Genomic DNA, 288,358 nt, shown 5'->3' with positions numbered 1-288,358 from the left:
TTTTGCTAATATCAATAATAATGCCTTAATATGTCTACTGGCTCTCCAGTGTCTCTAGAATCAGACTCAAACTCCTCAGCCTGGCCTACTGCTATCTGGCCTCTGTCTAAGCGTCCATACATCCCATACAAATTCCACCCATTCCAGAATTGGGGATGGCTTTACCATTAACTAACTGTAGCAGAATGGTTAACAGCTCACATTTTAGAGTCAGACAGACCTGGCTTAGGGTCCTGATTCTATACTTACTGGCTGTATGACTCTGGGCAAATGTCTTAACCTCTCTGATCCTCAGTATACTCATCTGTAAAGAGCGAATACCAACAGTGCCTGTCTCATAAGGCCAGCGTAAGAACTAAATGAGATAATAGAAACAAATCTCTAAGCACAGTGCCTGGCCTAAAGCTCTCAATCAATACTAGCTACTAATGTTGTTTGTTGTAATTATTACAGACAGAGCTGAGTGGTTCTAAAAGTCACCATGCCTTTGTTCCAGTCTACTCAGCCATATTGCTGACTGGGTTTCAGGTATCTCACAGTGACCTGCCGTGTTCTTCTTCCTCCCGCTATGTACACTTCAATTACCCTCCTCTGGTTGTAGATCATCATAATCTGCATGCTGTCAGTCACTAAACTCTGACGCTGCATTTTCTCATCTGTAATATATGAATCTCATAACACTTCGCAGGGTTATCACAATGAAATAAAATAATGTATGTAAATCATAAACCTGGCATGTATTAAGTGCTCAATAAATAGTTGCTATTACAAATGCATTCAAACTTTACTATTAATATCTGGTGAGATCTTGCCCAATTATCCCCTCTACCACCCACCCCAGGCAGCCTTTGCATTCTAACAACAACCTTGTCAGAGGGGGTCTCTGGGAAAACCCTCCATTTTTTGCCCTTCAGCCAGAATAATCTGTTTTTAAAGGGACTGACTTTCTCCTTTTAAATCCCAAGTGTATATCTGAATCAAATCTTCATGTCCTACCTTCAGTATTATGACAGTGATCCTCTGGGCTTCCTTTGCTTTTTTTAAAAAAAAAATAGACTTTATTTTTTAAAGCAGTTTTAGGTTCACGTCAAAATTGAGTGGAAGGTACGAAGATTTCCCATACGCCCCTGACTCACGTACAGCCTCCCCTATAACCAACATCCCCCAATTGATGACCCTACGTTGACACATTATAACCACCCAAGTCCATAGTTTACATTAGGGTTCACTCTCAGTGCCGTACATTCTGTAGATTTAGACAAATGTATAATAACGTGTACCTATCATTATATTATCATACGAAAAATCTTGTGTTCTGATGAAACACTCCCCACTAACCTCTGGCAATCACTGATCTTTTTACTATCTCCAGAGTTCTGTCTTTTCGAGAATGCCATATAGCTGGAATTATACCGGAGGTAGCCTTTTCAGATTGGCTACTTTCACTTAGTAATATGCATTTACAGAATGATCTTTTCAGAATATAAATGGAATCACTTTCGTTTCTTCCTCTGCTTAAACTGTTTCCCATTGTTTTCCCCTTGCTTGTAGGACAAAACCCTAAATCCTTAAATGATCGAGAAGGCCCTTCATTCAGCAGTTCTTAACTAGGAGGTGTTTGGAAGTTTAGGGAATTTGGGGTTGTCATAAATACCAAGGGGACAGTTTGGCATTTAGTAGGCAGGGACCAGGGAGGCTAAACTTCCTGCAACCTTGCATATGCAAACTAGCACCTCCCACCCCCATGTAGAATTGTCCTGCCCCAAAGCCAATGGCATCTCCATTGAGAAACAGCCCCATCAAACTCTCCAGCTTCATCTCCCACCTCTCCCTTGCAGTCTGGACTGCAGCCACCCTGACCTCGTTTCTAGTCCGTCACAGCACCTTGAGCCTGGTATTCTTTCTACTGGAATACAATTTTTTTCTGTCTCATTCGTGCCGACGGACCCTTCAAATCTCAGTTTAAGCGCTATTTCTTCAAGGAGGCCTTCATTAACTCCCTGCTAGAGTGTATATTTCCTTAGAACTGTGTTTCTAGCCTTCAGAATATTTATCTCAGTTTATAATTATATACTCATTTATGTAATTATGTAATTAATGTCTATCTCACCCGTGAGATCAGAAGCTCCAAGAAAGCAGGCCTCACATCTGTTTTTGCTCACCACTATATGCCAGCACCTTGCCCAGTGCTTGCTTGACTAATAGTAGGCACCCATACACTCTCTCTGAAATGAACGTGCACATAATTAGTCCCTAGTCTCACTCATGTCCTAAGGGAGACGGAGCAGCTATCAACATCCTCTGTTTGTAGGGGTCTTAGAACAACTGGTTCCCACTGAGCTCTTTGCAGTAGAGGAATTATTATGCTTGCATTCAAGCTGATTAGAATGGAGTCACAATGGTTCTATTTCCAATTTCTTCCTGCTTCCAAAATGCTACACATAGACACTCTGATTGACTGCTGCCTCCCAAACCTAATTATATTAAAACAAATGAAGGAGTATTTAAAGCATGTTGTCTACTCACTTTTTGACGTTTTCAAGACATGCCGTGTACCTGTCTAATTGGGGGAAGATTTGAAAAACACGCTGACAAGAGTCTAAGAGTCTTGAAACATGGTACTACAAGTAGTGGAACCACGTACACCTCAACTCTCTAGTGAGCTCTGTGTTGAAAATCAAAGCAACAGGCGGCTTCAAAGCTAAGTGGTTTGGGTTGGTTTGTTTGTCTTTTTAATTCCATGGTCTAGGCAATCAGAAAGAAAGAGCAGGAGGTATATTTGGGTGTACAATGGGAAAGGAGCTGCTGAGAAGAGCAGAAACACACTTTATAGGCACTGGGCCTAAAGAACAGTGGTGCCAATCAGTGGAGAAAATGGTGACACAAGGCACACTGACAGTCTTGCCGGATGCAGGGGAAGCTGTATCTGCGTTATGGGATGTCTACTACTCAAGGACATTTCCTGGACATCTAGGAAGTAGCATTCAGGTGAGGTCAGGTTTAGAAAACAGTTGGCCCTATTTGCTTTCCCCATCCTCACCCCCAAGCCTGAGTTCTGGGCAGCCGCAACTTGCCTCTCCTCCTCAGTAGTTACAATTTGGGTCAAAAGCAAAGAAGCTGAAGGCTCTGCCCTGAATTGCTCAGTCTGGCAGCTTAGCGCTGCTCCCTGACTGTTAGCCACTGTGTGCAAAACCCCAAGAAGAGGCTCAGAGAGTTCTGGTGGACTTGTGCTTTCTAAAAGCAGAGAGCTTCCCCCTTCTCCCCACAGCTCATTGTGACTCATCTGATTCTATGGATTTAACATAGATGGGAAGACCAGAGACTTCCTAATTTTTAAGTCCCCTCCTCTCCAGAGCATAAATTCACAGCCCCAAGCAAAGATCTATGAATCAAACATTTTATTTGAAGCTGCAACAAACTTAAATAATCTGAAGCTTCAGTAACCTCGCCAATAGCTTTTAGGTTTAAAATTTTCCTGCCGCTTGCCCACCATAAAGATTTTTTTTAAGTTAGAATGCCATCAATTTTTTAAAATACAATAGAAAGAGTTGTCATCAATTGTTATTTTCCAAGGTTTCACCCCCAAGGGGAAAAAAGTCAGAATAGAAAAGCATTCTTGTTTAAAAAGCTAATTGTTGCTCTATGTAATTAGTAATACAGAGTTATATACACGCCTGCTTGTCCCTTCCTTTGCACCCATACTCCTCTGTCAAAAAAAAAAAAAATTTCCCAGAAAGCACCATTAACAGTTTGAGTCTTTTGAAAGATGTGATTTTATAAAAATAATGGAACAGACTCTTCAGAATGATTTTTAAATACAGCCAAAGGGAGCTGACCCTCAGTACTTCTGGCCTCATGCTGGCAAGGTTTTAACTAGGCTCATAGTTAGGAAGAGTGGTGCCACAGTAGGATCATTGCCCCTCCAAATTTTCATCCCCAAGGCCTTTTGTTAATATTTCCTCCCCCCATGAACCCCATGTTTTCCTATATTTTGCCTACCAAACTGATCTTATCAAGAAAAGATTTATTTTTCCCACTCTCCAGTAACCAAAGGCAAATATAGCTGGCCCTGGAATGCGGTTATATAGAATATAAACTGTTCCTTAGAGTAAGAAGACTCCAGCGAGGGGCATTACTTTTTAAAGACCAATTATCCATTCATTCAACAAATAATTATTGAAGAATCAAAATATTCCAAGCACTGTCCAGGCACTGGTGATGTAGCAGTGAACAAAACTGTCCAAGTACCTTCCATGTTAGAGATGACATTTTGATGAGGCGAGACAGACAATGACTAATCAACACATACTAAATATGTCAGGTGATGATAAATGCTATGGAGAAAACTAAATCAGAGTAAGGTGGTTAGGGCAGGCTAGGGATTGGGATGCTGTTTTATATAGAATGATCAGAAATGGTCTCTCTAGTGGCAATATTTAAGCAGAGAGCTGAAGGAAGTGAGGAACTAAACTAAGGGCATATCTTGGAGAAGAGCATTCCTGGCAGGAGGAACAGCAAGTACGAGGATACTGAGGCAGGAGCATGTGCCTGGTGTGTTACAGAAATTCTATTCTATTGCAATGTGCCTGGAATACAACAAGCAAGAGGGAAAGTAGTAGAAGATGAGATCAGAGAGGTAGGTAAGAGCAGATCAGGTAAAAATTTTGCCCTTTGCTGTGAATGAACTGGGAGTCATGGGAGGGTTTTGAGGAGAGGAGCAGCATGTTTAAAAGGGATCACATTGAGTGCTGTTTGAAGACAAGATTCTGGGCAGGGAGCAAGGAGGCAGGTTTTGGAGGGTAAAGAAAAAAAAAGTGAATTAGAATGCTGTTAGAATTCAAGTTAGAATGCTGTTGTGATCATTCAAGTGAAAGGAGGTGGAAGATATTAACCAGATGGTAGCAGAGAAGGCAGTGAAAACTGGTTAAACTGTAGCTATATTATGAAAGTAGAACTAATAGATTGAATATGAGGTGTGAAAGAAAGGAAGTAAAAATTTATTCATTTATTCAACAAATATTTACTGAGCACCTTCTATGTACCAGGTGCTATTCGGTGTGCTTGAGACAGAGCAGTGAACAAAGCAAAAAAAAAATCCCTACCTTCATGGAGGTTGCCTTCTTATTATTATTTTTTGAATTTTATTTATTTTTTTATACAGCAGGTTCTTATTAGTCATCCATTTTATACACATCAGTGTATACATGTCAATCCCAATCGCCCAATTCATCACACCACCACCACCACCCCACCGCGACTCTCCCTTGTTAGTGTCCATACATTTGTTCACTACATCTGTGTCTCAATTTCTGCTCTGCAAACTGGTTCATCTGTACCATTTCGAGGTTCCACATATATGCGTTAATATACGATATTTGTTTTTCTCTTTCTGACTTACTTCACTCTATATGACAGTCTCTAGATCCATCCATGTCTCAACAAATGACCCAATTTCATTCCTTTTTACGGCTGAGTAATACTCCATTGTATATATGTACCACATCTTCTTTATCCATTCATCTGTCAGTGTGCATTTAGGTTGCTTCTATGACCTGGCTTTTGTAAATAGTGCTGCATTGAACATTGGGGTGCATGTATCTTTTCGAATTATGGTTTTCTCTGGGCATATGCCCAGAAGTGGGATTGCTGGGTCATATGGTAATTCTATTTTAAGTTTTTTAAGGTACCTCCGTACTGTTCTCCATAGTGGCTGTATCAATTTACATTCCCACCAACAGTGCAAGAGGGTTCCCTTTTCTCCACACCTGCTCCAGCATTTGTTGTTTGTAGATTTTTTGATGAGGGCCATTCTGACTGGTGTGAGGTGATACCTCATTGTAGTTTTGATTTGCATATCTCTAATGATTAGTGATGTTGAGCAGCTTTCCATGTGCTTCTTGGCCATCAGTATGTCTTCTTTGGAGAAATGTCTATTTAGGACTTCTGCCCATTTTTGGATTGGGTTATTTGTTTTTTTAAATATTGACCTGCATGAGCTCTTTATATATTTAGGAGACGAATCCTTTGTCCATTGATTCGTTGGCAAATATTTTCTCCCATTCTGAGGATTGTCTTTTCATCTTGTTTATGGTTTCCTTTGCTGTGCAAAAGCTTTGAAGTTTCATTAGGTCCCATTTGTTCATTTTTGTTTTTATTTCCATTTCTCTAGCAGGTGGGCCAAAAAGGATCTTGCTGTGATTTATGTCATAGAGTGTCCTGCCTCTGTTTTCCTCAAAGAGTTTGATAGTTTCTGGCCTTACATTTAGGTCTTTAATCAATTTTGAGTTTATTTTTGTGTATGGTATTAGGGAGTGTTCTAATTTCATTCTTTTACATGTAGCTGTCCAGTTTCCCCAGCACCACTTATTAAAGAGACTGTCTTTTCTCCATTGTATATCCTTGCCTCCTTTTCATAGATTAGTTGACAATAGATGCGTGGGTTTATCTCTGGGCTTTCTATCCTTTTCCATTGATCTATATTTCTGTTTTTGTGCCAGTGCATTATTGTCTTGATTACTGTAGCTCTGTAGTATAGTCTGAAGTCAGGGAGTCTCATTCCTCCAGCTCTGCTTTTCTCCCTCAAGACTGCTTTGGCTATTGGGGGTCTTTTGTGTCTCCATATAAATTTTAAGATTTTTTGTTCTAGTTCTGTAAAAAATGCAATTGGTAATTTGATAGGGATTGCATTGAATCGGTAGATTCTTTGGGTAGTATAGTCATTTTCACAATATTGATTCTTCCAATCCAAGAACATGGTATATCTCTCCATCTGTTGGTATCATCTTTAATGTCTTTCATCAGTGTCTTACAGTTTTCTGCATGCAGGTCTTTTGTCTCCCTAGGTAGGTTTATTCCTAGGTATTTTATTATTTTTCTGGCAATGGTAAATGGAAGTGTTTCCTTAATTTCCCTTTCAGATTTTTCATCATTAGTGTATAGGAATGCAAGAGATTTCTGTGCATTAATTTTGTATCCTGCAACGCTACCAAATTCATTGATTACCTCTAGGCATCTTTAGGATTCTCTGTGTATAGTATCATGTCATCTGCAAACAGTGACAGTTTTACTTCTTCTTTTCCGATTTGTATTCCTTTTATTTCTTTTTCTACTCTGATTGCCATGGCTAGGACTTCCAAAACTATGTTGAATAATAGTGGTGAGAGTGGACCTCCTTGTCTTGTTCCTGATCTCAGAGGAAATACTTTCAGTTTTTCACCATTGAGAATGATGTTTGCTGTGGGTTTGTCATATATGGCCTTTATTATGTTGAGGTAGGTTGCCTCTATGCCCACTATCTGGAGAGTTTTTATCATAAATGGGTGTTGAATTTTGTCAAAAGCTTTTTCTGCATGTATTGAGATGATCATGTGGTTTTGATTCTTCAATTTGTTAATATGGTGTATCACACTGATTGATTTGCATATATTGAAGAATCTTTGCATCCCTGGGATAAATCCCACTTGATCATGGTGTATGATCCTTTAAATGTGTTGTTGGATTCTATTTGCTAGTATTTTGTTGAGGATTTTTGCATCTATATTCATCAGTGATATTGGTCTGTAATTTTCTTTTTTTGTAGTATCTTTGTCTGGTTTTGGTATCAGATCAGGGTGATGGTGGCCTCATAAAATGAGTTTGGGAGTTTTCCTCCCTCTGCTATATTTTGGAAGAGTTTGAGAAGGATGGGTGTTAGCTCTTCTCTAAATGTTTGATAGAATTCACCTGTGAAGCCATCTGGTGCTGGACTTTTGGTTGTTGGAAGACTTTTAATCACAGTTTCAATTTCATTACTTGTGATTTCTCTGTTCATATTTTCTATTTCTTCCTGGTTCAGTCTTGGAAGGTTACACCTTTCTAAGAGTTTGTCCATTTCTTCCAGGTTGTCCATTTTATTGACATAGAGTTGCTTGTAGTAGTCTCTTAGGATGCTTTGTATTTCTGCAGTGTCTGTTGTAACTTTTCCTTTTTCATTTCTAATTTTATTGATTTGAGTCCTCTCCCTCTTTGTCTGATCAGTCTGGCTAATGGTTTATCAATTTTGTTTATCTTCTCAAAGAACCAGCTTTTAGTTTTATTGATCTTTGCTATTGTTCTCTTTGTTTCTATTTCATTTATTTCTGCTCTGATCTTGATGATTTCTTTCCTTCTGCTAACTTTGGGTTTTGTTTGTTCTTCTTTCTCTACTTCCTTTAGGTGTAAGGTTAGATTGTTTATTTGAGATTTTTCTTGTTTCTTGAGGTAGGCTTGTATGGCTATAAACTTCTCTCTTAGAACTGCTTTTGCTGCATCCCATAGGTTTTGGATCGTCGTGTTTTCATTGTCATTTGTCTCTAGGTATTTTTTGACTTCCTCTTCGATTTTCTCAGTGATCTCTTGGTTATTTAGTAACGTATTGTTTAGCCTCCATGTGTTTGTGTTATTTATGTTTTTTTCCATGTAATTCACTTCTAATCTCATAGTGCTGTGGTCAGAAAAGATGCTTGGTATGATTTCAATTTTCTTAAATTTACTGAGGCTTGATTTGTGATCCAAGATGTGATCTATCCTGGAGAATGTTCCGTGTGCACTTGAGAAGAAAGTGTAATCTGATGTTTTTGGATGGAATGCCCTATAAACATCAATTAAATCTATCTGGTCTATTGTGTCATTTAAAGCTTGTGTTTCCTTATTAATTTTCTGTTTGGATGATCTGTCCATTGGTGTAAATGAGGTGTCATAGTCTCCCACTATTATTTTGTTACTGTCGATTTCCTCTTTTAGACTGTTAGCAGTTGCCTTATGTATTGAGGTGCTCCTATGTTGTGTGCATATATATTTATAATTGTTATATCTTCTTCTTGGATTGATCCCTTGATCATTATGTAGTGTCCTTCCTTGCCTCTTTTAACATTCTTTATTTTAAAGTCTATTTTATCTGATATGAATATTGCTACTCCAGCTTTCTTTTGATTTCCATTTGCATGGAATATCTTTATCCATCACTTCACTTTCAGTTGTATGTGTCCCTAGGTCTGAAATGGGTCTCTTGTAGACAGCATATATATGGGTCTTGTTTTCGTATCCATTCAGGAAACCTGTGTCTTTTGGTTGGAGCATTTAATCCATTCACATTTAAGGTAATTATCGATATGTATGTTCCTATGACCATTTTCTTAATTGTTTTGGGGTTTTTTGGTAGGTCCTTTTCTTCTCTTGTGTTTCCCACTTAGAGAAGTTCCTTTAGCATTTGTTGTAGAGCTGGTTTGGTAGTGCTGAATTCTCTTAGCTTTTGCTTATCTGTAAAGCTTTTGATTTCTCCATCGAATCTGAATGAGATCCTTGCCAGGTAGAGTAATCTTGGTTGTAGGTTCTTCCCTTTCATCACTTTAAGTATATCATGCCACTCCCTTCTGGCTTGTAGAGTTTCTGCTGAGAAATCAGCTGTTAACCTTATGGGAGTTCCCTTTTATGTTATTTGTTTTTCCCTTGCTGCTTTCAATAATTTTTCTTCATCTTTAATTTTTACCAATTTGATTACTATGTGTTTCAGCATGTTTCTCCTTGGGTTTACCCTGCCTGGGACTCTCTGTGCTTCCTGGACTTGGGTGGCTATTTCCTTTCCCATGTTAGGGTAGTTTTCGTCTATCTTCTCTTCAAATATTTTCTCGGGTCCTTTCTCTCTCTTCTTCTTCTTCTGGGACCCCTATAATGCGAATGTTGTTGCATTTAATGTTGTCCCAGAGGTCTCTTAGGCTGTCTTCATTTCTTTTCATTCTTTTTTCTTTATTCTGTTCCGCAGCAGTGAATTCCACCATCTGTCTTCCCAGTGACTTATCCGTTCTTCTGCCTCAGTTATTCTGCTATTGAGTCCTTCTAGTGTAGTTTTCATTTCAGTTATTGTATTGTTCATCTTTGATTGTTTGTTCTTTAATTCTTCTAGGCCTTTGTTAAACATTTCTTGCATATTCTCCATCTTCGACTCCATTCTTTTTCCGAGATCCTGGATCATCTTCACTATCATTATTCTGAATTCTTTTTCTGGAAGATTGCCTATCTTCACTTAATTTCATTGTTTATCTGGGTTTTATCTTGTTCCTTCATCTGGTAATAGCCCTCTGCCTTCATCTTGTCTTATCTATCTCTCTGTGTATGTGGGGTTTTTTTCCACAGGCTGTGGGATTTTAGTGCTTCTTGCTTCTGCTGTCTGCCCTCTCGTGGATGAGGCTATCTAAGAGGCTTGTGCAAGTTTCCTGATGGGGATGACTGGTGGTGGGTAGAGCTGGCTGTTGCTCTCAAGGTTGCCTTCTAATGGATAAGAATAGCTAACATTTATGAAGTACTTCCTATGTTCTAAGCACTTCACTTTCTGAACTCATTGAATCCTCACCACAATCCAATAAGATATGTTTGTATGGTATTATCTCCATCCCACAGATGAGTAAACAGAGGGGATAATTAAGTTCTTTGAAGTCTCACAGCTGATAAGTAGCAAAGCTATATTTCAAACTCAGGAAGTTCTGCTCAAGAGTCTAAGTTCAAACCGCTCCACTCCACAGCCTCTCTACCAGGCCAGTATTCCAACACCAAGAGTCAAAGCTGGACCACATGCATGCAAAGCAGGAATCCTAACTGCTAGATGACTCAAAGATTTGGCCCAGAAAACCTGCAAGATTGCTCTTTCCATTTACTTGATACTGAACATAAATTGGTAGCCTGGTGCTATGGACAGAACTGTGCCCCCCAAATTCATATACTGAAGCCCTAACCCCCACTGTGATATTTGGAGATGAGGCATTTAGGAGGTGATTAAGGTTAGATGAGATCATGAAGGGGTAACCCTCATGACAGGACTACTGTCCTTATGAGAGGAGATATTGGAGAGCTTGCTTCCTTTCTCCATTATGTGAGGACCCAGTGAGAAGGTGGCTGCCTAGAAAATCAGGGAGAGGGTCCTCACCAGGAACTGAATCAGCCAGCATCTTGATCTTGGACTTCCAGTCTCCAGAAATTTGAGAGAATAAATGTCTATTGTTTAAGCCACCCAATCTGTGGTATTATGTTATAGCAGCCCAAGCTAATACACCCAGGCACAGCAAGATTTGGGGCAGGGAGTACTCTCTAAAATGTCCTGTATTGTTTGACACAAAGTATTGTGTTATAAGCACCATGTAAGTGTTAGGTCTAATTACCCACTAGAATGGTTAAGTGGAATTCAAAAGGGCAGAAATCATCAGGACTGCTGAGAACCTGACACACTGCCAGGCAAATCAGGAGCATTTTGGTTAGTGAAATTGCCCGAGGATTCTTCTATGGAAATCTCCCATCGATATAGTGGAAAGAAATGTGTGGGAACAAAAGCAAAAAAGAACCCTGAGATTAGAGATCTAACGATAGAACTTGCTTACATTTTTGTTCAATGCTTACTATATTGTAAAAATGCATTATCTCATCTAATCTTTGGTACAATCTCATTCAAGCACGTATCCCATCTCTCCCATTCATTGTATCAGCTCACTGAGGTCAGGGGGCCTGATTTGATTACCTTTTCACTTCCCAGCAGTTTCATTTATGAGGATCTGCCCACAAGTGAGGATCTAATAAAAGTAGCTGATCGACTGCCATCAATAAACTGCTTTAGGAATCTGTTGGTGATTTTGTATGCTTTCACCCAAGACCAGATTAATATCACATTTACAGGTAAACTAACCATTGTCATTTCTTTAAGGCTTAATTAATGCTCAATACTGTACTAAATGTTTTCCGTGCATTATCTCATTTAATCCTTAAAGTATGAATTAAATGCTCTCATTACAATCTGTATTTTTCAGATGGGAAACTGAGACTCAGAGAGGTTTAGAAAAACTCCTCAAAGTCACTCAGCTAATAAATGACAAAGCCACAGGCCTCTCCAACTCCAAAGCCAACTTTATTAACCATAGGGGTTAAAGTGGAAATTATGCCCTATAAGAATTTATCTCAATGAGTGTACAATTTTTAAAAATTTATTATCATCAAATTATCTTTAACAGCTTTATTGAAGTATAATTTAAATACAGTAAATACCACGTATTTAAAGTGTACAACTAGATTAGTTTTGACATATGCATGCACATGTGAAACCATCACCACAATGAAGATAATGAACATATCCATCACCCCCTAAAGTTTCCATGCCCTTTGTAAGCCTTCATCCCAACTCCTATCAGCCCTCTACCCCATCCCCAAGCACAAATTATTTTTTGAATGTTCAAGGCAGTAACTTAGGAAAGGCTCTCCTTGCCCAATGATCATACTATCTCTGTCCCTAATATACTAGGTTAATTTGATTAGTGTCGCAATTTGCTGACCTGTGACTTGGTATTCTCAATGCTCAACTTCAACTTCAGGCTGACATCCGGGCTAACTAAACTAAGAAGAGTTATGGTAAATTCTCTGAGTTAGACAGCTAATCTAAGAAATCAGCTGTATTGATTGATTTCTTCTTTTTTAGACCCAAAAGATGCAGATTATTCATCAGATAGACAGAAACCCTAGGCATCCTTTTGGGCTTCTGTGTATTAGGAAAAATAAGTTTGGCATTTATAAGCTTTTGAAAAATCTCTAATTTACCCAGTAGAGACATTCCTAGGCTATGACAAAGGTAGCAGAGCCAGTCAGCAGCTAAATTCACTTTTTAAATAAAACATACCCTACCTATTTATTTGATGAATGAATCTAGAAGTGATAGATTGCCACCAAGTTCTTAGAAAATGATGCATAGTAGCCCTAAAGGGCTTTTCTTTATCAACTCGACTTATCTATCAGCTTTGCTCATTTGCTCATGTGTGTCCTCCACCCATATGTTAACCTAACATTTCCACTCTAAATGGGAAGAAAATACTGGGAGTGATGGAGGATTATGTGAACGTCTGGGCCCTAATAGACCACTGCCCTTGTTCACTATCACCCATCCATCCAATTCCCAGCCCTACTGATGAAATGGGATGATGAGCAAAGAAGATTAATAAATATTGTTTAAGTGGTGAGATAATTCGAAACAGTGTAACATAAGGATTAATTTAAATAGTACAGCTGTTATGCCACAGGAGTACAGGAAAGAGAGGTCACTGTGCACTGAAGTGGTCAGAAAAGGCTTTTTGAAGGAGCAACTGGGCATGGGCCCAGAGAAGGAAGAAGTATTCCAAAGGCATCTAGTCGCTGGGATGACTACTGGGTTAGAGGCAGGAATGAGTGTAGCAAATTCAGTAGGTATACAGGAAAAGAGAGTATCCCCAGTGTTCAGGGTTGAAGGTATCTAACGGCCCTGCATTTCCGACCTAGAAGAGATAGAGACACAAGAAAGAGGAAAGAGACAGACAACTGATGGGAGTGAGAGAGTAGTTGCCAATTAGTTCTTCTGTCTTTTTACCACAATAAGTGGCAATCAGATGTCTGGGTCTTTTAATTTCAGACAAGCCCTCGTCTACTCATCAAAGATAAAGAAATTCAGCTTAGAGCAGTTTCTATTAGCAGCAACAATTAGTGTAAAAGAAAAAGTAAGCAAAAGAAGGAAATTGTGCAGGGAAAACATTTTCCCTTGATTTTCCTTTCAAAAGATAGAAGTATTCCATGGTGGGGAAATATCCAAGACAATTTGACCTCTCTGTAACAGGACATCTGGTAGTCAAGCACTTCTGATCCTCAACTCCTACATTAAAGGCAGGACATAGTTTATGCAGGAGTCCAGAAAGCAATGAATCATTTAAGAGAGCTGAGTCCATCTTCACTTGTTTTCATAGATACTCAGTGTTGGAATAAATCTTAAAGGTGGTCTGCTCTGATCTCCCAGGGGAAATTTTAGCTAAAGTGAGGTCCGAGAGGTCATCTTGTTTATCTCCCTGTCTCAGGGCCATTTAAATATAAACCATTTATCCCAGAGAAAAGTGTGAAGCCCCATCCCATGAGAATTTTGAGTGTTGCAACCTTCCACTACTGAATTCCTCCTTTTATCTTACAGCCACAGAATTTAGAGCTTAAATGGACCTTAGGGACTACCTAGTCTAACCCTCTCCACTTAAAACATATATATATACATATATATATATATTTTTTTTTTATTTCAGAAAATTATTTAGCAAATATAAAAAATTAATAATTAATTTTTTTTAAAATTTAGAGAACATTACAGATAAAACTGATGACCTCCTCCCAATCTGGGACACCTCCTTGTGCCCTCCCTTTCCCCTCAAAGGAATGAACTATTACTAGTTTATGGATTTTCCTTTCAGACCATTTTTGATACTTCTACATACATAAAAACATGTAGTATTATTTTTGTGTGTTTTAACTTGTTTAAAAAGTATCATACAGTATGCATCTGACTTTCTTCATTCAGCATTGTTTTGAGATCTACATCATTCCTCTTAACTACAGTTCAATATTCCATTGTGTGAAAGTACCTCATGTTCTTTATCTACTTCCCTCTTGATGGACATTTACAAGTCTTCTTTATACAGAGAGAACTGAGGGTCAGAGAAGTTAGAAGATTGGCCCAATATATGTTTCTGCACAATTGGAACGAGAAGCCACGTCTTAGGTGAGGGGCAGATGAATTTCTCAACAGTTGTCTGTCCAGGCTCATTGATGACAGTCTTAGTTTGGATAGTTTTATTGCTGTGTATTCAATTTAACTAATGTTTTCTTCTTCATAATCTTATCCCTTCTTCTTCACCATTTATCTCATACAGTGTAGTACTCACCTGAGACACTGTACTTCTCATTGCTAGAAGTTCAATTTGTTTCTTTTTTATATCTGCAATATCTATACTTAACTTATATCTTAAAATAGCTTTACTGAGATATAATTAATATATGGTATGCATACAAATCGCTCATTTAAAGTATTCAATTAACTGTTTTTTAATATATTCACAAATATGTACAACCATCACCACAGTAAATTTTAGAATATTTTCTTCACTTCAAAAAGCAACCACATACACTTTAGCTACCATCTGCCAAGTCCCCCATCTCTCTCAGCCCTAAGCAACCATTAATCTACTTTCTGGCTCTGTAGATTTGCCTCTTCGGAACATTTCATAAAAATGGGATCATATATTATGTGGTATTTTTTGACTGGGTTCTTTTGCTTGGCATAATGTTTCAAGGTTCATCCATGTTGTTGCATGTATCAGTACTTCATTCATTTTATGGCCGAATAATATTTTATAGTACAGCTATAACCATATTTTGTTTATCCACTCATTAGTTGATGGACATGTAGGTGGTTTCCACATTTCAGCTATGATGAGTAATGCGGCTATGAATGTTCGTGTACAAGTTTTTGTGTGAACATATGTTTTCATTTTTCTTGAGTATATACCTGGGAGTAAAATTGCTAGATCATATGGTAACTCTATTTTTAACCCTTTGAGGAACTGTCAGATTGTTTTCCAAAGTGGCTGCTCCATTTTATATTCCCAACAGCAGTGTATGAAGATTCTGAATTTTCCACATCCTGATCAACACTTCTTATTATATTACTTTTTGATTATAGCCATCATAGTGGATGGGAAGTGGTATCTCATTGTTCTTTTGATTTGCATTTCCTGATGACTAGTGATGTTGAGCATCTATTCATGTGCTTATTGGCCATTTGCATGTCCTCTTTGGAGAAATATCTATTTAAGTCTTTTGCCCATTTTTTAAATGGGTTATTTGTCTTTTTATTAGTGAGTTTTGTGGTCTATATATTTTAGATACAAATCACTTACCAGATATATGATTTGCAAATATTTTCTCCCATTCTGTGGGTTATCTTTTCACTTTCTTGGTAGCAGACTTTGAAGCATAGAAATTTTCAACTTTGACAAAGTCTAACTTATCTATTTTTCCTGCTGTTGCTTGTTCTGCAATCCTTTGCCAAATTCGCGGCTATATAGATTTACCCCTATTTTATGTTCTGTGAATTTTATGCTTTTAGCCTTTACATTTAGGTCTTTGGTTCATTTTGAGCTTGTTTTTTTTTAATTTCCAGTTGTCCCAAAGTCATTTTAAAAAAGACTATTCTATCCATATAGAATGGTCTTGACATCTCTGTCAAAAATTAATTTACCAGAGACACATGGTTTATTTCTGGAGTTACAACTCTTTTCCATTGATTTATATGTCCATCCTTTTGCTGGTACCACAATTATGGTAACAATAATTCTAATTATCGTTGCCTGGTAGTAAGGCTTGAAATAAAGAAGAGTGAGTCCTCAAACTTTGTTCTTCTTTTTCAAGATGTTTTTGGGTATTCTAGGTCCCTTGCAATTCCACATAAACTTCAGAATGAGTTCATCATTTTCTACAAAGAGCCAACTGGGATTGGATAGGCATTGCATTGAATCTGTTGATCATTTTGGGAAGCATTGGCATCTTAATATAAAGTTTTCTTGTCTATGAACATGGTATATATTTCCTTTCATGTAGGTCTTTATTTCAGAGGTGTTTTTTAGTGTACACTTCTTGAGGTTTTGTTAAATTTATTCCTAAGTATTTTATTATTTTGATGTTATTATAAATGAAATTGTGTTCTTAATTTCATTTTTCAGAATGTTCATTGCTAATGTATAGAAATACAATTGATTTTGTGTATTGATCTTACATCCGGCAGACTTGCAGGTTTTGTTTATTAGTTCTAATAATTTTGTGTGTGAGGCTTCCTTATGAGTTTTTTAATATAAGATCATGTCATCTATGAATATAGATAGTTTTACATTTTCCTTTACAATCTATTTTTTCTTTTTCTTGCTTAATTAATTGCCCTGGCTGGAACCTCCAGTATGATGTGAAATAGAAGTGAAAAAAAATCTTGTCTTTTTTCTGACCTTAGGGAGAAAGCCATCAGCGTTTCATTTAAATGTGGTGTTAGCCATGGTTGGTTGGTTTTTGTAGACACCCAATCCAAGCTGAGCACATTCTATTCTATTCCTAGTTTGTTGAGTGTTGTTATCATAAGAGTGTGTTGGATTTTGTCAAATGCTTTTTCTGCAACTAATGAGATGTTCGTGTGCCTTTTGATCTTCATTTTATTAATATGGTATACTACATTTATTGATTTTTATATGTTAGACTAACCTTACATTCCTGGGATAAATCCCATTTGGTTATGGTGTATAATCCTTTTTCTATGTTGCTGAATTCACTTTCTTAGTATTTCATATTCCTAAGGGATATTATTATGTAGTGTCCTTTCTTGTGATGTCTTTGTCTGGTGTTGGTATCAGGTTAATAGTGACCTCATAAAATGAGTTGTAAAGTGTTCCCTCTTCTATTTTTGTGAAGAATTGGTGTTAATTATTCTCAAAATGTTTGGTTTGTCAATTTTGTTAAAGTTTTCACAGAATCAACTTTTGGTTTTGTTTGTTTTCTCAATGGATTTTCCATTGTCTATTTATATCCACTCTAATATTTATTATTCTCTTCCTTCTGCTTCCTTTGTGTTTATTTCCTCTTATTTTTCTAGTTCCTTATGGTAGAAGTTTAGGTTATTGATTTGAGATCTTTCTTCTTTTATAATATTGTTGCTTATAGCTATAAATTTCCTTTGAGTATTACATTTATCTCAGCATGTTATATTTTCATTTTCATTCATTTCAAGATATTTTATTTCCCTTATGATTTATTCTTTGACCCATAGGTTACTTAGGAATGTTTTGTTAAGTATCAACATATTTGTGAATTTCCCAAATTTCCTTTTCTATTGATGTCTAATTGAATTCCATTGTGCTTGGAGAACATAGTTTTTATGATTTCAATCCTTTTAAATCTATTGAGTCTTGTTTTATGGCCAAGTATATGGTCTGTCCTGGATAATGCTCCATACGCATTTGTGAAAATGTGCATTCTGCTGTTGTTGTTATTTTAGGTCTAGTTTGTCTTTAGGCTTATTCAAATGTTCTATTTCTCTGTTGATATTCTTCCTCCTTGACCTATTCATTATTGAATGTGGCGTATAGTATTAATAACTCTATGATTGTTGAATTTTATATTTCTCTCTTCATTTCTGACAATTGTTATTTCACGTATTTTGGTGCTCTGTTATTAGGCATATATATGTTTATAACTGCTCTATCTTTATGACCCTTTCATTATAAAATGTCCCACTTTCTCTCTAGTAACATGTTTTGTTTTAAAGCCTATTTTATCTAATATAAGTAAAACCATTCCAGCTGGTTTTCATAATTATTTGCAATGGTATATCTTTTTTAACCCTTTATTTTTCATCTATTTGTGTCTTTGAATCTAAAATGCATATGGTTAGATTTTTTCCATTCTTCCAATCACTGCCTTTTATTTGAAATATTTAATGCATTTACATTTAATGTATTTACTGATAAAGTAGAGTTTATGTCCATCATTTTTCTATTTGTTTTCCACATGTCATACCTTTTTTATTCCTCTATTCCTCCAGTATTGCCTTTTCTGTGTTAAATAGATATTTTCTAGTCTACCACTTAAATTCTCTTTTGTGTCTTTTACTATATTTTTGAGTTATTTTATTGGTGGCTGCTATAAGGGATTTAAATCTTAACTTTAAAAAATTAACGTGTATTAGTAGCAACTTAATTTCAACAGTAATACAAACTTTCTTCCAACATACTTCTGTTCCCTCCACTCTCCTTTTCATTATTATTGTCAAACAAAATACATATGTATATGTTATTAAGCCATGAACACATTTGTGTGTGTGTGTGTGTATGTTAGTTTCTGCTTTATAACAAAGTGAATCAGTTATACATATACATATGTTCCCATATCTCTTCCTTCTTGCATCTCCCTCCCTCCCACCCTCCCTATCCCACCCCTCTAGGTGGTCACAAAGCACCGAGCTGATCTCCCTGTGCTATGCGGCTGCTTCCCACTAGCATTCTACCTTACGTTTGGTAGTGTATATATGTCCATGCCACTCTCTCATTTTGTCACAACTTACCCTTCCCCCTCCCCATATCCTCAAGTCCATTCTCTAGTAGGTCTGTGTCTTTATTCCCGTCTTACCCCAGGTTCTTCATGACCTCTATTTTTTTTTCTTAAATTCTATATATATATGTGTTAGCATACAGTATTTGTTTTTCTCTATCTGACTTACTTCACTCTATATGACACACTCTAGGTCCATACACCTCACTACAAATAACTCAATTTCGTTTCTTTTTATGGCTGAGTAATATTCCATTGTATATATGTGTCACACCTTCTTTATCCATTCATCCAATAATGGGCACTTAGGTTGTTTCCATCTCCGGGCTATTGTAAATAGAGCTGCAGTGAACATTTTGGTACATGACTCTCTTTGAATTATGGTTTTCTCAGGGTATATGCCCAGTAGTGGGATTGCTGGGTCATATCGTAGTTCTACTTGTAGAACTACAAGTAGAACTTCACACTGTTCTCCATAGTGGCTGTATCAATCTACATTCCCACCAACAGTGCAAGAGGGTTCCCTTTTCTCCATACCCTCTCCAGCATTTATTGTCTCTAGATTTTTTTTATGATGGCCATTCTGACCGGTGTGAGATGATATCTCATTGTACTTTTGATTTGCATTTCTCTAATGATTAATGATGTTGAGCATTCTTTCATGTGTTTGTTGGCAATCTGTATATCTTCTTTGGAGAAATGTTTATTAAGGTTTTCTGCCCATTTTTGGATTGGGTTGTTTGATTTTTTGTTATTGAGCTGCATGAGCTGCTTGTATATTTTAGAGATAATCCTTTGTCAGTTGCTTCATTTGCAAATATTTTCTCCCATTCTGAGGGTTGTCTTTTGGTCTTGTTTATGGTTTCCTTTGCTGTGCAAAAGCTTTGAAGTTTCATTAGGTCCCATTTGTTTATTTTTGGTTTTATTTCCATTCCTCTAGGAGGTGGGTCAAAAAGGATCTTGCTGTGACTTACATCATAGAGGGTTCTGCTTATGTTTTCCTCTAAGAGTTTGATAGTGTCTGGCCTTACATTTAGGTCTTTAATCCATTTTGAGCTTATTTTTGTGTATGGTGTTAGGAAGTGTTCTAATTTCATACTTTTACATGTACCTGTCCAGTTTTCCCAGCACCACTTATCAAAGAGGCTGTCTTTTCTCCACTGTATATTCTTGCCTCCTTTATCAAAGATAAGGTGACCATACGTGCATGGGTTTATCTCTGGGCTTTCTATCCTGTTCCATTGATCTATATTTCTGGTTTTCTGCCAGTACCATACTGTGTTGATTACTGTAACTTTGTAGTATAGTCTGAAGTCAGGGAGCCTGATACCTCCAGCTCCATTTTTCATTTTCAAGATTGCTTTGGCTATTCAGGGTCTTTTGTGTTTGCATACAAATTGTGAAATTTTTTGTTCTAGTTCTGTGAAAAATGACAGTGGTAGTTTGATAGGGATTGCATTGAATCTATAGATTGCTTTGAGTAGTAGAGTCATTTTCACAATGTTGATTCTTCCAATCCAAGAACATGGTATATCTCTCCATCTATTTGTATCATCTTTAATTTCTTTCATCAGTGTCTTATAATTTTCTGCATACAGGTCTTTTGTCTCCCTAGGTAGGTTTATTCCTAGATATTTTATTCTTTTTGTTGCAATGGTAAATGGGAGTGTTTTCTTGACTTCACTTTCAGATTTTTCATCATTAGTGTATAGGAATGCCAGAGATTTCTGTGCATTAATTTTGTATCCTGCTACTTTACCAAATTCATTGATTAGCTCTAGTAGTTTTCTGGTAGCATCTTTAGGATTCTCTATGTATCGTATCATGTCATCTGCAAACAGCGACAGCTTTACTTCTTCTTTCCGATTTGGATTCCTTTTATTTCTTTTTCTTCTCTGATTGCTGTGGCTAAAACTTCCAAAACTATCTTGAGTAAGATTGGTGAGAGTGGGCAACCTTGTCTTGTTCCTGATCTTAGTAGAAATGCTTTCAGTTTTTCACCATTGAGGACGATGTTGGCTGTGGGTTTGTCATATATGGCCTTTATTATGTTGAGGAAAATTTCCTCTATGACTACTTTCTGCAGGGTTTTTATCATAAATGAGTGTTGAATTTCGTTGAAAGCTTTCTCTACATCTATTGAGATGATCATATGGTTTTTCTCCTTCAATTTGTTAATATGGTGTATCACGTTGATTGATTTGCATATATTGAATAATCCTTGCATTCCTGGAATAAGCCTCACTTGATCGCGGTGTATGATCCTTTTAATGTGCTGTTGGATTCTGTTTCCTAGTATTTTGTTGAGGATTTTTGCATCTATGTTCATCAGTGACATTGGCCTGTAGTTTTATTTCTTTGTGACGTCTTCGTCTGGTTTTGGTATTAGGGTGATGGTGGCCTTGTAGAATGAGTTTGGGAGTGTTCCTCGCTCTGCTATATTTTGGAAGAGTTTGAGAAGGATAGGTGTTAGCTCTTCTCTAAATGTTTGATAGAATTCGCCTGTGAAGCCATCTGGTCCTGGGCTTTTGTTTGTTGGAAGATTTTTAATCACAGTTTCAATTTCAGTGCTTGTGATTGGTCTGTTCATATTTTCTATTTCTTCCTGGTTCAGTCTTGGCAGGTTGTGCCTTTCTAAGAATTTGTCCATTTTATTGGCATAGAGTTGCTTGTAGTAATCTCTAATGATCTTTTGTATTTCTGCAGTGTCAGTTGTTACTTCTCCTTTTTCATTTCTAATTCTATTGATTTGAGTCTTCTCTCTTTTTTTCTTGATGAGTCTGGCTAATGGTTTATAAATTTTGTTTATCTTCTCAAGGAACCAGCTTTTAGTTTTATTGATCTTTGCTATCATTTCCTTTATTTCTTTTTCGTTTATTTCTGATCTGATCTTTATGATTTCTTTCCTTCTGCTAACTTTGGGGGTTTTTGTTCTTCTTTCTCTAATTGCTTTAGGTGCAAGGCTAGGTTGTTTATTTGAGATGTTTCCTGTTTCTTAAGGTAGGATTGTGTTGCTATAAACTTCCGTCTTAGAACTGCTTTTTCTGCATCCCATAGGTTTTGGGTCGTCGTGTCTCCATTGTCATTTGTTTTTCGGTATTTTTTTATTTCCTCTTTGATTTCTTCAGTGATCATTTCGTTATTAAGTAGTGTATTGTTTAGCCTTCATGTGTTTGTATTTTTTACAGATGTTTTCCTGTAATTGTTATCTAGTCTCATAGCGTTGTGGTTGGAAAAGATACTTGATACAATTTCAATTTTCTTAAATTTACCAAGGCTTGATCTGTGACCCAAGATAGATGTATCCTGGAGAATGTTCATGGACACATTTTTAAATCATTGATTTATGAACTTATGTTATAAATCAAAAAGGAGAAGAAAAGAGTTACAACCAACCTACATTTGTAGTATCTTTTTAAGTTACCTATATAGTTCCTTTACTGGCGTTCTTTATTTTTTTCATAAGCATTCTAGTTATTGTGTAGTATCCTTTTATTTCAGCCTGAAGGAATCCCTTTATTACTTCTTCTAGAGCAAGTCTAGTCAGTCTTTGTTCATCTGGGAATGTCTTCATATCTCCTTCATTTTTGAAGGATAGTTTTGCCGTATATAGCATTCTTTGTTGACAGTCTTTTTCTTTCAGCACCTTGAGTATATCTCCCACTACCTTCTGACCTCAACTCTTTTTTTTTTTTTTTTGGCTGTGTTGAGTCTTCATTGCTGTGTGCACGCTTTCTCTAGTTGCAGTGAGCGGGGGCTACTCTTCGTTGCGGTGCATGGGCTTCTCATTGCGGTGGCTTCTTTTGTTGCAGCACGTGGGCTCTAGGGCACATGGGCTTCAGTAGTTGTGGCATGCAGGCTCAGTAGTCGTGGCTTGCAGTCTCTAGAGTGCAGGCTCAGTAGTTGCGGCACACAGGCTTAGTTGCTCCGTGGCACATGGGATCTTCCTGGACCAGAGATTGAACCCATGTCCCCTGCATTGGCAGGTGGATTCTTAACCACTGTGCCACCAGGGAAGTCCCTCAGTTCTTTCTGATGATACTTTAGTTGTTAATCCTATTGAGGGAACTTTATATAATGGATTGCTTCTCTCTTGTAGCTTTCAAGATTCTCTTTGGTTTTTGATCTCTGACTGTGGTGTGTCTAGGTTCTTTCAGTTTATTCTATGTGAATTTTGTTGAGGTTCTTGGATATGTGGGTGATGTTTTCCCATAAAATTTCTGAAATTTTTGGTCATTATTTTAAAGTATTTCTTCTGCCCCCTTCTCTCTCTTCTCTTTCTGAGACTATCATTATGTGTAAGTTGGTGCACTGGATGGTGTCCCACAGGTCTCTGAGGCTCTGTTCACTTTTCCACATGTTTTATTTTCTTTCTGTTCTCCATACTGGATAATTTCAATTGACCTATCCTTCAAGTTCACTGATTCTTCTTTGGTCAGCTCAAAATCTGCTGTTAAGCCCCTTTAGTGGACTTTTCATTTCAGTTACTATACTTTTCAACTTCAAATTTTCTGTTTTTTTTTTTAATTTCTATCTCATTATTGATATTGTTTGGTAAGACAGTGTTATCATACTTTAATTTTTAGACATGGTTTCCTTTAGTGTATTTAACATGTTTATAATAGCCAACTTAAGTCTGTGTCTAGGAGTCCAATTATGGGGCTTCCTTTGGGATATTTTCTATTGACTAGTTTTTTTCCTATATATGGGCCATACTATCCTGTTCCTGTGCGTGTCTAAAAATTTTTTTTGAAAACAGGACATTTCAAATAATATTTTTCGGCAGCTGTGAAAATTATATTACTCCCCTATCCAGTGTCTGATGCTGTTGTTTTTTGTTGTTTTTTTGTTGCTGTTGTTTGTTTATTTCGTGAATTTCCTGGACTAATTCTGTAAAGTTTGTATTCTATGTTGTATGTGTCCACTGAAGTCTATGCTCAGTTAGCTTAGTGGTCAGTTAATAATTAGAGGTTTCCTTAAATGCTTTGAACTACTAATTCTCCCAGCTTTTGCCATAGGGCTCTGTGTGTGCTGGGGCAAGCCTTCAATGCCATGGGAGGCAGTTAACAATTATGCCTTAACCTTTACTTCCTAGTTGTGCAGGGCCTCAAGGTCAGTCTTATGTGAGTGGGTAGGCTTTTCTCAGGTCTTTTCTGGGCATACACACATCACTGAATGTGTATCACCTTTTAGAGTCTGAGAAAATTTTCAGAGATCTTCAAAGACCCCGATGGACATCTCATTCCCCGTATTTTACATTTGAGTTTTTGATCAGTCTTTTGTTTGCCCAAACTAACTCAGGGAAATATAGTGTTAAACAATCGCAGCTGATTTCTTTTTGACAGCCTGGGGATAGGGCTTTCCTCACTGAGAAAGCCCTGAAGTAAGGTCAAATAAAGGCAAATCCTGAGAATGGAGTTTTTCCAGAGATTTGCCAGGCAGATCAAATAGTGACAATTCTCTGGGGATGGTCATTTGGTGAGCTCCAAACTCCTTCTGTCATCTGTAATGACTACTATGCTGCTGACTTTTTCAGTTACTGCAGTTCTGAGGTTGCAGGTTTTCAAGGCTACTGTAAATGTGGAGAATGGGCAATGGGACTAGAACAAGTAAAATGCTCTCTGTTCCTATTGAGATTTAGCTGTTTTTCTGGAATAAATGCTCCTCAAATTGTTGCAAGCCTTTGATTAATTTCCAGAGCATGTCACTTTTAACATTTTTTTTTGCCAGTGTTCTCATTGATTTTATGGATGATCATATTTTCAGAGGTTCTTACACCATCATGCCAGAAGTGCTTCTCCCATGCTAGCTATTATCATACTCCTATAAATATTCTTCAGCTTTGTTAGGGACACAGGTAGTATACACCGAAACAGAATGATCCTTTCCAGTCCTGCTTTTAAAATTTGTTATATGGTATCGGAGACTTGTTTAGTCTAGGGCTAATTATTTCTCATTACCAAGGTAAGACCTTTCTCCTCAGTGCCCCATAATATATGAAGGTTTCCAGTCTGGATAGTAGCAATAGGATCTATTCCCCTCTCTGTGTGAACACCAGGTAATGTTCCATCAACCTTTCAGGTGGTTCTTTCTCCAGCCTTGAATTGTCTTCTTATATACATGTACTGATCAGTGTTCTCCTCAATACCTATGGAGAACCCTATGCATATATTTGGAGTTCTCTTTCTCTGGAACTCTCTCTCTTGACCAGTACTCTATCCTGTGATCTCTAGCTGCCTTGCTTTCCCTGTACTCTTATCTCTATCTCATCACAGGGAGTCTACCAGGCTCTGCCTCAGTTTCCTCTCCCTATACTATGGACTGGAAACTCTCTGAAGGCAGTAATCTTGGACAATCATAGAATTCTCCTCACTTGTTTCTTATCTTCAGAGATAACTGTCCTTCACTGCTGATGTCCAGAGACCTGAAAACCATTGTGTCATATGTTTCATCTCATCTTTTGGTTGCTTCAACTGCAAGGTCAAATTCAGCCCCTGTTATTACATTTTGGCCAGAAGTAGATGTCCCTGCATGACGTATTTTTAAGTTTAATCTGCATTATTAACATTTTCTCCATCATTTCTTTTTCTTTCCAGTTATTTGAAGTATAATTAGTTATCATTTAAGTTTAGACCATCAACAAAACAATAAATCTAGCCCTGATTTATAGCATTTTGCCAATTTGCATGGTGGTGTAAATACTCTCACTATGGCCAATTTTAAGCTACTAACGTGCAATAGTTCCACCATTGAGATAAAATAGATATAAATATCCTCAAGAGTATAGATTACACTAAAATATAGTAAAGTAACTAAGAAGTGATGAGTTTTAAGTAATAATTTGTTTTTAAAATAACTTATTTAATTGTAAGTTGATATAATTTAACTTTTAATAATAGCTATATTTAAAAACCAGCTTTCAAAATTCCTGATAATTTAACAATCAGTTCTAGTGAGATAGTATGAGCCATCTGCAGTACACTACTGCCTCTATCACTATGAAAGAGACAGATTAGAATCACTGTGAAAGCATCACTATAAAGCGGTGTGCAAGGAGCAGAATTCGTCTACCTAGGAACAGGTATGCAACCTCCCTGCTCACCAAGGGTGTTAGGCCACCCTAACAAATATTGTACATAAAGCAAACCTTTTCCTCTCAAGAACAAAAATAGCTATCCTCAAAATTACATCATTAAAAGTTCATTAGTATGGGTCTTAAAGTCTTTTCAATTTCTAAGAATCCCCTTTTAAAATGGCAAGGTATTTCCTGTTAGTGGTAATGCATTAAGCCTTTTAATCAGCTAACACCTTTATGGATGTCAGGCAGCTAAGTGAGAAAAAGGCTCTGTGACATTGGCCCATAGGCTCTGTGCTTAGCACAGGTAGTGGGGTTAGATTTGAGAGAGAAATAAAAAAGGGAAAGTACAAATACCCTCCCAAACTGCCTTTTTCAGTCTTTCAGACGGTCAGCTCCAGTGTGTCTGCATGTGGGACTGCATAAAAGACTAGCCAGTAGCTTCTCTTATCTTGGACTGACTACCTACAATACTAGCAGAGAACACTATATGAGCTGCTGACCAGTCTGTATTGCCCATCCCCTAAAGAACATTCTTATATTAGGGAAAACAAATGAAAGAAGAAAATGACAACAAAACCATCCATAAACTTCAAAGGTTTAAAATACCTTTACAAAATAAAATAAAATACCTTTACAATAGTAACCATATATCAAAGCTAGGAATGTCCAGTGGTTCATGTAAGTGAAGAAAAGAAATACTGTAATGAGAAGCCAGAGAAAAATGAGGAAGAATTTGCTATCAGAAACCAGGTTTGTCATGAAATTATCATTTTTTATTTCAGTTCAAAATAATATTTTTTCTCAGGATTAAAAAATAAAATTATAAATTATTGATGTACAATAGCTCACTAATAAACATGTAGAATATATGCAACCTTTTTAACACCTTTGAGGAGGAAGAGTACTAAGAGCAGAGGTTCAATCAAGTTGGCAGAGTAAGAGGATATGGAGCTCACCTCCCACCCTTGAACATATCAAAACTATATCCACATGTGGAACAATTCTCAATGAAAGCTAACTGGAAACTGGCAAAAACACTCCTGTACAACCAAATGTGTATAAGGATGATCCCACATAGGACCACAATAGGTAACTGTTTTACCTAAATTCATAGAGGCAGAGAAACTTAAGCAAAATGAAAAGACAGAAGAACTGCTCTTAAATGAAGGAGCAAGAGAAAAACTCCCTGAAAATATAAATAATGAAACAGAAACAAACAATTTACCTGATAAAGAATTCAAAGCATTGGTAATATGAATGTTAACTGAATTAGGAAAAAGAATAGATGAACACAGTGAGAATTTTAACAAGAAACTATAAAAAAGAGCCAATCAGAAATGAAGAATTCAATAACCAAAAAAAAAAACACATTAGAAGGAATGAATAGCACACTAAGTGATACAGCAGAATGCATAAGTGATCTGGAAGACAGAATGATGGAAATCACCTGATCAGAACAGCAAAAAGAAAAAAACAAATCTTAAAAATGAAAACAGTTTAAGAAATCTCTGGGAAAGATTGAGCCTACCAACATTCACCTTATAGGGGTCCCAAAGGAGAAGAGAGAGAGAAGGGGATTAAAATGTATTTGAGGAAATTATGTGTGAAAACTCCCCAAACCTGAAGAAGGAAACAGATATCCAGGTACAGGAATCACAGAGAGTCCCAAACAAGATGAACCCAAACAGACCCACACCAAGACATATCATAATTAAAATGGCAACATTAAAGATATAGAAAGGATTCTAAAGGCAGCAAGAGAAACACAGTCATATACAAGGGAATTCCCATAAGGTTATCAGCTGATTTTTTTCTGCAGAAGCTTTTCAGGATGGAAGGGAGTGGCATGATATATGTAAAGTGTTGAAAGGGAAAAACCTACAACTTGGGAATCTCTACCCAGCATGATTAAAATTTAGAATTGAAAGAGAGATAAAGAACTTCTCAGAGAAACAAAAACTAAGAGTTAATATTAACCTACTCTAAAAGAAATGTTAGAGTCTTCACTACATGGAAAAGAAAAGGCTATAATAAGAAGAGACTATAGGGCCTTCCCTGGTGGTGCAGTGGTTAAGAATCCGCCTGCCAATGCAGGGGACACGGGTTCGAGCCCTGGTCTGGGAAGATCCCACATGCCGCAGAGCAATGAAGCCCATGAGCCACAACTACTGAAGCCTACATGCCACAACTACTGAGCCCATATGCCTAGAGCCCATGCTCCTCAACAAGAGAAGCCACTGCAATGAGAAGCCCGCAAACCACAATGAAGAGTAGCCCCTGCTCGCTGCAACTAGAGAAAGCCACTGGGCAGCAATGAAGACCCAATGCAGCCAAAAGTAAATAAATTAAATAAATTAATTTAAAAAAAAGTAAGAGACTATAGGAAAGGAAAAATCCCACTCATAAAGACAAATATAAAGGCTGAGGATCAACTGCTTAAATATGGTAGTAGGAAGACTAAAGGAAAAATTGTAAAGCATCTATAACTACAAAAAAGAGTGAAGGAACAGACATGAAGATGTAAAATATGATACCAAAACCAGACCTGAAACCCTGAAACTCCTAGAGGAGAACATAGGCAGAACACTCTTTGACATAAATCGTAGCAATATTTTTTGAATCTGTTTCCTAAGGCAAAAGAAATAAAAGCAAAAATAAACAAATGGGGCTGAATTAAACTTAAAAGCTTTTGCACAGGAAAGAAGACCATCGACAAAATGAAAAGATGACCTAGGGAATGGAAGAAAATATTTTCAAATGATATGACCAAAAAGGGGTTAATATCCAAAACACATAAACAAGGGAGATGCAAGAGGGAGGAAATATGGGGATATATGTATAGCTGATTCATTTTGTTATAAAGCAGAAACTAACACACCAATGTAAAGCAATTATACTCCAATAAAGATGTTAAAAAAATACATAAACAGCTCATACAATTCAACATCAAGGAAACAAAACAACCCAATTTAAAAATGGGCAGAAAACCTGAACAGACATTTTTCCAAAGAACACATACATATGGCCAACATGTACATGAAAAGATGTTGCTATTAATCAGAGAAATGCAAATTAAAATCATAATGAGATACCACCCCACACCTGTCAGAATGGCTATCATCAAAAAGACCACAAATAACAAATGTCAGTGAGGATGTAGAAAAAGCAAAACCCTTGTACACTGTTGGTAGGAATGTAAAGTGCTGCAGCCAATGTGGAAAACAGTATGGAGTTCCTAAAAAAACTAAAGATAGAACTACCATATGATCCAGAAATTCCACTCCTGGGTATATATCCAAAGAAAACAAAAACATTAATTCGAAAAGATGTATGTACCCCAATGTTCATAGCAGCACTATTTACAATAGCCAAGACATGGAAGCAACCCAAGTGCCCATCAACAGATGAATGGATAAAGAAGATGTGATATATATATATATATATATATATATGTATATATATATATATATATGATGGAATATTACTCAGCCATAAAAAATAATGACATTCTACCATTTGCAGCAACATGGATGGACTTAGAGAATATTATGCTCAGTTAAATAAGTCAGACAGAGAAAGACAAATACTGTATGATATCACTTATATGTGGAATCTAAAAAATAAAACAAACAAATGTATATAGGAAACAGAAACAGACTCACAGGTATAGAAAACAAACTAGAGGTTACCATCAGGGAGAGGGAAAGGGAAAGGGGCAAGATAGGGGTATGGGATTAAGAGATACACTATTATGTATAAGATAGATAAGCAATAAGGATATATTGTACAGCACAGGAAATTATAGCCATTATTTTGTTATAATAACTTTTAATGGAATATAATCTATAAAAATACTGAATCACTAAGTTATATACCTGAAACTAATATAATATTGTACCTCAACTATACTTTAATTTTTGAAAAAGTGCTGAAAGCAAGATCAAGCCCCTCTCACTATAAATCAACAATTCCTGTACAAAGCTATTAGGCCCACCCACCAAGCATGCCTTGCAAATTCCCAGTCAACTACATGGAGTTTCAAGGGACAGACAGTACTGACTCCCTCCCACAATAAAAAAAATAAAGTATCACTCCCCCAAGTCACCCAATAAAGCCTCCTTATTTCCTCCTAACCCTATACCCAGGGCAACTTGTCAATGCCTACCATGAGTGGAGTCTAGTATTAGATGTATGACTCCAGAAAGAAATACGTAGAATCTACCTATCCCCATCTGCACAGCTATTGGAATGTGAATGTCTTTTTGAGATTTTTAAATTTTTTCCGAGTTAAGAAGAAACCAAAGTGGATGTCTTAGTCAGCTCGGGCAGCCATAACAAAATACCACAGACTGGGTGACTTAAACAACAGAAATTTATTTCTCACAGCTTTGGAGGCTGAAAAGTCCAAGATCAAGGGGTTGGCCAGTTGGGTGTCTGGCAAAAGCTTTCTTTTTGGCTTGCAGGTGGTGCCTTCTCACTGTATCCTGACAGTGGAGACAGCAAGAGAACTCCCTGATGTCTCTTGTTATAAGGGCACCAATCCTATCAGGGTCCCACCCTCATGACCTCATTTAACCTGAACTACTTCCTTACTCCAAATACAGTCACCTTGGGGGTTAGGGCTTCAATATATGAATTTGGGGGAACATAATTCAGTCCACAGCAAAGAGGAAGGTTTCTGTCACTAAAAAGGTTTATAAACATGGTCCAACTTGATAAAGAGCCCAAGGGCAGAATCCTCTCTGAAGCTCAACTGAAACATGGTGGCTCTGTTCTCAAAAACAATGTGAAGTACAGCCCTGGGATGGAATGCAGAGGTAAAATTCACATGAAGGGTCTTGCTTTAATCAATGTATTTCATAGAGTATTCCTTCATTTCTCCATTTTACACTGAATGGACCAAGAAGTGGGAAAAGCACAGAACATGGAATCAGAGGACTTGGGTTATAATCCTGTCTCTGCCATTTACTAATCCATGGGTTTTAGAGCAAATTATTAATTTCTGTGGTGTTAGAAAATATTCATCTAGTTAAAAAGGTAACAGCTCTGTGAAATAGGCAAGGGTAAGTGAAAGAATTGAATGAGATAATGTATGTAAAAGAACTTTGTAATCATAAAACCTTAGATAGATGTCAGGGACCATTAAACTAAAGGGAGAGCTTAATAGCCTCCTGACTCAGAGACACATTTCATCTCAGAGAGATAATGCCAAGAGGGACCTTTTTAATCAGGATACTAGTATTAGAGGAAATTTGAGGATAAATAAAAGTTCCACACTGCACAGTAAGTTGAAAATATAACTTACAGAACTGCTTAGTATAAGTAGTATAGGATGACTAGTTACACAAATAACACTAAAAAAGTGTTCTGATCAACTGATGTTCATCACACTATGGTTCCACAAATCACTGATGTTCTTTAGGTGGCACCAAGGTGTTATGCTACAAAAATCAATCTGTGGCAGTCATTTATTGATTTGCAGAAACAATTTAATCCATGGGGAGAATTTTCTCCATTTCAAGTTTTTCAGTCACAAATTCCTCTTAATCCTTTAGTGACTGCTGGCAGATAGCATAACAAATTAACCTGTAGCAAAAGAACACCTAGGAGAGCCTATCAGGTGTCATCAATGGCTTGCTTTTATCCATTTGTGCTCATATAATTAGGTCTGCACTTTAAACTGCTAGCAAAAATTCCCTGTAGTCATATGATGGTATGAAGCACACTGTCTCAATCCCACCTGTAAAAGCCACTTTCCCACTAGGGAAATAGGTGGGGGAAAGGGCAGGAGATGCAAGACAGGGTAATTGCAACCTGAGGCAGTCTTGGAGGCAGAAAATTCTGAAAAGAAGTTGGCAGCCAAAAAGAACACAGTTCACATTAGCATTTAATCCAGAGAGCAAGGTGTGGATAGAATGGGTAGCTGGAAGAACAGACAGCACGAGAGAACAGGGCTTGAGCTGAGTAAGGAGATGAAGGATTTGCTGAGCAGAGCTTTTGTATGTGTTAGCATGTTCCTCTATTTACATAGTGCTCAGAGCATCTTGAGGTAATGGATGCAAATTCTTAAAGAAGTTAGATTAAATTTATGGAAATATTTTATAGGGTTCACAGAGAGCATCCTGATTTCCAGGTGATCTGCTATCCAGATCTGAGGAGCACTAAGGTTAAATTGTAAATGACAAAGCCATAGGGGATCATTAACAGGCAATAGAGATACTCTGGCAATAGTCAGTTCTTGGAAGGGGCACAATGGAGGAAAACCCTCTTCTAACAACACAGTCTTTGGAATCTCTATTAGAAGAACGGTCTTGGGCTGGTTCCCTTATGATGGAAACCATGAGGACTCATTAAGATGGCTCTCAGCAGTATAACTGTTATTTCTGGGAATCAGCCCTCAAGACGCTGTGGGCACAGACCTCAGAAAATCAGAGGAACCCCATCTTTGGGTCCTATTCTATTCTACCTTAGGCATACAGACATATAGTATTGGGCTGACCCGAATGTCAAAGGAAGAGGTGATTCAATCTGGATTATCTAGTTTATTTCATCTATAAAAACAGACCAAACTAGTAATTTTCTCAAACTTCCTTTCTTTTAGCCTGAATCATCCTCTTGTCCTATCTTTATGGAGTAAACACATGGTTAACTGATAAATGTGCCCCTCACTTGACGCTGTATCTAACCCAGTGGTCTCTAAGTATCATAAATGTGGCTAATACTATGTAAACATTTATTGTTTTAATACATAGTTGATTTTAGGGCTGGCATTGATCTTAGAAATCACTTTTTTTGTCTTTGTCTTCCTTATTTCACAGAAAAGGAAACAGACACAAAGAAGAGGAAATGTGACTTGTTCAAGTTCATACTTCAAATTAGTGGAAGAGCTGAGATTAGAATCCAGGTCTCCTAATTCCCAGGACACTACTCTTTAAACGGCACCATTTTACACATATAGGTATGTACCATTATTTCCAGGTAAGTTCCCTGACAATTTTCATCTTTTGTTTTGAAATTGTACTCTTGTAACATTTTAAGTCCTAATCTTGTATGCTGGGACAAGCAGGGAGGTGGAGAACTAATCAACTTTTCAGGAAATAGATCCTTGTACAAAAGTAAAACCCTCTCAGTAACAACAAGGGTGACTTGGTCTTATAGATCCCAATATGCAAAAGGAGAAAGTTACAAAACAGTCACACTGAAGGAGATTGCATTATAAGGGGATACTCAGCAGAACTTCTTGAGTACATTTATGCACGTAAGATTACTTGGCAAAACCTTCTGGGACAGAGAAAGTTAAAATAAGAGCCAGTGCCAGATGAAGACCAAGAAGAAGGCAAAATAAGCATCTTTGAAGTAAAATGGAAATCATGAAGAAATAGGATATGTTTGACAGAAACTCAGTTTACCATGAAAATATCATGGCCCTAGTAACCAGCCTAGTGAAAAGCCTTCCTCAATCACATGGATAGCAGCACTGCCACTTTTCTAGTCACTAAGGCTTAAACTTGGATATCATCTTGAGGTTTTTCTATACCTCACCTCCTGAAGTCTAACCATTACCAAGTCCTGTTTTTCCTTCCTTTGAAATAACTCTAAAATTCTTCTCTTCTTCTCCATTTGACTGCCAGCAATCTATTGATACACGGGACTCCATTATCTTATGGAAATAGTCCCATTCTCTCCTACTCTAATTTACCATTTGTACAGCCATAGGAGTCACCTTATAACATACAGCTTTCTTGATCACATTCTGTTTAAGAACCTAGACTGACTCCCCAATGCCCATAAGATCAAGTCCTAGCTTCTCAACCATATATTCATATCCGCCAACAAACGAGTCCAGTTTACCTACTCCTACATACTTCTTTCTCCTCCCAAATACGGCCATGCCCAAGACAGTGCCAATTCCCACCCTTGGCTTCTATCCCCACCCGATATATAACAGAGGTATTCTCCCGCCTCCCACATCTGCCTGTCTAAATCCCACCCAGCCTTTAAGATTCAGCTCAGGTTCTACCTCTTCTGCATATCTTTCCTAACCACCTCACAATAATTCCAGTTAAACTTGATCTTTACAATTTTAATTAGTACCAGCTATACTCAAGGCACTGATCTCCTCGCTTCTTAAGAAATGAAAAAAAAAACTAACAGGTAAAATTTGGACCCATTTAATAAAGTCCTGCTCTGAAACAGAGAGATGGACAAATGTTCATATAGCCTTTGATGTCTGTTACTATGGAGAATGCCAAACCATCAGTTGAAGGGTTCCCCAAACTTTCTTCCTTCCAAAATGAAAGTAACATCTATTGGAACATCCAAACTGCACTTCATTCATGACACATTACCCATTTGTTACACTATGTGAGAATTTTAGAATATGTGAGAGGTAACTTTGGATCATCAATTATACATTATACATGAGAAATCTGAGGTCCATTTCTATTTCTTGTGCTTTCTGATGTTTTCTTTCCCTTTAGAAAACCACTGATGATAAATTACTAAAACAATTTTAGAAAGAAGTTCAGCAGTATGTATCTTTAAAAATGCTCCTGGCTTTTGACCCAGTAATTTGACTTCTGAGAAGTTGAGCAAATAACCTTGAATATATATATATAAATCTTTATGTACAAAAGTATCTATCACCACTTTATTTATAACAGTAGAGATAAATGGGAGAAACCTAAGTATCCCCAACTGGAGACTATGGTATACCTGATCTGACCCAATGAAATATTATGTAGCCATTTAACATGATATTTTAACATATGATGGCATGAAACATACTGTGTCAGTGTCACCTAGCAGAGCCACTTCCCCATGAGGGAAATTGGTGGTGGGAAGGGCAGGAGTTTTAAAAAGTGTTATTACAGATAATGATGTGTGGGGAATTCTTACAAAATATTAACTGAAGAAAACTGGATAGAAAATGTACATAAAAGATGAACTCATTTAAAATGCATGAGGGGGAAGACTGGAAATTTTTCCTTATCTTAAGCCACATTGTTTGATTTTTTATGAGAATTCATGATTTGCTGGTTTAAGTAAATTTTTTGCAATTTTTATTTTAAAATAATTTCAGACACATAGAAAAGTTGTAAGAACAGTCCAATGAACTCCTGTGTACTCTTCACCTATATTCCCTAATTGTTAGGGAAAAAACTTGTAAAGAAGTCCCTCTGCCCCATTTTAAGAGGATTTGGTCAATAAGCTCCTATGTGAACATTGCCACTTTAGATTCCAAAGTGCAGGGGTAACAGAAAGGGGACACTCATTTCTCATAGCCTATGGGATCTGGGATGAAAGCCAACCCCAAGACTAATAATCAGATGCAAGACTTTTAACCAATTACACTGCATATTATTTGCTGTAATCAGTGTCATCCCATTCTTCCTTTCCCTTGACTACTTCAAGGAACATCATGCAGACAATGTGATAGAGTGTTGAACAACAGATTTAAACTCTCCCATGTAGCTCAGTGACTTGAGGGAGACAAATATATATTTTTCGCTTGTGTCTTCACTCTAGAGAAAATGAAAAGCATTGATTTAATCCAGCTGCCAGCGGATCTACATAACTTCCCTGGACTTTGAAGAGAAGTGAAAAAGAGTTGAAGACCTTACAAAAATAAAAACACCATGTGCCCATAGCCATCAAAATGCATTATGCAAATGAAAGTACCCATATTTTAACATAGATATTGTATATTTCTACCCAGAATTTGGAAGAATTCTCTGTATTACAGATATTTTAGAGGTGGAAGAGATATTTGGGTCATCCAGCACTGTGCAATAGAACTTCCTGTAATGATGAAGATGTTCTATATCTGTGCTGTCCAATATGGTAGCCATGAGTCACCTCTGGTTATTAAGTGCTCGAAATGTACCTGATGCAACTATAGAACTGAATTTTAATTTTATTTCATTTTAATTCATCTAAATTTAAAGAGCCACATGTAGCTAGTGACTACTGTACCGGACAGTGGAGATCTAGACCCTTTATCACTCTAAGTAGTTCCCCTCATCTTAGTGCACTTTCCCTGATAATCACATCCACTCCTAACAGCTCCAGTTACCACTTATAATGATGGTACTCAATCTTGGCTGCATGTTGCATTCACCTGGGGATCTGTTTTAAATGTCAGTGTGTATGTGGGGAGAGGTGGGGGATATTGTGACCAAAGCATGAGTGGTTTTTAAAAGCTCCTCAAGTGATTCTAATGTGCAGCCAGTGTGGAGAACCTTTGATCAATATGCTGATGACTCCCAATTCTATATCACCAGATCCCAATGCTGTGCTCCACATGCTGACTGGATCTCTCCTTCCTGATGTCCAGAAAAATAATAAACACCTCAAACACCAACATATCAAAATAGGACACCATTACGTCCATTGCCCTCCCCCAAATCCTTCAAACTATAATTACTGGACTTACTTCTGACATTTTGCTATTTGTTTTCCATTATGTCTTATATATAGTTTTTGTTCCTCAATTCATTATGGCCTTTTTTTGTGTCTGATTTTTTGTAGTGTATCATTTTGATTCACTTCTCATTTCTTATTCTATATATGTTTTTAGTTATTTTCTTAGTGGTTACTTTGGGGATTACAATAAACATCTTCAGTTTATAGCAAGCTAGTTTGAATTAATAATAACTTAGCTTCAATAATATAAAAAATTCTTTTCCTATGCAGCTCCATCCCTCCTCCTCTATGTTGTTATTGTCACAACTTACATCTCTATATATTGTGTGCCCATTAACATGGAATTATAATTTTTGTTCTATGTATTTGTATTCTAAATCATAAAGAAAAAAAAGAAAACTTCCAAACCAAAAGTACAATAATAGTGGCTTTTATACTTAGCTATGTAGTTACCTCTACCCGTGTTCTTTATTTCTTCATATGACTTTGAATTACTATCTAGCCTGAAGGATTCCATTTAGGATTTCTTATAAGACAGGTTTACTGGCAATGAACTTCCTCAGCTTTTGTTTATCTGGGAATGTCTTAAGTTCACCTTAATTTTTAAAGGGTAGTTTTGCAGGATATCAAATTTTGGTTGAGAGGTTTTTCTTTTTTTCTTTCAACACTTTAAATATATCAACCCACTGCCTCCTGGCCTCCATGGTTTCTGAAGAGAAATTGGCTGTTAATTTTTATTAGGATCCCTTGTCTGTGACCAGTTGCTTCTCTCTCTGCTTTCCTGATTCTCTCTTTATCTTTGTCATTTGACAGTTTGATTATGTGTCTTGGTGTGGAATTTCTTTGAGTTTAACCTTCTTGGAATTTGTTCACCTTCTTTGAGATGTAGATTCATGTATTTCCTCAAATTTTGGAAGTATTTGGCCATTATTTCCTCAAATATACTTTCTGCCACTTTCTCTTTCTCCTCTCCTTCTAGGACTCCCATTATGCATCTGTTGGTATACTTGATAGTGTCTCACATACTTATGATGTCCTATTCATTTCTCTTCATTCTTTTTTATTTTCTGATCCTCAGACTAGAAAATTTCAATGTATATATCTTCAGTTTCATTAATTCTTTCTTCTACTTTCTCAAATCTGCTGTTCTGCATTTGGCTAACACTGCTGGGGAGGCTACTCCAACTCTGAGAAAATTCCAAGAGGTGTAAAAAAAAAAAAAAAGGCAATCCTCTGAGCTGATTCCTCTTTTTCCACAAAGAAATTCAATACCTATGTACTGACCAGTCAAAACATACAATCACAATTCTTTGAGAACAAAATCCATATTTTCCCCCTCCCAGCACCAGCAAGCCACACTAGGAATATATCGAGCCACTGTCCCCATGGCTATCCCCACGCTAAGGAGTGGGGGATGGTAGGCAGTTCAGTAAAAATGCCACAAAACTCTCTTACCAAAATGTAGTAGCTTCTTTCTTCATTAAGCACTACTTATTATAAGTTTTTATTAGATTCCAGAGTTCAGAAAAGGTTGAACTGATGGGTTTTGCTAGGTTAATCGTTGCATTAGTGGAGAGATGGGTTTTTGAAGTTCCCTACTCTGCCAATTTTTATAATGTCCCTTTTTTCTTAATCAAAATTTTTGTAGAATTTTTTATACATTTATCCTTTCATTTAACTTTAATGTTTTCCCAAGTGCATATAAAACCCAAATGGGATAGTTTTTGTAATTTATCTCTTAATTTGGGAAGAAGTTATACTTTTATTAGGTTGAGCCTTTCTATTCAGCAACATAGTGTACTTCCCTATTCTATCCTTCATTAACTTCTTTTACGTGAATCCTGTTCCTTTCTAGGTAAATTTATTCCTGGATGTCTTAAGATGTTGTCACTATTCTGCACTGAATTTTTCCTTTTTACTTTCTGAGTGATGATGATTATTACTGCTATAAAATTTTAAAGCTATTGATATTTGTATTTTTTTCTTGCATATGTGACCTTACCAAAGTCTCTTCTTAGTTTTAACAGGTTTTTGTAAACTTTCTTGGGTGTTCTATTATACATTATATTATCTGCATATAAAGGTAATTTTGTCTCCTGTATTAAATGTTTATAATATTTTCACATCCTTCTCTTATTACATTAGTCATAACCTTAAAACTGAATAATAGAGCTGATAATGGCATTCTTGATTTTAATGGTAGTGGGTCCAGTATTTCACAATTTATTATGATATTTATTATTGATTTGAGGTAAATAGTCTTCTGTGTATAGGTAGTTTACTTCTGTTCCAATTTTACTTAGTTTTTTAAATAAATAGGTGCTGAATTATATCAATTTTTTTCATCTTCTGATATAATCATGTTTTCATTCCTTTAAGTGGTTGACTTATTTACTAAATGTATTGGAAATTTTCTCATATTGAACCCTGCTTGCACGCTTAGGATAAGTTCCACTTGGTCATAATGTATTATTCTTCAATTCACTTCTGCTTTTCATTTGCCAATATTTTATTTAGAATTTTTAGAATTATTTTCAGGGTTGAAATTGGTCTATAGTTTTCATTTTGGAGTATCATTATCAGGTTTTGGCATTAAGATTATCCTACAAGTAAAGTAAGTCAGAAAGAGAAAGACAAATACCGTATGCTAACACATATATATGAAATCTAAGAAAAAAAAATGTCATGAAGAACCTAGGGGTAAGACGGGAATAAAGACACAGACCCTACTGGAGAATGGACATGAGGATATGGGGAGGGGGAAGGGTAAGCTGGGACAAAGTGAGAGAGTGGCATGGACATATATACACTACCACATGTAAAATAGATAGCTAGTGGGAAGCAGCTGCATAGCACAGGGAGATCAGCTTGGTGCTTTGTGACCACCTGGAGGGGTGGGATAGGGAGGGTGGGAGGGAGGGAGACGCAAGAGGGAAGAGATATGGGAACATATGTATATATATAATTGATTCACTTTGTTATAAAGCAGAAACTAACACACCATTGTAAAGCAATTATACTCCAATAAAGATGTAAAAAATAAAAGATTATGCTAGCTCTGTAGAATTAATTGAGGAGTGTTCTTCCTTTTTCTATAATCTGAAAATAGTTTTAATATCAAGATAACCATTTACATTTTTTAAATTCTATATACAAATATGAAACCACTTGAGGTGAATGACTTTTACGTAATTTTTTTTAACTTATTTTTTTTTACAGCAGGTTCTTATTAGTCATCCATTTTATACACATCAGTGTATACATGTCAATCCCAATCTCCCAATTCATCACACCACCACCACCCATGACTGCCGCTTTCCCCCCTTGGTGTCCATAAGTTTTTCTCTACTTCTGTGTCTCAATTTCTGCTCTGCAAACCAGTTCATCTGTACCATTTTCTAGGTTCCACATATATGCATTAATATACGATATTTGTTTTTCTCCTCCTGACTTAATTCACTCTGTATGACAGTCTCTACATGCATCCACGTCTCTACAAATGACCCAATTTCGTTCCTTTTTATGGCTGAGTAATATTCCATTGTATATATGTACCACATCTTCTTTACCATTCATCTGTCGATGCGCATTTAGGTTGCTTCCAAGAACTGGTTATTGTAAATAGTGCTGCAATGAATATTGGGGTGCCTGTATCTTTCTGAATTATGGTTTTCTCTGGGTATATGCCCAATAGTGGGATTGCTGGGTCATATGGTAATTCTATTTTAAGTTTCTTAAGGAACCTCGATACTGTTCTCCATAGTGGCTGTATCAATTTACATTCCCACCAACAGTGCAAGAGGATTCCCTTTTCTCCAAACCCTCTCCAGGATTTGTTGTTTGTAGATTTTCTGATGACACCCATTCTAACCAGTATACGGTGATACCTCATTGTAGTTTTGATTTGCATATCTCTAATGATTAGTGATGTTGAGCAGCTTTTCATGTGCTTCTTGGCTATCTGTATGTCTTCTTGGAGAAATGTCTATTTAGGTCTTCTGCCCATTTTTGGATTGGGTTGTTTGTTTCTTTAATATTGACCTGCATGAGCTGTGTATATATTTTGCAGATTAATCCTTTGTCCATTGATTCGTTTGCAAATATTTTCTCCCATTCTGAGGGTTGTCTTTTCATCTTGTTTATGGTTTCCTTTGCTGTGCAAAAGCTTTGAAGTTTCATTAGGTCCCATTTGTTTATTTTTGTTTTTATTTCCATTACTCTAGGAGATGGATGAAAAAAGAACTTGCTGTGATTTATGTCAAAGAGTGTTCTTCCTATGTTTTCCTCTAAGAGTTTTACAGTGCCCGGTCTTATATTTAGGTCTCTAATCCATTTTGTCTTTATTTTTGTGTATGGTGTTAGGGAGTGTCCTAATTTCATTCTTCTACAGGTAGCTGTCCAGTTTTCCCAGCACCACTTATTGAAGAGACTGTCTTTTCTCCATTTTATATCCTTGCCTCCTTTGTCATAGATTAGTTGACCATAGGTGCATGGGTTTATCTCTGGGCTTTCTATCCTTTTCCATTGATCTGTATTTCTGTTTTTGTGCCAGTACCATATTGTCTTGATTACTGTAGCTTTGTAGTATAGTCTGAAGTCAGGGAGTCTCATTCCTCCAGTTCTGTTTTTTTCCCTCAATACTGCTTTGGCTATTCAGGGTCTTTTGTATCTCCATACAAATTTTAAGATTTTTTGTTCTAGTTCCGTAAAAAATACCATTGCTAATTTGATAGGGATTGCATTGAATTGGTAGATTGCTTTGGGTAGTATAGTCATTTTCACAATATTGATTCTTCCAATCCAAGAACATGGTATATCTCTCCATCTGTTGGTATCATCTTTAATTTCTTTCATCAGTGTCTTATAGTTTTCTGCATACAGGTCTTTTGCTCCCTAGGTAGGTTTATTCCTAGGTATTTTATTATTTTTCTGGCAATGGTAAATGGAAGTGTTTCCTTAATTTCCCTTTCAGATTTTTCATCATTAGTGTACAGGAATGCAAGAGATTTCTGTGCATTAATTTTGTATCCTGCAACGCTACCAAATTCATTGATTAGCTCTAGTAGTTTTCTGGTGGCATCTTTAGGATTCTCTATGTATAGTATCATGTCATCTGCAAACAGTGACAGTTTTACTTCTTCTTTTCCGATTTGTATTCCTTTTATTTCTTTTTCTTCCCTGATTGCCATGGCTAGGACTTCCAAAACTATGTTGAATCATAGTGGTGAGAGTGGACCTCCTTGTCTTGTTCCTGATCTCAGAGGAAATACTTTCAGTTTTTCACCATTGAGAAAGATGTTTGCTGTGGGTTTGTCGTATATGGCCTTTATTATGTTGAGGTAGGTTGCCTCTATGCCCACTATCTGGAGAGTTTTTATCATAAATGGTGTTGAATTTTGTCAAAAGCTTTTTCTGCATGTATTGAGGTGATCATGTGGTTTTGATTCCTCAATTTGTTAATATGGTGTATCACATTGATTGACTTGCATATATTGAAGAATCCTTGCATCTCTGAGATAAATCCCACTTGATGGTGGTGTATCATCCTTTTAATGTGTTGTTGGATTCTGTTTGCTAGTATTTTGTTGAGGATTTTTGCATCTATATTCATCAGTGATATTAGTCTGTAATTTTCTTTTTTTGTAGTATCTTTGCTTTTGGTATTCAGGGTGATGGTGGCCTCATAGAATGAGTTTGGGAGTTTTCCTTCCTCTGCAATTTTTTGGAAGAGTTTGAGAAGGATGGGTGTTAGCTCTTCTCTAAATGTTTGATAGAATTCACCTGTAAAGCCATCTGGTCCTGGACTTTTGTTTGTTGGAAGATTTTTAATCACAGTTTCAATTTCATTACCTGTGATTTGTCTGTTCATATTTTCTATTTCTTCCTGGTTCAGTCTTGGAAGGTTATACCTTTCTAAGAATTTGTTCATTTCTTCCAGGTTGTCCATTTTATTGGCATAGAGTTGCTTGTAGCAGTCTCTTAGGATGCTTTGTATTTCTGCGGTGTCTGTTGTAACTTTTCCTTTTTCATTTCTAATTTTATTGATTTGAGTCCTCTCCCTCTTTTTCTTGATCCATCTGGCTAATGGTTTATCAGTTTTGTTTATCTTCTCAAAGAACCAGCTTTTAGTTTTATTGTTCTTTGCTATTGTTTTCTTTGTTTCTATTTCATTTACTTCTGCTCTGATCTTGATGATTTCTTTCCTTCTGCTAACTTTGGGTTTTGTTTGTTCTTCTTTTCTAGTTCCTTTAGGAGTAAGGTTAGATTGTTTACTTGAGATTTTTCTTGTTTCTTGAAGTAGGCTTGTATGGCTATAAACTTCCCTCTTAGAACTGCTTTCCTGCAACCCATCGGTTTTGGGTCATGGTGCTTTCATTGTCATTTGTCTCTAGGTATTTTTTGATTTCCTCTTTGATTTCCTCAGTGATCTCTTGGTTAATCAGTAATGTACTGTTTAAACTCCATGTGTTTGTGTTTTTTTTATGTTTTTCCCCTGTAATTCATTTCTAATCTCATAGTGTTGTGGTCAGAAAAGATGCTTGGTATAATTTCAATTTTCTTAAATTTACTGAGGCTTGATTTGTGACCCAAGATGTGATCTATCCTGGAGAATGTTCCATGCACACTTGAGAAGAAAGTGTAATCTGATGTTTTTGGATGGAATGCCCTATAAATATCAATTAAGTCTATCTGGTCTCTTGTGTCATTTAAAGCTTCTGTTTCCTTACTAGTTTTCTGTTTGGATGATCTGTCCATTGGTGTTAATGAGGTGTTAAAGTCCCCCACCATTATTGTGTTACTGTTGATTTCCTCTTTTAGAGCTGTTAGCAGTTGCCTTATGTATTGAGGTGCTCCTATGTTGGTTGCATATATATTTATAATTGTTATATCTTCTTCTTGGATTGATCCCTTGATCATTACATAATGTCCTTCCTTGTCTCTTGTAACATTCTTTATTTTAAAGTCTATTTTATCTGATATGAGTATTGCTACTCCAGCTTTCTTTTGATTTCCATTTGCATGGAATATCTTTTTCCATCCCCTCACTTTCAGTCTGTATGTGTCCCTAGGTCTGAAGTGGGTCTCTTGTAGTCAGCATATATATGGGCCTTGTTTTTGTATCCATTCAGCAAGCCTGTATCTTTTGGTTGGAGCATTTAATCCATTCACGTTTAAGGTAATTATCAATATGTATCTTCCTATGACCATTTTCTTAATTGTTTTGTTTTTGTTATTGTAGGGCCTTTTCTTCTCTTGTGTTTCCCACTTAGAGAAGTTCCTTTAGCATTTGTTGTAGAGCTGGTTTGGTGGTGCTGAATTCTCTTAGCTTTGGCTTGTCTGTAAAGCTTTTGGTTTCTCCATTGAATCTGAATGAGAACCTTGCCTGGTAGAGTAATCTTGGTTGTAGGTTCTTCCCTTTCATCACTTTAAGTATATCATGCCACTCCCTTCTGGCTTGTAGAGTTTCTGCTGAGAAATCACCTGTTAACTTTATGGGAGTTCCCTTGTATGTTATTTGTTGTTTTTCCCTTGCTGCTTTCAATAATTTTCCTTTGCCTTTAATTTTTGCCAATTTGATTACTGTGTGTCTCAGTGTGTTTCTCCTTGGGTTTATCCTGTATGGGACTCTCTGTGCTTTCTGTACTTGGGTGCCTATTTCCTTTCCCATGTTAGGGAAGTTTTCGTCTATTATCTCTTCAAATATTTTCTCGGGTCCTTTCTCTCTCTCTTCTCCTTCTGGGACCCCTATAATGTGAACGTTGTTGAGTTTAATATTGTCCCAGAGGTCTCTTAGGCTGTCTTCATTTCTTATGATTCTTTTTTCTTTATTCTGTTGCGCAGCAGTGAATTCCACCATTCTGTCTTCCAGGTCACTTATCCGTTCTTCTGCCTCAGTTATTCTGCTATTGATTCCTTCTAGTGTAGTTTTCATTTCACTTATTGTATTGTTCATCTGTGTTTGTTTGTTCTTTAAGTCTTCTAGGTCTTTGTTAAACATTTCTTGCATCTTCTCGATCTTTGGTTCCATTGTTTTTCCGAGGTCCTGGATCATATTCACTCTCATAATTCTCAATTCTCTTTCTGGAAGATTGCCTATCTCCATTTCATTTAGTTGTTTTTCTGGGGTTTTATCTTGTACCTTCATCTGGTACATAGCCCTCTGCCTTTATGCCTTGTCTATCTTTCTGTGAATGTGGTTTTTGTTCCACAGGCTGCAGGATTGTAGTTCTTCTTGCTTCTGCTGTCTGCCCTCTCGTGGATGAGGCTAAGAGGCTTGTGGAAGTTTCCTGATGGGAGGAACTGGTGGTGGGCAGAGCTCAGTAAAACTTTAATCTGCTTGTCTGCTGATGGGTGGGGCTGGGTTCCCTCCCTGTTGGTTGTTTGGCCTGAGGCAACCCAACACTGGAGCCTAGCTGGGCTCTTTGGTGGAGCTAATGGTGGACTCTGGGAGGGCTCATGCCAAGGAGTACTTCCCAGAACTTCTGCTGCCAGTGTCCTTGTCCTCACGGCGAGGCACAGCCACCCCCCACCTCTGCAGGAGACCCTCCAACACTAGTAGGTAGATCTGGTTCAGTCTCCTATGGGGTCACTGCTCCTTCCCCTGGGTCCCAATGTACACACTACTTTGTGTGTGCCCTCCAAGAGTGGAGTCTCTGTTTCCCCCAGTCCTGTCAAAGTCCTGCAGTCAAATCCCACTAGCCTTCAAAGTCTGAATCTCTAGGAATTCCTCCTCCCATTGCCAGACCCCCAGGCTCAGAAGCCTGACATGGGGCTCAGAACCTTCACTCCAGTGGGTGGACTTCTGTGATATAAGTGTTCTCCAGTTTCTGAGTCACCCACCCAGCAGTTATGGGATTTGATATTATTGTGATCGTGCCCCTCCTACTGTCTCACTGAAGCCTCTCCTTTGTCTTTGCATGTGGGGTATCTTTTTTGGTGAGTTCCAGTGTCTTCCTGTTGATGATTGTTCAGCAGTTAGTTGTGATTCCGGTGTTCTCGAAAGAGGGAGTTCTACTTTGCCATCTTGAACCAATCTCCAGTCATTAGTCCACAGGTCCTACATTTGCTCACTCTTCTCAAGGCTTAAAGTCTCATCTCTTCAGTATCTTTTATTGCAATATTCGTTTTACTGTGGAATCCTGGAACCAAACCCACAATATCTCCAAAGTATGCATGAATGAGAAGTCCACAGGCTGACTGGCTTCAGGTGAAGCTTGATCCTACAACACAATATGTCATCAAGGACCCGTTTATTTCCTTCCCTCTGCTGTGCTTTCCTTCGTGTCTCTTGAGGTGAATGACTTTTAATTGGTAGATATTTCAAACTATTTTAATATCCTCTATGATTATTAATATGCTCAGGTTTTCTATTTGTTTGTGGTTTAATTTTGGTAATTTTCCAGAAAATGCTATCACTTAGGTTGTGTTCAGCTTCTTGGAGGAGAAAAGCATGCCTAAAAGTGGGTTAACAAAAGGGGTTTTCATCTCACACAACTAGAAGTCTAGAGGTTGAGCAGCTCCCAGATTGGTTAATTCAATAGCTCAAAGACATCACAAAGGACCCAATTTATGCCATTCTCAATGTGGAGGCTGCATCTTTTAGGTTGGCTCTCTTCATAGTCCCCAGATGGCTACCAAAGTCTTTGGTGTTACATGCAAATGACAACATTCAGAGGCAAAAAGGGGAAATATTTCTTTTTTTTACATCTCTTTTTAAGAACAAAGTAACTTTTCCCAGAAACCCTCTAGTACATCTCATTGGGTAGAATTGTACCAACTGCTCAAATCTAGGTAAATCACTGCCCAAAGAAATGGAATTACCAATATTGACTTAGTCTTAGACTAATTAAGACTCTTTCCTTGAGGTGAAAGGGTGGCTTCTTGCCTAAGCACTTGGCTGCATGGAGGGGAGGAGGTTAAACATACAAGAAAAAGTAGAGCTTGGGACTTCTCTGGCGGTCCAGTGGTTAAGACTTCATGCTTCCAACGCAGCGGGTATGGGTTCAGTCCTTGGTTAGGGAACTAAGATCCCGCATGCCGTGTGTTGTGGCAAAAAGAAAAACAGAAAAGAAAAAGCAGAGCTCTACTGACAGAGCATTCCCCCATCTCTATCCTTACCACTGTTTCATGTAGTAATTTAATACGTATCTATTGAGAGCCTACTACGTGCCAGGTTTTGTATATAGAGTAGTAAACATGACAGATAAGGTTCTTGCTACTATGGAGTTTACATTTTGTTTGGGGGAACTAGATGTTAAAACAATAAACAAAAATGTGAGTATTTCAAATAGTAATAAGTTCTTCAAGAAAATCAAGTCTGTATGATAAGAAGAGGGTGACATGAAGGGACTTGCTCCATTAGAAATGTGTTCTTGGGAGGCTTACTGAAAAGATGACATTTGATCTGAAACTACATGATAAGAAGGAAACTGAAGGTCTAGTAGAAGAGTATTATAGGCAGTGAACCAACCACATGCGCTAAGGTCCCAAGGTGATCACGTGCTTGAGAGTTTTGAAGAATAGAAAGACAGCCAATGTTCTATTAAAATGAGGTAAATGGACCTAGAGACCGTCATACAGAGTGAAGTAAGTCAGAAAGAGAAAAACAAATACCGTATGCCAACACATATATATGGAATCTAAAAAAAAAAAATGGTTGTGAAGAACCTAGGGGCAGGACAGGAATAAAGACGCAGACGTAGAGAATGGACTTGAGGACACAGGGAGGGGGAAGGGTAAGCTGGGACGATGTGAGTGGCATGGACTTATATACACCACCAAATGTAAAACAGATAGCTAGTGGGAAGCAGCCACATAGCACAGGGAGATCAGCTCGGTGCTTTGTGTCCACCTAGAGGGGTGGGATAGGGAGGGTGGGAGGGAGACGCAAGAGGGAGGAGATATGGGGATATATGTTTATCTGATTCACTTTGTTATACAGCAGAAACTAACACACCATTGTAAAGCAATTATACTCCAATAAAAATAAAATACCATTGTGTTTTATATACCCACACCTGAGCACCTGCTGTGTCCGTCATCTAGAATGACCATCCTTACGTTGCTGTCTAGCAAACTCTTACCAACCCTTTAAGACATAGCTCAAATATTTCTCTTCAATTTTCTCCCCAGGTAGAGTTAAACACTTCCTCCTACTATATAGTGTGCCTACTATATATTAGACTCCGTATCAGACCATAGTACCTTTAACTTATTTTCATTTTTATCCCTCCCTCTGGACTTGGAAATGTTTGAAGACAAGGGCTATGTCATTTATATATGTATATTTGTATTCCCTACTGCCAAGTGTTCTGGCCATGACAAATACTAGTTGCATAACAAGTATTAAACTGAAACATCGAATATCTACTATTCTTGGCACTATTATAAGCATCATGGAGCATACAAAATAATCTACCTTCATTGAAGCAGTTCAGAATGTGGACTCTAGCGTCAGAAGCTTGGCTCTTAACCCCTTCCCAACACTTCCTAGCTATGTGAACTTAAGCAAATTACTTAACCTCTCTGTGCCTCAGGTTCCTTATCTGTGAGGTGGGAGATAATAATGGTAACTGCCTGAAAGTGAGGAATAATTTAAATAATGTATGTGAAGCACACACAATATCTGGCACATGATAAGTGCTTCATGTTAATTTATTATTTCTAAATTAATGAAATTATTGGATTGATAAGATTTATACAAATGAAAAGCATAATACTACAAACACACCACTACGCAGGATGGTCTAAAGTGCCTTTTGAAACAAGATATTATGGTGTCTTGATCTTGCTGAATGAGAAATGAAGAAAAAATCAGCGACAGTGTAATCTGTCTTGGCCTGACCATTCTAGAGAACCGTGTTCGTTTCTGAGCAGCAAACTTTAAGAAGAACGAAGTACAGTATAACTAGAATCAGACCACTAGGATGCTTATAATTCTAGAGAAGGGGTGACTCCTGGGGGCAGAGAGAAACCTGAGAGCTGAAATCAAACACGTGAAGGACTGTTATATAGAAGAAAGGAGAGCTTTGCTCAATACTGCTCTAGAGAGCAGATCTAGGGCCATGGAATAGAAGCTGTAGATGGGTGATTTCAGCGGGACATAAACCAGCGTTTGCTGAATGTCAGCACTCACCATGAAGGTGAGAAAGTGGTGAGTTTCTCATCAGTGGAGGTGCTCATGAAGTGAACAATCACTTAACAAGGATATTGTCAAGGGGGCTTTTTCACTGGACAGGGGATTATTCTAGATGACCTTTGAGGTCCCTTGCAGGAGGCTCAAGATCTGGACCTTTCTGGGAAAGATTAGTGTTACTACATTAAAATTAGGAAGTTCTAAAAGTGGTATTCTTAAAGGAGTCAAAATGCTCTCGAAATCAACACACACACACACACACACACACACACACACACACACACGTACCTACACATAATCTTCCTCTGACCAGCCCACCCCTGTGGCTACGTGCATGAAGTTTCCACTTTAGTCACTCATTGGATTGGGCATTCAAGGTTCTTGTTCAAATGTAATTTTTTACTAGATGAGGTATGGCTTTAAGCAACCTAGCTGTTATCATCGTCTTCTATCACAGTGCCTGGTACACATTCATTGAATGTTTATTATCCACTTGAGATTGTACAAGTTTATCAAATTAAACTGACTTTCCTTAAAGGACTCTGAAGAGATGGACAAGGAGACAGATAAGCTTGGATAAGGGCAAGACGTCACAAGGGTTTCACCATTCAAACTCAATCCTCATGGCACAGAGGGCAAGCCACACACAGATCCCATGTCCATTTTTTTAGTTACATGGGAAGCCAGGCTTTCCTTCTCACAGACAAAGTCCTGAGCTGGGCAACGATCTGGGCTGGGATTTGGTGAGAATACTTTGCATCCTGGCCTTCTGCCCGGCCCATTGATGTAGCTCTTTAAATCGCATCATTTAAAACCACAAATGTCACAGATCCCATTAGACAAACTCCTCTGGCTAGCAGCACAGAAAGGAAGGAACACGATAAGCCCCCTGAGGCAGCCTGATTGACCATTCCTAATCTTTCATGCTTGGGGGACTACACTGGGAGTAGGGTTCACTCGTAGAATGGCACGAAGTGCTGGCTGGTTTCATTTCATTCAGTTAAGCATACACCTCAAGGCCAGTGCATAATGATGGGAAAGCCAGCCTCACCTCCTGGCTTAGGTTAATGGCAGATGAGTGCAGTCTGCCAAGTAGAAAGGTAAAGGGTGATGGAAGGGAAACTCCCCTATAATCCATCTTCAAGAGATGCCAGAAATTCCATCATTAGTTACTCATTCCCAAAATAATGACAGAGTAGGACTAATAGCAAGCATATGGAGAAAGAATTAGCCTCAGAGCTTGCAGCAAGGCTAAAGCTGTAAGTGAGGGTCAAATGGCGCCAGCTTTGGGGATTGGCAGAGGGCAGGAAACTAGGCAAAGTCATTAGACATTTAAAGAAGCCTGCATGTAGACAAACTATATAGGGAACCCATTTTTACATCACTCTCAGCGTGTAGTGTAGAGGTGGGCATGAAACCATAAAAGGCCTCTCCTTTCCCCTCCATCACATCTTTCATGTCCTACTAAACATACATCTCTTTACTCCCAAGGCCACAGCAACTTTCCTAATCAAGGAATCCACATTAAGGTGCTATTAGCTATTGGCCACATGATTTATTTTTCCCTCCAGGGGTAGTTTTAGAGATGTAGTGCCTTAAAGCAAAGGAGTGAGTCTCTAATAGTACATCTCAGGCAAACTTCTGGAGGAAAGATTTTTCTTCTCTACAGAGGAATACCATGAGGCTTCTCATAACACAGCCCGCTGGACACGCAATGGACCAGATTAATTTCAAATGCAAGAGGTGAAAAGTGACACTAGACTCTGAATTGACTATATATCATCCAATCATATTCACTTCAAGTCACAAATTTCCAGTGATTTTACTGTCCTCTCTCTTTGCTACTGTCACCCACACATCTGGCATAGAGTGAGAGTTCAAAGAATGGTACTTTTTGTTGCTTTCATTATTATTACTATTAGAAGCAGTACTAGTATTAGTGCTGCCCCAGTACCTGGCACAGTGCCCAGGACATATTAATTATTCAGAACTGTAATAATTATTTTATTGCACTGGCTCCTGGCATAGTGCCTGGCACACAATAGGGCACCGATTGAGTTAGTTCCCTTTGTTCTCACCTTTCCCTGGGATACATTTGCCTTTGGTTTCCCCCCAAGCCGCACCTTGCTAAAGTGGGCACAGACCTTCCTGTAGCAATAATGCTTAGCCCAGCACCACAAGTGACACCATATGAGAAGACATCTAGCCTTCTCCTCCATGTTAGCCCCTTAAGTGGCAAATGGGCAACAGGTGCCTATGGTCATTTTTTTTTATATGGGGAAAGTGAGGTTTTGAGCTATTGCCTTATAATTTTAGTTTACCTCTAGTCCCTGTATCCTATTATAGCCTTAAAAATATGCCCCCACCACTATCTCCCAACTAGGCTATGATCAATCTCACCACCTTTGTTCGTGTGGTACCTGAACTACCCTCATATTTTTACACTAAATTCGTCCTCCAAGGACTGGGTAACAGCTACCTTCTCCATGAAACGTTCTCTGAGACTTCCAGCCTCACAGAGCCCTTTCTGAAACCCCAAAGCATCAAATCAGTAGCACACAATTTAGCCCTTCATTCTGTAGCTGCACCAACCTCCTCAGCTAGATTGTATTTGCTCGTCAAACATCCATCTGTTGAGCACCCGTCATGTTCCAGAGCCTGTGTAAGTGCTAGGAAGGCAGGAATCAAGGTACTCCTACCCGAATGGCAGGAAGACAAACACGCAGTTGAGTGACATTGGAGAAATGTGATCTGAGTGCCAGTGGGGAACTCAGAGGGAGATTGGCTAACTTTCTGAGGGTCTTGGGGGAAGGCTTCACGGAGAAGGGGACCTATGAGCAAGGTGCTGAAGTAGAGAGAAGTTAGTTTAGTGGAGAAGGTGGGATGAAGCCACATGCAAACGCATGGTCATGAAAGGGCAACTCAGAGAACATGACTCAGTACGGCTAGAACTTGGGGAGAGATGGAGAGAGATGAGAGAATATCATGGAAGGTTTACTCATTCATTCATCAAATATGTATCCAGGGTGTGAAAAACAGGACAGATGCAACTGCACTTGAGCTTTAAAGCAAATTGGACTGAACAGACGATTACCCAGGAAGACAAAGAAATATGTCTATGTAACTAGAAATTCTGATTAGCATCAAGAAGGAAGAGAAAAGGCTCCAATGGAGAGAAGAATATGAAGGAACTACTTTATAATACAGGGTAGTTAATTAGGGCTTCTCTGAAGGGGTGGCATTTTGTTGAGGCTTGAAAGATGAAAAGAGCTGGAGAAGAGTATTCCAGGAGGTGATCCAAGGTCTTGAGGTGGGAGAAAGCTTGGCATGTTGGAAGAATCAAAAGAAGCTCCACAGGGCTAAATAATAGTGGATAAGAGTGTAAGAGTGGCTTAAGATGACATTGGAGAGGTAAAGCACAAGCCAAAACCTAGTAGAGCTCAGAAAGGAGTGTTGATTTCATCACAAGAGCAGCGGGATACTAACCAAGGAGAGTGAAATGGGATCAGATTTGTGGTTCACAGGATAACTTGGGGGTGGTGTGGAAGACGATCTGGATGGGGAGAGAATGGAGTCAGGATAACTAATTATAAGGAGGTGGAATGGTCCAGGTGAGAGAGAATGAAGGCAGGGACCTTTTCTTTCTTCTGTTCCAAAAGTGACTAGCTCAGTGCTAGGCACATGGAAGGCTTCCACTGTGTTCATATTGATTAATTAAATAAATATAAACTGAATTGGGTTGTTGAGTCTCTTTTCAGGAGGTCACACTGTCCCTTCTTTCTCCTCCCTTTTTTCTTTATAACGGAGACAAGGAGGCATTCTACAATTAGTATTATTAAAGTAATTTGCTGTTTAGTGACAAATGCTTCCTCTAAACGCCACTTTCCTTTAGTCATTGCTGAGTTACTTCAAAGTAGCACAAGAAAATATCAGTGCTTCTCAAGACAGCCAAGCAGCACTCTGCTCTCCTGAGAGTTGGATGTAGAGAGAAATTTGTCATTTGGGCCTGTTCAGGGCAAGAGGCAACACTAACCTTCAAATACCAACTTCCCAGAAGATCACAAGCACATGAATTGCAAATGCCACTTGGTATAATATATGCCTCTCACTCTGCCAAAGCAGAGATATAATTACCTGGAAGAGTAAGGCAAATGTTTGTGGAAGCTGCATGTCTTCATCTTCTCTTATATCCAGGAGATGAGACAAGAGGCCCTTTATCACATTTCCATTTCTTTTTGCTGGCAAAACAGTTCGGTAATGAAAGACACTTAAATGGGTTCATCCAAACTCAGCCTCCAGAGGGTTCTGGAGGTCCCAAGGATGGTAGGGAAAGGAGAGTCAATCACCTAATGGGTCTGAGCCGCATCTTCTCCCATGGGGAGGGTAACCATTCCCATCTTATAGGGCTAGTACAAGGAGTCAATGAGGAATGTGCATGAATTTACTCTGCAACCTACAAGGCAAGAGCTCTATACTGTGATTCATCCTATGCAATTAATGGCAAAGTCTGTCTTTTATTCTTGGTCTCCCAGAGAAAGTTAAACATATTGTAGGAACTCAATAATAGGTTTTGCTTTGAAATCACTTCTGTTAAAATCTGGCTTTAGATGTGGTACATGTAAAACAGGCCGTTCACTTCTCATAATTGAATCAGACAGATTCTCATATCTGTCAGCTGCTTGGTTTAGAATCATGGAGGAGAAAAATCATGTGGGCAGAGGGGGTAGTGGCTTAATCTGTTGGAGTCGATACCCCTTCCCCAGTGAGCAGCAATAAGAATGTTTCAGTTAGCACTACAGCAGTGTTTCAGTCCAGGATCTGCATCTGGGGCAGCTGCAAATGTAATCCTACAAACTAGCACAGGCCCACAGGCCCGGGGTCCAAAGGAAACTGGCCAAAGATGAGGTCCAACTTTGCATCACCAGTCAGAAGTAATATCACGAGTATTTCCAGACAGCAGAAGGGAAGGAAGAAACTAACTTGTGCCATGTCTCAGGAGGCTTCCTCTGGGCCAGTTGCTTTAATCAGTCATTGTCTCATTTAACTCCCACAGTAGCCTTGAGGTGGGAATTAGTGTTTAGTGTGGAGCCTGGCACAATTAGTATTATTAATATCGATAAGCTTAATAATAATAAACTGAAACACCGTGAGCTTGAGTAACTTACCTAAGGTCGCAGACCTGGTAAAGCCAGGATTTGAACCCATGTCTTTCTGACCCAGAAGCCAGGGCTTTTTCTGCTATACTCCTTTGTAAGAGGAGAAAGATTGTGGCTTTAAAACAGGTGAGGATTTTCCAAGTCATTAGCAAGGCTGCCTCCATAACTGGCCACTTGAGACCTGCAGGTATCTAAGAATATCTTTGGTCTCCCTCTCTCTCCTCATTCAGGTTTCTAAATTGCTATGAACCATGGCCCAGCTGTACTACAAAAGGGTCAACTACTCACCCTACAGAGACCGAATCCCCCTGCAAATTGTGAGGGCTGAGACGGAGCTCTCTGCAGAGGAGAAGGCCTTCCTCAGTGCCGTGGAGAAGGGGGACTACGCCACTGTGAAGCAGGCCCTCCAGGAGGCCGAGATCTACTACAATGTCAACATCAACTGCATGGACCCACTGGGCCGGAGCGCCCTGCTCATTGCCATTGAGAATGAGAACCTGGAGATCATGGAGCTACTGCTGAACCACAGCGTGTACGTCGGTGACGCATTGCTCTACGCCATCCGCAAGGAAGTGGTGGGCGCTGTGGAGCTTCTGCTCAGCTACAGGCGGCCCAGTGGAGAGAAGCAGGTAAGAAGCCCCCACAGCCGGGGAGGTAGCCAGGGACAACAGAGCACCGCAGGGTCAGAAGCCTTGAAACTAAGGAAGGTTATAGGCGGGCTGCAGTTGAGAAGCCCTATCATAGCAGCCCTCTGCTCTCAAGAATAGCATCAGTGATCTCAGGTGGGATCTTAGAGCTACCCCACATGGCCCACACTGAGTTTTACTCATTTGCTTTTTCCTTATTAGTACTTGCCCATATACCTTCAACACTCGACCTAAAAGCATCTTCTCTGTTTCCAGAACAGTCAAGCTCCTTCTACCCTCCCTACCCCCTGCTCCACATCTTCATTTCCTTCCTCACTGAAAGGGGGGACAAGGAGAAACCAAACACAGACCTGAGCTTTCCCCTGCTCACCCACTCTCTCCTGAAGAAGGACGGGAGGCCCTTCAACTTGAGTGCCACGGCACAGATGCAAATGGATACGGGGGCCTACACACCTCTCCAGTTCCACTCACGTGAATGCATTCCACCCTCAGACGTTCAGGGGTTTGCCTCTGTGATTCTCCTGTCCTCTGAGGCACCTAGGTTTAACACGCTGGAGTCACCTCCGAGTCCTTCCTCTGCCCTGTCTCCATGCTCCATCCTCAAGCCCTGCGAGTTCTTCCTTCCCAATATCTTGTATTGATACATACTGAACAATGATACTGGCTTATTCTTTCCCAGATTGCATAACAATCCTGTCATTCCTGTCCATCCTTTCAGTGACTCCAATGTCTCTTCATTAGAAGAGAAACCAGCCCATGAAGCCTAGCACTCAATACCCTTCATTAATGGTCTTTTCTAGTCCTGTCTCGCCCTTAGTCCCTTCTAAACCCCTCAAGTTAGACAGGTCTCCACTGTCTCTCTTCCTTTGGAGCACAGTAGGCGCATGTAGTAGGAACAAAGAAAATACAGTCATCAAACATGGAATACCACAATACATTAAAAAGTAGAAATAGTACAAACCCAAACCAAAATTGCAAAGTGCTTAAAAAATACCGATAATGAAAACACTCAACATCAAATCTTATGGGACATGACCAAAGCTGGGTTTAAAGGGAATTAATAGCTTTAATACTTGCCTAGTTAAACAAGGAGGAATGAAAATAAGCTAGCTGATAACTCGCAGACTAGGAATTGGAATTGATAGAGCAGAAAGCAAGGTACTAGATTAAAAGTTCCTTGGGTAAAGGGCCTGAATCAACATTTAACACAGTGCCAAGAGAGAAGAGACCTTATCTCTCTTCTTCACTGCTGTATCCCAGCACTGGGAAAGTGCCTGCAATATCAAAGGCACTCAGTAAATATTTATTTTATGAGTGAATAGCATGCATCCGCACTGTGCTAAGCATTTGACACGATTTAATCCTCTCAGCTACTCTGTTAGGCAGGCACTGTTATTACTGTCCCCATGATACTGATGAGACACATTGAGCCACTGGATGGTTAAGTCAGTTGTTCAAGGTCACAATAAATGTCAGAGCCAGAATTCAAACCCAGGCAGCCTAGCTCCTAACCCCACCCACTTAACCACTAGGCTATCCTGCTCTCCTGGAAGTCTGAGTTAAGTCTGAGAACTCCCAGCACAGGAGTTCCGAGACAGGATAGATGAGTGGAGGATGGATGACCTCTCTGGAAAGGACATGCCTATAGGATTTGGATATATAGCTAAGCAGAGAGGTGTAAGCATGTTCCCTACCCAGTCCACGTCTCCATCCCCATCACAACTGATTTGTTCTGGGCCCCTTTTCCCTAGAGCCCTGCTAAGTGTCTGAGTGATTTCATGTGCTAATCTGAACTAAGACTTACCCAGCTACTCTGCTCCATGATCTTGTCCACCTCTGAGATTATGTAGCCACTGGCTCTACCCTTCACTTGACACCAGTCACACACTAATACATACTACTGGTCAGCCTTACTTGTATAAATGTTTAGTCTCTGTAACTAGATTGTTTCTTAAATGTGACGCATACTCTAATGGCCAACTGTTTGCATGCATCCCCCAGCAGCACCTGACCCAGCGCCTAGTATATAATGGGTGATAAATTCTTGCTGATGAACAAGAAGGAGTCAAGTGTATCTCCCAGAAAAGCACATAGCTAGCTGCTTGAACAAGACATCCTGGACTTTCACATTCAATCCCATTTAGCTTCATACCTGTTTTGAAAGAGGGGAGAGCACAGAGGAAATTTGCAAAGATGGGACTAGCAATGGCGGCCCTATCTGAGTTTTGAAAGGAGGCCAAGTCCTTATTTGATGGCCAACCCTTTCTCCCATCTTTCCCCATTGCTCTGGCAAACGCTGAGGAAGAAAGGCGCCAGGTAAAGTCACTCGAAAGTACAATCTAAGGCATGACCTCCCCTGGATAGAAGCAGTGCTTACCTCACATGAAGCACCACTGGTAGAATGTCAGGCAGATGAAACCTGGGTGAAGCTACTGGGGACAGGCTGTTTTTCACCAAGGGCCTTTCAGACTCACTGCCTCCTTTGTCCGCCGTACATCATACTGAAGTCTCTTCAGCAGCCTTCTCCTCCCTTTCTCCTCTCTCCTAAACTCCACCACCGGCCGCTACTAAATTGCATTTTCTTCCATTGCTCTGACAATTTGCTGTGGTAAGTCATATATCAGTAACTATAACAACAGGCTGCCACAGTGCTGGAGCCCTGCCTCTCTGGGAGATAGAAACAAGATTTGCTTACCTGGGAGCAGTCAGGGATGTGAGCAAACACAGGACTCCTGAAGGACCTTGGGTCCAGCTGGGCAGGCTACTCCCAGGAAGGCACTCTTCACACACACAGAATCCAAACACCTGTCCCTTTTCATGGAGGCCCTCCCCCAGCTCGCCAAAGGATCGGGCACAGCTGACCTCCATCAATCTTGGGTGGATAAACTAGTCCCCTCTTTGGCTTTGCTGAGCAAGGAGTTTGGCTTCAGGTTGGCAGTAAGACCCCCTCTGCCGTACCCTTACCCCAGCCCATCATGCTTTTCTTCCTCTTCTAGCCTATCAAAACTGCTCTCAGGGGCTTCCCTGGTGGCGCAGTGGTTAAGAGTCCGCCTGCCGATGCAGGGGACACAGGTTCGTGCCCCGGTCTGGGAAGATCCCACATGCCGCTGAGCGGCTGGTCCCGAGAGCCATGGCCGCTGAGCCTGCGCGTCCGGAGCCTGTGCTCTGCAATGGGAGAGGCCACAACAGTGAGAGGCCTGTGTACCGCAAAAAAAAAAAAAAAAAAAAAAAAAAAACTGCTCTCAGATAAAGACTGGAGGCTGGGTGTACATGGCTGACCCTGGCTTCAAGTATCATCACTCACATGGACACCTGCATTTTTAATAGGTACCAAATCTTAAAGTAAAAAGGGTGATGCTCTATCAGATAGAATTTCCTGCACCAGACAACAAGTAGAAGACTCCGTGCGTGTGTGCACGTGTGTGTTATTCTGTGGTCTTCTTGCTACTCCAGGAAACCGACCCTCTTGGAAGCACCCACTCCCTAACCACTACAGCCTATTTCCTTAGGGTTAGATGTTGGCCACCTGTGGGATTTGTGATTCCTTGGGGAAAACACTCAGATAGTTCTCATTATTCTCTGTAGTCTCTCAAAAAATTTTGGACTACAGAAGGTTTAATACCAGCCTATTGCTTGTCCATGAAACCTACCGCCTTTGGCCCACTGACTCTTGGAACCACTAGAGGAGCATCGTCAGCAGGGGGCGCAAATCCAGCTCCAATCCAGGGAGGAGTCTTGTGTCTGTCTATGGTCAAAACCAGCTCAAAGATGAAGCTTTGTGCATATGGAGAACTTGTCTAAATACAGATTCCTGAGCCCCAATCCATACCTACAGAATTAGAATCTTGGGGTTTGGGCCTGGAATCAGCATGTTAATAAGCCCACCCCCAACCCGTTTCTAGGTAAGAGGTGTATGTGACTCTCTGTATTCATCTCCTAGGGCTGCCATAACAAAGTACGGCGAACGGGGTGGCTTAAAAGAAATGTATTCTCACAGTTCAAGAGGCCAGAAGCCCGAAATGCAGGTGTTGACGGGCCTGGTTCCTTCTGGAGGCTCTAAGAACCTGTTCCATGCCGTGGCTTGTAGCTGCGTCACTTCATTCTCTGCCTCCGTCATTATATGGGGTTCTCCTCTGTGCCTTTCATCTGTGTGGTTGTGTCCAAATCTCCCTCTCCTATCTCTTATAAAGACACCAGCTGTTTGATTTAGGGCCCACCCTAATTCAGGACTAACTCATTTCAACTTGATTACATCTGCAAAGACCCTTTTTCCATATAAGGTCACATTCACAGGTACCAGGTGTCAAGACTTGAACATATCTTTTGTGGGGATACAGTTCAACCCACTACACTCTCGATGAGAAATACTAGCCTAGACAAGTAGTTTTCAAACATTTTCAGTAGCGGAGTCTTTCATTAAATGAAATCCTACGGAGACGTAAAACAAACAGACCCAAGCAGAGCTGCCCTAGTTTAAGTGCAGGTCAGGGCCAAAAGCCCCACTTCTTCACACACACACACACACACACACACCCATAACTCCTTGGCCCTGAGAAGAAAGCATAACTGGAAAACCACTGGTCTAGAAGACAGAATGACAGACTCTAATTTGGAGTTTGAGGTGCTAGCCAGCTTGTAGCTAACAGGGTGACCTTGGGCAAGTCATAAGGTCTTTTACAAGTGTCCAGTTATAGAATCACCCTACAACTCAATTTCCTCATCTATAAAATGAAGCTCACAATGCCCACCCCTACCTAATATAGAGGGCTGTTGTGAGGAAGAAGATAAAGATATAGTAAAGTCTTCTGCAACAAACGTTAATGCTAGACAGAGTTCAATGACTATTATCTTCAGCTTCACTCCATCAGTTTGACTTAGCCTGTCATATTGTGTGGAGAGATCAGCTGGTAAGTGGTGCTCACCACAAGGCACCGCCAGTACGGTGACGGGGAGAGCCTCTTCTCCTGCCATGACCCCACATTCATCCCTCCTTGTTCACTGGAGTCTAAGGATTTGAGCAACAGGGAGGTAGCGCTGCTGGCCTCTGCATCAACAGCCCACCCAAGGAATTTTCTTTCTTGGTCACTTGCGTCAATGCAGGGAGGTGGCAAGAGGCTAGGCCAACCTTCTCCCCATGGCCCGCCCCTCTGGGCTCTGCCGTAATTACTCATTTGTCTGTGGCAGATGGCTCCAAATTAAAATTGGTCTCACAGATGAGCTAGCGAGATTAAGTCTCAACAACACCGATAAGTGTTTGTGTTGAGATGGCAGAAAGTCAGCAACAAAGCACTCCACTTACCCCTTCCCCTATCTGATCCTTGGTCCCAGGGAGAGATGGCACAGTGTAGAGGGGACACTGAGGGCCTAGGAAAAGGTGACTGGTGCAAAAAAAGGGGCCTACAGTGTCTAGCCTATAAATCTCAAGTACTCAGCAGGAGAGCAGAAAGTAAAGAACAGAACTGCACAAGTCACTCTATTTACAGGCAGCCTGGAGTAGTAGAAAGAACAGAGACTTTGGAGTCTTAGCAGTTTTAGTAGATGTGCTTCCTTGCACAAGTCACTTAATCTCTCCAAACCTCAGTTTCTTCATCTGTAAATGTCAACAATAATGGAGCCTACCTCATAGAGTTCTAGTGAAAATGAAATGAAATAATCCATGTATATTACTTAGAACGGGTGCCTGACATAGTGAATACTCAATACATGGGAGGCAGTACTGTTCCTGTTCCTACTAGTTGAAGCCATGCTGAGAACTCCTGCTGGCTAATCTCATTTATTCATTTTTAAATATGTATTAAGCACCCACTAGCACATAGTGGCTAAGAGTTCAGACTGCATGACCTTAGGAAAGTTGTTTGCCCTGATTGAGCATCAGTTTCCTTATCTGTATAATGGGGTTAATATTACCTACATCATAAGTGGTTGCGAGGTTTCAATGAGAATTATTTTTTAACATTTGGCATAATTTGTGGCACACAGCATTCAATAATGATACTCATATCATTAGAATTAATACAAAATATTATTAAGTCTTTGTTACCTGAATTGCCCAATATAACAATAGGTATTTATCGCTATAGTAATCTGAGTCACAGCTTTGATTCTATGAGTTTCGTTCCAAAGTCAAAGTTCTAGGCCAAAAACATGGGTTGTGTCAATCAAGTCAAGAAAATAAATCAGCCACTTCATTGGAAGAAAATGTCAGAATGACCGCACGGCATCGTATTGGCCAAACTGATAAAGTGAATTCTCTCCTCTCCTGTACCTGGGCTGACTTTTTGTAGACATGGGCTGCTTCACTCACAGAGCAGAATCATAGGGTCTAGAGATCATTTGGTCTGAAATGACATGTCCAGGGTCGCTCAGCTGAGCTCGAACTGGCACAAATGCTTCCTGTCTCCCGAGCCACTATTTCTACCACCCCACACTGCCTCTGAGGAATCATCAGAAGCAGTAACACTGACAACAAAGCTGAAAATCAACAAAGCAACTACAAGTAGTGTCTACCTAAAACAACTCATTCATAACAAAGTTCCAGCAAATGATTCGTTCTGTTCAGTTTTCCAAGTATGTGTGAGTACTAATCATATGCCTCATGATAAAAATGAAAGATACAGTGAGTGCGCTCAAGACACTGATAGTCTCATGGGGAGAAAAGACATGCACAGGCTGTCCAACCAGTCCGCCCCCTCAGTGGGCCTGGCCTCCTGTGCTCCCAAGGGACACAAAAAACCTAAGCTAGTGATGCTTACCTTTCAGAAAGAAAAATATAATTATTTAAACTTGGTCCCAAGTAGACCAAGGGAGCTACCTGCATAATACTTCACAAGGAGGAGACTATGAAATAATCTCAAAAGCAGGTCACTAAATAAAAACACATGAGGTTTTTTAGCCATGACTGACCCCCCGCCTCCCCCTTCAGGGTTCCCACCAGCACAGGGCTTCCTTTCTGTAGCCTCATGCTTAGGGTTGTATACGGCCCTGACCCACATACACATGTCCAGTTAGGGAGTTTCCTGTTCTCCTCTCCTCTGGGTAGGTGGATCGCAGCTGTGTATAACAGACCCCCTCCTCCTTCACCTCACATGCGCAGTTATGTAGAGGACAGCCATCTTCTGTCTCCTTTTCACCCCAGGCTGCTCATCATATTGGTTTTTTTCAACTTATGGTTCTTGTTGCAAACTCCGTTCAAGTGTGAAATATCAGTGCAAAACTCAGCACTCTCCTCCCATCTCTCCTTCCAGCTGTCCTACCCCAGAGCACCAAATGTTGCCTTGTACTCATTCCTTTCCATATGCCAACAACAAACATGGGACAGAAATAGAACGGTGCAAGGAAATATGTGTTACATTATCCAAAACGTGTGATGTGGACAATATAGAAGGCCACTCTGATTACAAGTAGACAAAGAGCTTTCAGGGGAGGAATATTTGAGAAAAGAAATAAACTTTGAGCTGGAAAGGAAGAAAGAAGGGGACGGGACATTTGTCAGATGGAAGTGAATGAGCAATGACATGGGTAGTGGGAATGGTGGTGGCCTGTTCACAGTAGGTGCTGGAGTGAAGGGCTGGTGACGAAAGCAATGCCTGGGACTCTTGTTACCCTCATGAGGTTAACCTCATGGAGGAAGGCCCCAGATACCTGACTCAGAGTCAGGACACTGGGTGAGGTGGGCCCTGAGTCTTATCAGAAACAGTAGTTCTTGGGCTCCTGTGCTCATCTGCCCTCCCTCTTTATCCTCTGATCCCAGTTGTAGTAAAGGAGAATGAGTGTATGGCCACTGGCTGAGCAGCTCCTTAGGGGGGACCTTGGTGAACACTCTCCACTATCCCAGCTGGTTGCTACTGGTCCTCTGATTGGCAGTTGGGACAGAGAGGAGTGATGTGGGATGAAAGAAAGAAGCTGGACCCACTGATCACCCAGGGGCCTTTTGGACAGGTCTGCCCCTCAAAAAATATTTGTGAGGAGCTGACCATATTGATCTTTGACTCTCTCTCCTTTTATCTATCTTCTTCCCCAAATGGTACTCTCTCTCTCCTCTCTTCCAACACCTCCCCATACTCACGGGTACAATGTCTGTGTCCCATTTTAATCTCATTGGTTGACAACTCTCTTGGATTCCAGGATATCAAGGCTACCTGATTCCTCCTCCCTCTCTGACCACTGCCTCTTAGTCTCTTTTGTAAAATCCTTATCTTTTCTCTTGCTTCAATATCCATGCTGTCCAGAGTTCTGTGACTTTTCCTTTTCTAGCCCAATATCTATCAGAAGATCCATAATTTATTTTCAAAATTTCAGAATACATTTTAAATGTACCTCAAACATTGAAATTCCCTGTATCAAACACTAACAAACACTAATTTAGCACTTACTAGGTGCCAGGCACCAGTACATAAACCTACATTAATTTATTCAATATTCACAACCATCCTGTGATGCAGGACATTACATTGGCCAAACAGTTCGTTCGGGTTTTTCTGTACCATCTTATGGACAAACTTGAATGAAAATTTTGGCCAACCCAATACTATTATCCATTCTTACAAATGGGGACATCAAGGCACAAAGAGGTTAAATGATTCCCCCAAGCTCATACAGCTAGTAAGTGGACAAACTGGGATTCAAACCTAGGCAGTCTGGCAGCAGAGTCTGTGTTGTTAATCCTCGTGCCAGCCTCGTTTTGCCCTCCAAATCCTCTTCCTCATCTGGTGTATCCTTTCTCAGGTGATAGCACCTTTACCCTTCCATTTATCCTTTCAATTATGTAGATTTGAAACCTTGCAGATGTCTTCATCTTCACTCTCTCCTTCAGCCACCCACACCCAGTTGGATACCAACTCCCTTTGAATAACTTAATTGAAGTGAAGAGGCAAACATACAATGAGTCCAAGTGTAATGCTGTGAGCGATAAGAAAGTGCTGTATATGTGGGAGCATAGGTATCTGATCACGTCACTCAAACGACCACAGTTGCTCCTTATTTCCTGTAGAATAGAGTTCAAAATACAGGCACAGGGTTGATAGTTTGAGGAAAGAGGGTTGGTTAATGACCCCTCAAACCATGCTGAATTGTCACTGATAAATCGAGCCTAGGATTGGAAGGATAGTGAAGCCACCAGACAAGACAGGATGAAAGAAGTGGCTTTTTGTATCTGCAGAAAGTCTATGGAGTCCGAAGGAAAGCCACCTTAGTGAGGGCCATCCCAGATTCAGGGACCTACCGATAAATGCACACTTTGTTACCTCTGGCAGGATTAAGTGACCCCACTCCAGCAGCCAGTCTATTCTAAGAAGTATGTCAGCCCTCTGAAGTCCTCGGTAGAGGGAAGGTAATCAGCACGTGATTACCAGGGGCTTGAATGAGGCAAATTTTCCTGGTTCACCTTGCTATCAAGTGGATTGCTATTGTCTGTCCATTAGTAAAGGAGGGCTGCGAGCCAGATATTAAAAAGGCATTGAAAGAACCTTCCAAAGAAATCCAAATCAGAGAAGGAAATGAAGCCGGTCCCATGACGAATCTCTCGTGAGTCTGCCACCTTTGCCTCCTCCCCAAGAGAAGGGGAGTGATGACCCATAAAAAATACCTCTAAAGCTGGAGAGTGTCATTTCCAAATACCCCTCTGCTCTTCAAGGGCAACCTGAAGTGATTTGATGTTTGGGACATCATCAGCTCCGTTATCTGTATCAGAATAGTGGATAGAACTTTGGGGCTAAAAATGACCTCTAGAAATCCTCCAATCCATACTGTCGTCATCAAATAGGCAGATAGTTGTCTCCCCACGTTCTAGTGGGCCTGCAGCGGGAAGGCTTCTATCCCCACTGAGACACCTGGTGTCTAAGACAGTTTGGGCTTTGTCTACCCAACCAAAACGAATATTTGTCATATTTACTTTCTCCCCTCTCTTATTTCTTAACTCTTAAACTGAGGTATGAAATTATTCAAGTATCAGGGTCCAAGGTCACCACCACCCTGCTCCACATCCGTTTGTTTATTTTGGAGTTTTTTCTATAAAAGTAATACTATAAGAATTAAAAGAGTATAAAAGCATGTGAAGAAAAACATCCCATTTCCACTCTCACAAGTCATCACTATTAATGATATAGGTACGCCCTCCTAGGTATTTTCTATGCATATTCAAGCAGAAACAAAAATACACAAACACACACACACAGACATCTCTTCACAGATGTTCTGCAACTTGTTTTATTTTCCTTAGCAATACATTGTGGACATCGTTCCCTGTGAGGATATCCATATGTATTTTATTCTTTTTAATGACAATACTGTATTATATCATATAAATGTGCCTTATTTATTTAACCCGTCCTCTATTAATGAACATTTAAATTGTTTCAAGGATATTTAGGTTTTGGTTTTTGTTTTTCTAAACAATGCTGTGATGAATATCCTTGTATATATGTCTTTGAACACTTGTGTGATTATTATCTGTAAATTCGTAGTAATAAGATTATGGAATCACAGAGTATGTGCATTATTTAATTTTGATATATATTGCCAAACTGTTCTCCTACCAACAGTATGTGAAAGTGCCTGTTTCTCACATCCTTGCAATCACAGACTGCAAAAAAAATCAATTTTAAAACATCTCTGTCAATCTGACAGGTAAAAAATACTATCTCATTATTGTTTTACATTTGAATTTCTTTTATTATAAGTGGTATTTCACATCTTTTCATATGATAAGTAATTTGTTTTATTTTTCTGTGAATCAACTGTTAATTTTTAATTAATTTTTATTGGAGTATAGTTGCTTTACAGTGTTCTGTTAGTTTCTGGTGTATAGCAAAGTGAATCAGCTATAGGTATACATGTATCCCCTCTTTTTTGGATATCCTTCCTATTTAGGTCACCACAGAGCACTGAGTAGAGTTCCCTGTGCTATACAGTAGGTCCTCATTAGTTATCTATTGTATACATAGTGGTGTATATATGTCAATCCCAATCTCCCAATTCATCCCACCACTCACTTCCCCCCTTGGTATCCATACATTTGTTCTCTACATCTGTGTCTCTACTTCTGCTTTGCAAATAAGTTCATCTGTATCATTTTTCTAGATTCCACATATAAGCAATATTATATGATATTTGTTTTCCCCTTTCTGGCTTTCTTCACTCTGTATGACAGCCACTAGGTCCATCCACGCCTCTGCAAATGGCACAATTTTGTTCCTGTCTATGGCTGAGTAATATTCCATTGAACATATGTACCACATCTTCTTTATCCATTCCTCTGTTGATGGACATTTAGGTTGCTTCCATATCCTGGCTATTGTAAATAGAGCTGCAATGAACATTGGGGTGCGTGTATCTTTTTGAATTATGGTTTTCTCAGGGTATATGCCCAGTAGTGGGATTGCTGGGTCGTATGGTAGTTCTATTTTTAGTTTTTTAAGGAAACCTCCATATTGTTCTCCATAGTGGCTGTATCAACTTACATTCCCACCAACAGGGCAAGAGGGTTCCCTTTTCTCCACACGCTCTCCAGCATTTACTGTTTGTAGAGTTTTTGATGATGGCCATTCTGACTGCTATGAGGTGATACCTCACTACAGTTTGGATTTGCATTTCTCTAATGATTAGTGATGTTGAGCATCCTTTCATGTGTTTGTTGGCAGTCTGTATATCTTCTTTGGAGAAATGTCTATTTAGGTCTTCTGCCCACTTTTGGATTGGGTTGTTTTTTTAATATGGAGCTGCATGAGCTGCTTGTAAATTTTGGAGATTAATCCTTTGTCAGTTGCCTCATTTGCAAATATTTTCTCCCATTCTGAGGGTTGTCTTTTGGTCTTATTTATGGTTTCCTTTGCTGTGCAAAAGCTTTGAAGTTTCATTAGGTCCCATTTCTTTATTTTTGGTTTTATTTCCATTGCTCTAGGAGGTGAGTCGAAAAGGATCTTGCTGTGATTTATGTCATAGAGTGTTCTGCCTATGTTTTCCTCTAAGAGTTTGATAGTGTCTGGACTCACATTTAGGTCTTTAATCCATTTTGAGTTTATTTTTGTGTATGGTGTTGGGGAGTGTTCTGATTTCATTCTTTTACGTGTAGCTGTCCAGTTTTCCCAGCACCACTTATTGAAGAGGCTGTCTTTTCTCCATTGTATCTACTGTTAATTTTTTAACCCGTTCTTCTACTAGAATCTCCATCTTTTTCTTACAGTTTGTCTAAACTCTTTGTATATTAAGGTCATTAGCACTTTGTTCATTCTTTAAAAAGGTTCACCCTGATGTATTAAAAAAAACAATGATTTACCCTGAGTTTTACAGCAAGTCTGCAGCAAAGAACAAAGTTCATTTGTATTCTAAATCTGCATAAAAGTACAGGGTTGTTTTAAGTGATGCTTTAAATGTCTTAGTGTCTCTCTCTGATGTAAGAGAGCTTGGGTGAAAGAGTATTCATGCTTAAAAGTATAAAAGTACAGGGTTGTTTTAAGTGATGCTTTAAACGTCTTAGTGTCTCTCTCTGATGTAAGAGAGCTTGGGTGAAAGAGTATTCATGCTTCGTCATTCTTTTATCTTTAAGTTTCCAGTTTAGTGCTTAAGTATCTTCGTTAGAAGGAAAGAAAGTCTATATGGCTGTTTTAGCTAGAGTTTGCCAATGTGTAGACACATTTGTGTCTAAAAACCAAACCTATTTAGTTTGTAACCAACAGCCCCTGGCTGTTATTATGTGGTCATAATTCACAGCTTTTGCTAGCCAAATAGCCTTCCCTTGGCCTACGGAGGGGGTACACAGTGGTAAGCCCTGACTTGACCTTGCTGTCATTAGTTTTCTACCTTCCCTGTTGGGAACATGATTTCTTTCTTCCAGTGTTAAAGTCTCCATCATTTTAATAAGAGACTGCTGATTTCTAAATTAGCTGGTTCCCACTTGTAAACCAGGAAGCCCAACAAAGCGGGCTTGCATATTCTGCTGTCATTGCTAAGCTTTTCTGGGTAATAGCTTGTCTGATTAGAATGGAAAGTGTTCTCTGGATCCCGGAACTTACTTGGGAGAAAATGCCATAGGTCTTATTTGGGGGCAGCTACTCGAATGAGCTAAGCTATCTTTAACTGGAGATCGTTCTTTGGTCATTCCCACTACTTTTACATTTAAACTACCTAGGAGGAAGCCTGAATTAATAGATTCAACTAAACAGTTCAGGTGGTAGTATCATTTCCATGCCCCCTGGTCTTCAGGATTGGAGAATTCAATCTAGCAACCAGACCGAAGACTATGGTCTAACGAGAACACTGAGCTAGCACTCTCAATCCTGAGCTGCTTCTTTAGAACCAGATTTAAATATTTCCTGAAAGACCCTTGAGCATCCGTAAGCTGGTCAGAGGAGCAAGGACACATCTTGTACCTAGAGGGAATGAACTGTAAGATAGGAAAGTATTCTTTTAACTGCACCAAGTGGCTTTGTTAGAAAAAAACGGTGTCACAAAGGATTTAAGAGTTAGCATTGGCACACCCTTCTTCTTGCCAAAAGTGGGTACAACATTGATGAAGCGACAGTTGTACTACATCTGCCACTTGACCCAGCCCATCAGCATCTCCTTCTCCTCTCACCTCCCCTCCTTTTCATACTTTTTGGCCACTTTGAGAGTCTTGCTTCTCACTTTCCCAGCACAGGCCAGGGTACCATGGACTTTACCTCCAAGCACATGGCTAGCTACTTCCAGGGTGGTCAAGGTCTCCACCCCATGCTGGCCAAGGGTAGCTTCCATAGGCACGCCTGCCTGGAGCACCATTTGATTTTCCAGGGTGATGCCCTTCAGTGAGCCTCCAAGAGCCTTGATCTGAGTAACTGTCTCCTGGCTAGTCGGCTATAGGGCGTGTAGTTCCTGGACACGAACAAAGAACTGTATGTTGGCTACTGAATCCACTGCAGCCTCCACTGCCGTTGCCGCAAAGACGGAGTCAAGAAATAGGAGGGAGTACATCCTCTTAGCCTGCTGTGTGCCACATCGCTACCTAGGAAAGCGTTCTCGATAAAGAATTTCATACTAGAGAGAGCAGCCCAAAGGTGCTGAGGAGCGTTTGATGGGGAAGAAGGAAATGTGGCCACCCAATTTCAAAACCATGATTTCAGCAGTGGAGAGAAATGAAAACTGTTTTGAAATTGTTTTAAAACTACTTTATAAACCCACATTAAATAGGTGCTGTGCCTGACACATAACTGGTTTAGTAGAGAGGCAAGAATACAGAGCCCCAGTATATACAGAAACCACAGGGGAGTTCACTAATAACTCCACAGGGAGTGATGCCATTGATGCATTTCTAGAATAAAACCTCTGGAGTTCTGGTGGATATCTGTTTGGCTGTGGTCCACATAATCATAGAATCATCAGGATTAATTGAATACAATAGTGGCAATCTAGTCATTCTTCTGTCACTGCAACCAATCCATGGTATAGTCATCTCTAGCCTCTGAAAGAGTTCAACACCCCCATGTTAATTTGATGGAACGGAAGCTTGGCGAGGTATGAAAGAAGTCCCAACACAATTCTGTGCAAGGGTCAGTTGCCCCAACTTCTCAAATTTGTGTCTGGGGCCTCCAGAGAGTCTCGAGTTTATGAACGAACAGTGTCATGAGACCACAGATGAAGGAGAGTTTGCTGGAACTAAGCCTCCTCCTTGCATACCTGATCTACTTTGCTGCTCTTTTCTGACAATAGACAAACAATCCCCTGTGTCTGCGAAGCCCTCTAAGAGCTGAGTGCTGTTTCCTCCCCAAGTAGAAATCTGGGGTAGAATAACCAAGCATCTGGGAGCCTTGATCACTACCACTCTTGCAACTTTTCGTCGCTCTTTGAGATTCTTAACCCCTATTGACTGAATATGAAGGAGAAAATTAAGCAGTAGTGAATTTAGTTTGGACCTCTGTCCCTTCCAAGGCCTCCTTTCCATTAGCTCTGGCCTGCATTCCTGAAAAGGTGCTACAGAGGAAAAGACTTTCTTGCAGCACTAAGGTATCTGGTTACATGTGTCTTTCAAAGAGAGGGAAATGTTTTGCAAGTGGTTGAAAGGTTTTTTTTGTTTTTTTGTTTTTTTTTTTTTTGTGGTACGCGGGTCTCTCACTGTTGCGGCCTCTCCCGTTGCGGAGCACAGGCTCCGGACGCGCAGGCTCAGCGGCCATGGCTCACGGGCCCAGCCCCTCCGCAGCACGTGGGATCTTCCCGGACCGGGGCACGAACCCGTGTCCCCTGCATCGGCAGGCGGACTGTCAACCACTGCGCCACCAGGGAAGCCCTGAAAGGTCATATTTACGTTCAAAATATCTTTGCCTTTCCAAGTTTCAGATTTGGGGCATGTTTGACTTCAGGGAAATAAGGACAAGATAGCTGATGTTTTCTTAATTCAGCAGAGAGCAGCACATAGCTTACTGTTCTCAAGGGAAGATAGCAGCCCACACTTAGCATGCAAGCATACTGGGAGAAAAAGAGGCAAGAGGCAGTAGCAGTAGGGTTAGAAACCCAGAGTCGCTCTCCCTTCTCCCATCTCCAGCCAGAGGCAACCAAGCTGCTTCTCCTTTCCTTTAACACTTGGTCTGTTCTGACAAGAACAAAAGGCAATCCGCTCCAGAAGGCACGATTGACAACACACCTGCCAGTTCAAAGGAATACAATTAAAAGTAATGTGTGAAAGAGGGAGAAATTATGGGGGGGGCATTTTTCTTAAGTTTTTCCTCTCAAAATGTAATAGAGGGAAAATATATGAGTAAATGCATTACATGGATATTAGTAAACTTTGTCAAAGACTGTGTTTGGAAAAAAATCTTGCTTGCACTTGATGATGTCCACGTGATAGTCACGGTTTCAATCACAAAATGATTTAAGCTACTTTTCCTGTCAATCAAAAGTTACGTATTCTTTTTTAAATATGCCCCCATTTATTACTATGACCCAGGAATTTAATCCTGGCCGTTGAATACCAAAAAATCAACTTCTCATTATGATGTGTGCTGTCATGGTGCCTGCTTTTCCGCTAAAGAAGAAAGAGTCCTGCTGAGATGTCTGTGCTAGTTCAGCTTAAGCTTCTTGGCATTATCCAGGCTCAAGCTTCTTTTCTCAAAGGCTTCCCAGCTCTAGCCAAGCCCTGCTGCAGAGCAAGGGGCTCCTTGTTGCATGGGTGTTTCTGAGAGAAGCCACTCAGAAATTCCGGGTAGAGAGTTCAAGAAGAAAGAACCTAAATACAAAACTCCCCCAAGGCGCCTCCAGCAGTACCAACCAATAAAACAAGTTTCCTGCCATGAGTGTTCATTGTCGGTTTGTCTCACGTTTTCCCAAAACATCCATAACTCATGGAGTTTCCATTCTGATGATAACCAAGGGAGCTATGTTACTTCCATGAGATGCATGTGCCTTGACCCCTTTTCAGTGGTGCTGAAGATAATAGAATCATAGCACCATGCCATGGAAAGGTCATCTCCATAATGACCTGCCCAGTTTCCTGCCACTGTAGCCCTTCAGTACCACCCCCCCCCCCAGATGAAGACCCTTCATTCCCATGGGTGACTCTTCTAGTACAGGCTCTGGGACTAATCCTGTTCCTAGTCACAGAGACTCTCAGAACTGGAGGCCAGCAGCTCAGCACTTCAGTACCCAGTCAGCTAAGCTGCTGGTCCCCTCTGAATCTTGTATTTTTGGTAGCTATGCCTGAGCCCTTGCCTTGCTGCCGTGTAAGCAAGCCTCTGCTTTACATTCTACTTTAATGGTTCTAAACTGTGGGCAATTTTGCACCCCAGGAGGACCGTTTGGCAATGTCTAGAGATGTTTCTGGCAACCAGCAAGGCCAGATATGCAAAATTCAACCCTGCAGATAGATGCTTTACCTCTATTTGGAGACTTGGAAAATGGAAGATAGTTGATGACCTTATAATGTTTCCTTTGCTGAAAAGATCAAGGATAGTCATGTAAAGAAAAATTAACTTCCTCCCTCCTCAGGGACTATGCCCACATTTTAAATAGCTGTTGACAATCCCACTGCTGGGCATATACCCAGAGAAGATCATAATTCAAAAAGACACATGCACCCCATTGTTCACTGCAGCACTATTTACAATAGCCAGGTCATGGAAGCAACCTAAATGCCCATCGACAGATGAATGGATAAAGAAGGTGTGGTACAATATATACAATGGAATATTACTCAGCCATAAAAAGGAACGAAATTGGGTCATTTGTAGAGACGTGGATGGACCTAGAGACTGTCATACAGAGTGAAGTAAGTCAGAAAGAAAAAAAAATATTGTATACTAACACATATATGGGAAATCTAGAAAAATGGTACAGATGAACCTGTTTGCAAGGCAGAGATAGAGACACAGATGTAGAGAACAAACATATGGACACCAAGGGGGGAAAGAGGGGGTGGGATGAATTGGGAGATTGGGATTGACATATATACACTAACTAATATGTATAAAATAGATAACTAGTGAGAAAAAAAGTCTAACAATTTTTAATTGTGTTTAAAGAATAAAATAAATAAATAAATAGCTGTTGAGCGGTAGGTAGTATTCTACTTCTGGAGGTTGGCGCCAGTTGCCTGGCTTGCCTCGGGTGTGGATAACTGAGAGAAGCAGGAAGGTGGGGCTCAATAATTACTTCATGAATGTGACACAGTCTCCTCTCTCAAGCTCGTCCTCCAATCATATAACGCTTCAGTCCGATGCCTGCATATAAACTGAGCAACTTTAAAACAAAACATCATTTCGCATGTGTGTGGAGCATGAAATGAAAATCATGATTGGCAAAGGGAATACTCTTGACATTATTTAACATGAATTCTGCTTCTAGATTTCTGGTCTGGTTTTCTTTATACCTTTCTAAAATGTCTCTTACCTACCACTAGCTGACTTTAGGTCATTTTCTTTATTCACGTTTATCCCACACAGCTTTTGAGAATAATGGTGAAAATTACCCTTTTATAATCCTTTACACTCTGAGAACCAACTGAGCTTAATTTGTATCACTCGAGCTCTTCTAGGCCTAAACCGGGTCTCCTGGTGATACCTACCAATTTTCAATTTACGGCAATGAACATACTTTTCAATTCTATGGCTATGAACTACTTAAAACAAAAGAGAGGTTCCCGACTCCTCTTTTTGCATGAAAGACCCTCTTTGTTCATTCTGATTTTGTGTTGCTGGCAAATGTGCTCCTATCAAGATTGTTACCCACTGGAAAAAGTATACAATAATAGACCTTTATTTGTATTGAATCCTGCGATATATCTGATGTCAATCTGGTTACCCTAGCCCTCACATGGTCCTGTGCCCTGGTTGGATCACCAAGGTTTCTGCACCTGGGTTCTCAGCGCTTTCCAGAAATCTTTATCAAACTCCCACTAGTCAGGTGATAAGCAATGACATGGAAAACTCTAAATCAGCTTGGCAGCATCCTCTTTCCAGTAAAGCAATCTACAAGAGAAATTTAATTTAAAAATTACATGATGACCTATAAAAAAATGAATCAAGAACAATGGCTTTCCTAAACAGCTATATGTTTCAAGCTCCACCAGAGGGCTACCTGCAAAGCTAACTACACTCACATTGGCACACTGGGGCTCCATTCCTCTGTGCAGCCCTAGAGACACAACGACCAGACCTTTACTTCTGACATTTTTCCCATCTCCGTAATAACCTATATCCTCTGGTTTATTGTTTTTCAACTCATTGCATCATTTTCACAATTTCCTGGGAAATGGCATATCTTAACAGTACAAAGGGATCCTTCAGAGAGGGTTGGCTCCCTAAAAGCTACCCATAACGTATCCCCTTCCTACCTTGGTTTCTTTTACCTCTTCCGTTATTTCTAATAACCATCCAAACACTCACCTTACTTTTGGAGTTGATGCCCTCACCATTCATTATAACCCGTATTTTGCAAAAGAAAATGTATGGAATGGTTCATTTAATTCTTTGTGACAATCTAGATTTGAGAAAGATGGCTTTCCAGGTTTCCTACAACTAGAACTCTGAAATTATAAACCCTCACAACCTATGGAGTTAGCTATGTATTATTTTTTCATAGATTTAGCTACTGTCTTTCGAAAAATTAAGAGCCCCCATCTGATGAGAAATCAAGAATAGTTTTGTGGGCTCCCAAACCTTGAGCTATACTATATAATATTTATCTGGGTTTAAGGTAGAACATTACCTGATGAGGTTAATTAATATCCAATATAACCTGTGATTTAATATGTCTGAATATTCAATGTTGGGACTGTAGATTTGTTTGCTGATGTAATAAATCAAATGGTTGGTCTTTTGTTGGTTGGAGGTGAAGTAGTATAGTGGTTAACAGGACAGGCTTTGGAGCCAAACTGCCTGGGTTCAAGTTCTGGTCACCCTACTTCCTAGCCATGTGACCTTGGACAAGGCACTAAGCTTCTCTATGGCTGAGTTTCCTCAGGTGTAAAGTGAGGATAATTATTATGCCTATAGCACGGAGCCATGGCGAGGACTAAATGAGATACTCCAGCATGATGCCTAGCATATGGAAAGTGCTCAATAACCAGTAGCCATTTGTATTATATTCACCCCTGCTAATCAGGCTAATGCTGGCCATTGTTACATACATTATTTATTTTTACATGTAAATATTGACTTTTTTAAAACATCAGGTGCGTTCTGTGACATTGCCCGCAAATAAGTTCTGTCCATGTTAGTCTTCCAATCTAAATTATATACACTTTGACCTTGAAATCAGCTGAGATGATCCAGGGAATCCTGATTATAATGGTTCTCTTTTTACCACAGTCTGGGAAACAAATTATTTCCCATCTGACACCAATGGCTGCTCCAAAGTATCTCATGCACCACTACTAGCTAACTGACCTTGTGGGTACAGCAGAGTGGGCAGCTGGTCATGTGACGTGATTAGATGCTAGTGTTCTTCATTTCTGAGTAATACAGAGAAATGAAATTCATTTCCAACAGTCCCTTGGACTGATGAAAAAGACTGAACATTGATTTTTATCTGGCATGTTAGGGTGGGGAAGAGGAGACCCAGTAGGTGGAAAAGAGGTATTGAAATTTCACTAAATCTTGGCACAAGATGGGAGATTCATTTCCAACATGATGCTATCAGGCCAGCTGTGTGAGGAAGTACCACTCGGAGAGGTTCAGCCTATGACCAGACAGCATTGTGGGTATGAATGAGGTGGCTCCTGATAAGGGTCTGCCCATTAATTACAAATGGGGGGCTTAATTTCAGAAGCCTGTGATAAACTCCAGCAAGTGCGTCTGCCTAAAGCTGGTAACAATAGGGTTCAGGAGAATTCCAATTAGCAGATTGTGTCCAGTGATGAGGTTAACGGAAATGAATGTATCATTCGGGCCCCTTGAGAACAGTAACCTTGCAAAAGCCCTAGCCAGTCCTGGGAGTGGAAGTAGAGCATCATCTGTTCCTCTGTTGTGTCCTCTGGCAATGGAATTTAGCTGAAAATATGAAGAAGCGGGCTTTCGCTCAGTGTTCACTGTACTGCAGGTGTTTTATGCAATGACCTCTGAGCCGAGTGACTGTCTCATTTTCATTAATCCAAAAGGATCCTAGCATATAAGGCCAGCTTTTCAACAGGGAGACCTAGGGCAGATCCAGGAGCAAACTCATTAAGGCCTGAATGCAAAGCCCCAGGAAGAGGCAGGCAATGTAACTTCTTTAGTGGCCATGCACTAAGCCCACATCATTTCAAATTAAAAAATTCAATCAAGTCGGTTCATGTACCAGGTTTGTTTAGAAGTACAGTTGTAGATAATATGAACCAAATCTAATTTATTGGTGTGTTGATTTCATTCCCTTTTCTCCCCCTACCCTCACCCTTTTTTTTTTTTTTTTTTTTTTTTTTTTTTTTTGCGGTACGCGGGCCTCTCACTGTTGTGGACTCTTCCGCTGCGGAGCACAGGCTCAGCGGCCATGGCTCACGGGCCCAGCCGCTCCACGGCATGCGGGATCCTCCTGGACTGGGACACGAACCCGCGTCCCCTGCATCGGCAGGCGAACTCTCAACCACTGCGCCAAAAGGGAAGCCCACCCCCACCCTTTTTTACCTTTTAAAAAAACATGATTTTTAATGGGAAGCTCAGATCGTTCAGTATAATTTTGGAGTTCAAAGCGAAGGCAAAACTTGATAAGAAAAGAATAAAATTCAGTTTGCCACCTGTCCTCGATCTGAACACAAAATTGCTGTTGAAGGATAATTTAAAAGTAAAAAAGTGGGCTTCCCTGGTGGCGCAGTGGTTGAGAGTCCGCCTGCCGATGCAGGGGACGCGGGTTCGTGCTCCGGTCCGGGAGGATCCCGCATGCCGCGGAGCGGCTGGGCCCGTGAGCCATGGCCGCTGGGCCTGCGCGTCCAGAGCCTGTGCTCCGCAACGGGAGAGGCCACAGTGGTGAGAGGCCCGTGCACCGCAAAAAATAAAAAAAAATACAAAAAATAAAAAAGTTAAATCCTGATCCTCATACAAATTTAAAGTTAACACAAGTGGACACATGTCTAATATTTTATTTCACTCATTAATTAGTGAGGAAACCAGGAGGCCAGAAGTCTGCAAACTATGACCTGCAAACCAAATCCAGCCTGTCACCTGTTTTTGTGAATAAATTTTATGGAGTACAGCCACACCCATTCCTTTTCATATTGCCTTTGACTGCTTTCTTGCTACAGTGGCAGCATTGTAAGGTCCACAAAGCGTAACATATTTACCATCTAGCCTTTTACTGAAAAAGCTTGCTAACCCTTGATATAGGCCATCAGGAATGCTGAAAGAAATTTACAAATAGATGCAAAGAAATTTGCATATAGATGCACAAATCAATCGCATTTTGCCAGGCAAGAAATATTTTCATTACAATTTGCAGAGTTGTAAAACAACTCAAAGATAATCAAAGGCATGGACAATCCAGAAAATATACTAGACCTGGGCTGTTAGGCCAGTTGTGTGAACAGAAACTCAAGACTAGGGATCCAGGGAGAAATCTTGTTTTATGAACCAGGGCACAGGTAGGGAAGAAGCTGGAATTCAGAAACTATTCAAAAGGGGAAAGTACCCTAATGCAGAGCCTTAAAGATCGGAATTTGGAATGGAGGAGGCTGAGGCTGGTCATTTGGGTACTTCCTACCTCAAGCCTTGATTGCTCTGGAAACTGGGGCAGGGCTGAGTCCTTGAGGCAGAGCGTGTGGGAGCCAAGGTGGGCAGAGGCTGACCCCGTACACTCTCTTGGTTTCAACCTACTGTTATAGGCTGAAGACTGTCACATCTGTTGATACATTTTCAGTCCTGACCTTTTTCCTTCAACATTCATGCTGGAGTTATACAATTTCCTGCTACTCTCCCAATAGGTACTTCAAACTCAACATGTCTAAAATTGAACTTCTTTGAAACCCTAAACCTGCTCTTCCTCCTGTATTCACTATCTCCAACGGCGACACCACCATTCAATCAGGCATGCAATGCAGAAACCTGACATCCTTGGTTTCTTCTCCCTGCAGTACTACCTGACACATCCAATGAATGTCTTAAATCTGTTCCTTTCTATCTCTAGAATCACTGTCTAGTTTAAGACCTTGCCATCTTTTCACCTGGACTATTGATATCTTTTAAGTAGTTTTATCTTTCTGAAACTCATCCAATGGTGTGCTGGAACTGGCTTACGCCAGCTGGTGAGAACCGGTTGTGTGCACCTCTTCCCAACTCTGTGTTCCAGGATGTCATATTGGTAGCTTGAAACTGGCCACAGTGGGAGTATTTACACCACAGAAATTGGCAAACACTACAAATCAAGGTTGTTGTTTTTGTTTTGTTTTGTTTAATGGAAAGCTGCTTGTTAAACATTTATCGGCACATATACCACTGCCAATTCTCCACACTTCGGCCAAACTGATCTTTGTAAAACACTTGTTCAGCCACACTACTCTCCTGATTAAAATTCTTCAGCGGCTCCCTATGGCCAACAGATCACATGAAGTTCCTTCTCATGGCATATGAGGCCTTTTATTATCTGGCCCCTGCCTAAATGTCCAGCTTCCTCTCCCATTCCTCCTAGCAACTTCTGTGCGAGTTCAAAGGTCACACAGTGGCCCACTCAAGCCTCAGTTGCCTCATATATATACTTTGTTTGGCATGCACACTATCTTTAACTCTTTTGAGCCAACATTGAAGACTTTAGGAAATTCTACCTCCAAATCCATATTTCTGACTTTTCTTGAAAGATGACAACACTGGGTCCTCATTCACGCACATAACAGCAATTTGATCACAACAAGGGGCTGAGCAGCAGATGCCCCCTTTGAGACGGTATGTGCTCCACAGCTCACCAACGCCTACCATTTACTCATCCAAATTATGCATATGTCCCCACATGTAGCTTTTATTTCTGTGACCTGTTATCTGTTTGGACCCTGTTGTAGACCATATTACAAAGTGCTGATTATTATCAGAAACCTCTGACCCTAATGATAGACTCTTTCTTTGCCGTGGCTGTCCTGATGAGAGTCCATGGTCCCTGCACAGTCTAGGAAGGGAAGAGCAGCTGGATGAGGAGAAGCAGCAGAGGGGGAAGAGGAGTAGAAATATGTCGTCTTTGGGTCAGAGTCTCCACCTTGGAGCAATAGCACTGTGGACATGACAAGCAGGGACTGTCCTGGGTCTTTGTGACCTCAAGGTATTCCCTATAGAGACCATTTGCTAACCTTCCTGAGAGTCTTAGAATGTCTACCTTCTCAGCTAGACATGGAAAGGAAAGACCCAAGGACACTAGCTCACACGGACTCCAGCTGTGTGGATCCAGGCTTCTAAACAAGAGCCAGCGTCTTAATTTGAGAATAAAAACCAATTCCTTTTAGCTGAGTGCCTGCTGTGTGTCTAGCACTGTGCTCGAGGCTATGGGGAAAACAAGAGCGGACTAAGACAACTCTGCCTTCAGAGAGCTCACAGCCTGACTGAAGAAGCAAGAAATACCTGTATCAAATAATTAGAAACTAATATAAGCCTGCATCAGAAGAGTGACATCTTGGATATAACCTAGTGCCCACAACATCTGGGTGGTCAGTAAGGGGTGGGATCAAGTTAAGGGGAGATCTACGGAAGAAGTCAGGGCTTACTGTGGCCCTTCAGTGGCAGTGAAGTGGGGATCCACACAGGATATGCCACAAGGATATATATACAGAGAGCAGTGAATGAGGTGGGTGTGGCAATCTGTGAATGATAAGGCTGACTGGAAGAGAAAAGGTGGTCTCGGTAGGAGGACATGGTTGGGCACTGCCGACCAGTTTCTTTTGAAAAGATTTACTCTCTGGTGTCATGTATCCAGAAAGACAAATGGAGAATCAGAGGCTCCTTGTTGAGCACCAAGTCAAAGACAACAGAATCAGATGGCTCTGGAAAGCATGTCATACTCTAGGCATAGACAGCAACCTTTCAGCTCCATGACACAAATGGGGCTGAGCATTATTCACAAGTCCCATTGTGTGTCTTGGACAGGTCTGTCAGCATTGACATAGAGGAGAAGAAAGAAAGAGTAGGAAAAGAAAGAGCAAGGAAGTGGGTAGAGAGAGTGGACAGGAAGAGCATCGTGGTAGGGAGCAGACATGTACCTCCAGTCTAACCCAGGGAATCCTGTGCCATAAGCCATCTTCCCTCCACCCACCACCTCTGCCTCTAGATCATGACAGAGATTAAGAAATGCTCCTGGGCTTCCCTGGTGGCGCAGTGGTTGAGAGTCCGCCTGCCGATGCAGGGGATACGGGTTCGTACCCTGGTCTGGGAGGATCCCACATGCCGCGGAGCGGCTGGGCCCGTGAGCCATGGCCGCTGAGCCTGCGCGTCCGGAGCCTGTGCTCCGCAACGGGAGAGGCCACAACAGTGAGAGGCCCGCGTACCGCAAAAAAAAAAAAAAAAGAAAGAAAGAAATGCTCCTGCCCACCGAGGAGGGGCAGATTCCGGATCTGAGCTCCTTTCTTCCCAGGCAGACTATGATACATTGTTCACTTGCCATCTCTCCCACCTCTAGGCTTTATGCCGGTTGTTGTGTTTATGTTCATTACCAGGCCCACTCAGACCTACTTCTTCCTTAGCCTGCAGGTTTATGTTAATTTCTGAGATTATTCTTTCCTGTGTCCTATTTACTTTATGAGTCACTTGCTCACTTCCTGCTGCTTGTTTGTAGCTGCTCCCTCTAAATGTTTAACAATGTTTACTCGCTGCTCCATCCAAGCAATTGATGACCAGTGTGTAGTGAACTCTCAACTATTCAGAGGATGATGTAACCACCCCGAGAAGGAAACAGATTTCTTGCAAACTTCTCCACTTTCTTCTCCTCTGCCTTTTTCCCACTCCCTGTTTTCTGACCACTTCCCTGCTTGGGAATCCCTCATCCAAGATGGGAAGGAGGCAAAGATGATGAAAACTGTAGCTCATCCCTCCGTCAATTCGCCAGCAACTGTGGGTTTCCAAAATAATTTTTTTAAGAGTAAAAAGAAACTAGCGATTAAAACAGTATTTGTCTATTCCATGAGAATCTCCATCATCCACGTTCTGCTCTCCCCAGTTAAACTGAGTATTTGGAGCTTTATTAAAAAATGTATTAAGATCAATATTTCACAGTTTCCTGGAATTTTATCCATGCTTTGAATCCTCAGCTCCACCCCTCCATGAAGACTCTTCAGACTATTCCAGTTCTCCTTGTTGTCTAGCTCCAGATTCTATCACACTGAGATTCTTCTGTTGGGTGTAGCGTGTCCCAAAGGACACGTTTTTAAGTCAAAAGATTTGTTTTTAATTCATTGATCAGAGTCTGCTCACTCACCCAGAACTGTATGCTCCTGCACACCCAAAGAACCCCATACCTTTCACCTATAGCTGCTGTTTACACCAAGCCTTACATCATGGACATACCAATTTTTTTTTGAGTGTCAAGAGTCAATTGTTTATTTGTGTATTTGTTACAGAGTTCAAACTCCACAGCTGAAAGTGAGCCAGTCTTTATTTGCATAATATTTATCTTGGAACAAAGTTTAGAAATAGAAACTTGAACATACCAATTTTATCAGAGGTCTTTTTGCTACTGGTAACCTCAAGCCTGGAGGTCCTCATTTACAGAGCAATTCTTCCTGACAATAACAGATTCTCTCTACCTTGCTGGGATCTACAGGAAGTTGGAGGAACACTGTCTGGCTTTGGTCTTTGGTCCCCTGAAGTTACAGTGTCACAATTTGGGAATGTGTTCTCTTCAGCCCCCAGGGCTTGATTTAGTGGCATGGGCTTTAAGATGACTGGTTGTCTTTAGCCTTTCAAACAAATATTTCTGCAGTCTCTACTGCTCATTTGGAACTGAACACAAACTCCTACTTACCAATTTATAGAAGTCTGATATACCCAACCAGATTCCAGGAAAAATGCCCTTTACTTCTCTGTACAACCCCTCATTGTGCCTCAGACAGAACTGGCATAATTTAAGGGCCAAGCTCCAGAGTCATATGGTCTGAGTTTGAATCTTGGCTCTGCACCTAAAGCTGAGTAACCTTAGGTACGTTCTTTAAACTCTGTGTGCCTCAGCTTCTTCATTTGGGGAGAATATTTACCTCATGAGGTTGTTGTGGGGATTAAGTGAGTAAATATATGTAAAGTGCTGTATGCCTGGTGTACAGTAAGCATTTCACAACTAGCTATTCTGATAAGGAGAAGAATTGACCAAAAAACTGGTGACCCCAGTTCCTGAATCATTAACATTTGATGGGCTCTATGCTCCAAGCCTTAATCCTGCCCTTTTATGTGTTTTTCATTTTCTTGTACCTAGGTTCCCACTCTGATGATGGACACCCAGTTCTCTGAGTTCACACCGGACATTACTCCCATCATGCTTGCTGCCCACACCAACAACTACGAAATCATCAAATTGCTCGTCCAAAAACGGGTCACTATCCCCCGGCCCCACCAGATCCGCTGCAACTGTGTGGAGTGTGTGTCCAGTTCAGAGGTAGACAGCCTGCGCCACTCCCGCTCCCGGTTGAACATCTATAAAGCGCTGGCAAGCCCCTCACTCATCGCCTTATCAAGCGAGGACCCCATCCTAACTGCCTTCCGCCTGGGCTGGGAGCTCAAGGAGCTCAGCAAGATGGAGAATGAGTTCAAGGCTGAGTATGAGGAGCTCTCCCAGCAGTGCAAGCTCTTTGCCAAAGACCTGCTGGACCAGGCTCGGAGCTCCCGGGAACTGGAGATCATCCTCAACCATCGAGATGACCACAGTGAAGAGCTTGACCCTCAAAAGTACCATGACCTAGCCAAGCTGAAGGTGGCCATCAAATACCATCAGAAAGAGGTAAGCTGAGCTCTTCTCTGCTTTTGGGGACGCTTAAGCCCTCCAGAGTCCAGAGCAGGAGACCAAGAGTCAGCATTTTCCTACCACTTAGCTCTCCACCAAACAAATGGTTAGACAGGCTTCAAAAACAGTGAGGCCCATATTTATCCAAGGCACATACAACCTCTGCGTATTTTCTTTATGGCCAGATAAGTAGGGAAAAATCTGATTCTATGATGGGAAAGCACTCATTCATTGAGCAAATGCTTATTTAGCACTGTTTTAGGGGTTTGGGATACAGAAAACAAGTATAATCCTGCCTTCACGGAGCTTACAAGCTAGTGGTGGACAGTAAGTAAATGATCACATTAGTGAAATATATAATTACAAACTAACATCAGGCTCTGAGGAAGAACTTCTGAGAACACATAAAAAGGATCCTACCCTATATACCGGGGCCATGGCAATAGTGATCACAAAGGGCTTGCTGTCTGGATGCTGGTAGTTGTTGACAGAACTAAGTCCTTGGTAGCCCCTCAGCAAGAAAGCTGAGACGTACATTTGAAAGATGGAGTCACACAGAGGGTGTGTGGTTCTGCAGAAGGCTGAGTCCACTGCATTGGCAGGCAGATTCTCAACCACTGCGCCACCAGGGAAGCCCTGTTCTATGCCATCTTATCAAACAATTTGGGGGAGCCTTCTAGCAGGCCTCATTTAGCTCTCTAAGGAGGAAGCATGGTAGAAAGAGCAGGGACTTTGGAGCCAGAGCAACTGAGGATGGAATAGCCTTCAGCTGTACAACCTGAAGAAAGTCCCTCAAATTTCAGGACATTAGTCTTCTCATAAAATGGAGATGACAATAGTTCCTCCATTTCATAGGACTATTATGAAAATAAATGTACTTTAATGTCCATTTCCATCTCTCTTCCAATGCTACCTGGAGTCAGATTCAAATGGGTTGAACCGAGAAGTGCTTGCTGTCTGAAGGGCAACGAGCAGCGCCATCCCTTCATGGGTCCAGGCTCTGAGGCAAATCACATGTGCGCTCACCTGGTCCCTTTCTCTCAGACAAGAAAAAAAAAAAAACTACCCCTCTGAAATGAGGCAGAAATGAGTACTGGGGCAACCTCGAAGGGGATAAAATATGACAAAAGAGCCACACGGAGATTTAACGGCTCCATGGGGGAGACAGTAAATGGATAGACCCACCCCTGAGTCTCCTTATCCTGTTTTTGCAACTACTTGCTTTAAGTAATTTCATTAAGCCTGAAGTTACTCAACCTCACTTTTCTCTTCTGAAAGATAGGGATAATAGGAGTACTTACCCCCCTAGAGAAATATAAAGTTTAAACAAAACAGGTAATATGCTCATGCATAGCACAAGATTCAGCATATATTAGGCATTCAATAAATATTACCTGCTACTACTATTCATTTTTATTGTTACACACAGGGGACCCAGGGTATATGATCTGATTCTGTGTACTAAAATTGTAGGTAATAGATACAGCAATGGCCATCCCCTCCCTTACCCCTTCCTCTCTCTTGCCACCCTACTGTTGATATGTAGTAGCAGTTGTGTTAAGTTGTCTGCTATAAGGTCTAATTGACTTTTCTTCAGTTTTATATATGTGTATCTTTCCATTAATGATGTACATTATGATTTCAGTGTGGTTTTCACTTTACATAAATTGTTATAATACTGTAAGAAAAAAAATAACAAGTATGTTTAGAATACGAATTGCTTCCAGATGACAAAATGGTTAATGGGAATAGAAGTGTTAAAAACGGATATTGCAGAATACAACTAAAGTTTGCATTCCTTCCCTCACTAGATAGCAGATAAACTCCATAATTGTAGGGCCTCATCCCCCTGAAAACTGACAAAGTATTTATTTTCAAACAGTTTCATTACAATATTTCATCAATTTTGCATTGGTAGATCATCTACCAGTTACTTTATCACTTGATCCCTTCTGCTCCTATAATCATCATTTGCCAGTTTCAGTTTCTGCTCCATTTGGAAACCATTGTGATGACTTCCTCACTCTCCTGGGGATCTGCTTAGCATATGACCATGGAGTCATCCTTGGGTTCTACATTCACTGCCCTCCAGCCCTCATTAAGCTTCTCATCATTTTTTCCCTCATGTTTTAGCCCTTTTACTTTTCTAAAATTTTGTCCTCCATGTCCCTTATTTCATAATTTCTCTTATTACTGTTATTACAGAATATCTCCATGTTTCTATATGTTCATGTGATATATTTCTTATCTATCATTAGACCAACCTGAATGTGGCAAAGGTTTATATTTCCTTTTGCTCTCTCAATTAAACATCAGAGATTCCAAAGTTGGTCTCAGAGTCTATTCGCTGTGTACATTAAAGTGGAAAGGATCATTTGTTTTATTGTGGTAAACTATACATAACACAAAATTTACCATTTTAACCATTTTTAAAATATACAGTTCAGTGCCATTAAGTACATTCATGTTGTGCAATCATGACCACTAGGAGTCATTTTTCTGAAGACGGGCAAGTTTTGGGGTGTCTACTTTTTCTTTCAATAGTGAGCCCATACAATTAGAGTTTCATATTTTGCAGACCACATTATTTTCAATCCGTAACACTGGCAAAGTAGCATCTTTTAGCTATTAAAATTATGGATATTCAGCAGTAACACAAAGGTAATCCAAAAAGCACTGTATTTATGCAGAGATCAACAATTTTAGGTCTGGTGGTACTCACTCATCATTGTGAATCAAATCAATGAGAACTTTGGAATTTGACAGACTGAGCTGTTTCAGTCAGACCACATCAAACTTCAACTCCAGGTTTGCAGCAAATGCAGCAAGGATAATGAGTGACTGTCAACTTCAATGTCAATGATTTCATGAAAAATAATATACCCTCATAGAGCCACATAAACTCAAATATGGCCCAAAGTTTAGTCCCATGGCCAGAGACTTCAGAATTATTTTAGAATTTACATATTTAGTTCCACATTTCCTAAGACAAGTTATCTCTTTTTGTTGTTCTTGTTTTTTTTGTTGTTGGTGATTATTAATATACTTTATTATTTGTTTAACATCTTTATTGGAGTATAATTGCTTTACAATGATGTGTTAGTTTCTGCTTTATAACAAAGTGAATCAGCTATACATATACCTATATCACCAAATCTCCTCCCTCTTGTGTCTCCCTCCCACTCTCCCTATCCCACCCCTTTAGGTGGTCACAAAGCACCTAGCTGATCTCCCTGTGCTACGCGGCTGCTTCCCACTAGCTATCTGTTTTACATTCGGTAGTATATATAAGTCCATGCCACTCTAACTTCGTCCCAGCTTACCCTTCCCCCTCCCCGTGTCCTCAAGTCCATTCTCTATGTCTGCATCTTTATTCCTGTCCTGCCCTTAGGTTCTTCAGAACCTTTTTTTTTTAATTCCATATATATGTGTTAGCATACGGTATTTATTTTTCTCTTTCTGACTTACTTCACTCTGTATGACAGTCTGTAGGAACAGTATGGAGGTTGCTTAAGAAACTAAAAATAGAACTACCGTATGACCCAGCAATCCCACTGCTGGGCATATACCCTGAGAAAACCATAATTCAAAAAGAGTCATGTACCACAATGTTCATTGCAGCTCTATTTACAATAGCCAGGATATGGAAGCAACCTAAGTGTCCATCGACAGATGAATGGATAAAGAAGATGTGGCAGATATATACAATGGAATATTACCCAGCCATAAAAAGAAAAGAAATTGGGTTATTTGTAGTGAGGTGGATGGACGTAGACAAGTTATCTTAACAATGACCACAGATAAATTTTAGTTTAGTTTCTCTTCTGAATTGTAACTTCATTTCTGCTAAAGAACTCTGTAATCCTTCCCAACCTGTGAATTATAGATTTTTTAAATCTGTGGTTCCATTGAGTCTCAAATAAGTATAGTCTCTAATTTTCTCTATTCAAATCCACATGTCAAGTTTAAGACTGAATACTCTCACCTTGAACAAATCAGCAATGTCCTTATTTTAGGGGTGTTTTTGTTATTTCAAGTTTAGTGTGTTTGGATAAGAAGCAGAGTCCTGTGAGTTACGGAGGTTCTAATAATTCAGGTATCTCTGAGCACTTCATTCTCAGAAGCTCTTGATCCAAGGAAGCAGACTGATAAGTTTTTTCAATAAATATCCATAATCTAGCCATTAAAAAAGTGAAACATACACACAGTGCTTAAGGCCACAAGCATAAAAAAGGTCACGAGCATTGATCATCAATTCTCATCATACAAACTCCTTTTGTAGAATGTGATGGACACAAATAAACAAATGAAAACTAACTTTATCCTTCTATTATATCTATAGCAAATGAACTCAGCTTTGCTACGTTAGATAAAATTCCTCAGATTCCTTGAAGGCATATACTTTATGTGTGCTTACTCATCAAGAAAAATATATTCACATCTTAAGTGAGTCACACTCCAGGGTCTGGTGGAACACATTCAATTTGAGGGTTGCATGTTACGAGCCCCTAAAAAATTGGAGACACTTTCTTAAAGGTGTCTAGACTTTTCTAGATGACCTTCAGGCCCTTAAGAAGGCTAGACAAGAATTATCTCCCAGGACCAGAATTATTCAAAGGAGAAACAACCTGTAGATGGGAATGGGACAACTAAGCAAAAACAGAAATTTTGTCTTCTTTTTCATACTTGATTACATGCTTGATTCCAGTTGGACCATGGGGGTCTATCTTCAAGAATAGATAGGTTTCTTCTCAGTGTCTATACTCAGAGCAGGAAAAAGCAGATACACCACTTCTCCACTTTCTAGTGTCATGTCTGCTGACACCCTGTTCAGTCTTCTTTCAAAGCTTGCTGTGATTCCAACAGGGCAGAAATTCCCAGTACAAATCGAAATTTTCTCAACAGGTGGAGATATTATAAGGGAGGAACATTAGAGACTCCTTCATCAGGTGAAAGTACCCAAAGATAAGCCTGCTCACATCAAAAGTTGCAAACAGACAATATGTCTCTACGTCTCTTAAACCTTGAGCTAAAAAGCTTTATTCAAAAAAACAAAATATTTTTCTCTATAAAATGAGCTGCAACACAACTGATTTTCCAAAACTGGAAGTTAGGAGTTGCCAATATTAAAAATTTAGAAGATAATGGTTTCAAGAAAAGCCAATGTTTCCCCAAGTTTAAGTAAGAATAAAACTATTTAAAAATGATCAGTATTGCCAGAATTTATCATCTAGAGGCATGTGTATTTATGTTTTCAACAACAGATTTTGTTAATGGCATCTTTGATTAAAGGAATCTGAAACACTGAAGTTGTGTTTCCTACCTGTGACTCCCTAGTCTACTTTACATGAATACTTGTGTTAAATTAAAAAATACCTCTTGAGATGCTTTCAGCATTTTACTAGGGTCTTTAAGACGAAATTGTGACAAGGGGTAAAGAGTTCAGTGGTTTTCCTTACCTTGCTAAAATGCAGTTTCATTCTTCAGAGGTATAAATGGAGATCACCTTCAAAGACTCTTTATTACCCTGAAGAGATGTGACACTTGAGACCCATGGATAATTGTATCTGTCAATACAAATAGCTCCCAAATAACTTCAGGAACTAAAGGTTATTTTTTCTCTTTTTTTAGGGTTTTTTGGTTGGTTGGTTGGTTGGTTTGTGAGCTAAGGATTACACAGTCAGAAGAAAAACAAGTTTTAAATGAGGGGTAGGGTCCTTGAAAAAAATAAGACGTATACCCTAGGTGAAATGGCTAAATACCACTAGTCTATTAAGATATGGCTGTCAATACAAGAACACAATAGTCAGCTTTGCTGTAAAAAATAAATCTAGTTGGATAATAGTGGGTTAATAATGTGCAGAGTTACATAACTTCCTCAGGAACAAAATCTTAGCCTTAAATGGAATATAATTCACTATTTCTTGAAAGGTGGCTTTTTCATTGTTGTTTTTTCCTCATTACTATTCCTAGAAGAACTGAGTAGGCTCCCAAGAAGAAGTTAACTTGGTGGGGGAAAAAAAGCTCAAAAGAATGAAACAAAAACTGATTCCAACTATAAGTTCGACATCGAGTAAAATAAGGAAGCTCTAATCTCTTAGAAAACAGGTATAAAACTATTGGATAATCCTTACATGTCACATAGATTTTCAGGTATTTTCATATAGACATTTTTCAGCTATTCCTAAAAAGTTCTGATTTCATGTATTCTTTCCCATTGTCAGATATATCAACCAAAGTCTTTGAAAACTATATCATTTTGTGTGTTCCTTATTACCATTGAAGGTAGGCAAAAAAGTTATAACGATCATTTGACAAACAGGAAAGAACTATATTTCAGAGATGTGTTAAGACTATCTATCTGACAAAGCCAGAAGAACTTCAGATTCCTGGTATAATACTTTCTCTGAGTATATTCCACCTTCTGTTGAGAGGAGTTCTTTTATGCTGGTTTGGTAGCCTCCAAATTCACCAACAGGTAATTTAAGATGACCCCAAGTTCTTTGATTTGTGAATGAAAGTTTATTAGTTAAAATTTGTTAAAACACGTAACAATAAAATGGTATGGACCAATAGCTAATAAGGACTATATTCAGTTATAATCTAATAACTAGCAGTAATTATCATAAGAATACAACTAAAAAATAATAAAAAATAAAAAAAGAATGCAACTTATGTAGTTACAACTTCCCACACATTTAGCCAAAGCACACAGGGATGAAGAATTAGATGCTTCCTAATTCACTGCAATCTACCAGCCTATCTCCCTTAGTTTTCACACCTAAATTTGTCTTAGAATGGTGAGCCTATCCCCCTCTCTATCCCTCCATGCCATACAAGAATTGACTTTGGTGTTGTTCTCAGGAAGATCCAGAAAAGTTTGGATAAAGGACTGGAGGGGAGACACAGGAATCCTATCAGAGGTATCCAATCAGTGGACTGCCAAGTTAGTTAATCCATCTTCCTCTAACTGGGCTTTTAAGTGCATGACCTGTGTCAATTGCCAACCAATTATTTCTATCAATATTAACAACTTAGGGTTGTCTAATTTGCGTATGACAAAAACAAGGCTTGGTTCATAAATGCAATTAGGAACTAACTCTACACCATGGTTTTCCACCATAAACTGCATAACTGTTGACGACTTGTTACTTTTCTTCTCTCTCCTAAAAATATCTTCCCTACTAGCTCTTATTCCTAAGTATGTTCTTACTTCCTGCACTTATTTCTTATCACTATTAACTTTACTTTTAATTCTGTTCTGTAAGAGCAAACATACTTAATACAACAATCCATTGCTTGGAGCAAGGTAACAATCTTAACAATTCAAAAACATATAATCACACAATCAAAGCAAACATTGCAATATATTTTATCTAATCCCAAGGTGCCATTATAGTATAATCTTTCCAGGTGAACCCATCTAGCCAAGAGGCTAGATAGTTCCACATATTACACTGTTGTAGCACCTTCCCGTTTGACACCTAAGGACCATGTTGACTATTACGTGTTTTATAGGCTGGTTCAAGCTTTATCTTGTTTCAATGTCTGGAGTAGTCTCACAGATTTCTTTTGACGTATTTTGATGACTTGCTTGAGTAAGTATGGTTGATTGTGTTCTCTCATTACTACTAACAATTTTAACAGGCTCACTAACCTGTTGTGGAATTGTTATGAAGTCCATATTCTAGAGTTCTACTTGGAAGAATAGCTACCCTTCAGTATCCATCTTATTTGAGGTGTACCAGATCTTTCCATTTACAGTTAAATTGCTCATCAAATAGAATTCATAGCAGATTGATGTTCTCTCCTTGGATATGTTTCCTGATCTTGCACAAGTATTTATGCCTTGAGTTTCATTTTGACACAAAGTTATAGCTCTATTTCCTGAAGTCCAAATTTCTAGTGGAGAGTGTATATCTTCCCTGACTGTTTCTAAACCTTTAATTAAAGCATAGATTCTATCTTTTAACTTTTATCCAGGTACTCTGTTATTCTTCTTCTTGGTTGCTACATATATAGATTTCCTTATTTAACTCTAATCACTATTTTTCCTTATAAAACTGCTCCTATTGGAATGGTGGGATAAATGGTTACTTCTTGTTTTCCCACTGCTCTATTTAGGTTAATCGGCATAGTTCCTTTGCACTGCATCTATTATTTACCACTTTGGACATAGTGTATAGAGTGGCCTACCCTGGGCAAGTAAGGCTCAGTTTGTCCAGTTATTGCAGCAGTAAAGTCCCTCAATCTGCTGTCTGGTATGGCTTGTAATTATCCACAGTAGTTGCTTGTAATATAACTTTTATTTCTACTCTTTGTGTCTTTGTTCACCCCTCTAAGTCTCCTGGATTCTCACCTACTCTATCAATCTTCCCACGTAGCAGTGTACTGTGAAACTTTCTCATACTAATATTTTTCAGTAGCTCCATAAGTTCTTCTGATTTTCAAAATGGTCTCTAAAAATACAACAAACTAGTGAATATAAAAAAAACAGAAGCAGACTCACAGATATAGAGTGGTTACCAGTGGGGAGATGGGAGAGGGAAGGGGCAAGATAGGGGTAGAAGAGTAAGAGGTATAAACCATTAGGTGTAAAATAAGCTACAAGGATATATTGTACAGCACAGGGAATATAGCCAATATTTTATAATATCTATAAATGGAGTATAACCTTTAAAAATTGGGAATCACTATATTGTATACCTGTAACATATAATATTGTACAGCAACTATATTTCAATTAAAAAAAATTTAAGAGTCTGTGTAAAAAAAAAGTAAAAAAAGGAGTCTGTAGCTTTTCTTGATACAGCAATCTTTTTTTAACTTTTATTGAAGTATAGTTGCTTTACAATGTTGTGTTAGTTTCTGGTGTACAGCAAACTGATTCAGTAATACATATATATTCTTTTTCATTACAGGTCATTACAAGATACTGAATATACTTCTCTGTTCCCTGTGCTATACAGTAGGACCTTGTTGTTTATCCATCCTATATGTAATAGTTTACATATACTAATCCCAAACTCCTAGTCCTTCCCTCCCTCATCCCCCTCCCACCACATCTTCTTTATTCATTCATCTGTCGATGGACATTTAGGTTGCTTCCATGCCTTGGCTATTAGCTATCTCTTTCTTAAATTTGTTAAATAAACTTATCCTGAAATTCAGTGGCAAAACTGACTTATGTTTCTCCTGCTACTGCTCATCCAAATAAGACCTGGTTATACAGTCTATAATTTTCCCCATTTACCTTTAAAAGTAGCTAATAATCTGTGTATGCAGAGCTCACTTAGTATTAGATGCAGCATCTGTCATGTTGGTTAGCTCTGAATCCACCTGTATTAAAAGTCTTTTTAATCCCTTTGACTATAATATACTTTAGGACTCTATGTAAGTTGGTATAATCTGGTTTCCCACGAATGTGGATTGACTTCTACATGTCATTTCTTCACAATTTTCATATATCACTTTGTCTAATGGTATACTTCTATGTCTTTACCTAGTTGTTGCCCATATTGTAAGATGCAAAGGCCATTCTCTAGGAAGAAGGACCGTAATGTCCACAGGCTTGTATGAAAGGTAGCTATTCTTCCAAATGGAAGTAAGGGTACCCTATGGCATGCAATTAGTATGATCAGTGAATTTCCTGAATGTGTATTTAGTCCCTCTCTGTTTTGATATGGGGGTCTTCCAACTATTGCATTTCCCCCCTCTGGTAGCTGTAGAATTACTGTGGGTATAACCAGTCCACATTTTGTTTAAAATCATTATTGCTCCCATTTCTCAGTAGTAAAGATTTCTGTCAAGGTTGAAGCAGTTTCCCTTATAATAAGCCTATCAGCTATTCTTTATAAATGCAGTTATACCCAAGAAGGTGTACTTTATCTGCTTCTACTTGTGGACCATCATCTCTAAGCCTATGCCATAAGTGTTTGACCTTTCCATAGGCAAATAGTCCTTGTTAGGGCTTTGTCTAGCCCTTCTAGTACTAGTACTTCTCTCCGGTTGTTATTTGGTGTAACTTGCCATTTCCATTTGAGCAACAATGTTGCAGAGTAGTTGTGATATGGGTCAGCATTTGAGGGAACAGTCCTGTATTGGAACTTCCTGGCCTCAGCTTTTTCAAAGGTTTCTCCCAGGCAAAAGTTATCTGTAAAGCTTTCTGCAGTTTTATTATCTGGTAGATGGCTGATTTTTAGAATTATTTCCCCCAGTCTACTACAGCATCCTTTGGCTGACACATTCTGTCCGAAAGGCCTAGTAAGTAGTTCTATCTTTTCAAGTAAAAGTGCCCCAATATTGTCCTATTAATGTGACTGTATTCACTATACTGCCATCCTGGAGGATATTCCCCTTTTAGTTTCCACTCATTGTAGAACGGTGAAATTGAGTCCCAAGATGTGATAGAGTTCATCAGGTCTTCACTCTATTGTTAGGTAAGGAGTTTCTTTTCTTTGCTAGTGTTTGCTCCTATTATCAGGAATCCTAACAGGAGAACAAGTACAGGTAAAGAAAGAACCCTACTGCTAAAGTCAGAGCTTTTCGTATAAATAAATACAAAGAAGAAAAGAGACCAGCCTCTGCCAGAAGCCAATCAAATAGTGCTTGTTCTATAATAGATTTGTAATGAACCTGGGCAAAACTTGGAGAAAAACTGTTATTGCTAACATCCCGAAAAATTAGAATATATTTGACACAGAGAAATGATCAGTTTTCACATGCTGGTGGAGGCAAATGAGGTTTTATCTACTTAAGTCATTGTTAATACTAGAGAGTGCTTCTTCATATAATTCTGTGTCTAACATAGGTTGATCTGTATCAAAGGTTAAGTCTTCGTCTTCTCTTTGTGTAAGTATCGATTCTAAGTCTGGGAGATCAGCAAGGTCTGGTAGTGAAGCTTCCTCGGAAAGAGGTGCATCTGTTTCTATCTGTTCTGCTCTGTCATCTTGCTCTTCACAAGGAACTGGTTCTTGTGAAATCAACCGTAGAAGCTCTTCAGCTATTCTAACTAACTGGGCTACACAGTCAACAAGTCCACCAACTAGTACAGGGGTCGACACAGACTCCATTCCTCTGTGCTTTCCTCAGTAGATAAAATATTACTAAAAGTTGTAGTAAATGGGCTCTTGGTGACAATGGATCCTATGGAGCTGGCAATGGTTCTGTGGTTGGTTTGGTTGAGAAATGAGGCTGTTGATATGATGATGATGATCAAGTACAGAATGAGGCCAGTGGTCCTACAGTACCTTTTGATAAATTTGGTGAACCTTCCACAAAATTTACATGTGGTTCTCGTTTGTGTTGGTAGTGAACTGCTATTATAACGACCATCAGACAGATTGCCACAGCCAAGAGAAAACAGAAAAGCAGATCTAATAATAGAAAAGAGAAATATAAAGTTAGTATCCTTGAGCCTTTCTCCATCATACAGTTTCTGGCTATAGGATAACGTTGAAAATGTACCCCTAGCTATTGCTCCTCGTTTTTTTCTTTTTTTTTTTTCTTTCTTTTTTTTTTTTTTTTTCAGTACGCGGGCCTCTCACTGTTGTGGCCTCTCCCGTTGCGGAGCACAGGCTCCGGACGCGCAGGCTCAGCGGCCATGGCTCACAGGCCCAGCTGCTCCGCAGCATGTGGGATCCTCCGGGACCGGGGCACGAACCCGCATCCCCTGCATCGGCAGGTGGACTCTCAACCACTGCGCCACCGGGGAAGTCCTACTCCTCGTTTTTTGATGGCCTTATGAGGCTCTACTACTCATAGTCCCCTTTACACTTCTCATGGTCTTTACCTCTTATGGGATTTGAGAACAAAGTGAGCATAGGTAGTTTGTCTATCTTTCTTGAACATCTCTATTGAGGAGGATACATACACTCAGAGTCTTTCAATTAATCCTGTTTTATTAGTACCTTCACCTCATTTCCATTTATATCTGGTGCTGCTAAGTTCTTTCTGTGTTTTTAATAATTCATTCATTAAAGTTTCCGATTGCCCCTACAGTCTGGGGAATTTATGGTAAATAAATGAAAGTCCCACATTCTCTGTCTTTTCCCAAATTTTATATAACTTCTGTTATAAAATTAGTTCTTTGGTCATTTCCTATCACTGCCAATATTCCATATCTAGCAGCTATTTCTCCTAAATTTGTCTAAAACCATGGTCATACTATTCTCATCTGTATGTCTGAGTGCTCTACAAGCCCTATTCCTAAGTTTATACCTCTTTAAGGTAATATTCCTTGTTTAAAAATCTAGAGAATGGCCCAATATAATCTGCCTATCACATTTGTCTGGTTTACCATCCCCCATTCCCCTTAAAAATGAGTTTGTTGAGGCTTCAAGATTTTAGTAATTCAGCATAGCTCATATTGCTTACTCATTTCTTTGATTCATAGTTTTTTTTGTCCACTCTTTCTCCTCTGCTTACCTAGAATATTCATGTCCACATGCCCTGAGCTTTCACATGCCCAATCTGCAACCTTAAATTGAACTGAAAAGGGACCTGAGTTGAGACTTGGAGTTCCCAAGACTGCAGAGTCTGTATTAGTTTTGGCGGGGGTCAGGATTGTCTCCTCTCTTATTCTAAATAGATTATTCTGTCTTTGCATTCTGATGAGCTGGTACATGTCCTACATGAATTGCTAAATTTCTTTCATTGATTTCTTTTCATATCTCCCTTCACCAGATTGTTTTTTCCTGCAGTAAATTTCTGTAATTTTCTGTAATTCTGTAATCCTGTAATTTTCTGTTTATTAGAATATATATCTCAAGTCCACAGCTGATTAGTGTAGCTATGTTCTTTTGGCCAGTTGTTTTCTTGGGCATATATACACATTAAATTTCTAGCTAGCAGTCCTGCAAATTGAGCTGGTTTCCTCTCTCCAGCCTCAGTCAAGTTTTTCCCAGTGGAGAGTACTAGGAAGCAACCATCCACCTCCCTCTTTTAGGATACTGCCAAATCTATCTTTGCCCTGTTTCCAGCAGTTCTGACCAGAGTGGGGCCCAGCAAGCCACAAGCTTTACCACAGCGACTTGTACTCCTTAGGCCTTTACTGGAGTAGAGCAAATCATCCGCCAGATGGTCTGCGATTTTCACATGGAGCTTGCTAGTTTCCACAGGGTATGGTTTGACCCACTCAGTTATATACTATCTTCACCTAGCATAAGTCCTATCAGAACCTCACTTTTTTTTTTTTCGCCCCAAATCCTGACAGTAGACATGGGGTTTGCCCTGATGATAAGGGTCCTAACCATAATAACCAGAAGGCATGATTTTGGCTGGAGGCAACTTCCATCTGAAATATGGGAGAATCGGTACTAGATGCGTGGCAGTTCATTAACTCACAGGATCTCTGTTTTTGATTAGAGAAAAAGCAATCTAGTGGAAGGAAATAATGGTAAAAAATCATGAGAGGAATTTGGCATTAATGTAGAGCGTGAATCAGCTCATCAGAAGAAAGACACAGAAGTAAGGTGTGTGTTGAATAGTAGTAGAGAGCACCATCAAACTTTTCAAAGGAAGCAATAAACTACTACAGTGCCCGTAGCCCAAGGGCACAAGAGGGTAATAGGAACATACTCACACAAAACCTATTTAACTTCTGGCTTCCCTTTCACCCAGTTTCTTTTCTCAGCTTCTCTACCTCCCTCTAGGACTCTGTTATTAATCTTCTTTGTCAATACACCTCCATTTATTCACCTATGTGTTTCATTCTATTTCATTCTCTCTGTATCTTCATCTTACACTACCCCTTCCCATCATCTTTTCTTCCATCTCTCCCTAAGCTGGCCAAAATTTAGAAACAAATTATAGTCCATTAATCAAATAGATGTATTTACAGAGTTTTACAAGACACAATCTAAATGTAAAAAGCGGAGAGGTAGAACACTTCATATGTTGCTATCTTATAAAGACAAATGTAGTTATCTATTATTTATGCAACCCTTGGTTTATTTTTTCTATCTCTTGGTCACCTTTGATGGGAAAAAAACATTCCTGACCTAGCCTTAACCCTGTTGACCACTGTGTTAGCTAATCCACAATTCCTATCTTCAAAGCATCTTGGAACCTAGGAGCTGGGGATGGGGCGAGGGCAGGGAGGGTGTTGAGAAATTAGCGAGTACTGCAGTGCTAGGAAATAGTAAGAGTATAGCATCAGCTTATTCCAGTTACGATAATTTCCAAAGCAACCAAACCCTGAACCTAAGTTGTTTGCTTAAAGGTGTATTTTGGATAGTTTGCACCTAGCCCCAACTCACCTTAAGGACCCTTTTATTAGCTGTTCCTTCTGCCTAGAATCCCTTTCCCCCAGAAAAAAAAAAATGGCTTCTTGTCATTCTGGTCTCAGCTTAAATATCATCTCCTCAGATTTCAGACCCTCCAACCTGAAAAAGCCTCTTAATCATCCCTTTCTCGTTTTGCATACAGCGCATTTTTACATTATAGCACCTATGATCACCTCATATTTTCTTGTTTATTCATTTGTTTTTCTGTCACCCCACCCCACATATATATAGACTAAAATGAAGTTCCATGAGATTAGGAAGCGTGTCTGTTTTGTTTTCTGCCGTATATCCAAGGCATAGAAGAAAGGCTGCTGCATAGTAGGTAACTGGTAAGTATTGTTAAAGAAAGAAAGGAAGGGAAGAAGGGAGGGAGGAACAACTTTTAACTCTTTCATTCAGTAAATATTATTGTGTCAAATGTTCATGCATAGGGCTTTTCCAAATATTCATGCATAGGGCAGTGGTTGAGAGTCCGCCTGCCGATGCAGGGGACATGGGTTCGTGTCCCGGTCCGGGAAGATCCCACATGCCTCGGAGTAGCTAGGCCCGTGAGCCATGGCCGCTGAGCCTGCGCGTCCAGAGCCTGTGCTCCGCAACGGGAGAGGCCACAACAGTGAGAGGCCCGCGTACCACACACACACAAAAACAAAACAAAAACAAAAACAAAATATTCATGGATAGCAGGGGGTACAAAGATAAAACAATTCATCAAAACACATGGTTAATAAAATGAGCAGGCAATGCACAGACAGAGAAAATACTCACAAAAAATATATCTGACAAAGAACTTGTAACCAGAATATATAAAGAGCTCCTACAACTCAATAATAAAAAGACAAACAAACCAATTAAAAATGGGCAAAAGAGTTGAACAAACATTTCACAAAGGAAGAAAAATAAATAGCTAATAAACACATGAAAACATATTCAATATCATTAGTCATCAGGGAAATGCAAATTAACATCACAATGAGATACCACAATACACTCACTGGACTGGTTAAAATTAAAGACTGACAACATCAAAGGTTGACAAAGAGGTAGAGGAACCAGAATTCTCACACATGCTTATGGGAGTATAAAATGATACAACCTCTTTGAAAACGTCTGGCAGTTTCTTATAAAACCAGGCAAGCACCTATCCAGTCCCGGCAATTCTACTCTGAGGCATTTACCCAAGAGAAATGAAAGCTCACAGAAAGATTTTTATAAGAATGGTTATAGCAGCTTCATGCATAATAGCCAAAAAAAGTGGAAAGAGCCCAGATGTCAATCAAAAGGAGAATGGATAAACAAACTGTGATATATTCATACAATATGATACTAATCAGCAATAAAAAGAAAGCCACTACTGATAGGGATAACAACATGGATGGATATCAAAAACATTGTACTTAATGAAAGAAGCCAGACACAAAAGAATATATATTGTACTATTCTATTCCTATGCAATTCTAGAAAATGCAAAATGATCTACGGTGGAAAAATCCAAATAGCAATTGCATCTAGGGGAGTGGAAACTGACTGGAAGAGGCTAAGAGAACTTTCTGAGGTGATTCAGGTTTATACAAGATTACGCATTTTTCAAAACTCACTGAATGGTACTCTTAATATTTGTGCATCCCGCTGTATGTAAATTTTACTCACCCCCAAAAGGTGACCAAGCATGATCCCCAGCCTCAAAAACTATATATCAGATGAGATGACATGGCCTAAGTATTCTAATAAATGTTCACATTTATCGAAGATCTATTACACTTCGGGTACTTTCTTTTTTAATATTAGAACATTTAATCTACTTGATAACCCTGTGACATTACAGATGAAAAAAACTGAGGAACAGAGAAATTAAATAAATTGCCCACCGCCACATGGTAAGTGAAGACACAGAATTGGAAGTCAGCCCAGGTATGATTCCTAAAGTCCTGTGCCAGAGGGCACAAATTCAGGTGCCTATAGGAGGAAAATTTGCCTTATTCAGGCCAGAGCTGACATCGCATTCTAAGCAGGAATAGAACTCAAAATGTTAATCTCATTTCCCATCCCTGGAAACTGGCTGAATTCCAAGTTGACTGTGAGTCCCAAAGCAGAGGGATGGAGAGAGCCAGCTCAGTCCCCTCAGCAATCTCCATCATCTGTGACAGGAATGTTGTGTCCATTTTACCTGCCCTTCCCCTGACCTACTGAATTGGCCCCCTCATAAACTACTCACCTGTGATAGAGCCAAGATGGATGAGAGGGTCAAGGTTATGCCTATCAAATGTTTACTGGACTTTCGCTTTCAAATGGGATGTGAATGCTCCTGTCACAACTAAAAAACAACAACAAAATGATCAACTACACAATTAATAGGTTTTAAAGATATCTGCGATCTGTGGAAACAAGGACAAGATGAACTAAAATTTCAGAGAGTGAAGTCTTTTGTAAGAATGCTGATAATCACAGACTTCTTTTCTTCACTGAGACATTTGCTAATTCTGGGCACAAATTGAAGATGAGGTTTGGCACCAAGGCAGAGGGAGTCTACAGAGGAAAATGAGAAATCTGCATAAAGGTTGAGGCTAGCATAATGGATTGGAAATTTGAGAAGCCTGAAATGCAGGGCTAATTTTCCTCACCTGAAGTTAGCTGAGTTCTAGCCTAGCACATGCGTGGAAAAGTCTGAGTGGAGTCTCCCAAGCCTCGCGGTACTTTGGAGACAAATTCTCACTAGAGGGAGGGAGACTGCCACAAATACACTACTGGTCTCTCCCTCAAACAATTTTGAAGTTGAGAAGACATGGGGAGGCTAATGAATTAATAAGCTCAAAACCATCCCCAAAGGGCATTTTAGGCAAAGTGATTCTAAAATGTATAAGGATATATAAAGGGCTTAGTATAGCCAAAACATCTTAAGGAAGAACAAAATTGGAGGACATATACTACCAGATATCAAGGCTAGCTATGCAGCTACAGTTATACAACAGCATGGTACTGACACAAGAACAAACAAATAAATCAGTGGAACCATGATGCTTACCTCACACTGGATATTATTATAATAATAATAATAATAATAATAATAATGATGATAATAATTTGAAATGGACCATAGACCTAAACATGAAAGGTAAAACAGTAAATCTTCTAAATCAAACCATTGGCAAATATCTTCGGGACCTTCAGTAGTTAAAGATTTCTTATTCAACACAAAAGCATTAACTATGAAAAAAGATTGATAAATTGGATTTCATTAAAATTAAGAGTTTCAATTTATCAAAAGACACCTTAAGAGGGTGAAAAGGCCAACTACAGATTGGGAGAAAATATTCACAGTACATATATTTAACAAAGGACTTGTATCTAATATATACATATATTTTAAACTCTTTCAAATCAATAAGAAAAAAAACAGTCCAATTTTTAAAAATAGAACAAAGAATCGAATAGCACTTCACAGATGAGAACTTTCAAGTGGCCTACAAACATATGAATAGAGTTTCATCATTATTGCTCATGAGGAAAATGCAAATTACACACAAAACCCCACCAGAATAGCTAAAATTGAAAAAACAGAAAAAAAACTGACAATACCAAGCACTGAGAAGAACATGGAGCAACTGGAACTCTCATACATTATTGGTGAAAGTGTTAACTGGTACAACTTCCTTGGAACTGTTAGGCAGTATCTACTAAAACTAAACATACCTCTATTGAATGGCCTTGTCATTCTACTCCTAAGTATATAAAATAAAAGATTACAAATGTCCACAAAAATACACGTACGAGAATGTTGAAAGAAACCAGATGCCTAAAAGTACATACCATATAATTCCATTTATGTGAAATTTAAGATCAGGCAAATGTATCTGTAGAACAAAGGTGAATGTAGTAGTTACCTCTTGTGGGGGGCGGGTGGTTATTGACTGGGAAGAAATGTGAGGAAGCCTTCTGGGGTGCTGGAAATATTCTGTCAATATAATTACGTATGTTTTTTTTAAAGCATTCAGCTGTACCCTCAAAATTGATGTATTTCACCTTATGTATGCTATAGCTCAAAAAATTGTTCTTTTTTTAATTTGGGGTTTCCTTCCTATAAAACCAGTAAGGACAGCAAGACAGTGATGAGAGTCTTGTCAGGGTTCAGCAAGCTGGTCATCACAGAATGGAAATGGAATGAAGTCTGAAGGTACAGAGAAGGGTCCTTGGCCTACTTCATGGCAGAGCTAAGTAAAGCAAGAGACCCTTGTAGCTGGATGCAGTTGTAAATTGACAGAAGATGAGATAAGCCACATCTTATAAGTAGCTCAGAAAGACGGCTGGGGCAGAGGCCATGCTGTCTATCTGATAACTAGAATCTTTAACCCCGTAGACTTTTATTAATCTCACTCTTATAACATTTTTGTCAGCACAACTAATCAAAAGCCACCAGTTTTCTTTTAGCAGACAGTCCTACCCTGCTATTTTGTGATGCTCGTAGCTGGCAAACTGGCAATAAGTGTCTAACAGTAGGGTGGAAAAGGAGCAAAGGAATCCAAATCCTCTGGGTCTATGTTTATAGTTGATAAGTTTCTCCACATCAGGCAAGGTAAATTAGTTCATATCCAACGGGAAGAGAGGCAGTTATATGGGAGAGATTAAAATGTGCCTTTGGTGAGTATAGGTGCCAGCTTCCTATTTACAAACAGTAAATTTTTTAACAATGCCCCATTTCTAATGCTGCAGTACCATTTGGATACATGCATTCAACACAGGTTTTTTTTTAAAACACCCCCAACAATACTGTAAGGTAATTATACTACAATAAAGATATTAAATAAATAAATAAAAACACCCCCCAGACGCTACTTCTCATTGCCCTCCCCACCCCTGAGGAAACATCAAGAGGGCCTTGTTCCCAAAGGGCAAATTTTATAATTTTGACATAGCAGGAGCTCTCTGAGTGGCTACAATGAACAAAGCAACAGGATCCACCCTTTAAACTCTTTTTTTTTAAAGAAAAATAAAAGCTACCATCCTTTACGTTAAAAAAAAATTTTTAAAACTGTGTGCAATAAGGCATTTGCCTGTTATAGGATCTGACATTTAAAATCCCCATGAACCATATTTAATTTATCAAGAAAGAAAGGAAAGAATTGTGTGGCTGAAGAGCTAAACATGGCCCCTTCTTGAAAATATATGAAAAATTCAAAACAGAAACTGAAAAAATGGAGGGTAGGAAATGTCCTTATGGTCAATTTAGATCAGATTCTACTGAATTACTTTCTTCCTCCTCCAAAGTTGTTCACTGCTGCAGAGAGAATCACAGATTCTTGCTTACCCTTCAGAAAAACAACTTCGTCACTGGAGAAAAACAGCCACTTTTGAAAATATATCTCTTGGTTATTTTCCTAGACAGACAAATAGTTTCCTCAGTCTTCAAACATGAGGACAGCAACCCCATCTTGACTTGGTGGGACTCTGCACCGGCTTGTCCCTGAATCTCGGCTGTTATGAGAAACCCACAGGCTCCCAGAGAGCCTGAAAAGAGCTGTAATGCTTCTAGAAAGATTCTTGGCTTTTAAATATTACCAGTGCAGAAGGTGAGGTCTAATATAAGGGAAATAAAAACAAAACTTCGAGGTAAAAGGAAAAGGGATTTTATTCCCGAGTCTTCCCTCAGCTTTCTGAGAGGGAAAAAGAAAATTGTTTTTGCTTGTTTGTATATTTTCTTTGGGAGACACGGTAAAATGATGCTAGTGGTTGTAATAGTAGGATCTGTAGTCAAACAGATCTGTATTTGAATTATAAATTTTTCACTTACTAACTAGACGTTTGCTAAACTACTCTGCCTCAGTTTCCTCATCTGTAAAATGAAGATAATAAAAGTTGTGAGAATTACGTGAGTTAACACATGCAACGAGTTTAGAATGGTGCCTGGTATATAGTAAGTTCTTCATAAATGCTAGCTAATATAATTGTTCTGGAGAAAATTCTGGGATCCAGGAGACAGTGTGTGGTGCATCCTGGGTACTGACTAGGGATCCCTGGAAGGTGGAGGGGGCAGTCAGGGTGAGACAACTGCAGGCATTACAGAAACTGGAAGGAAGTACCAGAGATATGTCATCTCATGGTTAGAACCAACATGACTATACACTTGGATAAAGATGTGAGGGAGCAAGACTGTCTTGTGGCTCTAATTCACACATAACCCTTTCGGAAGACGTAAGACCAGTCACGTAGGGACTCCTTGAGGATTAGTGGATCTTCCTGGCCTACTTCACTCTCCCCTTTGAAGCCCTTGCTCACTCTGGCTCTGAGCTCTGGCAGGTGAAAACTGACTACACTTCAGGCTGCCCATTGGTTATTCCTCCCACACATTGCAAGCTGCATGGAGAAGGCCCTCCACTGGGTATTATGGCAATGAATCTTTCAAAGCATTAACCAGCTATTCCTTGGAAACATCCCCCGTTGACCCTTGAACAACATGGGGGTTAATCCACCTATAACTTACAGGTGGCCCTCCACATCCGTGGTTCCTCCACATATGGCGATTCAACCAACCACAGCCCATGTAGTTCTGTAGTGTTTATAATACTATTGAAAAAATCCGCATATAAGTGAACTGTTCAAGGATCAACCGTACCTGGAAAGTAATTGGCAAGATAATGAAGGCCATGACCTCGTGTCTAGAAAGGCTTCACCTGAACCAGCCCAGATTCTCAGCTCTTCCTATGTGCATCATTTGGGTAAGAAAGGAAGCATCATACAAATACCATTGTATACTTTGTATCCCTTACCATCCTAGCCCAGATTTAGTACTGAGCTTCAAGAATACCTCTCAGAAATTTGACAAGAGCAAGACAAAGCACCAGTAGTGGCCTCCTCTCGGTTTCCGTGGCAAATGCCAGCTTGCCAGGAGAGACCCAGTTCATTTATTTTACCACCTGGAAAGAAGATCAGAAGTCATACATTTCTTCCTTCTGCCTGCAAATGCACTTACTGCTTATCCACCAAAAGAAAACTGCTTCTGTTTTTAATGGTCTCAAAATAAGATTCCATAACCTCCCTTGGTAGCTCATTCCAGTGTTTCATAGCTTCCTCCTTCTGCTAATTATATCCTCAAGTACCCTCACATACATTAACTTATTTAATCCCATAACAATCCCGCAGAGCAAGGATTATCCCTATTTTACAGCTGAGGAAGTGAAGAACCAAAGAGGGTAAGAGATGTGCCAAGATTACATATCTGGTTAGTAGCAGAGCAAGAGTAAGAATCTGATTCTTCAGCCTCTCAGCCCTCTGTGCTCTCCCTTACACTGTGGTCTGCCTAGTGACGCTCTGGGGAGTTCCAAATCACCAGCAGAATATGAAGCAGTGTTAAGGTGTCAACAAGAACACAATACAGCTGTGGTGGGTGGCTTACCAAGTGGATTGCAGGCCACAGGCCCCCTTGAGGATAACCATTTCATTGTCCTCATCCCTAAATACTATTGTTCTCAGAGCGTACCTACAGTTAGAACGTTCTAGTTAAAAAGAAAAGATACCAAAAACCTAAACGAACATTCAAATCACCTTAAGACCATATGCTGACCTATGAAAATTAAAAATAAGACAAGAGTACTTGGTCTCCTGTTTTCAAACTTCTCCATTTTTGACCTCTGAGATAAACATAATCAGAATAAATTGGAGGAAGTGAGGTAGAAAAAAATCTTTCCTAATATCCCAAAAAGAAAAATGCTTTGCCCTTGGGCATGAATTTATTGTTTCCTCTCCCTCTGAAGACTTCATTCTTTTACCTCTCAAGGTTCATAAAGAGGCCAACAGTTAGCATTTTAAGCATGGGTAAAGAGCGAACCCCATCCCCTATATGCTTAACACTCAGACAAGCACACCAGACTGGGGGCTTCCCTGGTGGCTCAGTGATTGAGAGTCCGCCTGCTGATGCAGGGAACACGGGTTCGTGCCCCGGTCCGGGAAGATCCCACATGCCGCAGAGCGGCTGGGCCCGTGAGCCATGGCCGCTGAACCTGTGCGTCTGGAGCCTGTGCTCCGCAATGGGAGAGGCCACAGCTGTGAGAGGCCCGCCATACCGCAAAAAAAAAAAAAAAAAAAAAAAAAAAAAGAAAAGCACACCAGGGCCACAGCCCTGTCCTCTGGCGAGAGCCCTCCCAATAGCAGACCAGCATGCTGCTCAAGCAAAGGACTGGATGGAGTTGTCCTGATAGGATTCCTTACAGGGTTTCCTTTTTAGTATTACCTAGAGGCAAGGGATTCTCAAGGCAGTTTTGCTCAACAAGAACAAAATCTCTCATCTCTTGTGACTGATATACCAGGTTAACTGATTTACCAGGTTAAATATTTCTGCTCTAAAACATACGGTTTGTTTTTGTGGGTTTGTGGGGTTTTTTTGGGTTTTTTTTTGGCGGTACGCGGGCCTCTCACTGTTGTGGCCTCTCTCGTTGCGGAGCACGGGCTCTGGACGCGCAGGCCCAGCGGCCATGGCTCACGGGCCCAGAAGCTCTGCGGCATGTGGGATCTTCCCGGACCCGGGCACGAACCCGTGTCCCCTGCATCGGCAGGCAGACTCTCAACCACTGTGCCACCAGGGAAGCCCAAACATACATTTAATTAAATATAATGGCCACTCCACCTAACTACCCTTGTCAAAGTTGCCAGTGACTTCCACACTACTAAATTCAGTGGTTAATTCCCAGTTCTCATCTTGCTTGTCCTATAGGCAGCATCTGACATGACCACTCTCCAAGTCCTCTTCTTTTTGGTCTATAGTCGCTTCCTTGATGATTTCATACAGGCTGTAAATAACACCTATCTACCAATGAATCCCAAATTTATTTAGCTAGCTCAGACCCTTCTCCAGAGTCTCATACTTGTGTATCTAAGTGCCTTCACAATGATTTCTGTTATCTAAAACTCAATATTTCCAAAACTGGGTCCTTGGTCTTCCCTCTAAAACCTACTCCACCTATAGCCTTCTCCATCTGAAGGAGATAGCAACTCTGTCCTTCTAACTACTCAGGCTATACAAGCTTGAGTTTATCTTTGACTCTTTTCTTTTTCCCACAATCCACACCCAATCCACCAGGATACCCTGTTGGCTCTGCCTTCAGAATATATCCAAAATCTAACAACCTGTCATTGTGAGCCACCATCATCCACCTGTCACTTTGATTATTTCAACAGCCTCCTAACAGGATTCTCTTTGCCTCACTCCAGTCTCTTCTCAATACAACAGCCAGAGTGATCCCTTTAGACTGTGAGTCAGATCATGTCACTCCTCCTGTACTGTCTCTGCATTTCCTTCAGAGTAAAACCTAGATCCTTATAACGGCCTACATGGCACCCCGTGATATAATCTGCAACTTCATCTTCTACTTCTCTCTCCCTCCGTCCATTCCAGCCACCCTGGCCTCTGTCATTCCCCAAACTCACCAGGCACATTTCCTCTTTAGGTGCTTTGCACTGGCAATTCCTTCTGCCCGGAATGTTCTTTACTCAGATATCTGGATGGCTAAATCCCTCACCAACTTCAAACCCTTTCTTACATCTCACCTTTTCAATGAGAGCTACACTTAGCACAGTTTCAAAAACTGAACCTCCCCCTCCCAACCTGGCACTCCTAGGCTTCCTTATTCGGCTCTACTTTTTCAATTTTCTTGGAACTTATCACCTTATGTACATATGATATGGTTTACTTGTTTATTATGATTATTATTTATTTTATGTCTCCCCTCTCTAGAAGGTAAGCTCCATGAAAGCAGTGATCTCTATTTTGTTCAAGGGTAAGAAGAGTGTCTGGCATGTAGTAGGTACTCAATAAATATTTGTTGAACGAATAACAGGACTAATAACTCCTTACTTTTTTATAGTGTTTTATACTTTAGTGTTTTCACATTGTATCTCATCTGATCTTCACAATTACCACATAACATGGGTAGGGCAACCCAGAGTTTACTATCTCCATTCTACATTTAGGAAAATTAACATCTAGAAAGGCAAAAAGATCTACCCAAAATCACACAGCTGGAATGTGGTAGAACCTGGAACCTAGTTCTGTGCATTCTTCCCAGAGCTGCCAACATTCTACTGCAAAGCCCGCAGTCCTTGAGGAAAGGCCTTCCAGATTTTTTGTTAGGACAGAGACACGCCTTGCTTCTGCCATTAACCCAGTGCCTTGAAGCTGAATGTGTTGCACCTGCTCATGGGAATACAAACACGTGAAGTTATCTAAAGACCTGAGTTTATGTGGGGAATAGCCATGTGAATGTCAGAGAAAATGATTCCATTTCCAAATGGTGCTCTCTCCAAGAAAGAAAGCAACATTTGACTATACCAGCTGCTCAGTGGAATAAATCATTTGTTTCTTCCTAACCAGCTCTGCCTTCCTCTTGCATTCCACACTAAACCAAATAGTTCTCCAAAGCAACTTAACCGCACAAAGGGGGAAATTACAGTCTAAGATGGCATCTGCCACGGAAGGTGCATCCTGGTGGCCGCTTCCACTGCGCCACCATCTAAGCCGCTGACTGCCCATGGCGAAAGCTCTCCCCCGCTGCCGTTGCCGCACAAGAAGAGTGCAGACTGTCCCTTTAAATGTACCACTGAAGAGGAAGCTGGTGTTTACTTGGCAGGAGAGAAACAGGATACTTCATGCTTGGCATACTGCTACCATTGGCATCCAATCCAGAAGCTGCTACATTCTGCAGGGGTGGCAACTATTTTGTCCTCAGGATAACATAGTGGAAGATACAGCTATATTTACATACAGGCTTTTTAACAGAGATGCCTGTCACCCCTGGTAAGCTCACAGGAGGCAACAGAAATGGCACAGCCAGGAAAAGGCAAGCCAAGTCCTCAGTGCCTTCTGGCAGGTGAATACACGGTACCAGCGAGGGAGGCCTGGTCTCTTTCCCTGGTCCCCAGAATGTCATTATGACAGGGATGTATGTATCCCATAACCCTTCCAAGAATTACTAAGTAGATCAAGTTTGTCTTCAGTGCCCTTTTCCTTTGATCACAGCAAATCAAGAGGTTGAGGCTTGACCCTACTACCAAGTCGGCTTTGCTTCCAGGCTCAACAAACAACCCCTAATGAAACAGCAACCATCAATACAGAAACCTCAGACTGAAAACAGAAGCATCCGCTCAAGCATAGTTTACCAAATGCTTGATGGACTTCAGATAATAAATGGACGCAAGCATCACTGAAACATGAAAACATACAACCTCAGCCACACAGGCATGTGCTGAAGTATTTGACACTGGGGAAGTAGGAAGGATGAAGAAAAGAGGTTATTTTTAAGGGGAAAAATATGAGATTTGGAGGCAGAGTAACTGGGTTCAAGTTTAAAAGTTTTCTTACCTTGGGCAGGTCGCTTAAGCTCACTGTGACTCACTGTGACTCACTTTCCTGATCTGAAAATAGGATGATGATAATTTCTTAAGCAAGTATTACTTTTCTGATTTAGACAATGTTTAATTATGGGGAGATGCCTGTTTAGTTTAAAAAATAGGAGCATGGCTTGTGAATTCAAACATAGATATAAACTCTACCCCTGATACTTATTCACTATATGCCATTGAGGAAGGCACTTATTCTCTCTAAACCTGAGTTTATTCGTCTATATAATGGGGATGATGATGACACCTATCTCAAATGGATGCTGCAATAATCAAATACTGTTGAAATAATGCTTTATAAACTATAAACTCCAAGGCAAAGAAAAGTTTTCTTTAAAAAGTCTTGACTAGAGTGACCAACCAATCTGGTTTGCCAGGGACCAAAGGATTTTCCAGGGCCTAGCACTTTCAGCACTAAATATGGAAAATCTTGGGCAAATTGGAAAGAGTTGGTTACCCTAAGTCTCGATTAGCCCTTAACAAAGTCAAGGGCCTGAATAGGCCTTAACTGGGAAGACTAGGCCTTAACTAGACTTAGGCCCTGGCTTAGCCTCAGCTATACTCTGACTAGGCATTAGCTAGGCTTACCCCTGGTTAAGCTGTAATTACACTCTAACTAGGACATAACTAAGTTTAGCCCCTTATGGGACTTAACTGGGCTAAATAGGCTTTAAAAAGGCTCAGGCCCTTGCTACACCTTAAATGTGACTCTGATTATGCCTCCTCTAGACTTAGGTCCCAGCTAGGCCTTAAATAGTCTCTGAATAGATGTAAACTAGGCTTAGTCCCTGAGTAGGCTAAATAGGCTGTGACTAGGACTTAACTAAGCTTATGCCTGATTAGACCTTAACTGGACTGGCTAAACTTTAACTAGGATGAATAAGCCTTAAGTAAGCTTAGGCCTTGGCTATAGCTTGACAAGACTCTGGCTAAACCTTAACTCGGCTCTGACTAGGCTCTAACATGCTTAGGCCCTGGATTCTACCCCTGACTAGTTTCTGACGAAAACTTAAGTAGATTTAGGCCCTAACTGGGCTCTGACTACACGTAAACTAGGTTTGGGCCATGGCTAGTCCTTAACATACTCTGAGGCGATCTTCACCATGTTGATTACCTTAACTGGGTTTAGGGCCTGGCTGTATTTTAAAAAGACTCTGGCTAAGCCTTAACTCAGCTCTGACTAGGCTTTAAAATGCTTAGGCTCTGGATTCTACCTCAGCTGTTTCTGACTAAAACTTAGGTGGATTTAGGCCCTAACGGCTCTGACTAAACATAAGCTAGGCTTAGGCCATGGCTAGTCCTAAACATACTCTCAACAGATTTTAACCATGCTGGCTAAGTTTTAAATGGGTTTAGGCCCTGGCTATAACTTGACAAAACTCTGGCTAAAACTTAGATCTGACTAGGTTCTAATAAGCATAGGCCCTGATTTGTACCCCAGTAAGTTTCTAAAACTTAACTATATTTAAGCCCTACCTTGCTTCTAAAAAACTAGGCTTTAAAATACTTAGGCCCTAATTTGCACCTCAGTTAGTTTCTGACTAAAACTTTACATTTAGGCTCTACCTGGCTTCTGAATAACTAGGCTTTAAAATGCTTAGGCCCTGGATTCTACCTCAGCCAGTTTCTGACTGAAGTGGATTTAGCCCCTACCTGGCTTCTGAATAACTAGGGTTTTTTTCCTTGCTTTTTATTTTTATAATTAATTAGTTTTAATTGACATTTATTATGCATTTATTTTCCAATTATACTTTCTTGGAGTCTTTATTTATTTTTTTACATCTTTATTGGAGTATAATTGCTTTACAATGGTGTGTTAGTTTCTGCTTTATAACAAAGTGAATCAGTTATACATATACATGTTTAATGTATCATTTAAAGCTTGTGTTTCCTTATTTATTTTCATTTTGGATGATCTGTCCATTGGTGAAAGTAGGGTGTTAAAGTCCCCTACTGTGAATGTGTTACTGTCGATTTCCCCTTTTATGGCTGTTAGTATTTGCCTTATGTATTGAGGTGCCCCTATGTGGGGTCCATAAATATTTACAATTGTTATATCTTCTTCTTGGATCGATCCCTTGATCATTATGTAGTTTCCTTCTTTGTCTCTTCTAATAGTCTTTAAAGCCTATTTTGTCTGATATGAGAGTTGCTACTCCAGCTTTCTTTTGGTTTCCATTTGCATGAAATATCTTTTTCCATCCCCTTACTTTCAGTCTGTATGTGTCTCTAGGTCTGAAGTGGGTCTCTTGTAGACAGCAAATATATGGGTCTTGTTTTTGTATCCATTCAGCCAATCTGTGTCTTTTGGTGGGAGCATTTAATCCATTTACATTTAAGGTAATTATCGATATGTATGTTCCTATTCCCATTTTCTTAATTGTTTTGGGTTTGTTATTGTAGGTCTTTTCCTTCTCCTTGTGTTTCTTGCCTAGAGAAGTTCCTTTAGCAGTTGTTGTAAAGCTGGTTTGGTGGTGCTGAACTCTCTCAGCTTTTGCTTGTCTGTAAAGGTTTTAATTTCTCCATCAAATCTGAATGAGATCCTTGCTCGGTAGAGTAATCTTGGTTGTAGGTTTTTCTCCTTCATCACTTTCAATATGTCCTGCCAGTCCCTTCTGGCTTGCAGAGTTTCTGCTGAAAGATCAGCTGTTAACCTTATGGGGATTCCCTTGTGTGTTATTTGCTGTTTTTCCCTTGGTGCTTTTAATATGTTTTCTTTGTATTTAATTTTTGACAGTTTGATTAATATGTGTCTTGGCGTATTTCTCCTTGGATTTATCCTGTATGGGACTCTCTGTGCTTCCTGGACTTGATTAACTATTTCCTTTCCCATATTAGGGAAGTTTTCAACTATAATCTCTTCAAATATTTTCTCAGTCCCTTTCTTTTTCTCTTCTTCTTCTGGAACCCCCATAATTCGAATGTTGGGGCATTTAATGTTGTCCCAGAGGTCTCTGAGACTGTCCTCAGTTCTTTTCATTCTTTTTTCTTTATTCTGCTCTGCAGTAGTTATTTCCACTATTTTATCTTCCAGGTCACTTACCCATTCTTCTGCCTCAGTTATTCTGCTATTGATCCCATCTAGAGTATTTTTCATTTCATTTATTGTGTTGTTCTTCATTGTTTGTTTCATCTTTAGTTCTTCTAGGTCCTTGTTAAATGTTTCTTGCATTTTGTCCATTCTATTTCCAAGATTTTGGATCACCCTTACTATCATTATTCTGAATTCTTTTTCAGGTAGACTGCCTATTTCCTCTTCATTTGTTAGGTCTGATGGGTTTTTATCTTGCTCCTTCATCTGCTGTGTGTTTTTCTGTCTTCTCATTTTGCTTATCTTACTGCGTTTGGGGTCTCCTTTTTGCAGGCTGCAGGTTCGTAGTTCCTGTTGTTTTTGGTGTCTGTCCCCAGTGGCTAATGTTGGTTCAGTGGGTTGTGTAGGCTTTCTGGTGGAGGGGACTAGTGCCTGTGTCCTGGTGGATGAGGCTGGATCTTGTCTTTCTGGGGGGCAGGTCCACGTCTGGTGGTGTGTTTTGGGGTGTCTGTGTACTTATGATTTTAGGCAGCCTCTCTGCTAATGGGTGGGGTTGTGTTCCTGTCTTGCTAGTTGTTTGGCATAGGATGTCCAGCACTGTAGCTTGCTGGTCGTTGAGTGAAGCTGGGTGCTGGTGTTGAGATGGAGATCTCTGGGAGATTTTTGCCATTTGATATTATGTGGAGCTGGGAGGTCTCTTGTGGACCAGTGTCCTGAAGTTATCTCTCCCACCTCAGAGGCACAGCACTGACTCCTGACTGCAGCACCAAGAGCCTTTCATCCACATGGCTCAGAATAAAAGGGAGATAAAGTAGAAAGAAAGCATTAGTAGAAGTAGAAAGAAAGAAAGAAAGAAAGAAAGAAAGAAGAAAGAAAGAAAGAAAGAAAGAAAGAAAGAAAGGAAGAAAGGAGGGAGGGAGGGAGGGAGGGAGGGAGGGAGGGAGGAAGGGAGGAAGGGAGGAAGGAAGGAAGGAAGGAGGGAATGAAGAAAAAAAGAAAGAAAGAAGATAAAGTAAAATAAAGTAAGATAAAATATAATAAAGTTATTAAAATAAAAAATAATTATTAAGAAAAAAAACGGACGGATAGAACCCTAGGAAAAATGGTGGAAGCAAAGGTATACAGACAAAATCTCACACAGAAGCATACACATACACACTCACAAAAAGAGGAAAAGGGGAAAAAATCATAAATCTTGCTCTCAAAGTCCACCTCCTCAATTTGGGATGATTCGTTGTCTATTCATGTATTCCACAGATGCAGGGTACATCAAGTTGACTGTGGAGCTTTAATCCGCTGCTTCTGAGGTTGCTGGGAGAGATTTCCCTTCTCTTCTTTGTTTTCACAGCTCCCAGGGGCTCAGCTTTGGATTTGGCCCCGCCTCTGCGTGTAGGTCGCCAGAGGGCATCTGTTGTTCGCTCGGACAGGACGGGGTTAAAGGAGCAGCTGCTTCTGGGACTCTGGCTCACTCAGGCGGTGGGGGGGGGGGGGGAGGGGCACGGAGTGCGGGGGGGGGGGGGAGGGGCACGGAGTGCGGGGTGGGCCTGCGGCGGCAGAGGCCGGCGTGACGTTGCACCAGCCTGAGGCGCGCCGTGTGTTCTCCCGGGGAAGTTGTCCCTGGATCCCGGGACCCTGGCAGTGGCGGGCTGTACAGGCTCCCCACAAGGGGGGTGTGGATAGTGACCTGTGCTCGCACACAGGGTGGCAGCAGCAGCAGCCTTAGCGTCTCACGCCCATCTCTGGGGTCCGCGCTTTTAGCCGCGGCTCGCGCCCGTCTCTAGAGCTCCTTTAAGCAGCGCGCTTAATCCCCTCTCCTCGCGCCCCAGGAATCAAAGAGGGAAGAAAAAGTCTCTTACCTCTTCGGCAGGTCCAGACTTTTCCCTGGACTCCCTCCCGGCTAGCCGTGGCGCACTAATCTCCTGCAGGCTGCGTTCACGCCGCCAACCCCAGGTGTCTCCCTGCGCTCCGACCGAAGCCCGAGCCTCAGCTCCCAGCCCCGCCCACCCCGGCGGGCGAGCAGACACGCCTCTCGGGCTGGTGAGTGCCGGTCGGCCCTGATCCTCTGTGCGGAAATCTCTCCGCTTTGCCGTCTGCACTCCTGTTGCTGCGCTCTCCTCCGCGGCGCCGAAGCTGCCCCCCCTCCGCCACCCGCAGTCTCCACCCGCGAAGGGGCTTCCTAGTGTGTGTAAACCTTTCCTCCTTCACAGCTCCCTCCCACTGGTGCTGGTTCCGTCCCTATTCTTTTGTCTCAGTTTTTTCTTTTGCCCTACCCAGGTACCTGGGGGTTTTCTTGCCTTTTGGGAGGTCTGAGGTCTTCTGCCAGCGTCCAGTAGGTGTTCTGTAGGAGTTGTTCCACGTGTAGATGTATTTCTGGTGTATCTGTGGGGAGGAAGGTGATCTCCGCGTCTTACTCGTCCGCCATCTTCCTGGAAGTCCCCCTCAGCTGAGTAACTAGGCTTTATATAGCTTAGGCACTGGATTCTACCTCACCCAGTTTCTGACTAAAACTGAAGTGGATTTAGCCCCTACCTGGCTTCTGAATAACTGGGCTTTAAAATGCTTAGGCCAGGGCTTCCCTGGTGGCGCAGTGGTTGGGAGTCCGCCTGCCGATGCAGGGGACACGGGTTCGTGCCCCGGTCCGGGAGGATCCCACGTGCCGCGGAGCGGCTGGGCCCGTGAGCCGTGGCCGCTGAGCCTGCGCGTCCAGAGCCTGTGCTCCGCAACGGGAGAGGCCACAACAGTGAGAAGCCCGCGTACTGCAAAAAAAAAAAAGAGAGAGAGAGAGAGAGAATACCCTGCATTTGTAATGCAGGAGCCTCAGTTTACAATTGATAAATCTCAGTGGACACAAAAGGTAGGCTAGGCCCAAGGCTATTCCTTAACATGCTCTGAGGAGATTTTAACAATTTTGGTTAGTTAACTGGGTTTAGAGCCTGGCTGTACCCTAATAAGACTGTGGCTAAGCGTTAACTCTGCTTTGAATAGGTTTTAATAAGCTTACGCTCTGGATTCTACCTCAGCTGATTTGTGACTAGAACTTAATTAGGTTTAGGGCCTAACTGGGCTCTGACCAAACATAAGCTTAGGCTTAGGCCATGGCTAGGTGTAACGGAGTTGTAACACTTAACTAGGCTGAGGTTCTGACTTGACCTACTAGGCTTCAATTACATTTTAACTAGGCTTAGGCCCTGCCTAAGTCTTAACTAAGCTCTGACTAGGACTAAATTTTTTTTATCCTCCTATTACGACTTCACTAGACTATGACAGCGACTTATTTAGGCTTTGGCCCTATCTAGACCTTTACTGGGCTCTGACTTGACCTAAGGTAGGCTATGGCACTCTTTACACTTTAACAATACCCTGATGAGGCCTTAACCAAGATAACCAGCTTTTAACTAGGCTTACGTCTTGGCTCCACCTTAATAAGGTTCTGACAAGTCTAGCTATGCTTAGGCTCTGGGCAGGCCTAACTATGTCCTTGCTAGTACTTAACTACACTTAGGCCCTGACTACACCTTAACTAGACTGACTAGACCTTAACTATGTTTAGGCTAGGCCTCATCTGGGTTATCTAGAGTTTAACTGAGCAACTAGGCCATAAGCAGGCTCTGGCCCTGGCTGCCTCTTAACTGGGCTTACTAGCCCTTAAATAGGCTTAGCCCTAGTTTAGCCTTAACTGGGCTTTGAACCTGGCTACACTCTTGTTAGGTGTAACTAGGACTAGGCCATGGCTATAAGTTAACTGAACTTAAGCCCCAGCTAGGCCTTATCTAGCCTGACGTCCTGGATAGACTCTGGCCTTGCCTTAATTACTGTTTAGGCCTTGGCTAAATCTCAGTTACTCTTTACTAAGAGTAACCTCAATCATATATTCCTTTCAGCCTTTAGCTCACTTAGTTTGCATCTGCCATTACCTCACTTTTCCTGTAGTTTCAGGCTGCCCTCTGAGTCATAAAAAGGAAACAGACATGACCCCACTGTATCCTCACTGCAACAGGAAATAGACTACTTCTAGCTTCGTTGCAGCCAGATGTATTTATAATGTAACACAGGAAGCAACCACTGAATTCCCCTCCCCCCAAGAAACCGGGGGATACTTTTTTAGGTAACACACCACCTGGAAGTACATTTCCTTTTCACCCAGTCAAGATGGTTTATATAACTCTTTCCAGGACACCTACATTTTGTAACCAGTTTTTAATAGCTAGAGAAGAAAGTGTTCCCAAGTACAGGAGCTGTACCCACAGCTTTTGCCTATAATGTGCAATTGGCAGTTAAGAAAAGAGAGGGCTGACACACTACAATTGCAGTAAAGGGAGTGTAAGCTTCACAAGGCTGAACTCTGAGCATGTGTAGACCCTGTGAACTCTCCACAGTTAGCTTATCAGGCCTAATGTGAAGAAGTAGCCAGTTTGGTGCATACTGGCTTGGACTATTAAAGGATACTGAAGTCCTCAGTTGATGACTTAAGAACAGGATGATGAATGCAGCTCAGAGCATGAACCATGAATTCCTGTCTAATGGTTTCATCAATACCCTAGAGACAAGAGACTGGTTATTGGTTCCAAAACCCTGCTATATTATTTGGTTTGGGAGTATGTGTTTGTATAATTCAATTTTTAGTAAAATACTTTTGATTCTTTCCTCATTGGGAGGTCACTTCGGCCAACTAATCATTTTTGTCATCCTTATCAGGTTCTAAGTTAAACTTAAATAGGCCTGTATAGTCCTATTAACCCCTTCAGTACAGGGTGACTCAGTATCAGCCCTGAATGAACCAAATGAAATTTGTAGGTACTATCCAGGGCAAAGCGAGTAAGTAGCCCTGCTCACTGGATAGTGCCCGAACAGGACCTGTTCCTGTAGGATGAAACCACTCCTTACATCAGGCTGTGTGCAGCCTTATGGCAATGGGGCTGATCTGGGCACCGGGACCGGGGAGTTTATGCATTCATTCACTCATCCCACAAATTTTATTTATCACCTGCTATGTGCTAGATATGGTCCTAGGTACTGGAAATATGATAGTAAGCACAAATAATCGCAGCCCTTGCCCTCATGGAGTTTTCATTCCACAAACAAAACAAAGAGAGGGTCTGCACAGTCATGAATTGAAGCCTAGATTACAACAATCTATACCCTATGGATATCACAGGGCAAAGTCAAATATAATGGGCAAAGCTCAAAAATGACAGAATAGCTTAGCAAGTAGGAGGAAAGACCTAGGTGAATGGCCATGAGGTCGGAAAAATAGACAGCTGCAACAAATGAGTTGTTATCCTCACTTTATAAGTATGAAAACAGAGTTGCTGAAGATCACCTGGCTAGTGAGTGACAGAGATACGATATCAACCTAGAACTAATTGACTCCAGAACCCCCGTGCTTTCCAGAGCCATCACACTACAGGACTGATTTCTGGCCCTGAAAATCTCAGGAAATGAGCAAAGAGCTTTAAGCATCCTTAGATGCTGACTAAACCACTCCTCATCAGCTCAGTCCTTATTCCTCAGTTCTGCCTGCTTCTCAACACTGGGGTAGGCATAAGTCAACTATATTCCAATAATTTTTTTTTTAAAAGTCATCAAAAAAAACCCAATGGAGCAGGCATATGGTTTTTTTTTTTACATCTTTATTGGAGTATAATTGCTTTACAATGGTGTGCTAGTTTCTGCTTTATATCAAAGTGAATCAGTTATACATACACATATGTTCCCATATCTCTTCCCTCTTGAGTCTCCCTCCCTCCCACCCCTCTAGGTGGTCACAAGGCACCGAGCTGATCTCCCTGTGCTATGCGGCTGCTTCCCACTAGCTATCGATTTTACGTTCGGTAGTGTAGGCATATGGTTTTGATGGGGAGGGAGGCATGAAAATCTGGTGACAGGCCTCCAGGAGTGTGGTGTGGGCAATGGCTGAAAAGAAAGAGATGGTTACAACTGTATAAAACCTCTGGGCTATGACCACTTTTGTGGGAAAACAAACAAACAAAAAAGACTACTTCATGAGGATTCTTTTACAGTAAATTATTGAGAGGGGGTGAAAATAACCAGGAGCTTTAGGACTTATCCAATGTAACAAAATTCTCTGAGGATTTACAGTAATCCCTGGGGTTGTAAGGAATGCTAATGCTTAATAGTCCATAGTCTGCCAAGAAAACAGCAAATTCTTGCATGTAAATAGACTGTCTATATCAGGCAAAAGTAAAATTTAGTTTCTTGGAAGCAAGAGACTAGCCCCATCCCTCTGATTAGTCACCTTGATCCAATGACGGGAGGGAGTTCATTGCACAATGGTATCTAGGGGAAGTCCTGTTGAGAATAGGAAGCCAATCTGCTTCAAGGCCAAGGAACTCCCAAGGTTGTTCAGTACTGCCACCATCACTCAGTTAAATCTTGGAAAATACCAATTAGTTCTGCATCTCTTCTCATACCCCCCCCCCCCAAAGTGTCTCAGAAGCAACTTAGTAATGCTATAGCAAGCTTCTTTTTTATGGCAGCTGGATTCTCTAGCCCAGTTCCCTGGTCAAAGTGTATATATTCTTTGGTCTCCTCCATCTCCCTGGAAGATCCCACAGGGATGCAATGTACTCCCCACTCAAAGCCTGCTGGCAGGCTAAGTATGACTAATGGTCTTCAATGTCCATTGGGAAAGAAAATGGCTCTATCGTTTGATTTGTCTGTACCACAGAATCCAGAAATTCAATATCACACAATTAATGACAGACTGCTTTTTCTAGTTCTTCAATTATTTTCCAGAATGAGAAGTATCTTATCTTCTGAACTAGAAAGAATGTGGTAGGTAGAAAAAACATGCAGTATAAGGAAGGAAGTGTGTTTTCTAGCTTCTCCCTCTGCTCTTTACGCCTACCATCGCCACTACCACCACCACGCCATCCTAAGCAAGTCATTTATACTTTCTGGTCCTCAGTTCTTCTTTCTATAAAATGCAGTAAATTACCCACTTGAAAAAGGGGGAAAGTGGACTAGATAAATGAATCATATCAGCATAGTGGATAAGAGCACAGGGTGTGGAGTTATACAGATCAGGGTCTGAATCACAGCTCTGTCACCTTGTCGCTATAAGCCCTTGGCATGGCATTTAACCTCGCTGAGCTTCACATTTCCTTCTCTGTGAAAAGGGGGTGGAGAGTAATAATACCTATTTCACGGGCTGTTATGGGGCCAAAATCCAAGACTACTTGGAAGATGCTTAGTTCAATAAATAAACATGACCCTTGTGCAACCTCACTCCTTTTATTTGCATCACTTTTGGGTGTCTTAAGAGTATTTAGCAGGCACTTGATTAAAATGTACTGACTGGTATATCGGACTTGCCTGTAGGGCACTAGGGAGGTTCGTAAGGCACTACCAAGGAACCTCAGAAGCCTGGAACAGGGTGAAAGAACAGGACGAGATATTAGTTTTTCTTTATCCTCACCGCCCCCCCCCCCAGTTGAGCTCAACCCACATATAGTCATTGCTTTGAACTACAACAAAGAAGTGTCTTCCCGGAACCATAGGCCCCACTGGGATAACTAAAAGTGTCAGGGAGACACTTCAGGTTTAGCCTAAAGAATGAGAGCCAAGGATTCCTGGGTTCTTTGCTCTGCTGGGGCACTGAAACCTTCTGTACCTTTATTTTATACATTCCCTCTTTCTCTGATTTCTCCAACCTCTGGCCAATCTCTGAGGAGGCTACATACAATATACTTGAAACATACTTTGAAAAGAAGAATACTGAATATTATTAACTACTAGTTGGACTTTGCAAACAAATTAATAAATGCTTCCCTTACAGTTGCAGAAATGCTACAAACCCCTGCTGTAATTAAATCTCTCTCCAGCTTTGCTTTGATAGTCTGGATCCTAGGGGAAGTATGTTGACACCGTTTCAGCACTTTGTGTTTCAGTGCAAGTACTGAGCCATTCATTCACTCCAGGGAAGAGACAGAGAAAAGAATGAGTGTAAGGGTCTCAGAACTGAAAGCAAGTAACCAAGGAAGAAGATCCGTCCCTTTCTGGAGGCTGTGAACTGGACACCAATGTTCCTCAATGGGAGATGGCTTTGGATTGCCCCTGCTGAAGTACGAGAGAAATAAATAAGCTAGGCCCAACTCACCTAGAGCAATGGGTTTCAACTGAGTCAGTTTCCCCCCACCCCAGGGGACATTTGTCACTATCTGGAAATACTTTTGGTTGTCACAACTATTGGAGGCCGGAAGGGAGGTACCACTGGCACTTAGTCGGTTAAGCCAGGGATACTGCTAAACATCCTACAGTGCACAGGATAGTCTCCCAGAACAAAGACCTACCCAACCCAAAATGTAAATAGTGTCGAGAGTGAGAAAATCTACACTAGAAAATCTTTCTATCCTTCCTATCCTAATAACTAGCAAATATTCTTGAAAGCCTTTCTTGGCACTGTGGGAGATATAAGACATGGTCTCTGCCCTAAGGAAGCTTAGACTCAAATATGGAGACTAACCAAGCACAATGAAGCTACCAGAAAATAAAGAAGTACATCACATAGCTATTTTTTCCTACATAGTATGGTCTAGCCCCCAGGTACTAAAGGAACTTTCAGGAGAAGAGCAGGAGGCATGGCAATCATTCAGGAAAATGCAAGAAGAGTTGAATCTTGAGTTGGTGTTCGATGGAGAAAATTACTCTTGTTGTTAGGAGAAAGATGAGTCTATGCTCACTACCCATACTTCCTTTCTTCCCATTCTCCATTTAATTAGTATCTTGTAATCTGATTTCAGGACTCCACAGACTGGAGGACTCCACAGAAAATGTTCTCTTGTAGGTGACCAGTGACATGTTAATCACCAGACCCAATCACCTATCCTCAATATTTATCTTCCTTGACTCCCACCTTTTTGAAATTCTCTTCCTCCTTGGCTTCTATGAAATCATCATCTTGTTCCCTTTAGATCTCTTGGGGCTCAGCCTCTTTCTTTCTATAGCTAACCTCAACAGGTAGGTGGGCCTCAAACTCCAGTCTGCTGTCTTCTTCTCATTCACTGTTTTCTCTTCGTTAATTATTTTATTCATTCATTTATATCCACAAGGATATAGATATAATTCCACAAGGGATTTGAGGTAGTTACAATATCATGCTCTGTATTTTCCCTTAATTCTCATACCCATTCCTACGGTTTCACCCATCATCTCTACATCAGCAACTCTCCAAACTACACCTCTGACTCTGATGTCCTTTCTACACACCACTCCTCCATACCCAACCACCTCCGGGCCACTGTCCGCAGACGCTTCAAATCCAGCATATCCTAAATTTAGAGTAACCAAATAGTCCTGGTTTGCCCAGGACTTTCCCGGCGTTAGCACTGAAATTCCCCACATCCTGAGAATTCTCTCAACAGCAGACCAACCAGACGTATCTGAAATGAATTCATCACATTTATCCCAAATCCAGTTCTCGTCCTGATCTCCTGATTCCCATATACCGTTTAATAGCAGAGTATCCTCAACTCCTCATTACCTTCCACCCCAACACACAATTTATTACCAAATATTGTCAATTCTATCTCCAAAATATCTCTGTCACCGTCGCCTCCTTTCAACTCCCACTGCTCTAATTCAGGCCCTTATTGCCTCTCACCTGGAAAGTTACAAAAGACTCCTACTCAGTCCCCTCCCTCCCATCCCCTTTGCCAATTCACCTTCCGTACAGCCAAGATGGATCATTCTGAAACACAAGTCTGATCGTGCATACGTAATCATCTCATCAACATGGAAGTCTTACAGACTGAACCCCCAAAACAGTATTAAACCTAGGCTCTGGGGTATTCAAGCATGACGACTACACGGTGTAATACCTTAGAAATGTTGCCATGACTGACTAAAATGCACCGAGTAATAATATGAGCTGTAAGTGAAAGGGAAAAGCAAAACAAAACAAAACCAACCACCATAGTCTTGAGAAGCCAAGAATTTTGAGTCTGTCGGTTACAGTTTTGCATCTTCTCACTTTTTCAGAGAAGTATATGACAGCCACAGTTAAGGTAAGTTAAGTACTGCCAGGGAACTCCGGATAGTATAGACCAGTTATGGCCTTGATATTCATCTGACATAGAATCAACTGGAAGTTACGTTATGCAGAAACTAAGACAGTCTGTGAGAGAATACATTTGCTCCCTTAGGCTAAGTTTTAACTTGTCTGTGGCCCGACTTTCAAATCACCACCCCCCATACAAGAGCTATAGGCTTTCCATCCAGCCTGACGAGAAAAAGGAGAATTTGCTTGAGTGACGTTTACAACAGTGTCAGGAAATATGTGTCCCATTTGAATAATGATGGGGGGCAACCAAATTTAGATTATGAGAGTGAAAACTGCCAGATAAAGAAAAAGCCAAATGTTCTCCCTAGAGGGGAAAGAGAGCTCATCCCTCCCTCCCTCCCTCCCTCAGCAAAACAAAACTGTCCTCTGTCTCCTCTCAGACACTTGCAGGTGGTAAATTGTTTACAAAGGAACTCACCTTGGGAGTGAAAAGCTGACCTTCACAAAGGCATTAGAAAAAGATGGCTGTGAGAAAAAGCAGTGTCATAACCCAACGGTTTACCTCCCTAATATAGGAATTTCCATCGCATTGTAGGTAACTTCCTCGTCCATCTAGGTAAGTAAGAGATGTAGCCGCCCATCAGAAGAAGGCTCCCCCCAGCTAGGGTCCCACCTTTCGTTTTTTGTTTTTTCTTTTTTGGGGGGCCCGTTGTTTTTTTCTAGTTTTTCCATCACTTAATGGGGCATTGAGACATTAACACATTTCATTCATCTCCCAAAGACCTTGCTTCTGAAATTCATTCTCCCTTCTCCATCAGGGACCTCCCTAGTCAGGAACACACACGCATACATCATGAACAAATATATATTCCTTCATCATTTAATAGCAGCAACACAACTTCTCAGCCGGGGGATTATAAGCCAAGGTCTCTGCCCTACAGGCGTTTAGAGTCTAATCAGGGAGACCAATAACCACGATTAGCAGCAAGGAAGTAGATTGCATAGTCATTTTTTTCTATAGTTGCTATAGTAACTTGGACAAATAACACTGGAATCTTTAAGAAAACTTCAAAAAAATAAAGGAGCATGAGGGAACAATTTTAGGGTGATGAAGATGAACTCAAACTGCAGTCATTGATCTGTACACTTAAAATAGCTGCTTTTTTATTGTAAATTATATCTCAATAAAGTTGATTTTTAAAGTGCAAAAAAAGAGAAAACTAAATTTTTCAAAGAATGGAATTAGAGTTCATTCAGGTGTAACACAGGGAGAGAGGTTTTGAAGGTACGAGAAAAAAATTCAGAGAGCTGGAACTTGCTTTCTGTCTCTCTCACACTCACATACACACCACACACACACACACACACACACACACACACACACACACACACACACACCTGTCTTTTGTCATATAATATGGTTCAAGCTTATTTAGGCTTAAAGCATTAAACAGCTTGTTCCAGAGTAAATCCTCTGCTGTCAGCTCTCCTCTAGGCCAAAACCACTATGTTCACTGCCCTGCTGATTCCCACACCTCTACCTCCAGCTCTAAACTTCAGTCTTTTTTCAGCATTCCAAAGCCCTAGCAAATCAGCAAGAATAAGACAAGTACGACTATTTGGTATTTAAGTGAACACTCACTCTGTGCCTAGCACAGAGCTAACTTTTGTCTATCTGTTGTCATTAATACTCCAAATAATCCAGCTACCGCTCTTTAAAGAATTGACTATGTGCAAGGCATCCAGACACTGTGTCAATGACTTTTCATGTGGAGTATCTCATTTAATCCTCACAACAGTCCTAGGAGACAGGCAATATTATTATTTCCATTTACAGATAAGGAAACTGTGAATTAAAAGACTTGTCCAAGGGCACACTGTGAATACATGGCCAAGCCAGAGTCTGACCTCAGCTCTAACTCCAAAGTCTACATACCGGAGACTGTGTTGTATGATGGTTGGAGCCGCAGGTTAGCAAACTTTTTCCGTAAAGACCGGATAGCAAATATTTTAGGCAGCATAGGTCATAGGTCTCTGTTGTAATTACTCAACTCTGCCAATGTAAAAAATAAGCGTGGCTATATTGCAACAAAACTTTATTTACGCAAACAGGAGACAGGCTCCATTTGGCCCCCAGTTTGATGGCCCCTGGGTTAGAGCATCAATGGTGTACTCAGACCTGGGCTCAAGACTTGTTCTTCAGTCTCTCTGTGGCCCAGATTCTTCATCTGTAGAATAGTAATAATACCTCCTTCATACAGTCATCATGAGGAATAAGGATTAAAGGAATGAACAAAAATACAAAGTACCTGGCACACAGTAGAGTGCTCATTAAGTCATGATTAAAAGCCCACCATAAGGCTGGCCCCTAGAAGGAAGGAGAAAGGAAATGGGTTAGGATAGGTACCGCTCTCTTTAAAATTAAGCCACCAGGCTCCAATAGTCTTGATAGTCGGCAGCAATAATTACTCCCTCAGAATGCCAGCTAATTCTATGCTCCCACCAGCTACACAAACCTTGTTCTTTTTTGAGTTTACGTTCCTATTTTAGTCATTAGTGAGAGTCTCGTGGTTTCAAGGGAGGGCAGGAATATGATTTTGTCATTATTTGCTAGGTGTTTCCTTCAGGAATGAGATTCTGGTCACTGGAGTCATGTCTGGCACAGAGTAGGTGCTCAGTAAATGTTGCTGGCTTGATTGAACTGGCTTTGGAGTGGTACTTCCTGGAAGCAGAAGGAAAGTGACTTCCTAAAAGCCCTCAAAGCACTGAGGACTCATGTTTTCTTTGCCCATGTGAGCACGCCTGCGTGTGTGTGTGTGTGTGTGTGTGTGTGTGTGTGTGTGTGTGAGAGAGAGAGAGAGAGAGAGAGAGAGAGAGAGAGAGAGGGAGAGAGGGAGAGAGGGAGAGAGAAGGGGGGGAAGGAGAGGTGTAGGAGTATGGGGGGGGGGTTACATTAAGCACACAGGAGCCAAGCTCCGTTGGTCTCTCTAAGCCTTGCTCCGGAATAATCACCCAGTGAAAGCCACTCGGAGCAAGTTTTTTTTGCTTTGAGTCAAAACCATACTCTTGGAATCTTCCATCGTGGCTTTAAAGAACCTCCTGAGATACTATAGCTTGTTAGCCAGCCCCGAAAAAGCCATTCTTCCTGCAATCCTGACTTGCCAGTCTTTCTCAATGAAAAATTCTCTCCTTTACCTACCAAGCTGTCTCTCATCCTCTCAGATGCCTTGCATAACAATCCAGTTTTCATTCTGGAGTTTGTTAGAGGTATTTATAGGATCTGACTGTACAATGAGAACGGTACTGACTCCAACTGGATGTACTTCTCCAATGCACTCTTCCTCCCCACCTCCCCTCCCTAACCCTGCTACCGCCGCCATCAGTCTCCTTTCCAGAATTCCAAGTCAGTAACTGGCATGATAGAACACACCCTCAGAACATTCAGAGGAGCTGATCATGGAAGCAGTGCTGATGTGTGCCAACTGTCTAGGCAAAGACTGTGTCAGGTCACATATATAAGTCACTTCAAGACTATCCATCCAAGAAGCAACAGTTCTGCATCTCATGATAATAACAATAGCCATAATGTTGAAAATAGCTAACATTGTTGAATGCTTCCTCATCTAAGTCTCACAGTGGTTTAGTGCTCTATGCTTCTATATTTTTATTCCTTGAGGTATTTCCCCTTCCAGCCTCTCGATTTAAACCAGTAGGATCGCAGCTCCCAGCTGACCCCCAACCACATCCTGTCTGATTTTTTTTTGGAGTAGAGTTGATTTACAATGTTGTGTGAGTTTCAGGTGTACAGCAAAGTGAATCAGTTATACATATACACATATCTATTCTTTTTTAGATTCTTTTCCCATATAGGTCATTACAGATTATTGAGTAGAGTTCCCTGCACTATACAGTACTGTCTGACTTCGTATTTGGTTTTTAGTGGGTTTCCAGGCTCTCTTCATCAACTGCCCTGACACACTAGGTCACTTGCTCCCTCCCAGGTGAGCCGTTTTCCCATGTAGGCTCCCTTTCTAGAACTTCCCTCTTTGGAGTAGGAAGTGAGCACCCATCACCCTCTGCTGCCATCTCATGGCTAGAACAAACCATTGCATTGGATTTAATTCCACAGCACTAGATGCTTTCAGAGCCCCTTACCTCCAACACAGGAGAACTATAGCAGCTACCAGGAAATCCCATTTAGCTAATTCTGACTGCTGTGTATACTTGCAAATGGAAAATGATATGTTTTTAAAATGTGTTCTAAAACAGAGTTTTCAGCATCTAGCTCACTTTCCTCCATTTAGTTCAAATTAGTGAAGTTTAGCTGTAGTTTGAAATTAGAGGTGTGACTGCCAGTTGACTTATTTTGTGCGTCTGCACCTGCGTTGCCATTGCTATTGGGAGCCCAGCTCGGGAACCAAGCTGACTAGCTAAGTGCAACGACAGCCAGCTGAGTCCCAAATGTCTCCGTAACCCCTGGGTAAGCACACAGCTCCTTTCTTTCAGAAAAAAAAATCATCACCATGGATTAGTGATCTTAACAGATAAATAGCAAATTGTGTTAGACAGAGACTACATGTAAAATGTAGGGGCTACTCCGCATCATAATCTGGAACTAAACTACTTGCCAAAACCTCTTTCTTCGTCTCAAATTTCTGCTGCGGTGGTAAAAAAAAGCAGAACCGCTTCATGAAAGTACAGCTCAGCAAGCTCCCGCACTGGTGAGGGAAGGAAGGTGTTTTGAACGTTTCTCCCTCTTTGGGAAATCTTGCATTGCTACCGATTTCCTTTGTGAGCATTTTTTCTCCTCAACGGAGCCCAGCTTGATTGGCAACTACAAAACAAAGCAACAAAAGTCGTTCTATCTCGGGTCATTTCTGCTGGCTTTTTAAATACACTTTTATACACAACTAGACTATTTTCTGAAGAACTGACATCTGAGGCAATGAAAGTTGGGCCTATTCCAACGTGCAGCCATTTGCTGAGGGAGCAGAAGAAGATTCTTGAAGATCAGTAGACTTTTTCAAACCACCGAGAAAGGCCCTTTATCTCAGATCCTGCCATAGCCAGGAACTTGATTTTTCTTCCCAAACCTGATCGTCTCCCCTGGGGCGGGGGGAGCCACTCATTCTCACCTTTTAGATTTTCTTTTCCTCCAAATGAACTAAAGGAAGAAGTGTTTGCAGCTGTGGATCCCCCAGCTTGAAGTCAGCTGATCCCTTTTAGGAAACACAAAGATAACTCACTGCCAATTACTTCAGAGAACAACAGGCCCAGACTGCCTTCCAAACCCCTGAATGTGAAACATATGTCAAGGTGACCTTCCTTCCAGCCTCACCTATTGCACTTTTGTACACACCCAACAATTTAAAATCATCTGACAATAACCAGTTAGGTGACACAAACGTGGGACTGACTTGTTTGATCCTGATCTAATTTTTCTCTTGCTGACAGCCTCCATGGCAGGCGACATGGTAGATGGCGGGAGTTAAGAAAGACTTTTCTCCACTAAAGGTTCACTGCTACTGGCTTTTTTTTCTCTGCCTCATAGCCTGGCTTACTTCTCAAGACCCCACCCCCCACCCCACATCCTCTGCTCCTACCAGGGGACTTTCCCTCATTTTCCATTATCTCCGCAAAGTGGGGACTCAATCAATAACCAGGGAAGTCTGTCCCTAGCTCACTACTCTTAAACGAGCTCTAACTACAGTGCCTGACACATAGTAGGCACTCAGATGTTAATTGTTGTTGTTGTTACTATTTAACCTCTCTGAGCCTCAATTTTCTCATCTGTAAAATGGGTGTAAATATAGTACCAACCTCCTGGGCTTAGTCAATATATAGAAAATGCTTTTAAAAGTATCCAAAGCAAAGGAAGTTCTGTATACATCTAATCTGTGACGGTTATGACTACTACTAATGCCTTGAGAGCACACAGAATGTGAGGTGAAAAGAGAAACGTGTGTGTGTGTTGGGGGTACTTTGGGGGAAAAGAGTTCTGTTTGGGTCATGCATTTGAAATGCCCACTGCGCAGTTGAACATTTAGGTCTGAAGTTTAGCAGGGAGGCAGAGAGGAAATTTTCTCACTTTAACGAATATAGTAAATGCCTGTAAAGCCCCTGGGGATGTGAAATGTTACATAACATACACGATTGTTCCTCCCCTTCAGAAGCTTACCGTTGTAGGAAGGCCAAGTCAAGGGTTCTAGGTATAAATGTAACATGAGGTAATCTCTAAGTGATACCACAAGGAAGAAGCAAGGTGGTCTGGGCTCAAGACGGAGGGATTGCCTCTGGCTGGGGCAATCAGGGAAGGCTTCCAAAAGGAAGTGATGTTCTCTGATTTAATAATTCTCTGTAGCCTTTCCTTATGACTCTAAGTGCCTGCTGATTTGTCCTGTAAATGCCCTGAGTGCCTACGTTGTGGTGCCTCATAACAAAGTCATGAGCTTTTCCTAACGCTAAATGGATCTAATTTGAATGACTAGACTTTATTCTGACTTTTCTTTTTATAAAATGGTGGTAACAGAAGATCAAAGGGGCATAGGTTTTTTTTCTTTTTTTTTTTCATGTCCTTACTTGGCAAAATAATCTCTGGATTTGGAGGGGAGTGGCCTTCACTGGTCTGTTGAGAGCCAGCCATCTGGGAACCTGACACCTTTACCATCTGTAGCGCTTGTGCAGGAGTCTGAACACAAACCTTATCGTCCCGTTACTTCTTTCACGTGAGTTTGGCTGGCCTCTCAGTGGGATCCTGCAGGCAGAATCACTGTCACTCTCTCTTGTTGGGACCCTCTCCCCTTGTGCGCCACACAGAACCGGGCACAGCACGTGTACAGAGCTACTTGTTAAAATGCCTGAACTGAATCACGTGGACCTTGCATCCCCTTGGCTATGAGCAAGTCAGATTCTGTTCTGCCTTGGGTTCAGCATGGGAATCAGGCACTAAAGTCAGGTGATTATTTAGACAGCTGGCAGGTAGGTCCCTTATAGCTAGATAACTGGCTGATGAGGTACTCACTTTATTTTATTTTATTTTTTTTGAGGTACTCACTTTAAACTGTTAAGGGTGGTTAATAGTTTTACATATTACCACTTCCTACAAACATGAATATAACTTCAAGGCCTAAACCCAAAGCAACAAATGATGTGGGCATTTCAGTCACTGTGGCAAGGCCAATGGGGAAGATACTGGAAAATTCAGCTTTCTGCAGGCCTCAGCTCATACCATCCAGAGATTGATAGAGTACAGTGTTTAAGAGCTTAGTCTATGGTCAGCCAAGCGAGAGCTCCCGTCCTGGCTCCACTACTTACCGAGAATGTGAGCTTGGGCTCAGTCTCATCGTCTATAAAATGGGTATGACACTGATATCTGCCTTTAGGGTTGCTGTGAGATGATCTGTGTGAAAATCTGGTACAGTGTCTGGCACACTATAAGAGCTCATTGTATGGTAGTTAATCTATGTTAAGAATAGCTCCTAGTTGCAACTCCTAAGGGACTTGACTTACCTATCAGACTTCACCCCCTACATACACTGAGGGCAAAACTTCCCAAATTGTTCTACAGGTTCAAGGCAATCGCTATTAAAAACCCAGGTTCCTTTTTTGCATAAATTGACAAGAAGATCATAAAATTCACATGAAATGCAATGGAGGCAGAATAGCCAAAACAATTTTGAAAAAGAGCAAAGAATTTAGAAGATTCGTGCTTCTCAATTTCAAAAGTTACTACAGAGCTACTGTAATCAAGACAGTGGGGTACTGGCATAAGGATACACTTACTGATAAATGGAATAGAATTAAGAATCCAAAAATAAACCCTTATATTTATGGTTAGTTGATTTTCAACCAGGGTACCAAAATGATTTAATGGGGAAATAGTAGTTTTTTCAAAAAATGGTGCTGGGACTGATCTTGGGTGGCCTCGGCCTGTACTGGCTTGAAGCAGGATTTCGATTCCCCAGCCAGAGATTGAAGTCAGGCCTCAGCAGTGAGAACACTGAATCCAATCATTAGACCATCAGGGACAGTAGCCAGTGACAAGGCCCTGGCCTGTCGGCTTTGCAGAAATGAATTTCCACAAAGAGATGGAAAGTGGTGAAACAAGTGTTTATTAGGAGGAAAAAGAGTACGTGTGAATAGACACACGGGCAGGCTCAGAGACAGAGTTACACCACGTGGTAGTTTGAATCACTTAAATGGGGCATTTCTTCCGGGTTTCCTGTGGCCAATCACCTCGCTTTGCCTGGCTCTGAGTCTGTATTTGGTCTTTCTCAGGGTTCTCCCCTGTGTGCGAGCACACCTCTTAACCAAGATGGATTCTAGCGAAGAGGTCTATGGGTAGGTTGACATCACTTACTATGGGGTGGCGCCTCCTCCCTTTTTGACCCCCCAAGGAGCCTTTCTGCGCTCGTGTAGTTGGGAAGGTCTCCTTGACCTCGAGAATGAGAAATATATGGTCTCTTTATCTGTTATCTGGGCAGGGCTTAGCTCCTCCTCGCTCCTGCTATTATCTTTGTCTTGGAGTATCTGTCCACAGGGGACGGACTCTAGCTGCTCAGCCTGGGGTCCATCTATCTCCTGCCTCAGGACAAAGGGAATATCCACAGGCAAATAAATGAAGTCGGACCCCTTCCTCATACAATATGCAAAACTTAATTTAAAATGGATCAAAGACCTAAGTATAAGAGGTAAAGCTATCAAACTCAGAGACAGACACATAGGTGTAAATCTTTGTGACCTTGGATTGAGCGATGTTTCTTATATATGGCTGCAACAGCCCAAGCAACAAAAGAAAACATGAAATGGACTTCATCAAAACTAAAAACTGTTGCTCTAGGCTCTGTACAGTTCGGCCTTTATAGTGCGGTCAAGCATACAACACACGGGCACTGCTGTTTTTCCTGCAGCCCCTCTTTGTGAGGCGTTCTCGAAATCCACTAGAGATGGATTAAATAGACTCAAATTGGAACTTCAATATGCGAGCAGGAGTTAGGACTGTGCTTTCAAAGCTCACAGATGTGTCTGGATTAGATACTACATGGTGGCTTGAGACAAGTTTGTTTTGTAATATTCTAATTGCAGTTTGTTCTGCCAGAGTCCATACCACCCTATACTACTCTTGTCAGATATAAACATAGAAAATAAAAACCTGTTCAACTTTGAAATTATTATGTTCAGCCAAATCGAAAATCAGAGCAGAGGCATTGAACGTAAAGGTTGGGTGGTCATATCCACTATTAAAAGAAGTTTCACATCCGCATTTTTACTTTAGGGGAGAGGGATTTCTTGGGTCAGAGTTATTGGGGATACACAAGGAGAAGAAGTCCTAGGAGACCATAAAGACCGTGGCAAAGTGGTCCAAATATCTGGTTCTGGCAGCAGCTGGGGGACAATACTGTAGAACAGCAAACTACAAATTGCTGCCTGTTTTGTTAATAAAGTTTTATTGGCACACAACTACACCCATTCATTTACATACTATGTATCGCTGAGTTTGTGCTGAAACAGCTGAATTGAGTCTTTGCAAAAGGGACGATATGGTCTGCGAAGTCCCAAATACTTACTATCTGGCCCTTTACAGAAAAAGTTTGCTGACCCCTGCTGTGTAACACCAGTACTACAGTCTGGATATCTCCACTTAGATGTCCCACAGACAAATCTAACTCAGCAGGTATAAAAATGCATGCATCTCCGTAACTTGCTCCAGCTTCAGTGTTCCCACTCTCGATTAATGGCACTACTGTCCACCAATTCACCCAAAAGAGAAGCCTCCTCCCTTTTACCCTCTCACCCTATATATTACTTCACTTCCCACCCATCACCACATCCTGCCAATTCTACCTCCTCACTATATTTTGAATCTGAGCGCATCTCTTCATTTCCACTGCCATTACCTTAGTCTGAGTCACGATCATTTTGTACAACATTGACAACAGCTTTCTGACTGGTCTTCCTGCCCCTAGTTTTGCCCACCCTCTGCCCCCAATCCATTTTCTACTCAATAATCATAGGATCTTTCTAATGTCTAAATCTGATTCTGGCACACGCATAATGATATATGCAGCTAAGATTTAATGATCCCTTACTATTTGCTACACATAGTTCTAAGTGCTTCATGTATAGTAACTGATCTTAATCCTCACATGAATCCTATATGGCAGATGTTGTTATTAACTCCATTCTTTAGATGAAGACTTTGAAGAGCAGAGAGAACCAGTGCAATCTAGCTCGAGTGTCTATAGTCTTAACTACTCTACTATACTGCTCTACACACACACACACACACACACACACACACACACACACACACACACGAACCTATCATTTATGGCTTCTCATTGCTCTTAAAATGAGTCATACTATTTATAATGGCCAAAGACTATCATTTTTTTTTTGAGTTGTGTAGCCCTTTATTAGCGACTAAAATATAAGGTATCTGTTGTACAACACGGGTAGTAATTGACTATAACTGGAGATTTTTATATTCTAATACAGATCATTTATAAATGCAATTTCTTTATTAAAAAGCTTCCACCCTTTTTGTTTGTTTGTGTACAATTTGCAAAACTATTCTGAAAGCGGAGTATATGTGTACAAGTCTGCAAGGAGTGCAAATTCAGGATATGGTAAATGTTTCACAAGTTACTTTCCAAAAACTGACTGCCACAACTGTGCCAAAGACTATCATTTTGATCTCCTGTAGCCCCTGCCTACCTCTCCAGCCTCATCGCTTGCCATCCGCAGCCTTGCAGTTCAAGCAGCAGTCTCCCCAGACGGCTCTACCTCCCCATACCAGTCACGCTCTTTTTCACCTCCATGCCTTTAGTCATGTTATCCCCGCTACTCTGGCTGTTTACTCTCTTCCCATGTCCTTCACTACACCTAGCCAGCTTCTACACATCCTTCAATGCTCCACTCAGGTCTTACCTGCTCCAGAAAGCCTTTGCAGAGCAGTCCGAATTTGCCCTTCCTTTGTGCTCCCATTACGCCTTGTTTTCCTATCCATTTCCATGCCCTCACTAGACTGTTTCATAACTGTCTTTTTATATATGTGTCTCCCTCACTAGACTGGGTGCTTCCAGTGCTTCTCCCATTGCATCCAAATAGTTTGCTTTACCTTCCTACTTTTCTATACTTTTTTTTCTAGGACCTTTTCGTCCCAGCCTTTGGCATAAGCTATAATGCCAAGAAGAGTAGAAAGGGACTGTATGGGATTTTGTCTTTTTGTGTGTAAATGTGTGAAAAGGAGATGTGAGGACATAAGGGGGATCGTGAACATCTTTGGAGAAAATGAGATCACATGATAAAAAGACTTTAGAGCTTTTTTTTTTTTTGTCATCTAGTAATAGTAACCTGCTTTAGGGTAGGCTAGTCCCTAAAACGGATAATGGCTCAAACACAATAGAATTATCTCAGTCATGTAACTGTCCAAGACAGATATTCTTGGTCAACAAGATAGTTCTCCTCCACATAGTGACTGAAGGACACGGGCTGACAGAAGCCCCTAGGCCACCCTGAGCTACCACACCCCACTCAGCAAGAAGGGGGAGAGAACATGGAGGAGCACACATGGGGGACATATATAGTCCAGGCCTAGAGGTGCCACTCATCATTTCTCCTCACATTCCATTATTGAGAACTTGGTCATGTGGCCACGCCTCACTGCAAGGGAGCCTGGGAGATGTAGTCCAGCCTGTGCTCAAGGACGAAAGAATGGTTTTGGTGGGAAGCTAGTGACCTTCACAGATACACTGACAGTAAAATTGGGCTAGTTTACCTCGGGTGTTAGGTAAATGATGGAAGAATTTTATTTCCTTTGTACTAGTAAGCTGTATGGTGCAGTGCTGTTTAACCTTTCCCATGGGAAGCTGGAGTAATGAGATAGAGGCAATCTTTATAATCATTGCTGACAGTTGAGCTCCCTATTGAGTTGCTTACCAGGAAGTAACAGCCGGAGGGTGACTTGCAATGCTGATGATCTCTTAACTATTAATCACTGACACTCTGTAGATTGCCTTTAAGTAAAATCCCAGCTGAGTTTAGACACTGTCGTATAATCTTGGCCCCCAAACAGCTTTGGCTCCTTTGCATGTCTAGACTAGAGAGCGTGTTAAATAAATGGCAAAGTAGCAACCTGATTCTTTGCTAGCCAACCAAGAGGTGCTCAGAACCAAAAGGGAAAAAAGAAAACGTCAAAAAGGGAACTCATTTCCATTCCAAACCACAGCCACAGGCATGAGCTTATTTGCTGCCAGTTCGTGTTTGCCCAGAGTACACATTTGTTGGTGACCTCATGTAAGCTAGGGGAATGAGTAAAAGTGAATCCATCTGAAATGAAACATCCCCATGATTCTCTGCTAAGAGGCATGTACATTCCCGGGAGAACTTTGTAAAACAGCTGCCCACGCTCTACTCCCCGGGGAGGCTCATTTAGTGGGCTGTGGTGTGACTTGGGAATTGGGATTTTTTTTCATGTTCCCTGGATGATTCTGACGCAGAGCCAGGTTCGGGGAAGCATCTCTCTAACACAATGGGAGGGGGAATAGGGGGCCACGCCAAAGCACAAACCGGAGTGATTGATTCTGTTTAATGTATGAAACAAATAATCAACCCTAAGGAAGATCCAGTCTCCTAGCTTGACATGCAGAGCTGTCTCTGAGGTTAGACCCACGCATGGGAGCCTGGAGATCAGGCCTCCTCTGGGGATTGGCCGTGCAGCTGGCTATAAACTAGGAGAGCTATTATGAATGTAGACTTCCACCTGGACACCCCAGATGCCTGACTTGTTCTCTTCTTTTCCCAGTTTGTGGCCCAGCCCAACTGCCAACAGTTGCTTGCCACTCTGTGGTACGATGGCTTCCCTGGATGGCGGCGGAAACACTGGGTAGTCAAGCTTCTGACGTGCATGACCATTGGGTTCCTGTTTCCCATGCTGTCTATTGCTTATCTGATCTCACCCAGGAGCAACCTTGGGCTGTTCATCAAGAAACCCTTTATCAAGTTTATCTGCCACACAGCCTCATATCTGACCTTCCTCTTCATGCTTCTCCTGGCTTCTCAGCACATCATCAGGACGGACCTCCATGTGCAGGGGCCTCCCCCGACTGTAGTGGAATGGATGATATTGCCTTGGGTTCTCGGTGAGTCAAAGAGACCAGGAGCTATGGCCAGACTGCCTGCTGGTCCTGTCTAAAGAAACTACTGGAATAGGCAGTTGGACTGGCCCTGAATTCGGGTACCTTCCCTCTGTGCAGTGGGGTTGTCCTTTGTTGGGAGTGTCAGAAATGTGGTTCCTTCCTCCCCAGGCCCTGGCCGCTCAGCACCACAGGGTTCACCATGAGATTGACAGTGTACCCATGGCTTGTTTCAGCTAACCTAACATCATCAAGGACAAGGAAGTTGTCTGTCAGTTGATTTAGAGGGAAAGCCAAGTGTTAAGTCAGGACAGGTTCAGGTAAGCTAGGCAGGGCAAGTGCTGGTCAGTCTATTCAATGCCTTCTTTCCCATAACTGGGGTTGGGGGGCAGGGGTGGCACTCGGATCTGCTGCTTTCCTGTGACTACTCCACACAATCCCACTACTTATTCAGGGTCCACATCCTATTTGGATACTGATTTCACAACCAGAGGGAAACCTTGGGAAATTCACACAAGTCATGGTTAAAGCAGCCTTACCAGAAGCCTCCAGGCATAATTCCATTGCATTGGACCCTCCAATGCATTTCCATCCTCCAAGTCCTTGCTGCTCGAACCGTGGTCCCCAAACCAGCAACGTCAGCATCATCTGGGAACCTGTGAGACATGCAGAATCTCAAGTCTCACCCTGGGTCTGTGGAATCAGAATCTGCATGATCTCCGGTAGATTCCCGCGTATTTTAAAGTCTGAGACTCACTGCTTTAGACCACAGCCACACCTTTTACTGCTTTCCACATTCCAAAGCTAAAGAAACATCTATGCCATCAGGCAGAATTCCATGAAACCCACACGCAATGAGAGGAGAGAGGAGAAAAGAGGATTCTAAATTATTCTGGGCCCCATAGCCTAGCTCCAGTCCCAACATCCAGTACTTTGGACCATGGCCAGCTTTTGCTCACCTCAAAGCTCATTGAGAAGTTTTCCCTCTAGCACATAGTGGAAACTAAGGACTATGGGATAATATTGACCTAATTAATTCATTGATGAAATTACCCCTACTCTAAAATGGGAAGAGGGTAGAATCAGACGCCCTGAATTGCAACAACATTCCAGTAACTGTGGTAACGATGTAAAAGTGAGTAGTATCCAGAAAATTATAACATATAGACATCTTTAGGTAAAGCCTATCTTGGCGAGTTCAAGACAGGGAGGTGAGGTAGTAAAGAAAGAAGAAAGTTATTACTATCTCTAGGGGCTCCACTGACCCCCAATTCATTCATTGATTTCCTCTTTCTTCATTTGGGAGAATCCTGCTATGATGTCTAGTCTGACGCTGTGAAGAAATAAATCTTTTGCCTCCATTCTTCAGGTTTCATTTGGGGGGAGATTAAGGAAATGTGGGATGGTGGATTTACTGAATACATCCATGATTGGTGGAACCTGATGGATTTTGCAATGAACTCACTCTACCTGGCAACTATTTCCTTGAAGATCGTGGCCTATGTCAAGGTAACTTGGAATGTTCGCCATTTTTCTTAAACAATGATTTTGGTTACATTAAGCTTTAGCTGTGGGAGCATAAAAAGTTTAGGAGGAAAGTGCTGATGACAGTCCAGTCCATGTGGAAAAGTACCATAAAACAGACATTCTTTCAGTGGTTTGTAAGCAGTGTCCACCTAACCAAAGAAAGTGGAGAATGGAGCAATTTGCAAATGAATTCTTAGCTTCTTCAACTCTGTCATCCATCTCAATTAGCGTTTACGTCCTTTCTACAATGTCCTCGCCAAGAAGATGGCCCACTGATGCTTGCACGGGGCAGAGACTAGGAAATTCACTGAATTTCCAGAAGCCTCTCTCAATACTTGTCACTTCATTAAAAGGTGCTACTTTGTATTTTTCTAATATTATTCTCCCTGTGACACATCCATTAGTAATCCTTCCTCCCTGTAGGGTCAAACGGAACGGGGCTGTTCCTTCTCTATAAAGGGCTTCCAATATGAAGTCATCTCTCCCTAACCCGCTGAGCTGTCTCTTCCCAGAGCTAAATATTCACACTTCCCTCAAGTGTTCTTCATTGGATAGGGAGCAGAACCCTAGAATCACATCACTTCCACCACCAGGATGATCATTCAAGCTGTTATGAATCCCGCCTTTCGAGTATCACCCAATCTATGTCTCTCTACGAATCTAGATCACACACACACACACACACACACACACACACCAACTTGATGTTGTCCCTGCACAATGTACAGCCTGAATTATCCTGAAAAACAGCTTCATGTCCAACACCTCATGCTGGGTAGTCACAGGCTCTGAGTTCGAGTTTGGTGCTCATTAGATAATGGCATGGCTGTGCTCCCTATACCCTGAATTGAACTGCTCCAGCGTGAGAAAGGCTGACAATCCCATCTCCAAGATTGTCTAGTCAGTCATGCTTTTTGGCACTAAATCCCACATGAAGGAGTTTTAGAATGGGAATATGGCTGTCCCCCAAATCGCCAACTTAGTTTATTTTTATATCCCTAATATGCATATTGCATAAATTTTAAGACCTTTGGAGTTAGTTACATGGAGCGTGAATATTGAATGCAGTCCTGAAACATTTTTGAAAGCCTAAGAGTATGCTTTCACTGGTGGTGATCGTTTAACACATACTTACAACTTCGTTACAAGAAAAAGCTGGTAAGGAAAATGTTTGAATCTCTGGTTAATGTGCCTGGATGACTAAGTAACACTGTTTGCCTAAAAAAAAAAATTCTTCGTTTGGCAGTGGTATTTATAGCCTGAAGGGACAATAAATTATCAATCTAGAAATTGGTGGGTTCTGCTTAAACAGGAAAGTTTAGAATAAATGATCAAAGGATTAACCCTTGGGGATGTGAAAATGTGTCAACAGATGCCCAACGTTAGTTAATCACATAACCTGTCCAATTTCACTGGCAAGCCTTCCAAGGACCAGATACTTCCCCACCATAGACTGTAAGGATAAATCAGCTCCACTAAGCTGAGTAAATGCCCCTCAACTGACATTGAACCCAAAAAAAGACATTTGCCAAGAAGTTAGAGTCCTTCTCAAGAAAGGAGAATTTACCAAGCAAGACATTCCACGTGCAGACTGGATTTGCACTGAGAAACTATCAATGGGCAGTCTGGTCCACGCTTGCACAGAGGCACACCAGTCTGAAATGAACTTCTCCAAGTAGGCTGAGCCAACCTCTACGAGGTAAAGACACAGGGCTGGTCCCCAGGCCCTTTGAAAAATTTCAGATCACTATTGTACTGAGGCAGTACAGAAGCACCATGGCATAAACTGGCCTTAAGAAAATCCTTCATTAGCGTGAAAAACTAGTCAACAGTATATATACTCCACCTCACATTATTTTGCTTTTGAGCTCACCCCCCTTTGAAAAGCGTAGAGGCCAATTTTCAAGCTGCATTCCATCCCAAAGAATATAAGAAAACTCACCTGCCTCCCAATATCACTAACTCAAGAGTCAGGAAACGTAAATGTAATCCCTGCTCTGATATTTAGGAGCTAGATTAGCTGGATTACCACAGGCCATCCTTCTACCTCTCTGAGCCTCAGACACGGCCTCTGAAAAATAAAACTGGACTAGATCAATGGATTTCAGGCTTTGAATTGTTTTCCATGGAACCACATCTTGAAATTAAAACTTATGCAGAACTTGAATATATTAAGGAGCTCAAAGGAATGAATTTGAATCGAGGAATGAATCTTCCAGGCCTCCTCTTTGGTTTCCACAGTAGCCACCAGGTGCTTCCACTGAACCCTCGGGCTTGAAGGAACGCAATTTGAAAACCATTTGCGTTTGATCAGGGGTCAGCAAACTATGATCTGCAGGCCAAACTGGGGCCACTGCCACATCTGTTTGTTTATGTATTGCCTGTTAGTTCTAGAAGGAAAGAGTTGAGTAGTTGCCACAGGGACCATATAGTCCACAAAGCCAAAAATATGTACTATCTGGCCCTTGTCAGAAAAAGTCTGCTGACCTCTACGCAGGCTAAACGAGCTCCAAGTTTATCCCCTGCTATCATATTCTATAATATCTTTCTCCAAAAATACACATGCAAAGCATAGATTTGCCACGAGAATCACCTTTCACACTTTTGACTGTCCTGCAAATCCAAACTCACCAGCCCATGGGCAGAAGACTTCCCTGTGGTTACAGGTGTGCCTGTGGAGAGAGAAAACCCTAAATTATGAGTTATGCATGTTCCAGTTGAGAGTACCTAGTTTTAAAATATAGGTCTGTTTTGTTATCAGCAAAGAATCTGCATCTTTCACATAGACCACCAAACCTGTAAAGGCCTATCTAACATATGTGCTGTAATATCAACTATCATATATGTAATATTTAACGGAAATAGTGCTAGACTGAGTGTGCAGAGACCTGAGTTTTGGTCCTGGCTCTGCCACCAACTTGCTGTGTGACCTTAAGCAACTCACTCTGCCTCTCTGGATTTCAGCTCCTCCACTTGTAAAACAGGCATAACAATGTCCACCCCTCACAACGATGCAGCAAATGTTTTCTTTAGAAAGAAAAACAGAGAGATACAAGATTTGGCCAAGAGTGTGTAAGACCAATTGGCCACCCCAAGTCTATTTGAAACAGAAGCAAGTTTTCTCCAAACTCCTCTGACAGTGAAGAATATTGGATACACACAATGATTTTAACAACACCAGTTTCCTCAGTTGTTGGAAGCGAAGCACATTTTAGAAATGCTAACAATATAATTTGGCCCTCGATGCAACATTTTCTCAGGAAAGTTGTTTACATTTAGTCCTGAGAAATTGTGATATTTAGATGAGTGCTCAAGGCAATATGCTTCGGATTGAATTCCAGGCAAAATCTACTTCTGTCTTGGGGAAGGTAAAAAGCAATTTCTTATATTTCCATAACACCTCCCCTTATGGAGTACACAGACGTTCACATATGGATACATAATCACAGACATGTGCAGTGGGTAGGAGTAGATATTATCCTCATTCTCTGGTGAAATTGAGAGAGAGAGAGGCAGTTTTAAGCGACAAAGCCCAAATTGGAGCTCAGACCTCACGTCGAAGCCATCTTTCCACGAGGCGACCTCTAATATTCCAGGAGCTGAAAGCTCAGGCAAGACTGAAAAATGGGCAGCCAACCCCAGAAATCCTGGCTCTTCCCCTTCTTCAACCCCTGGTTCTTCATTTGTGCTAGAGGGACATTGCAATTTGTCAGACTGTCAAAGGAACAATAAAATACATCCATACACCACTGTGTGGACAGTACTAAATTTACTACCTGGAAGGTTGACGTGCCATTTGTAATAGTATGGGAGAAAAGCGTATTGGCAGAAAACTCTGAGTAATGACCCTCTAAGGATGCTCTATCAGCCCCAAACTGCAGTCAGCAGGGAAGTCAACATGAACGCTGCACACTGAGGAGACTGAACCTGTCGCTTGTCCTTCAGTAACTACAAGTCGTCTGCAGTGCTCAGAACAAAATGGGGGATTGGGTAGGAAAGTTGATTTGAAATCTCATTAGGAAGCAGAGCGATTTGGGCATACCTGTGGCTCTGTTCCAGGGACACTTCTCAACAATCTGGTCAACTCACACTTCAAAAATGTCTGTTGATAAACTACAGGTGGTTACTCCAGATAATTGCTCTGAAATTCATTTTTCTACATCTATGTGCTGGGTATATATTTCGATGAGGGTGGGAGGACGAGTGTTATTCGCATCATGTATTGATTGGGTGGGGAAAAAAAGACAAATAGTGCCAATCACGGGGGGAGCTGTTGTATAAATGAATGCTTGATGCTTACTTTCGTGGCTTTATTTGGGTGCAGAAGGGAGAAAAGAGGGGAAAGTTTTCTAAATGCTCGCTGTACCTCTCATCTTGTGCACTTGTTGTTTCTTCCAGTATAATGGTTCTCGTCCAAGGGAAGAATGGGAAATGTGGCACCCAACTCTGATTGCAGAAGCTCTCTTTGCGATATCCAACATTTTAAGTTCGTTGCGTCTCATATCCCTCTTCACAGCCAACTCCCACTTAGGGCCTCTGCAGATCTCTTTGGGGCGCATGTTGCTTGATATCCTCAAATTCCTCTTTATCTACTGCCTGGTACTGCTGGCTTTTGCCAATGGATTGAACCAGCTTTACTTTTATTATGAGACCAGAGCAATCGATGAGCCCAACAACTGCAAGGGGATCCGATGCGAGAAACAGAACAATGCCTTCTCCACGTAAGACTCCCAGCTTTCCTCTTCTGCCTTTTGTCTGCTTTCTCCTTCTTTGCCCTATTTTCCGTCCACAGCTTCATCACTGCCCCTTGACAGTGCATGCAGAGCTCACTTATGGATCAACCCGAAGGGTCTGATGAAGGAAGGTTCTTCCCTCCCTGCAGGGGACCAGGACGGGAAGTAGAGTTAGGTGAGGGAGGAAAGAGACAAACACACAGGGGCTCCCAGGAACTCATCTAAAGGGTTAGTTCTGAACTATTTTGGTCACATCCCATATTTTTAAAGGAATTCATGGGAAGGGGTAAATAATTCCTCTCTCTAAAAAGCAGCACTAACCAAGGAAATGAAGCGGCAAGGCTATACCTCTCAACAAGTGATTGCCAAAGCTAATGTAACTGTTCTGAATCAAGAACAAAGAAAAAGGGAGAGCGCAAAATTACCTGAATGCACCTTGTGATATTGTGATTAATAATAAGAAATATGTATTTGCTCTTTGTCTCCATTTCTGGCACAGAGCTCCGAAAAGCCTTGGAATTTCCTAAGCGATGAGAACAACAAAGGTCTCTTTGGCTGTGTTAACAAAGTGACTTTTGGACCTCACCTAAGGATGGGGGCCGGTTACCCCCATGTGATTAGAGGGTTGGAACATTCAGTCTCACCCCTGCACCTTCAAGGGAGGGGAGAGGGACTGGAAATTGAGTTCAGTTACCAACGGCCAATGATTTAATCAACCGTGACTATGTAATGAACCCTCCATTAAAAACCCAAAAGGACAGGGTTCAGAGAGCTTCCAAGTTGGTGAGCACGTGGAGATTTGGGGAGAGTGGGTGATCAGAGAGGGCAGGGAAGCTCTGCAACCCCGCACATACCTTGCCATATGCCTGTTCTATCTGGCTGTTTCTGAGTTGTATCCTTTTATAATAAACCAGTAATCTAGTCATTTCAATGTTTCTCTCAGTTTTGTGAGGTACTCAAAGCCAAGGAGAGGGCTGTGGGAAGCTCTGATCTATAGCCAGCTGGTCAGAAGCACAGGGGACAACCTGGACTTGTAATTAGCATCTGGGAATGGGGGAAAGGGGAGCGGTCTTGTGGGACTGAGCTCTGAATCCATGGAATCTGACGTTATCTCCCAGGGGTGTCAGAATTGAGTTGACTTGTAGGACACCCAACTGGTGTCAGAGAATTGGTGATATGGGGGGAAAATATCTCCCCATACCCAAAGGCTGGAATTGAGTTAAGACCGCTTAGATGGTGTCAGAGCAATGGGATTTGCTAGAACAGCCCTGGCTCACGGAAACATGTGGTTTGGGAAGAGAAAAATAAATAAGAGGGCAGGGGGATGACGAATCTTTGGTTCCTAGATGCAGAAGAGACAGGCTAAAAGTAAGATGAGAGTCAGCTCAACTTCTGGGGTTAAATTAAGGTTTCAGGTGGGCCAAAAGGCACCAAGCAGTGACTGGAAATGTCTCCTTTTCCCACTTGGGACACAGGAGACAGCTCATGACTCTCTGGCCATGAGTCCACTGCCTCTGGACCTATGGAACCCCTGTGCCTTTTCTTTGTAAACCCAACACCTACTTCTCTAGGACCTTTAAGCTTCCAGAATGGCTTTTATTTTCTCACAAGTCACTGTTAGGGGAAGCAGACAAGAGAAAGAAAATAAGCACATGTCAGGAAAAGTGTTGGGTTCCGGGAGCAGTCCTGAGCTTACCCCGGACTCAGTGTCCTACACCTTGTCCATCTCTAGCCCCTGTTCTGGAGAGAGCCAGTCATCTGGTAATCACAGCAATTACCCCAAGGTCGTGAGAGATTCTTAGTCATTAAATTGAGATACAATTTTCCCCCTTAACTCTATAAACTAGGGCAGATCAATGGACTCAGACATTCTCGAAATGTGTTAAGTAACAAAGGCCAGGGGGAAAGAAAGGGTTTCTGCCTGACCCCAAGTTGCACCAACAGAGAGGGGAAAAAGCAAGGCAATGTAGCCTACCCTTATTATTTGCCTCTAGCAGCATTTCCTAAAATAGATGACAGATAACCACAGTTCACAGGGATATGAATAGACATGAAAACAAGATCTCTGATCAAGTGAGTTTTGGAAATGCTGGGACAAATTTAAGAAGGTTTCTCTACTGCAGGGCTTCTCAGAGATTTTCCATTGTGAATCTATAGTAAAGGGAGAGGTTTTCCCAAATGTATTGACCAAGATGCTCTTCCCGTGAATAAAGTTTGGAAAATGTTGCCTCGCCGCGTTGCCTATTTTATAGCACCCACCCCCTCCACTAGGCAACACTCCCTCCCTCTCCTCCCAGAACTCAGGGCAAAATCTTGGACGGGGAAACCAGACTTATGTGAAAGGGGGAAAGAGGCCAAAATGGGACGACAAAGAGACAGTGCCGTTTTGGTGAAGCCAACCAGGAGTGGACAAAGGCAACTGGTCACCTCGCTAATGCCTCTTGACTAGGAACTGCTTCCTCTCCTGCATTAGTCTAGAGACAGAACTCACATCAACCTGTTTTCAATACAAAGAGCAATTTTGTAGTGGCTTGAGCACCAGGAGACCGTATCTGTTCCCATCAAAGCATTCAACAGAATCGCACACCTGAATGCAAGGCGCCTTCCGGGAGGCCAGGTCCCTGCCAATTACCCTCTCACATGAACTCTGCTGAGGAAGTTTATGAAATGCCTCCTTGTAAGTCTGTAGTGATTATTAACACCCCTGTTGCCAACTGACATTGGTTCTCATCACTTGCCCAGCAGGGACAATTGACAAGAATGGGCACCTGCAGTACGTGAAGTTATCTCTTGGGGTGTCAGGTATAAAGAAGCATTGTCATGCTGGGGGCAGATCAGCAGTAATGTTACCTTAACTTCCCTTCTAGGTGTTGATTTCTTTTTTCCTCCACAGAAGTCTGACTCAGATTTATGTTTTCCTTTAAATGCCTCAACTCAGGCATTTATAATACCTGCTAAAATACATGCTACTTAGAGCGTCAGAAAGACTCTGTTTTTAGAGAAGGGGAAAAGGGAGCTTGTTAACAGATCTGACGTAAACTATGGCATCTGCTTGCTGTCACCCTTTTCCTTCTGATTCTCCAGAGATGTCATTGCTATTCTCCTGCTTAAAAAAGAAAAATTTTTCTGGGCACACAATTCAGGGGGACCTTGTTATCCTTGCTGACAAGCACATGACAGTACTGTGGGCGGTTTGAGTTCAGTATTCAATACTGGCCTTCATCCACCGTTGAGAGCAATGGGGAAGGCATCCTTCGGCGGGCACGGGGCTTGGGAAGAAACAGGGCGGAAGTGGCAAAAAGCTAACTTGGTGGTGCTGTTTCTCCTTCTGAGGTCCTGACCCTCAACTCCAGATGCCTCCTGAACACACCTGGCTGTGCCGCAGGCCTCTCAAACACAACATCCACAACTAAATTCCTTATCTCTATAGCCCCACCCCAAACCCACTTCCGTCTTAATTCCTCATCTCATTCAATGACACCAGGCAGACTCCTAGGAGTCATCTGGGACTCTCCCCCTCTCCCCCAAGCAACACATCCTGTCTCACACTCACTTCCTAAATATCTCTTAAACCCATCCTCTGTACACACACACACACACACACACACACACACACACACCCCACTGTCTTGATTCAGGCCTAAACCATCTTTCCCCAAAACTGCTGGGTCTTAAGTGGTCTTAAGTGGTCTCCCTGCCTCCAGTCTTGTTGCCCCCGCAAACGATTTCCCACCCACCACACAGAAGTTTCTAAATACTAGTCTTATCTTGTCGCCCCCTGGTCTCATGCCTGCCTGGTATCTTTATATTCTCCAGCAGAAAATTCTCCTTTTTCCTATAGCTCACAGGGCCTGGGAATCTGGAGCCCGCCTCTCACGCCTGTCACTCCTCTCCTCCATAGTCAACGTCTTGCTCTTCCCAACTTCAGGAGAGCATCTCGGCCCTACAGGCCCTGGTATGTGACACGCCACTCCCTCTTCCTGGAATGCCCAACCCCACCTGGCCAGCCTGGACCACTCTCATGCATCCTTCAAGCATCTGCCAAAGCCTCACCTGCTGTTTTAAGGCTTTTCTTACCCACTCCGACCCCACTCTCAGATACAGTCTCCTTGTGTGTCTCCCATGGCATTCTAAGTCCATCTCCGTTATAATAGATAACCTATAATAATAAAGGTACTAGTCATAATAATAATGTAATAGATAACATATTTCAGTCATTTGTTGTCTCTTACCCACCAGACTGAGACCCCCATTTTAGAGGCCTTGCTCCTACCATAGACATAAAGGGGTTCAACATGCCCATTGAACAACTGAATGAAAGGATGAATTCTAGTAGCAATCCTATCTTTAGTTCTAGAAGATTCACTTCTGCTTCTGCCCCCCTCACATGGCTAATGTATCTAGCCAGCTCTGTCACTCTACAGATCCACTTGCTGTCAGAGAAAACCCTTGGCCTTTCTCCTACCTCCCTCATCCTGTACGTGGGCACTTGGCCAGAGAACAAAGTTCTACATTGATCCCTACTAAACTTCATCTTGTTAGTTCCAGCCCCTTGCTCCAAGCTGTTGAAATCTTGCTGAATCTTGATTCTGTCGTCCACTCTATCAGCTGTCTCTCCCAGTCTTGTATCGTCTGAAGATCTAAAAAGCTTGCCACCTATTCTCATCCAAAGCATTGATAAAACTGTCATTCAGGCTTGGTATTCGCTGGGTGGAATATTGGGTGGCTATTAAAATTACATTTATGAAATGTGTGATTTTTAACACATTTTTGACCGGAGATGTATTACGGCCCCAGGTGTCAGTTTCTGCAAAAATGTCCCGGTCAATAATGGGTTCAAAACACAAAAATTGTACACACTATGATTGCAACTAACAAAACTGCAACTAGATACGCAAATGAGTGACCATCTACAAAGGCAATAAAGAAACGTGAAACAACAAGGTTGGATTTACGTGGGAGGTTACTAAAAGTCATAAAAATAGCATATTTGCTGAGTGCTAGGTCCAGGCACTATTAAAAAAATGAGCCTGACATGAATTAACTCATTTAATCCTCACAATCATGCTCTGAGGTAGGCACTATTATTATTGCCCATTTTACAGATTGAGAAATTAGGGTACAAAGCAGTTAAGCAGACTGCTCCCAGTCACAAAGGTGATAGTGACAGAGTCCGGATTTCAATCCAGGCATACAAGTTCCAGTCTGTGCTTGTATCCAGGGGTGCAAGTGTGAGACTGATTTTGTAAAGGTATGCAAAATTAGTTGTGTGAAGTTGCAATAATCATGAATATACGTAAAGCTGAAGAGGACAGAGCCATGACCTAGCAGATCACTTGGGACCTCCTTGTAAACCATCACCATTCATTTGTGGCTATTCCTACTTAACCAATGGTGATTTCTCTACCCAACATTCAGCCCATATTTTCCCATCTTATTTATATGGATACAAACTCAGTCCCCGTCAAAGGCTCTTCTTTTTGTTCTGACCAGGTTTTAAAGGTCCTTATTGAGTATCTCAGCTTTTTCTCCTAATTTCAGCTCATAGCCTTCCTGCTGTTGTTATCACGGGAAGGGTGCCACTCATTCATACTTTCCTTACTTATGTGCTTCTATAATCTTTTATAGATTTATTCAACATTCACTCAGCAACTCCTATGTGCCAGGCAATGAGGATACTGAGTAAATGGCATCCTTATCCTCAAGAAGTTCATAGTCTAATGGAGAACACAAGTGAACAATTAGAATAGCCACATTTTTAATGCTTACTATATGCCGAGCACTGTGCCGAGTGTGTTACATGCAGTACTTTATGTGATTAAAAAAAAAAAAAAGGTGGTTAAGTGTTTGGACTCCAGAGTCAGAAGAGCTGGGTATAAATCCTACCTCTGCCATTTTCTGCCTGTGTGACCACTCTGTGCCTCAGTTTCTCATCTGAAAAAAAAAAGAATAGTAGCTACTTCATAGGGTTATTTTGAGAATCAAATATTACAATGTGTGCCTGGCACATAGTAAGAGCACAATAAATGATAACAGTTAGTATTTATCCTACAAATGACCATTTTAGAGATGAGGAACTTGAAGTTTAAAGAGGCTGTGCCACTTTCCCAAAGTCATATGGTTAATAAGTAAAGGTGTCTAAAGTTTGCTCTTAGCCACTCGCCTCTCTTGCCTCTACAGCATGACATGTGCCTTTATGGACTAAGGCTGGGCTGCCATGGGAGAATAAAAGAGGATCATCTAACCCCACCTTGTAGGAAAGGAGTCAGGGGAAACTTCTAGAGGAGGTGGGGCTTCAGCTGAGCCTGGCAGATCAAACAAGAGTTGGGCAGAGAAGGAGACAGGACAGAAGTAGAGACTAGAGGTTGGGAGTAGGGTGGGAGCACTCCAACCAGAGTTAGAAGCTTGTCAAAGGCAGGATGAAATGAGAAATTGCAGGTCTGGGGAACTGCAAAATGGGTAGGGATAACCAAAGAGATGACCATGCCTTTGCTCCATGTGTGTTATCAGCACAACTTGTGAAAGGATGATAGCACTGCTTTCTCCCAAGGAGCCTTTCTCTTCTGGTACATCCTCCAGTTCTTCACTGGTCAGAATGAAGTCCAGAGGGGTAAATCTTCTCCATACTCCTGCTACCTTTTTTTCTTTTTTTTTTTTTTAATATTTATTTGTTTATTTTAGTTTTGGCTGCATTGGGTCTTCATTGCTGCGTGCTGGCTTTCTCTAGTTGCGGTGAGTGGGGTCTACTCTTCGTTGTGGTGCGCGGGCTTCTCATTGCAGTGGCTTCTCTTGTTGCAGAGCACGGGCTCTAGGCATGCTGGCTTCAGTAGTTGTGGCTCGTGGGCTCTAGAGCGCAGGCTCAGTAGTTGTGGCGCATGGGCTTATTTGCTTTGCGGCTTGTGGGATCTTCCCGGACCAGGGCTCGAACCCGTGTCCCCTGCATTGGCAGGCGGATTCTTAACCACTGCACCACCAGGGAAGTCCCTCCTGCTACCTTTTGAAAGATTAAGTCCTCATCTCAAAGACAAGACTTTCTGCAAGGGACATGAGAACTACAGTTCCCATCTCTATTCTACTGAGCAGCTCTTAGCTTTGTGATCTATTTATGGATGGCTCCCAACATGCACAAATCCCCCTTAACCAGATGGTATGGATTTGTCTTCCCAACAGTTAATATCAAGTCTTCTTGAATCTTTGTATCTTCACTTTGTGCCCCTTGTTGAGCTAGCAAGTTCCATGTTTGCTGACTCTCTGCTAAATAAAAATGGACTGATTGTTTTCTCTCAGGTCATCTCCTTTAAAATCAAAATCATATTCCTTTGGCATTAGGGTCTGCATTTAGGTCAACAAGTCTTTCTATCCCTGTGATAATTGTATTATGGACCCGACCACCAAGTACCCCTAGGTAATGGCCCTTTCCCTGTGAATTCAACTGAGTCTAGAAGCCTAGAAGACAGAGCTTCCTATAGATGTTTCATCAGATGTGCTTATCTACCCCAAATGTCAGTCACTCATTTTATCCGGTCATGCCTTTCAATAAACCAGATTCTCCTAATGGCCAGACTATGTTGTGACATTTTGTGCCTCATGTCAAGGGCATTCTCACTATCAACCGCCAAAACTGAGGAACAATCTTTACCCCTTTTCTTATCTCTTGTACAGTTATACCTGTAGGGTCTCCCTAACTAGAATATCACCACAGTTTAGGGCAGATTTTAAATGCCCGGACTTTCACTTTTAGGAATCTTTGTATCAGTCATTGGAATGGCTAGCATTAAACTCTACACTCAAGCGTTAACCACTGCAATCTTCATTGTTACGGGGCTGGGGGTGAAGGAATGTAACTTCATCCATTCTGGAGAAGCAACTGATGAAGTAAGACCCTGCCAACATATTGATGACATACTTGCCCTGGCTTGTGGCCTTGTTGTCTGTCATGCAGTCAAGAAACACCTAATGAATGCTTTCTATATTCAGGGCCACTCAACTTCCAGCGACTCTGGTTCTTCAGTGTCATTCCTACTTGCTGCATCTGCTTTCTGTTTTTCTGAACGACATATTCCCTGGCTTTTGTTTATCCAGCTGCTGGGCTAGCTTCTTGTGCCGTTGCCGGCCTCCTGCCTGCCCTGAGATCAAACGGACACGGCCAGGTCCTAGATAGGCCTTCCTAACAGAACCAGACTCTTGAACCCTATATCTGCCCCATTTTTGAAACTCTGCCTGTATCTGGGATGCATTGTATTGCCTGGCCCTGACTTGTAGAATCTCCTGGAAATTCAGATCCTGTGATAGGTCTGACTTGCCATATTCTGGTTCTTGTTCCCTGGCCCTTGAAGTCCAGACTCTCATCTTACTGTTGATTCTCAAATGTTTCACCATCTGGCGCTTACTTTCATCAAACAAAAAACAGATTTCTTCCTTCTTGGCTAGCTCTCAAGTAATGTGATACTGAAAAGACAGTGGAAGCTATCCACAATGATTAGAGAAGAGCCATTTAACAGGTTGAAAAGGGCCATGTGCACGTTGCCCAGGCAGCCCCGAAGGAGGCCCCCTGAGAATTAGGCCACTGCAGAGCACAACCTTCATCAAAATGAACTAACACTCACTGTGCAGCCTACTGAATGTGCAATTGTCAGTGGGTTTGGAATCTTCTAGACCTTAATCCAGTGATAACTGTAATAGTAATATGTCTTCATTCATTTATTCAACGAATATTATTGAGTGCCTATTACGTGCCAGGTACATAGTAGCTGTATGTCTGTCTCTTTCCTCATAGAGCTTACATTCTAGTGGGGATGAACAGAAAATCAACATTTAAACAAAAATTTACTAAATAATATAATTTTAGAGTTTTAAGTGCTACCAAAAAACTGAAACAAGACAACAGGATAGAGAATAACCAGTGAAGCCACTTTAGGTAGAGTGACCCTGGGGACCCTGTCTGAGGGAGTGACATTTGAACTGAGACCTTAATGATGATAAGGAGACAGCCATGCAGAGATCAGGGGTAAGACCACTCCCAGACAGAGGAAATCTTTAAAACACTGTCCATACATACCCCTGAAATGAACCCAAGAACCAATCCCTCAGCCTCTCAAACTATATTGGGCTATAAAAACAACACATTTTGAGCAATTAAAAAGTTACATCTATTCTTTTTTTTTTTTTTTTTTTGGTACACGGGCCTCTCGCTTTTGTGGCCTCTCCCGTTGCGCAGCACAGGCTCCGGACGCACAGGCCCAGCGGCCATGGCTCACGGGCCCAGCCGCTCCGCGGCACGCGGGATCTTCCCGGACCGGGGTATGAACCCGCATCCCCTGCATCGGCAGGCAGACTCCCAACCACTGCGCCACCAGGGAAGCCCCCTACATCTATTCTTAAAGTAGCATTTCTTAACTTCTATGCCTCTTCCGTGTGCTTGGGAAAAGGTTCGTTTGTGCCACCCAGGAGCTGGCTGCACTGTATTGCTGTATGCACAGATTTCTGAATATGATGCAAAAGAAACCCTGGACCCCCAAAACATATCATTGCAAAAGTTACATATTTGGATGTGGAGACTCTGAGAGGAAACCATAATTTGTGAAGCCACCTAATGTAGAATAATGCAGTGGTTTGGGGAGGTCAGAAGAACCTGGATTTGAATTCCGGCTCAGCACATATAAATCATATAAATGGGTGACCTTGGGCAAGTTATTCAATCTCTGAACCTCTGTTTCCACAGCAGTAACAATAAAGTTTTTATAAGGATCATAAGGTTAATGTATGTAAAGTGCCTAGTATGCTTATATAGTAAGTCCTCAATAATTGTTAGTTAATATATCATTAAAAATAATTCATATAAATGTTCATTCAAGAATCCTTAAGCTCCTCCACTGAGCTTAGCTCCATTCTGGGCCCTGTGGGAACCACAAAAGAAGTATCAGAAATGGTTTAAGTTGCTCATGTTCACTCAGCTGGCAAGTGTCAGAGCTGAGTTTTTAACCTAGGGCAATCTAATCCAAGTACCATATTCTTAGCCACTGCACTTACTGCCTCTATGTAATTAGAAAGGTGGTAAAACACATGGTCTGAAGATGAAGGAGAAAGTTTGGTGTAGGAAGTAGCCCTTGAAATAAATCTTGGAAAATTATAGGCTCTGCATAGATTGAGAAGAGGAAGATGGTATTCCAGGTGGAAAGGCAAAGCATAAGACATAGAAGTGGGAACAAAGAAACTGACCTGGCTGGTTCGTGTTGGGGAAGAGACCAAAATACGTGAGATTATGAGTCTACCTGTTGGGATGCAAATCAGGCAGCCTCCTTACTAATTAAGCAAATCACCTCATGTTTTTGCTCTTTTCTTGCTCCTCCTAGAGAATTAACTAACCTATTCTTTGATCTCTTTTAGGCTCTTTGAAACCCTTCAGTCACTCTTCTGGTCTGTATTCGGCCTTTTGAATCTCTATGTTACCAATGTAAAAGCCAGACACGAGTTCACAGAGTTTGTGGGAGCGACCATGTTTGGGACGTACAATGTCATCTCCCTGGTAGTGCTGCTGAACATGCTGATCGCCATGATGAACAACTCCTACCAGCTTATTGCCGTGAGTAGCTTTGCTCTATAAGGGCGGTTACCTTGGTTTCAGGAGTGGTGACAGTGGCCTGGAGCCCATTGGAAACCCAATGATATAGTCTGTCTGCCTTAGTTATTTTACATTAGCTTTTCCAGCTATTAGATTGAATTATCTTTCCAAGGTAACTCAGTTTGGACTCAGTCCATTGGATCGCAGTAGTCTAGAAGATGTTCTAGTTAATAAGACTTTTTGGTTACCTGTTAAAATTATGTTTAAATCTCTGAATCCATTTTCTTGCCTTAGTAAGAAGAGCTCAGGAGGTATGAGCAGTTTGGCTACAACATATCCCCTCACTAATCTCCAGGGTTGATTGAGCTGATCCAGTTCTCTAGGTGGGAGGGCTTTATCTCCATCTTCACTGCAGACATCTCCCTCCCAAAACTGAGCAGTCCATTGCCAAGGACAGCCTTCTCAGAGAGTGGCTGTTTTTTTTTTTATCAACAATGTATGAGTAACTGCAGTCTACTGTGGCATGCTCTTAGGTAGAGTCTATCGCTGAATCTTTGACCATCATGTTATCGTTTAGATCAGTAGCGTTTATTCCTCTAAACTAGAAATGGCGAAGGTATAGGATATGGGATCAGTCCAAGCTCTGTCCTGGTTTTTGATGTCAAAATGAACATCTAAACTTAGCTTATTTTCTTATGATCTAACTATCATTTCTAGAAATGGAGTATTAGCAAAGAAGTTCTGGCTATCTGAGGTCCTGCTTACTTGAGTATCAGTGAATTTGTATCTTTAGTTGTGTACGTGTATATATATACCATATTTTCCTTACCCATACTTTCTTTATCCATCCGTCGATGGATACTTAGGTTGTTTGCATGTCTTGTCTATTGTGAATAATACTGCACTGAATATGGTGGTGCAGATATCTGTTCAAGACAGTGATTTCATTTCCTTCAGATAAATACCCAGAAGTGCAATTTCTGGGCCATATGGCAGCTCTACTTTTAATTTTTTAAGGAACCTCCATGCTGTTTTCCATAGTGGCTGCACCAGTTTTCATTCCCACCAACAGTGCACCAGGGTTCCCTTTTCTCCATACCCTCACCACAACTTATCTTTTATCGTTTTTATAATAGGCATTCTAACAGGTATGAAGTGATATCTCATTGTAATTTTGATTTACATGTACCTGTTGGTCATTTGTGTGTCTGACTCGATGGTCTTTAATATCCTTGCCAGCTCTGATATCCTATGAGTCTGAGTGTCTACAGATGAATAGGATAGGCTCTCAAGGTCCCTTCTAGGTTGAAATTCTATCTATCTGTTGCTTTTGAAATGGAATATAGTTCAATTTCTTTCTCTCCTTCAAACCCAACTAGGCCAACAACTCTGAAACACTCTATGCTCACTCCTAGCCTGTCTTTATAAGGGGGAAAGGCATAGAATTTCAGGGGCTTATATTTCCACCACTATGCCTACCAGCCAAACGCCCTACTCCTACCGAAGATGGCAATATTCATGCTGAGGCATTTGCCATTTTCTCCCTGGTTGTCTTGCAGCTGACTGTTCCTAATGGCAGAGGAAAAGGGAGATAGGGCTGTAGCGTCTCCTACTGAGCTCAGTGACATTTTGCTAGGAAGGGTAGAAATCTTCAACTCCAGCTCTCTCACTTGCTGTTAATAAGTTGTGTTTGCATGCTACCTACTGTTGCACCTGAAGAAAACACCTCAGCTTGAGAGAGAGCTAGGGGGTGGGGTTTGCAGAGACATGACCTTAATAGGGTCTATATCACATCACACATCTAGAGTCATGACCAACCATCCTGAATACTACCCGCTGCTTTGGGATCCTCTGTTAATGTGTCTTTACCATTTGGAATCGGATCCAGTGGGATCCTGATATTGGGCAACCTGATTCCAAAAATATCTGGTTCTGCTTACATGGCAAAGACCAGCAAGTAGATTTGAGTCCACTTGCAACATCTCCACTTCAGTATTAATGCAGTTTTTAGAAAGGCCCAGGTATGAGGGAAAGGTTACAGGAAGGGAAGCCACTGAAGACAAAAATCTCTCCTACTTCAAAAGGTACCACAGGCTGACTCAGTCTAAGCAGAGACTCAGTTACTGACAGGCTTCACTGTGAATCTGTTCACCTGTGCTCTGTGGTCCCCGCCAACATCAGCAGGTGAAGCTGGCCATATTGTATATTATTATTAGTGTTGTTTGCAATTAGCAGTGATTTACTCTCCTCCCTTTATCCTCTACATCTCCCTCAAGCTGCTTATTTCCCTCTGTGACACTTCTTTCAACACATCCACCTTGTCTCTGTCGTTCCTGATGTGTATGCTCCCAGTTCCATCACGTGAAGCTGTCCTTGATACCATTTTAATCAAATTCACCCATATATAAATATTAGGTGGGAGAAACAGACCAGTCCCAGAAAAGTCATTTAACTCAGGCCCTCTTCCTACCCCAACTCACCCACAAAGGGCATCTCTGTTGCCTGAGATCGGTCCTCAGAAAACATGAGGGTCATGATGATGTGTGGTCAAGCTTCACTAAGCAAGTTAATAAGAACCCTCGGTTTCTTTGGCTGCTGTGAAGTGTCCACGCTAATGCTGAGAGCAAGTAAACAGCGCTTGCCTCACTAAGCCGCATCTGCTGGATGGCTTGGGGAGAGGCCATATATGTAGGACTGGTTGTCTCCCTTGAGGTGGCGGCATTTGGAGGCTCAGATGATGGATGGACTCTCCCACTGCGTAAGACAACCATGCAAATGAAGACATTCTTCAGAAAAATACCTGGCGCCGCAAAAACAGCAGGCAAGGCTGGAAGGGGCCACTGCACACCATGGAAGTGCCAAGGAGGGCAGGTGGTCTCCCCGCCTTCCCCTAGTCATCCAGGACCAACCTCAGACTCTCAAAGCTCAGAGAAGAAGGCAGCACTTCACACGCTACACCATGATTTGTAACTAGATAAACAACTGCTATGCACTATTACAGTCCCTGGTGGTTAAAATATTTTCATACTTGGGGCTCCCCTGGTGGCGCAGTGGTTGAGAGTCCGCCTGCCGATGCAGGGGACACGGGTTCATGCCCCGGTCCGGGAAGACCCCACATGCCGCGGAGCGGCTGGGCCCGTGAGCCACGGCTGCTGAGCCTGCGCGTCCGGAGCCTGTGCTCCGCAACGGGAGAGGCCACGACAGTGAGAGGCCCGCGTACCGCAAAAAAATAAATAAATAAAAAATATATTCATACCAGTTGGAAATAGCTGCCACTCCGGCTGTTGCCTCTGGGACACCTCCAGGTCACCTCACAATCCAGCAAGTAAAGTGTAACACCTGGAGCAGCAGGTATTATCCACGCCCCTGCTCCAGTGCTATTGTTGGCGTACATTCTGATTGGTCAGTTTCTCAGTCTGACTATTACTGTGGTGGGTACAGTGCTAAAATGCTCCCCCAAGATTTCCCGCCCTAATCATTAGGACTGTGAATATGATGAGATAGCACACTTGTGATTACGTTGCATTACATGGCAAAAGGGGTTTTGCAGATATAATTAAGGTTACTACTCAGGGAAATTATCCAGGTGGGCCTAATCTGATCACACAAGTCTTTTAAAAGCGGAGTTTTCTCCAGCTGGTAGCAGAAGAGAATGTCAGAGATTTGAAGCACATGGAGGATTTGATGTGTCATTGCTGGCTTGAAGATGGAGTCATGTGGTAAAAAAAATATGGGCAGCCTCTAGGAGTTGAGAATGGCCCCCAGCTGACAGCCTGCATGGAAGTGGGGACCTCAGTCCTACTACCACAAGGAAATGAATTCTGCCAACAACATAAATGAACTTGAAACAGATTCTTCTCCGGAGTCTCTAGATAACAGCTGAGTTATGCTGACACCTTGATTTCAGTCTTGGGAAGGCCAGTGTGACTGAAGTGGAGTACGCAAAGGGGAGAGAAGTAAGAGATGAGGTCAGAGAGGTAATGGGGGTGAGGGACAGATCATGTAGGGCCGGATAGACCTTTGTGAAGACTTTGGCTTCTTCTCTGAGTGAAATGGGGAGCTGTGGGTTTTAAGCAGAGGAGGTACATGATCTAACTGGCATTTTAATAAGATTGTTGTGGCTGATTGAAAAAAGATGGAATGGTACTGGGACAGAGACAAATTATGAGACCATTACATTGACCCAGACAAGACCTGTTGGTGGCTTAGACAAGGGTGGTCATGAAGGACACAATGAGAAATGGTCAGGTTCTAGATGTATTTCAAAACTAGATCCAGTTTGCTGATGGAGATGTGGGGTGTGAACAAAAGAGAGGAGTCAAGGATGGCACCATGATTTGGGGCCTTGAGTAACTGCAAGGGTGGATTCATCCCTTACTGAGTTGGGGAAGAGTGGGAAAGGAACAGGCTTGGGAGGGGGCAGAGATCCAGAGTTGGGTTTTAGACATGTAGAGTGAGAAATGCCTATTAAACATCTGAGTGGAGATGTTGGGTAGGCAGTGGTTTACAGGTCCAGCAGAGAGGCTGGAGACAGAGATTTGGGAGTCACAGTATGTGCACAGTATTTAAAACCATGGGACTTGGAGAGATCACAACAGGAGTGACTGTGCATAGAAAAGACATCCAAAAATGAGGCCCAGGGCACTCCAATGTTTAGAGGTTGGAAAGACAGAATTGATCATGCAAAGAAACTGAGAAAGAACAACCAGAGAGGTAGGAGAAAAACCAGAGTAGTGGACTGTATTACAATATGTATGGTTCCCCAGTATACTGGTAAAGCCATATGCTGGAGAGTGGTAGAGCCTAGATTTGAACTGAGGTAGTCTAACACCAAGGCCCACGCACAGAACCACTATCCTATCACATTGACACTTACCTTGAGGCCAAGATGCACTGGAAATGCACTTTCACTACAAGGTCTGTAACACATCTTCTTTCCTGCCCCAGTTATACCACCATTCTGAACCGTCCGATCACCTTGTCCTACCAGTTCCTGTGCCTGTAGATTTCATTTAGATAGGAATCACTGACACTTCTTCCAACATAACTGAGTACTCTTAGTACCCAAGACCTGTTGCTTAATAAAACAGAATAAAACATAAACACTGCCGGCTAAGTCATCTAAGGGATAGTATATCCTCTTCCCAAGTGAAGGAGCTGCTCAATTCAAGTTGTAGAAATTTTATGACATTGGAGCCAAGCCATTTCAAATTTTAATAACTGTCTCTTCCCTTTGGGATGCCCTCAAGCAATCTAGATACCAATTTTTCTCATTGCCGCTTAGACTTTTCCCTGTTGCCAAACCATTGTCTGGAATCTGATCAGAAATTGCTACATTTCACTAACAAGAAAACGAACATTCAGAATGGCAGAGGACATTTTCATAGTCCCCTCCACTCACCCCAGATTATGGGGAACCTATGAAAACCTGCTGATAATCCCATTTCAGTCAAAAATCTACATTTTCTGGTAGGTTCGGAAAAATCCACAAAACCTAGGTGCTATAAATGATATAAAGGTAAAGACACAGTAGATGCCTTCAGGGAGCTTTAAATCTAGAGGGAAGAGTCTGCCTTGAGTAAAATAACAATAGTGCTCTTACCGTGAGTATATAATAGTAGTGATTACAGACAGCATGGGCTCAGGAGTAGTCAGACTGCCTGGATTTGAAACCTGGACTGCCACTTAGCGTAGTTTGGGGCAACTTAACCTCTTTCTGCCTCATTTGACTCCTCTGTAAAATGGGGATGGATAATTAGGCTTTTCATCTGCTGCTTACTCTCAGATCCATTCCCTGTTCATTTCCTGCTCTGCTCTGTATCAGGGAACTACATTCCCCGCAGTCCCTTGCCATTTGTTTCTGTGTGGGTTTGACCAACCAGAAGGTATGAAGAAGAGAGAAGCTAGGATATTTCTTCCCCATCGCCAACCTCACTTTTTGTGGCAACTCCAGCAGCAGCTGTGTTTCCTATGTGGCTCACCTCCAGCTACCACCAGGCATCCCACCCCTCCTTGGCCCCAGCTTCTTCAGGGCAGCCCCATCTTGGCTCGAGCTCCCACCAGATAGCCCCAGTCTACAAGCTCTGGAAACACCACTCACCACGTCTTCCAGTCGTCCCTCCAACTCCAGGGATAAAAGGGGCTTCCTGTTGCTGCTAATCTCTGAGTTGCCTCACTGCCCTCTTCTTGGTTTCTCAGCTCTTCCATCACCTGTGACTACCCTCTGTATTAAATCTCCATGTTTGAAAGGCTTAAAGTGATTTCTGTTTTTCTGGCTACCCCCCAAGCAGTACCTATCTGATTGCGTTGTTGTGAGGTTGATTTAGAAATTACACATTGAGCTGAGCCTTGAGGTCAAATCTGGAAAGACAGAAAAGTGAAGCTGGCTTTCAGATCTCATTTCTGGCAGGGAAATAGCTTGCACACCAGCAAGGATTGGCCTGGTGTTTATGGGGGGGCAGTAAGAGTGTAGGAGCTGGCCTCGCTCCTTTCTACCTCCCATTCTTTGATTCCGCATGAAAATATCTTCAGATGGGAAGGAAGTCTTTCCTGTGCCAACAGGAAACATGTCCCAGCAAGGAGGAGAAGCATGAAGCAGAGTTACATCTCTAGGAGCTGGATGATGAAGTTTAGAGCCTGCCTTTAGAAAAATAATTTTTAAAGATGGGATCTGCTTTTGTGGCTTCCCACATCCCCATGCTGAGCCCTCATGCTGCTGTCTACCTGGTTTAGCACAGCACCCCGGGTTGACTGCCTAACCTTACCCAGACCTTACCTGGACAAGCCCCTTGCCTCTACCTCTAGTCCCAAGCTGAGGTCTTTCTCAGTTTCCTAAGGCTTAGAAAAATCAGTAACAAGAATACAGTGAATATCTGGCATAGATACAAGCCTTTATTAAATCCCAGGCACCTTCTATCTCATATCATTATAACTACTATAAAAAATGGTTCTGAAGAACCTAGAAGCAGGACAGGAATAAAGATGCAGACATAGAGAATGGACTTGAGGGCATGGGGAAGGGGAAGGGTGAGCTGGGCTGAAGTGAGAGAGTGGCATGGACATATATACACTACCAAATGTAAAATAGATAGCTAGTGGGAAGCAGCCGCATAGCACAGGGAGATCAGCTCGGTGTTTTGTGACCACCTAGAGGGGTGGGATAGGAAGGGTGGGAGGGAGGGAGATGCAAGAGGGAAGGGATATGGGGATATATGTATACATATAGCTGATTCACTTTGTTATACAGCAGAAACTAACACACCATTGTAAAGCAATTATACTCCAATAAAGATGTTAAAAAAATAATAACTACCATTTATTGAGCACTTATAATGTGCCAGACACGATACAAAGCACTTTTCATGAATATTTTCTCATTAAATCCTTACAACTACCTGAGGTTGGTACTATTAACAATTCAATTTTATAGGTGAGGAAACTGAGGCACAGAGGTCAAAGTGACTGGCCCAAGGGCACACTCTTCAGAAGGGCCCCAGCAGGTCTGTCTGATCCAAAGTAATAATGAAACCATACCTCCTCCTTTCCTGCCTGCATCCCAACCCCTCAGGCCCTGGTGCAAGCCTTCCACACAACCTCAGACTCCCCCCAGCTTCACCCTTCTACTTGGTTCACTGACTCACAAACTCTCCCCTGTCTTCTAACCAGAGGGATCCTCTAAGGAGACTTCTCCTTGTTTCTGGAGACTAAGTGACTTATTCTGTTTTCCTCAGCTGAGATTTCCTGCCCCCCAGCCCCCAACACAGACACACAGACACACACACACACACACACACACACACACACACACTAGGTCTCCTTTTCTTTCCTTTTTTTTTTTTGCCCACCAGACTTCAAACTTCTGGTTTCTTCTTAGTTCTGTCCCTAATACCCCCAGCCTCCCCAAATGAACAGACAACCCACCTGAAATCATCACACCCACAGAGGGTAAAAAGTTCAGAGCTACGAAGCTTATTGGCATGACAAGAACTCCTCGTTCAACTTACACATCCTGCCTTGGGCCCTCTCAGCCCTGTTCCTTCCCAGACAGCTCTTGGATGCTTGAAAGCCTCACTTGAAATTATATCCACACCAGCAAATGGACTGACTATCCACCCTCCAGCTTCAGGGGAGGAGAGAGGAGCATTCTCTCCGCAAACGCTGCAGGGGGCGCCAAAGGCTGACTTTTCAGACTTCCAGCCCTGCCTGGGCCTGGCCCTCCCCCTGGTGGTCTAACACGGAAATGGATTCCTGTTGATTCTCATCAACACCCACTCGTGGTTTTGTCAGCAAGCTGTCTGAGAGCCCGCATCTGCTGGGGATGAGAGCACTCTGCCTCAGAATAGTGAGGGTTATACTTTGGCAGGTCTCTGCTGAGCCCTGGATGCCTGCCTGCTGCTGCCTGGTAATGATTTTGGTGCCCGACAAAGATGCAAGTGGAAACGGGAAGAGGACAAGTGAAGGGAAGTGGGTTTTCTTTCCCTGTGCTAAAGGACAACCAAACAGGGCAGATGCCTGGGCTGCTTCTCTGCATCCCAGACTCACCTGTCCTGGATCTTCATCAGGAACATCAGTAGTTGTCATGGAGACTCTATCTTGGGTAACTCAAACAGAAACAGGACCAACTATGTAAGTGATGGGTAGGGTCTAATGTCCAAAGAATACCTCTGCTCTTCTGCCAGCTGATTCCTTTACTCCTTCATCCATTCACTTAACAGTAACTATCTCTTGGATGGATAAATGAACGAATTTAACAAATGATTATTGAGAGACTACCATGTACTCTACTACGTTCTTGGCACTGGGGATACAGTAGGTAACAGGGGAGCAAGAAAGATGTGGTCCCTGTTCTCATGGGGTTGACAGTCATGGAACTGCAGTTTCAAGTTTCACTATTTGCATTTCAATTCTTTACTTTAAGACGGCACTTTACCTTTTTCAGGTCATGGATTGCTTTGATAATCTGATGAAGCAAAACATGCATACAATTTAGCATAAATCTCAGAGGACTCATAGACATCCTCCCACTGTCCTGCTGAAATCCCTCACCTTAGGACCTTGTCCCCAGTTATAATGCAAATATGTTTTAAGTTGTTAGTAGGTGACTTATGACTCAGGGTGAGTTCAATCCCTTACTGAGATCAGGTTTTCACGGGGAGCCAAGCGAGTGAGGAAAATGTACCTGAAGAAGACTGGAGATAGGACACCAATAAGAGAAAGAGATTGGAGGCACTGGAGGAAAATGTCACCATCATCACAATTTTGCAAAGGATCAGGTCTGTGCAACAGTCCCCAAGCCAAAGGTGCCTTCAACCACTACATAAAATAACAACTATGGATGGACAACATGGAAACAAGCTGAGAAGACCTGGCCTTCCTATGGATTGGTCTCTGAATGTTCTCTTCATAGGCTACAAATAATATTGGTGGAAAAGTCAAATGTCCGTGGCCCAAAGGCCATGGTTGAGGAATGTGTTCTTCTTGGCTTCTGCCTTGATCCTTGTTCTGGGCACCAAGAATCAATTGACTGGAAAGCTATCTGATACAAATGTTCTTTAATTTCTGAGCAGCTTGAGGTTTAGAAACTAAACATGAGATCTGAGTGATTAATATTAATTAGGTCTCTCTCTTGCTGTGGTCACCAGAGCCCTGTGTTGTAGCCCGGTTCAGCGTGAGAGACAGCCTGGGCCAGGAGGTGGCCTTTAGCTACAACACAGAAGCCAAAATACCCCAGAGGAGCCTCGGAGGTTACGACCTACTGCAATACTCTGCTTTTTACTTGAGATCTGACAGCAAAATTACATTATGTCAGCTGTCAAGGTAAATCTGCCTTTGTTTAAAAGAGGAACATAGAAGCGATCTAAGAGTAGAAATGGGGTGAGGGGAGGTAATTATATTTCTCTTTCTTATTCTCCTTTCTTCCACCATAGGATTATCTTGCTTTTTCCTCTGTTCTCTTTCCCAATTTCCCCTGTTTGAACTTTTAGAAGTACCTGGGCCTATAAAACTGTGAACTAATCACAAAGTCTCGATGAGAAATATATTTATCTCAAAGCTGCTCTTAATAAATGTGGCATATTGGGAATCACCCAGAGTGAAAGGAAAGTACGATAGGCCTTCTCATTCATTAGAAAATCAGCGCCAATTATTAAAGAAGTCTTGAATGACTGGAATTAGAATCCTCTCACTGACTCCATCAGAGTTCCCATTGGCCTAGCCCTCCAGACTTCCGGAAGCACAGAGAAGTTTCCATCACCCGATGAATCTTCTAGGAGGTTATGCCACAGTGTTTTTCTCTTGATACTAATGCAGAGATACTTTATACTGGAGTCCCTCCAGTCTTAACCAGGATACATGGTCTGACACATAGTAGGCTCTCACTTAATATCTATTGAATAAATGAACAAAGTAATGATTGTTTTCTAATTCTTTTCTTTATTTTTGGCCATGCCACACGGCTTGTGGGATCTTAGTTCCCCGACCAGGGATCAAACCCGGGACCCCGGCAGTGGAAGTGCAGAGTCCTAACCCCTGGACCGCCAGGGAATTCCCAAAATTAATGAATCTTTAATGCATATGACTTCCCAGAACATTTTAAAGTGTGAAAACAGAGCAACTGACAAGCTGACCAAACCTAAGCTTATTGTCCTCTAGCTTAGGGGTTGACGTTTCTTTCTCTAAAGGGGCAGATAGTGAATATTTTAGGCTTTGTGAACTGTAAGACCACTGTCACCACTATCCAATGCTGTTCTTAAAATGCAGACGAAGCCATAGAAAATACATTAAAAAGTGGGCATGGCTCTGTGCCAATAAAACTTTATTTATGGGCCCTGAAATTGGAAATTCATATAATTTTTGTCTCAAAGAATTTTTTTTAAAGATTTAATTTTAGTTTTGGCTGTGTTGGGTCTTCGTTGCTGCACGCGCGGGCTTTCTCTAGTTGCGGCAAGTGGGCTCAGTAGTTGTGGTGCGGGCTCTAGAGCGCAGGCTCAGTAGTTGTGGCGCACGGGCTTCATTGCTCCACAGCATGTGGGATCTTTCTGGACCAGGGATGAAACCCATGTCCCCTGCATTGGCAGGCGGATTCTTATCCACTGCGCCACCAGGGAAGTCCCTGTCTCAAAGAATATTATTCTAACTTTTGATTTTTATTCAACCATTTAAAAATGTAACAACCATTCCTAGCACGCAGGCTATCCAAAACCAAGTGGCAGGCCGACCATGGTTTGCCAACTTCTACTCTAGTTATTTCAAAATATGTCTCTTTTCTACCTTTGTAGACCGAAGCTCTGTGAAGACAGGGGCTCTGCTTTAGGTTTTCTTTACATTCGCCTGATGCCTAGTAAAATGTGGGACACATAGTAGGTACCCAACACATACTTCTTCACTAATTGATAGGGAGAAGCTTGGGAAAATCTCTGATCTATAGTTTGTCAACCATGTTTTAAAAAATACATAATGTGAGTTTATATCCTTTGCAAGTGTTTAGTGTTTGGAGTTGAATAAATTGTATGGCAATGGGGAGGGGCATTATCTAACTGAAAGGAAATCTGCCTAGATGATGGATTTCATAATTATAGTTAATACCTTGCTTTATACTTTACTAAGCACACTTGCGTATAGTGTCTTGTTTGATCCTCACAAGAACTCTGTGAATGTACGCACGACTATCTGCATGTTACAGGTGAGGAAACGGGTTTCCAAAGGTTGAGACTTGCCCAGGGTTCCATGGCAAGTTTGTTCATTCGTTAATTCATTCTTTCTACAAGGACTTGAGCATCTGCTATGCGTAAGGAGTTAGGTCAGGGTGAACTCAGGCCCAGTGACTCCTCAGGAGGTGATATTTACAAGAAATCTAAAAGGTAGAAGTATGGCCTGGGAGGTTAAAAGGAAGCTCCCGATCAGTGAGGCAGGAAGTTAGACGGCACATGCTATGACAATCTGAGTACGTGAGACTAGTAATAATCCCACATGGGGACAGACCTGTAGATTTTTCCACAACCAGGTGATAAGACACACCTCTCACTTCTTCCCAGGCTCAGAAATGGAAGCCCTGATGGGCTTAGTCTCCGTTATTTCTGAAAACTGCTGGGTGAGCTCAGCAAATCCCCATGCTCACCACCATCTGACTGCCTCTGTCCTCCCAAAGGAAAAGCTTCCTCACTCCCCAACTGCAAGATGCAGGCAGGCAGAACAATCTGTGCCTGCTTGACTGAAAGGTTCTATTTACCTTTCTGGAGACGCCCAGAAAAGGTGACAAGCAGTTCAGTGGGTTTCAGGACTGCCACATCTGCTATGAATGGCGCTACCAGAATTGTGCAGTGTCTGACCTGCAGTGCTGAAAGCAAGAACCCTGCAAATGTCACTTCTGTAGCAGAGAAACTGAAGGAAACAAGCAGGAGAGAAACCGGGGCAGACAGAGGCCCGGCCAAGTGTATATAGAGGGATCTGTTTGTCAAAATCTCGGAACCGTGGTCAGGCTCCGTTTCTGTTTCTGTCATGTAGGAGAAAACATGCTGCTCGTTGTGAAATCCCACTCAGTGCACTTCCCCAAGCGACAGTGTACCTGAGCACTTAAGAGCTATGGTTCTAGAGTCAACTCAATCCAGATTTGAATTGCGGACCACCAGTTTCTAGCTGTGTGTCCTTAGACAAATGTCTTCACTCTGGTGAGCCTTATTGATCAAATGGAAATAGTAACAGAACCTACCTCAGCAGGCTGTTGTGAAGATGATATACTTGAAAACCGATACATAATATTGCTGATGCTCCCTTCACTTCATATCTGCCTTTGGCTCTCCAATTCATTCCTTCTACAAAAATCTATTGTACACCTGCTCCACGCCAGGCTTTAGGACTGCAGAACTGAAAAGGACAAAGTGCCTAATTTCAGTGGAATTTTCTTCTAGTGGGGAGCCTAAGAATAAGCAAACATAGGCGAAACAATTCAGGTGATTTGTGGCAATTGGTATGAGAGAAGAGAACAGGGCGCTGTGAGATAGAGTAACGAAGGCACCCGCTCTAAATTGGTGGCTCAGGGAAGGTCTCTTTGAGGAGATGATATTTGAGCTGAGGACTAAGAGATAAGAACAAGCCAGCGCTCTTCTCCTATCTAGGAAAAACACAGCAATCAAAATATAAAAGGGAAAAAATTTCCCCCAATCCCTCATGCCTTCCTTCACTCTAGGGAGGCTCTTGGAGGAGTAAAGCGTTGAGTTGCAATTTAATTGGGGACGTGAGAGAGGGCACGAGGAGCGTTTGTTTCGGGGTATTGGTGAACCCAGACCAAGGCAGGAGAGTGAGGAACAGACACAGGGATTTGAATGAGGATGCGGAGAAGGTCAGGCTCCCTAGAGCTCCTGATGGGGGAGGGGGGGTAGCAGGATGTCAAAGAGAGCTTGAGCTTTCCAGGCGTTAGCCCACTGAATCCTGTGAGGGAAGCTCCTGTTTGAGCACTATACCCATAGATAGTAAGTGAACCAAGTGAGTGGCAGATCTGAGTGGAAGCTAGGGTCAGAAGACTTGGATTCTAGAGCTGCTTTACCACGAACTAGATGTGTGACCCTCAAGAAGCAATTTCTCTCTCCAGACCTCAGTTGCCACATCTGCACTGGATAATCGATGTCCTGACAACTTCGCAGGTGGGTGTGAGAATCAAATGAGAGAAAGTATGTTAAAGTGCTTGGGAAAGCGTAAAGCTCTAGATAAATGGAAAGAACTAGCTGTCTGATGTCCCATTCCCAGAGGCAAGCTAAGAGGTTGAACATTTGGCATTTCCTTTTCTGGTCCATTATGTTTGAAACTGGCTAGAAAGGCACTCATGTAGAGAAGACAGTAGCTCCAGAAAGCACTTAGAGAGTCCCCATCCCATGACGGCCAGCACCCCTGGTCAGGAGGGAGGGAGGACAATTCTTTCACCACGTGAGCTCACTGTGGCCTGGGAGTCCAATTAGAGCTTATTTCCTTTGAGAACCACTGAGATATCACAGGAATATTTGTTTGCAGTGACAGAGTGGAGGCCTACAGGAAGCAACATGGTTTATTTCCAAGTCTGAACTAGGATATACTTCTTTTATGTTACCCAGAAGCTTCTACAGTGCTGTTCCTTCTGACCTTGCATAGGCTACGGCATCCTGCTCCCAACTTCGCTCTTCATCCTATTCCTCAATCAAAACTTACCCATACTGTGCTCTACTGAGGCGCCACCTTCCTCATATAACAATGGAGAGTGGCGGTGTCTACTGGGAGAGAACCACATTTTAAAATTTGTATCATCCAATCTCCCTGAGGCCTTTTTTTCTTCCCCCCACACTCCCAGCCCACCTGGTAGTAAGACAGGGAAGACAAGAAGAGGAGAAAAGCTGAAACTCTTCTGCATGACTACAGATGACGTAGTGAGGGACTGAAGAAGCACTGTGATCCTATTGGTTGATTTCATGAGAAATTATGAATTAAAAACTGCCCAAATTTCATTCTGACTCTCAGAAAGTAGATGATTTATTTGAAGGCAACAAAGTGGGTCAGAGGTGGAGTGTGGAGGAGGGAATTCCGGGGATCCAGTGCCCTCACTGATTTGTTTCCTACTTTTCCTGCCACGTCCCTTGGAATCAGAGTGGGAAAGATAATTAAGCTCTATTGTTTATAACCTGTGTTGTTTTCATGAGCACACTGTGTTCCATACCCTAAATGGTCTCTAAAGAAAACCCAGACTACTTGTGAGGACTTTGCAAGACCATTTTAGAAGATGGAAAGCAGATCCTTCTGCGTCTCAGGGACCTAAGGCACTGGATCGATTTGCAGTTGTCTTTTGTTCTGCCACTTTCATTGTCCTCAGTACGAGACAGCCTGCTAAAGACAACATGGATGGGCCTGGAGGACGTTATACTGAGTGAAATAAGTCAGAGAAAGACAACTACTGCATGATCTCACTTATATGTGGAATCTTAAAGAAAAAAAAAGAAACTCATAGAAAAAGAGATAGGATTTGTGGTGACCAGAGGCAAGGGGTGGGGGGGAGGGGGAATTGGATGAAGGTGGTCAAAAGATACAAACTTCCAGTTGTAAGATAAGTCCTGGGGATGTAATGTACAAATGACAACTGTAGTTAACACCACCGTATGGTATATTTGACAACTGCTAAGAGAGTAGATCCTAAAAAGTTGGCACCGCAAGGTATCTATATGAGGTGATGGATGTTCACCAGACTTATTGTGGTAATCATGATGTATATAAGTCATTATGCTGTATACCTTAAATTTCTACAGTGCTGTATGTCAATTACATCTGACTAAAACAGAAAGAAAAAAATAAATTCTGCAGAGAATGTTAAATAAACATGATCAGCATTCCCCCCAAAGAAAGACCAGAGCGTGCCAAGCCTGAGTAACCGCCAGGCACCCCTCCCTTCCCATTCACTAGTTGAAAGGTCATCTCTTTGGCTGTACAGTGCACACGTTAAGAATGCCTAGGGAGACTATCAGTTACTAATTCTGCCTTTGTTCCTCCTTCCTTCCCCTGTCATCTCTCCATAGTAGCCCAGTAAGCCAGTTTTTTTCATATTGCTGGGCGGCCTAATAACATTATCTTCGGGGGTGCACAAATTATACCTTCTACCCACCGTCCCAATGACAGAGGGATGTTAGGGGTTGGCCATGGGAAGACAGGGACAGGTAGGAATGAGGAAGACCTGCTGTTTCATTGCTTTGGCCTGCTGAATACATCTGGACCAGCAGGCGGAATCCCAGAATTAGTGTTTCTGAAAGGATGGTTAACAATCACCTGTGTCAAAATCACCCAAAGAAGCTTGTGAAACAGTGTAGATTCTCGAGCCCCCCCCCCATCCCCACAGCATCAGTTTCTGCAGGTCTGAGGTGAGACCCAGGCATCTGCATTTTCGCAAGCACCCCAGGCGAGTCTAATAGCCCCTGAAACTTGAGAACTGCTAATGTAAATAAATCTTGAGTAGTTCATTCGACTTCAATGACTACGCTCAACCTCTCTACTCTTTCTGACTTTTCTTACTATTGCCTCTCGGGGGAAAGTTTTTCTCCCTCCATCTCTGCCTGGAGAAATCCTGCCACTCTCTCCAGGCCCAGCTCAAATACAACCTCTTTTGTCGCTCCTTCCCTGCTCTCTGGTCTCTGTCTGCAAACAGCTGGGATTGCTCATGAAGCAAGGAGACGGGGGACTGGTTGGTATCAGTAATGAAATGTGAGGGGAGTTGGGACCCTGAGGATGGGAGGGCTGGGTGGAGCTAGTGTGTGGGTTCTGAGCTTTGCCCTGAGGTTTAGCACCCGAATTTGTGCACTGGAGCTGAGGTTGTTACAGGGTCTGGAAACTTTGTAACCAGTAAAAAAGTAACACCAAGCCCTTGAGAGATCAGAGCGGCAGTTTCAACCACCTAGCAACATAATTGGGGGAGGGATTAGTGGCCGTTTTATTCCTCGCGGTGGGGCAGGAGGCAGACATAATGGCGGCTCAAAGGACGACTGCAAGTCGTCAGGAGGAAGGAGGACCTGTTTGTAACACCCACTGAGGGGTCTCTTGCAGTCTGGGGCTATTGGGGGCCATCAGTACTAGGGTACAGGAAGTGTTGGGGGCAATGGATGGGCAGGGAGCTGAAGCTGGAGGGAGGGCTCTCTTTTTGACCTTTATGTTTTGCAGCTGAGTTTGTGTGCTTGGATTGAAGTTACCAGAGGGCTCTAAACGAGATAAACCAATATCAAAGTAATTCCCAGGAGGCCCCAGAATGATTAAAACAGGAAATTCTAACCACTTAGCAGCCTTGGGGAAGAGAGGCAGGTTGCTGACTACTTAGCAACTGGCTCGGCGCTAGACCACTGCACATGCGCACTAAGTTGGAGGCGAGAGCATGGCGGGGGATGGTAATTCTCGTTGAGGGCACTTTCTCTACTGCAGGGCCTCCAAGAGGTTGTGCGAGGTCTGGACCACTTCAATATTTTGAAGATCCCTTTCTAATGTTTAAGTGAATGAAAACAAAAATGGAGTTACAAAAACGATGATATATTTTAAATGCTTACATCTTTTTAAAATTGCCCTGAGGCAAAACCACAATACAGTATATGTCTAGGGAGGTCCAGAAATCTGCATTTTTAACAAATGCCCCATATGATTCTGATGCACACTAACATTTGAGAAGCATGCCCTGAATTCCAACAGAAGAAAGCAATCCAAAGTGAGGCAGACTTCTGTTGAGATGCCAGGGAAATGTATTGTCTCACCTCAACATAGAGTGTGTGTGTCATGGCAATTCGTATTGCTTTCCCATCATAGGGAAACAGAGTTAGTCTTATGCCCAGATGAACTAAGCAGCTACTAGTTAATGGGAAGGATGCCAAAATATCCCCCTCCTCAATATACACCTTCAACCAGCCTGCCAGTGGGCCCAAGCCTCCTGGAAGTAGCTTTCCTCCTTAAAGGCTCTGCTCTGCTGTGTCTCTGCCTGTCACTCTTCCTTTGCATTATGTTTTAAAGCTTTCCAATTTGCTAGGACAAGATGGTTGCTGGCAGGAGATCTGAGAGAGTGCATAAGAATTTATCAAAAGCTGGTAGGAAATTGGCCTTGTAGTTTGATTGCAAGAAAAATAACCTTGAGCTCGGATTTGCTGAGGAATGTGAAATTGAACAGACATGTTCACTTGACCTAGCTGTGGCCATGTGTTCAGGATCTGAGCAAGTCAACAACATTTGAGGGTATGATCTACAGTCACAGTACATTACACTGGCACTGCAAAAGGAGCTACATAGAAGCTCTCGCCTGCTCTATAGGAGCTGACGTTATCAAAGGCAATGCAGGACACACACATGATTAGAACATATATGTAAGGCTATGTGTCATTAAGGTCACATCATGGTAGCACGAAAGTCCTGAAAATTTTGGAAACTTGGAAGAGGAAGAACCACAGGCTATGATTGTGTAGGTTATATCTTATACAAAAGCACCCAGGCAGGCGCTGATGATCTCGGAGAATGTTCAAAAGTCATAGCTGGGTATAGAGGGTAGGGCAGAGTGTGGGAAAGGGCATCATCACCAAACAGTGAACATTTTAAAAAGTCAATGTCGGATTTGTCTAACATATAAGGTGAAAGGCTAGCTCCATATGGATGAATGAAAATCTCTTGGGCATCATACAATTAGTAAAGTTTTAGACAACTATGACTACAAAAACCACATCTGTAATCTTACGATTCAAAGTAGATCAAGGGTTGAAAAGAAAACAGATTTCCACATTCCAAATTATAATGTTGTCCATATTATGCACTGCTAAAATCCCAACACCTCTCGCCTAGCAGGCAGTCAATATATACTGTTTGAATGAAAGAACGTCTGAATGAATAAGTATCTTATTCATCACTTTACAGCTCACACTGTTTAACCAGTCCTGCCAGGTGGTCTGTTATTTCCCAGTCTTCAGGATTCAGGTGCTACCTCTGTATTCGAATTGTGTTGTGTGGTATTCCCACCACCATTAGAGGACAGTCATTTTGCTATACCCAGCATCTAGCAGAGTACCTGCAACATAGTAGTTGTTCAACACAAGAATCAAAAAGTGAATGGTGAGGGCTTCCCTGGTGGTGCAGTGGTTAAGAATCCGCCTGCCAATGCAGGGGACACGGGTTCGAGCCCTGGTCCAGGAAGATCCCACATGCCACAGAGCAACTAAGCCCGTGCACCACAACTACTGAGCCTGCGCTCTAGAGCCCGTGAGCCACAACTACTGAGCCCATGCACCACATCTACTGAAGCCCGCACACCTAGAGCCCGTGCTCCACAACAAGAGAAGCCACTGCAATGAGAAGCCCGTGCACCGCAACGAAGAGTAGCCCCTGCTCGCCGCAACTAGAGAAGGCCCGCGTGCAGCAACGAAGACACAACACAGCCAAAAATAAATTAATTTAAAAAAATGAATGGTGGGAATGTAAATTGGTGCAGCTACTATGGAGAACAGTATGGAAGCTCCTTAAAAAACTAAAAATAGAGTTACTATATGATCCAGCAATCCCACTCCTGGGTATATATCCAGAAAAGACAAAAGCTCTAATTTGAAAAGATACATGCACCCTAATGTTCATAGCAGCACTCTTTACAATAGCCAAGACATGGAAGCAACCTAAATGTCCATCAACGGATGAGTGGTAAAAGAAGACGTGGTGTATATAAACAATGGAATATTACTCAGCCATAAAAAAGAATGAAATAATGCCATTGGCAGCAACATGGATGGACCTAGAGATAATCACACTAAGTGAAGTAATTCAGACAGAGAAAGACAAATATTATATATCACTTATATGTGGAATCTAAAAATAGTACAAATTAACTTATTCACAAAACAGAAACAGACTCATGGACATAGAAAACAAACTTACAGTTACCAAAGGGGAAGGGAGAAGAGGGGTATATGGGGAGTGTGGGATTAACAGAGGCACACTACTATATATAAAATAGAGGAACAAGTAATAAACTATAATGGAAAAGAATCAATAAAAGAATATAGACATATACATATATATATATATGTATAACCAAATCACTTTGGTGTACACCTGAAATGAGCACAATATTGTAAATCAATTATACTTCAATAAAAGTAAAAATTTTTTAAATTTTAAAAATGAATGGATAGGTAGACAATGAATTGATACATGATAAATGAGTGGGAAAAGACTTTTGAGAGGATAATTTGCAATAACTTCTCTGCTAATTATTTACATAGTAAATCCCAATCTGAGGTCACCTGAGCACAAGGGGAATAGAATGGTATCACCTGGGGTTCTTGAGCTGTTTTTTAAAAATGTTTAGCCAAAATCATATCCTCACCTGATTTGAGTAAGTGCAATGAGTGGGCACCAGAAAGCCTCTTAAGCTAAAAAAGAAAACAAACAAAAAAAACAACTATGGTTTACAACTTGGCCCATTGCATGTTTCTATTCTTTGTCAAAATCAGTTAGAAAACTATTTTTTAAAGGACCTAACTGCTTATTGTTTAAAACACATACAAACAAACAAAAAGCTAACTCACACAGGGATTTTAAAAAATTAAAAGCAGTGAGACCATTTCCAGATACCAGGACATCCAGCCCAATTTATTAGAAAATAGCTGAATACGCATAGGAGCTATATCATCATTCTCCCTTTTGAACTTATCTAGAGATGACAAGAATCTAAAGACCCTGTGTTTAAAAATGTGACTCACTTCATTTTAAGAAATACTTACCAAATACCAACTTTATTTCAAGAGCTAGAGAAACATTCCACAGATGAAAGACTGGCTATTCTGGGCCATCAACGGGTAAAATGAAAATTCAAAGTTCGTTTCCGGTATTATAGGCTCAGAAATGTAGGAGAAGGGATCAACAGCTATATAGCTCTTAACTGTGTACCAGGCAGTAGCCCAGGCATTTTACATTGACTTCTACAACAAATCAGGGTGATAGAGATTTTCCTTTATTTTAACAGCTGAGAAAACCATGACTCAGATTTTGATTGACTGCTCTGAGGACACACAGCTGATAAGTAGCAGAGCAGTACTTCAAACCCTGTTTTGTTTGACTCCAAAACCCCTGCTCTTTCCACAATGGCAGGCTGCATCTCACTATTTCATATTGCCCTTGCCTCCTATCTTCCTCTGCATTACAAGTTGCCTACAACAACATTGTCTCCCAAGGCAGGATTTTAGGGCAGTGATACTTACTAGAGCCATAAGTGTGTCTTAGTTCAAGGTCTTATCAAGGGCATTCAGACCTTTTGCAGGCACACCCTCTCATCAATTTGTAGAGAAAAAAAATCTATGTATCTTATATATTCTTAGGTTGACATCTAGATTATTCATCATAAGTTTAAACAGTTGCAAAGGATGTCATTTCTGGAATATGGTAAATATTGACATTTAAAATAAAACTATCCAATTACTCATTTAAACGTATCCAATGGAATCTGAATACCATAGTGATTTGTTACTCATAACCATGTATTTAAAAAATAAATGGCTAAACTCTTCTTTCTTTAAGGGCAGAGAGTTTACACCATTCCTTGCTCTCCTTGAATTCTTATTTGCATTCCACATCCCCACAGGATTTTACCCCAACGTTATAAATTTTTTGTGTTTTAAAGTCTTTATAAATTATTGATTACCTTATATTTCTTCATAACAAAAGTATAAATTGAATTTTAATTTTTTATTTTCTGTGGCCAGAACTTAATAAATGTTGAAACATTTCTTCTGAATATCGTTATTATTCAATTATTAGCAGTACAAAACTGCTCAAAAGAACACAAATATAATACAAATTTTGATAAATAACAATTAAGCATAAAAATACATTTTTACTGGAAATGAATGCATTTCTTAAAGATGTTAGTGGGGCTTTTCTTCCAGCTAGTTATTATAGCCACAGAATATTGAGTAATATTCAGGAACAAGATTCAGCATCAATTATATGTTTAGTTTCCATTTTTATAAAAGCACTAAGAAAACTTTTTCATATCAATAAGCATATGTGAATGAATAGAGTTTTATTATGTCATTGTCACTCAATTTCCTTGAACTCTGAGTTAATGTCAAAAAGTTATACAATGATTTTTCATATTATTTTTAGGGAATTCCCTGGAGGTCCAGTGGTTAGGACTCTGCACTTTCACTACTGAGGGCCCAGGTTCAATCCCTGGTCAGGGAATTAAGATCCCACAAGCCACATGGTGAAGGCAAAAAAGCTTAAAATAAAAAAATAATATTTTTAGGGACTTCCCTGGTGGTCCAGTAGTTAAGACCCCGCACTCCCATTGCAGGGGGCCCGGGTTCCATCCGTGGTCAGGGAACTAGATCCCGCATGCCGCAACTAAGAGTTTGCCTACTGCAACTAAAGATCCCGCATGCCACAAGGAAGATCCCACACGTGGCAATGAAGATCCCGTGCCACAACTAAGACCCAGCAGAGCCAAATTAATTAATTAATTAAAAATAAAAAGATTGGTTCAACCTCATTAAAAATAATAATATTTTTAACAATCTGAAAACTTGCTTCAGTTCTCTTTAAACATTATTGAAGGCAAGTAATTAGAAACCACATGACTTAGAAAAGGATTTTTACCCAAGATTACAGTCATTCAGTTTCTCAATTCCTGGAAAGTAATACTGTGGTAGGAAACTTCTGAGATGGCCCCCAATGATACCCACTTCCTGATATTTGAATCCTATGCAGTATTCTCCCCTTGAGTGTGGGCTAGACCTATGGACGCCTAACAAATAGATTATGGCAAAAGTGATGTCACTTGAGAGATTAGGTTATAACAATGGCTTTTCTCTCTCACATCCTCGGAGGGAAGCATGCTGCCATTTTATGAGCTGGCTGATGGAGAGGCCCACTCCAGAAAGAACTGAGAGAGGTCTCTGGCCAATATGCCAGCAATGGACTATGGTCCTCAGTCCAACAGCCCACAAGGAACTGAATCCTGTCAACAACCATACAACCATGCAAGCGAGCTTGGAACAGAATACTCTCTCAGTTCACGCTTCTGATGAGACCCCACCTCTGGCCAACAACTGGATTATACCATTGTAAGAGATCTTGAGCCAGAGGCACACAACTTGCCACACCCAGATTCCTGACCCACAAAAACTGTAAGATAATAAATATTTGTTGATTTAAGGTGCTAAATTTGGGGACAAAACCAAAAAGTCTTTACTAAGACTTGCCAAATAATTATTAAATGTACCAGTTACTGTTTTACCTAGAGGCACTTTGTTTAACCCAACATACTAAACAAAGTTCATGGAATGAAAAATAGAAATTTTATTAATTTTAATACAGCTTAACCAATAGAGCATTCTTTATGAAATGCTTTTTTCTTATCACATTTTAAATATAATTTTACCAAAATTTTGGAGCTTCAGATTTAGCAATTGATAAAAAAGATCTGTCATATAACCTAACTAGCAAAGCCAGTCATCATTTCCAAATCAACTGGCTAAATCATATTTCTTTTGTCTCAAAAAGGATGGCTTGGGCTTCCCTGGTGGCTCAGTGGTTAAGAATCCACCTGCCAATGCAGGGGACACGGGTTCGAGCCCTGGTCCAGGAAGATCCCACATGCCACGGAGCAACTAAGCCCGTGCACCACAACTACTGAGCCTGCGCTCTAGAGCCCGTGAGCCACAACTACTGAAGCCCACGTGCCTACAGCCTGTGCTCCGCAACAAGAGAAGCCACCGCAATGAGAAGCCCCCGCACCACAACGAAGAGTAGCCCCCGCTCGCCGCAACTAGAGAAAACCCATGTGCAGCAATGAAGACCCAATGCAGCCAAAAATAAATAAATTAATTTTTAAGAAAAGGATGACTTCATTTTTCAATTCAATAAGTATATCAATACTTATTCCTATGATGATCATTTCACTTGTAAATTCTAGCACTAGGATGGACAAATTAAAATATAGAAGATAGGTAGATGGATAGATAGATAGATAGATGGTAGCTAGAGCATGCAGGCTTCTTATGAGTTTGTCATCTGGATGAAATAAAGTGAGTTCAGTATTTCTTTTAGCCCTATCTTTTTGCTTTACTTTCACAGAATTCTCTCTGAGTGATTTCTTTTTTTTTTTATCTTTGACAATAGCTGGAGAATGGAGAGGTGAGGTTGTTAAAACTGTCATCACTCCTGCCATCCCAGTATAAATTATCTCAAAACTCCAACATCAGCCTGTTTCTAATGCCAAGCCTCACCCTTAGTTTTTTTTAAAATAAATTTATTTACTTGTTTGTTTTTATTTTTGGCTGTGTTGGGTCTTCATTGCTGCGTGCGGGCTTTCTCTAGTTGCGGTGAGCAGGGGCTACTCTTCGTTGCGGTGCACAGGCTTCTCATTGTCGTGGCTTCTCTTGTTGTGGAGCACGGGCTCTAGGCGCCCGGGCTTCAGTAGTTGTGGCTCGCAGGCTCTAGAGCGCAGGCTCAGTAGTTGTGGCGCATGGGCTTAGTTGCTCCATGGCATGTGGAGTCTTCCTGGGCCAGGGATCGAACCCGTGTCCCCTACATTGGCAGGAGGATTTTTAACCACTGCATCACCAGGGAGGCCCCCCACCCTTAATTCTTAAATGGGCAAAATATATGAATCAACATTTCTCCAAATAAGATACACAAATGGCTGATGAGCACATGATAACATGCTCAATGTCATTCAGCATTAAGGAAATGTAAATCAAAACCAGAATGAGATACAACGTCATACCCACTTGCATGACTACAAAAAAAAACATGAACTGTGACGAGTTTTGGTGAGGATGTGGAAAAATCGGAACTTTTATACATTGCTGGTGGGAATGTAAAATGGTGCAGCCACTTTAAAAAATAGTGTGACAATTCCTCATAAAGTTAAAAGTAGGGTTAGTATATAACTGAGCAATTCCACTCCTAGGTATGTCCCCAAGAGAATTAAAAATATATATCCACACAAAAACTTGCACACAAATATTCATAGCAGCATTATTCATAATAGCAAAGTGGAAACAACCCAAATGACCATCAATTGATGAATAGATTAAAAAGATGTAGTATATCCATACAATGAAATATAATATTATTCAACCATAGGAAAGAATGAAGTATTGGCAGATGCTACAACATGGATGAACCTTGAAAACATGCTAAGAGAAAGAATCCACACACAAAGGACAAATATTATATAATTCATTTATATGAAATGTTCAAAATAGACAAATCCATAGAAACAAAAGTAGATTAGTGGTTGATAGGGGCTCTGGAGAGGGGAGAGAGTGCTGGGAATTGACTGCTAATGGATACAGGGTCTTTTAGGAGTGATGAAAATGTTCTAGAATAGACAGAGGTGATGGTTTCTCAACTCTGTAAATGTATTCAAAACTACTGAATTGTATGCTTTAAAAGATGAGGACAGCAACATTGTTATCTGTGATATCTAAGAAACCACTGCCTAACATAAGGTCATGAAAATTATTCCTATGTATTCTTCTGAGAGTTTATTTTATGGTAACAGCTTTATTGAGATATAATCCAGATACCATAAAATTCATTTTTAAAAGCATACAATTCATGTTGTTTAAGGGTACAAACTTGCAACTAGTAGTAAGTCCTAGAGATCTAATGCACAAATATTTTTGATAACTGTATTGTAATAAATATTACCATGTTTTAACTGTATTGTAATGAATATTACCATGTTTTAAAAATATTTTTGATAACTGTATTGTAATATAATTTCTTTCTATGGTAATTCCATATATTTTGTTTTCACGTAGCCCAATTTATCTTTGAACTACTTGAAATTATTTAACTAACAGGAACGCAAAAGAGAGGATGAGTGTTAGTGCTCTTTGTTATATATTCATTTTATATATTTAAAGTAGAGTTATGTGTGCATATAAAATTTATTACTCTAATCATTGCAGCAACTCTTCCAATTCTCAAGTAACTTTGGGAGGAATTTATAATTTTACAATGCCTTAATAAAAGATGTTTCAACATCTCAAAAAAATGGTAATATATGTGCTTCTTTATTAACTCATGAAATAACAAAATCTAGCATTGAGTCTAATAAGTACCTTAAATTCAACCTAGAGCTTCGTTTTCCTTTTGAACTTGTTACTCACTTAACCCAAAGCCATTTAGTCCCTCCTAGAGAACATAGAGGTATACCTGATTTATCCATTAAGAGCTGGCTAACGGCTGTTCAGATACAGGCAATGGGAATCTCAGAAATCAACAGAATCCTCTACTTCAGTGGTTCTTTACCATTTGGGGGAGGGCAGATTCCTTTGAGAATATGATGAAAGCCCAGAAAAATGCAAAACACCCAATATTTCACATACAATTTTAATACATTTATTGACTTCGTTAACTTCATCCATAGAACCAGGTTTAAAAATCCCTATTCTGTGTGGTGCTGTTTTTGAACATGATCTGCTAATCCTTTAATATCATAGCTAAGCACTGTTACATGGGAGAGCAAAGTGAAAGCCTTCATAGAATATCTGAAAGGCCAAGGAGCAAATTCTAGGTTTCACTGACTGAATGTTCACTCAAAAACCACCCCAAGACAAATACTGTAAGGCATAGCTCTCCTTTTTAAGATCTCATGTGCTAGTAAAGAAATATTTTTTTCTCCCTTACACTGTGCACTTTTGACAGTGGAGACTATATTGTCTAACCCTCTTATTTGGCATTGTTTTAAGTTAAAAGTTTGTGGATATAAGTCACAAGTTAATGTGGCCTCTGAAACAAAGCTCTTACTGCTGTATACATATGATGGGGCCCAAGAACTTATTTTTAGAACATTTGAAAGTAAATCACCAATATCACACTTTTCACACAAATATTGTCGTATATATTCAACTACATTATCACAGTACCATATCTCACTCAAGAAATTTAACATTGATACACTATAATTATAATTTGGAGTCCATATTTAAATTTCCCTTGTCTTTTCAAATGTGTCATTTACAGATGATAAACTGCAAGAACATTGAAGATGTGTCACTATGCACACACAGAGCCACTAGCAAAGAGTGAGAGACTTACTGATTCAAGGCATTTAATGAAATCCCTGTGCAATCATTATCTGACTACGAGGCTAACAGAGACTTCAATGGCTGCACATAACAAAGAATACAGATTTTACAAAATCAGTCAAGGATAGTCACTAAACAAACACTAAAAACCGAACTCTAGAAGAAGGGGATCAGATTTCCAGAGTAATCATATTAAATTGTTTAAAATGTCTAGTTTCAGCAAAAAACTACAAAACATACACACACACACAGAAAGTATGGTCTGTACACAGGAAAAAAGATGTCATAGAAACAGTCCTTGAGGAAGCCCAGATGTTGGCTTTGGTAAAGACTGAACCAGCTATTTTAAATATCTTCAAATAACTAAAGGAAAACATCTAAAGGATTAAAGGAAAGTATGAGAATGATGTCTCACCAAATAGAGAATATTAATAAAGTGACAGAAATTATTTAAAAAAAGAATCAAATTGAATTTCTGGATTTGAAAAGTGCTATAACAGAATGAAAAATTCACTAGAAGGGCCTAACAGCAGATTTGAGCTGGCAGAAAGGATTAGCAAACTTGAAGATAATTCAATTACCATTGTCTAGACTGAGGATCAGAAAGAAAAACAGGATGAATAAAAATGAACAGAGCTTAAGAGACCTGTGAGACACCATTAAATGGCCAACATACACATAATGGGAGTCTCAGAAGTAGAAAAGAGAAAAAAAGAACAGAAAGGATATTTGAAGAAATAATGAGTAAAAACTTCTCAAAAATAGTCTACACATCAAGAGCTCAAATATTTCCTAGTAGGACAAACACAAAAAAATTCACTTCTTAGTCAACCTCTCAAAGACAAAGAAAAAATCTTGAAAGCAGGAAAATTAAAAGATAACTGATTTCCCATCAGAAACAATGGGCACTAGAAGTCAGTGTGATGACATATACAAAATGTTTAAAGCAAAAGACTGACAACCAAGAATTCTATATCCAGCAAAAATATCCTTAAATGAGGGAAAAATAGACATTGTCAAGTACACAAAGACTGAGAGAATTAATGGCCAGAAGACCAGTCCTACAAGAAATGCTAAAAAGAGTTCTTCAGGCTGAAATGAAAGAACACTAGAGAGTAGGAAGAAAGAAAGAAAGAAAGAAAGAAAGAAAGAGCACCAGAAAAGGTAATTGCATAGATAAATATAAAAGACAACACAAATCTTATTTGGGGGGAACTTTTTTTTCTCTCTAACTTGAATAATTAACTGCATAATTCAATAATTATACAAGTGTTTTGATGGGGTTATAATGTATAATATATAAAGGAACAGTTTGTATATCAGTAATAGCACAAAGGAGGAGGGAAGGAATGGAGCTATATGGTTGCAAAGTTTTTACATATGATTGGAATCAGGTTGGTATTAATCCAAAGCAGATTGTATTTTAAGATGTCAATTGTAATACCTGAGCCAAGCACTAAGAAAATAATTTTTTAATATAGTAAATTAAACAAGAGAATTAAAAGGTATATTAGAAAATATCTATTTAACACAAAAGAAATCAATAATGGAGGAATAGAGGAACAAAAAAGACATGCAACATATAGAAAATGGCAAAATGGCAGATGTAGATCCTACTTTATCAGTAATTACTTGAAATGTAACTAGATTAAGCAAACCAGGTAAAAGGCAGAGATTGCCAGACTCTGTATAAGAGACACACATGTTCTAACTGTATGCTGTCTACAAGAGACACATTTTAGATTCAAAGATACAAATAGAATGTAAGTAAGAGTGGGAAAAGATATATGATGCAAACAGTAACCAAAAGAGAGCTAAGTGGCTATAATAATTATCAGACAAAATAGAATTTAAGACAAAATTTGTTACTAGAGAAAACAAAGGACATTTTATAACTATAAAAAGGTGAATCTATCATGAATATTTAACAATTATTAACACATTTCCACCTATCTACAGAGCTGAAAAATACATGAAGCAAAAACTGACAGAACTGAAGGGAGAAATAGAAATTTAACAGTAACAGTTGAAGAATTTATTACCCCACTTTCAGTAACGGACAGAACTAGATAAATGACCAAAAAGGAAATAGAATACTTGGACAACACTATAAGCCAACTAGACCTAATGGACATCTATTTATAGAACATGTCATACAACAACAGCAGAATATATGTTCTTCTGAACTGCACATGGAATATTCTCCAGGATAGATTATATGTTAGCTCATAAAATAAACCTCCCTAAATTTTTTAAAGGATTGAAATAATAAAAAGTATGTTCTGCAAACATACTTGGGAATATAATGAAATTAAATTAGATATCAAAAACAAAATAAAATTTCAGAAATTCACACATAAATGGATAGTAGAGAAGACACTGCAAAATAACCACTAGTTCAAAGAAGAAATCACAAAGGAAGTTAGAAAATACTTTGAGATGAATGAAAGGGAGAGTACAGTATATGCCAAGCTTCCTCAGAAACATTTATAATTGTAAACCTTATGTTAAAAAGGAAATAAGATTTCAAATCAATAACTTAAATTTCTACCTTTATGAAACTAGAAAAAGAACAGCAAACTAAATTCAAAGCAAGCAGAAAGAAAAACATAGTAAATTGTTTATTAGTAAAATATTTATAGATTTAGCTCTCCATATTTAAGTCATGACTCATTTTGAGTTAACTTTTGTATTTGTGTGAAGTAAGGATCAAGGTTCTTTTTCTTTTCTTCTTGTGGAAGTCCAACTATTCCAAGACAATTTGTCAAAAAGAAAAGATTATCCTTTCCAAGTCGAATTGCCTTGACACCTTTCTTGAAAGTCAATTGCATATATGCATATGCATGCATTTATTTCTGGACTGTCTTGTTTTGTTCCATTGATCTTCAATGCCAATTTGTTCTTTTTCAAAATTAACTACTTTACATCTTTTGTATTTATATATAAATTTGAGAAGCAGCTTGTCAATTTCTTCAAAAATGCCAACTGAGATTTGACTGAAATTGTATTGAATCTCTAAATCAATTTGGAAAGAATTGCCATCCTAACTATATTTAGTCTTCCAATTCATGAATATGCTGTATCTCTATATTTATTTAAGTCTTCTTTAATTTATCTCAGTAATCTTTCACAGTTTTCAGTGTTAAAAAACATGTATATTTTTGTCATACTTATTCCTAAGGATTTTATATTTTAAATGAAACTGTTTTTAAATTAATATTTCCTCATTGTTTATTGTTGCTATATAGAATATGACTGATTTGTATCTGGTTCTGTTTGATAGATTTTTTTCTTCTCATTATGTGTCATATTTTCCTGCTTCTTGGCATTTGTGATAAATTTTTATTGGATACCAGACATTGTGAATTTTACCTTATTGGGTGCTGGCTATTTTTGTATTGTTTTAAATATTCTTGAGCTTTATTCTAGAAATAGTTTGATCCCACTGAGGCTTGCTTTTAAGCTTTGTTTGGCAGGACTAAATACACCTTTAGTCTAGGGCAGTTCTGTACAATAAAAATTTTATGCAAGTCACAAATATGTGCCACATATGTTACATTTTCTAGTAGCCACATTAAAATATAGTGAAGAGAAACTGGTAAAATTAATTTTAATTATATATAAATACATTACATATATATTATATTGATACCCAAACCAGAAAAAACAGTACAGAAAATTAAAAGTTATAGACCAATATCTTTTATGAACATAGACATGGAAATCCTCAACAGAGCATTAGCATATTGAATCCAGCAATGTATAAAAAGAACACACCATAACCAAATGGGATTTATCCCAGGAATGCAAAGTAATCCATTATATTAATAGTCAAAAGAAGAAAAACCCTATGATCATATCAATTGATGCAGAAAAAGTGTCTGACAAACTTCAACATACATTTATGATTTTTTAAAAAAAATGTCTTGGCAAACTTGGAATAGAATGTAACTTGCACAACCTGAATCACAGAACCTACAGCTGACTAAATGGTGAAAGACTGAAGGCTTTCTAAGATCAATTAAAAATGTATATCTGCTTTCAGTACTTCTATCCCACATTGTACTGGAGATCCTAGACAATGCAATAAGGGAAGGAAAAACATTAAAGCCATACAGATTGGAAAGGAAGAATAAAACTATCTCATGATTCTGTATAAAGAAAACCCTAAAGAATCTATTAAAAACTTGATAGAATAAAAAAATGAATTTAGCAAGGCCACAGACTACAAGGTCAATACACAAAAATCAACCATATACTAACAATAAACAATTGGAAAGAAAATTTAAAAGACACTACCATTGTAAATTGTTGCAAAGGAAATGTAATACTTAGGTATAAGCTTAACAAATCATTATAGGACTTACACAGTAAAAACTACAAAACATGGATGAAAGAAATGACATACTCTGTTCATGGATTGGAAGATTCAGCAGAATAAATATGCTTTCACTCAGCATAAGGTTTTCAAGGTTCATCCATGTTGTGGTATGTATCAATACTTCATTCCTTTTTAAGGCTGGATAATAATAATAATGTACCACATTTTGTTTACCCTTTTATCAGTTGATGAATATTTGGGTTGTTTCTACTCTTTGGCTATTATGAATAATGCTGCTGAACATTTGTGTACAACTCTTTGTGTAGAATGTGTTTTCATTTCTCTTGGGTATGTAGCAAGGAGTGAAATTGCTGGGTCGTATGGTAACTCTATGTTTAACCATTTGAGGAATTGCCATATTGTTTTCCAAAGTAGCTGCACCATTTCACATTCCCACAAGCAGTATGTGGATCTACAGATCCTCACCTACACTGGTTATTATTTGTCTTTTTAAAATTATTATATCTATCCTAGCAAGTATAAAATGGTATCTCATTGTGGTTTTGATTTGAGTATACCTAATGACCAATGATGTTGGGCATCTTTTCATGTGCTTGTTGGCCATTTGTATGTCTTCTTTCTGGAAATGTCTATTCAAGTGCTTTGCCCATTTTTAAATTGGTTTATTTGTATTTTTATTGTTGAATTATAATTGTTTTTTATAAAGGCACAAGTCCCTTACCAGACATATGATATTTAATTACTTTCTCTTATTCTGTGGGTTTTCTCTTCATTTTCTTCATGGTGTCCTTTGAAGTACAAAGTTTTTAACTTTGATTAAGTCCAATTTGACAATTTTTTTCCTTTTGTTCCTTGGCTTTTGCTGTCATCTCTAAGAAACCATTGTTTTACCCAAGGTCATGAGGATTTACTCCTAAATTTTCTTCTTAAAGTTTTATAGTCTTTATCTATTAAATTTAGTTCTATGATTCATTCTGAGTTGAATTTTGTATGTGGTATGAGGAAGGAGTCCAACTTCATTCTTTTGAATGTGGATGGACAGTAGTCCCAGCAAGCCCAACTGATCGCCAAAGGTGCAAAAGCAACTCAGTGGAAGAACAATAGCCTTTTCAGCAAATGGATACCCACAGGCAAAACAAACAAACAAACAAACAAAAAATCCTCCATGTAAACTTCACTCCTTAAGCAAAAATGAGCTCAAAGTTGATCATAGAGCTAAATGCAAATCTTACAACTATAAAACTTGAAGAGGAAAACATAAGAGAAATCTTCACGACCTCGGGTTAGGTAAAGAGTTCTTAGACATAATACCAAAAGCATAATCCATTAAAAATTTGATAAATTTGACGTCATTGAAATTAAGACACTTTACTCTATGAAAGACACCATTAAGTAAATGAAAAGATAACACGCAAACTGAGAGAACACATTTGCAATTTACATTCCTGACAAAGAGCTAGTATCCAGAATATATTTTAAAACTATCTAAGTCCACCTGTAAGCAAGCAAAGTACCCAATAAAAATGGGCAAAGGATCTGAACAGACACCTCACCACAGAGGATATCTATATAGCACATAAGCATATGAAAAGATGCTCAACTTCATTCTAATTTGGGAAATGCAAATTAAAATCATAATGAGATACCACTACTTAATCTGTTAGAATAGTTAAACTTTAAAAAACTTGACAAATGCTAAGAAGGATACAGAGCAAGTGGTGAGAATGAAAGATGGTATAGCCACTCTGGAAAAGAGTTTGGCAGTTTATTATAAAGTTAAATGTACACTTACTTCATGATCCAGCAATATCACTCCTAGATATTTAAGCCAGGGGAATTAAATTTATGTTCACAGAAAGACCTGTACGTGAATGTTCACAGCAGCTTTATTCACAATTATTAAAAACTGGAAACAACCCAAATGTTCTTTAATGGGTGAATGAATAAGCAAACTGTGGTACATCCACACAACAAAAAACTACTCAGTGATAAAAGGGAATAGATTATCGATACATACAAAACCAGATGAATCTCGAAGATATTAATGCTGAGTGAAATAAGCCAGTCCCAGAAGGTTACCTACTGTATGATTCCATTTATATGACATTTTGGAAAAAGTAAACTAAAGGAATGGAGAATGGAGCAGTGGTTGCCAGGGGGGGTTCGAGAGAGTTTGATTACAAAGGGACAACATTATGGAATTTGGGGTGTTGATGGAACTGTTGTGTATCCTGATTGCGGTGGTGATTACATTAGTCCTTCCAGGTCTTAAAACTCCTAGAAATGTACGCCTGTGTGTGTGTGTGTGTGTGTATGGTGTGTGTGTGTGTGTATCTTAATTATGACAGTGCTTACACAGGTATATACACTCATCAAAACTCATTGAACACTTAAAATAGATGAATTTTACTCTGTGTAAATCATACCTCAATAATGTTGATTTTTTAAAAAAACAAAGTCTCTCCACACCAATCCTACTCCTTAAAAATAACTACTAATGACAATTTAGCGTGTACCTCTCTAGAACATGTAAGCATGTAATATAAAGGGGTTTTCAGTTGGATAAAGGGTATCATTTTACACAATATATATTGCTCTTTATCTTGCTTTTTTCACTTAGAGGTCTTATAAATATATGGACAAATGCATATATATGATATGTGTTTCTACATATAAAATGTTGATAGAGCTACTATATTTTTTAATAGTTTGATTATAAGTCATTTTGTGGATGTGACATCATTTATTTAAGCAGTCTCCCACTGTTGGATATTTAGGTTGTTGCCAGTTGTTTTGCTCTTACAAGCTGCAGTGCTAGCGGACAGCCCTGCGCATACATCTTTTTGCAAGTATATGGATAAGATAAATTTCTAATTGTAGGATTACTGCATCGTAAGGTAAGTGTAATTTGAATTTTTATAGCTACTGACAGATTGCCCTCTGTAGAAGCAAGTAGAACTTTGAGAATGAGTCAGGGGTGCATTTTGCATTTTCCCATCCCAAATCACTGAACTTCTCTCTTTCATAGGATCATGCCGATATTGAGTGGAAGTTTGCAAGGACGAAGCTCTGGATGAGTTACTTCGATGAAGGCGGCACCTTGCCACCTCCTTTCAACATCATCCCCAGCCCCAAGTCATTTCTATACCTTGGTAACTGGTTCAACAACACCTTCTGCCCCCAAAGAGACCCTGATGGTAGACGGAGAAGGCACAACTTGAGAAGCTTCACAGTAAGGCTTTTAAAAATGTTTCTTTGTAAACACAACTGTTTTCTCCTTTTCCTCCTTTGTAACATTCCCTATCTTGAACATCTTAAAACTACTCCAACCTACAGATGCTTTGGGGGTTTTTCAGGCAGTAGCTCCTGTGTCATGTTCCAGTCCTAACGTTTAGAAATATATTCGAGTGGATGGGCTGCTGGGAGACTGCTGATGTAACCTCTCTTGTCCGTTTTCAATGACAGGAACGCCATGCTGACAGCCTGATACAGAATCAACATTACCAGGTAAAGTGTCTTCATAGGGACTAAGCACAATAGTTCTTGGTCAGTTGTGTGAACTTGGACAAATCACTTACCCTCACTGATCCTCAGTTTCCTCGTCTGTAAAATAAGGATGATAAAACTTAAACTGTAGTTGTGAGAACTGAGTGGCGAGTATGTATATATGGTTGTGTGTTTGTGTGTGTGTGTGTGTGTCCTGGCACAGTGCCTGACACATTGCATTAAGTGGTAGCTATCGTCAACACCATTACTAACACAAAGCAGGGTGACTATGTGTATACCATTCCCAGAGGCTAAGTTAAAAGAGGCCACCCCTGTAAAGGAGAAGTATAGATTGCCTCTAAGAAAAAGTATCTTGATTATGTAATTAGTGGACACTGAAATCATCAGACTCTGTGACACTGAAGAATGACTTTCTCAACTTTATAAAAGGAAGAAAAACTCTCATCTTACTAGGAAGGTTCAAGTTTAATCTAGCCTGGAGGGAAAGGATATTGACTGTGACCATTCAAGGATTATTCTGCTCTCATTATTCCATGAATGTGTATCCCTGTTTACCTTATGCTTGGGTGGAAAATTTTCCTTTCGGGTAAATTTGATCTCACTGGCCCACTCTGCCACCAAATTTGGACACATAATAAATTCTTCATTTATCCAATGGACTTAACTGGGGGGTTTTGTAGAAAATGCCTGGATCCTGTGAGGATTTTCCAATGCAAAGACAGTCTAAGCGTATTTTATTTCCTGTGTATGTTTCTTATTTTACTGAGAGTCCAAGAAGGAAACTGAATGCTTCTTCATGTTTTTGTTTAAATTCCAGGAAGTTATCAGGAATTTAGTCAAAAGATATGTGGCAGCTATGATAAGAAATTCCAAAACAAATGAGGGACTCACAGAAGAAAATTTTAAGGTAATTTGATCATAAAGTGGTTTAATTCTTCATTCACATTTCTTAAGCATCATTTAATCTTCACAGTGTTTGAGGTTTCTGGTGATGGAATTTCAACAGCCTGTAATACAGCAAAACCAGCTACAATTCTTATTCTCTCTCTTAGAATAGTCTGTCATCCAGTAGATGGATAGATTTTTACCAATGTCTGTCACACCACAATCAGCTTTATGAATAATAAAAATATACATTCTTTTAATATTCTGGGTTTTTCTCAGTATGGGAATTGAGTGCTTTAAATGATATGGCATGGGTGTGTGATGAGAAGAAAGATAGCGAAGGGAAGATGCCTAGAGATTTAAAGGCCTTCTTTAAATAAGATAAAGACAAAAATTCTATTATTAAATCTAACATTTATGAAACCCTACCATTACACATTTTTGGCTGTCACATTGGGATGCTATTGGCATCTAGTGAGTAGAGACCAGGGTTGTTGTTAAAAATCCTACAATGCACAGGACAGCTCCCTACAGCAAAGAATTACCACACTCAACATGTCAATTGGTTGAGAAACCTTATCCTAGAACACAAATATGTTTTCTAAGGAACATAAGAAGGCTGTTATCCTAATCCATAGACATAACTCATCAATTGAGGGCCTGCTATATGCCAAACACTCTGCTACGTGCTGGGGCACAGTCATGAGCAAGATATAACCAGCCCCTACTCTCTCGTGGAGTCACACACAATAATAATAGAGGCGAATGACTGAGTATTCTAACAGGATCAACACAGGGTGCTGTAGAGACATAGAAACGGGGGGACACCCAACTGGGACTTGGGGATTCGAGGCAGGCTTTCCAGAGGAAGCCATGTTTAAGCTGAGGTTTGAAGGAAGAGCCAGATAAAACAGTTGGGGAGAAGAGTGTTCCAGACAGAGAAAACAGCACGTGCAAAGGCCCAGAGGCAAGAGAGAATATGTCCATACAGGTGGACAGTAAAAAGCCTGGGGAAAGAGCAGGAAGGAATGAAATGGGAGAGATAGACATGTACCAGACCTTGAAAAACCTTGTAGTCTGTGGTATGGCATTTTTCCTTTTTCCTAAGGTCAGCGACAAGTTACTAAAAAGTGTTAAGCAAGAGGACGACATGATCAGATATAAACTTTTCAAAGATGGTTTTTAAAAGCGTGATCTAGTATCTAGGCAGCCAGTTAGAGATAGAAGACATTTCACAGGCACTTGAATAAACAAGGTCCCCTGGCCCAAAACAGCAGTCTCATCTCCTGACATTCCACTTCCCTAGTTTTATTCCTGAGAGTCCTAAAAGCTTTTTCCTCTTCAGTAGTACTTTTTTTTTTTACATCTTTATTGGAGTATAATTGCTTTACAATGGCGTGTTAGTTTCTGCTTTATAACAAAGTGAATCAGTTATACATAGACATATGTTCCCATATCTCTTCCCTCTTGCGTCTCCCTCCCTCCCATTTAGATTCCAATGAGAGCCCTACTCAAATACCCTCATTGTTGGTTACCACTTCAGTCTGTTGGCGTGCTCCTGATAGGTTCTGAAATCAACTTTACCAACTGCACATTTTCTTCCCAATGGCCCGCTCTGCCCACAGCATTGTTAATATGTTCTTCTTGTGCTTGAATAATGTGAGATTCTTCTGGTAGCTCATGTACCTTGTGATTTGCAGTGAGGCAAAACCTGGAACATTCCGAAGGATGCCCAATGTGCCTATTTTGAACTAAAGACCAAGCTTCTTAACATAACGTGTCTTCTCTCTTGCCCTAGGAATTAAAGCAGGACATTTCCAGCTTTCGATATGAAGTGCTTGACCTCTTAGGAAATAGGAAGCACCAAAGGAGAAGTTTTTCCACTAGCAGCACTGAACTCTCTCAGAGAGATGATACCAATGATGGCAGTGGCGGGGCTCGGGCCAAATCCAAGAGCGTCTCTTTCAATTTAGGCTGCAAGAAAAAAGCCTGCCATGGGCCACCTCTCATCAGGACCATGCCAAGAGTTGGTGGTGCCCAAGGGAAGTCAAAAGCTGAGTCATCAAGCAAACGCTCCTTCATGGGTCCCTCTCTCAAGAAACTGGGTCTCCTATTCTCCAAGTTTAATGGTCATATGTCTGAACCCAGTTCAGAGCCGATGTACACAATTTCTGATGGAATCGTTCAGCCGCACTATATGTGGCAGGACATCAAATATTCTCAGATGGAGAAAGGGAAAGCAGAGTCCTGTTCTCAAAGTGAAATTAACCTCAGTGAGGTAGAATTAGGTGAAGCCCGGGGCGCTGCTCAGAGCAGTGAATGCCCTCTAGCCCGTTCCAGCTCTCTTCACTGCGCATCCAGCATCTGCTCCTCAAATTCTAAACTTTTAGACTCCTCAGAGGATGTATTTGAAACTTGGGGAGAGGCTTGTGACCTGCTCATGCACAAATGGGGTGACGGACAGGAAGAACAAGTTACAACTCGGCTCTAAGTCAAGCCAGTATCACCTGTTCTGGAACTCAGAAAATTTCTAATTTCTTTGCTCTCAGAGGTGACATAGAATATGATTCCCTCACTGCCCCCCACTAGACAGGAGAGTGAAACTCCTCTTGTTTTCACCATCTTTTATAGCCACATTCTTCATTTTTTGTTCTTGTTATTATTATTACTATTATTTGCTTTTTTATACCTACAAACACTAAGTCCATTTCAAAACCAACTGAAGGGGTGTTTGCCCCTAATCAGCAGAGGTGCAGTCGGGTGCTTAACCCTTTGGCTTTGCTTTTCTTACCCTTGCTTCCTTGAAGCTCCAGGTGCCACTTTGCTACTGTCGCTGCCGCACAGATTCCTGACCTTCCTCAGGATCTCACACCATTTCCCCACAGGGCTGAGGGCTGTGCTCAGCAGTCCCCACCAGCTATCAGATAAGGCAAACTAACTTGCCTATCTTTGTTGCCCTTCAGTGCTCCATGCTGCCCATTCTGGTTCAATGAACAGCATCAAAGGGAAACTGAATAGACTCCAAAGAACTGTCAGCTTGTGGTTTCTAGGTATAACTGGACTTCGTGTTGTTTTTGCTTTTAAATACTACAACTTCTCCTTATCATGGGGGCTGTTGAATTTGTTTCTTAAAGATTTGTGAGTTTCCTAATGTATGCCAATGAATATTTACCCCATAGTATATGTCATATCTAATAAGTTAGTGAATTCCTTTCCTGTGTTTGTGTGTTTCAGTTAGCTTACTACATTTTAAAATTTGATAGTATCGAGATTAGTATTTAGGATATGTACTGTTTTTTAAAAACTTCTACTGTACTCTAATCAACAGTCACTACATCTCACACATTGGCAAGAAAAAATAATTAGCTGGTATATTTATAGGGTCCTATCTACTGTTGATAGTTTTAATCATCACTGCTATCAAAAGCATTTCTAAGATAAAAGCCTGGATTTGAAAATATTTTTTTAACAGAAAAATGACATCTTGTTGAGGTGTCAGAATCTGAAAACAGCACCTTCATTTTAATTAATTGCTTTCTGATAAAACAACAACAACAAAAAAACCAATTTTAGGTCTAGATAACTTGGTTCAAGTTGCAGTTTTAATGTTCAGTGGGGGAAGTGGAATTGCGTGTGTAAACTCATGTTAGATATACAACATAACAACCCTAGTGAATTCATGGAACTATAGACATGATCCAAATTCTACTGTCTTCAAAGAAAATTGCATTATACATCAAAACAAATTATTTTCCACAGCTTAGGAGTACCTCATCAGAACACATAGGTAAATGTTAAAAAATGAAGCCCATAATGCATATGGTCACCATGTTAGATCCAGTAACCATCAACTGATTACCTGCTAAACAAGGGCGGTTCTTCCCAATGTTAGCACAAAGGTATCCCCAACTTACACAATAACACATGACCTGAAATAGCCCAAGGTCTGGGTCCTGGTGATTAAATTAACGGGTAGCTCAAAAAAGTAAGAAACTTAATTAGTTGTCACCCTGTTCTTGTATTCAATAAATGTCAACAGTAATAGGAAACCATCTAAATTCACGTGTATACTTTCTGGCAAAATTAAGTGAAATGAAGCTTTCTCAAACAATGCAAATATGCTTCCAAAATAGTTTTTGACAGTGTAGTTTCTGTTATTTGAATTGATTCCCATTCTAGCCCTAACTTTGGTGACTAACAAAATATTCTACATGAAAAGGACACAAACTAGGGATGATAGGGAAACAAGAGGAGGTGTTGAAGAACAAAGCTCAGATCCAAGAAAAAGTGATCAAGAGAACAAGCTGCATCAGGACCCATTTGGTAAGACATTATCACAAAATAATTCCTCGATCATGCCTAACGTGATCACTTACTCAAATCCAACTTCTCTCCTGCTTCTCTAAGTGGGACTATCATAAGTGGCCCTGACATCAGTAACAGGTTACTTTCCAGAAGGAAGGTTTCTAAAGTTACAGAGTCAACTTTCTCAACTGTCAAATTCACTTTGAATAATAAATAGCACCTGGGCTACGTCCCTAACTCATACTGATGGCACCAGAAACCAATACATGGCCCTATTTCATAAAAAAAAAAAAAGTATGTCTTTCTCACAAATGCATGTACTTGTGATGACCTAGGTTTCATTGTTCCGGCAGTTACTTTATCGATTTGTTGGAAAACAAGGGTAGCCAGAGATAGAGCCATGGTCCAAAATACACTCTTCTCTCAGTTATGTTCTAAAGAGAGAATATGTGTCAATCATAATAGCCAATCTCTACTACTGAAAGAAACCAGTGTCATATTTCATGGGCAGTACATTCCTTTTCAGATCTTCTCAGGGTTACTGTCTTTATGACTCGGGCTTAAGATTTCACTAGCTGTGCTGAGGCCTAGCTATGTTGGGGATTGAAGCCAGTTAGCTGTTAAAGCTAATCAGCTATTGTCCTAACTTCCGTGATGGTGACACCAACATTTTTATTAACTCTAACTCTAGTAGAAAGTAGGAAGGGAAGGAGATTTGTGTTCACCTCTCTAACCTCTGGATCAGCTACTATCAATAAAGATATTTCAAATCAAATGTTTAAGTATGTTCTCTGACCCCAGAGAAGGTATAAGCCAACTTGAGAGTAAATTTATAAACATAAAAGAGCTAAAAGAGAAACTTAGTGAGGATCTACTCAATTCTATCATCTTATTTTACAAATACAAAAAAAAAAAAAAGGAGGTCCAGAGAAGGATAATGACTTGCTCAAGGTCACAGAACCAGTCAATAAACCCAAATCTTCTAGATTATGGAAACAAGACATTATTAAGCACACATATTATGTTATACATAGGAGATGTGGAAATGGATTGGCCACTATAGATATCTTTTTGTTCATTTGCCCAAAATGCCACGAACTCCACAAATTTCAGACTGACATATTTATACGTAAAGTTAAAAATGTGTTCCAAAGTCAAATACAATTATAAATGGTACAAGAATCATTTACTTTTTGTCTAAGTATCTATACCATGGTTCACCTCCATTACAGGTGAATTTCTTATCATTTCTGGCCACCTATTTTATTTGTTTGATTCCATCATAATTACATTAAAGCCTCCCTGATCATTAGTAAGGGTAAAAATATTATTGAATACAAAGAAAATGTCTGAATTATATTCAGAAATGGCCATTGTTGAAGTATGTCCTCCACTTCTAGCTTTAAATCCAGTGAAGTACAAAGAAAAAGGAATGATTCAAAATCATCATTTTTGGAAGATGCCAAATTTTATAGGCATATAAATCTCCAGGTTATACTTCTGTCCACTTATATGGGAATACTTGAAATTTTCTGGTTCTTTCTGCCTCTCATAGTAATTTTTCATTCCACTCTGACCTGATTTAGGGCATTTCAGCTAAGTCCAAAACATCTAAACATCTGTCTGCAATTTGATTAAAGACACACACACACACACACAAACCCTACAGCCTCTACGTTTTGAATGACTTAAATAATGAACAAATACTTTTTCAATAACTTTATAGTTATTATGGCAGTGTAAAACCTCCTCTGCAAATTTCATTGGGGACTTCACTGAAAAATATGAGACGATACCTTAGCCAGATAATATAAATAACCATCTGATGTTCATATTGCCTTGTGGGTAAGACTCAAGTGGTGTTTTAACTAACAGTTTAAGTGGCCCAGACCTTGGTTTGTTCAACCATCAGGTGAAAAGTACTTGAAGTTAGGCAGACATTCTTTCTTGTTTAAAAGTACACAAGAAAAACTGATCATGTTATTTTGGTAATCACATTTTCAAAACAGTGTTAATAGATTGCATGTATAGACATAGCCAACGTAAGTGGATGTAATTGTTTGGATCATTTAAAATACTCTTCACACCTACTTCTCAGCTCCCTCCAACCCCGAACCCTGTGGCTTTGCCTCAAACCTGTGTGTATTTTAGATTCTTTGGTTTGCTTTATCTAGATAATTGTTCCAAATATCCACTTTGTTGGTGTAGAACTAGGCATTGGGAACAGAGTACCCCAATTCAGTGTGAGCATTACTTTAGTACAGAGAAATGCTATTTCTACTGTATTTCCAATGACCCTTTCCATCACTTTTTCCAACAGATGTGCGTTTTGGCTTGCACTGTTTTGGGGATGTTTGTAAAAGTGAGAAGAACCTTGTCTGTGCACACACACACATGCAATGAAACTTAATAGCGTTTGATCGCTCTGGCTTGGCCTTTCATCCTTTTTGGTAATTACTAAATCATTTTGAAGGGAGGGGGAGCACGGAGAACTTCAATGGAAAGAAAATTCCTGAGATGTGATGAGGAATTGCTAAAATGAACTGCCAAAGCAGCATCCACTGTGGTACAACTGTTAATATTGAGAGCTCTCAGGATTTGGGGTTTCTGGTTTGAAGAATAAAGCTTGTAGGTCAGAAGAAAGAACCTACCTGTAAAAATAAAAATATATATTTTTGGTGAATTAAGTAAGTCTGTATACTTCAGATTTACTGCATACTTGAGATATTACTATTCATATGTTGATATGTGGCCTAGGATTTTCATCTGTATGCTGCATGGTGGTCCAGAGAAGAAGGTGCTGGTAGGCGGTTTTGAGAGCTTTAAGAAATGGAATGTTTATTAAGAAACAAAGGAGTTGATTGCTGGAATGATACAGGCAGCTGGCTAGTAGTATTTTTAAGCTCTGGAGTAGATTTATATCTTTTTTTTAACATCTTTATTGGAGGATAATTGCTTTACATTGTTGTGTTAGTTTCTGCTATATGTATACATATATCCCCATATCCCCTCCCTCTTGCGTCTCCCTCCCACCCTCCCTATCCCATCCCTCTAGGTGGTCACAAAGCACCAAGCCGCTGTTTCCCACTAGCTAGCTATTTTCCATTTGGTAGTGTATATATGTCAATGCTACTTGTTTACTGGATCTGAGTTGTGGTCTTTTCCTAAAGATATACCATCAGTGCTTGTGGTACTTGAGAGACATGTACATATTAAGAATTATTAATGTTTAAATATAAAATTAAGTGGAATGCCCTTATGCCAAAAGCTTATCTGATGTGAAAGTTGTGACAGCTCTGTAGAAACTTCCCATTGCTACACAAATGAAAGGCAATTTGTATAGTAACAAAAAGAGCCAGCAACTTTTGATCATCGTAATCAACCTTCATAAATCCATGACTGTGGCACGCATCTGCCCTAACCTCATCCCTCACCCTCAAAAAGAAAAGCCTTCTTTACAATGCCAAATGACTTGATAGAACCACAGAAGACTAAATGAAGAAATAATGGTCTACAGCGTGAATGCCATTTTCAGCAACGTGCAGAGTATTTTGCCCTTTGACTTTATCTATGAGCAGGTTCCAGAGCAACCTAACATCCCAGGAGCTGCGCTTCAACACATGCACATACTAAGACATCACCCTTGGTGGCAGTGTGCCTTTTATTTTGGCCTATGGTAGCCAACCATCTGCAAGTACAGTTAAGCTGGGCTTGGCCACTGTGTCTTTTGCCACAATGTTCAACATACCCCACAATATTCATTGCGACAGATTGCCTTCCAACCTAGAAACCCTCTTGACAGTTCTCTGGTCTTATACAACCTTTAAAACTGACCCTTGGATGACAAGACAAAAAAGAGGCTTTGGATTTTTGTGGGGAGTGCTTGAGGTACTTAGATGGTGTGGTAAAGAGCAAACGGAAAAGCTTTCAAAGCACGGACTAGTACGGATAAGCACTTTAAAATGTAGGGCTAAATCACCATACTGTCAAACTTTCTAGATAACCAAATTGAGGTGGCGTTCCCCGATTCTTTTTTTTAAAATGTAGTTTCTGGATTAAAACATCATCATTTCTCCCTCAACAAAATCCAGAAGTGCCACAGTATATGAAAACTAGCTCTGAACAAACTGTAAATCATTTTTCAAAGGTTGAGTTATATTTCGGTTGAATTTCAGATCATAGCACATTCTCACCTTGTGACCACTGTATTCTTAAATTTGACACATCAGACTCATAGTAAGGTTACATTTTAAATTGTGCAATATCACTGACTGGCTTTTATAAATATGCGCTTATGACCAATTACTGGAAGGACTGATTTCCCCAAATTTTACCTAAGAAATAAAATGAATTTGCCAAAACCCTACAGAAAAGAGAAATAAAAGGTAAAAGTGGGAGAGGGTAGTATGGAAGAACGCTAGATTCTATACCTGATGTCATATTTTAGTCTCAAAAATTTAGAACATATAAAGTGAGATTATAAAATGAGACTGATATTTTCATAAACATGGCAGAATTAATGTGCCCAAATTAATGTTGTTCTTCAAAGCAGTCACCTTAAGCTGCACCCATATTCGAATGCTGATATTACTCAAACCATTGTGGACTTCTGCTTTTGGGAGGATGGTCAAAATCCACAATACAACCTCTCAATACCCTCAATGGTAGAAAATCATAATCTTGTAAGATTAAATTCTTAGAAACAGTCAAAACTAACTTTAGATCCATATTTGGTAAAAATTGGGGCAATCAAGCTGAGTTCTACTTTTTCTGGTAAAAAAATATTTTTCAAGTGCTATCACACAATAGGCACCTTGATAGGCAAAATTATAAAATACCAAGACAGTTTCTTGTGGGGTTTGTGAAGTGACCTGAAACTGCTCTTTGGAATCTAGTTTTTTCCTTATCAACGTTGAGGAATAATTTGTGTACAACTACCTGCATCCATTTAAAGTGTACAATTCAGTGAGTCTTCACTGTTGTATACACCGCTAGGACCACCACCAAAATCAAGATACAAAAATTTCCATCACCCCCAAATGAGGCCTTGTTCCTCTTTCAATTCTGGAATCTATTATAGTTTCAAACATGATTGGAACAGCGGCAGCCTTATTGGAATAAGTTTACAGCCTCCCAAGGAGGAAACATTAAAGAACACCATATTTAGATATAGAATCTCCACTGATTTGGGAACAACCATGACTTAACCCTTGAAATATCTGTGTTTAAACAGTAAAACACATTCCAACTTCCAATGGCTTATGTTGTAAGTAAACTCAGTATTGGCTTCCCAAACCTTATTTGATCCATAAGAAATCACACTTTATAATAGAGGCTCTGACAACTAGACTGTTAGCAGAGAAAGGGCAGTAAGGAAAAGCCCTGGCCTTCCCAGGAAATTGAGGGGAGGTTTTGGATTCAGGAGGAGCTCTGGTAACAGAAGTAGGAGGCGGCTCTAATGGGAGGATGGCAACAGCTAGCTGAATTTTCAGGTCATTTGAAAATCACATGTTCACACTAGGTAGTTCCTGTATAAGATCCAGTCATATTATTTGAAGTACAGATTCATCCATTTTTGGTCGCATCTCATAGGACTTCCTTTTACAACATATATTAAGCAATCAGTTTAAATAACCAAAGCAATATAGCTTGTAGTCCAATAAGCAGAGTGATAACTGTGTTTAGTATACTTGGGCAGGAGAAGCAGTCAGAATTCTTGAGTGTCTAGTAGGATTCATTGGAACGAATGGCACTAAAATGAATGTTGTGGGAGCTCATGAGGAAACCTCTAAACCCAAAGGGTTAACACATTAGTCTGTATTTTTCTTAATGTTAAAGGCAATCCAATTTGATAAATTAACTTAAAATTTTTAACTGGTCAAATTACTCTTCTAACATAGTACAAGTCAACCCATATGTTCTCTTATTTCAACTATAAAGACAAAGACCTTCTCAAGGACATTTCAGTTCAGATAAGGATAAACATCCTTCTCAAGTGAAAGCATTTTAATTTGTCTGTTTCTTATAACATAGGAATGCATACCAGTAGTAGGATTCAAGAATCACTATTTAAACTCTTCACAGGATTCAAGAGTTCTCAAAAACAGGTTGAAATTGAGGATGAAGAATTTCTACCTATTCAGAACAATGAATGTAGTTTGGAGCCAACATTTCCTAGACAATAAAGAATACTTTTAGAAAACAGGCAGTGTTTAATTCACTTTCTTAGCCTAGTTGGAGGCCCCAATCACACATCACCATACAGAAAATGTATGCGTTGAACTTAAGGTTAAAATTGTATCTCCCGAGCTTAATCACGAAAAGGGGAAATTCCAAATGTGTTTGTGTAAATGGCATTTGGCTTTGCAGACTACTATTTTAAAAGCTAAAGCCTCCTTAAGTAACTATTACTTTTATTTAAATATTTTCTGTAGGAAGTGCAAAGTTACTGTCATCATTAAATGTGTTAAAAAGAATCTTGTACAATAAAATGATTTTGTGTCTTTAGCTTCAGTATAAACAAAAATAAAGCATTTACTTTTTTCCTCCAAAATGTACGGCTGCTCAGATTTAAGGTGATTGTTCCTCCCTTTTCCAACATAATCATTTATAGCCATCTATTATTAATAAACATTTGTGAACAACAGTGGATCTTACACTATCATTTAACCAGCAGACACACTTAAGGGAGACCTCCACAGTCCAATATATTTTGAAAAGTTCATGACTGAGAATAAACATTATTACTATCATTCTTTTATATTTCCCATTAAACAAAGCTGTATTAAATATTTAGAAAATTGAATAAGCATTCATAAAGAACTTTGAGATGATGACATGAAGGGACCAATACAGCTATAAAGCTACGGTGTATGACACTGACAAACCTTACTGGCCTTATCCTGAAAACTTCTGAGTAACCAAAGAATGATACAAGTCGTACAGAGCAGTTTCAATCTGTGGGTCAGTGAGAAGACACATAAATTGAGGTTAAGGTGGTCATTATTCAGCCAGTATAATCTGAGTACATTTGGGTAATATTTTCTGAAGTTATCAGTTGACATTTCTTTTAAAGTTTTTTCTGTAGTCATGGACTTTTCAGCAATTAACTTTCCCCTAATTAATTCAGATTCCTGAAGTTTTGTCTTTTATTTTAATTAACTTTTAGGCCACCAGAACACCGGTTAGCATACCAGAACAGCTTCACTTTCAGCCAAGTAACTCAGTTGCAAGTCCTGGCCTTTTTTTTTTTTTAAAGTCATGTTTTTTTTTTTTACATCTTTATTGCAGTATAATTGCTTTACAATGGTGTGGTAGTTTCTGCTTTATAACAAAGTGAATCAATTATACATATACATATGTTCCCATATCTCTTCCCTCTTGTGTCTCCCTCCCTCCCACCCTCCCTATCCTACCCCTCTAGGCGGTCACAAAGCACCGAGCTGATCTCCCTGTGCTATGCGGCTGCTTCCCACTAGCTATCTACCTTACGTTTGGTAGTGTATATATGTCCATGTCACTCTCGCACTTTGTCACAGCTTACCCTTCCCCCTCCCCATATCCTCAAGTCCATTCTCTAGTAGGTCTCTGTCTTTATTCCCGTCTTACCCCTAGGTTCTTCATGACCTTTTTTTTCCTTAGATTCCATATATATGTGTTAGCATAAGGTATTTGTCTTTCTCTTTCTGACTTACTTCACTCTGTATGACAGACACTAGGTCCATCCACCTCACTACAAATAACTCAATTTGTTTCTTTTTATGGCTGAGTAATATTCCATTGTATATATGTGCCACATCTTCTTTACCCATTCATCTGTTGATGGACACTTAGGTTGCTTGCATGCCCTGGCTACTGTAAATAGAGCCGCAATGAACATTTTGGTACATGACTCTTTGAATTATGGTTTTCTTAGGGTATATGCCCAGTAGTGGGATTGCTGGGTCGTATGGTAGTTCTATTTTTAGTTTTTTGAGGAACCTCCATACTGTTCTCCATAGTGGCTATATCAATTTACATTCCCACCAACAGTGCAAGAGTGTTCCCTTTTCTCCACACCCTCTCCAGCACTTATTGTTTCTAGATTTTTTGATGATGGCCATTCTGACCAGTGTGAGATGATATCTCATTGTAGTTTTGATTAGCATTTCTCTAACGATGATGTTGAGCAGTCTTTCATGTGTTTGTTGGCAATCTGTATATCTTCTTTGGAGAAATGTCTATTTAGGTCTTCTGCCCATTTTTGGATTGTGTTTTTTTTTTTTTTTTTTTTTTTGTGGTACGCGGGCCTCTCACTGTTGTGGCCTCTACCGTTGTGGAGCACAGGCTCCAGACGCGCAGGCTCAGCAGCCATGGCTCACGGGCCCAGCCGCTCCACGGCATGTGGGATCTTCCTGGACTGGGGCACGAACCCGTGTTCCCTGCATCGGCAGGCGGACTCTCAACCACTGTGCCACCAGGGAAGCCCTGGGTTGTGTTTTTGATATTGAGCTGCGTGAGCTGCTTGTAAATTTTGGAGATTAATCCTTTGTCAATTGCTTCATTTGCAAATATTTTCTCCCATTCTGAGGGTTGTCCTTTGGTCTTGTTTATGGTTTTCTTTGCTGTGCAAAAGCTTTGAAATTTCATTAGGTCCCATTTGTTTATTTTTGCTTTTATTTCCATTTCTCTAGGAGGTGGGTCAACAAGGATCATGCTGTGATTTATGTCGGAATGTTCTGCCTATGTTTTCCTCTAAGAGTTTGATAGTGTCTGGCCTTACATTTAGCTCTTTAATCCATTTTGAGTTTATTTTTGTGTATGGTGTTAGCGAGTGTTCTAATTTCATACTTTTACATGTACCTGTCCAGTTTTCCCAGCACCACTTATTGAAGAGGCTGTCCTTTCTCCACTGTATATTCTTGCCTCCTTTATCAAAGATAAGGTGACCACATGTGCATGGGTTTATCTCTGGGCTTTCTATCCTGTTCCATTGATCTTTCTGTTTTTGTGCCAGTACCATACTGTCTTGATTACTGTAGCTTTGTAGTATAGTCTGAAGTCAGGGAGCCTGATTCTTCCAGCTCCATTTTTCGTTCTCAAGATTTCTTTGGCTATTCGGGGTCTTTTGTGTTTCCATACAAATTGTGAAATTTTTTGTTCTAGTTCTGTGAAAAATATGGCTTTTTTAAAAAATAAATTTATTTTTGGCCACGTTGGGTTTTCACTGCTGCACGCGGGCTTGCTCTAGATGTGGTGAGCAGGGGTACTCTTTGTTGCGGTGCATGGGCTTCTCATTGTGGTGGCTTCTCTTGTTGCAGGGCACAGGCTCTAGGTGCGCAGGCTTCAGTAGTTGTGGCACACGGTCTCAGGAATTGTGGCTTGTGGGCTCTAGAGCTCAGGCTCACTAGTTGTGGCACACGGGCTTAGCTGCTCTGCGGCACGTGGGATCTTCCCGGACCAGGCCTCAAACCCATGTCCCCTGCATTGGTAGGCAGATTCTTAACCACTGCACCACCAGGGAAGCCCTGGCCTAATTATTTTAAGTGTGATTGGGTGTATAACATTTATACATTGGTTAGATAAAACAATCTGAAAAGCAGTAATATATCTGGAAAAGATGTGCAACCAGTATAAGCAAATTCCAACAACTCAATAATAAAAACACAATTTGAACGCATTTCAAAAAGGAATATATACAACTAGCAAATAAGCACGTGAAGAGGTGTTAAACATAATCATAGGGAAATGCAAATTAAAACCACAATGAGATACCACTTACTACCAAACCCACCAGAATGGCTACAATCAAAAAGACCAATACCACCAAATGCTGACGGGGATGAACAATTGGAATTCTCATATACTGCTGGTGGAGTATAAAATGGTACAATCACTTTGGAAAAATCTCCTTCATTTCCATACTAAACATATACCTAACCTATGACCCAGTAATTCCAAGAGGAATGAAAACAAATGCTCAAAAGACTTGTACAAAAATGTTCACAGCAGCTTCACGCGTATCTAAAAACTAGAAATGGCTCAGGTATCCATCAACAGGAGAATGGCATTTTTGTACAATGAAATGCTGCTCAGCAATAAAAAGAACTATTGACACATACAACATGGATGAATCCCAAATACCTTATGTTGAAGAATCCTTACACAAAGGAGCACATACTCTGATTCATTTATACACAGTTTAAAAAACAAACTATGATAGGAGAAAAATCAGAAGAAAAAGCGGTTGCCTAGGGGACGGGGATCGGGTAAGCAGGGACTGACTGGGAAAAGCATGAGAGAATTTTCTGGAGTGATGAAAATGCTATCTTGATAAAGGTTTGGGTTTCACAGATGTGTGATTTGTCAAAATTCATTGCATCAAACACTTAAGATTTGTGCATTTCATCACATGTAAACTTTACCTCAAAAAGAAAAGAACCTTTAAAAAAGAACCTTTAACAAATACTGAACTCTAGTTAACAATATCCATGCTGAGATGTTTAGGGGTGAGGTGCATTTAAGTCTGCAATTTTCTTTGTAATCATCAAAAAATAGGATTTATAGATGGTTATGTGAAAAGGTTAAGTGTAGTAAAATGTTAATTATATGATCTAGGTAGTGGATATACAGATATACATTGCACACTTATTTCAACTTTCATGTTTAAAATTTTTCATAATAAAATGTTGGAAAAAAATAAGCAGTGAGTAAAAGAACAGAACTAGGTTAACAAAAGCCAAATCTATACCGTGCTTCAAAACAAGTAGGAGGAAGAAAACTTCTTGAGTAGCTGAAGCTCTTTTAGCAGAGCTAAAAGAATGAAAGAAAATTAAAACGAAGTTCAACTGCTGATGCAAGCAAAGCAACTGAATATAAAATAGTTTGTTTTTCCGTGGGACTATATATGTGGTAGAACTTTTATTTCTTTTATTGTGGTAAGAACATTTACCATGAGATTACCCTCTTAAGAGATTTTTAAGCGTAAAATACAGTATTGTTATCTACAGGCACAAAGTTGTAGAACAGATCTCTGGAACTTATCTTGCATAACTGAAATTTATCAAGATAAAAATTGTTACTCTGATCTGTTTAATACACCAGCAAGGAAATAAAAGGTTTTTTAAGTCAAGAACTTTAATACTCTAGTATTAGGGTAGAATTTTTTTTCTATAATTCTGTAAATGATTTGAAAAAGCTGTACTATATAGTTTAGAAAAAGCCATAAGATCTGCAAGAAAAGGGACTGATCACCTATATAACACCAATACATCAATAACTATTATTAATATTTGGCTAAAATGATCTTAACATTTTATTCATTGACTGGCCTGAATTCATAAGAATTGATTCAGTTTAATCTCAATATTGTAGAATTACTCTCCACCCCTCCTCTCATAAAAGGTTTAGCCAGTGGCAGGAGCCACCTACCAGACAAAAAAAAAAAAAGGCTCTTCAACACTAAAGGATTCCTGGTTTCCAAGCTCCCCTCTGGCAGCCATAAGGAGAAAAGTGAACTCAGAAGTGGTGGTGGTGGTGATTATTAGAAAACAATGAAGCAGTTAAACCTGAAGTGGTTCACTCAGCTCAATTAGTTTCAACTATAAATAAATGTCATGGTTTAATATAATTTAGTTTTACATGTAGCTAGTGAATATTCTTGAGAATTACAGGACTTTAAGAATCAGTTGCCTATACTATAGGCTTCCCCCAACCCCCAGATAGCTTAACAAGGGTACCTATGAACCTTATGTGACAGTGTCTCTAAGATCTTGTTTCTTTCCAGGATTCAAGGCAAAATGTTTAAAAACCTGAACTTTTACTAACTTTATAAACATTACCTCTCCAGATGGCCAGTTACCAAGGTAGTTTTTCTTCAACTACTATGAAAGATTTGAAACACAAAAGTAGAGGGAATAGCACAATGAACTCAATCTTCAACAGTTACTTATTCAACAGTTACAAACATGCAGCTTATCTTCATCTATAAACCCCACCCCCCAGATTATTTTGAGATGATACCCAGATTTATCATTCTAAAGCAGTTTTAGTCACTCAGTAGGGTAGTTACCTAAACTCAGGTCCATCCTTTCCTGAAGCTCCATCTTTCCACATACAGGCACCCCACACATCCCTGAAACTGCCTTTGATGACTGAGGCAGGAGAGAAGACAAGTGTTCTAAATCAAGTTGCTCCAACTGAAATTTAACATTCTAGCTAAGATGGGGGAAACAAGAGGTTGCCTTTTGCTGTATTAGTTCTCCTGAATTCTTTTTATTATAAATGGAAATATAAATGGCCTCAAAGAGATTTCATGTAAAATGGACAAAATTTGACCCAGATTTAGAAAAATCTAGATTAAGTTCATGCCCTACCCTTCTCCAATGGACTATTTCATTATTCATGGAGATTTATGTCTGAATTAAGTTCTGAATGTATGGTGTTCGCATAAAAAAATCATGATTTGTTTATACTTTTACTTCCAAAGCTAATTAAAAGGTTATGCCTTGATTATAGGCTCTAAGGAAATGAAAGATGTTTTAAATTCACAAGTCTTGAATTTCAACAGTAAAACAGATTCAATATTTTCATCTGCTCTTAATCAAGGCAGAAAACCACAATTAGTTTTGAGAATAAATATACACAGCATAAAAATGAATTCTAATTGTTCTTCCTCACTATGGAAATGATCCAGCTTTCTACCTTTGGTGTAAACCAGATTTATCTCAGGAAGGCGGTGAAAGTAAAGGGTCCAGAACAAACCACAGTGCCTTTATATCCTCCTTCCCCCAACAATTCTCAATGGTTGAAAGTTGGGTATAACAACAGAAAAAAACACAAAGATGTCTTTTGTAATATCAAAAGCAACTACAGAGGTTATATGTAAAAAGTCTACCACTGTGCTTATACTATAGGTTGATTAAACATGTTAAGTCTTAGGTTTTTTGTTTTTTGTTTTTTACCAGAAAGACCACTTTGTTTTTAACCCAGAAGCTGCCTTCAAAAACCACTGCAGGGCTTCCCTGGTGGCGCAGTGGTTGAGAGTCCGCCTGCCGATGCAGGGGACACGGGTTCGTGCCCCAGTCCGGGAAGATCCCACATGCCGCGGAGCGGCTGGGCCCCATGAGCCATGGCCGCTGAGCCTGCACGTCCGGAGCCTGTGCTCCGCAGCGGGAGAGGCCACAACAGTGAGAGGCCCGCGTACCCCCCCCCCCCAAAAAAAAAAAAACCCGCTGCAGACTTCTGCTGCAGTACAGGTTACCTTCACCCTCCCAACTCACAAAACAATAGGAGGGTCAGGGCTCACTCCTTGATTATTTCTTAGAGAAGTGTGACTGTAAAGCATAAACAAGTGGACTAGTATGATTTAAACAGACCATTCATACCATTAATTTCAACACTGGTAACAACAATTAGGTTGATCCTGGGTTTTTAAGTTAATAATAAGCATCTCATTAAACTGCATTAAATTAGTAATGGAAATCAAGGCAAGGCAGCAACCTACAAGTTTAAAAAATAAACAAATCAACGGGAAGCCTAAGGCAAATGTACTTATCTCAAAACCACACAATTTCCAGATCCACATTCTCAAGATAGACTACAACCTTCTAAAACACTGCTTAGAAGCTAATTAGTGAACCACTGACAGTTGAAGATACAGGACAATCACTTGCTGTGAGTTATGTACATTTCAGAAATGCTGGCATATTTGAAAAATGTTGGAGAGGGGTTGTTCCATGTTTCAAACTTGACTAAAATAAACCTTTGAACATAAAACAATCTGCAGGCTGCACAAATTGAGAACCCAGGAGGTTAGCAGAAAAAAAGCTGAAACATTAATACAGAGGTTGTTAGAAAGATCAGTGCACTGTTGCCCATCTTTCTTTATTAAAGTTGTCAGATGCCAACTTGTAGAGCAAGGACTTGTAAAGATCCAGGATGCAAAACCGAAACACTACCAGTTCCATGTCTATTACGAAGCAGAAGCCTTAACTAATACACTGACTGATTTGAAGCTCATTGTTATCAATCATCTTGAGAACAGTATACTGAAGACAGGATATCTTCTTTGCAATGGATTCCACTCTAGTTCTTTAACCTGTTCAAGCACCTTGAGCCCTGAGTCTCAATTGGTTCTTTTTGCCTGGGGTATAGCTGAAAGGTGGGAAAGAACAGAATGGTTCACAAGCATAAATAACTTTTAAAGGAGGCAATATAAGTAGGTTTTGCGGCAACCAAAGAACACTTTTAAAATAGCTATTTGTAGGTGAGACGGAGCAAAGCATTCATGATGAATTACCCCTCAGAGGAGAACTGAATGAACAGAGAAAATCTTGTAGTCTTTGAGTAGATGAAAGAGAGAGAAGGGAGAAGGCAGAAGGGCTTATAAAATGTGTCTCACAGAAAGCTGAAGACAAGGCAGGCCTGAAGAGATACAAGATAAATCTAAACCACAATTTAAAGATTCAACAACCATAAGAAATATAGGACAATGAGAAAGTAAGTCTAGATTAAAGTTCCCTAAGAGAATTAACAGATTTTTTTTTAAAAAACAGAAACACAACTTAAAGGGACATTCTTTAGGGAAAAGAACTGGATATGGTAGTATGCATTGCAATGTCTTGAGATTAAATAACATTTCAACTGACCCTGCCAATCCATGCTATAAATTCACATTTTCTGGCAACCAAAATACTAGGGGGAAAACATATGGGAACAATCAAATGTCTGGTACTCTTTGCTGCCATGAAAAAGCAAAAGAAAATCTCACTCATTTTAGCAATTTTAAATGCTAATTTTTATTTACTGCTAAATGTGCAAAGGACATCAATACTGTGCAGGAAAATGGTTACATAAATCCAATATTAAACAACAGCACATGGGATAAATCTAAAGCAGAGCACCATGTGCCTTCAGAACTGATTAATATCATAGAACACAACTCAGATCAGACAATTCTTAAGAAACCTGAAGAGCACTCTCACTTAATATTAAGCTAGTTACCCAGAAGCAAATGCTCTTGGTTTTGTTGTTTCATTTTCTAGGAAAAAGTAGTTTTTCCAATTTTGCATGGTTTAATATTATGTGTGACATCGGAACCAAGGCAATAGTTTGTAAGATTTACTCCATTTATCAATTGGTACCATCAGCTAATACAAAGTTGACAAGCTGGCTGACAGGAAAACAGCTGAATACAATGAAATATGCTCAGATATGGGGCTAGTTGTACATTCACCTCAATGTCCTTATTCACAACCCAAAGAAATATTCCTTTATTTTAAAGTACTATTTTAAATCAAAAGGTAAAATAAACTTAAAGACAGATACAACAGTAACCACTCTAAATCACTTAAACACTAACATAAAACACTTTTTAAAAACCAAACAATAAGAAAAATGGCAGTGCAAGAACACATCATACTGCTGAATCTTACATATTCTGAGGTACACAATGAGAAGGTGAGGGAGGTGAAGCAATATAGGCAAGTGGCCCAGGACTCATAGCACCACGAATTTGAGAACCAACATATGCTGCACTGACTGGATGCCAGGGGGCAACACAGGGATAATCTGGCACAACAGGAAGGCAGGAATCAAAACCTGGCAAAGGTCGCTGCCCACAGGGATCTGACATCACTGGATAATAGAATGCTCCATGAGGGACAGATGCAGGGTCAGCATTTGGAAAAGTACCTGAAACAAAGAAAGCATACAGTACACTTCATATACAAAGATTCATTAACATCAACATAAATGGATGTTCTTACAGGTAAAAATGAAATTTAGCATTAACTCCAAGAAAGATCATAGCAATTGCAGCAGGAGCACTTTAGATATGAACATTAGTGACTAAAACAGGCTACTAGAAGATAATATGAAAATTTTCTAACTAAAAAAATTAAATATAGGAAGATGGCAGAAGAGTAGGATGCAGAGATCACCTTCCTCCCCACAGATACATCAGAAATACATCTACACCAGTGGGAGGGAGATGTGAAGGAACAAAGGTTTCCACACACTAGGAAGCCCCTTCGGGGGTGGAGACTGCAGGTGGCGGAGGGGGAAGTTTCGGAGCCGGGGAGGAGAGCGCAGCAACAGGAGTGCGGAGGGCAAAGCGGAGAGATTTCCGCACAGAGGATCGGTGCCGACCAGCACTCACAAGCCCGAGAGGCTTGTCTGCTCACCCGCCGGGGTGGGCGGGGCTGGGAGCTGAGGCTTGGGCTTCGGTCGGAGCGCCGGGAGAGGACTGGGGTTGGCGGCGTGAACACAGCCTGAAGGGGGTTAGTGCGCCACGGCTGGCCGGGAGGGAGGGAGTCCGGGGAAAAGTCTGGACCTGCCCAAGAGGCAAGAGACTTTTTCTTCCCTGTTTGTTTCCTGGTGTGTGAGGAGAGGGGATTAAGAGCGCTGCTTAAAGGAGCTCCAGAGATGGGCGCGAGCCGAGGCTATCAGCGCGGACCACAGAGACAGGCATGAGACGCTAAGGCCGCTGCTGCAGCCACCAAGAAGCCTGTGTGCGAGCACAGGTCACGATACACACCTGCCCTCCCGGGAGCCTGTGCAGCCCGCCACTGCCAGGGTCCCATGATCCAAGGACAACTCCCCGGGGAGAATGCACGGCACGCCTCAGGCTGGTGCAACGTCATGCCGGTCTCTGCCGACGAAGGCTCGCCCCGCACTCCATGCCCCTCCCGCCCCCCCCACCCCAGCCAGAGCAAGCCAGAGCCCCCAGATCAGCGACTCCTTTAACCCCGTCCTGTCTGAGCGAAGAACAGACGCCCTCCAGCGACCTACACGCAGAGGCAGGGCCAAATCCAAACCTGAGCCCCGGGAGCTGTGCGAACAAAGAAGAGAAAGGGAGCCTCAGGAGCAGCTGATTAAATCTCCACAATCAACTTGATGTACCCTGCATCTGCGGAATACATGAATAGACAACCAATCATCCCATATTGAGGAGGTGGACGTTGAGAGCAAGATATATTATTTTGCCCCTTTTCCACTTTTTTGTGAGTATGTGTATGCTTCTCTGTGAGATTTTGTCTGTAGAGCTTTCCTTTCACCATCTGTCCTAGGGTTCTGTCCATCGGGTTTTTTTGTTTTGTTTTACTTTAAAAATTGTTTTCTCTTAATAATTATTTTTTATTTTAATAACTATTTTATCTTACTTTATCTTATCCTCTCTTTCTTTCTACTTTTTCTCCCTTTTATTCTGAGCCGTGTGGATGAAAGGCTCTTGGTGCTGCAGTCAGGAGTCAGTGCTGTGCCTCTGAGGTGGGAGAGCCAACTTCAGGACACTGGTCCACAAGAGACCTCCCAGCTCCACGTACTATCAAACAGCAAAAATCTCCCAGAGATCTCCATCTCAACACAAACACCCAGCTTCATTCAATGACCAGCAAGCTACAGTGCGGGACACCCTATGCCAAAAAACTAGCAACACAGGAACACAACCCCACACATTAGCAGAGAGGCTGGCTGCCTAAAATCATAAGTCCACAGACACCCCAAAACACACCACCAGACGGGGATGTGCCACCAGAAAGACAAGCTCCAGCCTCATCCACCAGAACACAGGCACCAGTCCCCTCCACCAGGAAGCCTACACAACCCATTGAACCAACCTTAGCCACTGGGGACAGACACCAAAAACAACGGGAACTAAGAACCTGCAGCCTGCAAAAAGGAGACCCCAAACACAGTAAGATAAGCAAAATGAGAAGACAGAAAAACACACAGCAGATGAACGAGCAAGATAAAAACCCACCAGACCTAACAAATGAAGAGGAAATAGGCAGTCTACCTGAAAAAGAATCCAGAATAATGATAGTAAAGATGATCCAAAATCTTGGAAACAGAATAGAGAAAATGCAAGAAACATTTAACAAGGACCTAGAAGAACTAAAGAGGAAACAAGCAACGAGGAACAACACAATAAATGAAATTAAAAGTACTCTAGAAGGGATCAATAGCAGAATAACTGAGGCAGAAGAACGGATAAGTGACCTGGAAGATAAAATAGTAGAAATAACTACTGCAGAGCAGAATAAAGAAAAAAGAATGAAAAGAACTGAGGACAGTCTCAGAGACCTCTGGGACAACATTAAACACACCAACATTCGGAGTACAGGGGTCCCAGAAGAAGAAGAGAAAAAGAAAGGGACTGAGAAAATATTTGAAGAGATTATAGTTGAAAACTTCCCTAATATGGGAGAGGAAATAGTTAATCAAGTCGAGGAAGCACAGAGGGTCCCACAGAGGATAAATCCAAGGAGAAACACGCCAAGACACATATTAATCAAACTGTCAAAAATTAAATACAAAGAAAACATATTAAAAGCACCAAAGGAAAAACAACAAATAACAAACAAGGGAATCCCCATAAGGTTAACAGCTGATCTTTCAGCAGAAACTCTGCAAGCCAGAAGGGAGTAGCAGGACATATTTAAAGTGATGAAGGAGAACAACGTGCAACCAAGATTACTCTACCCAGCAAGGATCTCATTCAGATTTGATGGAGAAAGTAAAACCTTTGCAGACAAGGAAAAGCTGAGAGAGTTCAGCATCACCAAACCAGCTTTACAACAAACGCTAAAGGATCTTCTCTAAGCAAGAAACACAAGAGAAGGAAAAGACCTACAATAACAAACCCAAAACAATTAAGAAAATGGGAATAGGAACATACATATCGATAATTACCTTAAATAAAATGGATTAAATGCTCCCACCAAAAGACACAGACTGGCTGAATGGATACAAAAACAAGACCCATATATATGCTGTCTACAAGAGACCCACTTCAGACCTAGAGACACATACAGACTGAAAGTGAGGGGATGGAAAAAGATATTCCATGCAAATGGAAATCAAAAGAAAGCTGGAGTAGCAATTTTCTTATCAGACAAAATAGACTTTAAAATAAAGACTATTACAAGTGACAAAGAAGGACACTACATAATGATCAAGGGATCAATCCAAGAAGATGATATAACAATTGTAAATATTTATGCACCCAACATAGGAGCACCTCAATACATAAGGCAAATGCTAACAGCCATAAAAGGGGAAATCGACAGTAACACATTCATAGTAGTGGACTTTAACACTCCACTTTCACCAAGGGACAGATCATCCAAAATGAAAATAAAAAAGGAAACACAAGCTTTAAATGATACACTAAACAAGATGGACTTAATTGACATTTATAGGACACTCCCAAACTCATTCTACGGGACCACCGTCACGCTGATACCAAAACCAGGTAAGGAATGTCACAAAGAAAGAAAACTACAGGCCAATATCACTGATGAACATAGATGCAAAAGTCCTCAACAAAATACTACCAAACAGAATCCAACAGCACATTAAAAGGATCATACACCATGATCAAGTGGGGTTTATTCCAGGAATGCAAGGATTCTTCAATATACACAAATCAATCAACGTGATACACCATATTAACAAATTGAAGGAGAAAAACCATATGATCAACTCAATAGATGCAGAGAAAGCTTTTGACAAAATTCAACACCCCTTTACCATAAAAACCCTCTAGAAAGTAGGCATACAGGGAATTTCCTCAACATAATAAAGGCCATATATGACAAACCCACAGCCAACATCGTCCTCAATGGTGAAAAACTGAAAGCATTTCCACTAAGATCAGGAACAAGACAAGGTTGCCCACTCTCACCACTCTTATTCAACATAGTTTTGGAAGCTTTAGCCACAGCAATCAGAGAAGAAATGGAAATAAAAGGAATCCAAATCGGAAAAGAAGAAGTAAAGCTTCACTGTTTGCAGATGACATGATACTATACATAGAGAATCCTAAAGATGCTACCAGAAAACTACGAGAGCTAATCAATGAATTTGGTAAAGTAGCAGGATACAAAATTAATGCACAGAAATCTCTGGCATTCTTATACACTAATGATGAAAAATCTGAAAGTGAAATCAAGAAAACACTCCCATTTACCATTGCAACAAAAAGAATAAAATATCTAGGAATACACCTACCTAAGGAGACAAAAGATCTGTATGCAGAAAATTATAAGACACTGATGAAAGAAATTAAAGATGATACAAATAGATGGAGAGATATACCATGTTCTTGGATTGGAAGAATCAACATTGTGAAAATGACTCTACTACCCAAGGCAATCTACAGATTCAATGCAATCCCTATCAAACTACCACTGGAATTTTTCACAGAACTAGAACAAAAAAATTTCACAATTTGTATGGAAACACAAAAGACCCCGAATAGCCAAAGCAATCTTGAGAATGAAAAACAGAGCTGGAGGAATCAGGCTCCCTGACTTCAGACTATACTACAAACTTACAGTAATCAAGACAGTATGGTACTGGCACAAAAACAGAAACATAGAATACGGTCACCTTATCTTTGATAAAGGAGGCAGGAAGGTACAGTGGAGAAAGGACAGCCTCTTCAATAAGTGGTGCTGGGAAAACTGGACAGCTACATGTAAAAGTATGAGATTAGATCACTCCCTAACACCATACACAAAAATAAGCTCAAAATGGATTAAAGACCTAACTGTAACGCCAGAAACTATCAAACTCTTAGAGGAAAACATAGGCAGAACACTCTATGACATAAATCACAGCAAGATCCTTTTTGACCCACCCCCTAGAGAAATGGAAATAAAAACAAAAATAAACAAATGGGACCTAATGAAACTTCAAAGCTTTTGTACAGCATAGGAAACCATAAACAAGACCAAAAGACAACCCTCAGAATGGGAGAAAATATTTGCAAATGAAGCAACTGACAAAGGATTAATCTCCAAAATTTATAAGCAGCACGTGCAGCTCAATGACAAAAAAACAAACAATCCATTCCAAAAATGGGCAGAAGACCTATACAGACATTTCTCCAAAGAAGATATACAAACTGCCAACAAACACATGAAAGAATGCCCAACATCGTGATTAGAGAAATGTAAATCAAAACTACAATGAGATATCATCTCACACCAGTCAGAATGGCCATCATCAAAAAATCTAGAAACAATAAATGCTGGAGAGGGTGTGGAGAAAAGGGAACACCCTTGCACTGCTGGTGGGAATGTGAATTGGTACAGCCACTATGGAGAACAGTATGGAGGTTCCTTAGAAAACTACAAATAGAACTACCATATGACCCAGCAATCCCACTACTGGGCATATACCCTGAGAAAACCATAATTCAAAACGAATCATGTACCAAAATGTTCATTGCAGCTCTATATACAATAGCCAGGAGATGGAAACAACCTAAGTGTCCATCATCGGATGAATGGATAAAGAAGATGTGGCACATATATACAATGGAATATTACTCAGCCATAAAAGGAAACGAACTTGAGCTATTTGTAATGAGGTGGATAGACCTAGAGTCTGTCATACAGAGTGAAGTAAGTCAGAAAGACAAGACAAATACCGTATGCTAACACATATATATGGAATTTAAGAAAAAAAATGTCATGAAGAACCTAGGGGTAAGACAGGAATAAAGACACAGACCTACTACAGAATGGACTTGAGGTTATGGGGAGGAGGAAGGGCAAGCTGTGACAAAGCGAGAGAGAGGCATGGACATAAATACACTACCAAACGTAAGGTAGATAGCTAGTGGGAAGCAGCCGCATAGCACAGGGCGATCAGCTCGGTGCTTTGTGACCGCCTGTAGGGGTGGGACAGGGAGGGTGGGAGGGAGGGAGACGTAAGAGGGAAGAGATATGGGAAAATATGTCTATGTATAACTGATTCACTTTGTTATAAAGCAGAAACTAAGACACCACTGTAAAGCAATTATACTCCAATAAAGATGTAAAAAAAAAAAACCTACCTAAGGAGACAAAAGACCTGTATGCAGAAAATTATAAGACACAGATGAAAGAAATTAAAGATGATACAAATAGATGGAGAGATATACCATGTTCTTGGATTGGAAGAATCAACATTGTGAAAATGACTCTACTACCCAAAGCAATCAACAGATTCAATGCAATCCCTATCAAACTACCACTGGAATTTTTCACAGAACTAGAACAAAAAATTTCACAATTTGTATGGAAACACAAAAGACCCAGAATAGCCAAAGCAATCTTGAGAATGAAAAACAGAGCTGGAGGAATCAGGCTCCCTAACTTCAGACTATACTACAAAGCTACAGTAATCAAGACAGTATGGTACTGGCAAAAAACAGAAATATAGATCAGTGGAACAGGACAGAAAGCCCAGAGATAAACCCACGCACATATGGTCACCTTATCTTTTTTTTTTTTTGCGGTACGCGGGCCTCTCACTGTTGTGGCCTCTCCCGTTGTGGAGCAAAGGCTCCGGATGCGCAGGCTCAGTGGCCATGGCTCACGGGCCCAGCCGCTCCGCAGCATGTGGGATCTTCCCAGACCGGGGCACGAACCCATATCCCCTGCATCGGCAGGCGGACTCTCAACAACTGCGCCACCAGGGAAGCCCCAGTCACCTTATCTTTGATAAAGGAGGCAGGAATGTACAGTGTAGAAAGGACAGCCTCCTCAATAAGTGGTGCTGCTAAAACTGGACAGGTACATGTAAAAGTATGAGATTAGAACACTCTCTAACACCGTACACAAAAATAAGGTCAAAATGGATCAAAGACCTAAATGTAAGGCCAGAAACTATCAAACTCTTTGAGGAAAACAGAGGCAGGACACTCTATGACATAAATCACAGCAAGATCCTTTTTGACCCACCTGCTAGAGAAATGGAAATAAAAACAAAAATAAACAAATGGGACCTAATGAAACTTCAAAGCTTTTGCACAGCAAAGGAAACCATAAACGAGACCAAAAGACAACCCTCAGAATGGGAGCAAATATTTGCAAATGAAGCAACTGACAAAAGATTAATCTCCAAAATATACAAGCAGCTCATGTAGCTCAATAACAAAAAAAACAAAGAACCCAAACCAAAAATGGGCAGAAGACCTAAACAGACATTTATCCAAAGAAGATATACAGATTGCCAACAAACACATGAAAGACTGCTCAACATCATTAATCATTAAAGAAATGCAAATCAAAACTACAGTGAGGTATCATCTCACACCAGTCAGAATGGCCATCATCAAAAAATCTAGAAACAATAATTGCTGGAGAGGGTGTGCAGGAAAGGGAACCCTCTTGCACTGTTGGTGGGAATGTAAATTGATACAGCCACCATGGAGAACAGTATGGAGGTTCCTCAAAAAACTAAAAATAGAACTACAATACGACCCAGCAATCCCACTACTGGGCATATACCCTGAGAAAACCATAATTCAAAAAGAGTCATGTACCACAATGTTCATTGCAGCTCTATTTACAATAGCCAGGACATGCAAGCAACCTAAGTGTCCATCAACAGATGAATGGATAAAGAAGATGTGGCACATATATACAATGGAATACTACTCAGCCATAAAACGAAACAAATTGAGTTATTTGTAGTGAGGTGGATGGACCTAGAGTCTGTCATACAGAGTGAAGTAAGTCAGAAAGAGAAAGACAAATACTGTACACTAACACATATATATGGAATCTAAGAAAAAAAAAAAGGTCATGAAGAACCTAGGGGTAAGACGGGAATAAAGACACAGACCTACTAGAGAATGGACTTGAGGATATGGGGAGGGGGAAGGGTAAGCTGGGACAAAGTGAGAGAGTTGCATGGCCATATATACACTACCAAACATAAGGTAGATAGCTAGTGGGAAGCAGCCGCATAGCACAGGGAGATCAGCTCGGTGCTTTGTGACCACCTAGAGGGGTAGGATAGGGAGGGCGGGAGGGAGGGAGACGCAAGAGGGAAGAGATATGGGAACATATGTATGGGAACATATGTATATGTATAACTGATTCACTTTGTTATAAAGCAGAAACTAACACACCACTGTAAAGCAATGATACTCCAATACAGATGTTAAAAAAAGTAAAAATGAAAAATTAAATATATAAATGTATGTACAATGTGTCAAATGTATTCTACCTGGAGAGAGCTATGTTCCTGGGATGATTTAGATATCAACAGACTACACTAAGAAACGTTCTCTAGAGTCATTCTTGTCAATTCAGTTTTTATAAGAGTTCGTCACAATTACGTTTTCTAATAGTTTTGCAGTATAACACACACCATCCAAATAACCATTTTGTATTATTTTAGCAATTAAAAACTCAGGTGTTTTTACAGTCTTGTCTATACTTGAAGGCAAAACTCTGAAGACCATCCCAAAAGACCAAACTTTTAAGTGTCATCTCTTGAATGTCATGAACACGCTAGCATCATTTAAAATTTACAGCACTTTCACTACCATGCACCAGTTTCAATGGAAATAAATAGATGCTGTTCTGACCTTATTATAGTAACTATATAAATATTTTAAAAAAGGAGTCCCTCATTACTTGGGATAACGTACGTTCGTTTTGTGAAGTAAAGACTGGCACTGTCTCATGTTTACTACAATAAAAATAGTTCTATAAAAGGTACATGGAACAAAAATGTAATAAAGGTTGATACTTTCATTTTTATTACCACGGGCCACATCACACCACCACATGAAGAATAAGATTCTATAGTGCTAATATTCTAAAACTATTAATACTCTTTAAGGGAGGAGAGAAAGAAAATTCACATTCCTCACATGCACCAGAACAGTATACTTATACATATAAGGTTTCATATAGTTCTTATAACAACACTGGAAAATCATAAAATACATTATTTCCCACTTTACACAAAATCAGGCTTAGGGAGGTTAAGTAACTTAGCCAAAATCACAACCATCAAGTAGCAGTTGCTGGAATGGAAAACAGATTTGGTTAGGTTAGTCCACATCGTTTCTTCTACCTCCTGCTGATTCTAAGAAGGGCAGTCCAAAGATCCTACTCTAAATCCTTGAAAATGCCTCCCCATCTATATTATACTGTGAACTTATAGACAAAGCAACCATCCTTATGGTCTGGCACAGAGGTCTCAAACTTTTTGGTCTCAGGATCCCTTTACACTCTTAAAAATTGAGGATCCCAAATAGCTTTTGTTTATGTGGGTTCTATCTATCAATATTTACCACATTAGGAATTAATCTAAGTTAAAAATATTATCTCATGTAAAAATAAACCCATTATGTTAAACTCATTTTCCATAAAAATTTGTATTTTCCCCCCAAAAAATTGTGAGACCAGTGGCATTGTTTTACACTTGTGCAATCTCTAATGTATGGCTTAAGAGAAGACAGCTGGATTCTCATATCTGCTCCTGTATTTTATCTATTATGATACATTTAGTTTGAAATATATTAAGAAAATCTGGCTTCATACAGATATGTAGCTGGAAAAGAGAGAAGTCTTAATAATTAGGCTTTTCAGATAATTGTAGATATTCTTTGATGCTACACCACAACTAGGTAAGTGGTAATTTCTTAGAGGTCAGTAGCAATGTGGACTTTTCATACTTTGTTAACATTAAAATCCATTGTTTTATCTTGCATCTTGGATAGATATTTTACTAAATCATGCACAGGTAAGATTATACATTGGTAATTGGGAAAATATTATTTCACTGAGTTATACAGATCTACCAAATGTTGACACATTTCATTATACAATGTAAAACACCACATTCATTAATAGCCCCCCACCATCTATTTTATTAGAAGAGTTAATGAAGTATTGGAAGCTGTCAAGCTCATGGTGGTAGATAAAAATTAGAATTTTGGATAACATGTATTTGAGTGCTGGAATTTTTCTCTTTGACAAAAAATACTATCCGTTGCTTTTCTCGAAGTGATAAGGCTTAGGTGTTCATTTGAGAAAATGTCTGCCGGATCCCCAAGTCTGAATAACCATAGTCTGTCTATCACTCTTTCAAGTAAAAATAGTGTTCCATGAAAAGTCAGCTAGTTTAGCTCGAAACTCAAGCTTACAACCCTTTTCTTTAAAGTTAATCACTATACGTCAGTATGCAGAGAGCTTTATGAACACTTCCTATTTTGTCATACAGAACACTAAGTACAACTATTGAAAGAATAAAAATTTAGTAAAATAAGAATGTCTTTGATCAAACACAAAATAAATAAAACTGGCATTTTTATATCATGAGTGTGAAGACACTAAGTACTAGCACAGTTTGGTGCCCCTGCCTTGATTTGTGCTTAGGTGCCAGCTATTCTACCCGCCACTGATTTTTGCACCCTTAATACAAATCTAACACAGCAAAAAGGGACAAAATCCGTGTATTATGATGAATACTTTTAGCCTCATGGATCCCTTGAAAGGGTCTCAGGGACCCCAAAAGGTTCACATACCATGCTTTAAGAAATGCTGGTCTAGTATAATATCTGAAGGCTATTATTAAATTACACACAATAAAATCCAATTGTCTTTCTTGCAGGGAATCTCATTACATACTTACCATGTGCTGATACATCTGCCTGTGTGCCATCTCGTCTCCCCACCTCACTGTATAATTGAGGAATGGTTTGATTCACCAGAGGTGACGGCTCAGTACAGACTGGATAATTCTCTACATGAAGCTGCTGCTGCTCCTGCATCTGTGGCATACAGACCATGGAGTGCCACAAGCTGTGGTGATAGCACTTGGGCAAGAAAGGGAAAAAACACTTTACTATTCCTTTTCTTAAACTAGTACCATTCTTCGCTGAAAAAAAAAGTTGGGCCATGATTTCCAGGTGGGATAACAATGACTTTTGAACTAAATGATATGACATTTAGAAAATCTATTCTCTATAACAACTTTAAGATCTTTCGCAGCCTCTGTATCTCATACGTGGACCTAGGAATTATTTTAGGAAAGCACCCTAAGGAAATTAGAGATATACACAATGATCTGTATACAAAGGTGTCTGTTATAGCATTGTTTTTAAAGGCAAAAAAAATGAACGACCTAAATATTCAACAACAAGAAACTGGATGAATGAATTATGATATATCCATGATGGAATAAAATACAGGCAGTAAAAAAAATCATGGTGTCAAATATTTAAGGAAAAAGTGTTCATATTGTTTAACTTAAAAGTTTACAAAATTACATAGTATAGTCCATATTTTATAAAATAAATAAATAAGCTGTAAGGAAATATACCAAAGTATACAGTGATTATACAGGTGATTTTGGTTTTCTTTACACATTAGTATTTTCCATATGCACCATAATGGATGCTATTACTTTTAATATTAGAAAATATTAAAATATCTATTCTACAATTCCTTGTATTCCCATGATGTAAAATATAGGAGACTATGTTGTACAACACGGGGAATACAGCCAATATTTTATAATAACTATAAATGGAGCATAACCTTTAAAAATTGTGAATCACTATACTGTACACCCGTAACGTATAATGTTGTACAACTATACTTAAATTTAAAACAAACAAAAATACTAAAAATAAACAAATAATAAACTGCCTCCACCTTGTTTCCACAGGTGACTATAATAAACAAACATAACTGAAGGGGCAAGCACTTTATTTTTTCAATTCTTGAAACTGCATTTAGGAAATATAGTCTCAGAGAACAAAAACCCACTCTACTACTCTTAAATTATAAATGTGTGCCAGTCAGTAAAGATAGTTTTCTGGAAATGATATGTCCAATGTTTTAGGGAAATCAGTGTCTTGGAAAATCTGAGTATTATCCAGGAGACTATCTGGTTTACTATGTCATATGCCAAATCTTAAGATGCATCATTCCTTTTCAGAAAATGTGTCATCTTATTATATCAGAAGTGTATTTCAGGGGGAAAATGATCCCTGAAAGTATAAAGTAAAAGGGCTCTTACCTGAAATCAGAGACACCTTTCAGTGATATTAAGATATCTGTCAGTACTCCCTTTCTACAACTCAGGGAAGTGGTAAAAATCAGTGTTTGGCAAATATCTATGAACACATGAGTGCTTTAAAAATAATACTGCTCTTTAAATGTCTTTGAATTAGTCGGATTACTTTTCATATAAAATGCAGAAATAGCCACAAAAATGTTTTAAGTAAACAGGATAAATAATCCATTTGTTATTTCGAGATAGAAAAACATAGTGAAGGGTTGGCATATGATGTTAAATATGGAGGCCAATATATGCTGAAGTTGTACTTCATAGGGCCCCCACCCATGACAGTTTACAACTCTTTTATAAGAGAAACTGAAGTACTGGGAGGTTAAAGTAGAAAACTGACCTGTGTCATCTTCAGAGATATAAAGACAGAAATAAATCTTTTAGGTCCCTCATAGTGTTCTTGGGTTTTAAGGTTCAAGAGTCTGATTATCAAAACGGCTTATGTTTTTAAGTTAGAGGTTTGTTTTTTTTTTTAATCAAAGCAATTTTAACAGGACTCTTACCTGCAATCCCAGATTGAAATAGTACTGCAAAACTTTAGCATCTAAAATTAAAAATTTAAATCTTAGTGACTAGATGACATAAACAATTAAAACTTACCATTTAAAAGCTCTTCTCCTTCAGTATTAAGGTAGATACAACAAATGTTGTCTTCCCACATCAACACTACCCTCAATTCTACCTTATAGTAAATGACCATTTACCTACCACTATAGCTAAGATCGTTTTCTGAGCCAAGAAGGTTTAATCAACAAATACAGATTTTATTTCTATTCTTAATATCAGACAGATGTTACAGGAATACTACTCTGCAAATATTTAGAGAGACTCTAGTAAAGGCATTTTCTTGCTTGTCTCAAGACTAAAATTTTACTTTAATACAAATCTACTACAAAAGCAATCATGTTGGTCTTCAGAGCTAATACATAGTACAAACTAATGTTCTACAAATGCCAAGATTAGTGATGTCTACTAAGATAACTAGCACTGTTTGAAACAATTCACCTTGTCTTTATTTAACATGACTAACATACCACCACTAGGACTCCAAAAAGAGGAGGCAATGAGCAAGGTAACTCGAAATACGTTATACCGTAAGGGGATAAAATTTCTTCAGACACAAAACTTTAAAGTACTTTACAAATGAACAAAATGTAGATGTATGAGAGAAGAGGGAATAGCCTTAGCATTTCAAGTATATCTCTAAATATATTTTTATTGATTGACCTGGGATTCACATATATTCTTATAAATAAGATAATGTAACTTGATTCCACTAACAAAAACTCTCAGAAAACCCCTCTTTCTTAAGTTGGAGACTCCCAATACATACAAATGTATTTACTGCCACTTTAAAAGAATGAGCTTGTATTTTGACTATTACGTGGGAATACAGTATAAAGCGTAATGCTCAAGCTAAAGAATATGAAAAGATGACAGCAGGAAGTAAATCCACAAATGGCATGGGATTCCACCCCTTGGTATTCACATACATCCACACAAAAAATCCATAGCAGTATTATTCTCAATAGCAAAAATGTGGAAACAACTCAAATGCCCATCAACTAATAGATAATAAAATATGGTATATCTATATAATGGAATGTTATTCAGCTGAAAAAAAGAATGAAATACTGACACATGTTACAACATGGATGAACCTTGAAAACATTATGCCAAATGAAAGAAGCCAGCCTACAAAAGACCACATATTGTATGACTCCATCTACATGAAATGTCCAGAACAGGCAAATCTATAGAGAATAGTAAAAAAAAAAAACAAAAAAAAAACAAAGCAGAATAATAGTTGCCAGGGTCAGAGAGAATGAGGAGTAACTGCTAATGGGTACAGGGTTTCTTTTTGGGGTGATGAAAATATTTTGGAATTAGACAGTGGTGATGGTTGTACAAATTTGTGAATATACTAAAAAGCACTGAATTATACACTTTACATGGATGACTTGCATGGTATATCAATTATATCTCAAGCTGTTAAAAAAAAGTGGCAGGTAAGGACTATAAGAACTCAAAAACATCACTTTGAAATGCAACTGGGGGGTGGGATCGTGAAAATGATAGGATTTAAATAGGAAGTTAGATGGAAGAGTAGAGGGGGAGAGAATTTGAGTAGAATCACCATGACAGCAAAGGCTTAGAAGTAGAAAACCAGATGCATGGAGTTCTTGTAAAAGTAGACGGAGATAAGGTACAGTTTTGGAAAAATGACCAGCAATTTCTTACAAAACTAAACACACACCTATCTAGGCCCATCAATTCCACTCCTAGATATTTTCCCAAGGGAAATGAAAACACATGTTCACAAAGACTTTTACAAGCATGTTCATAGCAGCTTTATCATAACTGATCCAAACTAGAATATAGTCCACGTGTCCCTCAACAGGAGAATGGACAATCAACAGGAGAATGGACAAACTGTAGAGTACCCATATGACGAAATACTCAGCAATAAAAGCAAATAGACTACTGATAATATGCAGCAACATGGAAGAATCTCAAAAAACATTACATTGAGGTTAAGAAGCCTTCCATAAAGAGTACATACTGTATGATTATATTCACATGAAATTCTAAAACAGGTAAAACTAGGGCAGAAAAATATCAGAACAGTGGTTGTCTCTGGGGGGAAGTAGAGATGGGGTAGGGAAAGACTGGGAAGGGGCATGAAGGAACTTTGTGGGATAATGATGTTTTATAACTTGATGGGGATTTGGGTTACACAGGTGCATGTACGCATCTGTCAAAACTCAGCAAGTGTACATTTAAGATTTGTTCATTTCGGGCTTCTCTGGTGGCACAGTGGTTGAGAGTCCGCCTGCCGATGCAGGGGACACGGGTTCGTGCCCCAGTCCAGGAAGATCCCACATGCCGCGGAGCGGCTGGGCCTGTGAGCCACGGCCGCTGAGCCTGCGCGTCCGGAGCCTGTGCTCCGCAGCGGGAGAGGCCACAACATGAGAGGCCTGCGTACCGCAAAAAAAAAAAAAAAAGATTTGTTCATTTCATTATATGTAAACTTTACATCAAAAGAAAAAATAGGGCTTCCCTGGTGGCGCAGTGGTTGAGAGTCCGCCTGCCAATGCAGGGGACGCGAGTTCGTGCCCCGGTCCGGGAGGGTCCCACATGCCGCGGAGCGGCTGGGCCTGTGGGCCATGGCCGCTGGGCCTGCGCGTCCGGAGCCTGTGCTCCGCAGCGGGAGAGTCCACAGCAGTGAGAGGCCCGCGTACAGCAAAAAAAACCCCCAAAAAACGAAAAAATAAATACCAAACTCTAGTTAATGATATGAATGTTCAAGTTTTTAATGGGGAAGAATGATGTCTACAATTTACTTTGAAATGCACCAAAAAGATGGATTAATTGATGGACAGAGAGATGGACGGAGGAAAAGATGGAGAAATGCATGCTAATGCAAGTATAGTTAACTGTTAACAACAGAATATAGGTGGTGGATATATGAATATTCATTTTAAAATTCAAATTTCATGTATGTCTAAACATTTTCAAAATAAAATGCTGGAAAATGCAAAATCAGCATTATGTGCTGAGAAGATCTTGGGCAGGGGTAGGTAGGTGAGGGGAGAGGAGTAAAGGGATCATTGTTCAATGATACATTATTAATAAAATAGAAAACCAAGGAAAAGAGTCAATGTTTTGCATGGCCTAAAGAGAAGAAAGAAGGGAGATGAAGATGAGGAATTTCACTGTAGACAGACTGAGTCTGAAATAAAAGTAAGAAAGCCAAGTGAAAATGTCTAGCAAGTAGGTAGAAGCCAAGGCCAGATAGATTTAGAAATCATCCACATAAAGTTGATAATCAAGTTTTAAGGAAGGGAAGAAGAACAGAATGGAGTTGAAGATCCTGGTGACTACCTTAGGGGCTGAAAAAACCCAAAATAGAATAGAAAAGCAGCTAGAAAAATCAAGGGAATGTTACAGGAAAAAAAAAAGGTATGAATAAGCTACAAACAACTTTCGACTACAATTCTCTTTTGAGATACACTGCTAAACTGAGGGGTAACAAAAGACTTCCAATGGAAAGCTACTCAGTTTAATTAAGGAAACAACACATGGCTGAAATCCAAGGCAGATCAGAGCCCCCCCCACCCCAATTCCTCCCCCCAAAACCTTTTCCAATTCTTCAAAATTCAGTTGGAATCTTAAATATCAAGAATGCAACAATTTCATGCACTTGTGGTAGGCATTAAATAAAAGAAATGGAGAAAATTGTGTTATCAACTCCTGCTTTTCAAGAGAAATTATTGAGAGCAGATATCCAGTTGAGAATCTTCTTCAGGGCAGACATGTAGCTACCTTAGAAAAGCAGCGTGAGTCAGCTCAACCATACACTTCTTGATTATGCAGAAGATATTCTCAGCTTTCAGTTCCTTCTTTCCTTAGTCATTTACCTAGCATTATGCTCTCAAGTCAATTTCCGTTTGGTCCACCACCCTACCCTCATTGGTCAACCAAAGAGAGATATGCTCTAAAATTTAAAATTAAAAAACCAAAAAAAAAACCAGACCTAAATAACTCTCACCCAAGTCTCAAAATCTACTTACCTTGAGGCAGATCACTGCCACATGGATCACAGGAATAAGGTGGAGGTAGTGATGGTAAGTTTGAAGTGTCTGTCACCTCAAGAGAAGAAGGAGGAGGAGGTGGTGGTGGAGGAGGTGGAGGTGGTAGAGAGGCAGCCACAGCAGGAATAGGAGCAGCCAGGTATGGATAGGATGCTGAAGCAATGACTAAAAAGGAAACAAAACAAACTAGCAATGTACAGCTGTAACATCTTATAAGCAGTAGCTCGTCCTCTATTTCTTTTGTGTTCCCAATATGGTCAAGCAACTCTGGGTCTTATGGTTTGACTTAAAAACAAAAACTTAGGGCTTCCCAGGTGGCGCAGTGGTTGAGAGTCCGCCTGCCGATGCAGGGGACATGGGTTCGTGCCCCGGTCCGCGAAGATCCCACGTGCCGCGGAGGGGCTGGGCCCGTGAGCCATGGCTGCTGAGCCTGTGCGTCCGGAGCCTGTGCTCCGCAATGGGAGAGGCCACAACAGTGAGAGGCCCGTGTACCGCAAAAAAAAAAAAAAAAAAAAAGGTAAATTGCACATATTCTTTTAGACATGCCAGTTGAAAAGTAGGAGTTCATTACAAGTTATTTTGAGTTAAGGAAATTACTTGACATTAAAAAGGAAAAACAACTGTAAACTACAGAGGCTTGACTACCAAGATTTTGAACATCAGCTAACATGTACATAAATAAATACTACTAAAGCAAAATTTTTACTGAGCTTAATACAAAGTTAAGGATGTTTTCAGCCATCTGCCAAATCACAAGATGTAGAAGCTAATAAGAGAGACTAAATTGCACAGATTACAGATTTAAGCAGTCCTTGAAGGTTTCTACTTGGTAGCATGAGAGGAATATAGAGAACTCTAAATCGTAACAGTTCCATTTCTAAGGACCTACAGAATCTAAAACCGACAGGCTAGATGAACTATCTTATCCCTTTAACTTTCTATAACTGTTACTATAGTTTAAAAACCACAGTCACTTAGGAGTTTCACAGTTTTTGACATAAGAAATTCAAATACAATTATGTTTAAATATCAATACATTCCTCTATGATGATAAAGGCAGCAATGTGGTTCCAACCTAGTGAATATAAATTATCTCCACATATACATACTATGTTACATAAATTTGTTAAATTTTTTGATACCAACCCTTCAAGTTTAATTGAACATTTTAGCTGACTTAGAAATTCCAGTACTCAATTTTATCACTGTGTTGCCTGCATTATAATTTTACCCCTGAGAAGTATAGAAAGTTTGGGCTCATTGTTCAATAAAGGTTTAAATTTGGAGTTTTAGAACACTTAGTTTAGTAAAAGAACAGTCCACACAAGCTGAATTTGTTATTCTGGTAATTTAGCAAGAGGAATTTAAGGCCAAGTATTACAAGTAATCCACATTGCTTTCATTCACCAACAAATATACTAACAACACATTTATTTATACCCTTTATACAACTACAGGCTAACAGTAATAGGAAATCTAAATCTTAGGGTGATTTAAAACTTGATAACCAACTCTTTTGGGGTGATGAAACTGTTCTCTTGATTGTGGTGGTAGTTACACAATGTTATGCATTATTAAAACTCATAGAACAGGGCACCAAAAAAAAAATTTTACTGTATCTAAATTAAACAGTAAATTTAAAAAATTTGCTCAAATAACTTTTGAGTTTTGGAGTTTTGTCATGCATGTAGAAATCTCCACTTTTACAGCTTTAGAAGAGGATTTAATTTTTAGAACACTTCCAAATGCTCTAAAGATTCATGGGTTTGTTTTCTATAAAATAATGGCTTCAACAAAGCCACACTCTTATTCCTTTTAAACTAGCACTCAAATCACACCATTTTTTTCAAAAACAACTGGAATAAGTTCAATTAGCTAAAAATAGTAGAATGTGATTACGATTACAAGGTAAAAACCAAATACTAGACATAGAGGTAGCTAAGTAAGTTCTCCTGGGCCTGAGAGAATCAAGGACGGAAGAAATTTGGAGGTTACTTTGAACTCAACTTTTTTTTTTTTGATAACTTAAATTACATTAAAATTAAGAATTTCTCTTCATCAAAAGGTACCACAGGAAAAATGAAAATATCAACAAAGTGAGAGAAAATATTTACAATACATATAACTGGTAACATATTAGCATCTAGGACAAACCTCCGGTTTCATTTGTCATGATTAACATATTGGGCGCAATAATTCTTTGTTGTGGAGGCTGTTTTAGCATCATCCCTGGCCTCAACTTATTAGATGCCAGTAGCTCTCCCCTGCCAAATTGTAGGACCACTGAAAATGTCTGCAGAAATTGTCAAATGTTTTCTAAGGGGCAAATTCTCCTCCAGCTGAGAATCACAGATGTAAACTAAGTGAAAAATGAAATAAGTCAGACAAAGACAGATACCCTACATCAGGGGTCCCCAACCGGTCGCGGCCTGTTAGGAACCGGGCTACAGCAGGAAGTGAGCAGCGGTCGAGCGAGCGAAGCTTCATCTGCCGCTCCCCATCACTCGCGTTACCACCTGAAGCGCCCCCCCACCCTCACCCCCATCTGTGGAAAAACTGTCTTCCGTGAAACCGGTCCCCGGTGCCAAAAACGTTGGGGGCCAATGCTCTACATTATCACTTATATGTGGAATCTAAAAAATAAAACAAATGATTATAAAAAAAAAAAGAAACAGATTCAGATATAGAGAACTAGTGGTTGGTTACCCGTGGGGAGAGTGAAGAGGGGCAAAAAAGGGTAGGGGATTAAGAGATACAAACTACTATGTATAAATTAATCAACAAGGATATATTGTACAGCACAGGGAAATATAGCCATTATTTAGTAATTGAACTCAACTTTCTTTCTTTCTTTTTTTTTTTTTTGCAGTACGCGGGCCTCTCACTGTTGTGGCCTCTCCCATTGCGGAGCACAGGCTCCGGACGCACAGGCTCAGCGGCCATGGCTCACGGGCCCAGCCGCTTGGCGGCATGTGGGATCTTCCCGGACCAGGGCGCGAACCCATGTCCCCTGCATCAGCAGGCGGACTCTCAATCACTGCGCCACCAGGGAAGCCCTCAACTTTCTTTTAAAATGCATATTATAATACGTTCCATAAGAAAAAGCTTTTAAAACTTCCAGTTGCTCTAGAGATGCATGAGCATCTAATTCGCAGACTTAACAGGGCTCTATGTATGGGCTTACCAGGTACAGTTCAAGTGATGGACCCAGAACAATGGAAGCAAACTTTTCTAAAAGTGAATGGAAACCAATGAAATTCATTCAAAAAGCTTATTTCCTTGTCCATGCAGCTGCAGTCTGCTTCAGGACATTTCAGAAGAGAACGTGAATATACATAGTAAGACTCAGCTTCTCTAGAGATCAAAGGGCAGGGCCAGTACTAAAGTGCAGTGAGGTGCAAAATTTAAAGGGCCACCAAATAAAAGCAAAAAAAAAATTCATGATGACTAAAATACCAAAATTGCAAAAGATAGGATCTAAGCTTGCACTTGCATTGACCACAAGAGTGAGTGCCTCACTCACCTCACCCTAAGCCTGGCCCACAGTTCCTATCTTTTAAAAAAACTTTGATACTTTGTTTATCATGGATTCTGTTTTTGCATTAGTTTTGTTTCTTTTAATAGTGCATTAAAGTATTATTTATCTTGATCACTGTGGGGTTTTTTCTGATACTCCCTTAATTCTGTACCCAGAGCAAGTAAGTCACTAGCTCCAGCCCTGGCAAAAGACTTGGAAACAGTTACCAAAAAACTCAGTTAACAGGATTTAATGCCTATGAAGACAATCATAATAAAAGCAATCATGGCATCTAGTTACCTGGCAGATAGGAAGTGACTTAAAGGAGGATGGGATGGGGCTGCCAGACAGACACATGAATAACAATGAGAAACCTGAGTTGTATCTAGAGGACAGGAACGACAAAGAGCAACTAAAAAGCAGCCATTACTTATTAGAGTTATAGTTGAGGTTCACAAGTGGCTCAACAAAAAGTAAAATGAAGGCCGTATACATTTTTAGAAGTATCTACAAAAAAACATAAATCTGGCATTTAAAGGGTAATCTTTCAATGATTCTACATAAATGGGGTATTACAATGCTTGATTTCACCTGTCACTTGTTTTTTTTAAGCTCAGGCATCTGCTGGAAGCAGATAGCCAACGTGTTCCCCTACAATTAGCACAAGTAGTAAAACCAGTATCTCCATTAACATTTCCAATGAAAAATTTCTGTGGTCATTAATGAACATATATTGCATGTTTTGTTCCAGGCACAGCGGCTAAGTACTTAATTTTTATATTATAAATAAAACAGATACAAAAAACAAATCAAACGAATTATTTTCAGGCGGACACTATCCTTCAGGTGGACACTATCCAGGTTAAGAAAGAAAACTTTGCCAGCCATTTCAGAAAACTTCCATGCACTCCATCACAATCACCACCCTCTTACCCCCACCATAATCAACCACTATCCTGACTTTCATAGTAATCACTTCTTTGTAGTTTTAAGTGTTTTGTCACCCAAATGTGCATCCCTACACAGTTTTTAAAAACTGTATCTTGTACCTCTTTTAATCTATAGGTCCCTTCTCCATCCCTGTCATTTCCTTTCAATTTGTCTTTTGAAGACCCCTTGACCTGTTGAGTTTCCCAGTCTGGATTTTGCTGATTACATACTCATGGTGCATTTCAATGTGTTCTTGTATTTCCTGCAAATAGGCAGCTAGATCCAGAAGACTAGATCAGACTCAGGATTGATTCCTTTGGTAGTCTATAGGTAATGTCTCACTATCTTTGCAATCTTAGCAGCTATTGCTATTTAATATGCATCCCTTCAGTAACGACTGCAAAATGATTACATTCTGCCACTTCTTTTTCACTGATTAGAATACTAATATACAGAAATATTTCCCCTCATCTACTATTTGGTTACCCCGTATTATAGTTCATATAAGAAAGGCAGGATAAATACTTGATTCTTTCACTTTACTGTCCCGTTTTCAAGAACGTAAACTGGTTTCCTAACATCCTCTTAAGAGAACCAATTCTTTTTTCAGTTATGTATTCTTTTCAGATTATTTTCCATTATATGTTATTATTAGATATTGATTACAGTTCCCTGTGCTATACAGTAAATCCTTGTTTTTTAATCTATTTTATGTATGTTGTTTATATATATATAGATAGATAGATAGATAGTTGTTAATCCCAAGGGAACCAATTTTTAAAATATCATCAGGAACTTTTAAATATATTTGACATGTTCCAATCTATTGCAATTATCATTGTTGAAGCTCAAACTGTTCCATCTTTGGCCAGTGGGAACCTCTTCAAGATGGCTCGTGAGTCCTTTTGACACGACCCCCAGTACCTGTTGATAGCTTCCTTGCTATCTAGCATGACAAGATGATCCAGGCTAATCCTGAACATCTCCTGCCCAGACCTGGAACCAGAAATTTCTCCATAAAGCTGTTTGTTTCTGTTTAAGTGAGAAGCAGCAGAAGAGTGCTAAAGATACTCATTGTTTCTGAGCCTTTTCAGTGGACAGAGCTAGGAAATACACAAATTTAAAGATAAAATACCTCAAGTTCATACTGATACTTCTAATTCAAATGTGATACCATAAAAGTTTCTCCTTAGCCTTTTTTAGTACATGTGTATTACCTTTCTTCCATACTAAGATCCCAGTTTGCAAGGACACAGAGGGATAAAACTGGAATATCCCATACTCATTTGTTTTAGCCAACATTATAGTCTCTGAATAACAATCTAAGTATCTAGATAAAAGAACCTGATGTGTTTACTGAAAGCATTAAAAAATGCTTGGCACATGGTCTCTCAATTCTCCCATTTTTAAAAATAGCTATACTGTACCTATATTGTTCAAATATAAGGCTTTACATAGTGTATCATCAACCTCTCAGCCCTCATTTTGTGTTAAGTATATATTTAATACTTACAATCAGGTCTTAAGCTAATGTCTTTTATTGTTTTGGTGGTCTAAAAGTCAAAATCATTCTCCAATACACTCTGTTCCTCCAATACAACTTCCTGTGATGGCAGAAATATTCTGTATCTGTGCTGTCCAATACAGTAGCCACTAGCCACGTGTGGCTTTGAGCACCTGGCATGTGGTTAGTGTGACCGAGCAACTGAAGACTTATTTTACTTAACTGTAATTAATTAAAATTTAAAGTGTCATACATGGCTAGCAATTACCTTACTTGACAGCGTATCTTTATTAGATTCTTCAAGAAGGGCTCATGCAAATAATATTCTCTGAATTCTTATACATTACCCTTTAAGCCTGAAAATGTTTGACTGGATATAAAATCTTTGGTTCACATATCCTTTCATTATCTTAAATGTTACTCCATTTTCTTGTAGCATGAAGCATTGCTGTCAAAGTTTGACGATTATCATTTTATTTCCTTTATACTCCACAGGCTCTTTTTCTTTAAAGCCCAGTTGTTTTACTAGAATATCCTGGTGTTGGTTGCTCTGGCTCAATATTCTGCAGAGCACTGTTTCAGTATGTAGTTTTAAAGTTTTTTAATTTCAGGAAATTTTTCTGAATTATAGTTTTTAGTATTTATTCTTTTCCCTTACTTTGGTTTTCTTCTTTAGGAACTTCTATCAGTGTTGGATATCCTTTGCCTAACTTCAATATGTCACTTTTGACTCTTTCTCTTCGTTTTTTTCATTTTAGATTCCCCCCTTTCTTACATCTTTCTCTTAAAGCATTATCTGTTGTACATACTTGGTCATGTTCTTTATAGTTTAGTCTTCATTACCGAAATGACTTTCTTCCATTTCTAATGCTTTCCTGAGTTCTGTCACCTCATCCGAGTTTTTCTAATCCTGATTTGTTATTTTTAACATTTTGTGTTATTTTATTAATGTCTTTACCTCATTTTGAAATAGTTGTTGGTTTAGTTTAAGTTCTGTTTAGTGTGCAATTCTGACATGCTTTTACTGTCTAACAGGGATACTATTCTGTTTTCCTCTTAAAACACCTTTGTATGCAACCTTAGTGCTTTTCTTTCATTCATTTTTTTTAACATCTTTATTGGAGTAGAATTTCTTTACAATGGTGTGTTAGTTTCTGCTTTATAACAAAGTGAATCAGCAATACATATACATTCATTTTTATGTGAAATTATTTTTTACGAACTCTAGAACGAGATGAAATACAAGAAAGCTTTTCTAACTTCTTAGGGATCTCTATTGTTTTTGTAGTGTTTAAAAACATGACTGCTTTCCAGGATTCCTTGGCTCTGTTCTCTCAGCTTTAGTCTGGACCTGCTCTTTCCCTATCCTCATCAACTTTGATTCCACTCCCAGCAGTTTCTACCCAGTGAGGAATATTATCCTAAAAGGTAGCCCTACCAGGTCAGTTTTCAGAGTTCTTAGGGGCAAAACTGTTCCACGTCCTTTAGTCCCTTTACCATGTACCCAAAGCACTCACCTAGTATTGGAGAGGTCAAATCCCTTCCCAGTCTTAGCTGTTCCTTCCAAATTGGCTGCCCCACTGTCCAGTGAATTCTTATTAGTTCTTTTGGGGTTCTTCTGTTCTCAGGTCCATCAGACAACATCCCCGATGCTTCTGTCTTATTGCTCCCACATTGACCCTGACAGCATGCAGGTCTTGTGACTGATGGTTTGTCCCTACCTGCTTAAATTCTGGGGTTCATGGGGAGACCCTGTCCCCTAGTTTTGTTGTTAAACATTGTCCCATGGGTATTGGTTTTGCTATTTCCATTTTTATTTGGGGACGCAGACTGAAAAGCTATGCTGTTGCTGCCACCACTTCCCCAGAATTCTGCTGAAAATTTTAAATTATATTAACTCAGTGGAATTTCACAACCACTTCATAAATTGGTACTATCAGTACCTCCAAGCTCACAGATAAGAAAGGTTCAATAATTTGTCCAAAATTACATAGCTAGTAAGTTGTAAAACCAAGATTCTAACCTGGATCTCTTAAATTCTAGAGCCAAACTTTTCAGGAATTAATTCTGTGAAGTGTGAAATACCTTTACCTTAATTTCTGTATAATAAAACTTAACTTGAAGTTTAAGAAACTAGTACAAGTCCTCTAAATTTTCAATGGGGTTAGCAAAATAGCTATGAAATCATACCAAAGCTAAATTTGCAAGAAAAAAAATTGAAATTTAATACTGGAGATTAAAGTAATCTTATCTAATAACTAGAATTGTTGTATGGGCATGTTCATGACTAGAAAAAGAGGCTTCCAAAGTAAGGAACCACTAATAACCTACCTGGCCTGCCTTGTGTAGGCGGAGATACAAATAGAGGCTGTATAGCATTCTGTGAGGAAATTGAAGTGGTACTACTAGCTTGATTAGCTGCTGCACAGTTAGGTAAGACTGGAGCTGGAACAATATTTGCACAGGAAGCTGCAACTGCTGCAGAATTCACCATCACCACCTGTAAGTGTGGAAGAAAGTTTAGAACTCTAAGTTTGGTTTCACAAACAATATTGGTCTCTTATCTGATCCTAAACTTCAGGAAATAGTATTCTAATAACTAAAACACCAAGAAGCCAATATTTATGTAAACCTAATACAGGAAGGTTATTTCTTTTAGAAGACCCCAGATGACTTTGAGAGATTTACTTTTTTATTTTAATATTTTTCTGGAAAGGTAATACATTAATATGATTCAAAAACCAAGTATAAAATTGTATACAATGAAAAGTTTCCTCCAACCCCTGTCCTCCATCTGCCTAGTTCCTCTCTCCACAAACAAGTAACCTCTGGGTTTCCTGAATACTATCCAGGAATTTATAGTACATATTTATTTTTACATGCATCTATGTTTCCCCACACACACTTAAAAAAAAAAACAAACAGAAAATGTTCTTTGCTTATTTTTTTTTTTTTAACTTCGTGAGACTGCAACTTCTTTCTCTGATTAGGCCACAGCACCCAATACAGGGCTGTGCACTGAAAGATGTTCAATAAATGGTAACAGATTCTTCTTCATGAACACCCTGTCCTCACTGTAGTCTCCATTTTCTTATTACCCACTGCAATGTGGCTGCTACCCTCTCTGGTTCTCAGAAACTGTATTCAAAGTCACAGTGGTCTCCATGGCAACAAATCATAGTAGACTCTTGTTAGTCCTTATGTTGCTTTACGGCTTGGCAGCAACTGACACTTGACTATTCCTTGAAACATTCTCTTCCTGGGGCTTCCATAATACTACACTCTCCTGCTTTTCCTCCCTCCTTGGCTATTCCTTCTCTACCCATTTTCTAAATGGTGATGCACAGGCTCTGTTCTAGATGCTGTTCTCAATCTCTTCCTTTTTCCAGGATGATCTTATTTACTCCTACGGTTTCAGCTACCTTTCTGATGCCAGCTTCCCATTCTATAAGAAAGCTTTACATTTTAAGTTTCAGGAAATGGCACAGACTTGACAGGTAATTTACATTAACTCACTCATTATATAAGAGGTTCAGAGTAGACTGAGTAGTCCAATGCCAGCACACAGAACAGTGTCTGGAACACAGCAGATGCTCCATCAATTTGTTAATAAATTTACTAATGCTTGTGCCAGGCACCAGGAAGTACAATAACAATTAACATAAGAATATAAGCAGCTTCTTTGAAGTATGATGAAGGGCAGAGAACAAAAAGAAAAAATTCATTTTCTTCTGTTTAGGCCACTGCAACTGACTGTAAAATAAAACTATAAAGATTACCTTCTGGGGGTAGTTGTATGAGGTAACTGTATCATGAGGAGACATAGGACATGGTCTTCTATCCTGAAGAGACTTTAATGAATACAGAAGTACAAATAAGGGGAAATCAAGAAATTAAACAATACATCAATAAAAGATCTGCTTTGTTTCAACATCTCCTAAAGATAAGTGAAAGTGATCTGTCCTAAAAGTATTCAAATTTGGAGGTGGCTACTATGATAATGCTCCAAAAGGTATCACCCTAGTGCCTGACTTAGGTGGCTGTTCTATTTCCAGTCTACAGAAATCCTGACCATATCCAACTCTAGTCCCAATGTAGATACTAAAATGTAATGGAGAATTGTAATTTAAACACTTTCTCAGTGTCCTCTCTTGCCTTAAAAAGCTCAAAATCAGTAGGGCCAGCAACAGTGTTGCTAAAAGAAAGCATTCCATCAAAAGGAACAGCTTGGGACAAGGGTGGATAACTGGTTGGTCAGCTGCATCCTACCTAAGCAGGATGTAGTATAATCCAAACACCATTCCCCTTTGGCTCAAGACCTTGTCTTTGTGAAAGTAACAATGATTTTAAAAGGCTCAGAATTATGCATGACAGACTGTCATGACAGAAAAATAAACTAGCAGCAGAAGCTGGTAATAAGGACACAGAGGAAATCAGGTGAAACAATCACAGGAAACAAGAGGAACCACATTGGGACAAAGACAAGCCCAACTTAACATGGACCTAAGAGTGCATGTTTCGAAAGTCTGTGTTGAAGTACAGCCCAAGTACCGGCCAAAAAGCAAACTTTAGCCCTGGCTCAGAAGGCCCAGTGTGAATTCTAAACAATTCTAGAGAAGGATTTAGGCGAGAGTTGGGCGTGGAATTAAGAAGAAAAAATGTTCATAGTTTCTTAGAAGGTTCTGTGCCTGGAAATCTTTAAGTCCTGCATTGCTCTTCTCCCCTCAGAATGCTGTGAAAAAATTACTTAGAAAAATTACTTAGAAACTTGGTGACTGGAGAGTGGGAGTGGAGCATGTCATGAAGAGATTGAAACCTACTGGGGATGTATGATAAAGTAAGTTCAGAACAAAAAGGAACACGTGACAAGTGAGATTAAAGGGACAGAAAGAAAGTGTCTACTCCTGTCATCCCTGAAGGCGAGATTTTTACTTGCTTTTTCAACTTGGGTGGCTATTTCAAGAAATGGTGTAAAAAGCATGTGATATGAGAATAGTAATGACAGACTGAGAGGAAAAACTATTTCTCTAGCAGGGGCAAAGGAAGGAAAGGAGAAATAATGGGAAGAGAATAATACATCACAGTTTTCATCACCTTCCTAAGATGTATTGCCTAAACAGTAAAAACAAAAATTCAGTACATGAAGCTATCAAAGTTAAGATTAATCACAGAGAATAGAGGGTAGTCATTCAACTTCCTCACAAATATTCCAGCTCTCCTCCTAGGTACATGGGTAGGTTGCTCTTCCCGGCCTCATCTAATTAGGTATGGGCACATGACTTGTTTGGACAATGAAATATGAGCAGAAATATTGAGAGCCAGTGTTTAATTTCCCTATCTTCAGCTCTGCCAAGGTGACTGTGAAAGTACATGTCCATCAGCCTGGGTTCCTGAGTGACTCTGATGAACAAAGGCCTGCTACCAACCTGCACTGGACCTATAACATTAGCAAGAACAGCTGTGTTAAGCCGCTGAGATTTTGGTGGACTGTTGCTGCAGCGTAACCTAGCTTGACCAAAACAGTAATTGGTAACTAAAATTAGGGTGCTGCTGTAACAAAAACCTAACTTGAGAAGGAGATTATGAATTTGTAGCTCTTAAGGGAAGAGGTTTGGAAAACAGAATGTTAGTTTTGTGTTTTGATTACTGCTGGCAGAGTTTAGCAAGGTATTTTAAGACAGATGTGTACAGAAAAGTAGTTTGTAGGCAGGAATGAAAGGGAATAGAGTCCTTGATACTAGGACTTGTAGGGTTTGGAGAGGCAACCGCTTCAACTCAAAACTCTAAAAGATAAAACTGATAAATGCTTTGAACAACAAAGAGAAGGTAAAACTCGGCCTTGAAGGAAGACTCAAATCATTGTTAAAATATGATTGCACTAAAGTATCTCAAAGCAAGAGTCCCATTAAGGATATAACACCCAATGAATCCTTGCAGTTGGACAAAATGGCTCATGGAAAAGTATTCAAAGGTATGGCTCTTTCATCAATGCCTGATAAGCTAAAGGTATTTGCAATCAAGTAGAGACAGGGATAAGAATGCAAAGAATTATAGCAAATCTAAGTAGTATATTTATAAAAAAGAATTGTCAGTATGGCTATTGGCAAATGAAACTAATAGGAATCAGAGAAGCTGCACAATAAGTTACTCACATAGCCAAAGACACCATGAGCAGAACTAAAACTATCCAACTGAGATAAAACCACCCTTGGGCCCTCAATTTTCAATGAGTAAGAAGCAGGCTGAGAAAGCTGCTCAGTTGCCAAGAGGGATTATTCTCCAATGCCTACTTCAAATATAGCCAAGGAAGGAAGGGCCTTGGAGTAATCAAGAGCCCCAGAAAACAACGAACCAGGGAGCCTCTCCAGGGAACAGTCCCCATGCCTAGGTTGGGGGCCCTCAAAATGTCTGTCCAGCATGATGTCAGAATTGCTATGGGCCAGTAACTGTTTCTCCCATTCTGCCTGCATCTGAATGGGAAGTTCTACTGCAATTTTTCAGTCCCTGCTCTACCACTGGAGATCGGGTGTGTAGGGGGTAAATAACTTTGTAGATTTGGTTTAGGCCTCCAGATCAAGAGGAGCCACATCTGGACCAATACAAAGAGTACTACACACTTCCCAGAAACCCTGGGCTCTGAGCTTAATCACACTGAAGGGGATTTTGGGGTTGCCTCTCGTGAGGTGGAAGGAAGTATTTTGCCTGTGGGAGTTTCCACTGAATGTTGTAATCCTTAGTGCTGTTAAAATATTTCCAACTTTTTGACTTCTAGGCACAGAGAAGTTAGAGCCTTCAAGAGAAACATGCTCTGGCCGATGAAAAAGAAATGGAGGGCTTCCCTGGTGGCGCAGTGGTTGGGAGTCCGCCTGCCGGTGCAGGGGACACGGGTTCGTGCCCCGGTCCGGGAGGATCCCGCGTGCCGCAGAGCGGCTGGGCCCGTGAGCCATGGCCGCTGAGCCTGCGCGTCCGGAGCCTGTGCTCCGCAATGGGAGAGGCCACAGCAGTGAGAGGCCCGCGTACCGCAAAAAAAAAAAAAAAAAAAAAAAAGAAATGGAAAAGAAAGTGATATGTGTCATCTCCAGGTAGAAACTGTAAGAGCCAGTGCACCATTCACTACCTTTTGTTTCCTGCCTTAGCAATCATGGATGGAGCTTCCATCAGCTTAAGTCCCTAAGCAGAGCCCTCCTGCAGACCTCCACTACACATGTAGCATAACCAAGAAGTAAACTCTTGTTATATTAAGTACCTGAGATTTATGGCCCATTGTTACTCTGTTAGAAAGATCATGATAAAATCCTCTAAAAAAATCATCATCGCCAATGTTCAAATTTCCTCTTGTATCAACACATATTCGGAACATCTCTATGATAATTTCTAGAAGGGGTGTGATCTCGGATGAGTTAATTTCTGGGCCTCAATTTCTTTATCTCCAAAATGGGAATGATACCCTAATACCTCATAGGATTGTTCTGATTTAAATACATTTATATGTATAGCACTCAGAACAGTGTTCTAGTACACAGGAGCTATATGTGTTTGTCATTATTATTAAATACCTACCAAGTTTGCTGTAGATTCAGTTGTGCTGTAAACACCTGAAGTTTCATAGTCTTGTTCTAGAGGATACAGCCAAAGTAAAAATAATGAGCACTATTCTATAGTTTGAAATTTTATAAATAATGAGTATCAGATTTTACCTAGATCTCACTGACCTGAAGGATAAATATATTCTTCATGATATCCCCCTAGAAAAAAAAGACAGAAAAAGTGTGTTTATGTAGGAATTCTTGCTCAGAGAACCAGATGGCCAGCACTTGCTTCTTCTCAAGTTTTATGGATATATGTTCAAAACTAAAATGTATACATCCTTGAAACAAGTGATTTGAGCTTTCATACTACTCAACAGATATTAAAGCCAGAGACTGGCTGTAAACAGTACAAATTTCTCCTTTGAAAATTCCCTTAGTTCTTAAGAGTTCAGACAGACGTGAAAAACCCACTTGTGTCCAATTCTGGTGGTAGAGTATGGTGATTAACTTCACTGGCTCTGGAGTTAGGACTGTCTAGATTTGAATCCTGATTAACTATATCACTTTAGGCAGGTTATTTAATCTTTCTGTCTTAATTTCTTCACTGTAAAACAGGGTTAACAGTACCTAGCTCACAGTGGGGTGAAAAGAACATAGCATGATGCTTGGCATATAGTAAATGGTGATTATAAAGTAATCTGAGTATAATAACCAGTAGTTTGCTTAGGTGAAAGTTAAAGGAATATGGCACGCTTCATCAGTTTTTCAGCCTGATTCAGGTAAATAATACATTGACAATCAGTTTGTTCTCAAAATATGGCTTAGAGGACTGAAGTACTTTGCTCTAAGATTGCTATACCATTGAAATTCAGAGAAAGTCAATCTTCAACTGGATAGTTTTCCAGCAAATAACACCCCAAAGGTCAAAACTGGATTGATTCTTAAACATGTCACTTATCCAACACACATGCAGGTAACCCTCCAGACAACAGGATTTAAGGTGAGAATGAATATTTGGTTACTCTGAATATGCCACTATAGGTGAACAGTACATATGAAGATACCCACTGTGCTAAAAGGAAAAGGAAAAGGGTCATCCTGAGTAAAAGAGCAGAGAATACGCATACTCAGGCACATGCATGCACACTAAGTTCTTAGAAATATCTATTTTCTCCAACATAAGTAGCAGAAAGAATATCACAAGAAAATACATTGACCAGTAAGTCAAATCATTCAGACTGCCTCTTACCTCCTTAATCCACCCAATTCCTCCAGAATTGTTTCAGTAGGCATATTTCATTTTACAGAAAAGTGGTAAAAAAAAAAAATAAGCACACCCAATGATGAGAGGCACTCTAACAACTATAAAGGTTATGTATACATGCTTTAGAGTCAGATAAACCCAAATTCAAAATTGATCTCTGCCAGTCACAAAGGACCACATATTGCATGATTCCTTTTATATGAAATGTCCAGAATAGGCAAATCCATTAAGACAGAAAGCAGACTGATGGTTACCTACCACTAGCGGCAGAGGGAGGGGATGCTGGGGGGATAATGAGGAATGACAGCTAATGAGTACAGGGTTTCTTTTTCTAAAATTGATTGTGGTGATGTATGCAACTTTGTGACTATACTAAAAACCACTGAATTGCACTTTAAACATTGAATTGTACACGTTAGGTTAATTGTATAGTATGTAGATTATATCTAAATAAAACTGTTATAAAAAAGATTAAATCTCTGCCACTTACCAAAAGTATGACTTTGGCCATGTCATTTACCCTCTGAACCTCAATTTCCTCATATAAAAAATAAAGAAGGGCTTCCCTAGTGGGAAGAATTGGTTAAGAATCCCCCTGCCAATGCAGGGGACAAGGGTTCGAGCCCTGGTCCAGGAAGATCCCACATGCTGCAGAGCAACTAAGCCCGTGCGCCCCAACTACTGAGCCTGCACTCTAGAGCCCGCGCGCACCAACTACTGAGCCTGCGCTCTAGAGCCCGTGCGCCCCAACTACTGAAGCCCGCACACCTAGAGCCCGTGCTCCACAAGAGAAGCCACCGCAATGAGAAGCCCATGCACCATAACGAAGAGTAGCCCCAGCTCGCCGCAACTAGAGAAAGCCCGCACGCAGCAATAAAGACCCAATGCAGCCAAAAATAAATAAAAATAAATTTATTAAAAAATTTTTAATAAAAAAATAATAAAATAAAGATACCATATTCCTCAGAGTGATAAAATATTATATTGCTTAGTACAGCACATGGCCATTAGAACTCAATGAATAGTAATGTTTATAGATCAAGTAGATTTCTTTGGGCAACGAAATTATTTCACAGCAGTCTTGTAAAATAAGAGTCACATGAAAAGCCTAAAATAGTTATACAAATGGCGAGGACAACATGAATAGTTCCTCACTAATAAGGAACAGATATTTTCCATACTGAAATCTCACCAAATCAAAACTCACTGAAGACCTATGCAGAGAGCTGAAAGTTTTAACAATGTAGTGGCCTACAGAAATAGAAGTCTGTCTTTCTGAAAAATACCAAGACATCTTCAAAAACCTAGCAAGCTCTGATACAAGAACTGATAACTCTTTCAAAATGAGTTGCCAGACAGAGTGAGACCACCCCCCCAAACCAAAACTTTAGCCTTGTTGTGCTAATACCACAAGAATCATCTTTTAAAAAAATATTTAACTGGAACTGACTCACCATTGTCATTCTGGCCATCACCTTCCTCTGAATTCAGAGTCTGTTTGCCTGAGCTATGTCCTCGCCTTGCAACATGGTATCTCGAAGTAGCAGGAACCATTGTAGAGGGCCCTCCATGATTCTGTACCAAAGAAATACACACATACACATGCAGTTCTCCCTATATAGTCAGAGAAAAAGCTATAAATATTTTAAATTTACTTTAGAATCAAAAATATGTGAGGAAATAATGATCAAGAAAACAGAAGATTTTAGCCCACACTTATATAGGCAAGATTATTTGTCCACCTCTACTCCTCCTCTATAAGAACAGCTTAAAAACACATTCTCTGCAATTTTTAAAAGCTCTAGGATGAAAACTCATGTTTTCCAGGAGGGGCTTTATTTGGTCATTTGTAAAACAGCTAAAATGTATCCATATTACCTTCACTTAAAAAAGTACAATAAAAAAAGTAAATAGCTTTTTGAGTAAAATTTTGACCTACTTACAGGTAAAGTTGGATAAGCAGTCTCATCCCCTTCTTCAACTTCATAAAAAGTAATGGTTTCTTCCAAGCCCCTGGGTATCTGTCCATTCTCTGGAACAAAGCTAAACTGGCACTCCTTATTCATACAATGCATCTGGCGGTGACTACGTCTAAAGGAACTTAAGTAGTTTGCAGAGTGAGAAGGGGAAAAAAAGATAAAGTATGGTAGTAACTTGTTTCTAATTTCTAAATAACAGTTCAAACATCTCAATGTTGACACTTTAAATTTTAGTCCATATATTTACTGCACAGCAACAAAGTCAGACTCACTCATTTTCTCTTTCAACACTTAAAATTCACTTACCGAGATCTATAAGAGAAGTTATCATAGCTCTGGCAGCACCTTTTACCTGGGCCAGGGTAAAAAGCAACTTTAGGGCTTGCCATGTTGTGCCTGTTTATAAAGCGAGGTGAATCTCTAAGAATAAAGGGGGAAAAAAACCAGAACTCTTTATTTACTAGTGCTTGAGTAGTCAGTCTTTGTAGTTAAATAGAATTAACATATCCTTCTAAAAATGACCACATAGAAAGAGCTTTGCTTTCCTCACTACTGACATTAGGCCTATTCATTTTTTTTAAATTGCAGTATAGTTGCTTGACAATGTTGCGTTAATTTCTGCTGTACAGCAAAGTGATTCAGTTATACATATACACACATTCTTTTTTTATATTCTTTCCCATTACGGTTTGGCCTATTGGTTATTGACAGACACAGTGCCATATACATGGCACTCAGCTTGATGGCATTCTATCTTCTAGGAGCTCTTCAACTGCTCCATCGTATTTTCCTAGACTATGAGAATACAAATCTTCAATAAATTTGACAAGAATTTAAGTATACATCAGTTCCATCCGTTACGCTCCCTTCAGGCAGAGATTATAAAAGAAATCTAAACTATTAAGATATTTCTAAATTCTACTGTAATTCTGCCCAGGAATTATTTCCAATGTCTAAACAGAGATGTACATTATCTTGAAAGTCAGTTAAGACCTACCTGGGCATCCCATATCCCCGACCTTGTCCCTGAGATGAATGTTGAGGATGAAAATGTTCATTAGACGTAACACCGCCAGCTGTCTGTGAGTAGTGCATTGGAGAATCATGCCCATAACGCATACTGTGCTGAAGCCTGGGTGGGAGGAGGGGGTCTCCCCTGCTGTAAGCCATAGTCATATAAACCTCTTTCCCTCTAATTTTCTTGAACATCTTCCTCCGTTGTTTCACGTCCATCTCTGACATAGCTTTCAAGCAAACAAAGAAGCAATAAGCTTCAAAACCAAAGCAAAAGGTCCAGTGTCTCCCACAAATGTCTAAGACTCTCAGATGTTTTACTTAGGAAAACCATATGAATACAGGGAAGGAACTTCTGTATTTTCAAAGGGTGTACTAGGTCTTTCATTCAGAAGGGCAAAACCAGCAAGTAACTTCTGTATCAATGGACATCTCAGCACTACCTTTAGTATAGGCAACTTTGGTCATCAAAACATAGAGTCGGTCATCCAGTCATCTACGTTACTGTTATCCAAAAAATTATATCTATTAATAGACATATTAAGACGGCTGCTTCCAGCGTCTCTGGCTGCTTCTATGAGGTGTTTTCCCAGTTCTTTGAGAAATCTTTTCCTTCAAGTTTTAGAAATTAAAAGCCACTCCACCTTAAGCTTAAACAAAGTCACCTAAACAGTAGTTCTCAGCCAGGGACAATTTTGCCCCTCCCTTTCTTGAGGCACATTTGGCAATGTCTGGAGACATTTTTGGTTGTCATAACTTGGAGAAGGATGCTGCTGGCATCTAGTAGATAGAGACCAGGGATGCTAAGCATCCTACAATACACAGGACAGCTCCCTACAACGAAGTATTATCCACCCTAAAAAGTCAGTAGTGCTGAAGCTGAGAAACTCTAACCCAGAATAAGACTTAATGTTCCAGCTTTTTTTTTTAAGTGCAATATAGGTAAATACAAGAGGAAAATAATAAAACCTTCAGCATACAAACCCATTTCTGGGACACAGCCCCAGGAAATTTTCTGGTAACCTCTTCCTTTCCTACTGGGTATAACATTCCCGGCAGGACCAGGTGTCACTTGTGTAACTGGTTTTAAGTTAGCCAGTGGAACAACATACCTTAAACGTAAAGATACCACCATTAAGCCATTGCAACACAGACTTAATTCTCATTTGATACATATACCTGATCCCTCCTGCTTCATTTTCAAGTGTTTTCTACTTAAACCTGTTAACACTAGCTTCCTCATTGAGGTTTTCTTTTTATGTTAAAAAACCTAAGAGCAGTTTGTACAATTTCACAGCTGTCTGTAGCACATATCATGCTCAGGAGGAAAGACTGTGGTAGACTAATTTACAAATACTTGTTGCCTCTCCTTGAAGAAGGATTATGTTTTCTCACCCCATTGACTTTAGGCTTAGTTATGTAACCTATTTTGGCCAGGAAAATTTGAGCAGGTGCTTTAAAAACCAGCACACAGTTCGTCATGTTTTCATTTTTTCCCTGCCTGTGATCCTGGCAGCATATGTCTGGATAGAGCCATTGTCAACCTGGGTCCCCTTTGCTGACCTACTATGAACATGCTAAATGAGCAAGAAATGAACTTTTAAGTTGCCAAGAGTCTTTGGTTGTTAGGGCAGCATTACCTACTTTAATGGTTCTCAAAGTGGACCAACAGCATTAGCATCACCTGGAAACTTGTTAGAAGTTCAAATTCTTGGGCCCCACCACAAACTTACTAAATCAAACTTTGGGGGTGGAGCTCATCAATCTGTATTTTAACAAGCTCTCCCGGTAATTCTGGGGTATGTTAAAGTTTGAGAACAGATGGACTAGCCTATCTTGATATTGGCAGAGGCTCAGTTAGCAAACTAGCTTTCCAGTTAGTATAGTTGTATATCAGAATTCTGTTGTACTTAGTATTTCTAATAAGTTGGCTATTACCCAGGATTTTGAAACTTATGCATAGGTATACTGAAATTTCACACTTCACCATATGCTTTTACAACTGACGATAAGTCACCTTAGGCCAGTACCAGATATAACTTTGGTTCTCTTACTAGCATCCTGGTAACTCTCAATATTACAAAAAGGCATCAAAAGCCAAAGATTTTAGTAATTCAACAAATTATTATATCCTTACTTGTCTGCCAATTCTTCAATGAAGACTGTTACAGAATTGCTTTCATTTCCAACTTCCTGAATATGAGCATTATAATATCTTCCACCTGATTCCAAATGAACCTGAAAGAGGGGAAGAGACAGTAAGAAAACATCTAGTCTCGAGTCAGATCTGGCTTTTGCCAAACAAAAACACTACTTCTCCTCCCAAGTGAAGTTCAGTATCTACTTATTAAGGCAGTTGATAATCAACACTGCCAGTCCAGTTCAATGGAGGCTGCACATGCTGAAACAGTGTTACATCTAATCACAAGTTTGTAATTAAAATTTAACCAAACATTAAAAAAATCCTAGCATTTTGTAAATTAGTTTTGTTGAACTCATATTAATGACTAAAACCACAATCTCAGAAAAACAAATTACTGATTCTTTAAAGAAGGAACTAACCTGACATTTGTCTCCCAAATAGTACTGTCTCCCAGCATACTCCATGTAATCAGATTTTTGAAGTTCTATGAAAGAAAATGAAGATTCAAGCTCAATCGAACTGGTTCCTTTGCTGTTTTACATCATTTCATTTTCTTATTTACTTTTACCACAGTGTTTTTGACAATGCTACCACTGTAAGCTAAAATCTGGAGGGAAAATGTCCTAAAGGGTCATTCCATCACTCTTGATGGGTTATTCTTGTGGTCAATCTAAGGAGACCTGCCAGAATAGTTTTGTGCTATAAAACACAAACAGGTGGAAATTGGGAGGTTGTAATCTTAGAGTTGGTCATATACCAACAAGGTACAGTTTGAAAGTAACACACTTCAATTTTTTAAAAAAAGGAAAAAAAAACCACTGTGTAGCTTCTTCAAAGCAATACAGTTTACCCTTGAACAGCACGGGTTTAAACTGCATGTATCCACTCATATGCGGATTTTTTTCAATAGTACTACAAGTACCAAGGTTGTTGAATCTGAGGATGTAGAACTGAGAATACAGAGGAACTGGGAATGCTGAAGGCTGACTACAAATTATATCTGGATTTTCAACTGCTTAGGGGGTCAGCAGCCCTAACCCCCACATTGTTCAAGGATCAACTGTGTTTTCATTGTGTTCCACAAGGTATTAACCTCATTCTAGATTATTAACTATACCTAGGTTCACCGCCGAGGTTCAAGGAGTTGAATATGAAACATTAAAGGCTACCTTGATGGCAGAACTTTAAGACCTACTTTGATCAACTTAGTTATCTTATAAGGGGAGAGAAACAATTACTTATTTCAAGGGTTGGCAAACTTTCTCTGTAAAGAGCCATATAGTAAATATTTTACAGTTTGTGGGCCATGGGCTTCCCTGGTGGCGCAGTGGTTGAGAGTCCGCCTGCCGATGCAGGGGACGTGGGTTCGTGTCCCGGTCTGGGAAGATCCCACATGCCGCGGAGTGGCTGGGCCCATGAGCCACGGCCACTGAGCCTGCGCGTCCGGAGCCTGTGCTCCGCAACGGGGGAGGCCACAACAGTTAGAGGCCCGCATACCGCAAAAAAATAAAATAAAATAAATTAAAAAAAATAAAGTTTGTGGGCCATACAGACTCTTGCAATTATTCAAGTCTGTCATAAAACTTTATGGACACTTAAAATTGAATTTCATATAATTTTCATGTATCACGATACACTGTTCTTTTAATTTTTCCCTGACACTTAAAATATAAAAACCATTCTTAGCTCACAGACCATACAAAAACAGGTGGCAGACTGGATTTGATTCACAGGTCATAGTTTGCCAACACCTGACCTATTCATCTATCAGTGAGGGCAGTCTTGACACATTAAACTTAAGATGAACTTATTTCCACTTACAAGTTTCTGGTACTCTTAAAGTTATCTAAAGACACACAGTCTTTGCACAGTTGAAGTCCCTGATGAACATCAGACTCTAAAAGATCCCTCCCCAGTTCTAAACCTATTTGTTTCCTCCTTTGGATGTAAATCATGTATTGAGTAGGCTAAAAAGTACCATATAAACATATAAAAGTGGGTTTTTTTTAATAACAGTGGTTTGAAAACACCTCTTATTAAAAAAATTTGCAAAATTATTCTAGATCTGTCAGGATTCAAAAATATCCTGTTGATGTTTCATTACCTTTTCTGCTGTCCAGCCAAACATCAAATTCTACATTACGATAGATTTCTGGATCCAGGGCTTTGAGCACCTTATAAGGGAAGAGCATCTTTGATGGATTTTCTGGAGTCTAAAACAAAAATAATCATGCTACAAACTCACCATCCTTAAGTCTTCATTCTATGAAGAAGGAAGAAATAAGGTTCTTTTCTTCCTTTTTTAAAACTATGTACATATAGGCCTTTCCTTCTTTATTAAAAGAAATAGGACTTCCCTGGTGGCACAGTGGTTAAGAATCCACCTGCCAATGCAGAGGACATGGGTTCGAGCCCTGGTCCGGGAAGATCCCACATGCATCGGAGCAGCTAAGCACGTGCACCACAACTACTGAAGCCCGCACACCTGGAGCCCGTGCTCCGCAACAAGAGAAGCCCCAGCAATGAGAAGACTGAGCACCGCAATGAAGAGTAGCCCCGCTCACCACAACTAGAGAAAGCCCGCGCACTGCAACGAAGACCCAACATAGCCTAAATAAATAAATAAACCTTCATTAAAAAAAAAAGAAAAGCCACAATAAATTTTACTGTATTTTTTAAAAATCAGGAGTCTAAATAAGCAATATGCAGAAATCTAAAAGGTTATAGATGGCAGAAGGGAAATACTGTCTAAAGCAGCCAATAACTCAGGAGATACATAAATCAATGCAACACAGACCAGAATTAAAGATTCAGTCAGGGCTATTCAACAAGTCTCATCTTAATATGCATACAGAGGTGCAAGTGTTTCTGTACCCTAGACACCTAGACAAATCTGAAAAGGTTACTTCATTTTGGTCAAAATCTGCTACAATTTCCAAAAGAATTATCTTTTTCTTCTGCTTTCCTAGAATTTCATGGTATTCCATACTGTTTCCAAATTACCAGCACTTGGGGGCATACACAGAGATTGTTCTAGTAGTATTTGCCCTATTTAGCTAGTCTCAAACTGAAGGTCTGCTTGATATTAGACCTATACAGGTGGTAAAATTCCTCCTATTTCTCCAACTAGGATTACTACCTATTTTCTGAGTAAAATAGGAATAAACCTTACTCTCTTTAATGACAAAAAGAAACCTCAGCATCAGAAGACTGATTACAAACTAAATATCTATTGGGTTTCTAATATTACTTTAACTTGAAAACAACAGCTTCTGAAATTTCTCAAGTGTTCAGAGTTAAATTTGAAAAAAATTTACAATTCCATAGGAACAAAAATTCAGAGAACATTAAGCACACATTTTACATTTCAGATCAAGACTTACACGAAGGAAAACATCAGCTCTTCCCCCACCCCATATAACTAAAATGGACCATCTGACATTAACTAGTTTAAGTTATGATACTGCAAGCCAAGATTATGAAAATTCTTTGCCCTAGAAGATCTCAAACCTTTGCTTCTTCTGTTCCTTGATTGTACCCCTCTGGTATATTTTCAACATTGCAGCAGGCACCCCACTCTTCAGTCCTAATTGAAAAGATTTAGAACAAAGAGCTTTATATAAATGCAGGAGCTAAGTCGTAAGTCTAATGACTATACCACCATCTAGTGGTAAAGTAGCTCAGTTCTAAAAATGAGGCAAATACATTTTCATCCCAGCATTTACATTTATGCTTCTTTTTTTTAAGTACGTGCTACAAATACCTCCTATATATTTCATACCTCCTGTGGGGACACAATCTTAAGATGGTCACTATGATCCCCACCTCCTGGTGTTCACACTCTTGTATGATTTCCCTCCAAGTTTGCGTCTAACCAATAGACAGGATGTATATCATTACACTATATAAGAATGTAGTGTCTGTCTTGCTGATCTCTCTCTCTTGCTGACTATAAGGAAGCAAGCAGACATGTTCACCAACCCCATGTGGCAAGGAGCTGAGGGTTATTCTGGCTGACAGCCAGCAAAAAGCTGAAGTTCTCAGTCCTACAGCTGCAAGGAATTGAATACTACCAAGAACCATGTGGATCCTTCCCCAAAGCTCCAGATGAGAACTCAATCTTGGCTAAAACCCTCATTACATTCTTGTGAGATCCTAAGCAGAAGACCCAGATAAGCTGGGCCCAGATTCCTAACCCACATAAATTCTGAGATAAGAATGTTGTTTTAAGCTGCCAAGTTTGTGGAAATACTGTTACGCAGCAACAGATAACTAATACACCCTGCCTTCCTACTACTTTAGTTTCTGTAAGCCTCAAGTTCTTAATACAAATAATCGGTGCAGAATGAAGCAACTTCTACCCTGATATATATGGTTGCCACCCCCCCCCGCATTCCTTAATACAGTCATCCCTCGGTATCCATGAGGGATTGGGTCCAGGACCCCTGGTAGATATCAAAATCCTCAAGTTTCTCAAGTCCCTCACGGTCAGCCTTCCACCACCCCAGGTTCTGCATGTGGATCGGGAGGGCCAATTGTAAGTTTTAAAAAACCCTCTTTATCAAAAAAAAAAAAAGCATTAAACATTCAAGAAATAGAACTGCAAAACAACAAAAAGACAAGGTTATATCTGACTAGCACCAAGCCTATCTGAATTTCCAGACAGAAGAATCAGGGAGAAATATAAGACGACACCTACTTTATTATCTCAAAGTTTTTGACTAAATCTGTTCAATAATAGCTGCTTCCTCAGAGGCCACAATGTATACTCCTAGTGAGTACCAAAGGCAGACACTAAAAGCTCCTAAAACTCCCCTTTAGCCTGAGAGATTCTTTTCTACTAGCTGGATGTATGTGTCAAGTAACCACTTTGAACCTCAGTTACCATCTACAAAATGATGGTGCTGGTTTAGAATCAGGTTTTTTTCCCTCAAAGTGTGGTCCATGGCCTACCTCTATCAGAATACCTGGGTGTACTTGTTTAAAAAGTAGATCCCTGGCCCTACTCTGACCTCCAATTTTGAAGGGAGGCCCCAAAATCTGCCTAACAAGCGCCCTAAGTAATTCATATATAAGTTTGAGAATCATGCGATTATAGTTCCAAAGTCTCTTCTAGCAATTAAAGAACTGATTCTGGAGTCAGACTTGAGATATGTATCAGGAGGGGGAAATTTCCCCCCTACCCGTCTTAAGTTCTTGTGGCTGGACTAATAATAAAATTGACACAAGACAGGTTAACAGGAGAAAAACAAATTTAAAACTGATTCTGACTTGGACCAAACCCCCAAAGCCTGAGCATTTCGCAATGCAACATATCTTTTGGTAAAACTTCTCTTCCCCCATTAAAAAACGTATATCCCTGCACATACAAGCATACATACATACATACATGTGTGTGTATATACAGTTGGCCCCTTCATTTCAGCAGGTTCCACATCCACAGATTCAACCAGCCACGGATGGAATTGGTTGAATCTGTGGACGCAGAACCCATGGATATGGAGAGGGCCAACTGCACATACTACACTGTTTTATACAAGGGACTTGAGAATCAAGCATTTTGGTGTTTGCAGGGGTCCTGGCACCAATCCTCCAGAAATGCCAAGAGATGACTGTGTATAAATACACTAAGTCATAAGCTTGCCAGGTCCCTTCCACTTTCAAATGATACACAGAAACATGATGATCTTGTAGTTGACATCCCCTTTCCCTTTATTACCTATCCTGAGTTGAACTCTTGTAGTTAATATGGACATCCCCACTGCTAGTCACAGCACTGTTCCTGTTCTTCTTGGAACCACTTCGAAACAACTTAACTGCAGTCTTCAACTCTTCTTCATCCACAACAAACACATCTTTATAGAGAATTTCATACAATACAGCTAAAGGAAAAAATGACCAAAACTCCAATTGTCAAAATAAGAATTTTTATAACAATGTGAAAATAGCTATAACCCAGTATATGAATTCAATAGGTACCAACAAAGTTTTAAAAGAGCTATTTATGGTGGGCCACTCAATTTAAAGATCGGCAACAAATCATCTGAAAGCACACCCAAACATTTATAAAGCCTTCACATGCCTTGACAAACAGCTGCACTTGACTGAAATTGTTTTGAGTACACTGAATCGTAATGACCATTACTTGAACAGCAGAGTAGAATCTGAAGAAAAGAAAAACACATAGAACAATTAAGTGAATGTTAGATATCTTACAACCATGAAATACTTCAAATTAAGTTGCTAATCAGAAATTGATAAACTAAATGAATTTGCTTTTTAAAAAAAGTGACTTTCAGATTCTACATATGTGATATCATACAGTATTTGTCTTTCTCTGTTTGACTTATTTCACTTAGCATACATGTCAATCAAATCTCAGTAAGGCTGGGGAAAAAGTGAGTTTAGAATCCAAATACAGATAAATGAAAGCTGTATGCCACAAACAGATTTTCTTGACAGTGAGTTTTATTTTTTTTAATTTTTTTAATAAGCAAAAAGAATCTGAAAAATATATATATATGTACAACTAAATTACCCTGCTGCACACCTGCAATTAACATAACACTGCAAACTAACCACACTTCAATTTTTTAAAAAAGACATTTTCCAAAATGGTTGTGCAATTTATACTCATACTAGCAGTATATTAGAGTTTTAGTTACTCCAGGTTCTTGACACAATTTTTCATCCTTTTTTATTTTTGTTCATTGTTTGGAGTTGTTTTTGTAGTTCTTTTTTGTTCCTTTCTTCTTCTTCTGCTCTCTTACGAGTTGATAACTTTCTTTAGTGTTACATTTGGATTCTTTTCTCTATTATGTGTGTGTATCTATTACAGATTTCTAGTTTGTGGTTAGCATGAGATTTATATATAGCAATCTCTCTCTCTCTATATATATATATTTACACATGATTATTTTAAACTGCTGATCTCTTAATTTCAAATGCATTTTATCAACCCTGTATTTTTACTCTCCTTCCCTCATGATTACTGTTTTTGACATCATATTTTACATCTTTTTTGTGTATCCCTTAATGCTTATTGTGGATATAGATATTTTATTACTTTTGTCTTTTAACCTTCTTACCATCTTTGTATGTGGTTGACTTCCAAAAAGATGTGGTACATATATACAATGGAATATTACTCAGCCATAAAAAAAGAATGAAATAATGCCATTTGCAGCAACATGAATGGACCTAGAGATTATCATGCTAAGGGAGGTAAGACAGTGACTTTTAAATGTCAAGATTAAAATCACTGCTAAGGCAACACTGTGAGCCTCAATCACATTCCTGATAATATACCAAACAAGTCCCGATTTACGAATTTGCAAAAGATGGGAACTTTTACAAATTGAGCAAATAGAATAGGAAGCCTAACAGAAGTCAAACGACCCAGCTGAACTTCTAAAAATGGAGAAAACAGGTCAAATATCCCAAATTTAGACTATGGGGGGAGGAATTTCATTCAATTTATTCAAAATGTTATCCACTATATTGAATAGCAATATATCAATATGCTATATGGGAGCCTTCCTTAAAGAACTGAGGCACTGAGATAGCTATAAAATGAGTTAATCTCTTAGCTGATTCCTTCAATATCTAGTTTTTTCGAACAACATTCAGAGGTGAGGCTTACTAACCAAATTATTTCAGTAAAAATCCTCCCTGGCTCCATGTGATGAAATCTGTTTATATAACAGGTCCAAAACCTTTTTGAATTTTTCTTCAAAAACCTCTGTCTTGTGTAAAGGATGTAATCCCTAGTGATTAAGTCTATTTTATTTTGAAGCCATCTCTGCAAACAACCTGAGGTAATAAAGACAATTCTCTGTGATCTATGAGAGGATAGTGCCACCAAGTTTCCTTGGCAGAAAATTATCGTAAGGACTCTTTTTTTCTACTTTCCTACACTACCCTGGGCTAGCTTCTCCCAATGAACAAGTTCTCTGACCGCAGGTCTATTATTCTTCCCTAGTCTTTTTTTGCAATCACAACTCTATCAGTATAATCCATTTCAAAGTACTGAGAGGGAGTATCAAGCTAAAGTAACCCACAATAAAGTTTAAGTTGCAAAGTTTCACCCACCCCCAAGGGGTATTTGCATTTAAGAGGAGTTCATTAATCTAAAAGAACAGTGAGCAGATTTTGAGCTGAGAAGCCTTTTGTACTTTGGACTAGAAGAACTGGAAACTCCAACAAAGAAAGGTTAATAACCAGAGGCAGTTAGTAAGGATTAGTTAAAGGAACCCAGCTAACCAGAACTGATGACTAAATAAGCAGGAAAGAAAACAAAGATGAGTATACAATTTCTCTATTGAAGTGGCAAGAAGTTCTATTTTGATTGGAAGAGGCAAAACTAAGCATGATGGCTTTTATGTTCCTGGTGGTATCTCAACATAAAATAATAATTTTCTCATACATACTTGTGGGTGGTGTGTTTGTTGGGGGTGGGAAGGTGGGATGTAATGGCAGTAAACTAGTTAAAAATGAGGCAGATCTAGATTACTGATGGGGATAAATATCTGAAAAGAACAAGTGACAGAATGTTAAGTATGAGCCCATCTACATAAAAACTAATAAATGAATAAATACATAGAGAATGAAATTGGGATACCCATCCAAACTTAATAGCTGTTACTTTGAAGCACATGAGATTGAAAAGCATGAACAGAAACTTGACTTTTCACTCTACATTTCCAGATACACGTTTCACTTTGTTTTAAATATAGTGTTTTTCTATTCTTTCTAGATAGAACAAATTGGCTGAGTGAAAATGGCTAGTTTCCAGTAGCATTCACTTTGACACTGGATAACTATGTAAAATGCAGAATTAAGTCAGCTAAAAAGGTGAAAGGTACTAGGGTGAACATTAGGTATTTATTTCTTCAAAAATGTGCTCTAAAATATATTTTATGCAAAGCTTATTAATAATGTTCACTGCTTTTAATAAAGTCATTTTTGAAAATACAAACAATTCAAATATAAATCTTAGGAGCCTGAACTGATACAGCAACTAAGTTTTAGGCAAAGCAAGGTGTCACACAACAAAAGTACCCTGCTGCCACCTGGCTCTTCCATACTTAAATTTCAATACAAACTAACATTCGCTTTATACATTCCCAAATCAGACATATATACAGTATCCTGTGCAATGCAAATACCCAACTGCTGTTAAGTGTTAGCTCTATATATATGTATGGATGAGACTTACACATGATATTCTCATGGCTGCACACACTAAAAAGGTCTTACATTTCTGTATTCTTATGGTTCCCAATGGGTGATGTTTTCCCCTTAATTAGCTCAAAAATACAAATGTAAAATGTATAAGACTCATTTGAAAACAGAGCTGTATAATTATAGGAACTAGGTGGTAGGAATATGGATGTTCACCATACAAATCTTATAATTTCTCTCTGTATGAAAATTTTCAGAATAAAATGTTGGAGAAAAAAAATAACTGCAGGTTTAAAGGTTCCTGGTAAAGATCTAACTGTCTAAATCTCATCTCAGACAATGCTGTGTACAGTTGCTAAAACACAATAGCTAACACGCCTCTTCCTCAAACAAGTCTGATTATGTCACACCTTTGCTTAAAAACTCTGAATTGAGTGTTTAGGGACAATTATACTAATGTCTGAATTTACTTTGAAAGACATCAAAACTTAAGATGGATTGATGAATGGATAGAGGGGTGGTTAGATATGTGACAAAACAAGGATATTAAATATTAGCAGTGGACTAAGTGGTGGGCTTATGGATGCTCAATGTAAAATTCTTTTCGCTTTTCTGTATGTTTGAAAAACCTTCATAATAAAATACTGGAAAAAAGCTTCAATTGTCTATTCTGTACAATGAAAAGCCAAATTATTGGCACAGCCTACTACATCCCTCTAGCCTATCTTTTCAGCACTGTCTTCCCCCCATCCAGCTACTTGGCCTCAAAGGGTCTCTTGCTTCTATGCCTTTGTATATAGTGTTTCCTCTGAAGAGACTGCCCTTTATACTTGTTAAACTCATTTTTTTTTAATACTCCACTTAAATGTCACAACCACCATGAAACTTTCTAAACTCCCTAAAGCACAGTGAAGGGCTTTTTCTTATATGCTCTTTGCATATAGTTGTATTATAAAACATATCACTTCACTGTAGTTATTTACATGTCTGTCTTCATAGCCTCTTGAGCCCTTAGAGGGCAAGGATTTTGCTGTATTAACTGTGGTATCCCCAAAACCTAGTAAACTGCCTGGTACACTACAGGGGCTTAATGTTTACTGAACAAATTGGCAGTACCATCAGTAAAATAATTAACATGCCCCAATTTATACTTATGTTCTAAGTTATCTCTTGCATCCTATTCAGTCTTTTCTATTCCTAACGCCACTTGCCTAGTTCAGGCCTTCTGTCTAGATTACTGTAATATTCTAACAGTTCTACCAGTATCTAGTCTTATCTTACCATCAAAATGCTGCCTGAATTTTGCTCCATGGTATGAAACAAGACAAAACTCAAATACTGTGTAATCTACATTCACTAATCAAATCATCTGGATAGAAGGCTTTTCTTAAAAACTTTTTGGAAGAAAAACTGTATGCTAAAAAACAATCTGTTTACCTGCTGAGAGTTCTCAACCAACTAAACAACCTCCTACTATTTTCCAAGCACCTTACTAGACAGTAGTAGCACATTGTCCCTGCACTTAAGAAACTTTCAGACTAATGAGAGAAACAGACATGAAAACATATACAAGGTGATAAACACTATACTTACCTGGGTGATGCTAGGGGAACAAAAAGGGAGGAAATAACTCCAGGGGAGGTGGTAAAGTTTCAAAGGAATTAACATTTGAGATACAAAGGAAAAGAGCATGAAAGTTGGACTCTCTGGACACATGATGTACTAAGGTTGAAGTACAATGAAGCTAGAAAGAAGGTTTGGGACCCTTTAGGTTACTGAATGTCTAGCTTCAGAATTTGATCCTTATCTTCTAGTCAATGGAGAGTCAATTAGGGTTTTGGGTGGTTTTTTTCCTATTACAGAGGAGTGACAAGATCAGGTTTGTTCAGAAAGATAGCTAACAATACTTAGGCTGACTAACTGGAGAGGAAAAGGCTAGTTGTAGAAAAGCTTGGCTTTTAGACTGTGCTTATTTTTTCATTAATTAGGTTTAAAAGGATGATTTCTTAATGATAAGCTGGCAGCATCATTCAATTTTTTATTTTAGTAAACATTCACTTATCTTCTTACCTTGTCTTCATAGCCATTATCTGTGACATGAGTTGGAGGCCTGCCAGGATAGCGATAAAGAATGAAATCCCGACTACATGGGTAGAAAACAAAGATGGATGAGAAGAGACAATTCAGTATATGCAAGAAATAGTTATAAGAACAAAGATTTGTGCTTTTAAACTGCCTACCTTATTCATCTAAAATAACCTAAATGTTTAAGAGGATAAATATTAATTCAACATAGACAGCTAACTGTCCCTAAAGTCCTATGCATTTTTAAAATGTATCTTAATTTGAGGAGAGGAGGAATAAAGAAAATAAACTGCCAATTGTATGAATGTAAGTTTTGGAGGCTCCCATTTATTTAAAGCAGGTGTTGGCAAATTTTTCTTGGTAAAAGACCAGATAACAAACATGGTTTTTGCAGGCCATATGATTTGCTCAACTTCGACTCTGTAGCCTGAAAGCAGCCATAGGCAATGCATAAACAAATGTACGTGAAAGCTTTATTTATGGACACTGAAACTGAATTTTATATAATTTTCATATGCCATGAAATATTATTCTTTTGATTCTTTTTAACCATTTAAAAATTTTTAAAAAGCATTCTTAGCCAAGAGCCATACAAAATAACAAAAAGCAGGCCAATTCAAAAGGTTGTCCCTGATTTAAAAGCAACAACTGATTAGCTGCCTGCTCCATGCCTCTTCTGTACTACTTCTTGCTGGATTTAGTGAGGGATGAGCAGACTGCAAAACAGTAACTTGAACAAGTCCCCATACAAGAGGGTTCTGATTCTATCAAGGTATATGCTATCTCACCATCCTAAGAACTGTGAAGGAGTCTTATACAGATCCAACTCCTTAAATGAACAAGATTCCCACTAGCCTCTAACCCACATTATATAACCTACTGCTTTCAGAAATGCCACTTTCGCAGTTTTAAAGACCAAAACAGAACTTCCAAAGCAGTAGGGCAGTGTTTTTCAAATTTTTCCACCATTACTGCCTCTCTAAAGAGCCTTTAAAAAAAATACGTTTCTTAATTTCCCTATAAAATTTTAATACTACAGATATACTGTATATCTGTTCTCATACTGTGACCCTTTGAAGGATCATAAACCAATGTAATATCTAATATTTGTTGTCCTCAGGAAACAATTTCTACCCTCTTGGAAGTGATATTGCCCCAATGAGCACACATGTACAAAAGGCACAAAGTTAAATACACAAAAATTCTAAGATAAGTATTCCGATTTTCTACAGGAATAGTACTAGCAGTTCTTAAAGCCCTTTATTCTTCCATTCAAACGGACACAAATGTAGAAGTTCTCCACCCCAAAATTACGCCATTGACTTTGCTTAGACCACTTCATTTGACTATCAATACATCAAATCTCAAATATTCCCAATCCTAAAGGGACTTTATTAGAAACCTTACACACACACACACACACACACACACACACACATGCTTTCTCTCTTAAAAAAAAAAAAAAGAGATCTAACTTACTTATAAATTAGAGAAAGAGCTCTTATTTCCAGATGGCCAGCACTTTCCTAAACATAAACAGTGCATAAAGTTTTTAAAAGCATTCTGTATCTAGGAGGTAAAAGTTTTCGCAAGTTCAACAATTGTTTTTTTAGATGCTTAGCACTGTTGTAGGTGAAGAATTTGTACAACACACTATAACTTGCTTTGAGGCTTGGGATACTGTGATAGTTACTTATTAACATAAACTTATTCTGAGAAAAAATTGGACCTAAAGATCTTCTTAGTTAGCTATTAAGTAACAAGGACAGGAATATGGGAGATTTAAAAGACACAATAAAAATGTAATTAGTGTAAGAATACGAAGTTAGCAGGGTATTTAGTAAATGTGTTAAGTCCAGAACTATGGAATTAATTTAATCACATAAAATTATTTTTAATATGTTTAGGAATCTTACTCCCACATAAAAGAAGGATAACTACAAATCAGGAGAATTGTTTAATAAAAAAAATAATGACCTAGTAACATTCATTGCCACCCCCCTCCCCCATTAAAGTGAAAAGGCTTGGGTTAGTCCTGTTCCCAAGTAGTGTATACTCTTTCACTAGTCTATAGATGATAAAATTGTTAACACACAATTTTCAATATTCAACACAAAACAACAGGTCAATTCCCAGCCTCTAAACTTTTGCAAGAACTATTTGATTCAACACAGCTGGCTACTTAAGAAAATAGACTGGGCCTAGCTAAAGTGACACAGCTGAATGATACTTAGGCTACTATTCCAAATACTCTGAAAAGATTAAACCCCCATATTTGATCTTACCTTGGGATCTCCCAACCGTTCCAGGTATTTCTCAAAAGATCCCTCCACATACTTCAAAAATAAAACAAACTTGACTTAACCAAATACATAGCATTACTGAAATCTGATTATATTGCTGTTGTTCAGCTGAACAATTATGGTATTAAATGACTACTTTGCACAGCACCTCAAGAAGATTTGTACATACACAAAAGTTAGTGGAGAAAAGCTGGACTATAAGACTATCTCAGGAACTGCTCCTGGCTTATCCACATACCAGTGCATTTCATCAAACAGTATGCCTTTGGAGTTTCTTTTGAAATGCCAACTTAAGTAACGACAATTTTCATAAATCAAGCAAGCACAATAATTATAAGGATTTCAAATTTGACAGCAGACATGCATTTACAAAGTTAAACTGAGGAACTTTAAAAGGAATTTCACTAGTTTCAAACAAAGCACAGGCAACAAGGGAACTTTTTGGGTGATGGAAATATTTTGTATCTTGACTGCAGTAGCAGTTGCTTGACTATATTATTGCCAAAACTTAAAACACTAAACTTACAATGGTGAATTTTATGATATGTAAAATATACCTCAATAAAAATTAAACTCAGGAAATATAATATACATTTAGTTCCATGCATGTATATCACTAGACTTAAAAAACTATGTTAATTTTTCTCAGTTTCCTTTTTAAACAGTTTTGAGGCATAACTGACATACAATAAGCACACATATTTAAATGGCACAAATAAGTTGACTTACGTATGCACCCATGAAACCATCATGACAATCGTGATAGTGAATATATCCATCACCCCCGTAAGTTTCCTTGTGCCCCTCTATAACTTCACTAACCCCCAAGCAACCACTGATCTGCTTTCTGTCACTACAGATTGACTTGTATTTTCTAGAGTTTTATATAAAGGAAATCATACAGTATGTACTTTTTTGGGGAGGTCTGGCTTCTTTCACTCTGCATAATTAATCTGAGATTCATCCATGTGGTTTTAAAATTTTACAGACATCTTTGTTACTCAAAATGTGGTCCTTGAACAACAGCAAGCATCACTCAGGAATTTAACTGCTGAAATCTGGGGCCCCAGCTCAGATCTAGTGAATCAGAATTGTTTTTTTAACAAGATCCCCAGGTGATTTGTATGCACAAAAATACTTGAGATGCACTGCTTTACACCATGGTCTTGCATTTGAAGTAATTTCACAAAGAATCCTTTCCCCAGGTGTGGTGACCACTAATTAACTTCAAGGTAATAAGCTTTAAAATCAAGAAGGCTTCATATAGTTTTAAAATTCACAGAAACCTGTTGAGAAAATTAAGAGTAAACCTCGAACAGCAGGCAAATACCCATAATATAGTCAGGAGAACAAATAGTACTGGAAGGGCTAGGAATGTTTAAAACAACAAAAAAACGAACAACAAAAAAAAACAACAGCCACAGGAAAGGGCGCACTTCAAATCAGATCTTGATAAAACCTTATTTTGTTAACAAGAATTCAAATACTTCAACGTATACGAAGATGCCTTCTAAAAGTTGTTTTAAAGTTAATCATTAGTGGCAGAGCTCCAATTACCAGTTTGTCACATGAAAAAGACATGTTCAGGAATAAGTTGTTTCCTTAGAGTTAAGTTTTACAAGATTCTTCAAGTTGACTGGCTGACAATCACTGTGCATAGAATTAAGAAAGAACACAAGGGGTTCCCATTTATACAAATTTAAAAATACACATTTAAAAATATTAACATAGCCAAACCCCTCGTGAACTGATTACTTGTTTAAGAGAACTGTGATATGGATAACAGTCACAATGTGACTTTTTGGGTGTGGGGGTGAATAAATAGTGGGAAGGATAAAGATTAACTTTCTTAATTTTTAATTAAAGTACAAAACAATCTAATTCTGGGAGAAGATCCAGCAGCATGCTACTAGCTAGGAGGAAGGAAGCCAACTGAAAATTAAATATTTGCTATTGAGAGGAGATTGCGGGATATAATATTCATGCGTAGGTACTCAAAATTCATTTCCTACCTGCTACATATTCTATGAGCAACTCTCCCTTGGGTATGTATTCTACTTACAGACTCAAACGTTTGTTGATTTTCTCTCATATATGAGACACAAGCCTTCCTGATTTCCAAGTGATGGACCTGGCTGCAAAACAACTAAAAAGAAGAGAAAGACCAGCTCACTGTCAGCAGTTATTTGAAACAGAAGCTTCTAAGTTAAGACTATGAACTGGACACTCAAGTCCTCCCCTTATTCAGAACATACGTAGGAAACTGGGAAATTAAGTCCTGATCTTACTAAAATCTGTTTTTGTCATCTTTAGCGATACAGAAGAGGTATGATTCTGTCATGCCCCCCCTTTCTACTACTATAAATTTTTCCTTAGGCATAAAATTTAGGGGAAGAAGGTGCTGCTTATAAAGGATCAAGATACATTTCAAAGTTTTCTTTAACCCCATTACTTTACCTCTTACATTCCAAAGTGGCATTTAGAAAACAGAGAAGATAGCAAAGGCACAGCAATATATTTGAACTAATCAGCAAAGGCATGCACCAAGCTAATAAGTAGAGAGACCCTGATGTTTTAAATAGGGAAAAGGGAATTTCTGTTGTTCTGTTTGGGTGGGCTACAGGTCTTCTAGCTACAGAACTGTGCCAAATCTCAAACTCCAAAAACTCAGCATAGAGAAGATGTATTTGTTTTCCTTTTACCTGCTCCGAAATAGCCCGAAAGAGGCAAGAGGCATCCTTGGCAGTCAGCTTTCGAAACAGCCCTAAGCTGCCTAAGTATTCATCCATTGATGCCTCATTCAGAGACTTCTGGCCGCAGTACTTTTTCCATCCTTTATGCATTGTGCACAGGGGGTGGAGTTGGGGAGGGGGAGAAAGTAACACAGGTGTGGCAAGAAGGAAAAAGCAGGGTGCAGGTAGGAATGGGTAGCAGTAACAGGGCTTGCTTATGCAGGTATCCAGAAAGCAGCCCAAAGTCTAGGCACGAGAAGGCAGTTGGAGTCAGCGCTGCACAATCTTGGCACTTCTCAGGAGCAGGAGAAGCAAAGGGCTGGCCCAGGATAAGTCGGGACCCTGTGAAAAGAAGAGGAAGAGCCGATGCTCCTAGGAATAGAGAACTTGACTTGAGAAGGAGACGTGGGAGCGAGAAGGAACTTGCAGAGTTACCTTGTTGGGGAAGGGTGGGAGTAACCCAACCAGCCCAAGGTTGAGAGAAGTATGCACAAGCAGCTGAGCTTCGGGACCAAAAGGAAGCCGAGTCTGCAGCTTAACTCAAGGCAACTGCTGCACGAGGTTGCAAAGGGACTGCAATAAGGCTCAGGTGTGTATGATGCAGCCCAACCCACATTACATTGCTTTAAGATCTCTGCCCGAATTTTCAACCAGTCTCTGCCCAAGTTCCCTGCTCCCATCATAGTTTCATGTAGATGAGAGGAAAAAAAAATCGGAACATAATTAACTGAGTAAGCGTTTGTGTTAAGACTACCTTAAGAAACAAAGAAAATGGGAGGGAGAGGGGGACTCCCTTGATCTAAAAGGGCAGAGGTCACAGTTCAAGCAAAGTAAAGGGCCAAAGCAAGTTATCTGGATATTTCAGGTATGACGTTTAAGTAATCTCATTTATTTCTCCTAAATAATAATAACCCTCTGCTGGGACCACAGAAATTAAATCCATTAGTTATGCTAGAAAACACTAATACAATTCTTGACTAATGTCTCCAAACTACCGTACAACATTTACAGAAAGAGAAATTGCAAAAAGTGTCTTTCTCTGAAAATGCAAACAATGAAAATTTAAAATGAAGCTTAATGGAAGAAATATCTTACCCACAAACTTGCTAATAGGCTACATTTAAAATGCTGTGGCACCACACTAGAGGTGTTGGACATGAGAGGCATGTTTCAATGTTTAGGGCACTTTTCTGGAAAAACTGCTCTTAATTCTGAGAAAACCGAAGTAAATACGACTGTACTTTTTGTAAGGTTCAAAAACAGCACTGGTCACTTGTATTACTTGATTTCACTGTCAAGTGTTATTTAAATGCCAAAATCCAATTCCATTCTTACTTTTTCTAAGTGTTTTAAGAAATAAATAGATCTAAAGCTGGCTTTGGAGAAGCTGCAAAATTAAGCTGCTTTCAGAATTGTTTTTCTGGTATCTGTGGCTCCAGTAGTAATCATGACTGCCTCCAACAGGAAAAGCATCAATAATCAATTTTACAATTTAGGAATGAAATAAAAGCATGGTAGAAAAAATAAAATCTTGACTTTCTTTAGCATGCCAATTTGAAATTACCTTGACTAATTTATTTTTCAAAGAAACCGAAACACTGGTGCAGAAGTTCTGAAACATGGTTTGGGAAGAGGGATCACCATCTTTCTTTAAGACCATAAATTCACTGAGAAAAACTGAATTATAGTGAAAAAGTTAATTCATTTTTGGCATTTTTTACTTGTAGAGAAAAATGTAAATTCTTCATATTTATTGCTATTTATACTAAAAATATGGTATATAAAGCTTCAATCAATATTAACCCATACACTTCTTTTGAAAAAGGGAATAGAAGAAGGGAAAACTGGGAGAGGGAGAGAGAATCAGAAAATAGGTGAAAGAGCAGGAAACAAAGAGAAGAAAAATTAGAGGCAGGAAGACAAAGAGAGATAGAGGAAAGGGAAAGTAAACACACAAAGAAAACACACAGAAAGAGACCCATACAAATTCAGTCAATTGATTTTTGACAAAGGTGCAAAAGCAGCTCAATAGAGAAAATAGTGTTTTTATCAAATGCTGCTGGAACACCTGACATCCATATGCAAAATAAGAACAATGATCCTCAAACTATACCTCACATCTTCTACAATAATTAACTCAAAATGGATCAAAGATCTAAATGTAGAACAAAACTTCAAAACTTTTAGACGACAGCATAGGAGAAAATCTTCAAGACCTTGAGTTGGGAAAAGAGAACTTAGATGTGATATAATAAAAGAAAAATTGATTAATTGGACTTTATCAAAATTCAGAACTTTTGCTCCGCAAATGACACTATTAGGAGAGTGAAAACACAAGCCACAGACTGGAAGATACATGTCTGACAAAAAAACTTTGTATCAAAAATATATAAGAGAACTCAAAAGTCAACAATAAGAAAAGAACAATACAATTTAAAATGGGCAAAGATCTGACTACACATTTCACCAAAGATATAGGAGCGCCTAATAAGCACGTAAGAAGGTGTTTAACGTCATTAGGAAAATGCAAATTAAAACCACAATGAGGGCTTCCCTGGTGGCGCAGTGGTTGAGAGTCCGCCTGCCGATGCAGGGGACACGGGTTTGTGCCCCGGTCCGGGAAGATCCCACATGCCGCGGAGCGGCTGGGCGCGTGAGCCCTGGCCGCTGAGCCTGCGCGTCCGGAGCCTGTGCTCCGCAACGGGAGAGGCCACAACAGTGAGAGGCCCGCGTACCGCGCAAAAAAAAAAAAACAAAAAAAACCCACAATGAGACATCACTACACACCTACTAGGGTGGCTATGATAAATAGTACAGACAATAACAAGTGTTAGCAAGGACGTGGAGAAACTGGATCCTAAGTAAAAGCAGCCAGATGCAAAAGGGGCATGATTCCAAAAGATATGATTCCATCTATATGAAATATACCAAAAGAACAAATCTACAGAGAAAGAAAGCAGGTTAGTGGTTGCCTAGGGTTGAGATGGGAATAGGTACTAAATGCAAACAGGCACAAAGGATCTTTTTGATGGATAAAAATGTTATAAAACTCTTTTGTGGTGACGTTTGCACAACTTTGCATAATCACTAAGAATTACTGAACTGTACACTTAAAACTGGTGATCTTTTAATAGCTTTATAACATAGTTCACATACCATACAATTCACTCACTTAAAAGGTGAATTTCAATGGGTTTTTAGTATATTTACAGTTGTATGTCCATCACAATTTTACATTACCCCAAAATGAAACCCCACATCCCACAACCATCAGCCTCCAATCCTCCTATCCCCACCAACTCCATGCAACCACCAATTTACTTTGTCTCTACATATTTGCCTATTCCGCACACTTCAAATAAATGGAATACAATATACAGTTCTGTGTAACTGACTTCTTTCACTTAGCATGATGTTTTCAAGGAGCACCTATGTATCAGTATTTCAATCCTTTGTATAGTTAAGGCAGATTTTATTTATCCATTCATCAGTTGACAGACATTTGGGTTGTTTTCACTTTTTGACTATCATGACTAAGGCTGTTATAAACATTCGTGTCCAAGTTTTCGTTTGGACATTTCTATTCTCTTGGGTAATACCCAGGAATGGAGTTGCTGGATCATATGGTAACTCTATGTTTAACCATTTGAGGAACTGTCACCACTTTCCACAGCAGCTGCACTATTTTCATTCTCATCAGTAGTGTATGAGGATTCCCGATTCACATCCTATCAACACTTACTGTCCATCTCTTAGATTACAGCCATCCTATGTGGGTATGAAGTGGTATCTTGCTGTGGTTTTGTTTTGCATTCCCCTGATGGCTAATAATGTTGAGCAGCATCTCTTCATGTGCCTATTGGCCACTTGTATATCTTTAATGAGATACTACTACATACATCTTAGAATGACTAAAATAATTTTTTTTTAATGACAATACCAAGTGTTGACAAAGATGCAGAGCAACTGAAACTCTCGTATGTTGCTGGTAGGAATATAAAATAGTACAGCCACTCTGGAAAAATAGTTTAGCAGATTCTTATAAAATAAAAAAGAGTTGCCATATGACACAGCAACCCCACTTCTGGGTAAATATTCAAGAGAAATGAGAACTTAAGTTCACACAAAAACCTGTACATGAATATTTATAGAAGCTTTATTCATAATCATGATTCCTCCCAAACTGGAAACAATCCAAACATCCTTCAACTGGTGAATGGACAAACTGTGGTACATCCATACAACAGAATACTCCTCAACAATAAAAAATAATGAATTATGGATATATACAAGAACATGTGTGAATCGCAGATGCATTGTGCTAAGTAAAAGGAGAGATTCAGAAGGCTACATACTGTATGACTGCATTTATATGACATACTGGAAAAGACAAAACCATAGGAAGGAAAAACAGATTGGTTGCTGCCAGTAGTTAGCATTGTAGGAAAGGGTTGACTACAAAGGGATGACAGGAGCGGATTTATGGGTGTGGTGGAAGAGTTCTGTATCTTGATTGTAGTGGTGGTTACACGATTATGCATTTTTCAAAATTTATAGAACTGTACATGAAAAATGCTAATTTTGCTGTATTTAAATTTAAAAATAAATAAAACAAAAATAGTAGAAGGAACAGAATTTACAGTTGAGGAGCTCACAAAACAGACAAGGTTGGAGAGAAAAAACAAGAAAATTAGAGAATCAATTCAGGAAAGCCAATATCTAACTAACAGGAGTCTCAAAATGAGATGAAGAAAGCGGAGAGGAAGAAATAATGATGATGATGTATGGAAAATTCTAGCACTGCAGGATATGACTGTCTATATTTAGATTGAAAAGGTCCATGAAGTAGCCAGAACAATGAAAGCAAAAAAGATGATCTGCAATGCATATAACAACATTCTAAAGCTTTCTGAGAGGAAAAACAGGTCTTAAAAGATCACACATATGAATAGCAATAAACTTCTCATCAGAAGAACTAGAAGCTAGAAAACAATGAAGTTCAATATATGAGGGGAAATTATTTCCAACCTTGAACTCTATACACCAAGCTATCAATCAGATGGAAGAGTAGAAGGCATTTTCAAACTTGAAAGATTTAAAAAAATGCGCCTTACTGTCAGAAAGCTAGTGGAGGATATCTGAAACCAAAACAAAGAAGTTAAACCACAAAAAGGGGTGGGGCACATAGAATCCTGGAAACAGAAGATTCAACACAAGAGAAGCAAAAGGAATTTTTAAGATAAGGATAAAGGGGAAATCCCAGGAGGACAGACTTTTAAGCAGGACTAGATAGAGAACAACCAGTTCAGGTAAAAGAAAAGAGAACTCCAGCACAGACATAGTAAAACATAAATAATAATAAAAGTCACAGATAACCTAGCATATTTAAACATACTAGGAAAGATGGCCACCTCTGTTGGAGTTTGGGAATAGTTCTATAGAAAACTGAGCAAATGAAAAAACAGAAATGAGGTGAACAGTTTTATAGAAATGTAATCAATCAACACTTACAACATGGCTCATATGTGAATACTGTACTCAAAGAATCATAATAATGTCAACACTGAAAACAGATCTCACCATAACTGATAAACTAAATTTGTTTTTGTTTTTTAAATTTAAATATCACCTGTAGACTTCCCACTGTGGAAGCAAGGGAGGAGGGAGATAAAGCCTCTCTTCCACAGTAGGAAGTCTACAGATGATATTTAATTTTAAAAAACAAGTTCGAAAATATCACTTATAAAACATATAAAATAATGTAATATGGTTACCTACAGGAAGCAGGATTAGAGATGGGGAGGAATGGGACACAGAACTGCTGTTTCTTGTTATAAGCCTTGTAGAACTAGTTAAAATTTTATATATTTACATGTATTAAGAAATAATAAAATTAAAAATTCAATAAAGTGAGCAAGAAACAGACTGGCATAATAAACTGGGAAAATAAATGATAAGTAGAATGTTACAGCTAAAAGGGACCTCTTATTTTACAGATGAAGAAACGGGTTTCAAATAATTATAAGCCTTACCCAAGTTTTCACATCCAATTGGCAATAGTACTAGGACTAGAACTACATATTGTCTCCTGATTCTTGTATAATTATTATAAAGAGGAACTGCATACTAAAGAAGAAAAGATATGAACAAGGACTCAGAGATGGTTAAGTACAAGTCATGTTCCCCAAATTAGTACAATAGGACTTTTTAAAAAAGACCTGTGGGACAATACTAGAATTCATCCTGTATATAACAGAAAGCAATTTCATAGTATTTAATAGTGTCCTTTGAAATATCTATTGCATTGAAATCCAAACTGGCTATTTTTCCACAGCAAACTACTCCAATCCTGCAAACCTCTAGAACAGTGGTTGGTTCTTAAGTGAAGGGCTTGAAAAAGGATTACCCCATGCCCAGAAATTCTGATTCAGCCAGGTCTGGGGTGGGTCCCAAGAATTTGCATTTCTAACAAGTTCTCAGGAGATGCTGATGCTGCTAGCCCAGGACCACACTTTGGGAACCAGTGCTCTAGAACAAGGTGTTCCACAAGTTATTAAGTATTCCTAAGAAGAGAGTTTCAAGGCCACCTACCATAATCCTGTCTTTGAGGTTCATATGCCCATTAGCAATATTGAAGGAGTCAAGGAATGCTAAAGTTACCTGCTTAACTTTGACCTGGTCTTTCCCGTAAGGGGAAAAATGGTTTAGGAAAAGGCCAAGTCAAAGTTAAACAGGTAACTTTAGCATTCAAGTTACTAATGGTTTTTAATGCGCTACAGCTACTGCTTTCAAATTTTCAAAGTTTAAAAAAAAAAAAATTTTTCAAAGTTTGAGAAATGTTACTCCAGGAATTTTTCTGTGGTCTAAATCTAAGGTTGTTGGAATAATTACATAAGCTACTGCATGTCAAGTGCGTAGCACATAAGTGTTTAAGTACTGACTGCTGTTAACTGCTACCTGCCAAATAAAGTGGTTCACTAAGAAATTATTCTTTGGTCAAAAAAAGAAAAAAATATGGTAAGAACCAGAACAATTTCACCTAAATTCTTGAAAATAATGGGAAGAAAAATAATTGCCTTAAAGACCTTTTAAGCACTGTACTGTGGGTACAGATTAAAATAAAACAAATGGAAGAAAATTAAAATAATTTAAAATAATTATCATTTGACCTGTCATAAAATTGACGTGCTTTAATTTTACAACTACTTTCCATACTGTAATTCAACTTGAAAATGGGATTTGTTGTTTTAACTGGAATTGCCTATTTCTTCTTTCACTGATGAAGTAGGGAAATTCTTTGAAGTACAACATATAAATACTGATAGTTTTAATTCTAAGATAACACTCCTTCATGTCGCAACCAATTATATGAGGTATATGCTGGGAATTTTTTAACAGCATACATTGTCTGTGACAATGTGTGTATATGGTATAGTTGCAAATGTATAATTGTAAATGTATAAAAATGATGCTTCTGAGTTATTTTAATTTCTAAGAGACAATATGGTACCGTGAAAAGAATATTATGAACTTTGTTATGCCACTTTAATCTCTGCATCAGTTTCCTTATCTGTAAAATAAAGGAGATGGGCTGTATGATCTCTAAGCTCTCTTTCCGGTCTAAGGAACTGTGATTCTCTGTGATTCAGTGGTGGGTAACAGATTTGCCCTCCCTTTAGATGATCAAATTTGTGATCAACATTAACCATAAAAATAGCTTATAGGGGGATTAACATATCATCCTGGCAAATTGTGAGGCTGTGGCCCACATAAAAATGAATGATAAATCTTACCTTATCAAACGAAATAAACAGACCTACGTTTTTAAAGGTAACAAAATTTGTAACTATATGTGGTGATGGATGTTAACTAAACTTATTGTGGTAACCATTTTTCACTATATACATACATCAAATCATTATGATATACAAGTTAAACAATGTTACATGTCAATTATATCTCAACAAAGCTGAAAAAATTAACAATAGATACATGTATATAAGGACTTGTAACAACCTGCTGAAAAGGCAATTAGTATTTTTTTAAAAACATAATACTAAATCATTTAACTATTTTTAGTACCAAATAACATGGGGGCAATGGGGGAAATTGCTCTGCAACTCTACAGAACCTTTTTAAGGTCTTTCATTACTGAAAAATATAATGGTAAACTGTCTTTTTTTAAAACATGTTTTAACAGCACTCTGAAACTAGAACCTGTCACTTCCTTTCATGGTGAACATTTAACAGAACTAGCAAAGCAAGGTTAATGAGGAAAAGAAATACAATGGTCCCAAAACAAAATTTGGCCAATACGGCCCTATTCAACCTCCTCAAGGAGACAATAAAGAAAAAGAACTGATTTCCCAGAGCAGTTATCCTTGCTCAGATATGCAAAACAGAAGAAACATTACCAAGAACCACTTGCTTTCATTTCCTTCTCTTCCCTACTTCCACCTGAAGCATTCTAATACAGATTAGAAAAAAAGGAAAACAGTATTCTTTAAAAATATATCATCTTGACACAGAAATACTGAAGGTTGCTTTCTGTTGTTTTTTTTAAGCTACCTGCAGTGTCCAATCTGTCTATAGACAGACAGGGGATTGAAGAAAGGGAGAATAAAGACCAGAACATTCTTTTCTTTGTTTTGATGCACTGAAAAGACTCGGGCACTTAAACCTCTAAGTAAACTTCAATTCTCTAACTACAACCCCAACTAGAGACTGAATATGAATTTAAATATGAAATTCAATGAAGATTTTGCCTTCTGTATCATTTAGGACAATATACTGTGAATTCTAGGAAAATATCTCTAAGCCTATTCCTACTTCTTAAAACAAAAACTCTAACCAAGAGAAAATGTCTTATTTCAACATTTTTTATTTTCAAATATGCCACACAATTGTTTTTATGTCTTAGAAATCACCTATGAGGAAAGCTAGTTTTACTAATTCACAAATGGAAAAACTGAAATCCAGAAAATTACTTAGGCTGAACATTTAGGAATGGTTTTCACTCCTAAATTTGGGGAGTGTATTATCCACCCACTTCATACAGTAGTGGAAAAACCACCACCATGTTCTGGACAAAAGGGGAAATGAACAGTAACAAAGATGCAATATATGGCCTCTCACAGACATCATTCTAACAGTGACTATCAGTTCAGCAAATACTTTAGAAGCACACTTAACAGTAAATGAGTAAATTACAACACTGTATTGCTTTACCAGATAGCCCAATGTAATATATCCTAAAATAATTACTACAAACGAAAATAATTTTCATTTAGTTCCTTTTATCAGTTAGAAACAGTACTACACAAGACATTATGGGTTATAGATACTGAGTTAAAGTATTAAGGTTAGTGTCAAAATGTGTTGTTTGGCATGTTTTAAACGAAGAGAAAAATTTATAATTTGTGTTGTATTATAAAAACTGGAAATTACTAAACTTAAATGTATTTAATCAGAGGGTTTAATTATAAAGGAGTCTAACAGTTACCATCAAATATTAATGAACAATGACCAAGGAATTACTGAAGTTGGCTTCCGTCTAGGGATTCTTAACCTGGGGCGGCCTCAAGGTACCTGTAAATTCCCTGAAATTCATAGCAAAATATGTATATGTGTGAGTAGAGAGAGAAGCAATAGTTTTAAGTATTTTGAAGGGTTTCATGACCCCAAAAAAGCTTAAGAACTACTGCCTCAGAAAGCAGGACTGTAGCCATCAAAATAAAATCATGACACTGGAATTCCCTGGCAGTCCAGTGGTTAAGACTCCGCACTTCCAACGCAGGGCACACAGGGAGGACATAAAAAAAGGAAAATTCATGACAGAGTGTCAATCATAATAGATAATTTCAGCCAGGATACAGTAAAAATTCATAAAGACAGTAAGGATCTAGAAGTGAAATACTAAAATAGATGAGACATGATGGTATAAAAACCCCTCAAAATATTTTTTAAGAATCAATATCAATGTCAAGAAACATGTATTTTACTTTCCCGTTTGAAGCTAGATTGTTTTGCTCACCTTTTATCTAGCCACCAACAAAAATCATAAGAATTCAAAGAACTATACAAGACTGTGCCAGAATATTCATGTAAGGAATTAACCATTTAACAAGGAGTTAAGTGTGATTTGGTGGTTATCCTAAACCTTTCTCCATATAATCTTTTACTGGAAAACACTATAGCTACTGCTGTTTATAAACCTCTGATTTTTAACACCATGTTTGTCCGAAAATCCCCAACAGGTAACCGTTCTTTGACAGACCCTAAATACCATTAGAACATTACATAGGATCAGCACTACTATGTTTTAGATGCCATTCCTATAGATGCTTGATCCTACAAACTTCACCATATAATGCGATGGTCACATCTTTCTCTTGAACAAGAGACATACTAGATATTTTGAAGTCAAGTCAAAGAGAGTAGGAAATGAATGTGTGCATGACAATGTTTCCTAGACCCAATACCTAACCAAGATGAGAAAAGAATACTAAGTTACAGAAGTGCGTTTATCATTTACGGATAACCAACTGTTTTTCAGGCAGAGGATACATGAATGTATAGTTCCTCCTCAACTATACCTAAGAGTTCCTCCAGAGCAGGAATCATGTCTTGAGTCCTGCTGATGTAAAAAGTAGATTCTCATCATGCACTTATGTTTAAAAAAAAAACTAAGAAAACAAATAAATGGGCTTGAGCCATTTAGGAAGTAAAGCTGAGAGTACCTGGTGACCAATCATATATAAAGGGTTGGAGCTGTAAGAATTAAAGCCTGGAAGACTGACTAAATGGTGACACCATTAACAGAGATAAGGATCTCAGAAGGATGAAAAGGAGAAATATGATTTTAGTTTGGGGCATATCAAGTTTAGGGTGCTTAAGAGAATTAACAGAGTGACATGACCTATAAGCAAATGGAAATACCATGCAGAAGCTCAAATCACAGTTGGGGGATGGATAGGGGAGTCAATAGTAGAAACCCTGGGAGTGATGAAAATACCAAGAAAAAAATATACAAGGAGGACCAAAAATAGAGCCCCAAACACAAACATTTACAGAGAAAACAAAAGAGCTGGTAAGTAAGTTGCAAACAGGTAAATGACTGGGAGTTTCTCCACAGGAGTTTTATGAGTAGTGATCAGTATGCTTTTAAATAGCAATGTAAAAACTGAAATAGGTTACATACCCATGGCTACCATACAATCTAAATTTTTTGGAATAGTCCCCTGATTTCAAATATACAGTCCTCCTGTCCCCATAAATGATGGAAACATACTGGAATTCAGTGTTCCAATTACAATTCCCAGACCATCTTTTGGATACTTCAGTAGCGTAACTCCTCCCCCCCCCCACCCCCCCGCCCCGGGTACGCAGGCCTCTCACTGTTGTGGCCTCTCCCGTTGCAGGCCTCTCACTGTTGTGGCCTCTCCCGTTGCGAAGCACAGGCTCCGGACGCACAGGCTCAGCGGCCATGGCTCACGGGCCCAGCCGCTCGGTGGCATGTGGGATCTTCCCGGACCGGGGCATGAACCCTTGTCCCCTGCATCGGCAGGTGGACTCTCAACCACTGCGCCACCAGGGAAGCCCAGTGTTAACTCCTTTTTCACATTATGCTCTGAACTCAGTTTCCTCATCTGCAAAACGCAACAACAGTAACTATTTCATAGAGTTATACTGTAAAGATTAAATGAGTTCATTTGTGTAAAATATTTCAAACAGTACATGATACACACTAAGCAGGCAAGGGTGTTAACTGTTACTGTTATTTTTCATTCCCCACTCCCCCATAAAAATACGGTACTAATTGTTCAGCAGAAAATTGATTACCACACAGCTATCAGGACCACCATGTCCAAATCTTTCCCAAAAATACAATTTCAAGTAATCTGGCCATACATCCCATTTCTCAAACCACATGAAGATTTTTGGTCATCTCTGATAATTTCCTATTTTTAATAAATCACAGGGATTAAGTGCTTATACTATAATAAAGAACCAAGAAAAATATCTATATTACTGTTAGTCATTCCTGACATCCTTAGTCTTGGAAAATTTCCTCAAATTATCAAAGTGGTATACATTTTTATATTGCCCTTTGTGTCCACATGATTTGCCTTTAAAAGCATACAAAGCAGTGCTCTAATACAGGTTCTTGGTGTCTAGAATCACTTGATAATACTTTTTGAGATGACTATTTTTCAATGTTACAGAACTGTGCATCAAGTTCATCAGTTGTACTATCTTACCTAACACCAAATCCTACTCTTTCCTTCCAAATTATAAGCATGTAGTCATCTAAAATCCTTACTTCCCAAGCATACTATAACTTCACATCACTTTTCACCTACTCCAACATCAATCAACTTTCTATTACCTGTCCACCTTTGCACATACCAATGATGTGAATTTCTCAAACTACTAAACTTTCTCTTTCACTTCCTCATCCCTGGATATCTAAATACCTCTCAACAGAAAACTGCTACATAAACTGCATTGCACTTATACACTGATTTCAAACATCTGAAGCCCTGTCAGGTAATGAAACTAAACAAATTTTATTGGGTAAATATTTCAAATAGAATTTTGATTACCATGAATTTTTTCTTAAGGACCAATTAGAAATACCCTTCTAATTGGGCAATTAATTTATCCTAGCCTCTTTCCTCATCTGTAAAATGAATGGTTTGCACTAGGTATTTTTAAAATTCTCTACCAATTCCCCAAATCTACAATTCTTTGTCTTAAAGTCTTTATTTGTTCAATCTAGTATCAATGCTATACCGTGGCATTTTGCTAGATTCCAAAAACTCAGGAATCACCGGTTTCTAAGTCCCAGCTAAGGTTGCAATACACCAAAGGAAAACCCAATTTAGTGAACTGTGAAATTCCTTCTAAAATAATTAAACTTCTGAAAATGAAGAAAATCTCCCTTGGAAGGGATTAAAGTAACTAAAATAAATACTAGGCAAACAAATATAAAGAAACAAAAAGCTTACAACATATATTATGGTATGGTAGAAAGAGCACAGGACTGCGAGTCAAGAAGTTGCTTCTAGTGGCAGCTCTGCCAAAGGCTGTTATTTTAGACAAGTTGTAACCTCTGGCCTTCTTCCTCATCTGTGAAATGAAGGGATTGGACTACATGATCTTGAGGATTCCTGCCAAATCAAAATGGTTCTAAGATATCCTTTGATTTTTAAACCCCACAAGTGATATAAAATTTTACAAAGGTATAGTCAAGAGATGTCACTACACACAACTGACACCACTGGCTTAAGCCTCTGCTAAATGAAATAATGGAATCTGGGTTATGTGCTCTTGTGGGAAAGAAGCAGAGGATTTGGGGCCCTATGCTGCTCTTTAGTTGTCTAATGTTTGAGTAGACCCTTTCATTTGTTTCTGATTCTCTATGGTTAATCCTTCATGACATAAGATAATTAAAGACTGAGTGATCAACATAAATTTTAAGCCACGTTTTTTCTCAAACTAGAGAAACATATTTAAAAGAGAGGCCAGAAAAGTGAAATTCTCTCTATGGATTTGAATAGGGCCTTTCCTACAGCATTAGGTTAACATTAATATACAATTATGATTATGGTGCTATGAATTCTCAACTGTGTATATTACTCACTTTTTAGGTTATTCTCAGCAAAATTTAATCCAAGTTGGTATCCTCCTGCTACCCGGAGTACTTCTCAGCCACCACCTTCTACCATTAGTAAGAATTTATTTTAATATTAGCCTAAGTAAAACACAATCAGGAAAATAAATCTACAGAAACATTATATAATGCATCCCAAGTAAAATGTTTAGAATATTCAACATTTTGGGATAATGCAATCAAAAATGAATCTTTATAGTGAATGCTCTATTTTTATGGATGAATTATATCTAAACTTTCTACCAGAAAACTATCAATACTTATGGATAATCTAGTTTATTTTATAGATCTTGAAACCACTCACCATAATCAGAATTTCATAAAGTATCTATTTTGAGTTATGTGAATTTTAAAACCATATATTTAGGCCATTACACACATCAGATCATTTATTCATTTGTAAAACTAACTTTATAAGGGCATAAATTCCTCTATGATGCTACAGTAAATGTTTCCACACCACTGTGGGGGGGGGGGTCCTTAAAAAATAACAGCAAGTCCTATTGGCACAAGTGCTTTTTGATTTACTCTTCTCAAACCAGTAAAGCTTTGACATTGGACAAGTTTATTTTTGTCACTTTCTATTCATATTTTACAGGAAAACAGTGAACACATCCACTCCACTCTATTCTTCACGATAACAGTAGTTTCTCGAAGTACAACAGATCAACTGACTTGATAGTTAATCTTTTTAAGGTAATTATTGAGCTTTTTATTTCACAGAACACAATCCATCATTTTTTTTTTTAATTTGGTTCCTTGGATTATGAAGCTAAAGATTCTGACTCAAATTTTTTTTACAAGTTTGTTACTGTTTCATTTTTTACTCTAATATCAAATTAACTACATTTGAGGTTTTTGTCAAAGTTTTCATATTTAATTCATTTTTTTCATGATTCCAAATCCATTTGGGATTCTAGAATAAAACGTGTGAATGCTCACTACATATTTCTTTTACTAAAACATGAAGAATAGGGAAAAATCTAATAAATTTGTGAAACTGCAATTAGAATCTGGACCCAAATGCTAACATTCACACCATAAAATTTTCTATACATTCTACAGATGTAGGAGACTTATTAATTTATATTATTCTACAAATATATACTCTATATTTAATTTGATTTAACCACATTCCATAAGTTGAATTTGAGGGGTGTTTTTAAAGCTTTGAGAGTTTAGTGTTTAGTTTGAGTGTTTAGTGTTTATTTTTGTAATCCAACAACTTTATCCAAAAATGCAGAAAATTTTTCTGGCTGGCCAGGAGGAAAACATTTCAGTGTTGAAAAGTCCATTGACTGTAACAGCCCAGGAAGCATGCTAAAACAAAAGAAGAAAAATATTAGGTAATATGGGAGAAAATTCCATAATTCAATGCTGCCCACTTGATGACTGAATCTAACTTCCAAGAATATTGTGATGGTTCACAACCTGTATATGTGAATTTCAATGTATTTTAATATTATAGGTATACACAATAATAATAAAATAATACAAAGCGCATTACATGTCAATAGCAATTCAACATTTTATCTTTTACATCAACTGAAATATTTCAGAAATGTTATTTCATGAAAGATGTGGTCACATGGCTTTGGAACACTTCTCATGACTGGGCAGATATAACTTGAAGCAAACTCAATTTATGAAAACAGAATAAATGAAACCAAAAGTAACAGCTGCAAGACAAGAACAATAAGCTGGGGACACTACTAGACCATGCATGAAGATTGTGAAATAATTTTTGCTAGTAATTTACTACCATAAATCCATATATAACTAAGCAACATACAATCGCTATGCACGTTGGAAATAAGGTTCAGACCCACAACATAAAACTATTACTTCAGAAATTTAATTAAACCAGCCACTTAAATTAGAACAGACAATCATCCAGCCTACATTTGGGGCAAATAAATGATATACCTAAAATAAAAATACAACTAATTATTGATTCTCCTTATGGCATCCACGTGTGCAACTTTCTTGAAACTAATACAAGAAAAAAGAATTCTAAAACTGAAAAAAAATAAATAAATTGGAGATTTGTACAGCTCCTTTTTCAGCCTGAGTAGAGAGTCAGGATGTGTCTATGAAATCAATGTTTTCCCCTTTTTAATGTACTAACATAAAAATCGAAGCTGATTTAATGTTTAGAATGAAAATACTCATCAAAAGTGTCTGGAAAAATTGACTTGCATAAACCAAGGAAGATGAACATTGATTCCTCTTCAAAAATGGTATTAACCCCTAACAATCTCAACTACCTAAGGACAGATATGCCCATTATCTGAAGCCCACATAATTCTGATTATCTAGCTTCTCCCCTGACTCACAATATTTTAAGAATCGCTTCTATATTACAAAGCCACCCTGACATTCCCTCTCCTCCATCATTATGGGGATTAGGACACCAACCATTGCTCCTGGAACAATCAATGAATCTGTCTCCTCTCAATGAGATAGGAAACTTTGTTTTTGTTCACTGATGATGCCAAGTACCTAGAATAATGCCTGGCACACAGTATGTGCCCAATAAATAATGAATAAACAAGTATTTACTGAGTGCTTAAGACACAGAAGCAGTAATATTAAAAGAAAAGCTTATGTTCTAACCAGTTTTTTCTAAGGTTTATTTTCAAATTAATTTCAATTTATTATAACATAAGAAATATGCATTTTGTAATACTTCTATGAGGTCTTTTCTTTTTAAAACATCAAATTAGGATAGCTTTTAAAGTCCAACAATTGGGAATTACTGACCTGACCCTTTGGCAAGCTTCTAGTGTCTGAAGAAAAATTAATAGAAAACCAGCAATTTTCTTCATCCTTCTATTGTGATGTTGATCAGTTCTTGCTGAATTCTAATATACTTCTAGAAAATAATACTCCTTACCATAAAGCAATTCCTCTGCTTAAAATACTCCCATGGCTTCTTATTAAACACAGAATAAAATCAGAACTCTTCTGTGAACTATCCCCACCCAGCTTCATCTTCATACTACATTCTCTCCCTTGCTTACTGTACTCCTGCCACACTAACCCTCTGTTCCTCAAACACACCAAACTCCAAGCTCATTCCCAACTTAGGGCCTTTGCAATTGCTGCTGTTCCTTCTGCCTCTACAGCTTCACATGAGTGGCTCTTCCTGGTTATTCAGGTCTCAGCTCAAATGTCATATACCCAGTTATGCCTTCCCCGATCATTCTAATTAGTCTTCACCCCAGCTATCACATCACCCTGCCCTATTTTCTTCATAACACATTTCACCATATGAAATTATCTCGACTGCTTATTTATGAACTGTTTACTGTCTATCTCCCACCACTAGAACATAAGCACCATGAAAGCAGGGACTTTACGTCATGTTTAGCACTGTTATCCACAGCACCAAAAACAATGCCTGCCATGTATTAGATATAGTTGAATGAATGAATGAGTAAATTTAATTTAGGGATTCCAGTGGATTTACTGAAGGCAAAACCTTAATTAAAAATAAGCAAATGCCTTCCTTAAATAATGAAAAATAATGAACACAAAAGTTTATATTCTCAGAGACCTGCACACCCAGATGAATACACACAGATACGTGCACACACACACATTCAGATATTCACATGCAATGAAATAAGCATAGACACTGAAAGAAATACAACACAGATATCACAAAGTAGAAGACAAATGATCAGGTTTTACAGGTGAGAAAATCAAAATGTTTGCTAAGTGGGAGAAGGTAAGAGATCAAAGATACAGGCGGGTTAGGCAGGTGGGTAAGAATAGCTAGGAAGGAATTAAGAGGTCAAATAATCAGTCTCTAGTATACCTGCAGGTACAGTAAAAGAGATGCCCGTCTTTGTGTAGCTGCTTTGCCAATTCCAGTTGATGATTGTTCATCAACTTTTCATTTATAACCACTATGAGTGGCTTTCTTTCTTCCAGAGTCTCCAAACAGCTTCCTGCACCTACAAAAATATACCAAATTTGTTAACACAGTTTAAAAAAAAGTTAGTGATTCACCAGGCCTTATAACTAGAACTCAAAAGATGAAAAATTTAGTTGGCAACACTACAAATCAAGCCTTTTAATTATACATCCAAAATGACAAAAAACAGTTATGAGTGGTCTCTAGTGTTACAAACCTGACTTGAAAAACACATTCTTTATCACTGCCAACAATATCAGTGCTTTGCAACTTGCCCTCTAGTAGTATGCCCTGGGCATGGGCCTTGAATCCAAATAAGATTCAGGTTCAACATACTGTACATGAAGCCATACTGCACTTCTATTCAAACACAAGTAAAAAAGCAAGCCTTCAGTAGTGACAAGCACCAATAAAGGAAAACTTTGACCACTCCTTATGAGTCTGCTTGTCAAAAGAGTCAAGGATAAATCTCCACAAACATGCATATATACAATATTTGGGTCAATTCAACTTTTAACTCTAAACTCATTTAGATAATTTAAATGGGAGCGAGGGGACTGCTAAGTGAGCAGACAAATCCTTTTTGGGTAGACGATACCAGCACCAGACTGTTATCTGCCTGCTGCTTACTGACTGGACAAATTACTTAACCTTTTAATAGAAATGTAAAAAATCTTCCAAAGCCAAATTCTCAATGACCAATCCGACCAATCAGATGGCTGAACGTTCCTGCAGACCTAAGCCCAGATACTAATTCCCACTGACAACTCTTGACACATGTCATTGGATAACTTATTTTGCTTGTGTTTAGGGTTTCTGTAAACCCTAAAGTTTACAGTTCTGTAAACTGTAAAGCTGGCCTTCAGTGATTGATTTCCCATTTTTCTATCACCCAGAATTATAAATTCTCTCCAATAATGTTCCCGACTGCTATATTGCAATCAGTATTTTATTCAAAATGGCTACCGGTGAGTTACCCTAGTGATTTTATTTTACATCAGAAAGGTTCGAGTTTCTGTTCTTATTTGTTGTCTATCAAAAACCAAACCGGACAGTTCTACGGCACTTTACCGGCGTGACTAATAACAAGATCTGCTTTCTGAAGGTCTTCTTTCAATGAATCCTTGTATCTGTAAACATCCAGAATAAATGACTCCGTACTGAATGGTTCAGGTACCACCTTTCCTCTACCTATTTGTAGGACAAGTCGGTTGTAACCGAGGCTCTGGATTATCTGAAACGGGAAAAAAGAAAAAGCGGGCCTTTTAAACAGGCTACTGTAAAAACAGTAATATCGACAACAAACCACCCAATCGGAGCACGAGCTGCCGAATAAATAGTCGAACTGGAGCCCGTTAGTTTTTCAAATGGCTCCTTTTCCCCCCGTCCCGGGCCCCGACTTGGCACCTCACTAGCCCTAAGGGACCTAAACGCCCTAGCTCATCCCGTCGTGACAGAAATGGCCCAGCAAGAACTTGGAGACCAACGCAAAGACTCTGAAAAAGGCGTCGCAAACTAGGGAGGGAGAGCAAGGAACAGCGTCGTCGTAGCACACGGCTGGGACTGCGCGAACCACGAGCCCTAAGGAGAGGGCGCGCTCGGGGGACGCCGCGCCGCGCGTGGACGCCGGCCGCGAGGGTGCCTGAGCCGGAAGTAAGGCACGGCGGCCTCGGCCCGAGCGCGGCGGGGCAGGGCGCCGAGCGGACCGGCCGGGTCGGGCAGGGCAGAGCCCGACGGAGCGCGTCGACCGCGCGGCCCCAAGGGGCCAGCGAGGCGGGCACAGGCACGGGCCCGGGAGGCGGGCCGGAACCCCGGCTCGGAGAGGCGGAGCCGCTGGAAGGAGAGGCTAAGCCGGAAGAAAGGCGGAGGCGGAGAATCCGCGGAGAAAATCCGGGAGAAAGGAGGAACCGGAAAAAGGACGGGGAGGAGCGGCCCGGCAAGGCTATAGGAAACGGGAAGAGGAGGCGGAGGACCCCAAGCACCGGGGGAGCTGGAGGAAGGCCCAGTCAGGCGCGGGGAGGAGCCGGCTGATGGGCGGCGGCACCAGAGATTGAGCTGCCAGGGATTCTTCCCGAGTGCAACCGTCAGGCAAGGTTACCGAGGTTAGCGGTCAGGCTGGTGGCGGCGAGCGGCGAGCTCAGCGCGGGGAGCCCAGCCGCCGCTCGCCTGCCTCCCGCTTGCCTCCCGCTCGCCTTCCCCACTCACTTGCAAACTGTCGGGCGCCGACACACATGCAATAAGGTCGTCAAAGCTGGTGGTCCCTACAGTAACAAACACGCACTTCATCGCGCGTGACCCACAACCACGAATATCAAGGGCCGGACGTGACGTAGCGGACACCACGTGGACGCCGCAACGGCTCTAGGTGCGGGAGGCGGAAGTCGGGCCTGGCCGCCAGGGGGCAGCAGCCACCTGAACTGTGTCGCCGGGGATGAGTTGGGAGCAAAGAATGCTCCTGGCCTATGTGCGGGGCAGTGTTGTAAGCCCTTTGCGTGTAGAAGCTCATGGGACCCTCACAGTTAAGGAGGTGGGCAATTGACAAATTTATTTTTTTCAAAAGTGGGGTTTAAAAAAATAATCATGAAGCCTCACACCCTTGTGTTTGCATCCTTGCTCGGGTACCACAGCTCTCTTAATGATATAGAAGTTTGGGATTCTTTAGCCAAGATACATTTGAGAGATGGTTTTACTTCAAGTCTGTTGAGGGCATCTGAAAAAAAAGTGCCTTTTAAAAATCGCTCATTAGCCTGGGCTCTTCTTCCAGCTGTGGTTCTCAAGAAACCAGAGCCCTACAGAGTCTTGGAAGCTGCAGAGAAACAGTAAGCTCCATTAGCAAGCATTGTGTGTAAAATAGAGGCTTTTTTTTTAACATCTTTATTGGAGTATAATTGCTTTACAATGGTGTGTCAGCCTCAGCCTTATAACAAAATAAATCAGTTATACATATGTTCCCATATCTCTTCCCTCCTGCGTCTCCCTCCCTCCCACCCTCCCTATCCCACCTCTCTAGGTGGACACAAAGCACCGAACTGATCTCCCTGTGCTATGCGGCTGCTTCCCACTAGCTATTGATTTTACGTTTGGTAGTGTATGTATGTCCATGCCACTCTCTCACTTTGTCACAGCTTACCCTTCCCCCTCCCCATATCCTCAAGTCCATTCTCTAAGAAAAAAAAAAAAGAGAGGCTTTAAGGCCTGAAGCCTACATCTCTGTCATTGAACCCATCCATTGAACCATTTAAAACGTAGAATTACCATACATTTAAATTATAATAAAATGTAAAATTATACATTAGCATGAATAAATACCACATATATATTATACTTAGGCAATCAGGTACGGGAGAGGCGATTTCTCAAGACTCCTTCTTTGTCCTACCACCATTACTAAGATCATTGCCTGCTTTATCTCATTCTAATGTTTTTTGTATTTCCTACTTAAAATTTCAGTTTAGCTAATATGGATGTTTTGCTCTGCCTGGTTAAATACAGAAGGGAAGGTATGAGAAGAAACTCTTAACACGAGAAGGATTAGAGGTGAATTAAGCCTAGAACATGGGCTAAAAAAACCTATTAAGCCTATTTCTAACAAGACTGTTTCTCTAAATCTTGTAGCTTGAGTACATGTCTTTTTGAGGGGTGGTATGCTCTACCCCTTTCTTGATACCAAATTTCATGAATTAATAAAACTAGTTTCATAATAACAATAAATGTAGAAAGATCATGGTTAAATAATAAAATATAAGCATATTTTCTGCCCAATAAGAGGAATAAAGTATGAATATTTATTGGAATATAAAGACAAAAAATATTCCAAAATATTCTGTAATTCAGAAAGATCTTGTGTCTATGATATCTTTTCCTATATCTGGAAGATACAAATTAAAGGAGCACTGTTCTGATGAGCTCATAGAGAGAATAAGCACATACAGAAATTGAATAGTCTTAAATTTCCAGAAAATAAGAAAATTGAATATCTGATGAAACTGAGCCCCGCTAAAACAGTTTCCTTACCGAGTTAATGATTAATCTCTCTATTCAAAACTTTTTTCCCTTTCTTGTGCCCTCTGACCTCAATCCTATGCTAACTGAACACTAACCAACCAGAGTCAGGTGACTAAAATTGCTGTTGTTATAGATATCATCATTACCTTAAAAACTCAGGCTGTTTCTCCAGGGCAAGATGAGCTCACAGACCCCTGAGCCATGGACCACATGGCCAGAGAATCCTAAACCAGAGACATCTTGACTCATGAAATCATGCTTAAGAAATGTCACCGAAATATCACAAGACAATGATTAATTCCAGTTTCTTTGTTCTTCCCCTTCAAAACATCTCCAACTCAGAGACCAAGATGGAGTGAATCTGAGACTTGTATCCCACTCCCTTGCTTGGTGCCCTGCAAATAAACCCTTACTTTGCTGCAAACTCCCACTGTCAGAGTTTGGCTTCCTGTGCCATGGGCACACAAGCCCTTGCTTGGTTACATTAATACTTTAAATGTTCTAGACTTTACTAAAACATCTTCTTGCAGAAATTGATCCAGAAACGATTTAAGAACCCAAGATTACATAATTGATATAAAATTTTGATAATTAAGTCTTTTCTCTGTTTTGTCAGTGTTAAGTATGCATTTTATTTTACTTGGGTGTGTTTTTCCTAAACTTACACAGGCTTACTTATCAAATAAGTTAACATTATTTCTAAAAATGTTTATGATTATGAAAAACGTAAATTTCTTTTCAACTACATTAAATCAGCATTCTGACAAACTTTATTTCAACAGTAACTATGCTTCCTGGTATGCCAGCTTGAAGATAATATCCAGGATCTTTAAGCACCTTTTAAAAAAGTGTGTACTGCGCTTATTGGTGGCGCAGTGGTTGGGAGTCCGCCTGCCGATGCAGGGGACACAGGTTCGTGCCCCAGTGCGGGAGGATCCCCCGTGCCGCAGAGCGGCTGGGCCCGTGAGCCATGGCCGCTGGGCCTGCGCGTCCGGAGCCTGTGCTCCGCAACGGGAGAGGCCGCAGTTTAGATGGGGTTGTTTCCTTTATTTAGTAATTAATGGTTCCACCTACGATTTGAAAGATTATTCTTTACCTTACATGTAATCTGCCTAAATAGCAAAGATTCTGTGTCTTACAAGAATAATCTATCGCGTAAGTTGTCTTTTTGTGTCCCTGATTATTTAAGGGGAAAATACCCATAGAACGCGACTCTTCACTTACATTGTGTTACATTGTGTAACAGTGTGTTACATTATGTAAATAGTGTTACATTGTATTTTTTTTAAACGCATTATTTGTACTTGGATTAAATAGGAAGGGAAGCATTGTTTCTCAGTCACTCATGATCCTACCTAATCAAGTGACCAAATCTCCTCCGACAACCCTTAATTTTGTCTTCCCAAAATCAGTTCCTAAATTTAGGACACATAAAATAAAATTTTCAGAATATATTACATACATAAAACTAAAATTTTTATGCGTAAAACCTCTAAGACTTCTCAGAGGGCCTTTGGAATCACAAAGATTTGCGCTGCCACCATATAAAAAAAGATACTGGAAATAATTAGGTTTGTTTAATTTGTTACTATAGTAAAGTTGCATGGGAAAAGTTGTCAGATCAGAAGGGACATTCAGCCTTTCCTAAATTACGTTTGTTTGGTAAAATATTAGTATAAAAATTTCAGAAATTGCATGCTTTACGGGAAGTCCCCAGCAATTTGTCAGTGCCCTCCATGATGGATGTGCCCTTCATAATACTGTTTTACCTTCAGGAATAACCCTCATCAAAACTCCTATGAAATAGTTACATACTGGACTCCAATACGGCTCCTCTATTTTGATAGAATTGGCAATAGTAATAAATTAACCACAGCCATTAAATCTCTTAATGTTCTTGTTTTACTCTAAAGCTTACCCGAAGATTCTACTACAGGCTAGAATTTGTATCTTCAACAAAGAAGAACAATCTCAGAGCCTCATGGAAAATGACCTTACCAGGTACTTCACATGATTGCCACTTCAAAGAATAGACTTCTGAGTTGACATCACTTAGATAACTTTCAGACAGCACCAGTGGACTGAGGCAAGATTTCCAGGACTCTTTCTAATCCAATGAAAGGCTCAGAACACTACAGAGTCAGATAACCAGGAAGGATGTACTAGGCAATGCCCAGCCTTCTGTAAGCTACCCAGTAATCCTTTTCTTCCCCCGCTTTCAAAATCTTTCAGTTTTTCATGACATATGAAACCCAGGTTTTCCGACATGCATTTTAGAAGAAATATCGTATATACTTGCCCAATAAAATAAACACAGAGCTATTGCTGAGAATCTAAAGGAAATATGGAAAATAAAGTAGCATTAGTTATCCTTATGGTTAGGGTGGTTTCATATTGGTTTTATATAAATGAGGATCTATTTTATTTTTTAAATAATTCAGAATGAAATTGTGATGAATGTTTGCCATATTAATTTATTCATATTCTTTTTATATTTTTCTGTTTCTGCTCTTGCTGTTTCCTCTCCCTCCCCATCAATATGGTTAGCTAATCCTTCAAGATTCAGCAGAGGTGCAAGTTCCTCCAAGAAGCCCTTCTCTGACCCTTGTAAGGTATGTGCATTATGTGCAAATATTGTTCTTTGCCTACCTCTGTCATAATTCTTGATGTTTAAATTACCTGTATACTTTTTTCTTCCTCTGGAACGTAAAATCCTGAAAGAGTAGAGACCGTGTCTAAGTCATCTCTGAATTCCCAGAATTTAGTGCTGTCCCTGGAACCTAGGGACATAAAATAAATGTTTATTGAACTAAAAAAGAGTTACATTATTAGGTACCACGCTAGGCCCTGTGGGGAATACAACAATAAATAAAACATAGTGCCTTTTCTATCTCAAGAATATATGGTTTTGTTCATAGGCTGATCAAAGTTTTGTGGACTTATTTTTTTTTTAATTGATTTTATTTATTTATTTATTTATTTTTGGCTGTGTTGGGTCTTCATTGTTGCACACGGGCTTTCTCTAGTTGCAGTGAGCGGGGGCTACTCTTCGTTGCAGTGCACGGGCTTCTCATTGCAGTGGCTTCTCTTATTGTGGATCACGGGCTCTAAGTGTGGGGGCTTTAGTAGTTGTGGCACGCGGGCTCAGTAGTTGTGGCTCACAGGCTCTAGAGAGCAGGCTTAGTAGTTGTGGCGCACGAGCTTAGTTGCTCCATGACATGTGGGATCTTCCTGGACCAGGGGTCGAACCCGTGTCCCCTGCATTGGCAGGCGGATTCTTAACCACTGCACCACGAGGGCAGTCCTGTGAACTTTTAGAATTAAGAAACCATGGAATTCATTGGTTTTATTTTATGGACAGGAAACAGAGATTCAAATAGATTGTGATTTTTTCCCAAGATAATAATAGCAGAGGGTTGAATCCAACCCTCCAGATGCTTGTCAAGGCATACTATGCTGACTTATCCTTTAATGATGAGCCTACAGCATTGGTATCTATATTGTAGTATAAAGTAATAACAGCAATATGACTTTTAAAGTCTGAAAAACCAGAAATGTTTCTTCTTAATCTTTTAAACACAGCACGTTATAGAATCCTTGAGCTGCCTAACTATTGTGTTTAGATTTATTTCTTTAATTTTTCATCATTCATCAGAAGTTTCTATATATCCTTTATTATTAAAGTAAATGTCTTTTATCAAAGCTGAGAAGTTGCATATTATAAAACATTTGTTTTTAGTCTCTGCTTTGTGGATCCATTGTGTTCTTGAAGAGTTGCCAGAACTTGACTCTCCCTTTCCTCCTCCCCCTTCCGAATATTATTGATGGTAATTGTCTTACTGTTAGGGACACAAAAATAATTATTTCTTGCCTACACTGGTCACATCAAAATTTTACTATAATAGAGTCAATTTTTGGAGAACCATAAAGAAAATTATTTAATTTTAAAGAGCTAGCAGAATATGCTACTGCAAAATATGGCACGTTGACATAAGAATTATTTTGAGCTGAAGGCAATTGAGAAGAAGCAGATACAAGAAAAACTTTCTGCCCTACCCTTATTTGCCTAAAAGTGGTAGTTGTAAGGGTATGCACCTCCCCTCTGTACCAGGAAGGACAGAAGTTAACCACCAGAGACAGCTGTAGACCCTTACAGCCTGGAATCAGCATCAGAGGAACCTACATGACAGACTTTACTAACTAGCTCTTATGATCTGTTAGTTCCCCCATATATTTACCTTCTCCCAATTTGCCACCCCAAACACTCAAAGTCCATTTCCTTTGTCTTGTCAGCCCTCTAAGACTTTTTTGTTATTTTAAGCTGCTGTATTAGGTCAAGCTCTAACCACCCCTTTCAGTTACTAATCATTGAGTACATGTAGCGTATGCCTGATGCACATGTTAGTAAACTTCTGTTTGTTGTTCTCTTGTTAATCTGTCTTTTGTCAGTCTAATTTACAAGGCCCCACCTGGGGAAGGGTAGAGGGACAAAAAAGATTTTTTTTCCTCCTCTACAGTTTACTAATAGATATTTTTCTTTCAACCATGTTTAAAAGATTCCAACTAGGTTTCCTAGTTTCTTCAAGATCCTAGTGAGTAGAATGAAATAATTCATTTACCCAAGAGTGTGCAAGAGAGCTGATAAAATCAAGATTCAAAAGGATACCCAGAAAAAGATATGAAAGAAAATATGAAGAAGCAGAAACAATGAGTTCATATAAATCAGATCAGGGTCTTTGGCTTAGGTTAAAAAAACACAAGTATAAAATTGAGGTGTTAATGAATTGTAATGAATGAGAGTTGGCTGTACCACTACTTGAGTTATCACAGGCAGGGAAAAAAGCTAATTTTTATTGAAGACTCCTAATGTGACAAGCAATGTGGTAGACAAACTACATGTCTGATCTCTTTTTATCAGACTGAAATTGAAAGATTTTTACAAATCCTATCTGTACATGAAATTGCTGCTTATAAAAAATTACACTACAAATCATATCAAAACTACAATATTACTTAAATAATTAAAATGAACCTTTGTGATTTTTACCTCACATTCCTTCCTAGGCTACAAAGACAAAGATCAAAGACCATGAAATGCTCTTTTAAGTCACCTAAATGAAGCATTTAATTCTATTATTGTGACTATAAGACTAAGTTATACATCTTACTACCAAGTATTTTTGGAAGAAGGAAAAGACATTTATGTGATCGTAATTATATGAGTATATGCCTCCTGTATGGATCAGTGATGTTAATTAAGCCCCTGTTTCGTAAACTTATCATAATCAGCTTAACTACAAATGATAAAATGTTTGATTAAAGGAGACTATACTGAATGAAACATAATACCAGACATTGTTTAGAATCCATTATATGATAGAGGGCTAGTACTCAGATGAGACAAAAGATATTAAGACTTGGATGTTTTTCAAGAACTCAAGTTTTCAAAAAGGTCTGAGTTGTTTTATTTTGTTTTTACTTAATCCTCTATCTAATTTTTGCTAACTTACAGCAAAAACTACAGAATATAACATTCCATTCTCTATAAATATCAGAGGTATGGACAGATCACTTAATAAAAACAAATTAATTCAAAAATATTCATTGAGCACTTACTATGTACAGGTCCCTCTGCTACACACAGATAGACTAGACAGCTTAGAATCAATGAAAACACACAAACATGCAAATATGTTGTGATAAAGTGCAATAAAAAACTGAGCAATGCAAGAGAGAATAACAGGAAGGGTGGGGTGGCGTTGGAACCGACTTTAGATTCAATGGTCAAAGAAAGCTTCTCTGGGGAAGTGACATTTAAGCTGAGGCTTGAAAGATAAGGAGCCAACCAGGAGAAGACTGAGGGAATAGCCTTCCAAGCAAAGTGAATAGACTGGACAGGTCATCAGGAAAGGTGCTTTTCTTGTTTGAAAAGAGAAATGAAAAACGACAGTGTAGGAAGAGCATAATAGGCAAAGGAATCGGTGGCATGCAATGAGATTAGAGAGTTAAACAAGCCCTATAGGTCATAGCAACGATTTTTATTTGTATCCCTCAAGAATTGAGTAAGTGCAAATGTGCCAATATATGTAAGAGGATTTTTACCTGTCATAAAAACTGTGCTTTCTAGATTAGAATATGCCCACAATGCATCTTAGATGAATTAAGCTAAGCACAAAAATGTATTGTTCATGGGAATAACTCACTTTTAAAGTAAAATTTTAATTTTATTAAATTGATACCATGTACATAGTTTTTTTTTTTAAATAGTACAGTAAAAAACAATAGTTCTCTGTCCTATCCCTCTCCGTTCCTGATTCTCACTCCAAAGGACAATAACTTTAAATAATTTTAGCTATTCCCTATAATATTTACTACCATGTTTCTATGTATCGATAACACGCTTATATTGCTATGTCAACTGAAAAAAAACCACACAACCTGAAAGTTGCAAGTTATGTTTTATTCTGGGATGCTATTGAGGACTGTAGCCTGGGAAACAGCCTCTCAGATAGCTCTGAGGAACTGTTCCAAAGAGGTAAGGGAGGAGCCAGGATATATAGCAGTTTTTGCTAAAAGCAAAAAAACATGTAGTCGAATATCAAAAGTTACTGATAATCACAAAAAAACAGACATCTCAAGGTAATGAATTTAGTGCTTTTCTATGTATGGGAAGATGCAAGAGTCTGGGCTCATCAAAATTATTCCTTTGATATGCATCTTAACTATTTGGGGCCAGTATCCTGCTTTTCTCCATTCTCAGTTCCCCTCAGGATGCACCGTTGGGGGGGGCTGCAGTGGCTGATGGTTTGATGGCTGCAACACCCTTTGTTTACTGAAATGGCAGGCAACATTCATTTTCCACAGCTATTTCTTGATTTTTCAGCTTTTTAGATAATATCTATTGACTTTCTATTATGAGAGGTGGCAATTTGACTCTCTTATGTACCCATAAACACATACTTCCCTTCCTCCCCAAATTTTTGGTAAAATCAATATTCAGTGATTATATCACTATGACTTTGTAAACATTATTCAGAGTTTAACCATGTATTGAGTTTGTTATTACATTTCCTATCCTATAAAAATTTTGTTCTGCTACATTTTATTTAATTTTTATTTGCTTAGGATTCTTTTTTCTGAATCTATCACCTACTCATACCCAAACAGGTCTTCCCAAGAAATCCATACAGCTCCTCTCTGTATGTTCAAATACATCAGGGTAACTATAACTTAATTTTTTTTAAATTAACGATGTCTGTGATAGGGATTTTTATCCTGTTTCAGTTTGAGCTGGTTTATCTTTCTGAATAGCTGTCTTCCTGGCGTATCCTCTCACTGTTATCTTGAAAATTCCTTTTGCCTTTCTCTTGTATTGGATCCCATTTTCTATACCTTATGTTCCCCTCACTTTTCCTTTAACTTCCTCATTTTGGTGGACAAATATCCTCCAATAACTTCCTGAGAAAGATGATAAATTTTTTCGAGATTTTTGCCTGTCTGAAAACACCTTGTTCTAATCTCTCATCCAGTTGTTAGACTGATATAGAATTCTAGGTTGGTTTGTTAGTTTCCTATTGCTGCTGTAATGAATTACCCCAAACTTGGTGGCTCAAAACAACAAAAATTTATTCTATTTTGACCAGAAATCTGAATTCATTTTCAATAGGCTAAAGTCAAAGTGTTAGCAAGGCTGTTTCCTTCTAGAGGCGCTAAAGGAGAATCCTTTTCCCAGTTTCTACAGGCCACCTGCGTTCCTTGGCTCATGGCTCCTTCCTGTATCTTCAAAACATATCACTCCAACCCATGCTTCAGTTTACACATCTCCTTTTTTTTACTTTGATTTTCTTGCCTCCCTGTTATGAGAATTCTTTTAATTACATTGGTCCTACCCAGAAGATCCAGGATAATCACCCATCTCAAGATCCTTAACTTAATCACATCTGCAAAATCCCTTTTACCATGTAAGGTAACATATCCACAGGTCCAGGGATTATGACAAGGACATCTTTGGGGGGAGGCATTATTCATCCTATCACAGTTGGAAATGATTTTTCCCTAAAAACTTGTCTTCTTGATTTTAGGGATACAGTTTAGAAGTTTGTTCCTAATATTATTTGTGATACTTTGTATATGACCTGTTTTTTTCTCTCAGGAAGCTTCTAAAATCTTTTG

The 288,358-nt window shown here is 39.6% G+C and overlaps 3 protein-coding genes and 1 pseudogene across 4 annotated transcripts; 1 reads left to right on the top strand and 3 right to left on the bottom strand.

Annotated features, from left to right (window-relative positions):
- Positions 1-53,967: 53,967 nt before the first annotated feature.
- On the top strand, positions 53,968-188,140 carry TRPC5 (transient receptor potential cation channel subfamily C member 5; the record flags this gene model as incomplete). Its single annotated transcript, XM_079910292.1, has 10 exons — positions 53,968-54,345; positions 81,163-81,684; positions 133,209-133,545; positions 134,909-135,048; positions 139,465-139,787; positions 150,186-150,381; positions 184,286-184,489; positions 184,723-184,764; positions 185,582-185,671; positions 187,448-188,140. The coding sequence occupies 10 exons, from the start codon at positions 53,968-53,970 to the stop codon at positions 188,138-188,140; spliced, it is 2,925 nt and encodes a 974-aa protein (XP_079766418.1).
- On the bottom strand, positions 67,814-68,307 carry LOC307180195 (ubiquitin-like FUBI-ribosomal protein eS30 fusion protein; annotated as a pseudogene). Its single transcript has one exon. The product of its transcript is annotated as a ubiquitin-like FUBI-ribosomal protein eS30 fusion protein (transcript).
- On the bottom strand, positions 90,731-112,579 carry TRPC5OS (TRPC5 opposite strand). The gene is made up of 4 exons (XM_079910293.1): positions 112,239-112,579; positions 107,314-107,366; positions 98,185-98,283; positions 90,731-93,062 (listed from the first exon to the last, which is right to left on the bottom strand). Exon 4 carries the CDS (start codon positions 92,757-92,759, stop codon positions 92,433-92,435), a length of 327 nt encoding a protein of 108 aa, XP_079766419.1. The 5' UTR covers positions 92,760-93,062; positions 98,185-98,283; positions 107,314-107,366; positions 112,239-112,579; the 3' UTR covers positions 90,731-92,432.
- A 16,506-nt stretch (positions 188,141-204,646) lies between the features above and the next one.
- ALG13 (ALG13 UDP-N-acetylglucosaminyltransferase subunit) lies at positions 204,647-278,603 on the bottom strand. Its single transcript, XM_079910472.1, is given in 30 exon segments — positions 204,647-205,626; positions 216,364-216,547; positions 218,310-218,350; positions 222,381-222,566; positions 230,684-230,852; positions 232,132-232,203; positions 235,913-235,968; positions 236,065-236,097; positions 238,600-238,720; positions 239,089-239,245; positions 239,431-239,544; positions 240,122-240,368; positions 241,123-241,250; positions 242,276-242,376; positions 242,701-242,765; positions 244,386-244,494; positions 245,792-245,867; positions 248,001-248,163; positions 248,364-248,445; positions 253,535-253,607; positions 255,029-255,075; positions 255,835-255,885; positions 257,915-257,998; positions 258,555-258,704; positions 258,707-258,786; positions 258,789-258,910; positions 258,912-258,926; positions 276,083-276,221; positions 277,253-277,415; positions 278,387-278,603. Coding segments are annotated over 30 exon segments (3,372 nt in total). The 5' UTR covers positions 278,468-278,603; the 3' UTR covers positions 204,647-205,363.
- Between the last annotated feature and the right edge of the window lie 9,755 nt (positions 278,604-288,358).

This window comes from Stenella coeruleoalba (genome assembly GCF_951394435.1).
Source record: "Stenella coeruleoalba genome assembly, chromosome: X".
In the NCBI taxonomy this organism is placed as follows: Eukaryota; Metazoa; Chordata; class Mammalia; order Artiodactyla; family Delphinidae; genus Stenella; species Stenella coeruleoalba.
Note: the sequence above shows the minus strand (reverse complement) of the source record. Positions and strands in the feature narration are given on the sequence as shown.

What these genes read in the sequence shown, in the direction of transcription:
- TRPC5OS (XM_079910293.1), bottom strand. Translation starts at nt 92,759, where the DNA reads ATGGAGTCTGTGTCGACCCCTGTACTAGTTGGTGGACTTGTTGACTGT.